General features: G+C 44.4%; 7 protein-coding genes across 12 annotated transcripts; 3 read left to right on the forward strand and 4 right to left on the reverse strand.

Moving 5' to 3' along the window:
- Nucleotides 1-29,096: 29,096 nt before the first annotated feature.
- Nucleotides 29,097-63,445, reverse strand: YLPM1 (YLP motif containing 1). Of its 3 annotated transcripts, none has more exons than XM_066607676.1 (21): nt 62,960-63,445; nt 55,625-55,816; nt 55,192-55,386; nt 52,004-53,007; nt 47,844-51,812; nt 47,352-47,454; nt 46,893-47,103; nt 46,708-46,806; nt 44,400-44,589; nt 44,201-44,328; nt 43,980-44,113; nt 43,825-43,887; nt 43,605-43,724; nt 43,338-43,514; nt 42,369-42,452; nt 42,190-42,273; nt 38,676-38,759; nt 38,261-38,312; nt 30,538-30,659; nt 30,297-30,456; nt 29,097-30,120 (listed from the first exon to the last, which is right to left on the reverse strand). In XM_066607676.1, exons 1-20 carry the CDS (start codon nt 63,380-63,382, stop codon nt 30,310-30,312), a joined length of 7,581 nt encoding a protein of 2,526 aa, XP_066463773.1. In that variant the 5' UTR covers nt 63,383-63,445; the 3' UTR covers nt 29,097-30,120; nt 30,297-30,309. The 3 variants fall into 3 exon arrangements, with proteins under 3 accessions (XP_066463773.1, XP_066463772.1, XP_066463771.1); XM_066607675.1 differs by having other exon boundaries at nt 29,097-29,863; nt 43,980-44,116; XM_066607674.1 differs by having other exon boundaries at nt 43,980-44,116.
- Nucleotides 63,446-85,423: 21,978 nt separating this feature from the next.
- FCF1 (FCF1 rRNA-processing protein) lies at nt 85,424-92,164 on the reverse strand. The gene is made up of 8 exons (XM_066607679.1): nt 92,085-92,164; nt 91,903-91,970; nt 89,464-89,529; nt 86,694-86,842; nt 86,520-86,592; nt 86,032-86,119; nt 85,815-85,909; nt 85,424-85,731 (listed from the first exon to the last, which is right to left on the reverse strand). Exons 1-8 carry the CDS (start codon nt 92,085-92,087, stop codon nt 85,683-85,685), a joined length of 591 nt encoding a protein of 196 aa, XP_066463776.1. The 5' UTR covers nt 92,088-92,164; the 3' UTR covers nt 85,424-85,682.
- Nucleotides 92,165-92,169: 5 nt separating this feature from the next.
- Nucleotides 92,170-109,518, forward strand: AREL1 (apoptosis resistant E3 ubiquitin protein ligase 1). Of its 2 annotated transcripts, none has more exons than XM_066607678.1 (19): nt 92,170-92,272; nt 93,369-93,436; nt 93,583-93,809; nt 93,901-94,138; nt 94,215-94,378; nt 94,588-94,759; nt 94,871-95,088; nt 95,167-95,244; nt 96,498-96,639; nt 96,741-96,862; nt 96,941-97,016; nt 97,196-97,305; nt 97,422-97,601; nt 97,844-97,969; nt 98,528-98,657; nt 98,733-98,791; nt 100,134-100,223; nt 101,589-101,764; nt 109,084-109,518. In XM_066607678.1, the coding sequence occupies exons 2-19, from the start codon at nt 93,421-93,423 to the stop codon at nt 109,184-109,186; spliced, it is 2,427 nt and encodes an 808-aa protein (XP_066463775.1). In that variant the 5' UTR covers nt 92,170-92,272; nt 93,369-93,420; the 3' UTR covers nt 109,187-109,518. The 2 variants fall into 2 exon arrangements, with proteins under 2 accessions (XP_066463775.1, XP_066463774.1); XM_066607677.1 differs by having other exon boundaries at nt 92,175-92,300.
- Nucleotides 109,519-112,815: 3,297 nt separating this feature from the next.
- NPC2 (NPC intracellular cholesterol transporter 2) lies at nt 112,816-124,406 on the reverse strand. Its single transcript, XM_066607683.1, has 5 exons — nt 124,301-124,406; nt 113,643-113,729; nt 113,463-113,570; nt 113,220-113,392; nt 112,816-113,145 (listed from the first exon to the last, which is right to left on the reverse strand). The coding sequence occupies exons 2-5, from the start codon at nt 113,719-113,721 to the stop codon at nt 113,056-113,058; spliced, it is 450 nt and encodes a 149-aa protein (XP_066463780.1). The 5' UTR covers nt 113,722-113,729; nt 124,301-124,406; the 3' UTR covers nt 112,816-113,055.
- On the forward strand, nt 124,385-130,839 carry ISCA2 (iron-sulfur cluster assembly 2). 2 transcript variants are annotated; one of them, XM_066607685.1, is made up of 4 exons: nt 124,385-124,504; nt 127,699-127,798; nt 128,002-128,117; nt 130,576-130,839. In XM_066607685.1, exons 1-4 carry the CDS (start codon nt 124,458-124,460, stop codon nt 130,748-130,750), a joined length of 438 nt encoding a protein of 145 aa, XP_066463782.1. In that variant the 5' UTR covers nt 124,385-124,457; the 3' UTR covers nt 130,751-130,839. The 2 variants fall into 2 exon arrangements, with proteins under 2 accessions (XP_066463782.1, XP_066463781.1); XM_066607684.1 differs by having other exon boundaries at nt 124,403-124,504; nt 127,696-127,798.
- Nucleotides 130,840-134,087: 3,248 nt separating this feature from the next.
- Nucleotides 134,088-154,544, forward strand: ABCD4 (ATP binding cassette subfamily D member 4). 2 transcript variants are annotated; one of them, XM_066607681.1, is made up of 19 exons: nt 134,090-134,303; nt 134,819-134,937; nt 137,684-137,811; nt 140,757-140,896; nt 141,153-141,269; nt 141,357-141,482; nt 146,359-146,409; nt 146,558-146,652; nt 147,106-147,227; nt 148,114-148,205; nt 148,271-148,333; nt 148,412-148,611; nt 149,335-149,426; nt 149,572-149,608; nt 149,773-149,822; nt 150,051-150,103; nt 150,182-150,258; nt 150,545-150,660; nt 153,357-154,544. In XM_066607681.1, the coding sequence occupies exons 1-19, from the start codon at nt 134,266-134,268 to the stop codon at nt 153,444-153,446; spliced, it is 1,806 nt and encodes a 601-aa protein (XP_066463778.1). In that variant the 5' UTR covers nt 134,090-134,265; the 3' UTR covers nt 153,447-154,544. The 2 variants fall into 2 exon arrangements, 1 of the variants encoding a protein (XP_066463778.1); XR_010793189.1 differs by lacking the exon at nt 150,051-150,103 and having other exon boundaries at nt 134,088-134,303; nt 153,357-153,387.
- VSX2 (visual system homeobox 2) lies at nt 153,908-211,482 on the reverse strand. The gene is made up of 5 exons (XM_066607682.1): nt 211,188-211,482; nt 165,506-165,587; nt 162,947-163,070; nt 160,334-160,514; nt 153,908-154,290 (listed from the first exon to the last, which is right to left on the reverse strand). Exons 1-5 carry the CDS (start codon nt 211,480-211,482, stop codon nt 153,908-153,910), a joined length of 1,065 nt encoding a protein of 354 aa, XP_066463779.1.
- Between the last annotated feature and the right edge of the window lie 691 nt (nt 211,483-212,173).

Here is a 212,173-nt window from a genome sequence, read left to right on the forward strand (position 1 = left end):
CTCCTGCCATAGTGGAAAAAGATAACCCAGCCTCTATGGAAAATATGGTGCATATAGGCATTTGGAACACATACTCCTATACAAAGGAAAATTATCAGTGATTTATGTCCACAGCTAAAAGTTATATGTCCTTTTTAAGCACAATTGTTTGTGGACTTATTAAAATGGAAGTTAGAGCAGAAGTGTAATAGTACCACATTGGCAAATTACATCATAGGCTCTATTCACATCTGTGTTGGTGCTTTCGGCACAGATCGAGCCTGAAATGCCGGATGAAAAAGTCTTGCATGCAGGAAGAGTTTTTCATCCCGTAAAAATGCCGGACAAGTGCAGGAACCAAACTGACTCCTTATAGTGAGTCGGGGCCATTCGGCACAGTTTAGTTCCATTATAAAACAGATCCGTTCATCTAGGGGATTTAGTTCCTACTTCAATAACAAAGTATGAAAACAGTAGCCCTAGTGAAGATGTGAATTCAGTCTTAATACGGTCTTGGAATAGTTTTAAAGCACAACAGATTCTGAGTAAGGATGAGCGAGTATACTCGCTAAGGCTATACTCGTTTGAGTAATGTGCCTTAGACGAGCATCTCCCTGCTTGTCTATAAAGATTCGGGGACCGCTGCGGCTGACAGGTGAGTCGCGGCGGAGAGTAGGGGAGAGCGGGCGGGAGAGAGAGAGATCTCCCCTCCGTTCCTCCCCGCTCTCCCCCGCAGCTCCCCGCCCCACGGCGGTCCCTGAATCTTTATGGACGAGCAGGGAGATACTCGGCTAAGGCACATTACTCGGAGTATAGCCTTAGCGAGTATACTCGCTCATCCTTAATTCTGAGTGATAAATGGTCTACTCTATATCTAAGTCCTTTGGGGATTGGGGGGGGGGGGGGGGGGGTTGTTTTACCAATAAGAACTTTTGCAATAAATTTGCTTTTGAAATGATATTGCTCAATGTGAAGTTTCTGCTGCAGAACTTGAAACCACTTATAGAATATGCAGAGGAATAGATTTGTCTTTCTTATCCACTAATGAATTTGTATATCTTAAAACCAAGGTTTCTCAATCTATCGCTAGACTTTGCTCGGAGAGTCAACGTACTGCGACAAATAGCATTGTGAACTAGAGGATTATTGCAAAGGCAAGATATACAATTGGCAGGGCTGTAGTTATTTGGACAAAGGAAATTGATGATAAAATAAGGAACGTGGAGCTGCACCGTTTGGGTCTATTAAGATGCATCTAATCATTCGTGGAATCTGATTTACAACAGGATTTTATTTAGACCAACATGCACAGTTCCCAGAGGAACAGAAGAGTGGTCCAATAAGGAGTCGGCCATTGTCCAGCAGCTAGACCCGGAGACAAAAGACCTAAAAGTACATTTCGTGTTTTCCTTTGACAGATAAAGAGCTGTCTTAAGGAATTTTCATTTTGTCCAACACAGGCAATTCATGGTTCCAGACAAAGACTGATATGAAATGCATTTTTATTTCTTAGAGTGGACAGATATTTTGCAACTACTGATGTAGAGGTTTATATAAAAAGTCGTTAAAAAGGGTTAAAACTCTGAAAAATATTTCTTAATCCTAGTTGATGAGCTGTTCACCAGGCTGGTGCCTTTGTGCACGGAGCCGATTTCTGGAAGAAGCAGACAGGTCTGTTCTCACTGCAGTGGCCAGAAGAAAGCCATGCAAACATACGGAAAACACAAACTCCGTGCAAATATTGCCCTTGGATTGGACTTCTACCCAGGATCCCAGCAATGCAAGGCTACAGTAATAACTGCTGAACAATCATGCTTAAATGGGTACTACCATATCAGCAGCACCCAGGAAAGGTGACTACTATAGGGGAAGTCCACTTTTATTGTCTAGTGTCTACCTGCCGTTACACAAGCCTACACACTTACCTGTATGCACAACACGTGACGCGGGTGCAACCAGCAGGGGTTGATATCTCAACCAGTCAGTATTGTGCATAACTTCTACTCACTCAGGCTGCCAATTGAGCATAGATCACACCCCAAATACAGTCCATGCAACCAAAACTCTCACTGCCCACACCCCTGGCGTAGACTAATGGACACACATGCTGCTTTCCAGCACTCAAAGGAATAAACACCATCAAAAGCAGAGGCACAAGGACTACACATCTTAATTTTTTTTTATTTTTTAGACTTTATTAAAATACAATTTCTGAGACTAAGAAATACAGAAACCTCAAACTTACAGTTTTTACTGGTTTATGTTCCTGAGGGTGGGGAGAAAATGACACATTTCAGCTGCAATTTACCCTCATCCAATGTGACACATTTCTGTTGTCCCACATATATCTTAAAGTCTGACCAGCTTTGGGTGGCATATAACACCCTCTCCAAGGATGAGAACACACCCCACAGAACATTTTCCTGCCATAAAACATCTTGGCCAGTGCAGAGCTAACCAGATAAGGCTAAAGCTCCATTTAGACATGACAAGTGTCGGGCAAACGATGCCAGACACTCATCCCCGCACATACCAGCTCCCGTGCACCTGCACAGGAGTTAGTATCGCTGGCTCACAGCGGGGAAGCCCCTGCACCTCTCCATGGACATACCTTAGCGGCCGTTTAATACTGAACGGCTGCTATTTACACTGAGCGATCAGCTCATCGTCCATCATTTATGCTGCATAAATGATGAGCTGATCGCTCACTGTAAATAGCAGCCGTTCAGTATTGAACGGCCGCTAAGGTATGTCCATGGAGAGGTTCCGGGGCTTCCCCGCTGTGGGCCAGCGATACTAGCTACTGTGCAGGTGCACGGGAGCTGGTATGTGCGGGGATAAGCGTCGGGCATCGTTTGCCCGACACTCATACCGTCTAAATGAGCCTTTAGTTTACCTTGTGGGCAAATATATACACATATATAGTAGTCATCACAATGCTTTCCCTATAACCTAATATATTCTTAAAGTATAGACAAGTCCTCAGATGGTGATCAAAACTTGCCACGGGCAACAGGAATTTAGTTTTGTTGAAAGTTGCAACTAGCCCCTCCGATTTTATAAAACAAACCTTCCTTTCATTTAGCAGAGGAAGCCGCTGTCCACACGAAGGATGACTGTTCACTTTTCAAACCCTGATGAACCTCAGCCACCTTGGCATGTCAGGTTAATGGGTGTCACTTACTGCAACCTTGATAATTGCATTATAAGCTGTTGTACAGCCAGAGATTCCTGCTCACATTTGTAGGAAGAGGTAGGAGCCAGCAAATACAGACTCCCCAAACCATCCTAGCATAGTTGGCAGGCTTTCCCTACTAGCAGTCATCCTATTTCCAGCACTCACAGCCATGTCAAAGGCCTCAGTTTAGATGCAAACAGGATGTCCAAGTAGAAAGAAGCTGGGCTAATTGGTTAGTAGAATGGCGCCAAGACAGTGTCACATGACATGCTTTTAGGCTGGTACTGCAAGCTACTGCTTGCTCAGATTTATTGAAAGTTCAGGACTGACAGTGTAGACGAACTACATGAAATGCTAATAAGCCTAAAATGAAATGTGTTAGCACTATAATAGATTCTTGTAATATGGGTCCCTCTACCCAGAGTCTTATAAGAAACAGTATCCAAAAGAAATACATACTGTTCACTTTTCTTTGTATACCACAACTTTAATCAGATCATACGTGCAATACAGGAACAAATCATATATAATCCAAAATACAAATTCACATGTGGGAAGTCGGATGGTAAAACTCGTAAGTCTATGGATCCAGAATATGCACACACAGGGCACTGCGGGAGGTGACTGGATCCTAGATGGATGCCGTTTTACGGTCATTGAAAAAAATGCTTGACAATAGCTATTCAAATAAGCATATTCGTATCAAACATTGTGCATACACCTAAATGTGATCTGTATAAAAGAAAGTGGACTCCCATACTCCAGTGCTTACATCTGCGAATATGATAATGTACAAACCAACACATTAAAGGGGTTGTCCCGCGAAAGCAAGTGGGTCTATACACTTCTGTATGGCCATATTAATGCACTTTGTAATATACATTGTGCATTAATTATGAGCCATACAGAAGTTATCAGAAGTTATTCACTTACCTGTTCCGTTGCTAGCGTCCTCGTCTCCATGGTGCCGTCTAATTTTCAGCGTCTAATCGCAAGATTAGACGCGCTTGCGCAGTCCGGTCGTCTTCTTTTCTGAATGGGGCCGCTCGTGCCGGAGAGCGGCTCCGTGTAGCTCCGCCCCATCACGTGCTGATTCCAGCCAATCAGGAGGCTGGAATCGGCAATGGACCGCACAGAAGCCCTGCGGTCCACCGAGGGAGAAGATCCCGGAGGCCATCTTCAACCGGTAAGTAAGAAGTCACCGGAGCGCGGGGATTCAGGTAAGCGCTGTGCGTTTTTTTTTTTAAGTCCCTGCATCGGGTTTGTCTCGTGCTGAACGGGGGGGCTGTTGAAAAAAAAAACAACCCGTTTCGGCGCGGGACAACCCCTTTAATAGTTAGATCAGCCAGTATTTCTGTTTGTATGGACTCACCTCCATTGTTTGATATCCAGTTTTTTTATGATGGTTTTTAGTTTTTTATATACTCCTTGATTTACTGTTTGAAGTCTTATTAGAATGTTTAGGTTCATCCTACACCTGCATCACAACCATTGGAATCACAAAATGTCAGTGACAAAAACCAGAAGGTTCATAGTAGGATTAAGAAAAATTAACATGTTCACCTTTTTTTACCATTCTTGCTTTTTCAAAAAAGAAAAATTTTTATTCCATGTAATATACTACTCGAACATAACCCTTAAATGACTGAATGGATCACAATTTGTCTGTATGAAATCTTTTTCTAATTTAGCTAACTCATTACAACCCTGGTCAGAAATTAATTGTTTAAGGAATACATGTATACCTTTACCTTCCAAATGTTTGCACTTACTCTTTTCAGGTTAATGGAACATTCCGACACAAACTCATCATTTAACACATTAGTTTTCTCTCTTTTTTTAAAAATTTGGATATTTTAATCTTATTCAGGAGAATCATGCCTTAAAATAATCACAATTTAGTAATTCGACCATCAGCCAAAGGAAGCACGGTGTCTTAGATTGCAACCAAATATTTTAAAAAATGCCAATACCCATATTTATGATAAATTGGATGATGATCCCATAGCTATGTTTTGAAAACGTATGATACATTGGATTAGGGTACTAGTTGGGATATCATCGCAGAATGTTAGATTATACTTGTAGATCAAGTAAGGTTTCCAACACCATTATGACCTACTTGAAGCATAGGTTCTTTCACTGAGAGTTTGCGTATTTGGGTAGATTATTATCTACACTGGTCTGGAAAACACCTAGTTGTATTAAATGACAGAGGTTTTGAAAATCCTGAGTACCATATCATGGAGGGATTAAAAAAGTTTTCCAAGACTTAAAAAAATAAAAAATTACATACTCACCTAACCAGGTCACATGTCATTCATTGTGCCCTCACAGGCTTCAGCAGTGATTCTTCTATGGTCGCTGAAGCTTGTTAGTAGCCAAGCAGTCACATGAAAAATGAACAGAATGTTTCCGCCTGCCACTTCTTCTGGCTTCCATGAGGTGGGCACCTAGGCTGCAGCGCTGGATGGGGAGTGGCTGGGATGGGTGAATATTCAATTTTTAAACTTTTTTTTCTAGCTCCTGTAAATCCCTTTAATATTGCAGGCTACTAAAGATACCACAGCATTATATACCACAATTACACATAAAATTGCAATCAAAATGATCAACTTGTAAATTAAGATTTGCAAAATTTTCACATTTTCAACAGTTTGCATTAAAAAAAAATGAAGCAAGAACTATTTAAATAGATAAATGCAACTAATACAGAAACACAAGATAATTCTCTTCTTAGGAAGACCAAACATTTCTCTATTCTCTTCATAGTACTCTTGAAAAATAAAAGTTGGTCTGTGATTGGTTGCTATTTATTTTTTTAAAGACAGTTGCCATAAACCTGCTCCACAATTTTTGCCCATGTCAATTTTCACAGGGAACCAAATAAAAATTAAAATTACTATTGCATGTTTGTATCCTAGTGTCCTCTCCAGGGGACTTTCATTCTGTCCCACTAAAACACTTGACAAAACAGAACTTTGTAGTGACATGGAGGAATATTTCAGAAGACTAAGACTGAAAGAATTCTTTCATGATAAAGAGGACACAGTCCTTTCAAGCACACAAACACAGGATAAACTTGGGGCCAAAAAGAAGTCTGATTGGACACCCCCTCCTGGCCGGAATCGCACTTTGGACAAATACATAGACACCTTTAGGCATGCGGTGCAATCCACTATACTGGACAAGCATGGAAGTGAAACATTTAATATCAATATGCAGGAAAGAAGGGCCATCCATGCTCTTAAGAGGAACAAGGAAATCACCATTAAGCCTGCAGATAAGGGTGGTGCTATAGTCCTCATGAACACATCGGACTACAAAAAGGAAGCAAACAGACAGCTGACGGACACCAGATACTACACCATACTGAATCAAGACCCGACTCAGAAATATGTGAGGGAATTGAGAAGGGTCATTAGAAGCCTGTCTGTGGGCTCCGCAAAACTTCTGGACTTGATACCGGAGGACCCCAAGGTGGGAACATTCTACATGCTTCCAAAACTACACAAAGCTGGCAACCCAGGAAGGCCGATTATCTCAGGTGTGGGAACCCTCACTGAAGGAATCTCGGGATGGGTGGAAGGCATCCTCAAACCACTGGTGAGAAACACAACCAGCTACCTGCAAGACACCACGGACCTACTGAACAAACTGTCAACCATAGGTCCCCTCCCCACTGGCACCATCCTGGCCACTATGGATGTGGAATCCTTATATTCCAACATCCCACACGAGGATGGACTGACTGCCTGCCAGGCGCACCTTGAGGCCAATGGGGTCGCCTCTGATGCAGTGCTACAACTCACAAGATTCATTCTCACACACAATTATTTCTCCTTTGGCAAAGAGAAATTCCTGCAACTCACAGGGACTGCCATGGGCAGTAAAATGGCACCGCAGTATGCCAACCTTTTTATGGCAAAACTGGAGAGTGACTTTCTGGCCTCTTGCCCCAGCAAACCACTGGCCTACTTCCGCTACATTGATGACATCATAATCATCTGGACCAACACCAAACAAGAATTAATAAAATTCCATGAAAGATTCAATGTATTCCACCCCACCATAAAACTGACATTAAGCTACTCGCATACAGAAATCAACTTTTTGGACACCACCATAAAAATTTCAAACAACTCAATACAGACATCCCTATACCAAAAACCGATTGATCGGCCCACATACCTCAGATGGGACAGTTTCCATCCTAAAACACATCAAAAAGTCCATTGTCTACAGCCAGGCCATCAGATACAACTGGATCTGCTCCAACCCAACGGACAGAGAGGAACATTTGTACCATCTTAAAAGAACATTTATAAATCAGGGCTACCATCCCACCTCAATTGATGACCAAATCACCAGAGCCACCAGGATACCCAGAAATCAACTACTCCAATACAAGGAGAAGGAAAGAAACAATCGTGTGCCTCTAGTAGTGACCTACAATCCGCAACTAGAGATACTAAGGAAAACCGCAAGAAAACTCCACCATACCCTGCACAAGGATGACCGTCTGAAAACCATATTCCCGGACCCTCCGCTTCTGTGTTACAGGCAACCTCCTAACTTGAGGAACTTTATAATCAGGAGTGCACTACCCTCTGACACACAAAAAGGAACTTATCCCTGTAATGTAAGGAGCTGTAAGACCTGCTCACATATACTGACTACGGACAGGATACGGATCCCCAACACACAGCAGGACTATAAGATCCCAGGGACATTTACGTGTTCCTCGTCCAATGTTGTGTACCTGATCATGTGCAGTAAATGTACTGTTGGGGGTCTTTATGTTGGGGAAACAGGACAGAAACTGAAAGCCAGGATGAGATCTCATCGCCATACAATTGAACACAGAAAAAGAGAATTACCTGTGGCCGAGCACTTCTCTAACCATGGACATGACATAGGAGATATGAGAGTTTTGATATTGAAGGGTGGTTTCAAGTCACAAAACCACAGAAGAATTTGGGAATATAAATTGATAACAACCTTTGACACGCTGAATACGGGGTTAAATTATTCCCCAGGATTTATGCGTGAATGGGAAGTGTGAGACTTGATTGCACAGATAAGACCCCCATCAACAGTAATTCAGGGACCATAAACTTTCACTCCCTTATCAGTGCTTAGCTAAAAATGTTTGTAGAAAGTCAAGCCTGATGACCTCCACCCTCCAACAGTAATTTAGGGACCATAAAACTTTCACTCCGCTATCAATGCCTAGACAAAAAAAGTTTGTTTGCTGTTGCAGAATTCCTTTTAAGTGCAAACCAATCACATCCATATCTGTGCCTTGTCATAAGTATGTATGTTATAAGTGTGTATAAATATGCATGCCTCTTCAGATCCAATCCATTAGCCGGAAGAAGTACCCTGCGTTGGTTCGGAAGCTCGCTATTATTACATCATGTATTTTTGTTAGCCATTAAAAGGTATCATATCTACAAGACTACGTCGTTTCTCTTACTGAGAACAATCACATTTTGCGCTACTGGCTAACACGGTACCAGATCTTTGTTTTCATTATCCTAGTGAAGGAATCCTCTTTTATAACAAAGTTTCTCTAAAGTCAATGCAAAATGCTACTTTTAATGAATACTGCAGTCTCCGATTTAGTCAACCCCTTCATGACAATCTTTTATGTAGTAGAGAACTTTTGCTGTTATGACCTGCTGCTAACATGATGCATAGCCAGCTATACTAGTTTGCAACAGCACTCTAGAGTAATCTTAACCCATTTCTCATGGACAACAACCTCCAGTTCAGTAATATTCCTAGAATGGAGTGCTACAACCACCTTCTTCAAAGCTGAAAGGTTTTCTGGATGGATTCAATTCAGGCCACAATGTGTTTGCCCACTCCAGAATTTTCCATGACGACTTTGGAAATCAACTTTGGTTGGACTTTGGAGGTATGCTTTGGATTGTTGCTCTATTGGAAGGTCCAATTGATGCCCAAGAATCAGCTTCCTCATAGAAGGCATAACAGGATTTTCTGCTACTTGAGTGAATACAACTTGCATACCACACGCTGCACGTTTCCAGTGCCAAAAGGAATCAAACCAGGCCCAGAGCATAACAGAGCTACCACCATGGATCACTGTAGGCAGGGTGTTCTTTTCAGCATCTTCTTTCTACTCCCGACATATTGCTGATTCATAGGTCTAAAGAGTTCCAGTTTTATTTCTTGACTACACAGAACAAAAATTCTACAACTTATGTAGCTTATTGATATGGTTTTGAGCTTATTAGAACAGCCCTTTGGGTCAGTAGAGGTGTACATTGTGTAGTTCAGGGATGAAGACCTTTAGCATTTCATATGCGCCTTACAAATGAAAACCTCTATGCCTACTGCCACCAAATCTTGTTACAGGTCTTTTGCAGGCACTCGTGGGTTTTTGACTGCCTGCATCCTCAGAATCTAGTGGTAAGCTAGTGATCGCTTTTAATTTTCCCTCGAATGGACGTGTGTGCGCTTGCTTTTTGCGCAACAAACTGCAGTTTTAATAGACACTTTTTATAAAAATATATACAACTTTTTGATAACAGAAGATAACATTTTAAACGACAGGGTAACGGCTGCAATTTTTGCTTTATTTTCTTTTTTACAAGAAATAATTCGATATTGAAATTTTAAAAGAAAAAGAAAAAAAAAAGTCTGTCAGGAGTTTTTGGATATTAACACTTTACATGTAGTGAAAAATCCTCGATTCCAAAATAAAGCTATACTAATCCATACATTTTATACATAAACCTTCATACAATTTTGCATTACTGTATTTAAAAAAGAAAAACTGATATTCGTGGCTAAAACTGATCCAAACAGAAAATTAGGTGCACAGTACCTGCTAGAAATAAAGTTCAAATTAGGACTGCGTTTACATGCACAGAATCATAAAAAAATTTAAAAAAAAAATCTCCTGAACTGGAAAGGTCAAGTCTGGATTTATGCTAGAAACAAAACACTCATAGGAATTACATACCTTGAAATGTAAGTGCACCCCTAAGGTATTAGTGTATCTTGACGCCACCAGGAAGTCCTGGTGGAGTCAAGGTTGACAGGGGGCGGCGCCCCCGTGATGCTGGTTGGCTGCAGACAGCCTAGAAACTAGGTCCTGGAAGGGCAGTAAAATGAGCCGGAAAATGCATCCATTGGTCCGTGGTGCAAACGCACAGCCTGGCCACCCACGCACAACGCGTAACCTGGCTCAGTGTTGTAGCACGCAGGCAAAAGGCTCCTGCTACGGTTTTTACTGCACGGTCATCGCCACTGCACAATAGACACCCCCAACTCCACCTGATGTCAGTCAAATTTACCGGCAGATGCAGGGAGCCGACAGTGCTGAGCGGAGAGTGGTATGCACCCGCACCGGGCGGACCCACCCCATTGCGGCTTTCCCGGCGGCGAAGCTGAAGCGCTGAGGTCAGCACCTGTCAGCGGGGGAGCAGACGGCAGAGATCCCGATGGCGATGTATAAGCGCTTTGGCTGGCACCTGTCAGCAAGGGAACAGACGGCACCGATCTCACAGTCCCGAATCTGTCAAAGGGGGAGCACAGACGACGGAACACACAGCCCCGGCTGCAAAGCACAACCGCTCAGGGCAGCAGCTGTGAGCAGCCGAAACGAAGCTGACAGTCCAGGCAACGGGCCACAAGAGGTGAGGGCAGCACCTTACACTCAGGGTAGCATTTTCTGTTAGCCTCACATTATCACCTGTACATGCTGCCATTTTACAGCATGTAGAGCAGTAAGGACTTTGCAGCCATGACCCTATCAGAAGCTAGGGGTGTGACAGGGGCGTTCCTCCTGTCAAACCCCTAGCTTCTGGTGGCGTCAAGATACACCAATACCCACCCCTAAACCCTATATATATTTCCTGGAATCAGACAACCTGCTAATAGCTGTCAGCAGCCTGTCAAAAGAACTGCAAGGTCTACCTTGCAAGGTCTACCAACACGAATTTTTTTTCCCCAACATGCCTTCGCTGCCAAGGGCGAAACGTGCAGGGATTTCCAGAGCTTTGGTCATGTGGTATCACTTTATTATGTGCCTGACATTGAGCTTGGTTGCACCTATTGTAGGTTGATATGACCACGATTTCTTATGTGTGTGACCTGGGTGCTGTATTTCCCTAGGCATTGATTCTGCATTTCCTCCATGTTCAGTTTTTTTAATGTTTTTATTATATATGTAATTTTCAATAAACAATTTTTAATGAATAGTTTTTATTTGTATAGCGCTTACTTATTCCTCAGCCCTGTCAAAACACAGGGGAGCAACATACGATACAACAGTTACATGTAATATTCAAATTAGTAGGAGAATTTCTGCAGTCCTGTCTTGGGGTTGTCCTATTAATAATTATGCAGGGCTAGCATTTTTTAGTGCAATTATAGCCATCTTCACATAGGATTCATACAATGCACATGGTAAACTACTATGCTACCGAAATGTAGATCTTTTGCATGTGTAGAGAATACTGTATATGTAAATACAACTTAAGTTTATGAAACTCTGCAGCAAGAGGTGATAAGGGAAAAAAAAAAGTTGTATGAAAATTTAAACTTGCAACTAAAATGCATACTCAAGAAGACCCCTTATGCACATAATGTACTCTGCAAAAAAAAACTTAAATCTCTGGAGTTTATGCATACCACACATTTATGTTCACAGATGTGTGTTAATCCTTAACAACCAAGCTCTGTAAATTTATGGCGCTTGGTCCTGGGCCTTAATTCTGTCCGATAGCAGAAGTATGGCATGGGATTTTAGCTCCTGCAATTAAGCAGGAGCAGCTTGGATCCTCATCTGTCAGACACAGCTGAGGACCCGGAGGAGAAGCAATTTTTAACTGCTTCTGCCTTTTCCTTTACAGGCTATATAACTCAATGAACGCTATGTACTAATGAGTCCCAGACCCTTAGCTCTGTTAGTGACTATTGTCACTGTAGGTGGGCTTTTATCCTGTAACTGGGGCTCCTATGGACGCCCAAGTTACAGTGGAATAAAAAGAGCATTGTGAATAACTCCCAGATTATTTATAGGATGTAATGGAAACATAGATGTTAAATATAGTTACAAAAATAAAGATTAAAAATTAAAAATTACAGAATAAAAAGCTACACTTAAAAAACTGCCGACATTAACCAAAACCATCACCATGTGCACACTGTAATCCAAAACTCCACAAATGATATAATAAAATGTCCGAAAAAATGTGGGACCCATTCCCGTACTTTTTAAAATTTAGTATATTTACACTAAAATAAAAGTATAAAAAGGGTGGGGGGTAGGGGGGAGAATAAAAAGGGTGGGTGGGAGTACGTTAAAAAAAAAAAATAAATTTTGAAAAATAGCCCTATATGTCACGATTAAAAGAAAACAAAAAACAAAAAAAAAAAAACCACAAGCAAACAAAAACGCACAAAAAGTTTGGTAGCTGAAGAAAAAAAAACCACCTAGGGCACTAAAACCACCAACCACATTGGTAAACTGTCTAAAAAGGGTCTGGTACTTTAAGACCAAAACATCCTGGTGCTTAAGGGGTTCAAGAAATTCTATATCCGCAGTAATGTACCACGTTTTGCATGCAAATAAATTCCTGAATATATATATTTTTTATCCCCCTACTTGAACTGTAACCCTGTAAATCCCAATACCTAATGTAATGCGTTAAGTAAGGCCACTTTTAAAACAGTGGTAGAATTAGTGCTCTTTTTGCTACCATATTATGGCTGCCACACCAGAGTCTCCTGCATTTCATAAGAACCAGAGCACCATAACCCCGCTTCCTATGAACCGTGGGAGTTATCTGGGTTGTGGAGTCAGTAAACATCCTAATTCGGTACAGAGGGGTGATCAGATGGGCAGGTATTCATCTACTCACAGCAACGTAGATGGAGGAAAAAAGATCCCATAGGTGACAATCCGTGAACACATACAGTATATATAGAAAAAGTCTACACACCCCTGTTAAAATGCTATGTTTTTGTCAAATATTCAGTCATTTCAGATTTTCTACCTTCAAGGTGAACCAATATCTGTACAATTCCATTGAAAAACAAACAAGTCTTTAATGCTGCCCTCACACTGGTGTGAAAAGTGAGAGATTTGTGCGTTGCGAGACGCACAAATATGAAACCCTTTCTTTTGCATGGGCTCATTCACATTAGCAATATTTTCCTGCATGGCATCACAATGCGATGTGGGAAACCTATTGGAGCATGTCCTAGCTAGCTGCGAGATCTCTCATTGTTTTTAATGGGGCTGTCAATTCCCCGATTTGACGAGAAGCAGTTTTTACATGAAAATGCCTTGCATCCATAGGGCTTTAACATGGTGGCAAATACAATATAGAGTCGTGAATCAGCCCTATAATCACCCTCGCCAATGTGAAGCTAGCCTTAGAGTGGAATAAATAAATAAAACGTGTTTGCATAAATATGCACACACTAAAACTAATGCTTTGTTGATTTACACTTTGACTCTACGACAACATTCAGTGTTTTTGGGTAGGTATCTATCAGCATGGCACATCTTGACTTGGCAATTTTTGCCTAATCTACTTGGCAAAAGCGCTCCATATCTGTCAGGTTACAAGAGCATCTTGTGTGTACTGCCCTCTTCAGGTCAACTCACTAGCTTTGACCTAGGGGCAATGCCATTATTTGTTGATTTGATGGTATGCTTTGGTTTGTCATTATATTTAAAAAAGGCAAAATCCCTCTTCAACCTTTTACCCAAGACCTGAAGGTTTTGTGCCAAATGTACTGATATTTGGAACGGTTCATAATTCCCTTCAACTTGACTAAAACCCCAGTTCCATCAGCAGAAAAACAGACCCAATCCTAACGCTGCCTCCACCGTGCTTTACTGTGAGTATAGTGCCCTTTTGGTGATGTACAGTGTTGGCTTTGAGCCAAACATACCTTTTGAAATTATGGCCAAAAAGTCCAACCTTTTCCTCATCAGACCATAGTGTGTTCACCGACATATTATGGCAGGCGATGTAGCTTTTATGGAAACCTAGCCAGGCTAGGATGGTTTTTCTTTGTTAGAAAACGCTTGCCACCCTCTCCCACAGCCCAGAAACATGAAGAATACAGGAGATGGTTGTCACATGCACTACACAACCAGTACTTGCCAGAAAATGCTGCAGCTCCTTTAATGTTACTGTAGGCCTCTTGGCAGCCTCCCAGTACAATTTTCTTCTTGCCTTTTCATCAATTTTTGAGTGAGGTCCAGTTCTTGGTAATGTCACTGGTGCACCAAATTTAATCCACTTCTTGATGATCGCCTTCACTGTGTTCCACAGTATATGTAATGCCCTGAAAATTTTTGGTACCATTTTCCTGACATACCTTTTAACAATCGATGTGTTGTAAGCTCTTTACAGCTTTTCTTAAAAATGCACCTAAGAAAATGTCAGGGAAATCTTACTAGATCAGCTGAACTTTATATGGGTCAAATCAGAATCACTGTAAACAATGGCAGCTGGGTACAGATTACTATTTAACATGTTTTAGGCCACTCACACACATGTTCACAAAATGTCATGCCAAAAGCTGCGGAGTTTTCAAACGAATGTTACAGCGTTTGACAACATTTTTTAACGCACCCCATGATGATTGTGATGGCTGAGGTGTATTAAAAAGCGCTAAAACATGCAAAAAAGCAAAAATATATATATATATGTAAAAACGAGCAGGCAGCTCTCGAGAATCGCAGCATTCGAGCATGGTCTGTGAAGCCCTATTGAAATCAACGGGACACTTCAGGTTGCTTCATCTCAGGCTGTACAGCAAGAAGGAGTCCAAGCTTAGTATTATTTTAAACCTGAAGTGCTTGACTTTAAAACAAGACCAATACTGATGACCTAAGATCAATATTCACTGTAGGGGGGAAAAAAAAAAAGAGCTGCAGGTATTTGCAGCTATCACTACATTTCCCACTTTAACCACCTATATTTCAGGTATTCTGATTAGAAACACAATTCCAGTTTTAAAAAAAAAGACGAAAATGTAATACTATAACTACAACATAGACCCGAAATACAATCAGTCATTCGTAGGATGTTTCTCATACTTTTTTGGCCATGCATGGGTGACAAAAAAGGCTTTAAAACTTATTTTCCTCATAAGGGACTTATTTACTGGGACAGGCGAATCAGTGGTATACTAGGCAAAAGTCACTGATCCGATTCCTAAACGAATAGACTTAAAAAAAAAAAAACAAAAAAAAAAACAAACTTATTTCTAAAATAGTTTAAAATGAGGATTCTCAGGCCCGTGCGCATTTCCTCTGCAGATGCACTAGAATTGTCTTTTTTTCATGCGGGAGATCAATTGAGATAGTGCTCCCATTCGCGTGATCCACGTTAAAATGGAGCATGCCGCGTTTTTTTTCTCCCGCGCATGGAATCCGCATTTCACTTTAATACCATCCACGGCTATTTAATTAACCGCTGATGGTCAATAAATTCCTATGGGATGCGGATGTGTTTTTTCCCCCGTGCGGATTTGCTAAATATAATTTCCCCGTGGACATGAGCAGTCAGGCCAGTGCACAAAAAACAAAAATAGACAAAAACAAGGTGTGCCAACCAAAATGCAGTAATCTTGGCACCCACCATTGCGTAAGTGCTTGGAAACAAAATAGCTTTACCTAAGTGGAGGAAGTGTATAGATATGATGTCCCAGATTTATACAAGGCCCATATACCACAAGATTGCATGGACATGGATCTTATAGCCAGGACACTCCTCACTAAGGCTCTCTATCAGAATACTCTAATTTATTGAGAGCCCCAGGTTAACGACCTCTCTTACTATATTACGAGCCCCAAGTTGGTGTGGGGTCAATTGCACTTATGATGGCTTAAGCAGATCAGAGATCGTACAATCCAGCAGAGTTAAAAATATATCAACATCTGCCTGCGCATGCTATAGTGTCATTAATACAACAATCCACATAGAGTGCCTATGCTGCTTGCGTGCTATGAGATGAGAGGCATATAGAGGAAGTCTTCCTTACTTAGGAGGAGCCTAAATGAAATTTGCTAAGTATTAACAAAAACGACAATAATTTGTTCTGTATGGTTAATGCAGGGGAGGTTTCTATATTTTTATATTTTAGACCTATTTCCTACAGGCAATCAAATCCAAAACCATTGAGGATAACCTATTACAGGGTATAGTATCCTGCATGCCACGAGCTGGCACCCTATGCAATAAGTTTGTAATGTACCGATGGAAGTATATATACTGGCAAAACGCTGTTGAAGTGCCGAAAATAAATCATTGATAATCAGCATTTAACAAATAGATTTAAGACATGAGATTATAATTAGAGATGAGCGAACGTACTCGGAAAGGGCGATTTCGCAATCGAGCACCAGGTGCACTGTGGGGCGGGGGGTTGCAGAGGGGAGTGGGGGGTAGCAGCGGGGAACAGGGGGGAGCCCTCTCTCTCTCCCCCTCACTCCCCGCTGCAACCCCCCGCTCACCCACGGCGCACCCGAGTACTTTTCACCCGAGTAGTGAAGTACTCGAAAATCGCGGTGCTCGATTGCGAAATCGCCCTTACCGAGTATGTTCGCTCATCTCTAATTATAATAGGACAATTTTTAATATGGCAAAATGTATAGCAGACGCCTACATCGCGGATCATTTGTTTGCCAAAAAAGAATATTAACAAGAACGATGGATAACAAGAAAAGTTACCTTTGTCACAGTATTCCCAAATTGGTAAGAGGCATCTTCCAGTTCTACATAAAGATGGAAAATATATATATTTCTTTTTTTTAGTGCTGAGCCATGAATAAGCGGCCCTCACCGGAGTAAACTTTAAAAAATTTTTAATCCATTAAAAGTACAAGGAGACATCGTGCAACAACAGACACTGGTTTTTCTAGACCGCGTGTCCAGACACAAAATCGCTACCCTCTGTTTGTTGCACGTGGTCTCTGCACTTTTTCAATGGATGATCTCTGCAGCATTTGAAAGGTTTAATCCGGTGAGTGTCGCTTATTCATTGCAACACACTGAATCTTCTGTATGCTTGTTTGCCTGAGCACCAACAGGGTTTCCAATAAGCTGAGGTCAATACTTAATACAATTCATTAGGAGTGCCAACTGTTCTCTGCAATACGGTGTCAGAACATTTTTTTTCCCACAACCTATGTAAATCTGTGGCCAAATGAGCACATGCTACAGGTAACAACTATTCTGGGTAGTAACATGCAAAACTGATTTATGTAAATGAAGAGTTTTCTAGGTTGGTATATGTATATGATGAAAGAGGTTTCTTTTACTTTGGTACATTTAAAAAAAATAAATTATGACATTTCTCAATTGCAGTTTTTCCATACGTAATTAATATCGCTTGTTGAGAAACATGTCACTTAAAATACGTAGGCTGCACAACTCAAGACATTGAGAAAACACGTGGGAACCTATTCAATAAAGGTTTGCCTGGACGTAGCAGATGGGCCCACAATTTCATCATAATATGCACCAAGAACCTTATATTTCTATGTGGTTAGTATAAACAACTGAACAATTTTATTCAAATATTACATGTTTAAAGACTGCTGAGGTACGGGTCTTTGTTATGGCAGGAGGACTTTCCATTACTAGCTATTGAACAATGGAGGAAGCCAATGTGAGGCAGCAATTGTAAAAGACCTACAAAAAAAAAACAAAAACAAAAACACACGACACTTATGAAATTTAGAGCTATAATCTGCAGTCCTGTATTTGGAATCAGGAGCTGGTCCAAGAAAGAATAAAACAATATCCAGCACCGAAAGTGGACAGATTGTGAGAATGCCATCTAGCACTTTATACTTGTGGATGCCTTTATGGATGCTTACATCACAGTATGTAAAAAGGAAAAATATTTGTGGTTAGAAACTAGACTGAAGCGAAGCTGGAGCCAAAACAACTACATATAGCAGTTCTGGATGTGCAGGGTTCACATGTTACTACTATCTATCTGCACATACAGTCATAAGAAAAATTGAGTTCACCCTCTTAATTCTATGGTTTTAAGTATTAGGACATAATGGGGGGGAAAAAAAATCTGTTTTTTATGAGGTATTAAATTAGGTAAATACGGGGGGCGTGGCTAGCCATGGAAGCGTAAGGTCGCAGGCTCCGGAGCTCCGCCGCCGCTAGCCTCCAAAAAACGGGGAATCAACCTGAAACCGAGACCCACGAAGAATGACAAGGGTAGGGAAGAGAAGGGGGAGCCAGCCGCAGCACCGCGGTCCTCCCATCAGCAGATATCTGAGCGGAGCGAGCGCCGGGACACAGCGGGACCCCGCCGGCGCACACGTGGAGCCGGCTCCGCAGCCCCGTAGAGAGGAAGAAGGGTCCGCCGCTACTGCAGGTGAGGGCGCGAGGAGGACGCCGTCGCCAGGCAACCAGGGGCTGCAGAAGCTCCGGAGACAGGAGAAGGGCTCCCCGATGCCGGGCGCTGCGGGAGCGCCGACAAACAGGACCAACATGGCGCCGGGTCCCCACAGAAAGCCCGCCAGCGAGGCTGAGGCGCCGGACCCGGCTGAAGAGGGGACAGAGTGCAGCACAGACACCCTCATACCCCAGTACAGGGAAGAGGAACTTACCCCACGGCAGGAACGGGGAGCAGAGGCTCCACATGCGGAGCCGGTGAACGGAGGAAGATCCCCCCCCCCCCCTCTCCCCTAAACAACATGGCGCCGAGACACCACGAGGTGAAGGGATCCCGGTATGCAGCAAACGCTCTCACGCTTCTCCCAGGAGGGACAACTTTGAAGGTCAGTAAGGGGAAGGGGGCAGCAGACCCTGGGACACCACAGGAGAAACAAGCTAGCCCAATATACTGCACAGGGAGAAAAGGAGAGGCTGCAACACCCAACCTGGGGCACGATAGCAGGGGACAGCCGCAGTCTAGAGGTGCCGAGGCAGAAGTCTCCACAGGACACACAAAAGACAAGGTAGCCCACGCTACAGGAGAAGAAGAGGGCCCCCGACCCCCCCGCACTAGCCAGTCACCATCCGGCCCATACCTCACACCGCCGCCGACAACGACAACCCCTGACAACCCATTAACACCGCCTGCAGATGACTCTCAAACATTGCAAGCCCTGTGGGTCATGATTCGTGCGTTACCCACCAAGACAGACCTCGAGACGCAACTGCGACGCATTGAAGAAAAGCATGACAAAGCTATCGCGACAGTCAGTCATTCTGTACAGGCACTCACAGAGCGGGTGGCGGCCCTTGAGGAAAACCCAGAGGTCTCGACAACGGACTTTCAACAACTCTCTCTAACAATAGAAAGACAGCAAAGACAGATTAGAGACCTGACCTTTCATCTCGATGACATCGAGAACAGGGGGCGCCGCAACAACTTAAAGCTGCGAGGCCTGCCAGAAGACGTTCCCCCAGATGCGCTGCATGACTGTGTAACGGCCATCTTCAATAAATTAATGCAGCGACCGGAGGACCGCATAATAGAATTGGACAGGGTCCACAGGACGCTAGGAGGCAGAACACGGAACGCCAATATGCCGAGGGACGTAATATGCCGGGTGCACTTCTACAGGCAGAAAGAAGAAATCCAAAGGCTGGCATGGGAAAGAGGACCGATCAAATTCAAGGGAGCGGAGATCACCATCTTGCCCGACGTCTCCAGGCTGACTCTCAACAGCAGGAGATTGATCCGTCCCTTGCTCGAGGCAGCACGCAGAGCAGACGCCACATATAAATGGGGACATCCCTTCCATTTGATCCTACGAAAAAGAGGGCGCATCTTTACGGTCAGATCCCCGTCAGACCTAGAAGGGGCGTTCAGATTCCTGGAGGTCCCAGCGGTGCCAATACCGGACTGGACCGAACCGATGGACTTTGCCCCCGCAATCCCCTGAGCAAAAGAGTCCCCCAGGAGGAGGACACCAACACCCCAGCCCTGGAATTTGAGTGATACACCACATTTACAGAGCGTGGGTCTCACTGGTTATGTTTCCATTTATTCCCGCCACGGACAGCTCGACAGAAAGTACCTACAAGCGAAGACGGACATACAAAAATGGACACTAACTTCAACAGTTCCTGCAATTGTCCCCCCACACAGCAGATCCCTCACTGGCGGCGGCCTGGAGTTCCCAGGCAAGATCGTAAAAGAAAGAAACCTACACAAGAAAAGAAGGCGGCCATATTCTCTCCAGATTTGGCCAACAGACTTGAGAGCCCGGAGGCGGCCTTGCTGATTCGGTGTACTTCCACGTTTTCCCCCAGTAGGGTATCAGGGGACCTGGTCCGGCCCCGTGGTTTCGGGGGCACCAGGCTCCCTGATTAAGTTATAGCGGCCAAACACTGGGCTGGTTAGAGGCTAACCTTCTAGTCATTTGGTTTTCCCTATTGTGTCGTGTGTCCCCCCAACTGCCCCTCCCCCACCACACCCTCCCCCACCTATTCCGTCTGCGCAATACGTCCTCCCTCCTTTCCCGGAGCGAATCCCCTAGTATCAACCCCAAAGACCTGAGGTGCCATGTCAACGAATTCTAATAACCTTTTGATATCTTCAATTAATGCGCAGGGCTTAAACGTACCAGAGAAGAGGTCCTCCATCCTCCATCTACTCCGGAAGAAGAGGGTGCAGGTGGCCTTCGTGCTGGAAACCCATTTCCGTACGGACGCCTGCCCGAGGTTCGCGGACGCCAGATTCCCAACGGCATACCACAGTACGAATGCGGAGTCCAAGTCTAAGGGGGTCTCAATTCTCCTGGCCAACTCCGTTCCATGGGAGCACGGGGAGACGCGCTACGACCCGGGAGGCAGGTACCTGTTCATCAAAGGTAAGCTCGCCAGCACACCATTTACATTTGCCGCGGTTTATTCCCCCAACTCCGACCAGGTGGCCTTTCTCGAGAGGCTCCTGGAGGACTTGGACGAATTCAGAGAGGGTACCCTGGTGCTAGGAGGAGACTTCAATGTCCCCCTGGACCCACGGATTGACACTTCCAAAGGATCTGACAGCCACTCCGTCTCCGTACACCGTAGGATTAAGCGTACACTACACAGTCACCAACTGGTTGATCCATGGAGAATACTGCATCCCACGACCAAAGATTACACATTTTTCTCACACCCACACAACACGTATTCGAGAATCGACTATTTCCTCCTCCAACATTCCACACTATCGTCCTTAGTATCAGCAACAATAGATAACATTACCTTTTCCGACCACGCCATGATTACACTAACAGTAAAATTACCATCCCTACATAACAGGACTTGGCAGTGGCGATTCAATGAGTCCTTCCTCCAAGACCCGGTAGTCTCGGACGAAATACACAGAACGATCACAGACTATTTCACTCTCAACACAACGCCGGACGTAGACCCACTAACGATCTGGGAGGCGCACAAGTGCGTAATCCGTGGTCAGTGCGTGAATATAGGCTCCCGCATTAAAAAGGAAAGGTCCGCGCACCTTAAAAAGCTCCTGGACCGGGTCCAGGAATTAGAGTCTAGCCATAAAACTACCCACGACAGCGCTAGCGGGGCAGAACTGTTCCAACTGAGGGAAAAGATCCGCTCTTACTGCATGGAAAGGGCCAAAGCAGGCATAGCGAAATGCAGGCGGCATTTTTATGAGTTCGGAGATAAACCCAGTCGTACATTGGCACGAGCACTGCGGTCCACTAGAGCCAGCACATACGTCCCGCACATCAATAACTCCAAAGGCCACGTACAACACTCATCGCAACAAATAGCCAGTGCCTTTCGGGAATACTACCACTCCCTTTACAACTTAGCCCCCCCACAGTCTACTCGGACGAGAGAGCAAAAGAGAGCCTCAATTCGAGAATACCTGCAACAGGCGAACCTCTGTAAACTCCCGCAGGAGGCAATAGACAGGATGGAATCACCTATCTCGCCAAGCGAGCTGGCAGAAGCGCTCGCTACCTCGCGGCCTGGAAAAGCCCCGGGACCCGACGGGATTACTTTAACGTACTATAAGAAATACGCGGAAACGCTGGCCCCCCATTTTATCCAGGCATTTAACTCCATAACCAACGGGAGCGAAATCCCCAGAGACACCCTAACTGCTAACATCTCGGTCATTCCTAAAGAGGGCAAAGACCCCTCACAGTGCCAAAGTTACCGCCCAATATCCCTGCTAAACGCGGACCTGAAACTATTCGCCAAAATACTTGCAAACAGGATCTCCCCCTACCTGCAAGCCATAATCCACACAGACCAAGTGGGCTTCGTCCCTATGAGAGAGGCAAGGGATAATACAACCAAAGCCATTAACCTTATTCAGGCAGCGCACAAACTCTCCCTGCCAACATGCCTATTGTCCACAGACGCAGATAAGGCTTTTGACAGGGTGGAGTGGGAGTTCCTGTTTGCAACATTGACCCATATGGGGATGGGGCCAAACATGCTGCAATGGATTATGAGCCTATATTCCCACCCAACAGCATCAGTAAGAGTAAACGGTCAGCTCTCAGAACCATTCCCCATTACGAACGGCACGAGGCAGGGGTGTCCCCTGTCTCCACTGATTTTCATCCTGTGCCTTGAGCCACTACTGACCAAAATTCGAGCCAACCCAAACATACACGGGATCACAACAGGCGACACCGAACACAAGATAGCGGCCTATGCAGATGATCTTTTATTTTTTATCACAGACCCTCGAATTACACTACCAAACCTTATGGCCGAGTTCAAACACTATTCAGTTTTATCCAACTTCAAGATCAACTACCATAAGTCAGCTGCGCTCAACGTCTCACTCACACAACCCCTAGTGGAGGAACTCAAGGACTTCTTCTCCTTCACATGGGCAAGGGGTCATATTAAATATCTAGGTACAAACTTAACGCCGAGAACTGAGGATCTATACGCGGCTAACTTTCCAGCGCTCCTAAACAGGGTCAGACAAGACCTCAGCCAATGGACCAAGGGTACGTTCTCCTGGTTTGGCAGAGGAGCGATTATTAAAATGAATATCCTCCCTAGAGTCCTCTACCTAATCCAAGCCCTCCCCATACATGTCCCAAAGAGCTTCTTCCAACACCTCCTATCTCTCACCACCACATTTGTATGGGCAGGAAAGACATCTCGGATAGCACGTAATACACTGACAAGACCAAAAAAGGAGGGCGGCCTAGGTTTGCCGGACTTTGTGAAATACCACCAAGCGGCACACCTGGTACGCATCATAGACTGGCATCGGCACGCTGCACTCAAGCAGTGGATAGCCATCGAGCAAACGGCGTCACATGCACCGCTGGTGACCCTTCCCTGGTCGGACGGACCCAGCCTGAGAGAAGTGATGAGACACCCCACCATCGGACCCACACTGTCATTGGCTGCCAAGATACTAGAGAGGATAGACGTGTCCCCCAGGCCATCCCCAATGTTCCCGATCCTAGGAAACCCGAATTTCCACCCAGGGGGGGAGAAGGGAGTGTTCCGCACTTGGATAACAGAAGGCAGATATAGGGCAGAACACTTCCTACAAAATGGCCAGTGGCTTTCAGTGGACACGTTGAGAGGGCCCTCCGTACCAACCCCTCTCCCACTCTGGCAGATTCTGCAGCTAAGACACTTTCTACAGTCTCTACCTCAGCCAAATAGGTTTTCACGCCCAAAAACACAATTTGAAGCAATCTGCACTGGAGAGGGCCCCTCGAGACACACGCTATCTAGAATCTACAATATCCTTGTCTCACTGCCGGGAGCCGCCCCCCCAAAATACATTGAAAAATGGGAAGGGGAATTAGGAATTAACCTCACCGCTGAAGAAACAGACAAAATATACACTATCACACACTCGGCATCCATCTCCAGCAGAATACAAGAATCTGGCTTTAAGATTCTCTCCAGATGGTACAGGGTGCCCTCCCTTCTGAATAAGATATTCCCGTCGGTCTCCCCTACGTGCTGGAGATGCGGCGCGGAACAGGGGACCATGCTGCACGTCTTCTGGGAGTGTTCGGTGCTGGCGGGCTACTGGTCAGAGGTATGGCGGGTCACCTCTAAATTTACCCACTACGCCATCCCGAGGACGCCTGCGTTCTTCCTCCTACATCATAGTGACATCCCACTGGCGTCATATAAAAAATCTGTGGTCTGCTTCTTGGTGAGCGCGGCGAGGTCGTGTATAGCGAGGCGATGGAGACAGACAGCTCCGCCCTCACTGGCACTATGGCTAAATACAGTCAACTGGATTAAGGAGATGGAGGACCTCTCTGCAGCACTAAAGGGTACGCAAGAAAAGTTCCGGAAAACATGGTACCACTGGATAGACTTCCAAAACACAGAAGAATACCGCCAACTACTTATCCCCCAAGTTAACTAAAACATCCCTCACCCCCTCCCAACCACACCCCCCCCCTGCCACAACCCCAGCAGCGACAAGCCCAGTCGCAACCCTGTACGCACCCCTTATGTGTCTAGTCTGTTTCAGTAGCTACTTGTGAATAAGTTATACAATGCATAAAGCCACGAAGTTCGGCATAGTGTAATGTGGAAAATGCTGCAGACGGAGCCAGGAAGTTGAGCGAGACCTGATTTATTGTTTAGTTTGACTTGTTTTCTAAGTTTACATGGAAATTTGTGCCACTTAATCTGTTTAACATTGAGACGGACAGGCAAGGTGAACGAGATTGATTCTTTAAGTTGTTACCTAGTTGGCATTGAATAACTTTCTGCAATAAATAAAGAATATATAAATTAGGTAAATACAACCCAAGATGAACACCACCATTTCACAGTTACAATATGTCATAATTTATACAAGGACTAGGTCAAAACTCAGAAGTAGTGCATGAAAAATTAAGTACACCTCACGAATCAATAGCTTGTAGAACCATCTTTAGCAGCAACAACTTGAAGTAATTGTTTTCTCTATGACCATCAGTATCTCACTTCATTCTTGAGAAATGTTGGCTTCCTCTTCTTTCCAACAGTGTTTCAGTTCATTGAGGTGTGTGGGCATTTGTTTCTGCACAGCTCTCTTAATTTCCAGCCATAGTATTCCAATTAGGTTAAGGTCTAAACGTTGACTGGGCCAATGCAATATCTTGACTTTTTTTCCAGCCATGCTGACCTACGTTTGCTGGTGTCCTTGGGATCATTGTCCTGTTGAATGACCCAGTTTTGGCCCAGCTTTAGCTTTTGGATTGATGGCCTCCCATTAGACTCCAGAATACGTTGGTATACAGTTGTTCATGGTCGACTCAATGACTGCAAGGTGCCCAAGTCCTCTGGTTGCAAAACAAGCCCAATTCATCACCCATCACCATACTTGAAAGTTGGTATAAGGAGATTGTGCTAATGTGTTTGGTTTGTTTTCAACTAAAGTGGTGCTAGGCATTATTGACCAAACTTCTCCACTTTAGTCTTGTTCGTCCAAAGAACATTTTTCCAGAAGTTTTGTGGTTTGTTCAGATGCAACTTTACCAGTGTTGCCATGTTCTCTTTAGAAAGAGACTTTGGCTTGGCAACCCTACCAAACCAGCCATACTTGTTCAGTCTTTTTCAAATTTTACTTTCAGGAACTTGAACATTTAATATGCTAACCAAGCCCTTTAGAGTCTGAAATGTAACTTTTTTTAAAATTATTTCTGAGTATTGTAGTGTGAATTTGGGGTAAATTTCCAGGGATGTCCACTCTTGGGAAAAAAAAATTCATCTGTCTTGAATGTTTTCTACTTGTGAATCATCTTTCTCACTATAGAATTATAGACTCCAGATTGTTTAGAAATAGTTTTGCAACTGCAAAGCTATGCAGCCAGCCCTGCTGATCGGAGGACATAACTGTTCCTCTTTTATACACGTATGTCATTGGTCTACAGAGAGTATGAAGCAGCCTCAGAAGCGGAGTCAACTTCATACCTGGCAGCTATCAGCTGTTTCATGGAGCTGACAGTTGTGAATGAATCAATCTCTAACAGCTCCTGTTAACAATTTATGATAAGAAAGAGAAAAACATAGGAGGTTGGCGCTCAATGGTGCTGCGATGTGTACAACCATGTGTATATTCAGCAATAGAAGGAATATTCTCAAATCTGGAAGGGAGATTAGTTAAAACCTAGCTCAGCTCTGCTCCCCACAGGATCCAAGCACACAGTATTACCACTAATCAATAGGCTCAGTTTTGTAGAAAACCAGATATATATATATATATTTATATTTTTTTTAAATAACATTCACAAATCAAAATCTAAAAATGGCTCGATTTGTGCACAAGGAATGACAACTGCTAGCATTAAATGACATATTACCATTTGTGGGTTTCCTGCATCACCTGATAAATTACCATCCATACAAGAGGTCACCAAATCATGTAATGCTACTGTAGACCACAAATTGAGGTCACTGTAATTCAAATGTTTAACTCGCTAATATTTTTGTGCTCTGCACGTCGTGAGTTTTTAATCCGTTTACTGATAAAGTATGAAATTTTACCTTCGGTGGTGGAGTCTACCATTGTTGTGGCATATCCTTACATGCGCACTGGCCTGGTGTTCACTCCTTGCATGGATTCCTGGACTTGAAGAGTGTGTTTCCTCCTGTACAAGTGACGGTGAGCGGATTTGTTTCTGTATTTATACCGCCTATAAATTTTTAACTGTAGAAATACAATATACTTAAGTATTTCGGTATACTGCATAAGCATTCAGATGTTCACAAATTTCAAGACCCCTATGGAAACTTCAAAAAAAAAAAAGTCAAAAACCCTTTGCCCACATTTCATATAAAAAATTTAAAAAAAAAAAAAAAACACATTTGGTATTGTTGCATCTGCAAAAGTTTGAACTATTAAAACATTGCATTATTTTATACCCCTCTGTTGTGCCACTTCTTCACTCTTAGAAATTTTTCAATACATTAAAATGGTACAAAAAAAGCGCCCTCAGGCTCTGAGGACACAAAAATAAGATTACAGATGTTGGAATGCAAAAAAAAATAATTTACAATTCCCCCCAGTCCTCCTTGGCTGCTGTTTGCATCTAATTAGAGCTCTACCAATTCAGTTTTCCATGTTGATTTTGCCATTTTTCTGCTACCCTGCTGTTTGCAATCCAGCATAGCTGCGCTCCAATCAACTGCAAAGCAGCCTCTGAATGCCTGCCTCTCTGCTGTAGTAACTAGCAGTGCCCTAATGTCCCCGTTACTAGAAAAGTAAAATGCCTAACCACAGGCAGCGGATTGCAAACCTACTGGAAGGGGGGCCTCTAGGAGCAGGTTCTTCAAACAATTTGCAGTGACGAGACTAAAAAGAAAAACAATACAACCATATTACAACATTGATGATACACAGCTTGCTAGACGGGCAGAAGTTGTGTGAAAAATTCCTGCCCAATTAAGCCTGCTGACTTGTTTTAAAAATACAACATTTTGTATTTAAATTAATTGCATAGTGCCGCCAGAATTAAGGCAGAAATTGAGTTAAAAACATAAGTGTAAAAATTTGAAAAAAGGAAAATTAAAAAAAAACAAAAAAAAAAACAAAACACAACAACCCCAAAACACTTCTTTCATGTGCTCCATTAAGGAATTACTATTCTTTTCCTTGTTGCCTCTATCATTAAACACATTATGAGCATGGCATTACCAGCCTTAATCAGGCTTCGGCACCATGCTTTTCTTGAGTCTTTGGTGATGTGTCTCACTTATACAGACAGCTCCACATAGGGAGACAAAAGGGTCCCATCAGCTCCTGTCCCACAATTATAAAGGAAGCTGACCGTTCAGCTTCCTTGACTCCATACTCAAAGCTCTTAGCTTATTCAGAAGTGTATAGAGGGGAGGAGAACTGTAGTACTTTCCGACAAGACAGAGATAGAACTGGCTCTAGCTGCTCATGTAATGTCTTGGGACATCATGGGATTGATAGCATAGCACAGATGACACAGCTGCGAAACATCTAAAGTTCAAGATGTCTGATCAGAAGTAAAAAGAAGACAAAGTTGTAGGGAAGACAATACAATAAACAAAGTTAGTCCACAGCTTGACAATCAATTAGGAGCCGATACGATAAAGTTGCTTCCACTGTAGGTTTTCTTTAAGATTACCAGTTCTGAAATGATTTCTCCTCAATAAGTCAATTAACGACTTCCTCATAGAGGTCTTGGATATCCAGATAGGTATGCTGATAATCTGCAAGTGCTTTTTTCCATTCTCAATAGAACAGACATCATGCAGGATTTCAAAATTGGCCAAGGGGTCCAGGACTTTGGAAAAAAGAAAAACCTTCAAGTTAACAGGATGAAGTCTGTAATCAAGAACAAGCCCTCTAGATTACTCTATATATTGTGAACGCGTTCAGAGATTAGGAACCTGTAGCCATAAGTCACAAACCACCTCCCATCGATCTGCCATGCGCAGTGAGCTAGACGATGACAAGTCCTGATGAGCTCTTCCACAGTCATGCTGCATCTCTTCTTGTGTGCTCGTCCATGCTCCTCCGACCCTGTCCAGGCATTCTGTAACATTGACGCTTCCGCGAACCGGTCCATAAATTCTGCCATGTTGCGCTCATCGATGTGCTCGCCGCTCTTGATGCGCCAACAATGCAGGCTTTACAGAAGTACTTTTATAATAATAACCAAAATGCAGGTTTACCATAAGATTAATTTATTAACAGGTCATCCTTGCTGTTCAAGCTGCTTGTCGGTGTGGCTCCACAATCTAGGCCGAAAGACAAGATCCAGATATTGCTGAAAAACAGATCTGCTGCTACTTCGGGAACGCTGTGCCTTTGGGATCCATCTGTGTGGTCAGCACTCTCCAGTAATGAAAATTAAATTTCAAGCCATCAACGTATACTTTAATATGGCCAGCCCAGTTAGAACAGAAGACTTGTTCCTTAGCCACCAAAGCACTTGAGGAGTACAAATGACAAGACATCGATGTAAGAAAAACGCTGGATATTTATTGTACTGAGCAATAGGTACGAGGTTCCAGTCTGAGAATTCACACAAGTGTTCTGCCACCACAGTACGGCTAGGCACTGTCCTAGCTGAGATGAATGATCAATTCTCAACAAAGTAAACCAGTATAAATCGGTTCAATTTCTACATCTAGGCAATACATGGAAAGCAGTGAAGCCTATACAGCTACAGCATACAGTGTTACACTGCAATGATAATGCTGGGACACAACACATATCGGAGTGCACTAAAGTGTCAGTGTTCAGCAGTGTGGATGAGTCTACAAAACTGTAATATTTTAATGAACCAGATACAAATATCAACTTATTAAAAGATTATTAGCACAAAGGACACTCTGCATCAAAAAGTACACAAAGAGCACTTCAACAGTAGTGACCAGGATGCAAAACCAGTGACAACAATGCCAACAGTGCACTTCATGTTTGGCACGGACTTGAGTTCTCCATCTTGAATCAACACTGGGTGAATGAACTATATAGAATAAACGTTTAGAACTGTGCAGTGTGTGCGCTATGCTCCACTATGTGAAATGAGAAAGTAGAGTTCAGGAGAAAATCATTTTATTGTGCTGTAACAAAATAAACACAGACCATCCCACCATCAATGGCCTGTATACAAAAGGGGGCTTCTTATGCGTTCTGCTCCCTGGCCAGTCCTTGCTGGTCACACCTCACTGTCTTGCCGTATCCTCCGCGTCCTTGAAAGCCTGAGTTGTTTCCTGTGCACAGCTAAGAAAAAAAAAAAAGGTTCTTCCTAGTGTTTCCTTTAGAAAACCAAGCACGTGGGAATGTTCTGACAAAGAGGCGAAGCTGAAGGAGTCTCAGTCCAAAACCCATTTATTTCATACTGAGAACAGGAAACTAAAACACAAACTATAAAAACAGACTACGTGCACAGATCACAACTGCAGCATGCAGCTACTACACGGGCCACAGGCACCGCATTCATCCTCTTAAGAAAAGTAACAGCCTGGTTGTCTTCTTACCTGGAATGAAGAAAATCGTTCCAATAAATACAAGGCATCATGTGGAATACATATAAATAGCTAGTATCAAAATTAAGTTTCTGGCAGACACAGGCAGCTATTGCATCCTCCAACCCAGGACATGGGCTGGCCATATAAGTACCATCTGTGAGAAATGGACAAGGGTCCCCACTCACCGGCAGGAGTCGTTTAAATATACTTGGTGCGGTTCAGTGCTCGTTCGGCCAGATGCCCACTTTTATCTGTGATTTTTTCCCAGTCTGTTTGGCCAACAACAAATCCAATGGCCCTTTTCCTGTCTGCATCCTTCTTCTCCTCCAGATCTGCCCACCTGACCTGGTGGGAGAAGGATGAATTAATGGTCTGGTTGTGCTGTAAAACAAGATCCCTTCTCGCCTCCTCTGGACTGTACTTTACCCTTTTTTTTCCAGGCGCCGACTCCCGGGTGTCGTAATCATCTGGAAGTTGCAGGTAATCTTCCATGCAGCCCGCCATTGACTCCCAGTCACGCTTCCTGGTCTTTAAGCCATCTAGTTTATCTGGAGAGACAAATACACAGTATTATTCATACTACACTGTTCCCCAGGAAAAGTGGCATTCTAAACTCCGAACGTACAAAGCACCACCCAGTGGGGAGCCTGGGACTGACCAACAAGGTTCATCATTAGAGGCTTCCCAAGTGACACAATTAATAAAGGAACCCAGAGTCCCAGCACTCAAGCATTGTGCACTCCGCAGCAGACACTGCTTACCTCAGGGGTTGGAAAACTCTAAAGCTCTGGTCATGTGGACTATCCAGAAAAATATAGATGATGGGCGTCTGCTGACCTCTCCTCCATTACATGCACTTAAGTTCAGCTGGAGGCTACAGTCACACTGGCGAGTTTTCTGTGTCGCGAGACGCACAAAATCTGTATGAAGATGAGCTCCATTCTTTTGAATGGGCTTATTCATATGAGCAATTTTGTCCCTTGCAGCGATAAAAATTATAGCATGCCCAATTTTTTGGCACTGTCTCAGAGCGCCTCGCCCATTGTTTCCAATGGGACCATAAAAGACATTGTATGGCACGCGCATGCGGTGCGATGTTTCCCAATGAAATCAATGGGAAACACCTGCGATCCTCTGACGAATGTGACACACACGTCTGAGGATCACTATTTCATAGAAGAGAGGAGTTTTTGAATGAAAAGAAGCCTTGCATTGGCGTGAAAAAAAACCGCACGTTGGCAAGCGTGATATTGGGCAGAGTTTCTTGGCCCGATATTGCACTTGCCCTGTGTGTATGTAGCCTGACTGTGGGTGAACATTACCTAACACAGTCTAATGTGACCCTCTGGGAATGATGAAGTCTTTCAGCGCATACCTATATAGCAACTATGCTGCAGTGTACATGTATCCTGCAAGCAGTTATCTCTGTGCTACAGAGTTTTCATCTGCCCAGTGCTGGAGAGTCTGATGAGAAAGGCATTGGGTCGAGGCAGCTTCAGCCACCCACCACATTCACATTCTTAGATCTCAGAAATTGTAATGCTAAATGCCAGTGACCCCCATTACAGCATAGGCTCCCCTGAAAGTTCTGCAAATGTGTAGCAACACACCCAAAGCTCCATGGGGTAAGTTGCAAATCTCAACTGCTGTGGTCAGGACACAGTCACAGAAATCAAAATAAACTGCTGAGATGCCCCAAGCATCCTCTACAGCGATGGGATAAGGAAAAGTGTCCGTGCTCCCTACCGATGTTCTGTACACGTAGGCGAATTAAGTAAATCACTACCCGAGAGTGGATGGAGGGGGCTAGTATTAGGGTTTCTTGACACCACCGGAAGCTAGGGGTTTGACAGGAGTAACACCCCTCTCACACCCCTAGAGACTCAAGAAGCTAAGGTCCTGGAAGTAGCTATGAACCAAGGAATCTAGGAGAATTGCGGGGGAGCCGAATCGGGACCCATGCTGTCGGAGGAGTGGGACCCAGGGGCACCAGTGACAGCGCTCCCACCTGCTTTGGCTGCAGGGGGAGCTGAAGAGGAAGCGTAGAGTCGTGCACGTCAGCGGGGACACCTGTCACAGCACTGCCACCTGCTTGGCCCCACAGTGTGCTGCAGCTGTGGGACCCTGGGACACTGGCGCCGACCACACTACAACCTCTCGCAGATGCTGTGGCCGCAGGCGGAGCACCAGCTCAAGAGTACTGTGGCCGTACTGCGTGAAGATGGCACAGCAGCAGGTACGCCAGTCACAGTGGTCCCTGAGCAGGGCATGGCAGCGGCTATGCCAGTCACAGCGCTCCCGCCTGCTTTGGCCGCAGGGGGAGCGGACATGGGACTATACTGTGGCGGGGAGGGAAATGGGGGACCTGTCAGGTGTGAGGCAAAGCATCGACCGAAAATTTGTGCCAGGGAAGGAGGGTTAGGGGTACGTCTAACAGTTAGCCTTATATGATATATTTAAGACTAACTGTTACACTTTGCCCTCACATCCTAACCCTCCATCCCTGTCAGAAATCACGGCTGCCAGGACCTGCGGCCCATCGAGCTCTGCAGCCAATCAGCTACAGGGGGTGTCACCACCCTGTCAAATCTTAACTCCACCAGTTCATCCTGGTGGCGTCAAGATACACTAATACCGAGGGGGCCTAACACCAACAGTTTGTAAAAGGTCCTATGGCTTCATCCTACATTTGACACAGGTCAAGAGTGTGAAGTTGGATCAGCCTCTCCTGTATAGAGTCCACTCACCAAGCACTAGGCATAATTCAGTGTTCTATATAACATGATTATAGAATAGTACCCCCACAATATCATACTATACAAACAGCACAAATTACACAGCATTATAATGTATACACCCGGCTCAGGAAATGGATCTAGAGTACTTATGAAGAGAATGTAGTATTTTATACACCAGGCTCTATAGTAATGCATACATCCAGTTCTGTATTAACTCCTTCAAGATGCAGCCTATCCAGGCCTTCAGCACACAAGTTGTTTTCTTCAGTTATCGATCTCCGTGTTCTAAAAGCTCTAATTTTTTTGCCCCCAATTTAGTGTTGATGTACCCACATGAGGGCATGTTTTTTGTAGGATGACATAATTTTCAATGCACCATTTTAGAGTAGAGATAACATTAGCTTTTATGAAAGATGCTGTCTGATTTCTAACTATTGATGCTCTGCCATTAGGGCAGATCAATAATGGCTGATTGGTACATATGTAACCTGGGATCCCACCCAATCAGCTGTTCCCCAGGCTGCCATGTTAAAGGAAGCATACCATTCCGTATCTTATGTAATGGCCTGAAGTGAGTGGGACTCAGCCTGCAGTGTCAATCTAGGCTACTGCACAAGATATGGCACTGTCTGTTTCTAGGAACGCATCGGCTCTACATTGACAAGTTGAGGGGGACAGCTCAGGACCTCCACCAATCAGCCACTGACCAAATCATCAATTCAGCCACCAATTTTCCAAAGCATTATATTTTCCACTGCTCACTGAACAGCATAAATGACGCATTACAATACATTACAACCGTATCAAATAGAATTTTTTACGTTTTACCACTTTAAATAAAAATACAAATTTTGTGTAATATTTTTAAATCTGTTTTTGTGTAGCAAAAAATTTTTTTTTATATATTTTTTTCTGGAGGCAGTCTGAAAAAAAAATATCAACAGTGAAATTGTTGTATTAGTTCTTTTTTATGGCCTTCCCCATGCAGGTAATTAACATTTTTTCTATATTCTGTGGGTTAATGCAATTAACGCAACATCAAATGTTAATGTTTTGCACAGTAAAATCACTTAAAAAAAAAAAAAACAATAGAGATCTCCACACGCTAGATACATTTTTTGTTGCCATATTCTGAGAGCCATAGTCCTGTTTCTGCTGACAGATTTGTGTGAGAGCTTACTTTGTTGCAGTGACCCATAGTTTTCAGGCAAAAAGGACTTCCAGCTGACAAGCTTTTTAAGCCGGTATTTTTTCGTTGATAGAGCAATTCCAGATTTGGTTTTTAAATTTTACAGTGTTCACCATGTGGGATAAATAAACTCGGTAATTTTATGGTACAGGTTGTTGTACATGTGGTGATAGCAAATGTGTAGTTTTCTTTTTTTGGTTTTATTCTCCCCCAATAATAAAGAATCTTTGGTAAAATGGCAATTTCACATTTTTCTCTTAGTTTTTTTTAAACCATATTTATTCGTCCCATAAGGAGACTTGAACACACAATCTTTTGATCACTTAAAGCCCTTTTACACATAACGATTATCGCTCAAAAGCCATCTTTTGAGCAATAATCGTTGTGTGTAAATGTGCACTTACCGTGCACTTTTCATCCATCACTGACTTCAGATCCGCATGAAATCATCCTCTCTCAGAATGATACAATAAGATGGACCACACGCTGTGTTCTCCTCGGGCAGTGCTGATAACATTCTTTAACAGCTGCTGTCCCACTGGAAAACAATAGTGATGTATTTAGAGAACAAACCACCTGCTGTTCTCTAAATATATGCAATGAAGTACTAAAGGGTTGATTAACCCATTAATACCTATGCTAATTGATCACTCAAAACTTTGACAAATTTTGAGGGATCATCTGTGTGTGTAAATGCACCTTTACTAAATACATTGTACCATTTACTAATAGGATTATGTAAATGGCAGGGCTGAAAGCCGTTGCTAGATTTTTGACTGCTGTACTAGCCCAGCAACACTCTGCAATCGTATTGCTGCAACGCAGCAGGGCTGACAGAGGCGGCCCCACTATCCACAAACTTCTATACTGCAGTCAATTATTAGACGGATTCTGCAGGATGGCGCGGGCTTACCTTCACTGCACATTTGCAGTATGTTTACAGCATGTTGCAGGAATGATCTGCTCACCATGATGTAATTTGCATCATGGAATGTGAAGGGGATTTACACACCTAGTTCTATATTACGGTAATTGGATTCCTTCTTATTAAAAAAATAATGTACACATCTACGGTAGTATTTTTATTACGATTTTATACACAACTTACTATTAAAATTTTATACACTCACTTTTCCATTAGCAGGATTTTAAATACCCGATTCTCCCATTAATAGCATTTTATAGTCACAATTAAGATTTAACAGACCAAATTCCCTAATAAACTGGGAATTAGGCGTGTAAAAGCCCAATAGAATTTTACACATCCAATTCCCCATTTCACACACGTAGTTTTATATACACAGATTTTTACAGTTTCCCTAGTTATAGGACTTTACACACTTGATTCCCCATTAATAGTATTTTATATGTTAATTTTCCTTTTGAGAGATTACATACCAGAATCCCTATTAACAGGATTTGACACACCTAATTCCCTTTTAAAAGCATTTTTTAAGCACACCTAGTTCCCTATTAAGATTTTACAGACCAGTTTTCTATTAACAGGATTTTACACACCTAAATTTCCCATTAAGGGTATGGTCACCTGGCGTATTTTGACGTGTATTCCGCACCATAATGCACTTATAAAACATGTCCCATAGTTTTTCAATAGGAAACTGTTTTTGTCTTGACAACGCATATTTAAAATACACATCGTGGGAAAAAAGAAAAGAAGAAAAAAAAAAAGTAGTGACATGTCACTTTGCTTACATTCTGTGTCGGATTTGGGCTTTGCAATGATATGGGGCTTGAAAATACGCATCACCAGGTTTGGACACGTATCTGCATCTACAATCCGAGAATTTACACGGGTGCATTTTGAAGCGGCTTTTATCCGCCCCATCAATTATGCCGTGTGACACCCCAATGGCATTTCAAAACACACAGTTCCCAATTAATAGGATTTTACACCCAATTCCCTATTAATACCATTGTACACACCCAGTTTTCTATTAATACTATTTTACACACCAGTTTCCCTATTAATCAGATTTTACACACCTAATTCTGCATTAATAGCATTTTACACACAATTCCTCATTAAAATTTTAAACTCCCAGTTTCTATCAATAGGATTTTACACATCCGATTCCGTATTAATATCCATAGGATATTCACACACATTTCCCTATTATTTTATAGTAATAATTTTACATACCAGATTCCCTATTCATAGCTTTTTTACACAACTAGTTTTCTATTAAGATTTTACAGAACAGCCAAAAAAGGTACAGAAGTAAATAAAAACGTAATTAACTTACAACTTAACGAGTTCAGCAGACCAATTTTTTTTAAATGTTTTATTTTGAGCTTTGCTACTTATGTCATGTGATCCAATTCGATCTAAGCTGCAGACTTTGTATTCTAGCTACAGCAATCATATTACCTACATCATTGAAGTGAGTAAGGCCTCATGTCTATGAATGGATCAGATTCCGCACAGCGGGAGACCTGCAGAAACCATTTGTGGGAGATTGCAGATGTAGTGAATTTGTAATTGTATTTGCGGATGCACTGCGGATTGTCGACACCCACTGACTTCTATTGAGCTCGTCCGCACAGAGCCCACACTGAACTGGAGCATGCTGCGATTTGTTTTCTGCACCAAACAGTCCGCAAATCAAATCCGCATACTTAAATTAAAATGCAGATGCCAAAGTTTCACTATGGTCACTTTGAATTGCGGATCTTCCGCGCGGGTGACCCGTGCGGATTCACCAAATCAAATCAGCCCGTGGATACTGGTCTTACAATCCTGACTCCTGTGTGTTGAGCATCACTACATTGACACATCACCATACAGCCTTGGAAACCTCTTCATCCCGACCGCACTCACATAAGCTTAAAGATCTTGTGACATCTCAGCTACAGTTCACCAATAGATAAAAACCTCAACTAAATTATAAACACTATTAAACACACACCATCCCCACTATAAAAGCACAGAAGATATGAGAAGGCTTTCTCTACCAAAAATTGTGCAAAGGAGGACAGTAAAGGCCCATTTACACTGGACGATTATCGCTAAAAATTAGCTAATCGGCAATCTTTTTAGCGATAATCGGTGCAGGTAAATGGGCGCAGTGCACCCGCATTTGGGGCACTTTTAGGTGATCGTTAAAATCAAGCTCACCTAAAAATCATTGCTCACTTTTACCATTAGTTCTCCACGGGGGAGTGCTGATAGTATTGTTTCCCATTGGCTGCTTTCAGCAAAGGCTTCATTTGCATACATAATTGGTATTTAAGTAGCTGAGTAGCTACTTAACTACTGATTATTTTTTATGCAAAATAATCACTCAAAGCTGTCACTCAAGCTGTCCCTCAAACTGTCGTTTGAGCGATTATCTTCTTGTGTAAATGGGCCTTTAGATGTAACATGCATGGAAATTTTAAAGAAAAATCTGCTGCATTCTGCAAGAGCACTGCCACCCGTAAGAAGAGCGATTTTCCAGGAACATAGCATCTCTAAAGAATGATAAAGCTATATACGAACAGCTCAAATCCAACAAAGTCCTGAAACATGCGAGTTACAACCCAGACCCAAGCCAGTAAGAAACATGTATCTGGAGAATACCTGATCTCTAAGGCCAGTCACACATGCACGTGTTGGATTCCGCAATCGGGAGCCTGCAGTGGAACATGGCCCTGTCCCTGGCCGGCAACCCCTGCGTACATTTAAACATCTGTATTGCGGATGGCTGTGGAGAGCCGCCGAACATAGATACCACAGATATATATTTTTGTTTTTTTAAAGCTCCATTTTTACCGCACTGTCACTAGGCGATGACAGGAGTACCCACGACCTATCCACAATGTCAACTGTGGATGGGTCGCGGGTCTGACTGCTTCCATTGACTTCAATGGAAGACGTCCGTGCGGAATTCACACGGAAATAGGAAATGCTGTGATTTGAGCGGACATGTTCTATTTTTGAATGTATGCAGAATAGCACGGATCGTCCTCTCCGGTGACTATCGTGGATTCCGCAATTTAAACTCGATTGTGTGAGATCGGCCTCAGTGTTTTAATGTAACTGGACCAAAAATAGGGAAGGCCTGCAGTGTCCAAATATGCGAAACCCAAAGACCAAGCTACACAAATTTAGATGGCCTAATAAGATTATTCTGCTGTAATGAAAGTTTGTAAAGATAGTCTTGCTCATAGTCATCATACTAAGCAACCACTGAAAGTCTGAGAGGAGCAGGCTCACACTCACCAAGTTTAGCTTCAGAGGTGTCCATCTCCCATTTGCTTTTCGGAAGATATCCCTATATCATGGGAAAAAAATTTCTGAAGGGTTAAAGTGAAACAAAAAAAAAAAATCTGCAACAAAGCAAGTGGAACAAAACATCTGGTTCCTGTGTCACACGTTGGGGCACATCACTACCACATCATGAACATTATCCTGGAGGGAGGTACACAAGAAAGGTGTGTGGTAGAGTAATGGATAGAAGGATAATTTTGGTTAAATGGAAGCTAAACAGGACAGCAGATGGGTTAAGGATGGGCTTAGATCACAAGCATGATGCTGGTATACTGTAACAGAGGACAGGGTACCAGGTCACATGTGTCTTAGAAAAGCGGTAACAGTAAAAACATATCATACAACCAGATTGTGCAGCTTGCCCTACCCGATCGCTTTCCTCCTCCTCGAACGCTTCCTTTTTCACATCTTGCTCTGGCTCTGCACTTGGCTCAGAATCCTCCATTTCAACCTAAAAAGTAAGAATATTCTAGCTTGCTTATCAATGAACAGCTGCACAGAACTCACATGCTGCTGCAAGCACAAGAGCCCCTTCCACGGTGACTGCCCTGTACGAGTGTCACTTTCACTCACAAGTCAAGGGCTGTACAATGTGGTCCAGAGATCACTCACCCATCTCCTGGTCACTTGTACATAGCCTTTATTCTTTCTATTGGGGAAATATCCAGTGGGCATGTTGCTCACAGTGAAAATGCCTGATTACACTGTGCAAAAACATTTTTAAAACATTTTCATAACAGAAAAGTAATGGATATCTTTCTGTAAGATTAAAACCTTTGAATACTACAGTGTTTCCTCACTAATAAACCCTACACAATTTTCAAGGGAGTCTTGAAATATAAGGGCCTCCCCTGAAAATAAGCCCTAGCTAAACTACTTGAGGGGGAAAAAAAACGAAAAAAAAACACAATACTCACCTGGCGCTTGATCATTAGCAGCCATTCAGTGAATGACATCACTGAATGGCTGTGATTGAACTGGTTCTTTGATCACCGGCTCTGATTTGAGCAGCCAATCACAGCACTCGCTTGCTGGACGTGGGGTTTTCAGAAAAAGAATGCTGTGTCAACGCTGAGGACACAGCAGCCTGCCACAGCGCCGGAGACCAGCGCTAGGGCCTGAGACGCCGTGGGCCAGGTGAGTATAAGACACTGCCTCCTTTGGGGCAAAAAAGCCCCCGCTGGCGATCGCGGAAAAACACGCTTTTCTCCGCGATCTCCATTAATACTATATTCATGGAGACTTCCCGCTGTGGAAAATAGAGCATGCCGCGATTTGTTTCCTGGCAGAATCCCGCATGTGAGGACAGAGCCATTAGGTTTAATAGAATTTAATAGCTGCGTTATTCCGCAGCGGGGAACATGGCAGAAATCCGTCCGTGGGAATTAGCCCTAAGAAACATTATTTTCCCTTTGTAAGATCAGCAGAAGTCGGCCATCATATTTGTACTTCCCTTTGGTCTTCAATAACTGAGATGTCTTGTGCAATACAAGTGAATAGAACATGAGCGTATTTTTTGGTACTATGTACAATCGTGTGAAAAAAATACACGGCATGATTTTTTGTTGGGGCATATTACACCCTGCAATAAGCCATTGAAGTGAATGGGTTGGCACAAATACGCACAAGTATGCAGGAAACCTGCTGATTTGCACACCATTTTAATGAGCCGGTCTAGGGGTTTTTTTTTTTTTGCATGTGCAAATATGCAGTGTATTTGTGCACTTAAACAGAAGCCAGAGCAGGCGAAAAAAGCAGGCATAAGCGATTTTTGGTTGCATTTTCACGACTGAAATGCGCTTACATCCATGAGAATGAGCTCCAATAGTGACCCCCCACAGTGGCCCCAGTAATAAGTGACCCCACCCACCTCCACAGTGGCCACAGTAGTAATAAGTGACACCCCATACACAGTGGCCACAGCAATAAGTGCCCCCCCCCCCCAGTGGCCACAGTAGTAATAGTGACCCCCCCCCCCCCACAGTAGTAATAGTGACCCCCCCCCCCCCCCCCCACAGTGGCCGCAGTAGTAATAGTGATCCCCCCCCCCCCACAGTGGCCACAGTAGATACATAATTATATCTTTCAGTTTACTGGAGAAATCTTTGGTATTTGTCATGCAGAAATAATAGTCAGTATGATGGTCTTTTTATTCTCACCAAACCAGTAGAATGGCGAATGGCATTCTACTCTTGCCTTTCAACCACTGTGTGAGATGAGCGTTACATGACACACAGATGATGTGGGGTGCCACTTCTTATCTTGGTCACCAGGTTTTTTTTTTGTTGTTTTTTTTTTGTTTTGTAGCATAAACGATGAGCAATGAATTTAACTATGACAGTGCAGTGTAAATAACAGCCGGTCAGTATTGAACGGCCACTATGTTAACTGAATGGAGAGGGGCGGGGGAGCGTGAAAACCGAAATCCGCTCCTGCGGCCCCGCTGTAAGCCAGCGATACAAGCTCCCGCGAAGTAGGAGTGTATATGTGCCGGGACAAGTGTCGGGCATCGTTTGCCCAATATTCGTTCTGTCTAAATGAGGATTTGGATAATCATTGGATTTGGCCCTTGATACCTGGCTGCCCAGTCCTAGGCCAGGGATTTGCTTAACGGACTGAGGGGCGGGTATACAGCTGGGGTTCAGGGTGTAAAGTATAACAGTTATGCTGAACTATGGGACAGGGTCATATTTGAAGAGGGCAGCTCTGCAGCTGGAATGTGTTCCATGTCTCCATCCTCAGGAATAAAAGGTTTTAGACCGTCCTACAAGTTATAGGTCTGTATTCCTCCTTTTTATTTTCCTTACTGTTTTGCATTTATTTGCATGCCACTTTCTTTGGTCTTTAACTTTTTGTGAGCTCTGCATTTTTCGTTTTAAAGATAAAAAGGTTAATAAGCTTAGACCTTGTTGCTCTGAGCCTCTAAGCCTTCGGTGGGGTAAACCCTTTGATTGCTGTAGAACAGTGCCAGAGTGCATTTAGGGAACTTCTGGCCAGATGGCCAAGATTGGTAGCAAGAATCAAAGGGTTATGGACTGTGTTGCGGTGTGATTTAGGCTCAGTTTGCAACATGAATGGAAGGTGAGCAGAAGATTGAGTTAACCCCTTGCAGTTGCACCCTTATCCAGCAGGAACATGACATAACCACTGCTTCTAAAATCTATTTTTATTCCCTGCCACAAGTCTTTTCAATCGGTCCAATGAGCTACTCTACAGCTCTGGTTAACAGCTGTAGCAGGGTACAACCAGGGGACTGCAACTGTCAATCACAACTGTGGAGCAGCTCATTGGACAGAAAAGGAGAGCACTTCAGTAAGAAGCCCTGTCTCGAGAACATTTGCAGAATAAATGATTTTAGCAGCAACGGTGATGTTCCCAAGCTGCACCAAGGTATGCTCTAGCCCTACTCCCCTGCCCCTATATATGTCAGCAATTTTGAAATTGGCAAAACTGCTGATAAAAACACCTTTTAAAGGGGGTCTCTGGAAAATAAACTGAGGATAGGTCATCAATAGTAAGTCATGAAATAGTTGATTGGCTTGGGGTTCACTGCTTGGGACCCCGGCAGATCAGCTGACAGGGCTCTTGTTGTTAGCACCACAACACAGGGATACTGAGAGCAGCAGATTTCATGGCCGTAGCTCGTAATTGCAGGTGCAGCTCACACTAAAATAAACGAGAGCCAACTGCTTCTGCTCAATAACCATGTGTTGTAGCACTGACAGCGGGCACCCAGTCAGCTAATCAGTTAGAGTCATGAGCGGTGGATCCCAGCCGATCAACTATTGATAACCTATTCTGAGAATAGGTCATCAATAGCATTTGCCTGACAAATCCTGTCTACACCTGTATAAAATGACTGCTCTGAAAATGTGACACACCTCTTCAATTGCGGCATCCTGTAGCAGGGAACGAATGTCCAGACGAATCATGTGTCGTGGAGCCAGCTCCCAGTTATCAGCCATCTGAAAACAGAGACTGATTATGACCCTTAAAACACAATTTTAGACTAGAAACCAAATATTATCTACTAATCCATTCACTAGGGTGCAGCTCTCACCTTGTTAATCTCTTTCAGCTTGCGTCCATGCACATTTCTCTTTGCACAAGTCTGGATGTCTGCGACGATTTCAGCCAAGTACACCTAGAACAAAATGTCAACTAGAACTGTCAATCACTGTTGGTGGGGAGGAGAACTCTTAAGGCCCATTTACACACAAGTATTATTGCTCAAAAGCCATCATTTGAGCAATAATTGTTGTGTGTAAATGCTCCCATCTTTCACTCTGTCTGAATGATGATTTTTAGGGGAGCATAAAATCCATTGTTCAACCGCAGAGAAGATACAGACCGTGTTTGCTATCCATGGTGCTGTATTCTCCACAGGAGCGTTGATTACATTGTATTCAGCTTGCAGCCCCATGGCAGAACGAAAGAGCTGAATGCAGAGAACAGACCACCTGCTGTTTTCTGCATACAGGTCCTGGAGGCTCATTTACATACAAATGAAGGTGATAAGCTGCTAATGGACGATTATCTTTGCGTGTAAATGGGCCTTTAGGCCATCTATAGGAAAGGTGATTAGTGTAATTGGTGTGGTCTAATCGCAGAAACCCCCATGAATCTTAAGAACTGGGGTCCCATGCCCCCCTGCTCCTCACTGTGAGGTTATAGCACCCCTGCTGGTCATATGGGTCAGAGGGAAAGAATAAAAGCAGACAGAAAAATAAGAGGTGAAAGAGCAAGTGTGAGAGACAAAGACAGCTGCCAACCAGACAAAGCTGCAGTCACTGGCCTCATCGGACACTACACTTTTAGCCTGAAGCAGATCCCGGTGTTGGTTTGAAAGCTCGCATTAACATCATGTATTTTTGTTAGCCTTTAAAAAGGTATCATATCTACAAGATTACTTGGTTTCTCTTGCTGGGAACAATCACATTTTTCTCTACTGGCTCACACGGTACCAAACTTTTTTCATTATACTAACAAGACCATCATCATTCCCTAGAGGTAAAGAAATGTCATGTACCTCAAATCCTTTAGTCTTGGCTGCACTCCAGAACTGCTCAAAGTGACGCACTCGGTCATGGATACCGTCCAAAATAATGAATGGGAAGAATCCATCATCCAGTGTCTTTTTGAAGGTCTTCAACATGCCGTTGCGATACATATCCTCCATCTCTGGTTCATACTCGTACTCCATAACCTCCAGTTTTAAAAAAAGTTAGCGTTATATACACACAGAGTGTACTGTATGACATTTTTGCAGCTACAGATGCTTATTTTAAAAACTCACCTTTCTTATTACTTTTTTGCCAGACTCAGGATCTTTATCAACCTTCTCTACTTCAGTCATAAAGTAGTCATCAAGGCTTAGGACTCTAGGAGCAGAACCACCATATTCCACCTCTTTATCCTGGGTGTAAAGAAATAGCAGGGGGGCTGGTAAATGTGTTTATGACAACTAGCAGAAAAACACAAGGCAGGATACATCCTGCTATAAAACATTGTCCTACCCTGATCAGCTTGGCAACATGTGTCTTTCCACTTCCAGGCAAACCTCTCATGATAACGACAATCTAGAGTAAAGATGAAGCAAACATCAAAACCACTTTATGGCGGATGCATTGAAGAAAGAGATCAGAGACAGAGGGAACTCAAGAGCGCTCACCCGATCAGGCCTGGTATCACGGCCTGGCTTTTTCAGGAGATCATCCACATTTTTGGTCTCTGGTTTCTTCTCTGGTGGAGGAGCAGGCGCAGGAGGAGGAATCACGGGCCTCTCCTCTGGATAAGTCCTACGTGCTGCTGGAAGAAAGTGTTAAAGATTATTTTTTTAATAGTCTGCCTGCCATATTCACAATTCTTCTAAATGATCAGGAACTTTCTAACCTCCAAATGCCGGTGGTGGCACCGCCTCATAAGACGACCGCTCTGGCTTTCGTTCGTAGGAGGGTTTGTCAGAGCCATTTCGGCGATTTGAGCTTTCTTTATCACGGTAAGAGGATGAGGATGATGACCTGCAGAAGTAATATACATGTGAGCACGCCATCTACGAGACATCTGATCTCACTTTTAAAGCACCATTTACCTTTCCTCTCGCGAGTGACGATCACGGTCAAACCGCTCTCGGTCATGGTCTCCTCTGTCTCTATGAGTATCTGTACGATCTCTGTCTCTTTCTCGCTCATAGCTCCGACGGTCAAGGCGTTTACTACTCTGCCTTTCATAATAAGGATCCCGATCCCTGAGGTCTCGGTCATAGCAGTCAATCAAATAATCTAAAAAAAAAAATAAAAAAAAGTTTGTGCGACTTTAGTTTTATATAGAACTAAAGATTGCAGCTTACACAATATTATATTGTGAGAAGGGCCTCACCACTCGTCGTATGCTTCCTATATCCACACAGATTTATTAGTGGCTTAGGTACTCGTAGGATCCATTGTACAACAAATCCCACAGTATTCTAAACACTGTAATACATACGTCAGGTTTCAAAGTTTGTTTTCATTTTTAAAGCAGCCGTGTATTCCAAAACCTGATAGAACAGATCCAACATGCTTAGAATCCTAATTCTATGTCCCAAACTGATTTTAAATAGAGCAGGGTATAAAAGGATACTACCTGGCCTGAGTTGATTTCAGGGGCCTAAGCCTCTCAGGTTATCATTTAAGACCTTTTGATCTGAAACGTGTCAGTCGTTTCTCACCCCATGTTAGGACTTCAACAAAAGTTTAGTGCTCAGCTATTTCCGGCAGTCCCATTGAAGATGAATGGAGAGGTGTCGTGCATGGTCGGTTGCTGCTCCATTCAAACTCCATGTCACTGCAAGAGGTGCGGTAAGCCCGGAGACAGGAGGAGACAGGAACCCTCAGCAGTGAGACATACATCCGTCATGTCTTGGGTACTACTAGTCTACCTAGGAGATCAGCGGGAGGAGCACAGCTGATACACCTAGTTGTGCTTCTGCCACAACTACAGGAATCAGAGAGAACTCAGATCCTGGTAGCTCAACCACTTAAATGTACCCACGTGGTTAACAGGAAAGGGGGCTCCCACTGTCAGCCCGTGACCTTATCATGGTGTGCCAATGTGTGCTATGGCAACCAGAGAACTGAAAGGCCTCTGGGTTTGGCAACTACTGATGCTTATTAGGCCCTACAAAAGGCAGGGTCTAATAGGCTGCTTGTCAATCTAAAGCTGGCAGGTACGGTTTAACAGACTGAAATACAGAAGTATTGCAACTGTTTTATACAAGAGATTAGGTGGTCAAGTCCCCTAGTGGAACTGAAATGAAAAAAAGTTTACTAAAATGGTAAAAACGCACACCATTTTTCCCTTACACACGAAAATGCAACTGGCATTTCCATGTTCCTAACGTCAAATAATATAAAACTAATGCATCATTTATTTTGCATGGTCAATGGTAAATACAAAAAACAATGCGAGAATGGCCTTTTTGTTATCTCATCTTCCAAAGATGAAATAAGAAGGGCTCTAAAAACTTGTATGAACGTGAAAACTGTACCCAATAATAGAAAAAAATAAAGATTGCTCTGTTAAAAAGCCCTGCAAAAATTAAGCATCCATTCAGCTTTATGGAAGGAAACATGAAAAAGTACTACTGTGCAAAAGTAGAAGACAAATGATGCAATTTTGACATTGCTGTACTTTTACTCACCCACACAAAAATGATAAGGTGTTACTTATAGTACACTGTAAATGGGGCGAGGTTTAATAGATTTAAAAGAAAAACAAAGACGAAAAACCCCAAAACACTGTGGTGAAATAGCTGTTATTTTCCATCTTCCTCTGACCATTAATAAAAGTTATTTAGTTATAGATTCTCCAAAATGGTTCCATTAAAAAAATACAGCTCATCTCACAAAAAAAGGAAAAAAAAAAAACAAACAAAGCGCTCCTACAAAAATATAAAAAGTTACAGCTTTTGCAAATAGATAATGAAGAACGGAAAAAAATTACTGTGTTCTTAAAGATGCTTAGCTACGGTTTAAAGTTGTCCGCCAGCACTTTAACTTGGCTGTCTCCAGCACAACTATTAAAATGAATGGAGCATCAGCAAAAGCATGCTTGACTAGGGGATGGGTCCCAGAGGTCAGACTGATACAAATCAGACGGTTACCCCTTTGGATAGGATATAGTATTTAAACTGGTAAAACCCCTTTAAGATAGATGGTCTCTTTAAGAGGGGGAGCGATGGTAAAGACTTAAAGCTAATGACAAAACAATAGGCAAGCTAAAATATGTCTATACACAAAAAACACAGACATATCAGCACAACAGGCCTGGTTGCTGTCCTTAGGGCCATTCACTACCAGTCATCAGGTGTCATATCCAAGTTCAGCTACCAGAGATGACCTGTATTGCATCTCTCTTACCTTTTGGAAATGAAGAAGCTTCCCTCTCTAATGCAGGCTCAGGCAACAACACCACTCTCTCCCCATAGGGAGTTTGCTCCACTTTCCCCATCGTGAAGTCTAGGGCACAAAAGTGAATAAAAGCTAATAAGCGGGATGACAACAGGCAATACAATAAGGCAATAAAGGATTAGGAGATGCCAAACCTCTGCCATGTGCATAGTCCACAGTCTGATGAATTCCTGACAGTTTGGACCCAACAGGAAAGTTTGCCAAGTGACTCGCTTTACGTTCTTCATCCCAGAGGCCACTGAAAGAGTCTTCATCCCAGTGCTCTGCAGCTCCTCTGCCACCAACGGATAAGGGCAACATAGATGTGGTGGCACGCTTTCCTTTTTCCAACGTGTCTGGAGCCATCTGAACACAAAAGCAAGGAACGTGAAGCATGAAGTCCCAACAGTTTTGCCAAAACCAGCCAATTACCCAAGCATATGCACAAGCCACAGGGCAGCAATTACACCTCTTATGTATGATGACAGTGACTATTGGATCTCTTATAGAATTAACATTCAGAAGTCTAATAAACACCATTGAAAAACAAAACTTTCAAAATCCGTAGCAGTAATCGCACGTAGAACTACCCAATAAATTCACAAATAGCTCACCTGTAAAACCTCCAAAGAAGGGTCTGAGACGGATTGCAGGGGTCCAGATGAATTTGAATCACTGAAAAAATTCTTCAGATTGTCCAGTTGTTCTTTCTGCTCCCTGTGAATTACAAAGCAGTTGAGCCTTCATCTTTAGTAAATACCACCTTAGAAGAGTAAAACACTTTCCCTGTAACTTCACATCCACATAGCAAAATCAGTATCAGAGAATTTTATTTCTCAATATTCTCTTCTTAATTGCACTTAATACACAAGTATTAAGCTTGTCAAGTAAAACGTGGGGGTGTCTGTTGTGTTGTAGAACAAAGGGTCTATACCACATGTTCTTGGAACAATTCTAGTCTTGGACATTCCTTCTACCAGAGCTTTCATTATGCTAGTAAGGATGAATATATGGATCTAACTTACGAGAAAACAAACAGAACAAAAGGCTACAGAGGTGGATAGCTTGCTTCAAGCAATATCAATGATGGAAGACAATTTACTTACCGAAGCATTTTCAGTTCCTGAGCAGCCTTTAGTATGATCTCATGTTGTCTCTGGCTCAGAGCGACCATACCAGGGGCAGCAAGTTCAGAGTCCGGTACTGTGGACTGTCCAGAAAGCTCAATTGATTCTGGAGCTACAGAAGGCTGAGCTGATAGTAGATTCATTCCTTCCTGCATTGCTCTTTGAGATGGATGCCACCGGTCATCTCTGTGTTCTGGATTTGAATTTTCTAGAAAGTCGTTACGCTTTCTGTCCTCACACCACAAGGGAATGTCAGGGTATTCCCGAATCCTGAGCTCCACACGCTCATGAAAGTCTCTATCTGCAAGATCTCTCTCCAACCTCCATCTGTCTTCCAGGTAGCTGTCAAGAGGTGGAAGAGGTGGCAATGAGGAACGTGACGGAACAGGGGAGAAAGGACGATGTGGTGACAGAGACCTCCGAGAAGGCAGCCACTCTCTCTCTCGGAGAGGAATATCATGATCTTGTGGAATCCTAGGGAAATCTCTATCAAGATCAGCATCAAATAAATAACGTCTTTCTGCTCTGTCAAAATAGCCCTCTCTGTCCACATTTCTCTCCCGAAGCCAAGGGTCACATCTAACTTCTAGATCACGAGGCAAAGGTGGCCCGGGCAAAGGGTGTCGATCTTCCATGAAATATGGATCTCTTGCAAACTCTGGTTCATGATCACGCCAATACCGATCCCTTTCCCAGTTCTCACTTCTTGGCCCTTCAATAGGAAGGTCTCTTCTTCGATCATCTAATAAAGGATCTACAAACCTTTCCCTCTCAAAAAAACGGTCTCCACGGAATGTATCATGATCAAAAGTTGGCAAGTCATCTGGGCCTTCTCTAAACGGTAGTCTCTCTTCTAAAAATGGGTCCCTAGGCTCAAAACTTCTGTCATTGGGAGGATCCATTAGCTCCCGATTTCCTGGTCTGGGTGAAAGCCTATTACGAACAAATCCCCTTGAACGCCCCCTAGATAGATGGTGAAATCTTGGATCAAAGTTCCCTCTCCTTGGAACCTGACTAGGGAAATCGTCGGGATAATACTCAGATTCATCTGATATCTCGTAGTCTCTAAAAGTATCTAGTTTTGCAGTTTCATGGTGTACATGACTTTCCACACTGTCCATGTCTTGATTAGGAAATTTTTTCCTCAAATTCCCATGGTGACCTGGGCCAAATGGCTTTCTTTCCATAATAGGATCATGGTCAGAATCAATTGGTGGTTCATTCATTGAATTACCAAGTTCACGCTCTTTATAAAAAGATTGTGCTCGCTGATCTGCAACTATAGATTGCTCATAACCACTGTCTTCATTTTGAGGAACTTCAATATTGTATTCATCATAAATAGGGGTCTGAAAGTCTGCAGGTCTTACAGGGAGTGGCATCCTGGGTGCTCCTGGCCTAATAGGGCGAGCTGCTCTGATCTGACCTGGCCTGATTGGAGAAGATGCTTGAGGAATTCCGGGTCTAATGGAAGGTGAAGCCCAAGGAACACCAGGCCTAGTAGGTAGAGGGGGCCGAGGAGGTCGAGGGGCTCCAGGTCTGACAGGGGGTGTAGCTCGAGGATCAGCAGCTCTGACTGGAGGAGCTCCTCGAGGTCCTCCTTGTCTGATGGGAACAGCTGGCTGAGGAACTCCAGGCCTAAAGGAAGCAATCTGGGGAGTTCTGGGTCTTAGAGATGGAGGGGCTTTAGGAGTTCCAAACATGCCAGAAGAAGGCATATGGGGCTCATCAGGTCTGATGGCAGGAGCCTGTGGTGCAGCAGCCGAAGAAGAAAATTTTGGAGGGTCGTTCTTAGATGCAGAAAGAACTTTAAGGTTAGTCGAACTATCGGAGGAAACTTGGATCTCATCTGGCTTTGCAGAAACCGGTATCTGAGCAGTTGTCTTAACAATAGGAACCTGCGGGACATCAGGTTTTGTAGAACCAGGTCTAAGAATCTTGGAATCACTTACAGCAGACACTTTTGAAGAACTAGGAGCAGATGAACCTTGGAGCACACTAATCTTAGCAGCGCTAGTCACAGGAGCAGTCACCTCAGCACGAGTTTCCATTTTTTTGTCAGGACCAGGTAAATCGTTTTCATTTGACTGAACAGATTGCATTTCTAGAAAATCTGAGGCCTCGGTTTTATGGAGGCTGGAATCTGTAGTTTTAGTTGCTTTCTTACCTATAGGAGATGTTGATCTGGCCATTTGAGATGGTGCTTGTACTGCAGAGATCTCTTTACTAGGTGACTGGTCATTTGAAGCCTTGTCAACATTTTTCATGTCTACACCACCTTCAGTTTTCCCCAACTCAGCACTAGTAACCTTAAACATCTGGTTATCTGTTAAGAACTGGCCATGAACTGTACTAGGCAAAGCCTTGGGGGCATTTTGTGTAGCTTTCGTTTTAATATCAAGAGACTGCATTTTTTTGTCAGCCCCTGTGCCATGAGGTAAATTGTGAATGCTCTTCTGTTCTTCAGGAGAAAATCCTAACTTTGACCACTGCTTCCCACCCATTCCATCATTAGTAGGTCTCTTCCACCTTTCATCCACATGCAACTCTTCTTTATTTACAGGGGTATCTAAGGGCAAAGGAGGTCTACCTTCCATCATACCACTCTCAGAATGCCATTCTGGTCTATCAGTGCTCTTATTAAATGGGGCCCTTTTACCTATCCAACTGTCCTGTGAGTTATTTGCGCTATCGAATCTGCCATGTCCTTCAGAGAAGTCCCAATTATCCCTAGATGCACTGTCTGGTCCAAACTGATCCAAGGTGGGGGAAGGTTCAGAACCCTTAAATCTATCTGGAGGAAGCTTAGGGCCACCAAAGCCAGTCCTAGATGGTGGAAAATTTGGGCCTTCATAAAGATCTCTAGGATGATCATCTGGACAGCTAAACCGATCCTGATGCCCACCTGCTGGACCACCAAACCTGTCTCTTGTAATTCTCTCAGAATTGTCAAACCTATCCCGGTTCAAACCCTCTGGCCCAACAAACCTACCACGTGGAGTTCCACCACGAAAACTAGCTCTTCCACGAGGAGGCATCTCTGGAGCACCAAACCCAAACTGATTTGGACCAAGAAAAGGATTTTCATGAACATTAAATCTATCGCGTGAAGGTCCTTCATGATTTCTATCACTATCAGGGCCTGGAGTACTAGCATCAGCAAAACTGTCTGGAGTATTCTCTGAAGTGCCCCATCTCTCTTGAGGTACTCTGTCAGGGCCACTCCATCTGTCATCCTGAGGGTCTGAAGCCCCCCAGTTATCAGGAGGGTTTCCCCAGTTATTACCAGCTAGATCCTTTTGACTATCTAGTCTGTCAAATTGAGAACTTTCATGTTTATTTCTCATGTCCCTCGGGAAAGCCTCACTTCTGTCTAGACCCTGTCTGTCTGCTTTCTCATCTACATTTTCCTGAGAACGTCTTTCAGATCTGTCTGGCCTACTAGCAAAGTGATTGCCTTTTGCATCCCATTTGTCTCTGCTAGTCTTGTCCCAATTGTGTTCTAGAGGAATAACAGGTCTGTCCCATGTCTGATGCATAGGTTCTTCTGGCTGGTCCCATCTGCTTGCAGGCACATTTTGCTGCTCATCCCATTTTTTTTCTGGAATCTCTCCTTGAACTTTCTCCCATTTTCCAATATGCATATTACCTTCACTTAGTTCCCAAGTTTTTTTAGATGGAGTTTGTACATTAACAGCAGGATCTAAGGTGTGCATAGACTTGTCACCAACTTGCAAGTCTGGTGCAGATTGAGCAAGCTGTTCCTTGGTGAAGGGCTGGTTCTGCCCTTGGAAAGAGTTAGCAGAACTGAAACTGGCGCCCTGGAAGCGCTGCCCATCAAGAAACGGACGTGGACTGCAAAAACCAAGTGAGCCCCTGGGTCCATCAAACTGTCCTCGAGGAGCATGAAATCTTGTAGACTGAGACCCATAGCCTGGACCAGAAAATCTATTAAGAAAAAAAAAAAAGGTTAGATCAGGATTACAAAATACACGAATGTGAGCTGACAAAAGATATCAATTATGCTAAATTCATTTTTTTTTTTTACAAGCATTTCTGGAAAAAAACAAATATTTTCAGGAAAGGGAGATAAAAAGTAAGAAAAAAATTTCCTCAGAAAGAATACCTTAGAGCCTTACCTTGGCACTGTTGGATTCATTGGATGAGTAGTCGGTGGGATAGGAGGAGCCGTTTCTTTCTCACTTAGGTTTGACTTCCCAGATGAAAACATAAAAGGTTTGGAATCCAAATCTTTTGGATCGGGGGGCTTCTCCAATGACTGCGAGCTGCAAAGATTTGTTGTTTGCAAGTCTGGTGGAGGTTTATGGGAAGGAAAGGATGGAGCATTCTTGGTCAAAGAGCTAAAGGTGGAGGATTTGATATTCTTGAGAGCTTGCTGTGCTTGATAGGAAAGGCCTGAAGAAACAGCTTTGTCCTCAGCAGCTTCTGGTGCTACAGGCGAGTGAGCAGGTACAGAGGAGTTGGCTCCAGAAGATGGTAAAAGCTGGGTGGTGGAAACAGTCATCTCAGGTGGTGGAGCACTGTTTAAAACTGAAGGAGGTGGTGCAGCTGCCTTACTGCTGTCTGTGTCATCGGGGGGTAAAGGTGGCTGCATTGCTTCCACAGAAGTAGTGTGAACTGGTGGTGGTAGTGGTGGAGCACCCGTAGCAGGTGGCAACGGAGGAGCAGAAACAGGGGGCAGGGGAGGAGCAGTCTCAGGATACGTTGTTGCAGGCACAGTGGATAGAGGAGGAGGGGGAACTGTGCTATACATTGGAGGTCCAGCTGCAGAAAACGGAGGTGGTAAGTTTATTCCTGTGGGTACAGCTGGAGGCACAGAAGGTGGCATGATAGGAGAATATGTAGGATACTGAGGAACGACAGCAATGTAATGGTTGCCTCCATACTGCTGCTTCAAACCTTTCAGAGAGGTCACTTTGTCTTTCAGCTGAGATTTCGAGGCTTTCATGTGTGCCTGCCATGATGTCCACTGGACATGGTAGTCCTGCAGTTGGTCCTTGTGTGGGTATGTCTGCAATAACTCTTGCCACTTTTTAAACTGATTTTCCCACTCCTGGAGAAGCGGTATGAACTGTTTCTGTTGCATCTCATAGTGCTGTAGCTGCACGTCCACAGACATTGCCTGCAGCAAAACAAAACGCAATACTTCAAGCCCCTGAAAACTTGTATTAGCTTACAGCATACAAACACGGTGATAGCCGAGACATAAGATCTGCGGCAAAGTTATCCAAGACGCTCACCCTCTTAAGTCCAGCCTTGGAAGAACATACACCTTGATACTCATAAGTGGACATACCCTTTATGTAGTGTTCATAGCTCTCACCCATCTATCTTTTTTGAGTCACTGTGTAGCTAAGGCACATTCCCTTGTACTGCTCTGTATTATACTGCAGATGCTGAAGATCCACACTCCCAAACAGCCTAGCTGAGCTCCTATAGTGCAGGACATGGCTAGTTCCTCTTTCATCAGATGCCTGTACAGAGCCTGTGGTAAAGATGACACTTCCCAGAGTGCTACCACCAGCACGTTATGAGCAGGCACTGAGCAAGCATATATAGTGACTCAACATTTAAAGTGTACCTCCAGGGTTAATCTCCCACCAACTTTGACATTGGCAGTGGACATACAACTACACAATGGGTAGTACAGCTGGAGAGTTTCCATGGAGGTACACTTTAAGATGAGATGGTCCAAATCAGATTGCCCCTCATTATGATGCACCACAGAAAATTGGATCAAATCTAAATATCAAAGAAAGGTCATTCTTACTGATGGAACGCCAGGTACAAATACCTCTCCCAGCAGAATCAGAATGTCAGGTATGGGAGAGGTACTGGTGGGAATTGAATTTGTACTTGCCCTTTTATATCAGCAAATATGTTTTTTTTCTCTGCTTTTCACTGAAACAGCAACAGCTGAATCTGACTGATCATAGAATGGTAAGAGTTGGAAGGGACCTCCAGGGTCATCGGGTCAAACCCCTGCTCAGTGCAGGATTCACTAAATCATCCCAGACAGATGTCTGTCCAGCCTTTGTTTGAACACTTCCATTGAAGGAGAACTCCCCACCTCCCGTGGTAACCTGTTCCACTCATTGATCACCCTCATGGTCAGAAAGTTTTTCCTAATATCTAATCTGTGTCTCCCCCCTTTCAGCTTCATCCCATTGCTTCTGGTCTTTCCTTGTGCAAATGAGAATAGGGCTGATCCCTCTGCACGGTGACAGTCCTTCAGAGATTTGTAGACAGCTATTAAGTCTCCTATCAGCCTTCTTTTTTGCAAGCTACACATTCCCAGATTCTTTAACCATTCCTCATAGGACATGATTTGCAGACCGCTCACCATCCTGGTAACTTCTCTGAACTTGCCCCAGTTTGTCTATCTCCCCCCCCCCCCCCCCCACTGTTCAAGCTTGTCTAGATCTTTTTGATCAGTTTCCCCTCAATTCTCTCCTCAAAATAATTTCTAAAAATGTTGAACAACACTGGGCCTAGGACAGAGCCTTCTGGTTCCCCACTTTACGCATTCTTCCAATCAGATATGCAGCCATTTATGACCACTCTGAGTACAATCACTCAGCCAGTTGTGAATCCACCTAACTGTTGCGTTGTCAATCCCATATTTGGTAATTTTTTCAATAAGGATGGTATGGGATACTTTGTCAAATGCTTTACTAAAGCCAAGATACACCACATCTACTTCATTTCCCTGATCAATCCAGTCGGTGAGTCTGTCATAGAAGGAAATTGAATTAGTCTGGTATTACTTGTTTGCTACAAACCCATGTTGGCTCTTATTAATTACTCCATTCTCATCCACGTACTTGCATACATGCTGTTTAATAATTTGTTCAAAGATCTTTCCTGGTAAAGAAGTCAGGCTCACAGGACTGTAGTTTTCTGGATCCAGCTTCTACCCTTTTTTGAAGATAGGGGCAACACTTGCCATTTGCCAATCTTCTGGGACTTCTCCTGTTTTCCAGGAATTTTCAAAGATTACGGCAAGTGGTTCAGCAATTACATGAGTGACTGACAGAAGAGGGCTCTACGACAATTCATGTACCATGTTTGCCAGTGTTGCTGTATCCATTATAGAACTTCTGGTATACTGCAGTCAGAATGGCCTCATGCTCTGCTCAGAGTAATCTTTACCCTCAAAAGCACACACTAAACACACCCAATAGTGCTGACAGACACACTACACTACTTCATAGGATAGAGGGTTTCCATTATAACCACATCACCAAATGAAGTCAATAAACGCAGCAAGTCACTTCAGCATCCCCCAGGACTATCAAATACTTACAGCAAGATGTGGTGGTTCAACTAATAACTGTTGGTACCGCTGGAGCAGCTGCTGTAATGTACTGTGTTTCTGGATGATCCCCTGATACTGGAAACCCAAGCGATGCTGTTCATGCTGCTGCCAGTGTGCTGCCGCTTCCTGCAACGTCTTCAGCCTCTGTGCCTGCTCAGGATCCTCAGTCAGGTTCATACTTGGCTAAAGAAACAAAAACAAAAGTAATGAGCACAACTTCAGTACATCTCAAACAGAGCGAAGACCTCCCCCACCTCCCGCCCCTAGACCCTAACCTCCCTGCAGCAATCGGCCCTACAACAAAACATGTGAATGTGCATCCAGATTAGAAGGCGTAGCAGCAGCCCTCCACACCTTTATATACACATCATCTCCTTTCCTGGTGCAACCTGTCCCTACACAGAAATCTGGGGGAATTTACCGTGGCATCCTGTGCAGGAGGCAGTGCCTTATCCACTGGGGGCGGCTCTTGACTAGGTGGGGGTGGAGCATGTCCTGCAGATGTATGTGGGATGCTCTGCGGAGTATCTGAAGCACTTTCCTCCGTTACTTGTTTCTTGATTTTCTGCTGGAGACTCAGCAGATGCTGCTTATAATAATATTGCTGCTGTTCCTGCAACATGAAAACCCAAATAAAACGATGATTACATACTGAATCCCCCTCTCCCGGGGTCTACACACAGCGTATACACAGACACGATGGCCAACAACTATGGCCCAAGAGATTCAAATGAGCTGGTCACCTGAAAAATATTTTTCAATTCAGTTTATGCTGCTGTTCAGAGGTTTATAGGTTCCCTTTAAGCAGCGCTGGCATGCATAAACAGGGGTAGGAGAGGCTGCATTATAGCAGTGACATGCTGACTGGGAAGGCTCATGGCTCCGCCTCTCTGACTCGAGATGGATAATTTTCATACTGGGCACTCTACTTTCAAAGTCAGAATTTCTGCAAAGCCAAATAGCTTTTTGGAGGTAAAAGTAGTGTGTGCTCTGCTTGAGTCCTACTGCCTTTGGTGGTGGATTGAAAAGGGTTTTTCAGGTGACAGTTTCCCTTTAAACTAGAAAGAGCCGGACATGCATTTTACCAATACTGCCCCTCCGAACACCACTGTTCTCTATCAATACCTACAGGGTACATATACAAATACACGCCAAAACAGCCAAAAACCATTGACCCTAAAATAAAAATTACATGCATGACCAACACTGTTCTACCAAGTGCCAGCACCCTATATCAACACACAAATAACACTGCCTCCAAATAGTAGCATAAATAAAATACACACAGGAAAACAGAAGATTGATAACAGAAAAAAAAAAAAGGAGCACAAGGTCCATCTAGGACGCCCTGGTACTGGTGCATTATGTCTCCACCGCAACTAGGGGTAGAGACATGGGTTGGCCTGGTTGAGATACAGGGGACGGTCACAGGTGCTAATTAGCTGCGCTGCTGTATGTGTCTCGCCTCCCAGGTGCTGATTGGCTGCGCTGCTGTAAGTTTCTCACCTCCCATCTCCCCTGGCGACCCCGCTGCTGCGAGTGTGGCATCTGCATTGCCGACCCCTGTCTGTGTCCCCGCTAGCCCTGCCATCAGTGGCAGCTGTGCTCCCGACCCTGCTGTGACTCTGGCCGCCGACGCTCTCCCAGCTCCCGTCACTATCATCCTCTCCTGTGCCCTCCCTTCTCCGCTGCCGGCCCTGCTGTCACAGTTCCCGGCGCCCTGCCATGTGTCTGCGGTCAGGCTCCCCGGCGGCCTCCCCTCCGTGCTTCCGAATCCACTGTCCTCGCCGTCAGCCGGCCAGCGATGGATGCAGTACAAAAAGCTGCAACCACAGCTTCAGAATTGTGGTCGGAGTATCTGCTTCACAAGGGCCGAAACAGAACATAGCAGCAGCAGCCAAACCACATCTGGGGGTGTGACGTGGGCATTCCCTGTCAGTGATCCAGGCCAACCCATGTGTCCACCTCCACTTGTTCTTGTGTCTAGTATATTTTTATTTCTCTACTGCTGTAGTATCCTTTCAAGTGCAAATTAATCACATCCATGTCTGTGCCTTGTCATAACTATCATGTATATATATGCATGCCTCTTTGGATCTATTTCATTAAGCCTGAGGAAGGATTGAAACCCTGAGAAATTCGAAAGCACACAATAACGTGTATTTTTGTTAGGCATTAAAAGGTATCATATCTACGAGATTACTTGGTGTCTCTTGCTGGGAACAATCATATTTAGCTTCCTAATAAAAACACTTCCCTCCTGAAAAGTATTTATATCTGTAACATATATAAGGTTTCGATTATGTCCTCATCTACATTCTTTCCTCCAGACTATAAAAATTATGTTCTTTAAGTCTTTCCTGGCAAGTTTTGTTTTTGAGACCCTCCACCATTTCTGTAGCCTGTCATTGGACTTGTTCAGTTCAGGAGACCTCATCTACAGAAGGATACTGGTAAAACACAACACAGTATTCCAGATGAGGTCTCACCAGAGCTCTATACAGCGGGATCACAATCTCCCTCTTTCTACTGGTTATACCTCTAGCTATGCAGCAGAGCATCCTACAGGTTTCTCTTTGTTGCTTCACTGCACTCTGACTGAAAAGAATCCTAACACAACCTTTAATATTAAAGAGAAGAACTGAGCAGATACATATTTAAAAGTAAACACAATCATTCAAAAATACCAGCAATGTCTGTGATGTTGTCACATTAACAATCACAAGCAACCGGACCATGCGCTACTCAAGGAGGAACAGATAGTCCAAAATTAGGCTTATTTTTTGCCCAACAGGGAGCAAACTATTCAGAACAGACCAATTCCCTGACTGTTAAAGAGTATGCCCAATAAGAGTAGGGCTCACTACATAGAATAATGTAGTGCCGACTTCAGCTATCTATGTATGATGGAGATATTGGAAAAAAATCTGATTCGATTCTACTTGTGAAAGGCTCCAATATTAACTCAGACAGTGCTGGAAAATGTCAATTTATACAATATAATTCCCTCTGATGTTCTATTTAGAAAGAGGCAAATAGCTCAAATCTTCCAGGACCTGATCAAACAGCCCAGTAATGGTAGATCATTCAGTTGCATGGTATGTATCCATAGCACACACTCCACCAAACACTCAGAGCCCCATAGGAGAGTCACTAAATCCAAAATGACTTCTACTGATATAACTCAAATGACCAGATCAAACTGGCTATATTTCCTGGCTCGAGTTTCCCAAGTCCTTTATTTTGACTCCCATCATCAGGAGCTTATTTACAGCTAATCTATATGAGGAGCATAGAAGATAAGTGGATAACAACACACCGTCTGGCCCTGATGGTAGGCTGGCAGTAAGTCAGATAATGCCGGAGCGTCCTCAGGCATCCAGTCTTTTAAATTCAAAACTCCGTCCCAACGTTCAGGAGACTAGTCGGTTTTCCCCAATCAGGGACCAAGCTGTCAAACCAAGTTACACGGCCCACTCTCTCACCACTCCAGAGAGTGGCGCATGTGCTGAGCAGACCCGTGAGCAGCCGCAAGTCAAAAGACCAGCGGATGCTGATAGAGCCGCTATAGGAGACAAACCGCAAACATAATTGGCTGAGGCTTATAGCCTTGGACACTGTGCCAAATGAATGATACAGATAATCGGACAGTTTTGGCGTTGCTGAATATATCCCACAGGCATGGAGGGCCAAAAAAGCCAGACTCTTAGATATCTTTATTACTAAAAAATGATAGTGGAATATATAAAGGATATAATAAATATATTCCCGCATATTGACCTCTCAATAATATACAACGGGACAACGGTGGACTGATTGTATTAGAGCTGGAAATAAACTCATTCACAATGATATAAAGACCCTTACTGACAAGGCTTCATGTTGTTAACTCATATCAAGATTATAACACAGCGAACCACAGAGATCCCCGGTACCTGCTATCAAACAAGTACATAGGTGGAGATACAAAAGTTTCATAGGACACAAAGCGGGCAAAGGAAGTAACAAAATCTCATTAATCCCTTTGATATGACAGCAATCCATTCTAAAAATCCACCATCTCTTTTTATAGTAGCCTTTTGTCAATATCTCACCGACGGCCGTTCAATTCCATAAGTTCAATACCCAATAAATGTAAAACGTTGGGGGGTTATTGTTATGATATCGCATGTGAACCGCCAATCATGCAACCTCATTATGTAGAATATTTCCCCTGTGAGCCAGGATATGTTTACAAAACTGTTGAATGGTTTTGCCCACATAATTCTTCGTGCATAGACATGTCGCCAGGTATATTCAATTTTGGGATCGACAGTTAAATTCTCTATTATCAAACGTTTGTTCAGGCATCGCACTAGCAAACTGGGGCTCCTTTCCCCAAATCTACAGGACTTACACCCTGAGCACCTAAACGTTCCTTCAAAGGATTCTCAGCAAGCCAAGAATCCATGTTTTCTATGGAACATAAATGGCTATGGCCCAGACCGTCTCTGAGGTTATGTCCTCTCCTATATGTGATAGAAGGGCTTGGGGGTTAACATTTTTGTCAAATTGGGTTAATTAAGCAGGATATTCCAGTAGCCTATGTGCCACTAAGTCTAAACATTTTCCAACTTTGGATAGGGCAACCAGCAGATTGTTCCTATTCAGGGTTGTGCACAGCCATGTGCAGATTCAACCACCTCTTTGGGATAATTTTTGACTAGGAACCTATTTTTCATCTCTATAGCCTTTAGTTCAAAGTCAATATCATTGGAACAATTCCTACATATCCTAAGGAATTGTTCATTAAGAATCCCCTTCCTCAGGGACCAGCTGATAGCTTTTTCAATTAAGTAGATGTTTAGTTGCAGTGGGTTTATGAAAAACTGTAGTCTCATGACTACCACCTCTAGTCTTGCTAATGGTCAAATCTAAAAACGCAATCAGAGTATCCGTCTCAGAGGTGAACTGTAAACCCCTGAGTTAGTGGTAAATCCATCCATTAGAGGAAAAAAGTTGTGCTCAAGGACAAAGGACACAAGTTGGAGTACCAGATCATTGTGCTTTTGGAACAGAGTAGCCTTCTAAGGCAAAAAGCATCCCACCGCCCTACATCCCCCCTCAAGTGGAGATGTAAAGAGATCCAACATCAAGTCTTGCTAGTTTTGTATTTTCGGTCACCACAACCCCCTCCAGTGTATTATACCAACGATCAAATGTAGTAACGTTGGCGTCCCCTAGTGGGAGAAAAATGAAAAGTTTAAAGCATTAAAAAAAAAAAGTAAATCTGAGGTGATAAACAGCTGTGTATTCTGAACTCCCCCTCCCTCTTTGCCCTATTGTACCTTTTTTTGTTTTTTTTAAATGTACCTTCCCTAACCCCTTAGCAACGAAGCCTGTTTGCACCTTTTTGACCATTTTTTCTGTTTCTTCCATTGCCACATTCCAGGAGCCATAACTATTTAAGGCCATCATTTTTGGGTACATATAATGTGTTTTATCACGTTTACTAGTTGTTTTTTGGAGATTGAGGGAAAATAAAAAAAATATATAAAATTTGCCATTTCTTTTTGGACTTCATTTACAGTGCTGAGTGTGTAAAATAAGTCACGTGATAACCTTATTCTCTGGGTCAGCAAGATCCCAGCAATACTAAGTTTACACAGTTTTTCTATTTTTGTACACAAAAGAAACCTTTTTTTTTCCTTTTTATAGATTAGCTTTTGTGCTGCTGCATTCCAAGAACCGCAGCATTTTTATTTTTTCATCGACTACAAAAGGCTTGTTTTTTTGCGGGATGAACTCTAGTCTTCGTTTATCCAATTTCTGGGAACATGTAACATTTCGATTGCTTTAAATTCCATTTTTTTTTCTATAGGCAAGATTAATAAAATCTGCAATTCAGGCTTTTTTTTATTTTTAACTACGTTCACAGTGCATAGATTAGATGTTAAATTAATTCTGCAGGCCAGTGCGATTACACCAAATACCAAATTAATGTAGGTTTTTTGCAACTTTTTCACACTTAAAAAAAAAAAAATGTTTTGTTTATCCCTGCATTCAAAAGACCCCTAAACTTTTTCTCCAGTATAGCGGTGTATTACAATGGCTATGAAGCTCAGAGGCTGAGCCCCAAAGGGCATTGTAGCTGGCCGAGCCTGAGGCTATATTCAAGCCTTCGGGCACCATGGTAAACCATCGATCACAACAGGGGGTACGATGGGTGACATGCCGCCGCTGATGCAAAGGGTTAAATACCGAGAATCGAAGGTTTCTTTGGTTCCCACTATTAGAGCAAGTGCCCTAAAGAGGTTTTTTAATTTAAAAAAAAAATCCCCAAAAAGTAAAATAAAAATCTCAGATTTCACCTTTAGGCCTCCCTCGCACAGGCGTTTTTCCCAGCGTTGAGCACTGTACAACACATTCATTTCAATGGGGCTGCTCACACAAGCTTTAAACACAGCGATGCGTGTTCTATTTTGGGGCGTTTCAGCGTTTGTAAACTCGGTGCGTCGCCCGTTGAAATCAATGGCAGCATCATCAATGTGGCACAACGCCATACCGTGTTTTTGACAGCGTTAAATACAACTCATCCCAGGAAAAGGAGAAAAAAACCTCACGCCATCACTGACAGGGAAAAAGTGAGGGGTGTTAGAATGCAATTCAGAATACATATATTTACAGAAAAAGGTAGCAAAATACTTGAAAACTCTAAACTATAGAGTTTCATTGCCTCCGGGAAGGAGAAGCGAGGAAAAGGGAGTGAAATATGTTCCCAGTAATGGGATGAATGCTCATCCCCCTAAACCAGCCCGACAGAGGCTGTGGACGGAAAAAGTAGAGCGTTCTGTCTCTTGGACTGCAGCGACGTAAAAGCAGATCTTTCAAGGAAATGGGAAAAAAAAAAGGTTTAGAAAACAAAAAGAAACAACAACTTGGTAGGATGCCATAAATAAATAAATAAATACAACTTGTCCTACAACGAGCGCCCTTCTTACAGCCGTGTCAATAGAAAAGGTAAAAGGTTACGGCTCTAGAAATGGGGCAACAAAAGAATAAACAAAAACACAAAAGTGAACAATGGGTTGGTCATTACCAGGCTGTCGTTAAGGGGTTAAAAGAGAATCACAACAGATGAATCCGTACAGGTAATAAATGTTCTCTCTAAATTTGGCAACACTGACATTCCCAGGAGCCACGGGGAGGAGAGAACAGCGAGGAGACGCGCCGGGGGCCGGCAGCGCCCACCTGTGACGGCCGCGGCTGTCAGCTGGAAACAGCAGGTGTGTCGGAGCCGCAGGCGGCCGTTATGGGATTGGCTGTTTAGGAGTTCTTTTAAATTTTCTCAACAGGGGTAAACAATCCCAAACAGTCTGCACTGCAACCCCCGATGAGTACGCGCGCCACGGTGCGCCCCGATGCGTCTACACGCCACGCTGCACCCTGATACGTCCACGCGCCACGCTGCACCCTGATACGTCTACACGTGCGACAGTCTTCAGAACCCCCCGAAATACGCCACGCTCAATCCCCCCCCCCATACACTGCACTGAATCTTCTGCTACATACACATGCGTGTGCCATTCTGCGGTCCCCCCCGCCACAGTGCCCAATCCCCCAATACGCACGCCTCTCTGTGGCCCCCTAACGCGCCACACTGTGCCCAATCCAATTTTCACACACCACTCTAAAGTCCCCCGACACACGCCACGCTGTGCCCCCCAACATGTATACGTCACACCTACATACAAGAGGTCGTCCCCGGACCACCTACCTCCAGGCTGGTGTTCTGCGAGTCTGCAGGGACTCCCTCCGCGGAGGGCGGGGGTGGAGGCGGCGGGGGCTGCTCCTGGGCGGGGGGCGGTGGGGGCTGCTCATCAGATTCTGGAGGGGGCGGGGGCGCCAGGGGCTGCGGGAAGTCGGGAGGGGGGACGGTGTGCCCGTAGGGCGGGGGCGGGTAGGGGTATGCGGCGGGCGGCCGCGGCGGGGTGAAGTAGTGCCGCGGAGGGGGGGCAGGAGCCGGCGGGGTCCCGGCGGGCAGGACGGACTCTAGCTGCCGCTGGTGCATCCGCTGGAGCTGCTCTAGCTGAGCGAGGTGCTGGTCGCGGAGGCTCTGGTAGGCCGGGCCTGGGGGTGGCCCTGCGGGGGCCGGGGGCCCGGACGAGCCACCATAACGGGGAGGCCAGCCCGGGAACATGACGCCACTGTATAGCGGCTCTAGCGCTGCTATGTGAGCGGAGCACACCGGACCGGACGTGACGCCACAGCCTCCGCGCACGCGTACTGGCTCGTTGCGAGAGCGCAAGATGGCCGAGAGCGGTCCACTGCGCATGCGTGAGAGCCATGTTAGTTCTCAGCAGCGCGGCTTCCGTGTAGCTGCTTCCTGCTAGTGCGGGACAATAAGGGCTGCAGGCTGAGCTGGTTGCTATGGAAACCAGTGAGCTGCCTCTTGTTACTGCGAGGCGGTCAGAGAAATGACTTGTGGTCTGGAGACTAGACTAGGCAAATGGGCACGCAAAATACATTTATGGGAATAAACACATTGAAATCGAGGGGTTTTATTTACTGCGTATTGCGCACAAACCGTCCATGTGACCTTATGAGAGGGATACATGTCACGCTTAGCCACGGGATGGGTAGTGCAACCCAAGATGGCTGTGTAATCCTGCAGTCTCCTAATCTAGAAGGCGGCTCGGGTCACACTTCAATGTGCAATTAGCTCAGACTAGATCACAAACCGCCAGTAAGACCCGTGTAACACGAGCGGACGTGCGTTGTGTATTGGCAGGCGCAATAGCGTTTCTACTGCACTTTTTGCACATGCAAATTGCGCGCCCCGCTGCCCTCAGACAGTGAAATGACCAATTGGTTTAATGAGGTCAAGACGTGTTGTTTCTTTGCGCAAAAAAAATAAAGCATACGGTTTTATTTTTTTTCGCAACAGAATTGCACATGCAACTACGCGCATGTAAATTAACCCATTGAACTCTATGGGTTCTATTTTCTGCATATTGCGCACACAAATGTTCCGTGCACAAATACAAACGCGTGAATCCGGCCAAATGCTGGATTTTTAACAAGTTGAAACCTCGTTGACGATTACTAAATAATGGGATTGCAGAACATGATGCTGAAGGTTTCTTATTCGCCAGTTTATTTTACGCAATATACTTCTTTTTGTTCGTATCGTGCGTATTATAGAAGAGAACTTGTTTTCATAATAAATGTTATTGCAGGGAGACACGCTGAGGGAATCACAGCTGAAAAGGGCATAAAACAAGCAAAAAATGGGCATTAATGTGGACACAAAACTGATTCAAAGGGTGAAATGGGTTTAGGCCGGTGCACACACTGGGTCGAATACTGCATGCAGGAGCCCGCAGCAGAATCCCACCTTATGCCCAGCTGGCATCACGCGTACCTGTCTTTTCTGTACTGTGGATGCTCCGCACGGCGAGCCGTCGGACATGCACAGTACAGTTTTTTCTTTAAATCCCTGCTTTTCCCGCGCTGTCGCTAGGCGATGACATGGACACCCACGACTTTTCCGCAATGTCATTGCAGAAGGGCCGCAGGTCGGACAGCTTCCATATCCAATGAGTTCAATGACAGCCGTCCCTGCGGAATCCGCACTAAAGTAGAGCATGCTGTGATTTTTTTCCTCCGCAAGCGATTGCAATTGATTTCCTCTCAAGTGTATTTGCTGCGGAATTCGTAAGCGGACACCCACTTCAGAATCCACAATGCAAATTCAGCCATGTGCAGCGGCCGTAAGCCTCATGTCCACGGGCAGGTCGGATGCTGCGTGCAGGAGCCCGCAGCAGAATCCGACCCTGCCAACAGCCGATACCCATGCTTACCTGTCCAGGTCTTCACTGCAGATGTGTACGGAAGCGCTGGCCAACGCACATGTGTAGTAGAGATTTTTTTTTCCTAAATCTGCTTTCTTGCAGAATCCGCGGCCCGTCCGCAATTCAACTTACTTCAATAGAAGATGTCCGTGAGGGAACCACAGCAAAATGGAGCATGCTGCGATTTGTTTTCCGGATCAGAAGATCCGCAAAAGAAATCTGCATGATTTAATTAAGCTGCGGACACCCATGTCTCTCTATGGGCGTCTTGAATTGCAGATCGCAAATATCAAATTCAAACACACAGAGGATGATGTCCTGCATCAAATGTAGTTGACCTTAGCCTGGCACAAAGTGGTTCTGGCCATGAAAGTGGTCAAAATGATGCTTTTTAATTATTTCAGTAAATACATTGTGCTTTTAAGGGATAAATGAGTTTTGGGCCACAGGTCTGTGTTATGCCTTGCATCAAACTTGATTAAAGCTGGCTCAAAGTGGTTTTTGGCATAACAGTGGGCATGAAATTTGATAGACTTTGACTTTTAAATGATTTGAATAAATAACACTGCCCAACGATGATTTTGTTTCGGGCTCAAAATCAGCGTATTCTTATGTATTTCCATCAGCTAAATTCAAAAATCACCATTAAAATGACCGATTAGCTTTGTGGGAATTTTGTTTTTTGGGGAGTTGTCACACCTCTCAACTGACATAACACAACGTTCTCCATATGTTTGTAGGTTATAAACATAATAAATGTTGATATGACTGAGTTTAATATTGTTTCTATTTTTCCTTTTTTCAGAATTTATGGTCTTGGAGTGCTAAATTTACAAAAATGTGTAAATTTAGTGAATAATTTTTGTTACATTTGTGGTGAAATAACATTTTCATCACAGAAACGCAATCTGACGCCTCTTGTGAAGACCACCTATCATCATTATTTTGGTAGGGGACCGGGATAAGTCATGGGCTCCACATATATGTTGCAAATATTGTTCAGTTAAACTATGAGAACGGCTGAAAAATAAACTATGGCTCTTGCTGTGCCTATGGTTTGGCAGGAGCCTACAAACCATACAGATGACTGCTATTTCTGCTTCACTCCGCCTATAAAGGCAGGATTGTCAAAGAAGAAAACAAGAACAGTTCAATACCCAAATGTTCCATCTGCTATTCGCCCTATTCCACATTCAGATCGTTTACCAGTTCCTACTCCACCCCGACATTAAGTAGAAAATGAAGAAAGTGTGGAAAAAGAAGAACCCAACAAGCCTCCCACATCCCATGACCCTGACTTTGAGGTGAAAGATGATACACCGCACAGACTGAGTCAAGTGGAATTCAGTGATCTCATTCGAGACCTTAACTTGTCAAAGGAGAAGGCGGAACTTCTAGGGTCAAGACTACAGCAATGGAACCTTCTCCAACATGATGTCAAGGTCTCACAGTACAGAGAACGTCAGAGGGATCTGCTTCCTTTTTTTGAGAAGAAAAACAATCTGGTCGTTTGCTGCGACGTTAATGGCTTGATACAATGTTTTAATTTGAACCATGATCCAACTGAATGGGGGCTATTCATAGACTCCTCCAAGCTTAGTTTGAAAGCTGTATTACTTCACAACGGCAACTGTCTTCCTTCTATTCCTGTTGGTCATGCAGTTCACATGAAGGAGACTTATGCAAACATGACAGCCCTCCTCCACTCAATCAAATATACAGAACAAAAGTGGACAATCTGTGGCGATCTAAAAGTCATCGCTGTACTCTTAGGGATGCAACTGGGGTACACTATATATTGTTGCTTTTTATATATGTGGGACAGTAGGAATAAGAAATCACATTACATTCAAGCGGACTGGCCTGCAAGAAATCTTGACTCTACCGAGAAAAATGTTGTTGCCGAGCCTCTTGTGGACTCAAAAGTTGTTGTTCTTCCACCCCTTTATATAAAGCTGAGTTTAATGAAAAATTTTGTCAAAGGTATGAACCAGGAAGGACAGGGATTTAAGTACTTAAGATACAAATTTCCTAGATTGAGCGAGGCAAAGGTTAAGGAAGGTATTTTTGTTGGGCCACAACTAGTAAAGGATCCTGCGTTTGACCAAGTTTTGGAGGAAAAAGAAAAGGAAGCTTGACAAGCCTTAAAGGGAGTTATTCATGGATTCTTAGGCAACAGAAGAGATGATAACTACACTCAATTGGTGACAGTACGTCTGGAAAAATACCACCAACTCGGATGCAACATGTCCCTTAAAATCCATTTTCTCCACTCCCCCCTAGACGTTTTCCCTCCTAGTTGTGGAGCTGTCAGTGATGAACATGGAGAAAGATTCCACCAGGATATTTCTGTAAAGGAACTAAGATATCAGGGCCGTTGGAATGCAGCAATGCTTGCGGATTAGTGCTTGTCTGTGTGAAGGGATGCTTCGGAACTCACAAGAGGCAAGCCAAAAGAGAACGATCTCATCAAGTCACCACATGATTCTCTTCACCACCACCTGCAGGGAATTCTTCCATCACTTTAGAAGTCTTAGAATGTAACTGTCCTAAAAAAAAATTCAAATGCACTTTCAATGTTGTTAGCATATGTAAGAAAAATGTGTCATAATCCGTTAAAATAACATTCTTCCACCTATTGTATATCACAGAAACTAGAGCTAATAAAAAATTTTCTTTGTCATATTTGTTTTTCTCACCCCCAAATTTGTTAGATTTGACTCATGAAGTTAAGGAAACATTCCAAAATATTGTTTTTGTTGGCCAGTGTAATTGGAGCTGTTAAATAGTTAAATACGTTCTGGGACAAAATCAGCTGACGTTCAGAATCCAGCCCTGGCAGCAGCGGTGTCCGCGCATACCTGTCTTCTTTCATTTTCATCTGTACTGCAGATGGTCCACACAGCTCGCCGTCGGACATGCGCAGTACGGATTTCAATTGCAGATGGATTGGACGACTTCCATTGACTTTAATGGAAGCTGTGTGCACGGAATCCGCTCAAAAATGGAGCACTGCAATTAGTTTTGGATCGGGAGCAGTAAGAATCACTTTTCCCGCCCCGTGTACTGCAAGGTGAATTGAGTAGAAAAAAAGTTCTCAATGACTAAATTTTTTTTGCCGCTTATCCTCTAAAAATATTGAATAAAAAAGTAATCTGTGTATGGTATCAGTTAGGCTGCTTTCACATCTGTGCTTAAACCTGCGTTCAAAGTTACTGTCACAGATCCTGCACAAAATGCTGGAAGAAAAAATGCTGCATGCAGCTAAACGAACCCCATTATAGTCAAACGAAACCCCAGACGCAGATGTCACCTAATTTGTGGTATCTGCAATTGCTTTTTGCTGAAATGTTTTATTAGTCAGTTTGTTTTTAATCAAGTAGTCTTTATTAAGCTTTTTACTTTTACATCAGCAACATTCCCCTCCCTCAGATCCACAAAAACTGTACTTAAATAAATCATAGCAAAAATTATAACTTTAAAGTACTTGCCTTAAAATAATACAAATAATCATATTAGTAGATAACAAAACCAAAACGTGAATGCTACAATATCTTCTAGACCTGTAACTCTACATACATTAAATCTTCATGGATCCATCAAGATCCCTCTTGCTCAAACACAAACGGGTCCTATTCCTCATTAAACAGACAAAACCTGATCTATCCAGCCAAGACACACAATGTTTTAATTTTATGTATAGCACTGCGTTTCAAATATACAATATATTTTTCCATTAATAGCGTGTTTCCCTGCAAATAAGACCCTATCTTATATAAATTTTTGCTCCAAAAGAGGCACGAGGTCTTATTATACTTACTTAGCAGGCTCAGTCCAGGTCCCTCCTGCCGCTCTCCACAGCTCCGACGTGCTTCCCGTAGTCCTAGGCTGCTCATACAACACCACTCCCTGGTTATGGTATTCATCAATTCCGCCTCCAGGAAGCGATGGCAGTAATTGGTTCTTCGATTGCTTTGGTTTATCCAGCGCTGCAATGATTGGTTCTTCCACCGCTGCTCAGCCAATCAGCAGCCATCGGATTTATGACACCACGGCCAATCACAGCCATCAAATTGGTTCATCCAGCGCTGCATTGATTGGCTGAGCAGTGGTGGAAGAACCAATCAAAGCTATCGCTTCTTGGAGGTGGGAACTGTGCTGAACCTCTGGAGAGCAGTGGTCGGGACATGGACCAAGCCTGCTAGGTAATGTATTCATTTTTTTTCTCTTCTATGTTTAATATGTTTTTAAAACTTTTGTGCAATTTTACTTATAAAAAAAGAAAAGGTACAACATATAGCAGGTCTCGCAGGACTGCAACAATGGCTTATTGATTAGAAAAAAAAGATATTGTACAAGATGATGCAACAATAGCCTCTGCTATGTGTCCTGCTGGTACATCTTATATAATATGTGCATTATTAAACAATGTGGCGCCAGGCCCTCGGACCTGACAATTTCTTGTGCTCATGAAATAATACAACTTTCAAACAACTGCAGCCATATAGAAAATAAAAAATAAAAATATTAAAGGTAAACGAAAGGAGGGATAGCAAATCTTGGGAAGAAAGCTAAAAAAAGGAAAAAGGGGATGATACCTAGCAGAGAAGAAGGGAAACCCTCTCGTAGTGACTAATAAAAAGCTGATAGAAACCTCGCTATGTGTCATCAAGATCCCAGTCCCAATCTAGGGCCTCCTTGTAAACCCTTCAAGACCCATCTCTCTACTATCCTGTTATATTTTTAAACTCAGGTGAGTCACGGAATGCATTTCTTACTACCCAGGCACGTCCATTTGAGCGTGCAGCCTCAGAGCCCTTGTCAACCAACTCCTCCATATACATTAATTGATTCAGTTCCTGAATAAATTCCAGAGTCGAGGAGGTAATGCTACTCTGCCAATAGCATGGAATTACAGCCCTGGCCACAGTGAGGAAATGGTATAACAGACCTTTTTAAATCGTGGCCCAAGGGCCAGGAATCACAGAGAGCAGTGCCAGCTGTGGGGTGACCTCCACCATTGCACGGGATGTTCCCCCCCAAGACTTTTTTCCAGAAAGGTTGAATGAGTGGGCATTCCCACCATATATGTAACACGGTACCAAGCTCAGACCCACATCTTCAACATACATTTGAAACTGAGGGAAATATGCAGTGAATCGGGTCTGGGTATCTGTACCACCTGCAGAGAAGCTTAAAATTTTTCTCTTGCACCACACAGGGCAAGGGTAGTTTGTGTGCAAACGTGAAAGCTCTCTCCCAATCAGAGTCCTGCAATTCCAAGGCCAAGTCCCTCTCCCAACCCCTGATGAATGATAGAAGACCTTGTGCGAGCTGCCTAAGATGATTTCGTAGATCCTAGAGAGGACCCAGAGCGGAAGGCCAAATCGCAAAAATAATTCATCAATGCATTCATGGGGGTTCTGGAAGAGGCATGACCCCAACCGAGTCCTCCAAAACTAAGACAACTGGAAATACTCCATCCACATCAGTTTCTAATTGGGTCAAGTTGACTGTAGCTCATTAAATGAAGGCGGATCCCCAGAACTTGCAATCTGGCAGCACCGCGTATCTTCCTCCTCCCACCAGCACAGGAAACTCTGTCTCTCTTGCCCCAGAGGGAATGTGGGGTTGTGAAAAAGGGGGGTCAAGGATCCTCTACGGATCGCAATGGCACCTCTGGTGGTCAGCCTGTCCCACAAGCCCAGATAGTTCAAGGTCAATGGGGTAGAGCTGCCGGCCTTTCCTCTGCGGAGATCTACGGCAATAAGCACAAGTAGGGCCAAAGCAAAGCTGTTTCCAAGCCCACCCACTGTTTTGAGGCTGCACGATGGTGCCAATCCACCAACCTTGTGAGGACCGCAGATGAATAGTAAACTTTGAGGTCTGGGAGTCCCACTTCCCCCTGGGTTTCGTGCGTGACATGCTTCGGTAACTAATACGGCTATTCCTCCTCTCCCACACAAATCTGCAGAGCACCTGCTGAATCTGTTTAAAATAGTATGTGGGCAGCTTAATTGACAGGGTTTGGAAAAGGTATAGAAATTTTGGGGCCACATCCATTTTTAAGACACTTACTTGCCCGAACTAGCTCAGCTGCTTAACAGCATGTCTAGCAGAGGAATATAGTTAGGGTGATATAGAGAGGAAACATTTGCTGCTAAATGCACCCCAAGATATTAGATAGAGGTTAATCGCCATTAAAAATCAAATTGGTCCACTAGGTGAGCTACCTCACCAGTTGGTAGAGAGATATTCATGGCCTCTGAATTATGTAAATTAACTTTGAAGTTGCTCAAGTGCCCAAAATTGGAGAACTTCCGAGCTGGGAGATGAACGGAAGAAGGTCGTCCGCGTATAAGGCTGTCTTGCAGGTCTGGGTCCCAATCTGCAGGCCACGCACATCAGAATTGTTCCGCAGTGCCACAGCCAAGTGTTCCATAACAATGACGTAGAGAAGAGGGGACAGGGGGCAGCCCTGTCTTGTCCCGTTCCTAATAGGTAGAGGGTGAGACAAAAGGCCACTCACCTTGATCTGTGCCAACGGGTTCCCGTACAATGCCAGAATCCAGTTCAGAAACGTAGCCCCCCCCCCCCCCCCCCCGACCTAAATGCGTCAGGAGGACCTTAGAAAGTCCCAGCTAACGCTGTCGATGGCCTCTGTGAGCTCTTTGGGGTCATGTCTCTTACTGCCTGTATTGACCACTATGTGGAGTACATATGTAAAGTTAGTCCTACTGTGAAGATACTGTGCCAATGAGCGTCCCCATTTATTGGCATGCTCGTTATAATAGCACTTCAGGCTGTCCCTAAACCGCAAGTATTTTTGGTCTGTGCCTGAACTCCTCTCTTGTGTTCATCAGTTCTTTCTGTGTGAGTAAGGTGCCTGACTGGCAGAACAGTTTCTCCAAATATGCTATTTTGGCCAACAGGGAGACGATCATTGCTGCTTTCTCGCGTTTCAGGCGCGCCCTATGCTTAACCCCTTAACGCCACAGGATGTAAATGTACGTCCGGGCAGAGGGGTACTTAACACAACAGGACGTACACTTACGTCCAGTGGATAGTGTGAGATCAAAAGAGATCCCACGCTATCCGGCAGCGGGAGCAAGCTGTCACCGATAGTCGCCCTTCCCCTGCAACAGCAGGGGTACATCAGTACAGCGCCCCCCCCCCCCCCCCCCCCCGCTGTTAAGCCCTTCCCTGTCGCGATCTATGTAGATCGGGGCATGTAAAGGGTTCACAGAGGGAGCGCCCTCCCTCTGTGAAGTCATTGGACTCTCGCAATGAAATTGCGGAGAGCCCGACGGGTTGCCATTGCAACAGGATGCAGATGCAGGCGTCCTGCATTGCCAGTGCCTATGATCGCTATAACAAGCGATAAGGCTTTGCAAGACAGAAGTCCTGTAATGCCTTATCATAGCGATCATAAGTGCTATTGTGACACAGGGACACAAATAGTATTAAAAAAAAGATAAAAATAATGTTAAAAAACCCTTTTTCCGTGCATTTTCCCATATTAGCATAATTTTTTTTTTAATCAAATCCCACATATTTGGTATCACGCTTTTTATCCTACACAGCAAAAGTGTAAACAAAATGTAAAAACAGACGAAATGCTTATTTTTCTCATTTTGTCTCCCAAAAAAACGCAATAAAAGTGATCAAAAAAGCCATATGTACTTAAAAATGGTACCAATAAAAATTATAGCTCATCTTGCAAAAAACAAGCCCTTACAGAACTCCGTACATGAAAAAATAAAAAAGTTATAGGACCTTGAATGCAGCGATTTAGAAAAGAAAGATAATTTCCAAAAAAAGGGTTTTGATTGCAGAGAGTGGAAAAATCTAAAAAAAATATAAGAATTTTTGTATTGTAATCGTACCGACCCGCAGAAAAAAACATATTGTGTCATTTATGCTGCGTGACTAACGCTGTAAAAAAAACTTTGGCAGAATTGATGCGTTTTCTCTCTATCTGCTATCATAAAAAAATTAATAAAAGTTTTACAATATTGTGTTGGGGGTGATCTTCAGGGTGCCCCGTGTGGGAGCCCTCTCCTGCCAACTGTGTCCCATCTGGCTTACCTCCTCTCCCATGCTGGCTGCCTCCTGGGAACAGCATCTCTCCTTTTTCCAACATGGCAGCCATCTACCACGTGGAGCCAGACGTCGGGGAGTTGGAGGGACTGCTCCTGACACCTGCTTGTTGGCGTGTGTCTCTGCTGTCAGCGCGTTCCGCCGTGGGAGCATCGATGAGGGAGGGAAGAGGTTCCCGATGTGCCACTGCCCTGTGGCTCCTCCTCCTGCACGTCGCCAGCGCCATCTTCCTCCTCTCCTTGGCCGGGTCCAAACTGCTGCCCGCCGAGGAGGAAAGCATCAATCCCCTGACCTGTTGGGATCCGCGCGTGGGATCCCAGGCGCCGCTGGACACGGCCGTTTTTGCTGCTACCCATGATGATCCTTATTGGGGCGATTTGTACTGTGCTGCGGGCCTGTATTCATTTTTTTAAATCTAATGTAACTAGGGCTTACCTGCAGGGACCTGACAGTCCCATCTTATCCTTTGGAGGCCTCTTTGCACCTCAGGAGACTGCTGCTGTGTTCCTGCTCAGGGGTATTTGTAGCAGCGTCTCATGCACGCCGAGCCTTTGGGCTGCTGTGTCCAGGTCTCAGGATCCTCAGGCTTGAGCAATGGATGTCCTTATAATACCCTGGACTGACTTTTAGCTGCTGTATGTCTTCCCTCGATTTCGACTCATTCTACGACTTCTCAAAAGGATCAAGATGGAAGGCCTCCTCGTGATTCTCATTGCTCTAGACTTGCCTTAATGCATGTAGTACGCAGATCTTGTCTACCTGCTCGTCGACACTTTGTCACTCCCTGATAAGGCTTCCTATTGATTGACAGCTGGAAGTTGATTATATTGTGGTCGCTGTTCCCCAAGTGAGGGGCACTTGGGGAACAGCGACCACAATATAATCAACTTCCAGCTGTCAATCAATAGGAAGCCTTATCAGGGAGTGACAAAGAAACTAAACTTTAGTAAAGCAAAATTTGATCAGCTCAGAATTACTATCGGTACCATTAATTGGGACAACATCCTCAAAAATATCAGTACGGAGGAAAAATGGGAAAAGTTCAAAAGGATCCTAATCGCCTCATGTGAGCAGTTCATTCCCTTTAAAAATAAAAGAAACTCAGCTAAAAGGAAACCAATGTGGTTCGACAAGACGGTACGAGGGGCAATAAACGAAAAGAAGAAAGCGTTCAAACTACTAACGCAACAAGGCAGCGAAGAAGCGCTAAAATCATACAGGGAAAAAAACAAAATATGCAAAGATACGATTAAAACTGCCAAGGAGGAAGCAGAAAGACGGATCGCAAAAGAGAGCAGAAACAACCCGAAGCTATTTTTCAACTACATAAACAGCAAAAGGATTTGCAGGGAGAGCGCTGGCCCTTTAAAAAACAATGCAGGAGAAATCATTGATGATGACGAAGGGAAAGCAAATCTAATAAACAGTTTCTTCTCAAGTGTGTTCACCAAAGAAAAGGAAATGCCACACGAGATGCAGGGGAATAAAACGAACCCCTCACAAAATATCTCATACCTAACGCAGGAGGAGGTGCGGAAGCGTCTAAAGAAAACTAAAATTGATAAATCACCGGGCCCAGATGGATTACACCCAAGGATACTAAAGGAACTAAGTGACGAGATAGCTAGGCCGCTATACCTAATATTTCTAGACACTATCAAGACCGGAGTAGTACCATTGGACTGGCGCATTGCCAACGTGGTTCCAATTTACAAAAAAGGGAGCAAAAGTGAGCCTGGTAACTACAGGCCAGTAAGTCTCACTTCAGTAACGGGAAAAATTTTCGAGGGGATTCTGAGAGACGCCATCGATGAGTACCTCAAGGAGATTAAGGGAATAACTCCTCACCAGCATGGATTCATGAAGGGTCACTCATGTCAGACAAATCTGATCAGTTTCTACGATGAAGTAAGCTCTAAGCTGGACCAGGGAGAATCTATTGATCTTGTATATCTGGACTTCTCTAAAGCCTTTGACACCGTGCCACATAATAGGCTAATATACAAAATGAGGCAGCTCGGACTGGGCGAAAACGTGTGTAAGTGGGTAAAAAATTGGCTCAACGATAGAAAGCAGAGGGTGGTAATAAATGGTTCGTACTCTGATTGGACCACAGTCGCTAGCGGGGTGCCACAGGGTTCAGTATTAGGCCCCACTCTGTTCAACATATTTATTAATGACCTGATAGAGGGGCTGCACAGCAAAATATCAATATTTGCAGATGACACAAAATTATACAATATAATTAATGCAACGGAGGACAATGTGCGGCTACAAACGGACCTGGATAAGCTGGGGGCTTGGGCAGAAAAATGGCAAATGAAGTTCAGTGTTGAAAAATGTAAGACTATGCACATGGGCAAGAGGAACGGATGTCACAAATATTCACTTAATGGGGTACCACTAGGGAAAAGTGATATGGAAAAGGATCTGGGGGTATTAGTGGATAATAGACTAAACTGGAGTAACCAATGCCAGTCAGCCGCTGCAAAGGCAAATAAAGTCTTGGGGTGCATCAAAAGAGGTATAGGGGCGAAGGATGAGAACATTATCCTTCCATTATATAAGGCACTTGTCAGACCTCACATGGAATACTGCGTACAATTCTGGACACCGGTGCTCAGGAAAGATGTCACAGTGCTTGAGGGGGTTCAAAGAAGAGCGACTAAACTAATACATGGAATGACGGGACTGGAATACCCAGAGAGGCTGTCCAAATTGGGACTATTTACTCTAGAAAAAAGAAGGTTAAGAGGCGACCAAATAACCATGTATAAGTACATGAGGGGACAACACATGGATCTCTCCCGTGATCTGTTTACACCCAGGACCACGACGGTAACAAGAGGACATCCGCTACGATTAGAGGAAAGTAGGTTTCATCACCAACACAGAAAGGGGTTCTTTACTGTAAGAGCAGTTAGACTGTGGAACTCTCTACCGGAGGAAGTGGTGATGGCAAAATCCATAGAGGAGTTTAAAAGGGGACTTGATGTCTTTCTGGAGAAGGATATTACAGGATATAAATTTTAGGTTAAGTGTCAATCCTGGTATATAGGCAGGTAGGAACTATTAGGGGTTGATCCAGGGAACAGTCTGATTGCCATTAGGGAGTCGGGAAGGAATTTTTTCCCCAAAAGGGCTAATTGACTTCTGGCCTTGGGTTTTTTTGCCTTCCTCTGGATCAACACAGTAGGATAGACAGGCTGGACTAGATGGACAATGTCTTCATTCGGCCTTACATACTATGTTACTATGTTACTATGTTACTTAATGGCACCTACCCCTTCGAGATCTTCTCTTACAGGGATCCCTCTTCCACCTGAGTTTTTCTATGCTTCGTCATGGCGGTTGAAACCGCATCCTGAGAGCCTGCGAATTTGCGGAATCTGTCATTCAGACTATGATGTACGCCAGCAAGCGCTCCTCTTCTAGGGTTTACCATAGTGCCAGGAAGACTATTTTTCTCTAGTGTGAACAGTGTTACTTTTATTCTATGTGTTTTTCACTTTCCTGTCTTCTATCCTTTCTTCAGGTGAGTCTGGACATGGGATTGGGCCTCAACTCCCTGAAGAGTCAGGTGTCGGCACTGTCCCTTCTGTTTCAATGCCCCCTAGCTTCTAAGTCGGCTATCTGTACCTTTCTTCAAAGGGGTGTCCATGCCTATACTATTTTCCTGTCCCACTTTGGGACCCCAATTTGGTACTGGACGCAATACAGTCTTATCCCCTCAAGCCGTTACGCAATATTCCGGCTCATCTTTTGTCCTGGAAAGAGGCTTTCTTTGGAGGCGATCACCATCTTCCATTAGGACAAGGTGGTTCTGCGTCCTGTGCCATCCTTTCTACTGAAGGTGGTCTCGGCCAACCACATTAATTACCTTAATTCTGCCCCTCAGCCATTCATGTGAGGGAATGCGCTCTTCACAAATCAGATTGGGTTTGAGCCTTGAGAATATACCTCTTCTTTCAGACGCTCTAACTATCTGTTTGTGATTCCAGATAGTCCAAGATATGACGACTTTGTAAACTGCAAAGCCACATCATGCTGGATCAACCCCCTCTGTGTTGGCAGTGTTAGAGAGTGGCCCAAATCCATTTAACCCTTTGAAAACTGCAGTTACTTATTCAAATTAAACTGGTTGTCTGTCCACTTTGATGCCAGTTTTCATGCCCAGAACCACTTTGAGTGGTTCCAGGCGCGCGCTCCCGTGCTCAGGTAGGTGGCTCTCCGCCCCAATCAGCTGCTGGGGAGGGAGTTCTGATAGCATTTCAACTGCAGTTTTTTTTAGACATTGCCAGTGTAGGTTTGGTCTCCAGCTACCCCCTTGTTATCTTGAATTGATGCCCTGTTTTGACTCGCTTGCTTTGGACCTGACTTCAACTTCTCCTGATCCCCTGTACCGCGTTCTCTCCTGTTGCCAACCTGGATTGCCTGACCTACTTTTGTGTTTGTTTTCCTGTATTTGTCTGTGAGTCTGATTCCTTCCTTTGCATCCCTAGTGACCCTGCGGGGGGGGGGGGGGGGGGGGGGCTGGGGCAAGTAGGTAAGGACAGGGGTTGCGGGTAGGACTAGGGACTTCCACCTGCCCGGACTCCAGTCGTGACAGCCCCGTGTGTTAGCAGTGTTAGATCAGTGGCCCAAACCCATTAAACATGTTTAAAACACTAGCTACTTATTTGAATCACCAAAAAACTGCCTGTCTACCCACTTTGATGCCAGCTTTCATGCCCAGAACCATTATTTAACCCTTTGAATCACAGTTTGTCTACATTAGTGCCCATTTTTGTGTCCGTTTTAATGTTTTATGTTGTTTTCAGTTTTGTTCCCCCAATGGCGCCTCACTGTAATCGCATTATCAAAATAACTTCTATTCTTTAATACGCAAGGGAAAAAAGCAAAAATACATTTATTGCAAATAAGAAACCAACTTCAGCCCTGAAGAAGAAACTGAACGAATAAGAAACCATTTTCAGCATGGTGCGATACACAGCGATGTTTGGTTGCATGCCTTTTGTAGCTGGTACAAAGATAACAGTATGGCGCTCACCTCCAGATATGGTGTGTGGAGCAGTTGCTCTTGTAAGTTATCACGAGTGGGCAGGATAAGCTGTTGATCCGCATAATAAATAATTCTGAAGAGATTATGGCACGCGGCTATTAATAAAGTAAAATGTAAGTCTTAATAAAGCAAAACATAAGCTGCGCTGGGGATTTTATGCCTACTAATGTTTTTAATGCTTTGATGGAATAAAGCCTTATATTTGACTTTGTTCATTGTTGAGTGCCAAATGTGCTCAGAATTGAAGTCCACCTGGTCCTGTCCTTGATCCTGTTGGTATAGGGGCCACATCCATCAGTACAGGTTCGCCTCCCTACTGTCTCATGGAGGAGTAGGTGCTGGTCTGTGACTCACATCCCGCCTCTAGACCCTTCCGGAGGCGAGATAGCCATTAGTTCCCTTTCCTGTTCTCCTCCGGCCGCAGTTCTGACAGGGAATACACAAGGTTTATTAGTAGAGCCGGACTCTGTGGGATGTCAGCTCAGGGATCCAAAGTACCATCCACACAGCACTGTGTTAGCCCTATGTGGGGTGTATATGCTGAGAAAAGCTTCCAGTGAACACATTAAATGTTTCCTTAGGCACGGGCCAGAGGACAAAAGGAACATCCTTTTTGCTGCCATTGGGCTAGAAAACTGCAGAATACCTATCTTCCTACCATACTGTAATGTGCAGGCAGAAGACTGAGCTTTTCCATAAAGTGAGCCACCACAAAGAGGATGCTGTGCAGTATACTTTTAACAATTGGATTTAATAGACGATAAATGCCACTATGACTATAATTACGTTGGTGCCCTCTGTAGGTATACAATGGAAATTTTTGCAAAAAATAGACCTCTAATAGAAGGCTTGAATGCAGTGTACATAGAGCCTTATCCACAGCGCTACCTACACCACATGGCATCACTCACAGCAAGAGCCTGAGAATCGCAATTTCATAGAATCAATGTTAGGCAATTTTGAATGAAAACCGCCTTGTATCAGCATGAAAAACATACAATAACAGGCATGATATAGGCTGGCCCATTATCACGCTTGCCCGTGTGAATTTTGCCTCAGAAAGTTTTCTCTATATCTAATCAGCCTTCTAGCCTTTGCTTGTGCAAATGAGAATAGGGCTGATCCCTCTGCACTGTGACAGCCCTTCAGATAGTTGTAGACAGCTATTAGGTCTCTTTTCAACCTTCTTTTTCGCAAGCTAAACATTCCCAGATCTTTAACCGTTCCTCATAGGATATGATTTGCAGACCGCTCACCATCCTGGTAACTCTTCTCTGAACTTGCTCTAGTTCAGTGTTCCCCAACTCCAGTCCTCAGGGACGGCCAACTGGTCATGTTTTCAGGATCTCCTCAGTGTTGCACAGGTGATGTAATTATTGTTGGTGCCTCAGACATTGCCACAGGTGTTCTTACCATAGGATATCCTGAAACCATGACCTGTTGGTGGTCCCTGAGGACTGGAGTTGGGGACCCCTGCTCTAGTTTGTCTGTCTTTTTTAAATTGGAAGGCCTAGAGCTGGACACAGTATTCCAGTAGAGATCTGACTAAAGAAGAGTAGAGGGGATAATTACCTCACGTGATCTAGACTCTATGCTACTCCTAATACATCCCAGAATTGTGTTTGCCTTTGTGGCTGCTGCATCACATTGTTGACTCATGTTCAGTCTATGATCTATTACGGTAGTATACAAAAGTCTTTTTCACATGTGCTGCTGTTTAGCTCAATTCCTCCCATTATGCATGTGCTTTTTTTTTTCATTTTTCTTGCCCAGATGTAGGACTTTGCATTTCTCCTTGTTAGATACCATTCTGTTAGTCACCGCACACTGTTCAAGCTTGTCTAGATTTTTTTGAATCCTTTTCTCTAGTGTTAGCTATCCTGCCTAGCTTTGTGTCGTCAGTAAATTTGATCAGTTTCCCCTACTCTAGATCACTTGTAAAAATCTTGAACAACACTAGGCCAAAGACAGAGCCTTGTGGCACCCCACTTGACACGTTCTTCCACTTGGATGGGCAGCTATTTATGACCACTCTTTGAGTACGATCACTCAGGCAGCTGTGCATCCACCCAACAGTTGCCTTGTAAATCACAAATTTGGTCTTTTTTCCATTAAGGATGGTATGAGATACTTTGTCAAATGTTTTACTAAAGTCAAGATATACTATACGTACCACATTTCCCTGATTAACCCAGTCGGTGATTCTGTTATAGAAGGCAATTAGATTGGTCTGGAATGACTTGCTTGCTACAAACCGATGCTGGCTCAGGTTATTTACTCCATTCTCATCCAAGTACTTACATAAGTGCTGTTTAATAATTTGTTCAAAGATTTTTCCCAGTATAGATGTCAGGCTCACAGGCCTATAGTTTCTTTGGTCCACCTTCTTCCCTTTTTTGAAGATAGGGACAACATTTGCCCTTCTTTAAGTTTATGGAGTCTGGAAAAAGAAGGAATCTTTCCCAGCTCATATCTGGCATATTGGAGCTAGTTTTCTTTGGATTCCCTCTGGTGTGCCATATTCTCAGAGAAATGTTGAGAATTTGTGTGTATATAGCAAAACAAGCAAGGGTACACATAGCACGTAGACTAGGGCCACCTTAATCCCTTAGTGACAAGCCCATTTTTTACCTTATGGACCAAGTAATTTTCTTTGAGTTAGCCGTACGAGGGCTTGTTTTTTTGGGAGTTGTATTTTTTAACGGCACAACTCTGCGGTTCATTTGTACTGTATAACTTTTATTACCGTATATTCCGGCGTATAAGACGACTTTTAAACCCCGAAATCACATTCAACATTGAATAGCTGTGATTGGCTGACGGCACGTGAGTTAGCCAATCACAGCTATTCAATGTTGAATGTGATTTCGGGGTTTTAAAGTTGTCTTATACCCCGGAATATATGGTAATAAAAGTTAGCCAATCACAGCATTAGCTTTCTGTAGGCGGGGATTTCAAGCCCTGCATCCAGAAAGCAATGCTCTGTGGAGAACGAGGAGGGAGCGACAGCCTGCAGCAGCGCCGAGGTGAGTACTGCTTTTTTTTTTTTTACACCGTATTCCAGTTGGGGGGTCGTCTTATATGCCCCATCGCCTTATACGCAGGAATATACGGTACTTTTTTTTTTAGTGGAGTGGGAGATGGAAAAAACTTCCCAAAATTCTGCCATCAGTTTTGGGTTTTGTTTTTACAGCGTCCACCATTCAGTAAAAACAACATGAAAAGTTTCTAATCTGGATCAAGATGATAGCTCAATACCAAATTTCTATAGATTTTTTTTAAAAACTACTTTTGCACAACAAAAACATGTTTTTAACGAAAAACAATTGAAACTGCATCACTGCATTTTAAGACCCATCACATTTTCATTTTACAGCAAAAGAGCTACACGAGGTCTTCATATTTGCCGGAAGACGTAGTTTTTATTAGTACCATTTTGAGCTACATGTGACTTTTTGATTACTTTTTATTGTGTTTCTGGGGAGATGCACGAAAGAAAAATAGGAATTCTGGCATTATTTTTAAAATTACCGTTACAGCGTTCACCATGCACAATAAAGTATTTTCATTGTCTGCATAGTTACAAGTTAGCAAAAACGTGTATATTTTTAAAACTGAATTATTTCTCTTTAAATTACGGCTTTTTCTCACACTATTCTTTTAGTCCCTCAGGGGTACATAAAGATGTGATAGTCTTTAGCAGTGGTGGAGAACCTACAGCACGCAGAGTCCTCCCTGCTAGCACACGCCGCGGCTCCCCTGCCGGCATTCACTCGGCAGCGCTGCTAGCGGCACTGAGCCCAGCACACACTGTGACGTCAGTGTGCAGCTAGGATCCTCCTCCCCCTGACGTCTCCTACTTGGTTCCCCGAGAGAAGGGAAGGAGGCGTCCGGCAGCACACTGACATCACAGTGTGCACCCAGGATCAGCGTCAGCAGCAGCACCGAGCAGAGGAGGGGGGTAAGTATATGAGTCTCGGGGAAGGAGGGGGCGCTATTACTACTAGGGGTGACTATTACTACTGGGGCCACTGTGAGATGTCCCCATCACTACTAGGGGCCGCACTGGAGGAAGGGGGGGGGGGGGGGGGACGACTGTCACCATTACTACTGGAGCCGCACTGGGGTGAGGGTGGGGGTGTGGTAGGGTGATGTTACCAGGACCGCTGGAGCCACACTGGGGGGGGGGGGGGGGGAGCCACTATCACTGCTGAGATATGTTTACACGAGGGGGAAATGCTGCTAAATGTCCGCAGCAGAATTTTTCGTGGCAAATTCGTCAAAAGCGGTCAAAATCCGCACCGGTCTAATTTGAAACAGCCTTGTCCTTTTAAGAACGACGAAGGTAAAAATCATACGTCATGGTAAGCCCCGCCCCCTGACGTGTTGGCACTTTGCGATAAATAAGTGGGTTTTGGGTTGCAGTTTGGGCACTCGGTCTCTAAAAGGTTCGGGATCACTGGTCTATAGTATACTGCATTACTTATGTAGTGCATTTCACTAAGCCTATGAAATTAGCCTATTAGACTTTGTGGGAGGCTGAGTCACATGGCAGACATGGAGGCTTTTGTCAGGCTTCTGGCTGCCATGGCAACCCATTGCTACCTTGAGATCACAATGCAGGATGAAAAAGCCCCCTTCCTGTCATCTGCTTACAGGCTGCAGAAGCTATTGATTATGGTATTTAAGGGGTTAAAAACTGCCAGGATGTGAGGTTTCTCCACTACTGATGGATAAAGCAGGAGCCTGACTGTCAGTACATTGCCTTGCAGGTGCAGCTTTAAAGCCCATTAGTGACTTCACTAAAAATGCGTATTTGCCGTCACTAAGGGGTTAAAGTCCATGTTTAGTAAAACATGGACCCACAGCTAATTCTATAGCTTCTACAGTGATCTGTGATAACTGAAGCTGAAGAATAAGTTTGCAGGAACAGCAAAACTTATACTAGTGTTGGTCTGTCCAAGGGTGTATCTCCAGAGTGTTCCAGTTGGTGGTCACACAGCGGTTTAAGCTGGGTCGCGAAATGGTGGCGTCTCACAGAATCTGCTTTGAATGTCATGCATCTCACACTCCCTGCTATAGTGTCTGCAAAAGTAGACCCCACTATGTTTGGTGGGAGAGAGCAGGTGTTAACAAGACAGTAAGTTAAGTAGCCAGTGCAGTGTATGTACCAGGCTTGTTGCAAACCCCAGGCCCTTTGTTGCATTAAGAGCAGTATCCCAGGTGGTACTGGCTGAAGGGGTACCCGCCTATAGCAGGCCCTGCCTCGTTGCCGATATCCAGCCATATCAGAAATCACAGCTCACCAGGTCCACCGGCAGAGACGTGGGCATGAGCTGTAGGTCCTTGCAGCAGATAATGAAGGTGGCAGGTTCTGTAGTTCTCAGACATGTTCATGCAGCAAACTCACCAGGCATAAGTCAAGAGAGGCTATGTGAAAGGGAACGCTGTACACTGAGCATGGCCGGGTCAAAGATAGCGGTAATGGAGGAGTGCATGTCAGCAGGGAAGGACCTGTTTGGGCCTCTGCTGAGAGTGCAGCAGTCTCAGGTTGGACTGCAGGGTGTAGATCAGTGTTTCCCAACTCCGGTCCTCAAGGTACCCCAACAGGTCATGTTTTCAGTATATCCTATAGTAACAACACATGTGGCAATGTTTGAGGCACTGACAATAATTACATCACCTGTGCAATACTGAGAAAATCCTGAAAACCTGACCTGTTGGGGTGCCTTGAGGACCGGAGTTGGGAATCACTGGTGTAGATTATCAGGAGCCAAGCTAACACAAGTCTGCTCAGGCCTCCTAAAAGGCCATGCCCTATGCAAGGTTTTTTGTGCCCATTTTATAAGGCCTTAACTCATACACAGCCATGTGACTACAACTTAATCACTCTCAGAATTTCTCAAAGCTTGGGACATAAACTATTCACATGACTAATCTTTCATATAGACCAGATCTACTCAGACCCGTTTTTGGCAATCCCGATTTCCCCCCTGCAGTTAGATCTGACACATTTGTCAGAAACAGAAGCACACCAATTTAGAACAAATTCTGATGGATACATTCCTATGTAGCCCTTGAAGTGACCTTCCAGTTTCAGGACTAAATTCGGTCCCTGGACTGAAGGGGTAGGATATATTAACTGCTGTCATTCTTCTATGCCGATGGCCCTGTGATCCACCAGTTTAGGATCTTGTTTTCAAGTGTCCAAGATGGCCTTTGCAATTTTTAGCTCCCTAATGCATTCTGCGCTGCTCTGATTGGCCAGCACTGCTCACATGATCCGTGCTGGCCAATCAGAGAGCAGATATACTGCACTTGTAGTTTAAAAGTACCAATAAACTGTGGGGATTAACCCTTTCCAATACAATGTCGGGCCTGCCCCGACATCATCATTTCCCTCCACAGCTCCGATGTCAGGACATACCCGACACTGCAGTGCAGGAGTGCATCTTCACCCAATCATCAGACACATCCGGTGCAGATGCACTCCTGCACTGATCCTCATCAAGGACCCCCGAGGAGAAGGGAGAAAGGGTTTTTAACCCTTTCTGCCTTCTCCTTTACACATTACATAGCGCTCAATTAGTGCTATGTAATGCATGAAGATTCCGGCCGGCGATCATGTGACAGACGGTGTTACCTGACCACCAGCGGTCACATAAACGCCGAGTCGGAAGGCCGAAGGGAGAATGCGGAAGTATTACTTCCGTATTCTGCCCGGCGATCATGTGACCGCTGGGTGCCACCTGACCCCAGCGGTCACATGATCGCCGAGCCAGGAGGCAGAATGCGGAAGTATTACTTCCGCATTCCCCCCACGGTGCAGTGAGCACCTGCACCCTCCCAAACTCTGTCAGTTCAGGAGGGTGAAGGGAAAATGTATTTTTTCTCATCCATTCTCCCCAGCTCCAATTTATTTGGAGCTGGGGAGAATGGATGAGAAAAAAATAAATGGATTGGAAAGGGTTAAGTAGTCTGAGGATTGGACAGCTTAAAAACTGGACTGCGAACTGGCAGCTCAGAGGGGCATCAGCACAAAATATTGTCCTGAAACCAGAGGGTTGCGTTAAAAGCTCTTCCCAGTCATCGTTAAAAGACTTGCTAAGTTTGACATTGACTTGCAGGAATGCTGCCTTCCAATAGGTGGCACGGTAGAGGTATTGTTTCATCTTCCCATTTGCAGATTAAAGTATTAATAAAAACATACATGCTTCAACCTCTCTAAAATAGAAAAGTCTTTATATCCTTTACAACAGTCATAGTACAGGCACTCTGCCAAAGTATTTAGTAACTTCATCAGATTCCTACATCATGATACTCATTCACTGAGCAACCAAATGCTGTAATTTCATTACATGAAGACACTCAGCTGTAATGTGCAACATCCACAGTCCATGCAGCCATACCAGCTAATGTCCTCACAACCACAGTGCAAAACACAGAGCACTGGATTCAAGCCGAAATAGTCAAACAGTAGTGTGCTATAAGCGTGGGGCTCCGTAGTCATCCGGCATCCTCTCAATATTGTATCTGTAGGGAAGACAGAAGAGAGAAATCTGCAGAAGCAGAACACTAACTCAGGAAAGCTGATGAAGAAAGCCATTGGTTCTTACCTATGGTTTGAGATGTACATGATCGGGACCCCAGGAATCTTTCGTATTCGCCTCTTCAAATCTCTGTCTACTGTGGCCACGATGTAACATTTATGCTTTTAAAGAGATGAAGTTAAAAATAAATATCTACCGGACTTCAGCTGATAACGCTCATAAAAAGCCCCCCCCAATCTACTGCGTGCAACAGTCACGTCACCTTACTAACTACTGTACTCACCTGAGTTACCCTTTGGACGAGGCAGTCATCGGCATAAGTTCCTGCGTGGCTGCATGGAAGGCGTTCAAATGTAGGGTCCTTGGCGATCCTGCAAGAAACAAGCAAGCAAGCAAACGGCATGAGGGGCAGCAGCTGCCACACACCTACCTGTCGGTAATGATTTGTGATGCAATTTCAGTCGCCTATATTATTCACAGGTCATAAGCATATAGGGAAGAGTTGATCACAAATCATTTCTAGGGGGCAGGTGTGTGGCGCTTGTTGTCCCTCATCCAGTTTGATAGATATTTTCTTTGGCAATCCTCAAAGAAACAAGAAGTTAGAGGAGTCTGAGATTCTTAAATACACAAAGTATGGAGAAATCATTTGACTGCTACAAATTGGTTAGATAAATTTTCCATACTCTGTATTTCAGAATCTCAGACTCCAACTTACTTTCTCCCTAGAATCTGAAAGTTACTCCTCATGTGTTTAAATCACCAACTTACCTGAGAGCTACTCTGTATTTCTGGCCCAGTTTCTCAAGTTCTGCCATCACACAGTCAGTGATACACGGGATACCTAGAGAAAAGTGAGAACCAGATATATCACAGAGCAGAACATGACAGCAGCCGTATTCCATGTGCTGCTGTTAGGTGGCAGAAATCTCCCCATCAACTTACACTTGGCATACAGACAGTCCATCATGGATTGCACCAGATCCAGTTTGGCTTTGATGGAGAAATTTATGAAGTTGGTGTCCACGAGGATATAGTAGGGGGGTCCTAGATTTGTATTATACTGGAAGAAAAGGCAGGAAGGCACCTGTGGACTAAACAGAAAGCAAAACCTGCGACATGACTATCTGCCCACAACATGTAACAAACAGCACAATATAACAAACCCAACAAAGATACCCAAAGCAAAACAAGTACAGAGCAACAGAAAGAACTCCACTATTGTGTTACAGATTAGACATTGTATAACCTCATCACCTGCTCAGACAATCCCAATGGAAAAGTCTAGGCACACGGTTCTGCTATCAAAAACACTGCCAAATGGGTTTGCATTGACTAGACAGGTGGTAAGATCACTGAGGATACAGTCTAAAGGCCCACTTAGACGGGACAAGTGTCGGGCGAACGATACCCGATTGTCCTCCAAGCACAAACTCGCCCCCGTGCTGCTGCACGGGAGCTAGTATAGCTGGCTCACAGGGGGGAGTCTGGAGAAGATTTCTCTCCTCGCACTCCCCCGCCCCTTTCCATTGACTTAACATAGTGGATGTTCAGTACTGAACGGCTGCCATTTACACCGATTAAAATTTAAATTATAGCAGCACAACCAAAAATAATCCCTCCGGGAGAGAAATACACACTGTTTGTTGCATGCTCCAAAAAGGGTTTTGGACCATTAGATCCCCAGGATATGCAGTGGTTCTGTGTTGCGTAATAAAGGAACTTCATATGAAGATGGGGATGTGAGTGTTTCATCCTGGATTTATCTGCACCTTAAGTTGCTGCTCCAACCTTTACATTTTTTGCCATTTACACTGAATGGTAAGCTTATAGTTTATGCAGCATAAACGATAGATGATCAGTTGATCGCTCATCGCTTAGTGTAAATAGCAGCTGTTCAGAACTTAACGACCGCTATGTTAAATCAGTGAAAAGGAGCGGAGGAGCGCGAGGGGAAAACTCTCCTGCAGCCTCCCCGCCCCCTGCTGGCCGCTCCGTGAGCGAGTCAGCTCTACTAGCTCCTGTTCAACAGCACGAGAGCGAGGACACAAGAGACGAGTGTCGGACATTGCTTGCCGGACATTCATCCTGTCTAAATGGACCTTCAGAGCCCTTTTACACGGGGTGATCTGTTGAGCACAGATGACCGATAGGTCGTCCCAGAAACAATCATCACTGTTCCCCCAGAGCCGGCCAGGGATCATTTCGACCCACCCACCTCCATTCAGAGTAAACGGGCAGTCACTCATAGTTTAACAACTGCCTGTTTACATAGGCCAATCTTCAATGAACAGTAAGCAAATAAATTATCATTCAGTCTATGCATGCATTTACACTAAACTATAATTGTTCAGATTCTCGCTAGATAGCAGTAATCCAAACGATTACTGGTCCGTGTAAAAGGGCCCCAAGACTGGACATACACATTAGACAGCTGTCAGCTATTCTTTCCAACTCTACAATACATGCTTGGTATGATCAAACACGCACATGTTCTTAAAGCAACCATCTAGTCCCGAATAAACCAAAGAGGCCCCAATACTTCTGACTACTTGATGCACATTAGTAGTTAAGACACTACAAGCTGCTTTGATTGGCCAATGCTGCTCAGGTGTCTTAGACTACTGATGCACTATCAATGCACAGTGTGAATCATGTAGTGAGAGAAGCAGTGCAGCCATTTTGGTTTGTCCAGCACCTGACAGTTGCTTTGATAGACAGCAGGGAACCATACACCTCTGACAGCAGCTTATCTCCCTTTTATGATCTGACGGATTAGGCATATTGAAGTCAAACTGCCCCATACATCCTCTCCCCCCAACATCTTCTGTCAGGGGCTACCCCTACACACATTAGATCAGGGGTGCACAGCCTATGCACAATGCTCCTCTTCTGTATGGCCCTGTTTGTGTGGGCTGCTCACGTTTAGGTTAGGTGTCAGATAATGGGGTCCACTCATTGTTTAAAACTCCAGAAATGTGTATACACGTTAAATAGGTGGTCCACTATGCATGTGACTCTCCTTTGCAGTTTATGGGAGTTAAATGCTACATTGGTACCACAGCATCTATAATCTACGACAAAATTCACACATATGCATGGGGACCCCTGAAAGTGGAACAGATTACTATCAGACATTTAAAGTCATATACTATTGATATGCCATAAATATCTTATATGGTTATATCCTTATAAGATTTATTTTGGCTGTTAAAAGTGGTTCAATAAGGCAATCTTTCCCTCTGCCGGTAAAAGGTTCTACACCCTTGCAATAGATAGTCACCCTAGTCTGCTCAGCTAACAATCATCTGATGTATATGGCCACCTTGTAGCAAGATCATAACCTCTGTTTACATGCACTACATTACTGCATATGAATGTCACAGAGATGTCTCCCACTCAGAACCCCCTCTGAGCTGGAATGGAGAGTTGCTCTATAAAAAGAAGCTGCTCTTTCGAAGCACTTGGGGCAGTCCTTGTATTACAGGATGGTCACTCATTTGAACATCTGTCAAGTAACACTACATTTCCCCCACATTAGCTGTCTGTGGCATCCTCTGTCCACAGCTAATTGCCGGCAGTGGGACGATAGGCCGTTCGCCAAAGGTGTTGCTATCTGAAAGGGGTTGTATCTAACAGGACAAACCGTTTAACCATTCACTAGAGATCAGCAATGCCAACATTGAGCATGCACACTATACACGGAAACTCTTACACTTCTCTCTCCACGATTGCGCTCGGATCCTTTGCTTTCTTCTTTGTTACTGTTTGATCCCTTTTCCTAGAAATAAGAGAATGGAGAGTGAGGAGAGCAATCTGGCAGAGATAGGCAGAGAGGTTTCTGCTGCCCCATCAGTCTCTCCTAGACTCCACTGATGATGTCTCAACCAATGTGACTGGCTTCAGTGGTCATGTATCTATAGAGGCCCATTTAGACGTGAAGAATGTCGGGCAAACGATGCCCGACACTTGTCCCCGCACACACTCGCTGGCTCACAGCGGGAAGGCTGGAGGAGATTTCACTCCTTGATGTCCCCCGCCTCTCTCCATTGGCTTAACATAGAGGCTGATCAGTACTGAACAGCTGCTATTTACACTAAATGATCAGCGTTCAGCTCATTGTACATCGTTTATGCAGCATAAACGATGGACGATGAGCATTCAGTGTAAATAGCAGCCGTTCAGTACTGAACGGCCGCTCTGTGAGCAAGCCAGCGCTACTAGTTCCTGGGCAACAGCACAGGGGCGAGTATCGGGCATAGTTTGCCCGACAGTCATCCCGTCCCTAAGACACGTCATCATTGGAGGCCAAGAGACTGGTGGGAGATCCGAGAGAAGATGAAGGCAAGAATAAATGTTTCTTTTTTTATTTTACTGCTTTTTTAAATTTTACAAATGTGCCCACCCGCAAATTTTGTTGCAGATTCACAACAAAATCTGTAGCAATTGGAACATGTTCCAGATTTTAGCTTCCCTAGTGAACTCAATAGGAAAAATCCTAAATAGATCTGCACCATAATTTGAGATGCTGCAGATTTAAAACCTGCATTGCAGATCAATTTCTGGGTGGATTTCAAGCAAATTTGATATGCAAAATGTTTTGTTTTTTTTTATATTGTGGATTTTCTGCACCAAAAATTCATGGTATACAGACTGTGTGATCATATCCCTATGTTGTCCTCTCTGAAGGCAGCATGCAATAGTGACAGACACACAGATTGCAGAAGTCTTTTTTCAGTGGAAATATGCCATGTTCTAAAAAGATCTGTCAGGTACGCTGTACTGTAAAGGCAGGGCTGCTTCTACAAGCTGAGGTGTGTGCTATAATTTACTGCAGCAACCTATGCATAAATGCTGAAGTTCTGCAGCAGCTGGGGTATGCATCTTAAGGCTTTGCAGCATCTAAGGTGTGTATTTCAAGGTTCTGCAGCCTCAAACTTTTGTGGCAGCCCAGAAATGTGAGCTTTATTTCAATTTTTATGTCCTGGATGTCAAAATAAGATGCATTTGAACGGATCCATTATTGATAATGCTGTCCGGGTTACAGGAATTCGTAAGGCGCTACTGTCATTCAGGCTTACTTTTTGTTGCATTCAATGAATAGCTGTGATTGGTTCATCGAGCGCCGCTTAAGCCAATCAGACCAATCGCTTGCTGAAGGCGGGGTATTCAAGCCCTGTCACCAGCAAGAGATGCTCTGTCACCATTGAGGACTACGTGGAAGCCTGCTGGAGTGCCAGGGGGAGGGGCCCAGATGAGTATAAGACATCCCCTAAAAATAAGACCCTGTGCCACTTTGGGGGAAAAATTAATATAAGACAGGGTCTTATTTGGGGGGAAACGCGGTATGAGAGGGGAGTTGTTTGTTCATGTGCACCCTGTTAGCCAAAATCCCTAGAAACTTACCTAGACATGTTGCCCTGGCCTCCTATATGTGAGGCACCACGGGTGGCATTACTACTAGATGGGGAGATTGTATCGAGGTGTAAAAAACTGAAGGCAGGTTGCTGGAAAATTAAGGACTCAAAGATGTCTGTATGTCAAATTCTGCAAAGACAAGTTATGACTGGGAGATGTTGTCATAACAGTCTAGGCAGATGGAGAAGAGCAAGTGAACGACTACAGTCGGAGAGGATGTCACCTGTGATCACTGCAGGTAACTGTACAGTAATGACATACGGTCTGCAGAGCCGGTATCTACCACTATACGGTCACTGCATGGCAGTAAGAGGGGTCTTTAGATGTTATTTTGCAGTAACAGTATGGGGGAGGGGATATAGGATCATGGTGTGGCAGTATTATTTGGCCCTTTTGCTGTGTTATTAACAATCCTGGTATGGTGGATTCTTAGTTCAGTAGCAGTATGGAGGTAATCCAGCATACAAAATCATAGACTCATAGAATGGTAGAGTTGGAAGGGACCTCCAGGTATCAATATAACTTAGGGTATCTGGTCGGGGGTAAAATATTAGTGCATGGCAGCTTATCACACTATTCCTATAAGAGTAAGGCCACACAGCAGCCTACAGAACACTGGTACAGGGCTCATAAGCACTCAAGCCCCAGGGCAACGGCTTATTCATAATGTAGCTATTGGGCCCCAGTATATATGTGTATATACTATTACTACAGGGGCCCGCCATGCTGCACTCACACGCGTGGGTCCTTCTGGCTGAGCCGTCGCTTCATCACCGCATATTTCTTGGTTTTCTTCGCTTTCCCCTGTAAGGTAAACGACAATAACGTGATATCCTTATACCAGGAACCCAGGCTCCCTATCTCTCCCGACACCCCTCATAATTTAAGTCACCGCAGCACCCGGTACTCAGTACTCACCATACTGCCGGTCTTCCTGTCGCACGATGATGACGTCACAGCTACACGCGCACTTCCGGTCTGTTTGCTTGACAACGCAGAGCGGAAGTCCAACCCCTAATACCCGGAACCGGCTCCCCTCTGGTCACGTGATACGCGGATCCAAACAAACAGAAGGGGAACTTGGAGATTCCGAGGACCTGTGTGAGGTGCGGGGGGCAGCAGAGTCCTGTGGGGGTAAGCAGGGTAAACAAACGGGGGCAATAGGGGTGTAGAGGGTTGTCACGCGGAAGTAAGGGCATGGGGAGTAGATGGGTTATTAGGGGGTGTAGTCGGTAGAGTGGGTGGGCTACAGGAGGGTGACTGTTACTGTGTGGGGTGCAGTTGGTGTTTCTCCATATTGTGGGGTTACATTAGTGGCAGCTGTTGCTGTAGTGGTAATTACGCTGGGGGTCTGTGCTCACCTGTATTACATAACTACTCTGCTAATATATCCTGTCCTGTTGCCGTAGCGACCCATTATAGTGCAGCTCCAGGAACGGAAGCCTTTTCTCTGGTAGGGCGCATGCTGTTTTGGCGTGTAATAGTCTCACAGCGTGTATATGAGCGTTTTTAGTGCGCATGCGTCTTCATCTGCACGGGTTACATCCGTATTCACTGTCTTTTGCTCGTACAGAAAAAAACGCAAGAAGGCGCAGTTGATGTCCCTATTTGTTTTTACCGACTGTCTCCTGGCAGCGTGTGTAATAACGCAGTGAATGCGCACGCAACTGAGTGGGGGATTTCAGTCCACGATATGGACCAAAATAGGAAGTGCTGCGTTTTTAAAATTTATTTATTTTTTAATGTTTAGGTTTTTTTTGTAATACGACCAGATAGCGTGTGAAACAAAAGCTCGTCTGAATATGTCAATGGGGTCTATGCTGTGCTTATAACGTACAGAAAATGCATCCCTGTGGATGTGCCTTTAGGGGAGGACCTAACACAGGCATAGTACATAGTACGGCCAGCATAAACCCCATTGATTTGCATTTGAAACATGCGTATAAAAGGGCATACGCATAAAAAACGTACTATATACGCGCATGCACACTGCGAAAACGGTGTGATTCTCATGCATCGAAATTGCATACACCTGTGGATATGAGCAGTTAGATAGGAGGGTTGCAGTTTAGTACAGGAACTTCCCATTTGTAGCGTGACCCTGGTTGGTGGCAGCCCCCCACCCGCACAGTGAAGATGTAGGTGGGAGCTGCTGCGGCAGGAAATGTGGATTGTGTGTAACTACTGATTCTCTCTTATTAGGAGACATGTGGGACCGGAGATGCTATGAAGAAGATGACCATTGCCTGCACTGATGTTGTACGTTATCGGTGAGGCTTTATTCCTTCCCCGTGGGTACGGAGAATAGGGATGTAGAAATGGAGTGTCCGTTTTGCAACCCTGTTCAGTTTTTTGGGGGGCATTTCAGACATATCTGGACTTTTGTTTCTAATGCGCTTTCCTTTGTCTTCGGCAGGCAGTGTCACGGGCTTAATGTGTGTGCTCTTGGTCACCATTAAATTCCTGTTTGAGTTAAGTTCCCGCGTCCTAACTTTCTGGCATCATGAGGGACGGGAACGTGGCACAGAGCGTACCATCTACAACTATGTGCGAGGAAAATACCTGGAACCACGCTCCTGCCAGGTGTCCTGGGACTGGAATGAGCCCTGTGAGGTGGGCCAGTCTATGGGATTCCGAGTACACGTAAGAACCTCATGTCTTGTTTCTTTGCCCTCTGTCCAGTCTTCTCTACTGTCTTTGGTCTAACTGCTTTGTGTTGTTGTCATTTCCCCAGTTATTTCATAGGAACGGACATCCCTTCCCTGCAAGTGGCACGGTCGCTCTACGAGTTCGCATTACACACACAGAGTTGTCACTTGAGGTTCCGGTGACTCTGGAGGTGGTCCAGGACCCCATGAGGAATGTGGTTAAAGCGGCTTTTACTGTTAGGCGATCTGGGAGATATCAGATCAGCATTAGTGTCGGTGGCCTCAGTGTTGGGAATAGCCCTTACTATAAAGCCTTCCACCCAGGTAAGAGACTCCTGTGGGGACCTGGGTGCTGAGTATTTGTGTTGCAGGAATGTCATACCATCTCTATTTCTTGTAGGTATGGTTGTTCCAGCTAAGACATACATTGTTTGCCACTTCTCCACTCTGGTTTTGACGTGTGGGGAGCAGCACACGCTACAGATTGCTCCACGGGACCAGTATGGAAACGCAGCCAGCGACAGTGTAAAAGAACTAGACAGCTATACTCTAAGTCTCAGTGAGGTGAGTGCCCTGACCGCTCTCTGCCCCCATCATTGCATCTCCTCTAGATATATGAAAAGGCTATGGTTACACAGCGGCTTTAGATGTGACATGTCACGTGGCCAATGATTGTACTATGGCCTTGTTGCATCACATCCTAAAGTATGCCCAACAATTAATCAGGTTTGGCCAAAGTCAACTAAAGGAAGGTTGTGGCTCTTCTCTTCTAGCTTGGAGTGGTGGGAATGGCTGATGGCTGTTGCCAGACAACGGTCTGCCATGGAAAACAAAACAGAGTTCTGATGCATCTGACTTTACTCCAGATGGGATGTTTCCAGGCCATTCTGCGCTACCAAGGACGTCCAATAAGCAATGGACACTTCAACATTATTGTCCTGAGCGGTGAGGTTCTTCCTGTGGACGTAGATAACTTGCTCACTGCTCGTTATTTCTAGTCGTTGTTCATTGCCTCTGTCTCCATCTTTTGACTATATGGTGTCTTTTGTGTTCTAGATGCTGAGAAGGCAGCAGTGGATAATAATGTGGCACGTTCGGGAGTAGGAGTCTTTTTTGAGGGCTATCTATATCCGCCTTCTAGTCCACCTAATGTTTCTGGTCAACCGAATCCCTCCTCCCCCACACAGAAAGAGGACAGCACCTCAATGTTTACAGGCACTGCCCTAGATAGGATGAAAAAGCCGAAGAAGGTGTATTTCTACATCTCCCCGAAGGTGGGTGGGTAAGGGGTGGAAGCAGCGGCACCCTCTGTCTGCACTTTTGTTCTGATCCTTGTGTTTTTTCTCCTGCAGCAACTCTCCATTAAAGAGTTTTACTTGAGGATAATTCCTTGGCGGCTCTTCACTTTTCGAGTGTGTCCTGGCACCAAGGTGGGTTGTGGTTTTCTTACTTCTAGTGTTTTTACTTTGCTGTGCACCTCTTATGTATTTAGAAACTGGGGATTTCGTAAGTTTTTAAAGAGGTTTTTCTGGGACTTAAAAGGAATATTTTCGCTGGCTCAGAAATACCTACCATAAAGGAAAAACACATACTCGCCTTCTCTAGTGTCTCCCTGTCCAGTGCTGCAGCCCCTGTGCATGCTGCTCTAAACCTGGAAGATGCCGGGGGGTGGCCATGTCCCATGCATTGTGCACAAGACCGCTCAGCCGGTCACTGGCCTAAAGGCTCAATTACATGACAAGACAATCTAGAGATGATTTTGCATAAAGTGTAATGGGCACTAATGTCCATTAGCACTTTATTAGCTTCATTTGCATGCAAATGAGCCCCTGGGAGATGCTTGCAGAACTCAGCAGGTGGTCTGAACTCTGCAATCAGCTCCTTTGTTCTCACATGGGCTATCGGCTGAATACAATGTAATCAGCTGCTCCTGTGCAGAATACAGTGCACAGTATGTGTTATCTACTCTTTTGGTTAAATGATGAATTTAAAGCTCACCTTAAAATCATCGTTCAGGCGAAGAGTGAACTATGGTAGTATTTACACACAATTATCGCTTATATGCCATCGTTTGAACAAATTTTGAGCGGTAATTGTTGCGTGTAAATGAGGCTTTAGCGGTGATTCCTCCATGGCTACTGAATTCTTTGGCTGACCATACAATGTATGGCACGTGACCACCTGCCTTATGGCCTTTTCTTGGTACCAAGTGGTAGGCATCTGGGCTGCAGTCCTGGATGGTGAGCTGCTGGAACAAGTGAGAATGTTTGTTTTTCTTTATTTTGTACAGCCTGTGAATTGTTTTTTAAGTCCCAGAAAACCCATTTAAGAGCCCTGATATTATTTGAAGATGTTGTATACGACTGTCTGCTAAAGTTGGTTTTGTGATACCAGGAGAGACCTCTACGCCCTACAATTAACTGGATCAGTCCTATTGCTATATGTGGATGCTGAGATCAGTACTTGAGGTGGGGGGTGCCAAGTGTGAGGGGGATGCCGAGTAGAAGGGTTCTCATTCTTTCATACAGATCACTTTGGCAGTGAATTCCAGCCGGTACAAAGCTTTATAGGAGGGTTGATTCCTGTCAGTATCTGTGGATGATGTGTAATTCAGTTGTGGAGCCTCATGATCAGGGAGGGGCTATGTTTCATCTAGATTCCTAAATCTCTGTCTTTTCCCCAGTTTCTGTACCTGCCTCCGGACCCCCTGCATGGCCTTCTTTCCTTACAAGTTGATGATGGGTTGCAGCCTCCTATAGAGATCAGTTGCAAAGACCGAAACATCATGGCTGCCACATTCACCCGGTTCCTGCACTTGAATATAGGTAATGAAGCAATGGATGATTCGGGGCCCAATGTAGTGAACATGTTCTAGTGGCGAAGGAGTGTGGCTGTTTAACAATGCTGTGTCTTGTGTGTGTCTTAGGGGGATCTGAGACTTTCCAGGACAAAGTCAGTTTCTTCCAAAAGGAGCTGAAATTAATTCATTGTAAGAAAAATCGCAATAAAATCACGCTGAGAGTCAACAGGCACTCGCTGCTGGAAACTGTGAGTACTGCTCTGCCATACTGAATCCCCCTTTATTCCCTTTTACAAATACTGATTAGTTCCAGTCTCTTCCTACAGTCACTTCGAGCAACAAGAAACTTTTCTGCCTCTGACTGGAGCAAAAGCTTTGAAGTGATCTTTCAGGATGAAGAAGGTGAGTGTTGTCTTTGTGTGCTCACAGGTAATGGGAGATGGCCAAATAGGTTTCCCTGTTCTCTACTATGTTTCTACTCACACTTTCTGACACTTTCACTCATTTACACTCTGTCATTTCTCACGCTTTCTCCTTCTCATTATAATTTTTGTCACTCACATGGTTCATCTCTTTGGCAGCTCTTGACTGGGGTGGACCGCGTCGGGAGTGGTTTGACCTGATCTGTAAAGTTCTGTTTGATACAAATAACAAACTTTTCACTCGATTTAGTGACACAAGCCAAGGCCTAGTAAGTAATCACTGTGCAGTAAGTTGTGTACACATCTCTGTCTGTCTCCATGTCTACCTCTGTGCAACATTGTCATTGATCCATTATAGTCAGTGGATGTTTATCTCCTCTTCTAGGTACATCCCAATCCATGTCGTCCACCCGGGTTACGCATGAAGTTATATGAGTTTGCCGGTAGGGTGGTAGGAAAATGCCTGTTTGAATCATCTCAGGGAGGAGGCTATGAGCAGCTGGTGAGGGCCCGATTCACACGTTCCTTCCTGGCACAGATCATTGGACTCCGTATGCACTATAAGGTATAGCGGAATATCCAATAGTGTCACATTTTATCAGTTCTGTGGGATGGACTGAATAGATGCTGTCTCAGAGAGAATTACTGGTTACTCAAAGCCCAGTATATGTCTTCTTTCTATCAGCCATCTGCTTATTCCATATCCCACAGCAATGCCCCTTCCCAGTATATGTCTGGCTTTGGAGCACCCACAAGACTCAATTCCCCCCCCCCCCCCCCCAACCTTTTTTTTTTTTCCCCCTGCAGTATTTTGAGACCGACGACCCTGACTTTTTCCAGTCGAAGGTTCTCTACATTTTAACCCATGATGTGTCTGAAGCTGACCTGGTGTTTGCTGAAGAAAAATATGGACGTGGGGGTCATCTGGAAAAGGTCAGTGCTAATATGTGGAATGGTGAAACTATCTGGGAGAGATACTGACACGATCTGTGATTAATGCTACATTTACACGGACGACTGTTGTCTAAACGAGCGCGCAAGCGGGTGACGTCACCACTAGTTATTTGTGCTCTTGCAGAACATTAAGACAGGCAGACCACCGCTGAGTATCACTCCGTGTTACACATTCTATGTAAAACACTAAGCAGGAAGCGTTTAGACGCAGCAAGATGTGAGCAAATCAGTGATGGTTTATATGCTAGTTGAAAGTGAGAGACAAACAAACTGTAAACTAATAGTGCACGATGGCTTTGCATTTAAATGTGAAGATTATCGTGCTTTTTCGTTGGTATGAATAATTTGTTTGCGACTATCATTACAGGTAAATGGCCCTTAATAATAGGGAGGGAATGTGGCAGCCGCCTCTATGTACATGACATCATGTGGCAGCTGCCCATCCATACGTTGCATATACATGACAAGCTCTGTTTGTGTATAACATAGACATGACATCACATGGCTCTCTTCTTTACTTTTTCTTTGCCGTTGCAGATGGTGGAGCTGATATCTGGGGGCGCTAATATACCAGTCACGAATGACAATAAGATCTATTACCTAAACCTCCTGGCACAGCATCGTCTGTGTAATCAGGTACGAGAGGAGGTGGAGCATTTCCTGAAAGGTGAGTTGATGGGATTTCTTTGTGAGGAATGTGTGCTGCTATTTAACCTGTTCTGACCTCTGCCTCTTATCTCAGGACTGAATGAGCTAGTACCCGACAATCTGCTTGGCATATTTGATGAGAATGAACTGGAGGTAAGAATGGGGCTCAACTTGTAATAGAAAATTAATATATCATTCTAAGCATTGTAAAATGTTTAATTTCTGTTACTTTTATGGCTCCCAACATATTTTGCAGCCCTGTAGAGAGTTTTTTTCAATTCTGTCCCTGTCCCCAAAGGGGCTCCAATGTCACACATACTCAATGGCTAGTAATCAGTATATTATTTTAGCGTGATGTAACATTGGTGTAACATTGTCGGGGATATCACACACCTTCACCTCGTAGCCTGGTGTCAGGGAAATTCTGCGTACAGCACCAATCGGGCCCACCCCAATGCCCCGTTGCCGGCGGTAAAGAAGAATCACCACACACTGAGGTCTGGTATAGTTCCTCACACGGGGAGTAACTGCACACTTTATTATAGATTACATGGGGCTTTATACCCCTTATCACGTCACTAGAAATGTGTAACTGTTCTTATTGGCCCAAATCCATGGCATAACCATATACGTGATGTCCGCAGTTCCGCCTGAGGCAGTGTTAGTCACATAAGCAGTCGTTATCTAGATAAGCTGATTCTGGGAAAACAGCCAAGCACGTGGCCTTCGTATCCGGTTCTGTATCATCTCTGAATTTCTGGACACATCTCTCTCAGCCTTGCAAAGCCTTGGCATATCTGATATGATTTTTAAGGTTACATATTAAGTTTTTTGCATTTTAGCATTGCATAGAACTTGCATACAGGTATAAAAGCATAAAAACATATACCCTCAGACTGGCCGTTATTATTTATACCTCTGTAATTTATACATCATATCTGTCTGTACCCTGTTTCACCAAAAATAAGCCCTACCCCGATTTTTCAAGATTTTCTGGGAGGCTTGAAATATAAGCTCTACCCTGAAAATAAGCCCTAGCTGCATTACATTAAGAAATAGGAACTCATTACTTAGCAGGCTCGGTCCAGGTCCCTCCAGCTGCTCTCTGTAGCTTCGCCGCGCTTTTTGCAGTCCTCGGCCGCCCACAGAAGATCACTTCCTGGTTATGGGATTCATAAATCCCACCTTCAGGAAGTAATGGCTCTGATTGGTTTATTGAGCCAATCAAAGACATCGCTTCTTGGAGGCGGGAGGTACCTGGACCAAGCCTGCTAGGTAAGTATAATAAGACATTCCCTGAAAATAAGACCTAGTGCCTCTTTTGGGGCAGAAGTGAATCTAAGACAGGGTGTTCTTTTCGGGAAACATAGTAGTTGCATATTATTTGTACTTGGCCATGGTTGCAGCCTCTGCCTTCTCATTCTCCGGCAGGGTTGATGTCTTGGCTTTCAGCTCACACTTCAGAACCGATTTAATGTTCTTGTGTTATCTGCAGCTCCTTATGTGTGGTACCGGACACATTGCTGTACAGGACTTCCAGGCTCATGTTGTGGTAATTGGAGGATCATGGCATTTCCGGGAAAAGGTAAGGGTTAGAGACCCCTCCTTGCTATACCCACTTTTCTATTTTTACATCTGTATGAGAAGTCAGTTGGTAGTGATAATGTCAGGGTAAACTCACACCAGCAGATACAGAGGTGGATACCTCATTACGGAATATGCTAGGGAGATATTGCTCATACTGGTCAGGTTCGTTCTCGTTTCTGCCCCTTCGCACTAATCGAAACTGGGTGGCTTGTGATTACTTTTCAGAGCTAACAACCTCAGTCATTCTTTTTTCCTTAGCAACCTGGCACTATACAATTAACTTCATATGTTGCTTTTAAACCATACCCATCCTTGTAGGCGAGTTATCCGGATGAGCCATCTTGTGTATATTGGAGTAGTAGTCGTATATCAGAACACAATGTCACCTGTATATATAGTGTTCAGCAGCGTCTAGTTCTGCAGGGTTCTTTCTTTGGCAGTTTTTCCTGAGCTAATTCCGAGATGTCGCAGACACTACCTGCTTTACTGTTCTCCCACACTCAAAAGCACTGCACTCCAAACCCATAGTTCTGTGTATGCATGTAATAAACCCACAGACAGTTCTGATCCGTGTCCTCGGTGAGTGCCCTAGCTTCATTATTAGCAATCAGACTGCTGAATACCCCCTCCCTCAGATACAACAGCACAGTATTTGGGATATTCTATATTATACACTGAGATAAGTTGCACTGCTGTCAGTCACTGGTGTGAGATTGTGTAATATTTACCAGTACACCCACGGGATAAAAATGTCAACTATTGCAGTATATCTCTTTTAGCGCAAGTATTCATAGCTCTGGTCACATCGCTGGAATAGTGGCTGTTCAGTGAGTAACGGTACCTGTACACGGGATGACAACTGATAAGTCGCTAGTTGTTTTGTTTCAGCTTACAAAAAAAAAAGACTGACTTTACACCCGATGACTTTTGACCAACCAGCGATTATTTTATTAATTTTTTTTTTGTAAGCTGAAACAAAACAACTAGTGTCGGTGGCCATGCTTACACTGAACGACTATCGTTCAAGCAACTACTAGGCCAAGGTCATCCTGTACATGGAGATCCCCTCTATGAACGACATCTTGGCAAGCAACTAATGAACAACCATCACTTTGTGTAAAAGCAACCTAACGACTGTCGATCGTATGCTTCAGTGCCTTTTCTGAGGCCCTTAGGCATATTTTTTATTTTGAGTCACACAAGTTATGTTTAAACCATAGCGGTACTTAATATGCCTCTGCTGACCTCAGGAGCTGTAATAGTGAGTCTTGCAAGGTTTCCCCATTTATCCAGAGGTTGAGGTGCTACTCCTGCTCCACCATGACATAATCTCCTGACCTCTGTCATTGTGCCGCCCATGTAGGTTATGAACTGGTTCTGGGCCGTCGTCTACAGCTTCACTCAGGAGGAATTGGCCCGTCTGCTACAGTTCACTACAGGCTCCTCTCAGCTGCCTCCAGGGGGCTTCGCTTCTCTGTGTCCAAGTTTTCAAATCATCGGAGCCCCCGCTCATGGCACCTTGCCCACAGCTCACACCTGGTAAGTGCCACCTGAGAATGGTGAGGGATAGCTCCATATTCCCCTGAAAGCACTCCGTCTTATGAAGTCTGTTACTAGCTGGTGGAGATGTTTACCTGCAAATTTTACTTATCAGCACTAAAGGTTGGAGCCTCAGATTTAACCTATCACCTTGATTCTTGCGCTGGGCCCTGACCTTCTGTTTCATCCCAACGATCAGGACCATAAACATTCCTGTCCTAGCTCTGGCTTTATCTGGTATAATCTCTCAACTCCTGCATCCGTAAGTCCAGACTTGATAGTAAATGATATCATAGCACTGACACTGCAACCCTCACTAAACCCTAGATGGAAGAAGAATAGTTTCAGTTCCTGCAAAGGCTCTGGTGCTGTACAAAGGGCAAATTGTCACACTGATTTATAGGCACTGTGTCATCTGCCAGCAGGACAGTTAAATCGTCAACATTGTAAAAAGAAGCACGTAGAAGTAGTTGGAATTAAATGAAACTTTATATTTGTGATTTGTAATGTTGAAATAAGTAAGTGTTTACAATATCAAAGCAAAAGTATAATTTCTAGTGGAAAACTGAATACTTAAAGGAAGACTTTAGTACCCTGTTGGGCCACCTCTAGCTTGGACAGGCGGGCATGGAGGCATACGGATTCCGTATGGTGTCTTGAGGCATATCTGTCCACATTAGCTATAACTGAGCCTCTAGATTGTGCAAACTTGAAGGCTGTTGGAAGTTGGTGTCTCAGATGGTCCCATATATGTTCTATTGGTGATAAATCTGGGCGGCCACGGAAGTGTGACAATGTAGTGGAGGCATTCCTGTGCCCCCCCCCCCCCCCCCCCTTGCTGTGTGCGGCCGAGCATTATCCTGCTGGAAAATGCCTCTTTGGTGTCCTGCCATGAGAGGAGCACACGTGGCTGCCGGATGTCTGAAACATATTGTTGAGCGGTCATTGTCCCTTGTACTACTACTAGGGGTCCATCGGCATAGGCCCATCACACCAGCAGTGTGCCGCTCCACAGCAAAGGCAGGATTGAGGAGTTCACCCAGAGGTCTCCAGATACAAACATGGCCATTATCAGGGCCCAAACTAAACCTGGATTCGTTGCAGAAGACAACCCGGTTCCACTCCATAGTAGTCCAGTTTTGTCGTTCACGACACCACTACAAACTAAGGTGATGGTGGGTGTAAAATGCAGTGCACATAATATCCTTCAGCCAAGTGCCTAGAAATAGTTTTCAATAGACACATGGTGTAACTATGGTGCTACCTTTCTTTGGATGGCGGACAATGAAACAGGTGGAGCTGCTCCTGCTTGTCGGATGATCCTCTCTACTGGTGATCTATGGATTGCGTCCTGAGCCCCGTCGCCTTTCACTGGTCCTTACATCTTCTAACAGTCTAGTCAGGGCGGGCATTTCGCTGATACGAGCATCCAGCTTCTTGCATTCCAGTAACGCATCCCCTTTCAAACTCTGTTAACTGGGCTAAGTCTCTACTTCATAGAGGCATGTCTAATGGTCAACAAGCGCTGCACAAGTAGAAAAAGATGTCCACTACACACAAGTAGCCTTTTTAAGGACCTTTTACATGGGCAGAATTTTCTGCATTCCCCACTACAAGCCATAATAAAAGCAGATTTTTCATCCGCATGGAATCTGTATTTTTTTAATCTAATTGTTAAAGGGAATGTAACTGCAATAATATTTTGCCATCTGCGCTCTGCTTCATTATTTTCATCCCCGGTAAATAAATCCGTAAGAACTTATGGTGCTGATTATATGTAGGAGACAAAGAGACAATTCTATGGATTGTGAAAGTAGGTGAAAAACCAGGCATTATGTCTTCCCTATCCACACTAAATGACGTCAAATGCAAGCATGAATTATTTTTTCTAATTCTATTTTAAAAAACCCTGTGATTCACTGCAGTCGTACAAAAGTAGAGTTTTTAGCGGTTCCTCTGACTCGACTAGTGATAGGAGCGAGATTTTCCCACTAGAACAACAGATACCAATAGTTTCCTCCTTGCATTTTTTTTTTTTTTAAGGGATCTGCCCTCAGAATCCACTTTAGAGGCAAGACGTTTGTGTGGGAGGCTCTTATGAATTGCAATGAACACGCCACACACCCTCCTTCTCCTTGCCAGAGAATTTGGGGGGGATGACCATTTTTAAAATGTGTCTCCTGCAGGAGGGCAATTGGAACCCCTTTTTTATGCAGATGAGGCAGAATTTGACCCCTCTTGGCAAGACTATTCAGGCTTCTGATATTATAGTTGCAAAAGAAAGGCTAGCCATCGGGGTAATTCAGTAGCGTTAAGGGGTAACGCCAGGCCCTAGAATATGATGCATTGGAAAGGCAGTAGATGGAGAGAGAAAGAAAAGAGGCTAGAAACCAGAGTGAGGGGTAAGGGTTAAAGACGAGGTGATAGAAGACACACATTCTGTCGATTGAGTTGCGGAAACCCAATCTCACAAGGTGGGTAACTGATCTAGGTCAGATACCGTCGGCACCGGAGTGGCGTCGACCTGGTAGGGAGTGAGATTGAGCATAGCAGACTCGAGCCCTCCGCCGCCCCACCAATATTTAGTAAAATCAGAACAAGTACAACGCTGTAACTGGCACAAGTCTTCCAACTGAGATGGCGACACTTCTTCTGATAGGCCTCTCAGATGCAGGGTATTGCGCCGATGACCTTTCTTAAGATCGTCAAGATGCGACAGAATGTCCGCCATTTGTAGGGCTTGTGTGTTTATAACTTGGCTTTGGGCATTAAGTGTAGAGAAAACTTTATCCTGGGACTCCTCCACAGAGCTCAGGCGATTACCCACATACTTGAGCACAGGTTGTAAGAGGGACAAAGTTTCCTTATGCAACGCCTCCAGTTGCTGAAAGTCACTTTTTGTTAGGAGAGCTCTTAAATGCTCCTTCCAGTCCCACTCTTTATTAGTAGAAGGATCATAGGAAACTGTGGTAGTAGCAGCTGCTGCAATGTGTCTCCTGCTTGACCTCAGGTGATGCCTCAGGGCTTCCAGCTGTAGAAGACTGAGTGGCACAAATATTCCCACTAGAGCCCTGTAGCTGGGTTGCATGGACAGCTTTGTAGGGGCTACTAGAGCCCAGTGCAGCTCCTGGCTGAGGCTCTGCCGTCTGGATGCGAGTAGACCATGAGGGACACTGCTGCTCTTGCTCTTAATGGAGTGATGGGCACACTGGGGGATTTGCAGCTCTTATCTGACCCGTTGGTGTGTGTCTATCCCAGGTCCCCAGCTCCTGGTCTCTCCTCCCAGATGCTGCCGGCTGTTTTAGGTGCCGGGCGCACGTGGTCTTGTTTGCAGGAGCCGCCTGACCGTGGACTCTGAAGTACCGCTGGGTCATCTGCGGCTCTCCTGCAGCTTGCCGGTGCCTCTCCTTTTCCCCATCTGGCCTCTGGTGGTATCCTGGTGTCCCTTGTATGCGGTCAGGCAGGTGGATGCAGCGGGAGCTCTGCCGGAGTGCTTCTTACTCTGACATCCGCAAGCTCCGCCCCCCCCCCCCCCCCTCCATTTTAGCACTTTTGATTCATTTTCCCTATGATTACTAACTGATGATTAGTCAATCAATGGGTCATAATGAAATGTGGCATCATTAACAGGCTCCCACGTGCTATGTACAAACACGTCTCCTTTCTGGCTGTCGTTCAGCAAATGAAACGCGCTGTCTTTGTTATTCTTCAAGCGGCTCTGCAGCTGTCAGTCGTGTGACACTCAACATCTCAAATCTGACAGTCCCGAGTTTGCTGTAGAGCCTCGGCAGCTCTAAGGGATGTGTGACACTCAGCAGCTAAGGTCCGGCAGGCCTCAGATCGCTCCAATGTCTTGCCAGTTTTGAGAGACTTGTGGCGGTCAACATTTAGGGTTCGGCAGACCTGAGATTGCTCCAATATCTCTGTAGCTCTAAGAGATGCATGACGCTCATAATCTAAAGTCCGAGGGGCCTGAGACTGCTCCGGGGTCTCCACTGCTCTAAGAGCAGCTAATCTTCCAGCTTGTTGATGGCCTCTTGCCTTAGCGCGGTCATCAGATTCTTGGGTTCTAGTAATTTTCGCAGCTCGAGCTCTGCTAGAGCGATGAACTAGATCTGATTTGCGCGGCATATTAAAAGAAGACCAAAAAATAGATAGGAAATATGATTGTCAAAAGGAAACCATTTCTTATACAGCTGAGGTAAAATAAAAGCTGCACTGTGATTGGTTGGTATTTGTTATACTGCTGAGGTGAAATAAAAGCTGTGCTGTGATTGGTTGCCATGGGCACCACAGATTTTCTTTTAAATCTCAATCCATGTTAATGTGCCTTTCGTTCACGTTGTAAGGCAAAATCTGTCCGTTTGTGTCGCCAGGTTTTCTGTCAGGAGCTCTCTGGACTCGGCTATAATTAGAATGTCGTCCAGGTAGGGGACTATGAGAATCGACCTCTGCCTCAGGTAGGCTGCCACCTCCGCCATGATCTTCGTGAAAATGCGGGGTGCAGAGGAGATTCCGAAGGGCAGGCATCTGAATTGGAGATGTCTTGTCTTCTTGCCCATCTCTATCGCGAATCTTAGGTATTTTTGTGAGTCTTTGTGGATAGGTACATGGAAATAGGCGTCCTTCAAGTCGATTGAAGCCATATAGGCTCCCTTGGGGATCAACCTCGTTGCTGACGTGATTGACTCCATCCTGAACTTTTGGTATTTGACAAAGATGTTCAGGGGTTGTAGATTTATTATCATGCGCGTGCCCCCCCCCCCCCCCCCCTGGTTTTTCTATTAGGAAGAGTCTGGAGTAATGCCCCCAGGTCTCTTCCCTCTGTGGCACAAGGGACACTGCTTTTAGCTGTTGTAGGTCCCGAACCGCCTGCTGTAGCGGGTGCAGCTGTTGCGCTGGGCCTCTGGTAGTGACATATCTTCTCCTGGGGAGGGATACTAGTTCGATTCTGTATCCCTGCTGCAGGATCTGCGGGATCCATGGGCTCCTGCACACTGAGGCCCACCGATCCGCGAAGCCCTGCAGCCTCACCCCCACTGGGATGGCGTCAGGGCTTCTGCTTGGCCGGATCCCCCTGGTGCGGGTTAAAGAGGAAATTCCTCCCTCTGCCTCCCTTGGGGTAACTCCAGCGGCCCGTCTTGCCCTTGCCTCTGTATGGTTCCTGCTGCTGGGCTGGGGCCCGGAAGAAGGTCTTCCCTTTATATTGTTTCTCTTCCGGGAATCCTTTCTTTTTGTCTGATGCCTTTTCTAGGATCTTGTCCAGATCCGGACCGAAGAGGAACTGGCCGTGAAAAGGGAGCGAACATAATTTGCTTTTTGAAGCCAGGTCGCCTGACCATGACTTCAGCCACAGAACTCTCCTGGCAGAGTTGGTTAGGGCCGTTGTTTTGGCCGAGAGTTTTAATGACTCCGCCGCTGCGTCTGCCAAAAAATTAGTGGCCATTTTCAGTATAGGGAGGGAATCTATAATTTGCTCCCTCGGTGTTTTATTTGAAATATGCAGCTCCAGCTGCTCTAGCCATACCCCCCAGGGTTCTAGCGGCACACGTGGCTGCGACCCCTGGTCTGAGTGTACTGGCGGCTGCCTCCCAGGATCTTCTTAATCGGCCCTCTGCCTTCCGATCCATTGGGTCTTTCAGTTGTGTGGCGTCTTCAAAGGGCAAGGTTGTCCTTTTCGCCACCTTAGCCACTGGGACGTCCACTCTGGGTATTTCTTCCCAGCTTGAGCATACCCCCTCAAACGGGTAGCGTCTCTTAACTCCCTTAGAGGAGAAGGATCCCCTGTCGGGTTTTTTCCACTCTTTATATATCAATTTGGATATATTGTTGTGGACTGGGAAGGTATGTTTTCGCCTCTCCCCCAATCCCCCAAAGACCTCGTCTTGTATGGTGCGGGGTTCCTTGGGTTCTTCCATCTTTAACGTCGCTCTAACGGATTTAATAAGCTCTGTTAGATCTTCTCTATGGAAGAGGTATTTTTTTATAGTCCTCTTCTTCTGAGGACTCCTTGAGCACCAACTCTTCTGGTTCTGATTCTGAACTCTCTTCAGAGTCTGAGTGCTCCTCTGGGCTATAAGCCTTCCTCCGGCGTTTCGCCCCTGATGCCGTTGGTGGCGTTTTTGGAGTCGTCAGGGCTGACCGTACTTCCTCTCGGACAAGCTTCCTGACGTCCTCGAGGAATCCCCCCGATTCCTCCTTGACTAATTTGGCTACGCATGTTTTGCATAAAGACCTCACATGCGAAGCTGGCAGTCTTGCGCCACATTCTGCGCATTTTTTCGCCTTGGATCTGGGAGGGGCATCGTTTTTATCCCCCTGGCAGATAAACGAGAAAATTTTTTGCGTATAAGGTTGCAACATTTACACATAACACACCGAATATGCATACCTTATTTTGCCCCACTGGCTACTTACGGTTGCTGCGGCTGAACATTCCGCAACCTCTGGTGCTGGAGCACTCATGTCTTAACGCTGGTGCTGCAGACACTCTTGGGGCAAAAGCCCTATACTCACAGAGTGGCTTTTAGTTGATCTGCGCGATCTTCTCTCAGGTTCCTTTTGAATTTGGCGCCTTTAATTTTTAGCCCCACCCCCTCCGCGCTCCGGCCGAGCCCGTCGCGATGACGTCATCGCGCTCGTCACGTGCCGCGGCGCCCCGACCCCCCTCCGTGCTCGTTAAGGGGAAGCAGGAAGCGCCGTGCTCGGTCCTAAGCCGGCGTCCGAGGAGAGCTGGGACCCGCTTTGAACCCCCCATGGGCCGCCGCGGGAGGAACCTGGCCCGGGGGAACCACCCCATGTGGCGCCCCCGGAGTCGTTCTGCAGGAAGGGAGGGCAGGCTGGACCACTGCCCTCCGATCCGCCGGTAAGGATTTCAGGCTGGCGTCTCCACCAGCTCCTCTCGGTGATCCTGCCTCCTGGCAGGACAGGAAAACACTGAGGAAGGGGGGACGGGGGGGAGATTTTAACCTCTCGGTGTGTTCCTGTCCTATCAGGAGGAAGGTGATCTCAGGTGGTGCTGTCGTGGAGACGACCTGGGAAAAACAACTTTGAAAGCACCCTCCGTTTAGCAATCTGTTTGAACTTGGTCCTCAGATACTTGACGATCTCACAGTTGAGCTTTGAGGCTCATTGTGCAACATTTCCAAGAACACTCAAGGGCCAGCGGTATGGTGGGTGCAGTCATACAAGAGCAGTTGTGTACACAGTGTGACGCTGCTTTGCAGTGTAGTGTGCAGTCCTAGAGAGGATTGTGTGTACAGTGTTTGACGTTACTCTCCCATAATGTGTCACTAACTTGAACGCTTTCTTTCTTATAGTTTTAATCAGCTTTGTCTACCCACCTACGACTCCTATGATGAAATGCACAGAATGCTGAAACTGGCCATCAGCGAGGGCTGTGAGGGCTTTGGGATGGTCTGACAAGCCGTGGCTGAAACTTGCCCATTCCAGAAGTATCACTGTGGCCCTGCGTTACTTCACAGCTCAGGCAGCTGCCCCCTGAAGAGAGCAACTGAGGGCAAGAAGGTTGCCCTATAGATGCTGACACTGGAAGAGACTATCAGTATGGCAGCTCCAACAGTGGCAAAGGTGGTGGTGCCATAATCATCACAGATGTTTGGACTTTCCAGCATGCTCCCCCAGCAGAATGGCGCAGGTGGGGTGCTGTATAAGCAGACATCACAAGGCATTTTTTTTTTCGTTTCAGGTGGATTTCATATTTTGACTGTTATAAATCTGTTCTGTTAATTAAATCTTGTCTCCAGATGTCTGATTCACAATTAACAGTACGTCATAGTCTTGCGGAATACCCCACACCAAAGAAAAAAAGGAGGGGGGCAAGTAACATAGTATGTAAGGCCGAAAAAAGACATATTCATCCAGCCTATTACCCCCAATGTTGATCTAGAGCAGAGGTTTCCAAACTTTTTTGCCCCGTAGATCAGCAGGTTTTTTTTTTTCTTTGCTTCCTGTAGACCCCCTACCTGCCTAAGGCCAGCTTCACACACCTGCGGGATTCTCAGCAGAATCCCACCCTGTGCCCAGCCGGCATCTGCCCGTACCAGTCATTTTCTTTCTGTACTGTGGATGGTGTGCATGGCTTACTGCCTCACATGCGCAGTAGATTTAAAAAAAAAAAAGCTGCTTTTCCCATTGTGTAGCGATGACGCATAATCCCTGACCTTTCCGCAATGTAAATTGGGTTAATTTATGCTCATGTGGAGCTGGCCAAAAATTGAATCTTCCTTACCTTCTTAAATTCAAATGGGTTTGTACCAGCTGCCGATGCTGTTTACTTAGTTTTTTGTAGAGCGGTCAATTGTAGAAGAAAACATGTACAATTTTTCAGATCTTTATTGAAAAGACACAAATTGCAAGTAAATATTTGGATTTGGGACAAAACATATCAGAACCTAGTAAGATTCTTACATAAAATGACACAAATAATGCAGTTAATGGGAGGGATGAGCCGGATGCTCTGATAGCAATCGTTCAATATTTGGCTTCACATTAGTGAGGTACAATAATATTAGCGACCGTGCTAAAACCCCTTTCCATGAGGTATGAAGATAGAAAAGCTATCAAAAACTTTCTTGCAATAGTGCATAATGCAGGATAAGCAACAGGTACGGGCGCGATTCGTTGCTGCCGGTATGAAAACTTGTACAGACTTGCACATGAACATTGCACAAAACTTCTTGGGCTCTGGCACATCAAGTGAAAACTATGTGCAGTGGAAACTTTATAGGTAAATTAGCTACTGCGCAGGTCTGTTTCCTCTATCGCCAGAGCCCAAGAAGTTTTGCGTGAATTCTACATCCACAATTTTATGAGATATCAAAGCGGTAAGTAACTTATGTCTAGTATAAGTATTAGGCCTCCTTCACATAGGTGACACGTCCATGCCGATATCGCTGCGTCTTCTTGCGGCTATCTGCGATTTTGTACTATCACATGTGAGGATTTTCAGGGTGGGGGGGCTTGAAATACAAGCCATACCCCAAAAATAAGCTGTAGCTAAAGAAAAAAAAAAAGTATATATCACTTTTCCTGCACTGACCGGGACACTGCTGCAGCTTCTTCTTGGTTCAACCATTCATCGAGCACTGACAATGATTGGCTAAGCTGCAGCCAATCACAGCCAGCACTTCCAGGAGGCAGGGATTTTTGAATCACCGGCCAGATAAGATGATCCGTGCCGGGACCCAGGAAGATGTGGCCGGGCTGGACAGCATGTCTAAAGGTGATGTATGTGTATTTTTTTTCCTGCAGTTAGGGATTAGATTTTAGCTTTGACAGTAGCATTTGCTATCAAGGTTGCATCGCACAAAAAACGTGTTTTTGTGCGATGCAACGGAGAGGAAGGCTCTATAGGGAAACAAGGGCTACAAAACCTCACCAATCGCGGGCATATCAATGGATTCGTGAGTTTTGTGTCGGGCTGTTGCATGCTACAAAATGTTGCCTGTGTGAAGTAACCCATAGGCTTCTTATACATGCAATTTGTAGCAACGCTACAAAATCGCGCAACTTTATCGCCTCGGTGAAGGAGGCCTTATGTACACAATCTGTGTTAAGTGTATTACGTCATATACACAAAGTCTAAATGTTGATGACCTGCCTAAATGGAGTTCACTCACGTGCACCCCTAGATTTTCGTGCTAAAATTGACCCCTGGAAGTCCATATGGACCACTTTGAGAACCACCGATCTAGAGGAAGGTAAAGTGTAAAAAAAAAAAAAAAAAAAAAAAAAAGCCCTTTGTACCTTAGCATCTGCCCCTCAAATGCCACATGGGAGGTTCCACACTGCTAGATGTAGGACAAGGCTGTCATGTAGAAGGTCCATTCTACCTGGCAAAACCCACGGCTCTGATTAACATTTCTCAGCCAGGTAACCCACATCCTTTGTGCTAGTAAAGAGCCATCATGACTTGCTCACTTTTATCTTTGATGACTCTAGGTAGTATACATAGAGGTAGGAAGTGTAGGCTAGGGCTAAAATGGGGCCTTGTGTGGTGCAGAGTGTTAAAGCAGCAGAAATGGTCATAAGCTCTCGCTCAAGACCTGAAGGTTGCAGATTCAAGCGCTTGGTTCAGGTAGCTGGCTCAAGGTTGACTCAGCCTTTCCTTTAGGGATCGGTAAAATGAGTACCCAGCTTGCTGGGTCAGTTAAAGATGACTCAGGACAATGACAAAAGCGCCCTGCAAAAGTAGTCTGCCAAAAAAAGTTCACGATGTGATGGCAACCTAGTCCTGACTGTGTGCTTGCACCAGGGGACTTTCTTACCCAAAATGGGGTATCCTACCCAGATATACTTTCATTATATTTTCAAACAGAGAGTCGCTTTCCGGCTGGGGAAAGGTTCTCAGAACAAATAAACATCCCCCCAATCTGGAGTCATTATTGGGATCCTTCACATAAGTCTATTGGAAAGTTATCCCCTTGAGGACCAGACACTTTAGGGATTTTACTGCCCTTTTTTTTCCCCTTTAGCCATCAAAATGTGTCAAATGTCATTAAGGGGGCTAATTCTTAGCCCCCACAGGCATTCCAGCATTTCCCACATGGTCCTTGGGACAGGAAACTGACAAGTAACCTAGTGACTAACATGTAATATTGCTTCAGAAAAAAAAAAAAATCCAAGCCACTCTTGTAGAGGTCACCATCACCGCCTCCTCAGGCACAGAGTTCCATAGTCTCACTGCTCTTACAGTAGTGAACCCCCTTCTATGTCAGTAGGAACCTTCTTTCCTCTAGATGTAAAGGACGCCCCCTTGTCACAGTCCTGGGCATAAGTAGATGATGGGAGAGATCTCTGTACAGTCCCCTAATATATTTACACATTAGGTCACCTTTCAGCCCCCTTTCCTAAACGAAATTGCAATTTTGACAACCTTATGAGAAGAGGGCATGTCTGTAAGAGATCCCATCCCTCCTGATTGGTAGCAACGTCACAACCACGGCCCGATAGGACTTGTGTGTCCTGCACCCTCCTGAGGTGTCTTATGACCGGTTAACATTGTTCATGTAAGAATGAGGCACAAGAACTTAAGACAATACTTTATTAGTGGCCAGGAACAGCTTTCTGCACACGCAGTGTAAGTCAGCAAGCAAAGATTTTTGTATTAATTTAAAAAAAGTGAATTAGGAAAAAAGTTCTAGTTTTCTTCATTGTGAATCTGTGTTAGAACTGCACAGCAGTCAGCAGCTAGAGACTGGTTAAAAAAAAAAACAAGAGAAAAAACACGCAGATGTGTGGGGGGGGGGGGGGGGTTGTGTGTGTAAAAATCATCCGTCGGTAATCTCCACAGGGATCTGCCAGCAGAATAAATCCTTGTTGTCTGTGTCTCGCAGCTCCCACTGCACCACCAGCTTTATCTGCAGGTAAAGAAGACATATGAGAGCGCCCCCTGCCTCCTCCCCAGCCTTACTTGCCATGCCTTTTAACTTACTTTAGGGTACTCCTGCTGGATATTCATTTTGGTGAGATATGTGTAGATTTCACCACTCTTCAAGGGACAGGAAATCCCACTCTTGCATCCATCTGACTGTGGGAGTGGGAACGGCACCGGTATTCCAGCTATTCTGCCATGGACAACGGCGCTACAGTTTGGTGTGACCTCACCTGCACAAAACATACCAACACTCAGGAGCTGATCCTGCAGAGCAGGGAAAGAGGTAGGAGAAGGGCTTACCGCTTGAGAAGGTCACATTAATGGTGTATGAACTGCCTCTCACAAGAGGACACGGCTGCTTAGGACACGGGGAGACGTCCACACTTAACAGCTTTCCACGCTCGCATCCTGCAGAAACAAGACGCCAAGTAAGACCATTATAAATGCATCAGGAACAGCCTCACACTCCCACATACTTACCGCAGTCATGGTATACGATATGCTCTCCGAATAGGACGGGGACTAAGACGAGCAGCACAGCCAAATGATGCAGAGACATGATCCCAGCTGGTAAGAGAAAGCACAAAGTAAACACGAGCCTGATCGCCATATCGACTCCCATGTCTGCCCATCAATTTATATGCTTCAACAAACTATAGTGCTAAGAAGTCAAGTCAGTCTCTGAACTACCATGAAGACATAACACATCCAGTTGTAGCTCTCATATCATCCCTGTCCTCAGGCGTCTACCATATTATCTCACGATCCCATACACCAAATATCACTCCCACCATCCCTGACCCAAGAAGCTTACAGTCCACAGCTCCCATAAATCTTACCTACTCCTAACACCAACAACATATACACATACCACACTAGCTGACATACCCGGCTTCGTCCGAGTTAATTTGGTACTGGTGTTCACATAGTAAATCTTACGAAGTCGTGGTTACTTTAGAGATACCGAGGAAAAAAAAAAAAAAGTGGATTATACCCACCTGATAATCAGGTTTCCAGTAGTCTCCACGACAGCACCAACTGAGATTGCCTCCTCCTGGTAGGACAGGAACATACTGAGAGGTTAAAAGCTCCCCCCCCTTCCCCACTTTCCTCAGTGGATTCTAACGAATTGCCGGGGCAGGAGCTAAACTTAAATTTCTTCCCCTAACCGGGGTTTTTTTATTTTTAAATTTATTATTTTACTTTTATAGGGCGGGAAAGGTACGGGTGCTGTCGTGGAGACTACTAGAAACCTGATTATCAGGTGGGTATAATCCACTTTTTCCCCCAGTCGTCTCCACGACAGCACCAACTGAGACGTACCAACTAAAGTTTATTAGGGTGGGATCGCTGCCGAGAGGACTTTACGGCCAAAGGCCATGTCCTCGTCGTGCTGCACTTTTACCCTATAGTGTTTAGTGAACGTGTGGGTTTTTTTCCAGACTGCGGCCTTGCAAATTTGCTCGACCGAGGCTGAACTGTGTTCGGCCCATGAGGACGCTACTGCCCTTGTGGAATGGGCTTTAAGCGCTAACGGGATCTCCTTCCCGAGGGCCTTATAGGATTCTATGATGGCCAGACGGATCCACCTGGCTATGGACCTTTTTGCTGCTTTGCTACCCTTATTTGGGCCACTGAACTGGACGAACAAGTTGTCGTCTCGCCTCCAGTGGCTCGTTGTATCTATGTAGGTTAGGACTGCTCTCCTAACGTCCAGGCAACTTAGGGTTCTTTCCTCCTCGTTTTTTGGGTTACTGAAGAATGAGGGATTATATCCTGGGACCTATGAAAATCTGACACTACTTTTGGCATAAAGGCCGGGTCTGTTTTAAATATTAGTTTGGTGTCTGCGATTTTCATGAACGGGTGGCGGATGGACAAGGCCTGTAGTTCGCTAACCCGTCTTGCGGAGGTGATGGCTACTAGGAAGATGGTCTTGATTGTAAGCATTCTTATAGGTAGCGCCTCGATCGGTTCGAATGGTACCGCTGCCATGGCCCCTAGAACCCAATTAAGGTTCCAGTCTGGGAACAGGTTTATGGGCCTAGGGCGTAGTCTAGCTGCTGCTGTTAGGAACCTGTGGACCCATCTGTCGGCTGCGAATTTTGTGTCGCAGATGGCGCTAAGGGCTGAAACTTGGACTTTTAGGGTGCTCGGGGAGAGGCCCATCTCTAAGCCCTCCTGCAGGAATTCTAAGATTAGCGGAGTGTCGGGGGATAGAATCCCCGCGATCCCTTCCCTGTCTCCATGAGGAAAACCTTCTCCAGACCTTCTGGTAGATCAGGTGGGTCGTCTTTTTCCTACTGGACATTAGGGTTTCTACTACTTTCTCTGAGAATCCTTTCCTTCTTAGCGAGGATTCTTCAAGAGCCATGCCGTTAAATGGAGTTTGTCTAGGCTGGGGTGGTTCAGTAGCCCCTGCGATAGAAGATCTGTCCAGGTAGGGAAGGTGACTGGGTCCTGGACGCTCAGTGTTGTCAGAAGACCGAACCAGCTTCTTTTCGGCCAGAAGGGGGTCACCAGGATTAGCGTGCATCCCTGGGTTCTGAAGTGCTGTAAGACCCTGGGAATTAGTGGTATGGGAGGAAAGGCGTAAGCCAGTCCTTGACCCCAGTCCTGGCCTAGGGCGTCTACCGCTATCGGGCGATCTCCTGGCCGGAGGGAGAAAAAGTTGCCTACTTTTGTGTTCTCCCTGGTTGAAGAGGTCCAACTGTGGGGTCCCCCACCGGTTGGTTAGGATTCTGAATGCCTCTGGGGAGGGGGACCACTCTCCTGGGTCTATTTGCTTCCTGCTGAGGAAGTCTGCTTTTTCGTTTAGTGTACCCTTCAAGTGGGTTGCCGTGATCGAGAGGATCCGGCCCTCCGCCCAGTGAAAGATTTTCTGTGCGATGCTTTGCAGTGGGGGAGATCTTGTGCCCCCTTGGTGTCGTATGTGAGCGACCGCGGTGACATTGTCTGACAGTATTTTTATGTGTTGGTTCTGTAGCGAGTTGCCCAACTGCTGTAGAACCTGCCAAACTGCCTGTAGTTCTCTGAAATTTGAGGACTGTTCTTTTATCCTCTGAGGCCAGGGACCCTGAAAGAATTGGTTCCCCACATGCGCTCCCCATCCACAAGCGCTTGCGTCTGTTGTGATGTGGATGGCTGGGTTTTGTAGCCAGTGAACCCCTCTCCGCAGGTTCTCTGGGGATGTCCACCAACGCAGGGATGTTTTTGCCCTGTTTGGGATGTACATCCTTGCCCCTAACGAGGACTGCCTTTTGTCCCATGAGGATAGGACTACGGCCTGCAGGGCTCTGGTGTGGGCCTGGGCCCATGCTACTCCTGGGATGCATGATGTCAAGCTCCCTAGGAGAGACATTGCCTCCCGAGTTGTGCAGAATCGTCTTCGTAGGAACGTTTTGACTATTCTGCGGATTTTTTGTATTCTCTCCTCGGGTAGGTAGGAGCATTGCGATTCTGAGTCGAGAGTTATTCCCAGAAACGTCTTCTGCTTGTCGGGATCTAGGCTGGATTTTTCCCAGTTTATAATCCATCCCAACGATTGGAGAAGTTCTAGTACTGTCTCCAGGTGTTTTGTTAGGAGTTTTTTGGACTCTGCTATTAATAGAACATCGTCCAGGTAGGGTACTACTAGAATCGATTTCTCTCTCAAGTAGGCGGCTACCTCCGCCATAATCTTGGTAAAGATTCTGGGGGCTGAGGATATCCCGAAGGGCAGGCATCTGAATTGGTGGTGCTCTATTCTTCTGCCCATGTCCACTGCGAACCGCAGGTATTTCTGAGAATCTTTGTGGATCGGGATGTGAAAATAAGCGTCCTTTAGGTCGATGGACGCCATGTAGGCTCCTCTGGGGATCAACTTTATTGTGGAGGAGATGGTTTCCATTTTGAATCTCCTGTATCGGACGCAGGTGTTCAGGCCTTTCAGATTTATTATCGTCCGGTGTTTCCCTCCAGGTTTTTTTACTAGAAAGAGCCTGGAATAATAGCCCTGGGTTTCCTCGTTTCGCGGTACGGGAGATATTGCGTTTAACCGTTGCAAGTCACGCACGCTTTGCCTTAGTAAATGTAGCTGTTTTTTTGGGGCTCGCGTGGTAATAAATTTCCTTCTGGGGATGGACACTAGCTCTATCCGGTATCCGTGCTGTAGGATTTTTGGGATCCATGGGCCCCCGCAGATTGCGGCCCATTGATCCGCAAAGCTCCCCAGCCTTGCCCCTACGGGGATGGCGTCAGGGTCTCTGCTTCGGCTCCCCCTGGTGGGGGTTGAAGAGGATATTCCTTCCTCTGCCCCCCTTGGGGTAACTCCAGCGGCCTGTCTTGCCCTTGCGTCGGTAGGCCTCGGGCTGCTGCATTGGGGCCCGGGAAAAGGTCTTCGCTCTCTGTGGCTTTTCCTCAGGGAACCCTTTTTTCCTGTCGGCCGCCTTTTCTAGAATTTTGTCTAGGTCCGGTCCGAATAGAAATTGGCCGTAGAATGGGAGGGCACACAATTTGTTTTTCGAGGCCAGGTCGCCTGACCATGATCTCAGCCATAACACCCTTCTGGCTGAGTTAGAGCGGGCTGTGGCCTTTGCTGAGAGCTTGACAGTCTCGGCCGCGGCGTCCGCTAGGAAGTTAGTTGCCATGCGCAAGATGGGAAGGGAGTTAAGGATCTGATCTCTTGGTGTTTTGTTGGTCAGGTGTAGTTCCAACTGCTCTAACCATACCCCCAGGGTCCGCGCCACGCAAGTGGCTGCGATCCCTGGCCTAAGGATGTTTGCCGCTGCCTCCCATGATTTCTTTAGGAGTCCCTCTGCCTTGCGATCCATGGGGTCTTTTAGCTGTGCGGCATCCTCAAAGGGAAGAGTCGTCCTCTTGGCTACCTTGGCCACCGGGACGTCTACTTTAGGTATTTCGTCCCAGCTTGCGCAAGCTTCCTCTTCCAAGGGGTATCTCCTTTTTACGCCTCGAGCGGAGAAGGAACCTGCGTCTGGTCTACTCCACTCTCTCTGAATTATTTTAGAGATGTTTTTGTGGACCGGGAAGGCCAAGTCCACGGCTCTCTGGGCTGTTCCATTTTTAATGTAGCCCTGACTGATTTTATTAGTTCCGTCAACTCGTCTTGATGGAACAAATATTTCCTGTAGTCCTCCTCCTCTGAGGACTCCTCGGCCGCCTGTTCCTCTTGCTCTGATCCGATGGAATTCTCGGAATCAGAAGGCTCCTCGGGAACATACGCCTTTTTCTGGCGTTTTGCTGGCGGTGCCGGCAGTGACGTTAGAGCTGATCGAACCTCCTCCTTCACCAGCTTCCTAACGTCATCCAGGAATCCCCCCCGATTCCTCTCTGACTAGCCTAGCCACGCATGCCTTGCATAGAGGCCTCTGGTACGTGGCTGGCAGTCTCGTCCCGCATTCCACGCATTTTCGCAGTTTTGTTCTGGGGGGAGGGGGGGATGTCTTTTTTATCCCCCTGACAAACAAAGCATTTTTGCGGGTAAACATGCAATTTTTCCATATACAACATGCTGGATATTTGCATTGTATTTTTGCCGCACTGGCTACTTACGGCCGCTGAGGCTGAGGTTTCAGCTGTCTCTGGGGCAGGAGCACTCATCTTTATACCAGTGCTGCAGACACCCTGCGACCTGTAGTGTTGGTGTTCTGGCTTCTCTCAGGTTCCTATTTGAGTTTCGCGCTCCTGCGCTAAGCCCCGCCCCCTCCGCTCCTAATGCAGACGCGATGACGTCATCACGCTGGACGTGAGATGCGGCGCCCCGCCCCCTGCCGTCAAAGGGCTTCCTGGAGCGCTGCGCTGTAATTTCTGCCGGAGGACGAGGGGGACTGAGGCTCCCGCTTTGAACCCCCCATGGGCCGCCGCGGGAGGAACCTGGCCCGGGGGTTACCACCCTGATGTGGCGTCCCGGGAGTCGTCTGGCTGCGAAGGGATGACAGGGTGAGCCACTGCCTTCCGATCCGCCTGTATACTTTCGCTGGCTTCTCCACCAGCTCCTCTCAGCGATCCTGCCTCCTGGCAGGACAGGAAGACACTGAGGAAAGTGGGGAAGGGGGGGAGCTTTTAACCTCTCAGTATGTTCCTGTCCTACCAGGAGGAGGCAATCTCAGTTGGTGCTGTCATGGAGACGACTGGGGGAAAGATATGTTCACCATTTTGCATGGTTCTTTGTGTTACCCAGGAAACACCACGTGGAGGTAACCATGCAACATTTCCTTTATATAAAAGGACAAAAGGAAGTGAGAATTGGATTCTGTACGTAAAATTTGGATGCTAGTTCTTTTGCGCTAGAATTGAATAAGCGAGACGGGACTCTTTTACTTTTCCTATTTTGGACATAATCAATGCTTGTGCCAAATTTCATGTTTCTACGACATCGGGAAGTTGGAGAATTAGTGGCGAGTCAGTCAGTGCTTTCGTATAATTATGTGTGTACACACACACACACGCCAAGTATGTGTGTTTCGTTCACATGTCAGTAATTCAACATGGCCGACTCTGCTCTAGTAGTAGTCCGGACACCTCCATATGCATCAGTTAGATAACCATGCAACTTTTGGCAGAGATGACCTCCACCCAGTGTGTACAACCACCTTAAGCATACAGAGGACCAGTATGCATCTGGAGATCTGATGAAAACTAGAGAACTTGAATGGCTCTGTTAGAGCACAGAAGTGCTAAGGTATGTTTTACGGCTCCCATTATGTATATACGAGCAGCGCAGAAAAGCCACACATGCCACAGGTGGTAATGAGAATGTTCTCTTTTTATTGGATGCACCTCATTTTTATAGACATTATAAAACTGGATATGTGATACTTCTGTTAAGTGCAGTAATCATCTCTGCCACGTACAGAAATATATATTTGCGGTTTTAATTGCCATCATGTTCACAAAATATTGTTCATTATTGTCTTAGTAACTGGTCAAAGGTGCTTTCGTTACAGCTCATCGCGAGTACACTTTTACATGAGAAGGGTTCGGCCACTTCTACATTCCTCCAAGTTTGCAGGTTAGTTCCTGTTTAGCTTTCACATTCTCTAATATTAGCTACACCAAACCACAAACCGCAAGCTACTGACCAGGTTTATGGGCTTTAATGTACATTTCAGAGCAATGATATAATCTACTAGAATAAAAATGAATGATTTCTTACTGATTTATAAATGCATAGGAGATTGATAGTGCAATCAATATGCAAACAAATACTTGCTTTATATTTCTATCTATCCATTTATCATCCCCCAGCTTATGGCTATATGACAGGCAGTGATGGCTAGTTAAGGGGTGATTCACAGCAATTTTTCAGCACAAAAAAAGGGACCAAGTGCCGGGCACGAGGGGGTCTCCCTTCTAACTGATCACTACCTGTTAACTGCCGAAGTGACCTCTATCAGGACAATGCAAGCGTGAATGGCTGCCGCTAACACTTGTGTAATAGCAGCATAAGTTTGTGTGATTGGGTCAGGTGGGCTGGTCCTACTGCTCTGCTTATTGTCGGTTAGGTCTGACACGTAAACTGGAGACCACCCACAGCTCTTAGAACTGAACCCAAAGTAAAGGCTCTTCTTAGGAATGGGAGGGAGTAGAGTGGGGGAAAAAAAAAAAAATTGAGATCAGCAGGACTGCAGCTGCAAGTCTATGAGGGGACCTGCTGACCTAACAGTTCCTCTTTATGTGATACACATCTCTAGTTAGGGCTCATGTCCACAACTGTGTTTTTAACCACATTTCATACGTGCGTTGCACAGACGCGCAATATGTGGTGACTGGAGTTTCACTGATCCATGCACACCGGCGTGTAGACACTGCGCATTAATACACATGCTCTTTTTCTCTGCGTGAGCCCTGTACATTCATATGGACTGTGGATGATACTCTTTCCATATGCATCATATTGCGTATAGGCAGCGTTTTCATACACATACCCGCTGTTTAATTAAAAACCAAAAACACGCCTGATACGCAGACATGCGGTGCCATATGCGATATTTGCCGATAGCTCGTATGGCTGCAAAGTGTGTAAAAAGCTGCAGGAGACCTGCAGCATTTTATGCATACAACCGTGGGCATGAGCCCTTACTGAGAAGGTGGAGAACAGGAAGTGCAGGATAGGTGAAGACTTCCTGCTCACTGAAATTTATTGGGGTAGGAAGCAGTGGCAGTGTTGCTGTTCAGATCCAGCAGTGAGTTATGTACTGTTTATTTGCATCTCCACTGCTCAGTGCTTCTGTCATATTCACCCTTGCATTCGCAGTGTGGAAAACAGAAGCCAGGACAGCAGTACTAGGCAGCAATTGCTGTCAGCTCCCTCCAGCTCCTGTCTGGCTGGATGTACCCCCACCACGACCATTAATACTGCCCCGAACAAGTGTGCACACTTGACCTGGATTAACCCTCTGAAGGGTGTATGCCAAGTGCATTTACCTTCTAAGGGTTAATCCCCACGAGTCTAGTGAGCACACTTGTCAGGGGAGTGGAGAGAACATCTAGTAGGGGGGGGGGGGGGTTGGAGGGAGAAAGCTGTCATCACTCAAGTGAGTCATCACTGCTTAAAACTACAGTTCTGGTCTCTGTTTGCCACGCTCTGAGTGCAATGATGAATACGACAGAAGTACTGAGCAGTGGAGATGCAAATAAACAGTAGCTAACTCACGATCAAAAATTTTATTTTTTAAATTATGTATAAATAAATGAAAGATCCTTTGTCCAACTAGTGATGAAAATTTCAAATGTAGCTGTCTTCTATCCAGACCAGAACAGTCATCAGTAAGCTAAACCATTCATTCTTGAGTTTCATTTGCTTGTTCTAGTTGAAATTGTGCATTTTCATCATCGAGACCATAGTTGCCTGAGTAAAAAACAACATGAAACCCAGACAGGGTGAGAATTACACACGGGGAGTCACTTGGTTTTTAGCTCATGCAAGAGTCAAGTGACTGCTGGCTGGTGTAAACAGGCAGTCGTTAATCTAAGAACAGCTGCCTGTTTACTCTAAATGGAGGTGACCAGAAGAGATCTCCAGCGCGGTCAACCTACATTCAGCGAGCAATTCTTGTAAAAGCACAATCATCTTTATCTAGCATCAACATATTCCACAGCACTTACAAAACAAGGGAGAACAAATACAATAAACAAACAAACAAGCTACTGTTAAGGCCCATTTAGATAATGATTATCGCTCAAAATTCGCTCAAAGCCGTCTTGAGCAATAATTGTGTGTAACTGCACTGACATCGGGCAGTTTTCGTTCCCCTATCGCTCATAGTCTTTCAGCGTGCTGAAGGACAACGATCAGCCTCATCAGGGATTTACAGCGGGATACAGCTGATAGTATTGTTTCAGCTGTATCCAGCTCCCTAAACACAGGCTGGGTATGAAGAACACAGCGGCCCAGCTGTGTTCTCCATTCCCCACACGGACCTCTCGGCTGTATAACAGCCGGGTGCTCGGAGCGGGAACACCTCGCTTATCTTCTGCATCCTCCGCACCGAGCTGTATAACAGCTGGGCGCTCAGAGCGGAGAACAGCAGGATGCAGAAGACAATGCTTGTCTTCTGCATCCTCCGCTGGCAGCGCAAGGTGATCGCTCATCTTGAGCAATCATCTTGCACTGTAAATGACAACGATTAATCGCTCAAAAGTCACTTGAGTGACATCTTTTGAGCGATAATGATTGTGTCTAAAAGGGCCTTTACATGTATCACAGGAGTGATAATTGTTGGGACGTCTGTTGGGTATTTATGCGCCCGGCAATTGTCCTATAATTGCACAAAGGTGGATTTGCATTGCGAAGTCCAGAGCAGGATTCTGTCTCCGGATTCGGCAGCAAATACCATCCATAGCATGCTATGAGAAAATGCGATTTCCACTCACAGGGGAGAAATCGCAGCATGCTGCGATTTTGTGTGGGCTATGCGCAGCTGGCTTCCATTGAAGTCAATAGAAGCCGCTCATCCTGCAATCCTCTATACTGCGCATGTGCGCCACCAGCAGCAGAGAAGATGCCAGACAGGTAAGCTGGGGGTCACCAGCCGGGCATTGAGTCAAACTCTGCTGCAGGGTCTGACCCGGCCGTGGGCAGGTGGCTTTAAGGTAGAACGATTATTGTCCAAAGGAAAAAAAAAAAAAAAAAAAAAAAGTTGTTCAAATGAGCAAAAGTGACCGATAATTGTTATATGTAAACGAGCCCCAACGACATAAAGGAATCAATTGCCTTTTGTTCAGTTTCAGCCGGCATTAAAAGCCACCGATGGCTCCTTCACTTGTTAAATGTAGACACTTCTTATGATGAATCTGCCTGTCTAAACAGGCTGCACGAGCGAGTGGGGGAGGACATGACCGGGAGCTCACTTGTGTAAATGATTCACGTTCCGAGTCAGTCTAATATACAGTATGCCGGGGTCACTCTAGGGCAGCGAGCAGGAGCTCCTTGGTGGGATCACTTCCCCTTCGCACTCAGCGCCGGGTGCTGGTAGTCACAAGACCAGCGCAGGGGGTGACCAGCAGTAGTGTGCAAGTCATAAAGCAGCCAGCAGGGCGGCCAACCAGAGTTGTGCTGGACAACTTGTCCAAAACCCAGACAGCCAACAGCTTCTATAGACACACAGGAAGTCCATAATAAGTGCTGGAGATTATATGAGGTGTTCCAGGTCACATACGGGGCACCGGCATCTACTGGGATGATAATTACAGGCATAGTAACCGGCACAACTGGATGCCCTGCCTGACTCCATCCTGGGAACTGCAACTTTTAAAGGGATCCGAGAGCCTCCATGGATCTAGGGGTACTGCACTGTGTTCATTCTGATCGGTCTGTCTCCTGGAGCGCTGGGGGTTATGGTCTGCCCATGGTTCACCAGCAGGGTACAACTAACTGCCGGAGTAGTCACGGGTACAGCTCGTCCCACGGACACCGGGAAAATAAGAGCTCCTTACTGCTTCCGACTTCCAGGGATCTCCGGCTGGTTGGCGGCCAGCTGTCCCGTGGACCGCCAGTGTACAGCCCTCTGTACCCACACTCCCTACCTCCCCGGGACAGTGTATCCCATCACACTATACCCCCCCCAGTCCCCATAACGTTGCACCGCCGGTCCTGCTCCTTACACCGGCAGCCACTCGGCGCTGTACGCGGGGCTCACCTTCCCGTTACTTGCTCCGCGTCCTCTTCCTCCCTTCCGTAGTATCTTATGACTTCCCTCTCTTCCGCCCTTCCGCATTACTTCTCTTATGTCACGTGATGCAATCTGATTGACCAGTCAGAAAGGAGGCGGTACAAGGGGCGTGGCCAATACGAACATGTCGGCCGTGCGATTGCTGTGTTCGTTGGTCAGGCCGGGGCAGAGGTGAGAGGGCGGCACGGTGTGTGTAGTAAGATATGTGTGTATGCCGGGCTCCATCGTTGTAGGGTGAACTGCCAATGTCAGCTTCTAGTTGACCTTTTCTCTTGCTTCCCCGTGACCTCAGGCTGTCTGCTGGGAGTGTTTGGGGCTCGTTCACACCGGCGCTGTCATGTACGGTTCATGGATGTGACAAACCTACTTGTAAAAACATTTAGAATCGTATGCGTGGTGTATGTTTATGGCTGTTTTGTATATGGAAAATGTTTACGTTTTTCACTGTCAACTTTTTTTCTTAATAAAGTTTTGTAGTTCAACACTTTTTTTTTTACTTGATCACAAAAAATAAGTGTACGGAAACCTACAGCCTGCATTGACTGCAATGTTAAAAAAATGCATTTCCATCCCAATTTTTTTCCTGTGGGATAGATAAGCGCAGTGCGTTACGTGGTTCAATCCTGCAAAAGATGCGCAGAAACGTATATATTGTGTGACTATGTTTAAGGATGCTTTTACACGGGCTGATCTTCCGGCAGCAGATGCCCAACAGGCTGTCCCAGCGATCGTTCCCATGCTCTTACTCAGGTACGATCACCTATTAGTGAATGGTGGTGGAGCGGTCCAGGGTTGTTCTGGCTCTCCCGCCTCCATTCACAGATGATTATCTGCCTGTTTACACGGACCGATCCATCAATCACTTTTATGTATGCAGAAACTGAACAAGTAGCCGGGGATTCTCACGTCGTTCATTTCCACTGAACGATATCATTCAGATTCACTTTGAATATGAAAATCTGAACGATTTATGGGCCTGTATAAAAGAGATCTAACCCGCTATAGTCTGCGGCTGTCGCCCCCCCTAACAGTCTGCGGCTGTCGCCCCCGCTATAGTCTGCGGCTGTCGCCCCCGCTATAGTCTGCGGCTGTCGCCCCCGCTATAGTCTGCGGCTGTCGCCCGCTGTAGTCTGCGGCTGTCGCCCCCGCTATAGTCTGCGGCTGTCGCCCGCTGTAGTCTGTGGCTGTCGCCCCCGCTAAAGTCTGCGGCTGTCGCCCCCACTATAGTCTGTGGCTGTCGCCCGCTGTAGCCTGTGGCTCTATTAAATGTTATGTTTTTATGCATTTTTGCAATTTGAAACCTGTGTTGCCTGGATGACCATATGACAGTGCGGACGGCCCATAATCCTTACAGTTTATGGTTTGATACAATGTATCCGCCTGTATAATATCTGGTCACTTTGTTTCCCTGCTCCCCCTGGGATCTGTTAGGCCTGTTCAGCTCTTGTTATTGGCTCCATTGAGGGTCCCGTTGTCGTTTCCATTTAAAAAACCCAAACCGCACCCCTGAATGGACCTATGGCAGCCCTTAATGACAACTGCTGAAGTGGAGACCGGTAGGACTCTGTCTCAGCAGGTGGTCATTCATTTCCAGCATTTTGTGGTGGACTGCGCTATTCCTTCTGGCACAAAATGCTGGAAATGGATGGAAACTCCTGGTCTCGGTTTCAGCAGTTTTCATTAAAGGGAACCTGTCACCCACTATGAGTACCATAAACTAAGTCATGGTGCTTGTGGGACAGGCCCAGAGGAGCCCGCAGGTGGACTCTTTATAGTCACTTGGCTTCCTGTTCCTGCGTTGTCCCCCATGGAAGTCGGATGCAGACAGTGCAGCGGACTCATCTCTGCAGTGCCATGGAGGACAGTGTGTGTGCAGGCACAGCTGGCAGGCATGAGTCAGGTGTGCTGTGCCAACTTACTGGGGTGACAGTGGGGAGCTCACTAAGTATAAAAATTATACCCCTGGACTCTTCAGAACCTGCCTTACGAGCCCCTGAACGTAGTTTATGGCGTTCATAGGTGATGACAGATTCCCTTTAATTGACAAATAGGTTCCATTCAGGGGTGCTACTTTTTGGATGTTAAATGGGACCCCTGGACGGAGGTCAAAAATAGATCTGAACGGGCCCTAAATGTCCATTTACATGGGACGACTGTTGGGCATTCGAAGCCCGACACTCGTCCCTGTGTTTCCTCGCTCCTGCACGGGAGCTAGCAGAGCTGGCACGCACACGGAGCGGTCAGCAGGGGGCGGGGCAGTGCAGGAGATTTTTCTCCTCTCGCTCCCTCCCCGACACAGCAGTCGTTCAGTACTGAATGGCCACTGTTTAAACTGAACCATGAGCAATCAGCTGATCGTCCATGTTTATGCTGCAGAGGAGAGAAATCTCCTGCACTGCCCTGCCTACCTGCTGGCCGCTCCGTGTGCGAGTCAGCTGTGCTAACTCCCGTGCAGGAGCTTGGGAGCAGGGAAACATAGGGATGAGTGTCGGTCATCGTTTGTCCAACAGTCATCCCGTGTAAATGGACCTTTAATCAGGCTTGTGAGGACTAAAGCTGGCCATACGCCTAAAGGCTCATTTACAGGCAAAGATAATATTTCAAATGACTAAAAGTTTTAGCAATCTTTTTGCATGAAGTGTTAGTGGCCACTAATTACCATTAACACTTATATCCTCTTCATTTGCATGTAAAAGAGCCTCCAGGCACTGTTTGCGGAGCCCATGGTGTGATTAATCACACCCCTACTGTGCAAGCAGCTGCATTGTTCTTGTTGTGGCTCCAGGCAGGTTACAATGTTATCTGCCAGATCCCACAGAGATCACAGCATGTGGTTTGTTGAGAGACACAAAAGGTGCATGATGCCCACGTTTACATGTAACAATTATCGCTCTTTTTTTAGTCATTTGACCAAATTTTGAGCGATAATCGTTACGTGTAAATGGGCCTTTAAATAACTGTCTGCTGAACCCTTGTTTGGCTCCCAGCTATTCCTTCCCCACTGTACACATGTGCTTTTTTTGTGTCCTTGTATATGTCCTTAATAGGAAGAGGGAAATTAAGGCCCCAAACACAATTGATAAAACTGTTCCTTACCCGCTAATTTCATTTCGGCAGGACCAGACAAGACTCGGCATATTTATAGGGCCTCCTGAATTTACTCCATTTATAGGTCCTCCATCATCTGTTGGAGGAAGAGCTGTTGGCTGAACAAGCTGGTTGTGATGACAGCTCTTATAAGTGTATAGCCAGCGTAACCCTCCCCCACGGGTGTATAGGTTTGGGATTAGGTCCATTGCTTCTTCCTGCTGCTGTACACATCAGTTTCTCGGGGTGGATGTAACCTAATCTGTTGTCTTTAGCAGGACTCTCCTTTCCTCGTGGATTGCAGGTGACCGGCCTCTGCGATGTGCGTCTAATACGGTGGCGGATGGAGAAATTTACTTGGCGGAGAGCTGTGTGAGAGTAAGAGCTGGCCCATCCCCTGTTCTTTCTCACCCCAGCCACAACTCATGGAGGTTGGCGCATCTATTCTGTGAAACAGTGCCCTATTAAACACAAGTGTGAATGAGCAGCCTCCATCACACACTAGCACCAGCCCCCAGGCTTGTCCGTATGCCTCGCCATGTACGCCATGTTGTGACGCAGCCATTATGTCTGTATTACAGAGACTGCAAGAAGTGACCAGCGGCCCCGAGTTCCTGAGGCTCCAGGTGGATAGTGGCGGCTGTTCAGGATTTCAGTATAAATTCACCCTGGATACAAATATGACAGAGGAGGACAGGTGAGGGAAACATTGCAGCGCCGTAGGAATCACTCACGGAACACAGGGTTGCATCTGAGGAACACTTGCCGGAATTCTGGCACAGAAAAATAAATAAATAAAAAATAAAAATCGCACATTTTTGTGCAAATTCCACTTACACAAAAATTTTGCAACTTTTTTTCTTTATGTGCCAGCCTTGCGATTTTCCTAGGACTTGTTGGAAGGGGTGTGGCCACCCTGGACTGGCAGATTTCTGTATACTTTACACCAGAAACGTGTGATTTATGTCAGAAACGTACACCAGGTCAAACCTACTATACATTTCCATGTAGGCACATAGAGGTGCATCAGGGGAGATTATACTAAGACCAGCATTGGAAATACCGGTCTTGGTAAATTTCCCCTCATTGTTTTCTCTGCTAACATGGTCAGATGACGCACAAAGCAGAAGTGAAAATAAGAAAACACATAGTGGTTTCATGTTGGAGTTGACCGATAAGGCAAAAGCATTAGAGGAAAGGTAAGTATCAGAAGCTCTGCTGCTGGAACATGAAGATCATCGATTACCTCTCTATACCGCAGTATATTTAATATTGGTATTGCGCTAGAGTTCTGGCATACAAAAAGATTAAAAATCTTGTTATTTGCATAGCGCCAACGTATTCCGCAGCACTTACCCAGAAAATAAGCCCTAGCTGCAGAAAAAAATATACAAATCACCTTAGAAGCGCTGTCCTGGGCTCCGCTGTAGCTTCTCCCCGGTCCCCAGCACTGTTTTTCAACTCCTCTGGCCGGGAATTGAAAAATCCCTGCCTCCTGAGAGCGCTGGCTGTGATTGGCTGACGCCAATCGGAGCCAGCGCTTGATGACTGGCTGTAATTGGCTAAGGAGAATAATGCCGGGGCCCGGGGAGGAGATGCGACCGGGCCGACAGCGCTTCTAAGATGATGTATACTTTTTTTTTCATTTTCCCCTGCAGTTAGGGCTTAGGCTATGTCTTTGACAGTAGGATTTCTTACTGTCAAAGTTGCATCACACTGCATGAAAACCGCGTTTCGTGTGATGCGATGCAACAGAGAGGAAGGCTATATAGGGAAACACGGGCTACAAAAGCTCACGAGTCGCAGGCATATTGCGGCACCCGCAGGGTTTTTGTGTCGGGATTTCGCATGCTACAAAACATCGCATGTGTGAAGTAACCCATAGGAAAGCATGGGCTTCACTTACATGTGATTTGTCACCCGTGTGAATAAGGCCTTACAGCTCCAGCTAGCTGCGGCTCAATTAACCATGGATAGTCAATAAGTGTCTAAATCATTAGTGATTGCAGCTAGCTGGAGCTTTTGGCCTCGTCTCAGATAAGTGGCGAATGTTTTGTGGGGTCACTACCCTAAGGGTATGTTCAAACTGCTTTTTTCGCCACAGATTCTGCATCAAATCTGTGACCAAAAACATAGTATGAAATACCCTTTACTGTCTCACAAAATCTGTACACTAAGGTGCCCCAAAAGGAATCCGTACTTTAGTATATACGGCACTGATGTTTTCCGCTCGCGGATTTAAAGCAGCAGTGACGTCACCTCTTGAAGTGGACTCTGTGCCAGAAAATCTGCACATGAATTTCTGCCATTCTGGGTTAAAACCACGTTCAGATCCGCGTTTACAACAAGTGTAAATCTGTGCTTGAAACCTGCAGCAAGCACACAGATTTTCATTGAAATCAGCGTCTTAAAAAATCCAACTCGGATTCATGCTGTGTGAACACGACCTAAAGGTGCCCTGTAGTAACCGGCACCAAGAAATTGCAGATGTTTGGCCCCTCAGAGACGCTCACATCTCACATTCTCTTGTGCATTTTTCCTTCTTCCAACTCATCGACTTCAAGAACTGACTGTACACTTGGTGGCTGGTATATCCCAGACTCTGACAGGTGTAATTGTCAATGTTATCCACTTCACCTGTCAGTGGTTTTAGCGGGGTTGGCCCAAGAACAACATAGGGGTATATTCAAACATTGCAGGAAAAACACATGCGATTTTGCTGCGGTATTAACTGTAGCCGCCTCAAAGACAGCAGGAAAACTGTGTGATTTTTCTGACTGCTAAACTCCCTCCCCCCTCTCTCCCCTCCTCCAGCTGTTTGCAATGGGAGGGAGCGGGACTGGGGCGGAACTGGCTGTGGACAAGGGAAAGGATGGGAGCTTAGCTCCGCCTCTCCCATTGCAAACAGCCAGAGGGGAGAAGAGAGGAGGTGAGCCAGGGAGGAGAAGGGAAGGGGGAGACAGCTTATCAGAGATAAGCTGTCTCCCCCTGCCTCACGGCATATACGCCGAGCCTGTGCAGCAGATCGTAGCGTATATCGGCCAGCTGATATACATATGCTCATGTGAATAAGCCCTTAGAATAACTCCACATGGGCATGTGCATGGAGCACATAGGTGGAATTAGGACTTCATGGTTTCTTTCTCGTTTTGTAGGGCGTTTGGAGTAGATGGGGCACATGTCGTGGTGGATCTCGACAGTCTTCAGCTCGTTAAAGGAAGCACTATTGAATTCTGTGAGGAGTTAATAAGAAGTTCTTTTCAGCTGACACAAAACCCACAAGCTGAGCATGGCTGCTCCTGCGGATCCTCCTTCTCCATCAAGTTGTGATGACAAGGACTTTGGACCGCCATCAGGAATGAACCTTTGCCTGTCCGTCCACTTGCTTTCTCTGTAAATAAACCTGTATGATATATGCAGTCCTGCTGTCTGTGTACCAGATCCAGTCACACAGAAGATAAGGGGGGCACTGAATCTATGATTTATTACGACCATCTACCATTTCAGTCTGTGATAAAGGTTACCCCTCCAATAATGAGTAATCTGGACATGCACATTAGAGAAAATAATAACTCAAGAGTATGTGGGTGTCCTGACTCTCCTCCCAACAAGATGTTGAGCAAAAGTGGGATTGGGAATTTAGGATATAAGTATGTCCAATCCAAAGACAGATAAACCACTGCTGGATAGGGGAACAGAGCAGTCTGGAGGGACATTGATCTGGAGAAGACAAAGAGCTCTTGAGAAAGGACAGGGGAGTTTGAAGAAGACAAAGAGGTTTGGAGGAGAACGGAGGTGGTGCGGAAGGATGGCAGAGGGGTCTGGAGCTGCCTGCAGAAGGGGGAAATGGAGCCTGGAGGGGTGACAGAAGAAGGGAGGAGTGTCTAGCAGCAGATCCCCCACTACCCCTTTATATAAACAAATACTAGAGGGGACAAGCAGCAGGATTATGATAGTAGTTTAGTATATTTTGGAGGCCACAGATCATGCCCATTGGCCACCAATAGAGGTACCATATTTTTAAGATTAAAAACGCATTTTTTAGTAAGAAAAAAATCTTGCTTAAAAAGTGTGTCTATTGATCCAACGTCAGGAGGGTGCGGTGGCTCCAGACCCCTCTGACCACTTCCATAATGATCAGGCACATCGCTTTTGCACTATAACTGATCATTAGGACAACCAACTCCACCAGGAAACAGTTTATCTTCACCCTATAACTCCAGTCTGGCCACCACGACTGTGACCTTTGACCCTAATATTCCTCTCACCCCACCCCCTACCTGTACTGCGTACAGGACGCACAGTAACACAGATGCCAGGAAGGAGGGGTCTGAGTCGCTGATTGGCGATGAGACCACAGCTACGGCATGAGGTAAATTACTTCCTGAGGGGGCACTGCAGATCTCCAAGTCCCCTTGAAATAAAATCCTTCACTTCTTTAGCCCACCGGGAAGTTTTAATTAATCTTAAATAGTTTTATCCTATTTTCTGTTGTCTGAACCTGGATATGTCTTATAGTCTGACAAATACGGTAACTAGTGGAGCTAGGCATGACGATGCCACCACCTTTTGGCCACACTCAGCATTACTGAGATATAGAATGTTTGTGAACCCTTCAGAATTTTCCAGATTTCTGTTTATATTTGACCTTAAACTACATCAGATTTTCACACAAGTCCTAAAGGTTGATAAAGAGAACCGAATCAAAGGAGTTAAAAATATTAAACTTGGTCATTTATTTATTGAGGAAAATTATACAATATCACACCTGTAAGTGCCAAAAGTTTGTGACCCTTTGCTTTGTATACCTGGTGTAAACCGTCCCCCCTCCGTTGTGCAGCAGTTTCTCCATCTAACCATTTTCGGTCCGTCCTGCAGATCGGCTTGGAGGAATTGTATCCCATTCCTCCATACAAAACGGCTTCCCCTCTTATGTTAGGAGTTTCCTCCCATGAATTGCTGGCTGCTTGTCCTTCCACGACATTTCTATAGAATTAAGAACAGGACTTTATTTCATCATTCCACATTCTTCTGTGGCACCTATGTGCTTTGGGTGGTTGTTTTGCTGCATGACCCACATTTTCTTGAGATTCGGCTCATGGACGGCTGTCCCGACATTTTCCTTTAGAATTTGCTTATATAATTCAGAATTTTTTTTGTCCCATCAATGATGGCAAACCATTCTGGCCCAGATGTGTCAAAGCAGTCCCAAACCCTGGAACTAGCGCCACTGTGTTTCACAGATGGTAATAATGAATTGTATTTTTCATTTAATTTGTGAGATGTGATTGATTTAATTAACTGTGATCGCTTTAAGTAAATGTTTATTTCATTGTATGACAGTGTCCTTGTCCTAAATGTCTGACATTGCGTAGATTTCCATTATTCCTTTTGATTTTACCCCAAATGTCAAAGTCCCTATAAAAAGCAATAATTTGGCATAGTATGCAATAGCTTGACCTAAGACCCTGATCTAGTGCCTATCAGTGTGTATGCCGTTATTGTGGGTGTGATCAGGGAAATGTAGACGAAGAAGGTGAGTGTGTTCTTCAAGGACCTGTAAATGTGGACGTAACCACTGGCATCCTGTGAAGGCCAAAGTCAGCTATTCTTTTACCCACTCCACAAACATCCCACAGCTCCCCATGTGCTTCTCAGTTCACTCCCCACTATGCCTCCTATGCACCCCAGAAACATCGCACAGCCCCCCCCCCAAGCCCATTTAAAGGGGTTTTCCAGATAGAATTAACTTTGTAAAATCAAAGCCAAAAGAATTAAAACAAAAGGACACTCAGGCCTGGCGTTCCAGCCCCACAATTCTTATAGTCCATGTTGACAGCGAAGATCATGTGACCTCCACCTGTCAATCAGAAGCCGCAGTGTCACAACCTGTTCTCCTGGTATTAGTGCTCACATATGAGTTCCAAATGGTGACGCTGCGGTCTTTGATTGGCTGCAGAAGTCAAATGACTTCCTGTCAACAGGTATGGGGAGTACTGCTGGACTGGGACACCAGGGCTTTTGATTTTAAAAAGTTAAAGGGATTATCCAGGCCGCGCCTACCAGTGTCCGAGGGGGAGGCATGGCTCTGACCCCAGCGCAGCAATAAATGAAGTCAATGGGATCTGCACTTCCAATTGTGGGCTGGGGTCCCATTGATTTCTATGAGATCAGTGGCTGCAATTACAAGCACGGGCCACCACACAGGTGTCAGAGCTGCCCCCGACTCCAGTGTATCCCAGTGGGCACAATCTAGATGACCCCGTTATTTCTAATTGGACAACTCATAATCCCCCCCCCCCCCCCCAAAAAAAAATAATAATAAAAATCACCATGCAGCTCCTGTCCACCTCCACAGGCATCCAACAGCTCCCACGTGGTTCTCGATCCACTCCCCACCACCAGAAACACTGTGTACCCCACAAGCATCAGGCTGCTCCCTTTGTGTGCTTTTCAATTCACTTTCCCCCACCAGAAACTCATCTCGTGCACCCTACAAGCTTACACCGCCCCCACGGGTACTTTTCACCTGTTCTCCCATCCCAGAAGCTCCCCAGTGCCTGCAGACCCACTCTCCACCGGCTGCAGCTTGTACAAAGTACTTTGCAGAGCCTGCCGCTGCTAGAGAGTCACGTGATTGTGGAATGTCACCTGACCATCTGACGTCAAACCTCCTGTGGGCCACTCCATTCTAGCCTCTACCTTACTCCTTGTGACCATCTAGTGCAGGGGGAAACAACCAAAAAAATGGCGGTGTTCTGTTAGTTCTGTGAAACTTCTATATCCTCCTGGCTGGAGGAAGGCCCGCCCACGCCACGGAGGACTTTGAAACCACTTGTGAAGTGATGGGAATGAGGAATTTTCGGGCAGAAAAGGGGGACCGGTAAGAAAGTTGTAGGGTGGGGAAGGGTCTGCGTGGATTGAGGAGAGCAACATGAAGAGTGAGAGGATGAGGCGGACAGCTGCTGTACTTGAGGGTTCTTGTGGTTGTTGGATGTTGAGGGTTCAAAGGTGAATGATAACAGCAGAGTGCTGTGGGTTTGGAGGTGAACAATGATAACGGCAGCCGATAATAGTGCCCAAGGGGCCAGAGGTGGATAGTGGCGGCGGAGTGCCCAAGGGGCCAGCGGTGGATAGTGGTGGCGGAGTGCCCAAGGGGCCAGCGGTGGATAGTGGTGGCGGAGTGCCCAAGGGGCCAGCGGTGGATAGTGGTGGAGTGCTGAAGGGTCAGAGGTGAACAGTGGTGGTGTGCTATGTCAGCGCGGGGGTTGGGGGCATTTTTATCTGACTAGTATGTGATGACATTGGGCTGGTGTATATCAGATCACCAGCCTTTACTTTTATGTGTCCGCCATTCCCTTACCACCCCCCACCACTCACCTCATGTCTTCTTCACAGGCCACGTCTGGACAGGCTTTTCCTGCGCAGGTTCCTGACTCTTCAGTCGGTGCTGTTTCCAAGATGGATGTCGGAGAATGTGCTGATGCTGCTGACGTTGCTGGTGGTGGCACTGACAGGTCTGTACAGGCTCCTGATCGTGGTGACAACTAGTGTCCAGTGATGGTAGTGCATCCTGCTAACTGTGGTGCTCATATGAGGTCACTACTAAGATGTCATGTCAAATAAGAAAGCTGATAGGGTGCCATTATAAAAGGCACCTCCTAACCCCGGCAGGCGTAATGTGTGTCCGGGCGCCAGAGGGCAGGCGTAATGTGTGTCCGCAGCGTCCAGGCGCCAGAGCGCAGGTGTAATATATGTCCGCAGCGTCCGTGCACCAGAGGGCAGGCGTAATGTGCGTCCGGGCGCCAGAGGGCAGGCGTAATGTGCGTCCGGGCGCCAGAGGGCAGGCGTAATGTGCGTCCGGGCGCCAGAGGGCAGGCGTAATGTGCGTCCGCAGTGTCCAGGCGCCAGAGGGCAGGCGTAATGTGTGTCCGTGTGCCAGAGGGCAGGCGTAATGTGTGTCCGCAGCGTCCAGGCGCCAGAGGGCAGGCGTAATGTGTGTCCGCAGCGTCCAGGCGCCAGAGGGCAGGCGTAATGTGTGTCCGCAGCGTCCAGGCGCCAGAGGGCAGGCGTAATGTGTGTCCGCAGCGTCCAGGCGCCAGAGGGCAGGCGTAATGTGTGTCCGCAGCGTCCAGGCGCCAGAGGGCAGGCGTAATGTGTGTCCGCAGCGTCCAGGCGCCAGAGGGCAGGCGTAATGTGTGTCCGCAGCGTCCAGGCGCCAGAGGGCAGGCGTAATGTGTGTCCGCAGCGTCCAGGCGCCAGAGGGCAGGTGTAATATATGTCTGCAGCGTCCAGGCGCCAGAGGGCAGGCGTAATATATGTCTGCAGCGTCCAGGCGCCAGAGGGCAGGCGTAATGTGCGTCCGTGCGCCAGAGGGCAGGCGTAATGTATGTCCGCAGCGTCCAGGCGCCAGAGGGCAGGCGTAATGTGTGTCCGTGTGCCAGAGGGCAGGCGTAATGTGTGTCCGTAGCGTCCAGGCGCCAGAGGATAGGTGTAATATATGTCCGCAGCGTCCGTGCACCAGAGGGCAGGCGTAATGTGCGTCCGTGCGCCAGAGGGCAGGCGTAATGTGCGTCTGTGCGCCAGAGGGCAGGCGTAATGTGCGTCCGTGCGCCAGAGGGCAGGCGTAATGTGCGTCCGGGCGCCAGAGGGCAGGCGTAATGTGCGTCCGGGCGCCAGAGGGCAGGCGTAATGTGCGTCCGGGCGCCAGAGGGCAGGCGTAATGTGTGTCTGCAGCGTCTGGACACCAGGGCTCTGTAAGCCAAATGTCCAACTTCACTAATTCTCACACTTCTTCATAAATGCCTCATATGTAATAATTAGTAATAACAAATTTGCTGTAGTAAAATAATATCAAGATTACTGTGTTAATTTACAAGATATTTATCTTGAAAGTGAAGTTAAAGACTTTGACTACATTGCCTTGAAGGACATCACAGAATGGGTATGACGAATGTGGCCAGTGTCTGGTGGACGCCATAGGACCGGTTTGATGTATGCGGCCAGTGTCTGGTGGACGCTATAGGATTGGTTTGATGTATGTGGCCAGTGTCTGATGGACGCTATAGGACTGGTTTGATGTATGTGGCCAGTGTCTGGTGGACGCTATAGGACCGGTTTGATGTATGTGGCCAGTGTCTGGTGGACGCTATAGGACTGGTTTGATGTATGTGGCCAGTGTCTGGTGGACGCTATAGGACTGGTTTGATGTATGTGACCAGTGTCTGATGGACGCTATAGGACTGGTTTGATGTATGTGGCCAGTGTCTGGTGGACGCTATAGGACCGGTTTGATGTATGCGGCCAGTGTCTGGTGGACGCTATAGGACTGGTTTGATGTATGTGGCCAGTGTCTGGTGGACGCTATAGGACCGGTTTGATGTATGCGGCCAGTGTCTGGTGGACGCTATAGGACTGGTTTGATGTATGTGGCCAGTGCCTGGTGGACGCTATAGGACCGGTTTGATGTATGTGGCCAGTGTCTGGTGGACGCTATAGGACTGGTTTGATGTATGTGGCCAGTGCCTGGTGGACGCTATAGGACTGGTTAGATGTATGTGGCCAGTGTCTGGTGGAGGCTATAGGACCGGTTTGATGTATGTGGCCAAGTTTCAGGTGGACGCTGCAGGACGGGTATGACGTATGTGACCAGTGTCTGGTGGACGCTATAGGACTGGTTTGATGTATGTGGCCAGTGTCTGGTGGACGCTATAGGACCGGTTTGATGTATGCGGCCAGTGTCTGGTGGACGCTATAGGACTGGTTTGATGTATGTGGCCAGTGCCTGGTGGACGCTATAGGACCGGTTTGATGTATGTGGCCAGTGTCTGGTGGACGCTATAGGACTGGTTTGATGTATGTGGCCAGTGCCTGGTGGACGCTATAGGACTGGTTAGATGTATGTGGCCAGTGTCTGGTGGAGGCTATAGGACCGGTTTGATGTATGTGGCCAAGTTTCAGGTGGACGCTGCAGGACGGGTATGACGTATGTGACCAGTGTCTGGTGGTCGCTGTAGGACGGGTATGACGTATGTGCCCAGCTTCAGGTGGACGCCACAGGGTACAATGTACATGACCAACTTCCGATGGATGCTACAGCATGGGTATGATGAATGTGACTGGCGTCGGTTGGGCACTACAGAATCGGTATAATATGCCTGAGCACTATTAGGAGTTAGATATATGCGTTTATGACCAGGTGCCATACGTAACATGTTGTGGGCTCCTGTGTGCCTCTCCTAATCTCCCGTTTTTCTCTTACAGGGCAGCTGGTGGTTTATCAGGTTGGGATTTTGCCCAGTCAGTTTTATGGAGTCCTGGCTAATCGTGACCCAAGCGGTTTCAGGCGACTGGCAGTGCTGGCGGTAATGCTGATTCTGGCCATTTCTTTGGTGAGTGCTAGCTGTGTCCTGACTGGCCATACAGGTCAGTGAGCGTATGAAGGTGATGACCCCTACGTGGTAACTCTCTGTCATGTCTGTCTCGCCAGTTAGTCTTATGATCCAATAAATGATAATCGGGTGATCAGTGCTTGTGGAAGGAAACAGTCCATCACAGAGACGCACTGATTACATCAGAAGATGCCGGACCCCAGTTTGTCTGCCCACTGCATGGCTCTTGAATGAATGCCCCTTCTTACTGCCCAGTTACAGAGGAGCAGTCCTGAAGTGGGCAGCATGCTACTTATGACCTATTGTTCCCTCCATGTCCCTGCAGAAGCAAGATCTGTACCCTCTTCATGTACAAGTAACGACCCTGGGTGCTCGTCTACTTTTATTTTTTTTATTTTTTGTATAGTAGCCGTAAGTACAACAGCAGTTCAGAGATTTGCTTTGCAGCAGGAACTTGGATGTAAGAAAATGGCATCAGAGAATGGCTTGTGACTATGGTAGAGTGTAGTAAGCATGTCTGTAACATATCTGACAGGGGCAGCTGTTTCCTTACCTATTGCCTCCAGCTATATCATTGAGGCGTTATCTTTCATTGCAACACCGCCAATTGATTGCAATGAGATTACTTCTGATCTATAAGATAGGAGATAAGTTGCTGATTGGTGGGTCCCACCACTGGGATCCCCACTGATCCCAATATATTGCCTCTGGCCTATCTCAGCATTTTAACTCCATTCACTTCAGTGGGACTGCGGGGATAGCAGAGTTCAAGCTCTAGTAAGTCTCTGGTGGACCCATTGAGGTGGCCAACACTACCAAAACTTTGTGACACACCATGGATGAAATCTGGGGAGCCCAGTGGTCAGAAAGTTATACCCTAACCTGTGAATAAAAGAACTACTGGAAATGGGTCAAACAGCTTTAACCCCTTCCCACTGCAGACTTTTTTGTTTTATTTATATATATATATATATATATATATATATATATATATATATACACACTACCGTTCAAAAGTTTGGGGTCACATTGAAATGTCCTTATTTTTGAAGGAAAAGCACTGTACTTTTCAATGAAGATAACTTTAAACTAGTCCTAACTTTAAACAAATGCACTGTATACATTGCTAATGTGGTAAATGACTATTCTAGCTGCAAATGCCTGGTTTTTTGTGCAATATCTACAAAGGTGTATAGAGGCCCATTTCCAGCAACTATCACTCCAGTGTTCTAATGGTACAATGTGTTTGCTCATTGGCTCAGAAGGCTAATTGATGATTAGAAAACCCTTGTGCAATCATGTTCACACATCTGAAAACAGTCTAGCTCGTTACAGAAGCTACAAAACTGACCTTCCTGTGAGCAGATTGAGTTTCTGGAGCATCACATTTGTGGGGTCAATTAAACGCTCAAAATGGCCAGAAAAAGAGAACTTTCATCTGAAACTCGACAGTCTATTCTTGTTCTTAGAAATGAAGGCTATTCCATGCGAGAAATTGCTAAGAAATTGAAGATTTCCTACAACGGTGTGTAATACTCCCTTCAGAAGACAGCACAAACAGGCTCTAACCAGAGTAGAAAAAGAAGTGGGAGGCCGCGTTGCACAACTAAGCAAGAAGATAAGCACATTAGAGTCTCTAGTTTGAGAAACAGACGCCTCACAGGTACCCAACTGGCATCTTCATTAAATAGTACCCGCAAAACACCAGTGTCAACATCTACAGTGAAGAGGCGGCTGCGGGATTTTGGGCTTCAGGGCAGAGTGGCAAAGAAAAAGCCATATCTGAGACTGGCCAATAAAAGAAAAAGATTAAGATGGGCAAAAGAACACAGACATTGGACAGAGGAAGACTGGAAAAAAGTGTTGTGGACGGATGAATCCAAGTTTGAGGTGTTTGGATCACAAAGAAGAACGTTTGTGAGACGCAGAACAAATGAAAAGATGCTGGAAGAATGCCTGACGCCATCTGTTAAGCATGGTGGAGGTAATGTGATGGTCTGGGGTTGCTTTGGTGCTGGTAAGGTGGGAGATTTGTACAGGGTAAAAGGGATTCTGAATAAGGAAGGCTATCACTCCATTTTGCAACGCCATGCCATACCCAGTGGACAGCGCTTGATTGGAACCAATTTCATCCTACAACAGGACAATGACCCTAAACACACCTCCAAATTGTGCAAGAACTATTTACAGCAGAAGCAGGCAGCTGGTATTCTATCGGTAATGGAGTAGCCAGCGCAGTCACCAGATCTGAACCCCATTGAGCTGTTGTGGGAGCAGCTTGACCGTATGGTACGCCAGAAGTGCCCATCCAACCAATCCAACTTGTGGGAGATGCTTCTAGAAGCGTGGGGTGCAATTTCTCAAGCTTACCTCAACAAATTAACAGCTAGAATGTCAAAGGTGTGCAATGCTGTAATTGCTGCAAAAGGAGGATTCTTTGATGAAAGCAAAGTTTGATGTAAAAACAATGTTATTTCAAATACAAATCATTATTTCTAACCTTGTCAATGTCTTGACTCTATTTTCTATTCATTTCACAACGCATGGTGGTGAATAAGTGTGACTTTTCATGGAAAACACAAAATTGTTTGGGTGACCCCAAACTTTTGAACGGTAGTGTATGTGTGTGTGTGTATATGTATATATATATATATATATATATATATATATATATATATATAAAATCGCCCTGCAGTTAATTTTTTTTATTTTTTAAGCAGTGCACCATAAGAAAATATAGAATTTTGGTCAGTACGATTACATCGCTAGCCACAGAATTAAAAAAATTAATTAATTTAAAAAATTAAGTTGTTTCTACTGCATATTGAATGCTGTAAAAACAACTCGCCAACTCTCGTCATCTTTATTTCATCTTTCCATAATGAAGCTGTAAGGCCCTTGTAGTGCAGTGTGACTGTCACAGTAATGTCTCTGTGTCTCTGCAGCTACGCAGCGTGGAGCAGTATATCGGTAAGCTGGTCTACGTCAACTGTCGGAAGGTTATGACGGAACATCTTCACAAGCTCTACTTCACTAAACAGGTCTACTACACACTGAGTACGGAGCGCCCACATGTGGATAACCCGTACGTCACTCTATTGATGATTGGATGCTAAAGCAGTAACTGCAGAGATCACTCCTTCAAGTGGCCACGTTTTAGAGTCCCTACTGCAGCCACAAATCCTGACTAGGTTCTATTGACCCAAACATAACGCAGCATAGATCTCTATTAGTTTGGGCATTAGACTTGTGGAGTGAACTTGCAGCTGTAATACAGACACTAAAATGTGGCACCATGTTGGCCATCTGAATGAGGCTTAATTCTTTGAGTTTTCTTGCAGGGATCAGCGAATGACACAGGATGTTGAGCGTCTTTGCCGGGAACTTGGCACTGTTGCCAGCAAACTCCTAATCACGCCCTTCACATTGGTGTATTACTCCTATCAGTGTGCCATCAGGTCTGTCGCTGCTGGAAAGTTAGTATAAATATATTGGTCTGGCCACTAGAATGTACCATTTTCATATTTATTTCGTCATGTTTGCAGTACCGGCTGGATGGGTCCACTCTCCATATTCGGTTACTTTGTTATTGGGTCGCTGTTGAACAGACTGCTGATGGGTCCCCTTATCCCAAAGTTGGTGCAACAGGAGAAATTAGAAGGCGATTTCCGGTGAGTGTGTATTATGTGTGCAGGTCTCTCGTTACTGTCTGATTATAGCAGCTGTATTATGTATTATGTTATCATGTAGTATTGGTCCTGGGAGGTTCTAGTATGATGGATATCTCTGTCCTGTCAGCTCTGACAAGTATTCTGTCAGGATGATTTTCAGCTGTAGGCTGTATATGAGAATGTTTAGTGTTCACTGATGGCAAGCGGAGATCTTGAAAATAGGGAGGGAATGAAGTCTAAAGAATTGCAGAGCTTCTCATTATGTAATAGTTAAGACTAAAATGTTGAGTTTGTTTTTCCATATGCCCATGACAATACCTAAAGTGACTGGCTTAAACCCTGGACAAGAAACTATAACACATCTGAAAATGCTTATAAGGGGAGACACCCTCAACTTTGTCAGTTACGGTTTATGTGGGAAATGCTGGAATTCATGTGGAAGTTGAGGATTAGAGCCCTTAATGACATTTGACACACACATCTATCATGGGTCCCAAAAGGGGGTATAGAGCAGGCTTGGGAGGCGAGCTTGCTCCATACATGCCCGCTATCAGCTGTTTCTGATAGCTACCAGCGACAACCACAGACAGAGCTAGCTCCATTTGTGGCCATTTAACTACTTATATGTCAGTCAGTGCTGACCTTAGTATTTAAGCATCTGTGCTGAGAAGGAGCCCCATCGCGACTCCTGTGAGTTGCCATGGCAGCATGGTGCTTTGTAAAGATTACTATGCCTGCTGTGGAATTGTGCCTATTAAGCCTTGCCTGTGGCAGGACTTAATAACATGGCATTGGCACAGGATCACATGACCAACTAGAGACAGTACCATCTCTGCCTGCTGGGAAGACAGTGTGATATGCATTATCTAAGTTTTCCCATATAAGCTAAAAAACATAAGTATACAGTGAGGAAGATGAACTATCATCGTCATTATAACTGTGTGATAGAAACTGTCTTCTCATCAGCAGTGACTGTTATAGGTGTTTCAGTTTGGTAACTTTTGGGAAAAAGGGAGCAATGGCAGCAGTCGCTAGTGCTCGTGTAGTAGCCGTAGACTTAATACTAGGGTTGCTGCCCTTTTTAATTCCTTTATAAGTTCTATATGGCTAAAATAATGTGATAGAGGTGTGGGTTTCCAGGTGAAAACGTGTAGCAGTCCTTGATAGGGACAATATGTTTGGTCCTATGTTTAGATAACACATTGGACAAAAAGGTAAAGCCTTCCAGTTACTAGCTTTTGTGATTTAAAAAAAGGTCTTTTGGGGCAAGAGGAAGATGGCAAAGTCTTTAAGAAAAATAAAATGGGGTGGTTTAAAAAAAAAAAAAAAAAAAAAAAAAAGTTAAGGTTTTTAGTATAACTCTCAAAGACATTTAGTCTGTGAAGGATCCCAAAAATTACTCCAGATGGGGGTGATGCTTTTTATTTGTTCTCTCAGACATGGGAATGATTCTCAAGAACTCCCTGGGTCAAAAAGATAACAGAAGAAGTATAATATCAGTTTATCTGGGATGGATACCCCATCTTAGCCCTAGCCAAATAACCTACCTAGAGGAAGCAAGTTATCATGATGGCTCTTTTCTAGTCCAAAAAGGATGTAGGTAACATCTAGAACTGTGAAACCCCCATGTGATAGCTTGGAATTTGAGAGGCAGATGCTAAGGTACAAGGGACTGTGTGTCTAGGTTATAACCACCTGTCTAACTATCAGGAAAAAGGTGACATCTGAAACCTGCCTTGGATTCTGGAGAGCTCTCTTTAGGTTTTCTCGTCAACCAGTAGACCTCCTGGGTGATGCAAATATCCCTACTGTTCTAGACTTCCTGCAGGAAAGGGGTGAATAAAATGCTACATCTCTATACCCTTTAGGTGCAAATTTCAGCTCTTGGTTCAGTACCCTGTTTGATGCCTCCTTATCAGAACATCCTTGTTTTAAGATTTGTGAGAGCAGGCTCTAGACTCAGTCCCCGTCTTTTTGTTCTAGCTAGATTATCTGAGCCTCCTTTTCAAACTATTGATGAGATTGCTGCCCATTTTTTTTCCTGCAAAACTGCTTCTTTGATTGTTATCACATCAGCTAGGAGGGTCTGTGAGCTGGAGTCCCGTTCTCTCCTTCTTAGGCTGGGTCCACACGGGGCTGATTTCTAGCGGAATGTCCACAGCGGGCATTCCAGCCATGGAATGCCTGCCTACAAACCTGCACCATTTGTGAGTTTAATCATGACTTCCTGTACGAAATTCACCCCTCATTGAGAGAGGATGAATTCCACAGTGGGGATGGCGATAAAATTGACATGCTGCAGATTTGAATTCTGCACCGCAAGTCAATTTTTCGCACAAGTTTTGTGTGGGTTATTTCCGCAACTTGTGGACGAGATTTTCAAAATCTCATCCACTTTGCTGCTACTGTAAATGCGGTGGAATATCCGGCGGGCTTCACAAAATTGGCCAGGAAGAAACGCTTCATTGCTTAGGTGTCTTTTGAACTATCTACAAAGCACTAGTGGCTGAAGAAAGTCTTCCCTTCTCCGGCTCTTTATTCATTTTCAAAGCCCAGATCTATGGAACAAAGCCTCTAGTATAACCCTAGCCAGGTGTATCGTTGGAGCCATTAATCTTGCCTACTGCTCTGCAGGTAGAACTCTTTCAGGATTTGGTGCACACATCACTAGTGAATGTTGTATAATAATAAAAGGGGGTTACTTTCCTAAGTAATCGCCCGCTGTTCCAGCACTACCACTTCATTCCTCCCCGCTGATATTTGCTTACATGGCTGTATGCTCACAATAACCTTTGTAGCCAATCTCCTGCCATCACTCAGCGGGAGGCAGCGGTAATGTATCTGGACATGTGACAGGTCACTATGTAGAAGAACGAGCTCATTGGTGGCATTGTAAGTACTAAACATACTTGCAATGGGCAGCATGGTGGTGTATTTACAGAATAAAAAAAAAAAACAAGTAAACAACCCCTTTAAGGGCTCATTCACATGACCGTGATTTCGGCTCGTATTAAGCACGCGATGCACGACCGCCTGACACACGGCGAATGATGTAAATGAAGTACATGGACTTTCATTGATTCATTCACTTAACCCTTTCCAGTCCAATTTGTATCCTGGTTTTCCTAGGGGGCTTACTCTTTTTCTGCTGTTATAAAAAGGCGCTATCTGTTGGCTAAAGCCAGTACTGCATGAGGTGACACATTGGATAGGCTCCGACAGCAGAGAGACTGGCAATATACAGTAAGAGAACCCTGATGATCGTCTTCCAACATCGGAGCTGTACAGCCTTAAATCATAATGTCTTTAGACGTCAGACAGTGGATTGGAAAGGGTTAAAGTATAAACACGTCGTGTATGTGAGTGCATGAAAAAGATCACAGCATGCTCTATTTCACCGTGTGTCACACAGCGAGAGCCCTATTCTTTTGCGTGGGTTATGTATGCAACGCTGTCTATATGCAATACATTGCATACAGGAGACAATACGTGCACAACTCCACTATGGGCCCCCTTTTTCTTTTTTAAGCGTTTCTAGAGGTGATCCTGTTTGCAGTCAAGGGGTGGAGCCGGTCTCTAAGGGTGTTGTTATGGGCTTATTGGAAACCAATTGCCAGTAAGGGTGATCTCAACTTTTCCTTAAGATTAGTAAAATTGGCTCATGGTGGTCTTGACCTTCCTCCAGATCACATGTGTCAAACACAAGGCCCGCCACCTCATTTTATGTGTCACGCCGGCCATGCAACAACCAAATAGGCAGTCCACTCGCACAGCCTGCAGCTCTTCCCTGCCGTGTCTGTGTGCGCCATCCTGTACCCCAGGCGGATGCCGAGGGAAGAGGCCAGTAGTTACAGGCTCAGGAGCGGCTGCCACCAGACCGGAGCTACAGGTTGGGTGCGTGGAATGTCTGTAGGAATGCTGGCCGGCCAGGGGCCAATTACCACCGGAGCCACTATGGGGGTCACTGTTACTACTGGGGCCACTATAGGGGTCACTGTTACTACTGGGGCCACTATAGGGGTCACTGTTACTACTGGGGCCACTAAGGGGGTCACTATTACTACTGGGGCCACTATAGGGGTCACTGTTACTACTGGGGCCACTAAGGGGGTCACTATTACTACTGAGGTCATTATCACTACTGAGACCATAATGGGGGACCCTATCACTACTGGGGCCACTCTTATTATTGGAACCACTCTGATTACTGTGGTCACTTACTACTGGGGCTAATATGGGGGACACTATTATTACTGGGGTCACTATGGGGGCGCTATTACTACTAGTGCCACTATGGAAACCACTCTTATTATTGGAGCCACTCTAATTACTGTGGTCACTATTATTACTGGGATCACGATGGGGGTCACTGGGGCCACTATGGGGGTTACTATCACTACTGGGTCCACTATAGGAGTCATTGTTATTACTGGGGCCACTATAGTGGTCACTCTTATTACTGGAGTCACTTACTACTGTGGCCACTATGGGGGGTCCCTATCACTACTGGGGCCACTTTGGGGGGAAGGGTCACTTACTACTGGGGCTACCATGGGGACCCAATTACTATTGGGGTCACTATGACTACTGCGGACACTATGGGGGCTCACTATTACTATACTGTCTTACAATTGCAATCAGCCCTTTGAAGGCACCCATAAGGCTGATGTAGCCCTTGGTGAAAATGAGTTTGACGCCCCTGCTCTACCGTAGATAATTGCCCGATGTAGGCTGAACCTGCTGGACATGTATTTTTTTCAGCTTTGCAAACTGTTAGTATGTGTTGCAATTTAGTTTCATATTTGTAACGCTTCTTGTAGACGTGAAAGCCCCATGATTTTCTTACTATCATTTTGTGAAAATTACTTGTTCGCAGTTTCAAGCATGTAGAAATCCGAGTGAATGCCGAGGCTGCAGCCTTCACCAGGTAGGATGGATATGTGTTGTGGTAATACGGGGGGAGTGGGGTTGGTGATCTCTGTGTGTCTAATCAGGATGTATTGATATTACTAATAGAGATAGATATATACACATACACACACTGGTGCTGACTTGCCACTCTTGTGTCTTGTAAGGGCCGGATTAGTGGAACACTCTAGGACGGCTCAGCGGTTGCAGAACCTCATCAGCGTACAGAAGGATCTCATGAACCAGGAGCTATGGCTGTACTGTGAGTATCTGGGTGCATTCACACGAACGTATATCGGCTCGGGTTTTACGCCGAGCCGATATACGTTGTCCTCGGGTGCAGGGGGGGGGGGGAGGATGGAAGAGCCAGGGCCAGGAACTGTGCTCCCGCCCCCTCTCTGCCTCCTCTCCGCCCCTCTGTACTATTTGCAATGGGGAGAGACGGGGCTAATTCCCGGACTTTAGCCCCGCCCTCGCCCCGCCTCCTCTCATTGCAAATAGTGCAGAGGGGCGGAGAGGAGGCAGAGAGGGGGGCGGGAGCTCAGTTCCTGCACTTGGCTCTTCCATCCTCCCCCCCCCCCCCTGCACCCGAGGACAACGTATATCGGCTCGGCGTAAAACCCGAGCCGATATACGTTCGTGTGAATGCACCCTAAGGGTGATGGTGCCATGGGACCTGGAAGGGCCGAGCTTACGTCTATTTTTCTCCTGCCAGTTGGAACAAACCTGTTTGATTACTTGGGCGGGATCCTGAGTTACATGGTCATTGCTGTCCCTATCTTTGCTGGAGTTTACAGAGACCTGAGCGCAGCTGAACTCAGTGAACTCATCAGTAAGGTGATGACTGCTCCTCTCGCCTGCCTTCTCATTAAGGGTCCTTTTTAGGCGATCTGATTCTCATTTGAACAAGCAAGTCACCGCTAGCTCGTTCGCTCTTGTGCTTATTTGGGCTTTATTCACAGGGGCGGTTTATCCTGCCATGATAAGATCACGGCCGTCTGAAGCAGTGGATATCAATGCGTTCGTACAGATGGGCGATTTATTTTTTTATTTATTTTTTTTACTGTGTGTAAAATCGGCAGGCCAGAAAAGATAGGTCTTGCCCTATCTTTTGTCCGTGATCAGCCGGCAGCTCCCATAGAAGCCTTTGCGAACTGCCAGCAGGGGAGGGACTTTATCACGAGTAGTGTTGCTAAACTCCCTTTCCTTACCTTTGACAGCAGCTCCCATAGGATTCTATTGCCGCGATCAGCTGACAGAGACACAAGGAGAGAGAGTTTAGCATCACTAAATTCCCTCCCCCTGGATGATGGCATTCTGGGCTGTGGCATATATATGCCGCACCCAGCTGTGTGAATACGCGAGAAAATGCAAGATTTAGCCGCGACTTAGTCACGTCTCTCTGTCCGTGCCATTTTTGTCCACGCTGCGGGTGTATGAGAATCGCAACGCCCGTGTGAATAAAGCCTAAGACAGGCAATTGCATTGTTGGCTCGCTCAAATGAGAATCGTTCAGTCTAAGCGGATGTGAAAGACTGATCGATTGCTGTTTAAACTGAATGATAAGCAAATGTGCCAGAAATGTTTTTTCTGCCTGTATAAAATAAGACTAGTGAATGATTCTCGTTCATTCGTTCACTTTCGCTTGTTTGAACGATAATCATTCCATCTAAAAGCACCTTAAGAATTTAGCTCTTTCTAACCCCTGGCTTCTTGCCCACAGAATGCCTTTGTCTCCATTTACCTGGTGAACTGCTTCAGTCAGATCATTGATCTATCCAGCAGCCTGTGTGATGTGGCCGGATACACCCATCGGTGAGAGTTGTTGGGGCGGCTGGGCTGTTCTTTGTGAGTTCTGTCACTGATAAGTCTCTCCTCAGGATTGCTGAGCTGGATGAGGCAATGAGGTGCATCCTGCAGGGACAGAAGGATGAAGACGAGGAGTAAGTAGATGTTGCTCCTGGCTTTCTTTGGCTCTTGAGTTAGACATGTGCCTAAAATGTGTGTTTCTCTCTTTGAAGAGCCAAGGAGCTGCAGCCTTGTGATGCGGTGTTTGTGCTGGAGGATGTGACAATCACGGCACCAGGATCAGACTGCACACTTGTCCGGAACCTGAATGTACATGTGAGAGAAGGAAGCAACCTCCTGATCACCGGAGAAACCGGCAGCGGCAAATCCTCTATTCTTCGTGTTCTAGCAAGACTATGGAAACCCAAGCGTGGTACCTCCTCTTACATGTCATTATGCTCCTCCCTATATCTCTAAAGGGCGGCTCCACAGTGGTAAAACGCTGCGTGGCTCACTGCCGTGTAATCTCAGCCTAAACAGTAGTTGCCATTGCAAGATACTATAATCCTGAAAAAATGTAGTAAAAAGCAATGGATTTTGGGATTAGATGAAGCCTTTCATCTACTACAGAGTTTATTACTGTTTATCAGTGTTGGTTTTATTCTGTAAGAGGCTATATTGTGAACAATTGTCCTGAGGTTGGGGGGGGGGGGGCAGTGGTCACTATAAGGCTGGGTTCACACAGGGCGGATTTGCCGCGGTTTTGCCGCAGCAGATCCGCCCGCGGCCGCTAATCTCGGGAGCCGCGGTTTCCAAAGATTGAGCATGTCTGTTTACCTTTCCTTTTTTGTTTATTTACGTTGCAGCCGCGCTCTCCTTTATGGGAGCGCCGGCCGCAACGGAAAGGCATGCGGCCGAGCCGCTTCAAAACCGCCGCGGCTTAAACCGCGGCGGTTCTCCCAGCGGAAATCTCGCGGTTTTTGCTGCGGCCAAACCGCAAGATTTCCGACGGGAATCCGCCCTGTGTGAACCCACCCTTACTGCGGTTGAGCCTGAGCCTACTATACTAGGACTTTCACCTTGCTCTGAGTGGTCTTTCTTCTTCTGGTGTCTTCTCTATTCAGCTCTTTTGTCTTATGGTAATTCAACCCCTTAGGTCACGTCTGTGTCTTCACTCCGTTTGGCCCCCGTGGTGTGTTGTTCCTTCCCCAGAAGCCATTCTTGAGCGATGGGACCTTGAGAGAGCAGGTAAGATCCCTGTACAGTAGCAGCATTGATACTGCGGTGCAGATATCTATAACTATGTAATGCACTCTCCTCACATATGTTTCATTATTCTGAACAAGGGAATAACCGCAACAAATGTCAGTGACTTTTTCTATTTTTGGTTCAGGTCATTTACCCTTTGAAAGAAGTCTTCCCGAATTCTGGTGAGAGCGGTTATTGTTTTAGAACTTCTGTACTCTTCTATCTATCTATCTATCTATCTATCTATCTATCTATCTATCTATCTATCTATCTATCTATCTATCTATCTATCTATCTATATAAATAACATTTTTTTTGCTAATTTCTCTAATATTACTGCTTTCAGGTCAGGTTGATGATGACAGGATTCTGAGGTCACTGGAAATGTCAGGACTGGTAAGGAAACATAGATCTTCTGTGTAGTCCACATGTGACCATCAATCTCCACCCTATAAAGTTTTGTGAACTGTTTACTGTACATGTCCTGTACATTCCTATGGAGGACTACCTAGCTCCTTTATGATATATTGGCATCTATCACATGTATAAAGCATGAGGAGCAGATCACAGATAAGTGTCATCTTATAAGGCAGTCCCCTAACCCTTTGTACTTTTGTGCTCCAGACATGTTTATTGAGCAGAACAGGGGGGCTGGACCATAAAGTGGAGTGGAAGTGGTGAGTTCATGCTTGTTTCACTCCTGATGATGTTGTGTGCAATGACTACGTTGCGTTATATGTTCTGTGTATGTGCAGGTCAGAGATTCTGTCACCTGGAGAAATGCAGCGTTTGGCTTTTTCTCGACTTTTTTATCTGCAGCCAAAATATGCAGGTGAGATAAAGAGCCCTGCATGTAGTTCCCAATAGTTGGACTGATTCGGGGTACAATGCCGCCTCCAGCCAGCGGGGAGGATATGTGTGTTCATTTATGTGCATATACTGTACAGTGAAACCACCACCCAAAATTGCATTATAATTTAGTCAAAGAAGATGGTATGAATAATTTATGGCAGAAGACTGTCACAAAAAATCTTGTCTGGATAAAGGGGGTGATGTTTTGGAGAAGTTTCACTCTATACACATAGGGATCATTTTTTTCTTCTGTTATCTTGTGTCAGTACTGGATGAATCAAGCAGCGCACTGAGTGAAGATGCAGAGATAGAGTTGTACACGTGCTGCAGGCAGCTGGGAATGACTCTCATTAGCGTTGGGCACAGACGCAGCATCAAAAACGTGAGTGTTATGTTCAGAATATGCAAAGTTGAGGAAAGAGGAAAAAATTGAGTTTGTGAACCCATTAAAACGATCTATCTGACCTTCTTTATGAACCTCTCCCACGGTACGATCTCAGGCAGAATCATATGCAAAGATACAATTATGGTTTCCTGCATTTCACAGTACTATGTCGGGAGGAGTATCCTCTCTCCTCGAGGAGACTTATAAGGCCATGCAAGCTCCTCTGGGAAATATATGCAAATAAGGCCTCAAGTCCACAGGGAAAATCAGGCCTGCCGCGGATTCTCCATGCTGAATCCCACAGCGGGTACTTCCTTTCCCGCAGACATGAGGCCTAAAAAGAAGAATTACTTACCTGTCCGTATGCTGTGGATCTGCCTGCCGTCGCGCCCGGATCTTCATCCTTTGGCCCGGCGGATGTGCTCAGCATGCCTGCAGCGCACCGCGCGGATGCGCCGTGCACTCTATTTTTTTTTTTTTACTCCTGCTCTGCCGCGCTTCCGCTCCAAAGAGCAGAAATTTAGCTGCGGGTGTGCCGCAGATCCTGGCGGCTTCCATAGGCTTCAATAGAAGCCTGCGGGAGCCGTCCCCGCTGGAGACCCGCACTAAAGTGGAGCATGCTGTGGGTGGTTTCCCGCACAAGCAATCTGCGCTTCAGGAGAAAATTACAGCCGCAGGTATTTAACTACCTGCGGGTGTCCAATGGATCCCTATAGGGCGTGGATCACATGTGCGGGAGAAACGCTGTGGATTTAAAATGTTATTTTGCCGTGGACATGAGACCTTAGGGACATGGAACAATACCTCTGCAGCACCACCTATTGGATGGCAGCATTCCTGCAAATGAATGTCCGACCCTTTATGATGAAGTTTTCAATTACCAGTCATTGTTATAAAGGCTTGATTTGCAGGAATGCTGCTATCCAATAGGTGGCGCTGCAGGGGTATTGTTCCATCTTCCTTATTTGCATACAGTACTTTGTGTCACAATCAACAGAGATCCAAGGTTAAAGGTGGTTTTCTCACTTTTTTCTATCCTCAAGACAGGTCATCAATAGATGATCAGCAGAGGTCTGCCAATCAGGTGTTTACTGATGTTGCTGTCACTACGGACAGTGCAGCAGCCCAGGTTGGTATTGCAGGCACCAATCCTGGCTGCTGTGCTATGGTAAGTTGTCATTATGGACAGCACAGAAAGCTCGCAGTGCCAGGAATCAGATGATCAGTGGGGTTCCTATTGAGGATAGGTCATCAATAGAAAAAGTGAGAAACCCCTTTAATGCTGTCTTCTACATAGACTTCCTGCTGCTATATATCCCTTTCACTAATATGCACAGGGGTAATATGAGGTGTGCGTGGTGCTCAGCCCATGATCTATATAGTGCAAGAAAAAAATATATATATTGTGCAACTCCCCACAGATCTTAGGTCTGGCAGAGTTTACTCACCTGTTTTTATTGTATATTAATTTTTAATGCACACTTTAGAACCCGTCCAGCTGAGATCTGCAGAGAACAATCTAGTTTTCCTTATGTCCTACCAGCAGTACAATCTTGGGGTATTTCTGCCCCTGTGAGGCTGGTAGGGCAGATGGAAATTTTAATGAAATAAATAACACTCCAAACATATATATGGCTGTACTAGCTCCTCTCAAGTCTTGCTTACTTTTTGTCTTCTGGACAATGTTGGACAGAAGTGTGTGTGTGTGTGTGTGTGTGTTAAATATAATATATATATTAGTGTATATAACCCCAACGGTCCCTTCATTTCGCAATACCATCCTGTTTAATTTAGTCTCTAGACCTCTCCTGTTGCCTTAACATCTATTTGTCTATAAGTGAGTCAGTTAGAAAGGTTGATAATCTCCTTATACTATAAGGAGATTATCAACTATATATTATAAGGCTCTCAAGGTTTTTAAACCATCCATTGCTAGATGAATCAAGGACACAATTAGAATTTATTATGAATTACAGCCACCTGAATTTGTAAAGGCCCATTCAGCCAAGGCAGTATTTCACTTTCTGGTCTGAAAGTGATCCCTTTCAATCAGATCTGTAATGCGGACTCTTAGAACTTGCATAACACCTTTGTCAACCAATCTCAGTTGGACTCTTGAATTTGGAAGGCAACAACCTTCGAATGGTCTATTCTCAATTCTATGCGTCAAGGGGGAATCCTCCTTAATGAGGTAACCTATTTCTAAATCCTCAGTATTGTTTTGCTGTTGGCAAACAATGAAAGTGTTGATTTACATTAGTTCAAGCACAAGCTGTTTCCTAATAAACGCAAGTTCAACCTCATATAGTGGGAGGCGGATGGGACTTATTTAATTTCATTGAAATTTCCATTTATCCTACTAGCCCGCAATGGCAGAAATACCCTGCTATTGTGCTGCTGTTAGGACCAAGGGGAAGCATATTAACTTCAGAAATCAACACGTTAAGCAAACAGCACTGACTACAACAAGCCCATATATGACGATGGGAAAAACAGAGGACTCTGTGATAGTATGCTTAGACAGTAAAAGAGAGACATATAGGATATGGTCACCTGGGGACCTTGTTTTTGTTTGTGTTTGTATTGTCTGGGACACAAAAAAACTTTACCTAATAAAAAGAAATCAACACTTACCTATGCAGGCCCTAAAATAATAGTGGCACCTGTTGTCATTACATTTCTCCTCTCTGCAGTTTCATGACCTAGAGTTGAAGCTTGGACCCGATGGACAGTGGGACCTGAAACGCTTGCCTAAACAGCATGCCCCGGGAGATGACCAATAAGAGGACAGAGTTACGGATGGTTTATTGTACTACAATACATTAGTTGGCCAGGTTTCTGCCATCCCTCACTATAGCTCTGACCATTTATGGGCCGCTCTACTGGCCACACGATGCACTGCATCTCAGGTCTTGGATATGTATTGTATTTCATTACTGGTTCTCCTCAAACCGTCCTGTAATGCAACCTACTGATGCTAACCAAATGCATTGCTGCTGCGATATGTGCACATTAGAAGATGAATGATTTACACTTGGAGATTATGTAGGAAGCTTGTGTGCAGACAGACCATGAGTATATACATACATCTTTATTTTACACTAAGTCAAACCTAATGAAATGTGTAGTTTACAGTATTTACACCCATCCAGCTCCTGCCCAGAGGTTAAGTGAGCTCTGCTGCCCATCACATGCATGCTACAATGTGTTGTACCATGTGACGTCACAGATCCTTCCGAGTCCTTCAGAATGAAGCTTTGCATTCTTCCTGATTCAGGGCTTCACCCTGTGTCTGTCCTTCCTCTTCCTCCTCCTCCTCCTCATCCCTGTCCTGCTTCCTCACAGGAGTCTCACAGTTCGTGCGCTGAAGGACTTTGGCGCTGTGTTCTTGGGCTCTTGCTCGTAGGGCAGCAATGCTGTTCTCTCTCAGTTCCTCCTCAGAGATGGAGTTTGGCTGTTCGGCTTCTCTCCTCTCACTGACCTCTGGCTGGTTGGATATTGCTGGTACCTCCCTCTCGGGCTGCTGGACTGCATCTGCCGCCTCCAAGGACTTTTTGTGCATCCCTGCAAAGAATTGTTGGTATTCGGTTTTAGAAAATCGTCTGGGTATTGACAGGTCATCTTGAACTGAAAATGGCAAAAACAAAAAAGAATTTAGGAGACTCGTGAACAAAAGAGACACAAAAAGGTGCTCCATTATTGACCCTGGAGCCAAAAGATTAAACATTTCAAGAGGACCAGGCTGACCTCATGATAGAGACTTGTTCTTCCTGTCCTCAGGGCTGACACATCGATGATGGATGAAAGGCATTCTGATTTGTTAACATGTTACAAGCTCCGGTAACTGTTGATGTCTTAATTAAATCTTTACATTTTTTAGATTTCCTCCCTCTAATTTGAAGTTGTAAATAACTAGCAATGACTCTTCTCTCTTGTCCTAACAGTTTACGGTCCGTGCAAATATGTACAAAAGAGCTAACAATCTACTACTAACATCTGCTGCATTGTGCTTGAGCAATGACACTTGTGACTAGTTCACCTCTATTATTACTGGAAGTAATTGGAGTGTAAGCTCTTGTGAGCAGGAGTCTAATCTTCTAGATTCCCTGATTTAATGCTGTCTTCAACTGTTGCCTGACTTTACAATGCCGTGGAAAATGTTGCTGCATCAAGTCAGACTGAGGGCTCTTCCACACGAGTATATATCGGCCACCATTTTCACGGGCGGCCGATATACACTACGATCTGATGCATTGGATTCCAATGCATCAGATCACATGGCCATATTCCCCTGACGTAAAAGCGCCCAGCCAGGCCAATATAGCGCCGGGCGGTTTTACGTCGGGCCAAAAAGATAGTCCTGGAACTATCTTTTGGGCCGGAATACATCGGCCGCTGTATGGGCTCCTATGGGAGCCAATGGAAGGGGCTGGAAAAGGGAGGTGGGAGGGAGTTTAGCAGCGGGACTGCTAGACTCCCTCCCTCTTCTCTCCTTCCCTCTGGCTGATTGCAATGGGAGGGGGTGGAGCTAAGTGCCATCCCATCCTGCCTCCTCCCATTGCTGGCTGTGAGCAGGGAATAGGGGCGGTGCCAGCAATAAGAGGAGATGGGGCGGCGCTTAGCTCCGCCCCCTTCCATTGCAATTAGCCGGCGGGGAGGAGAAGAGCCGGGGAGGGAAGGTGCCACGGCATGCCGGCCTCGGCGTATATGCGCCGTCTGAACGGGCGCACAAACGTTAGATTTGTGCGCCTGTTCACGAGTTTTTACTTTTCACATTGTAGCGTATATCGGCCAGCCGTGAAAACGCTCATGTGCAAGAGCCCTCAAAGAAGGAAAGCTATGAAGTGGGGAATGTAGCGGCTGCAGTGGAATTGAGGCCATGGAAATTACTACTCCCATATGCCTGAGACAATGGAAACTAAGAAGCTTCCATATTATATATACAGTCATGAGAAAAAAATAAATACACCCTCTTTGAACTCAATGGTTTTTCGTATCATGACATAAAAAAAAAATCTGGTCCTTTAGGTGGTCTTAAAATGAGCTAACCACAACTCAGATGAACATGGCCAATTGCACTGAGTCATTATTTGTTTTACACAAACTAGGCCAAAATGCAAAAGCAGTGTGTGAAAAACTAAATACACTCTTACTGCTTCTATAGGAATTAACAGGGTAAGTAGCAGACAAGTGCTGCTAATCAACTGCTCTTGATTAACTAATGACTTCTCTAAACGTAAAAATCCTGTCAGTTTGCTGCTCTGGAGTATTCAGGCATGTATCGACATGATGCCAAGGGGAAAAAAAGCAGCAGTCATCTTAGAGAAGCACTTGTTGCTGCTCATCACTCTGGGAAAGAGTATAAGGTTTTATTCAAACATTTTGAAGTTTTATCATTCTAGAGTGAGAAAGATTATTCACAAAAACATTCAAGACCGTTTTCCCAGGATTGAACGTTCCAGAAATTATTTCTCAAGGTCAGACCATGCAGTGCTCAGAGAAACTGCAAAAAAAAACAAGAGCTTCATCTCAGACTCTAAAGGCCTCAGGATGTTCAAGCACATGACCGTATGCCTAGAAAAAGATTGAACAATTATGGCTTGTTTAGAAGGGTTGCCATGAAAAAGTCTTTATTCTAGAAAGAACATGGCAGCATGGCTCAAGTTTGCAAAGTGTCCTCGGGGAAAAAACTACAGGGCTCCTGGAACAATTTACTTTGTACAGATGAGACCAAGGTAGAGATGTTTGGCAAAAAACAAACACAGTATATCCGCACAAACTCCTCATACCAAGTGTCAAGAACAGTGATTTGGGCTTGTTTCACAGCTACAGGACCTGGGCAGCTTGCAGTCATTGAATTGACCATGAACTCCTCTGTATAGCAAAGTATTCTGGAGTCAAATGTGAAGCCATCTATCCAAAAGCTAAAGCTGGGCCAAAACTGGATAATGCAACAGGACAATGATCACCAAAACACTAGCAAATCTATATCAGAATGACTGAAAAAGAAAAGAATCAAGGTGTTGCAAAGTCCAGACTTCAACCCAAGTGAAATACCATGGGACCTTAAGATAGCTGTGCATAAACAAATGCCCTCACCTCTTAATGAACTGGAGCAACACTGAAAAGAAGGGGGAGCTAAAATTCTTCAGAACAATAAGAGACTGATAAAACAATTGAAGTTATTAATGCTAAAGATGGTTCTACGAGCTGTTGAGTAATGGGGTGTACTCAATTTTTCACACACTGCTTCTGCATTTTGGCTTAGTTTTTGTTAAATAATGATATGGTGTAATTTGTCATGTGATTCAACTGAGGTTGTACTTGCCTAATTATAAGACCTTCTAAGGATCAGATTTTTTTGTCTTGATGCATCAAACCATAGACAGCAAGGATCTACTTAGTTTTTCTCATGAGTGTATATTATATTTCTCATGTGTATGTGTATATTATAAATCCCAACAAGGATGCATGGATTGCACTACCACTGCAAGCGAGTGAAGAGCAAGCAGGACAGCTGGACCTCCAGTAGATCAATCACGATATATAAACATATATACACCTCAATGGCAAATGGCAGGCTCAACAGGATTTGCCATTTGAGGAAACTCTTTCACCTCATGACAACACAACAGTACCGCCCCTATCAGTGCAGTGCTGCTAAGACACAATCCTTTGGTTTCTTTAAAGTGTCTCTGGCTCAGGGACTTCCACACGAGCATATATCGGCCGTGGGATCATGGCTGGCTAATATACACTACCCATCTGATGCATTGGTTTCCAATGCATCAGTTCAGATGGGTGTATTCCCGATGTGTAAAAACGGTAAAGATAGCACATATGGTGCACATTCCGGCCCGACATTTTTACGCTGGTCAGAAAAGATAGTCCTGGAGCTACCTTCGACCGGAATACGGCCGGTTCTGCCATAGGCTTCTATGGGAGCCTGTAAGAGCTGCCGGAGAAGGGAGGTGGGAGGGAGTTTAGCAGCATGCTCTATAAAGCTGCCATTTGCTATGTTTTGTAGCCCATATATCCCTATGGAGCCTCCTTATTTATTGCATCGCATAGCACGAAATTATGATTTTCGTGCAATGCGATCCGATTTTAACATTAGAAAGTCCTATTAACTGTCTTGCTATAAAATCGTGCTAGAAAATCATGGGTAGCAGCGGCTCAATGCTACATTTTTCCCAAGAAAAAACATCACTGATGCGACAAAATTGTATGTACATGGCAGTGATATCGCTGTTTCCTGTGTGAAAGAGACCTCAATCTGCTTTGACCCAGTTCTGTATCTATTACCAATAAAATGTGCTCTACAGCCTCTTCCCCCAGTAAGTTGGGATTTGTCTGTTGATGCTGAAGGTAGTCCTCTTCTTCGTGTAGTACTTCTCATTATAGTTAGGTTGCTAGGTCTTGCTAAGCTCACCACTTTCTTGATCTTTTAAATGGAACATGTTCACTTGAGGCACTGGTTAGTTTGTATGGTGAAGGTCTAGTTCAGTGTTTCTCAACGTTTTCAAGCTAAGTGCCGCCTAGTGACAGAATGGTCCATCTGACTATCCCAGAGGGAACAAGAAGTTATAAATGTTAATAAAACTTAAAGGGAACCTACCACGGCACCATCAACTAAGTTATGGTGCTCTTAGTGGATGTGATAGGGAGCCAGGTGATGTTTTTTTTATGCTAACCAGCTCCTGCGATCCAGCGGTGGTCCTTCTCTGAAGTTGGCGCACAACACGAAAATCTGGCTCTTTTCAGAGTCCAATGCGATCTTTCCCAATTATGGTACGGCATGTTTGCCCTCCGTCCCTTGATCCCTTGTGCCATAATCCTTACTACAGATGCAGCCTCCACCCCTTGACCACCCCAGCATGTTAAATAAAGACTATGTTGCCACCTCATGGTTCCTCACAACTATGGAGGTGATAGGAGGGGACTGGGTGGCTGACGAAGTGGTACAGAAGGAGGGTAGGCTTAGGAGCTAGCATGCTGCACATCAGCTCATACTTTAGTCTCCTAGCAAGGAAACATTGCTGAATGTAAGGAATGCAGACTTGTTTTGATGCAGCGTATACCCCATGTGTTACACTTACTGTACCTTGTGAAATACCTGTCTAGTTTTCGGGAACTAACCTTCATCCTCCTTTTGTAGAAGTAACAGCCTAAGAGCCCATTCATGGACAGCTCACATACCTGCTATAGCCAAATGGACTGTTCATGCAGTAGTTTTTTTTACTTGGATAGTTTTTTCAAACACCCATCCACGAATATTGGACCCCACACGGACCAGTGTATATGTGCTGTCCAATGCGAATTGTACCTAATTTTCTCAGACGCAACTCGCATATGGCTGTTTGAATACAGCCCAAGGTATCGTTTCTAGGTAGAGCACCTAGACGGTGTGTAAAGAGACTTATGAGGTCATCAATGCTCCTCTGGAAATATGCAAATGGCAAAATGGAACAATAACTCTGCAGCACCATGTATTGGAAGACCGCATTTCTTTAAATCAATATCAGACTTTTTAACCAAGCCTTATAACAATGACTGGGAATTGTGAGCCAAAGCCAGAATAACCCTTCCTGACCCACATCTATAAGCCCCCAGGCACGAGTCAAGCCAGAAACCTGCTTCACACTGATGAGGGACAATCACCCTCAGGTGTCTGTGCATAGTTATTCTGGCTGGTACTGTTGTATCTTGTCTCCACCACCAAAATGAGTGGAGACCTATCATTGTGCTGTGGGAGGTGTAGAGTATGCCCCGAGCTGCTGATTGGCTGGGCTGTGTGATACCCTCCAGTGTCAGCTGCAAGGGCCTTCCCCAACTGCCTCCCTGCGGTGCCCCCCAGCTAGGAGACTGACAGTGGCCAGCAGACGAGAGCACAGCTGCAAGTGGCTTCCCCGCTGGCCTCCCTGCAATGGCTCGTGGTGAAGAGACTGACGGGGTTCGTCAGCCGGGAGCACAGAATTCTGGGGGACAGTGAGAGAGCGCCAGCCCCATGGAGAGGAGATTGACAGCGGCAAGTGAGGACACTGGAATCACAGAGGGGAGGACAGCACCGGGTAAGAGTGATGGTGCGCAGGTCTGTGATATGGGGGCACAGTGATAGCGGTGCTGGGAGCAGAGGATGAGGGGCGGTGGATGAGCAGAGTCACGCTTACAGCAGCCCAGGGACAACAGGCGGCGGCCTTCGCCATGGGAGACTCACAGCAGCGGTGCTCGGGATGGGAGATGGGAGCCAAGACAGCAGCGTCTTCAGCAGCAGAGATGGGAGTGCTGTTGTGGGCGTTACCAATCCCTCCCCTACAACTCACCCAGGTCAACCCATGTCTCCACCCATTTTTCCAGTGGAGACAAGATACAACAGTACCATTCTGGCGTTGGGTCACAATTCCCAGTCATTGTTATAAGGCTTCGTTAAAAAGTCTGACATTGAATTGCAGGAATGCTGCCTTCTAATAGGTGGTGCTGTTGGAGAGGCATTCTTCTATCTTCCCATTTGAATACAGCCGAAGACCTACTTCTACATCTAGAATCAACTTTTCTTGGCTTTTGTTTGTGTTCAGAATTCTCATGTTCAAGAACCAAGTGAAACCAGCACATGTTGGCCTGTGAGAATTTACAGACAAATAATCCCAAAGCTCAGGAGACACTTGTTTACCTAGCAGCCAGGGGGCACAGGATTCCATGATGCCATCCTTGGCTGATTTCAGGATGGACTCTGGAAGGGGAATGGAATGTCGGACCATGGCTCCATACAGCCCATATTCGGCCATCACGCTGCTTCGGCCCCAGCACTTTTCACGTTTCCTCCACTTTGCACGTCTATTCTGGAACCAAACCTGTTGGAGCAATAATTGGGGTTAGTCCTGTTCTGCTACCTATCCTGCCTCATACACTATGTATTGCTGGGCTGGACAACAGCATCTGCTTTCTATCTGTAGTTCTCTGTGTTTTTCCTCAGGTGTGACCTGGTTGCAGATGTCTCCAGATTCTCTGGGAGAACGTGGCTGCTTCAGTAATTAGTTGCTCCCTGGTCTGAAGCATCAGGATTTCTGTCCTTGCTGAAAAGTGATTGGAAAATCATTTAATTTTTAGTTGAATCAATGCCCCAGAATTATCCAGGGAAATTAAATCCTCTCAGCTCCGAAACCCAGCATTGACCCTTGCTAATTAATACTGCACTTATTCCTCAATCTCCAGCAATTCCCCAACAAAATACTTCCTCCCATTTAACTAATTACTTGAGGAAAGTGAGGGGGGGCTGGTGTCTTGGAGGACTCCAGATTATGATTAGGTCATTAGCACATTAACGAGATGCACAGATATTTCACTCAGTGACAACAAGAGATTTCAATCAGCCACTTGAAATGAAAGTGATTGCGGGAACTCTGTGATAATGCAGAGTCCCAGGGGCAGCTGGCTGGGATCAGATTGATGTATTCAGGTTCTTCCTAGTAGTCCCCAACTGTCACGGGCATCCTAATTATGCATTACAGAAACATCCTCTATAGCCATTTATCTTCCACTATTCTACTAGTAGGTAAAACCATTGAATATACAATTTTCCAATCCCAAGCTGCTATATTATTATTTTTCATCTATGCCCCACCCATGTTGTATGACCCACCATACCTACCCGATCTCTACATAATCCTTGCATGATAAGCACTCAGCAGGGGTTAAGCTCAATGACTATGCCTGTGCGTGTATTGTCCATGTATGTCTATGTTCTACAAAATCATCCGGCACATCATCAGACTGCTGAAGTGTGACCCTTTTGAGGACATGCCAATTTTCATTTTCTTACTTTTGCGTTTTCCTCCCTGTTTTCAAAAAATCATAACTTTTTTATGTTTCTGTCAACATAGCCATATGAGGGCTTGTTTGTTTTGGTATAAGTTGTATTTTTCAATGGCCGCATTAAAAAAAAAACATATAATGTACTGAAAAATGTTTTTAAAAGTTTCTAAATGGGGGGGGAATGGAAAAAAGTGCCATATTCTTAGGAGGGTGTTTTACGGCATACATGGTGCAGCAAAAATGACATGTTAAATTTAATATCGGTGTAATCATACTGACCCAGAGAATACATTTATTTAGCTGTTTTGTTGTACTACTTTTTAAGAAATAAAATCTTTATAAAGAAAAATCCTTTCTTTCGACATCTTCTGATCACCATAGCTTTTTTTTTTATTATGGGCGTGGGGTGATCAAAAAAGTACAATTCTGGTGTATGTGTATTTTAACTGTCTTTTAGTCCTCCTGAAACTTTCGATACTTTGATTGCTTACACAATATATTGCAATACTTCAATATTGCAGTATATTGTATTAGAGCAGGTATTCGAAGAAGCAAACATCCATGGCAGTCTTGGGGGCTGTCACAGCCTGCCATGACAAGGGAGCGAGTGCCCAGGATATCCTCGCAGATGAGCTGTTTGGATGTCAGAGGGAGCTTCCTCCCTCTTACACACTGCTGTCAACAGCATGTAAATGGTTAAATGCTGCAATCAAAGTTATCTCCGTTTGCTGCTGGGTGTCATTTGTCAAAGACAGCTGTGCGTATGGACTTGGCTCAATACAAACCTTGTGCCCATCAGACATATGTTAAATGTCATCAAGGGGTTAAAAACCGTAGATTTATTTTTTATCCATGCATTTCACATCATCCCTATCAATGGCACCCCAGGCAGCTGCCTACTTCTGCTACCCTATTTCCCAACGCTGCAGCATGGCAACACTTCATTTTTATACTCCCTGGCTTGTCGCACTTCAAACATAACATAAAACCACCTGCTTAATATTGTGAAGGCCCCCCTTATTCCCTAATGTAGCATTGACCCATTGGGACATGGACCACACAAGACCTCTGCCGGTGTCCTGTGATATTTGGCATCGGTTTGTAGCATAAAGACATTGGCAACAGACCCTTTAAAGAACTGTAAATAGAGAGGTTGGATTAAATCCACATCTATGACCATTTGGCATCTATAACCCTGGCGCAGGTTCACAAATTTTTCATCTTTGGATCACTTTTTGTTAAGTACCAACCAGCGCATACTGGGAAACCCCACAAGACTTGCCATTTTGTAGATGGTCTAACTCCTCAAACTTTGTCTCTTTTCAAAGTCAGGCCCTGCTTCCCACATAAATTCAAGAACTGAATGCTCACTTCACTTGCCAGTAGTTTTGAAGTTATGGCTGACCGCTGTATGTATCCTAGAACATATAGGGTTATTACATTTAATTGGCGCCAGTGCTGGTAATGTTACCTGTATCCTGTCTTCTGGCAGCTCTGTCTTCATAGCCAGCATCTCGCGAGCATAGACATCTGGGTAATGTGCCTCATTGAATGCTTTCTCCAACTCTTCCAGCTGATAGGAGGTGAAGATTGTCCTAGAAATAAATAGTAGGTGAATGTGTGGTAAAAAAAACAATGTCATTGAGTCTCAGGTGTTTCATAATGAAGGTAATGCGTGATAACATGTGAATCACTGCACGCTTGAACAGGATCAGGAATCTGTAGTGAAGATTTGAAATTTTTAGTAAACTGGGCAATGCTTTTTAAGCCCAAAATAGGACATTCATCCGGCCTTCCTACAGAATCAGAGACAAGTGGAGAAGATTTTAAAACCCACAGGTAAAACCAGTAGGGGACGTCACTAAGACATGTGACCCATGTCACATGATACAGTAAAGTCACCGATTAAAAAAAAAAAAGTTATAAACTAATACAAAGAATAAATTAGGACATAATAAAACCAAAAACCTAACCATTGCGAAAATCAAAAGAAAAAAATAACTGGCATTAAAAAAGAGCTGAGAACACTGGTACTTGCTGTACTACCGAAACATTAGCATTGAACGCCTCACTACTTATCCCTGATCCGGTTCAAGCATACTGCGGTCCCCTTTTTATCACTGCATTTCCTTGACATCTTGCGGAGGTTTCTGCTGGCCATAGTGGGAAGCCTGCAGCTACTCAACATGCTTACTTGGGTTTTCTGCCTTTACACAATCTTATAAGGCACCTGGGCCAAATCTGGCCGGCCACCTCATTTTATGTTGCCCGCCCACCGTGCAGCGACCTAACAGGCGTTCTACTCATTCAGCTTGCAGCTCCGATCCAGCAGTAGCATTGCAGAATCTGACCGCTGACCTTCCTCGGTGTCTACGTGCGTCATTCTGTAGGCAGCACAGACACAGTGGTCACAGACTCAGAAGTGGCTGCCGGACTGGAGCTGCAGGCTCGGTGAGTGGAATGTCTCTAGAGATGCTGCCCAGCCAGAGCCCAATAGGATGGTTGCTATTACTAATGGGACTACTATGGGGAACACTTTTACTATTGAAGCCACCATGGGTGGGCACTATTAATACTGGGGTCTCTAGTGGTGGGGGGAGGGGGGTAACTATTAACACACAGTCTTAAAATTCCAATCAGCCTTTTGAAAGCAACCATAAGGCCTCATGTTCAGGGGTGGGGCGGATTCTGCATGTGGGAGCCCAAAGCGGAATCTGACCCTGCCCGCGGCTGGCGACCAGATGTTCCTGTCCGGGTGTTCTATTTTCTATAATGCGCAGTTCCCTTTATTTTTTTTTAAACTCCCGCTTTCCAGTGGAATCCGCCCCTCGTCCGCATGGAGTCTGCACTAAAATGGAGCATGCTGCAATTTGTTTTCTGGACCCAAGGATTCGCAAAACAAATCCGCATGCTGTAATTTAAGTGCGGACGCCCCTTGCTCCCCTATAGATTGATGGAATTGTGGATCCCGCAAATCAAATCTGCCCGTAGACATTGGGCCTAAGGCTCAGGTGGCCCTCAGTAAAAAGTGTCGTGGGTTCTGTTTGGAACTTCTGTCGCTGATTTCCACTAGAAAAGAGGATGAAATGGCCAAGAAGCTGCATTATTTTGACCTGCAAATTCCAGCAAAATGCCGAACTGCTGGTCGGAAATCAAACAGACCCCATTATAGTCAATGGGGGTCCATTCAGTTCCATTATATGGTGGAACTATTCAACCAGTGGGTGCTGTTTTCCTGCTCCCCGAATCCTAAGATACAATTATTTCTATTATTTCACAACTAATCCTCCTATGATTTGTGCCCCTCTGCACCATGGAGTGCTTTTTTCTGGTAAATTACAGGTTTTAAGTAATTACCTTAAAGGAGATGTCCCGCGCCGAAACGGGTTTTTTTTTTTTTAAACCCCCCCCCCGTTCGGCGCGAGACAACCCCGATGCAGGGGTTAAAAAAACCACCCGCACAGCGCTTACCTGAATCCCGGCGGTCCGGTGACTTCAATACTTACCGCTGAAGATGGCCGCCGGGATCCTCTATCTTCGTGGACCGCAGCTCTTCTGTGCGGTCCACTGCCGATTCCAGCCTCCTGATTGGCTGGAATCGGCACGTGACGGGGCGGAGCTACACGGAGCTACACGGAGCCCCATAGAGAACAGCAGAAGACCCGGACTGCGCAAGCGCGGCTAATTTGGCCATCGGAGGCCAAAAATTAGTCGGCACCATGGAGACCAGGACGCTAGCAACGGAGCAGGTAAGTAAAAAACTTTTTATAACTTCTGTATGGCTCATAATTAATGCACAATGTATATTACAAAGTGCATTATTATGGCCATACAGAAGTGTATAACCCCACTTGCTGCCTCGGGACATCTCCTTTAACTATCTACAAAAATGTATGTCATCACCCACATTATGCTCTCGGGGGTGCAGGTGTCCCTCACTACTCCAAGGGAATAAAACAAACTAAATAGAACTGCCTCAAGTACAGCTAACGCTCCTCCTCTTTAGAGGCACAGTAGGGGCACTAGTTACCTGTGTCTCCTCTTCTTGCGTTTTTTGTTTTGACTCAGGGATTTTTGAAGTTTCCGATCAGTAGATGAAATTTCTTCTGAGTCTGTAAAAAATCAGGAAAGAAAAAGCAGGAATAGATTATTAAAGGACGGAGCTGTTGTGATGTGCAGTATAACGCCAGCATGAAAATGGTTACGGAGTGCTGTAATCACCAAAGTAACAAGAAAGGGCCAAATAGCAATAAGATGATCTGTAATAGGAGGAATCTCATCATTGTCTCCTGCTAGCAACATATGCATATTTCACCAATCATTCCTTTTTTTTAAATACCAAGAATGGCTTCACACAAGCGTAAGTGTATTTGCGTGTGCCTGAGCGCTGCTTTTTTGCAGAATGAACAATACTTTTTTGCTTGTGCATTAACATACTTTACTGTACTGTTTGCGTCCGCAAGACGTTTATTTACACGTGGCTAACAAAGACGCACCCATGGAAATGGAATTAGTCTTAATGAGTTCCAGATGTATTCTCTCTTCTTCCAGCGGAATTACGCAGTGTTTCACGCATCTCCATGTGTATTGCGTGTGCATTTGTGAACCTCCCTTTGTTTTCAATGGGGATCTTTGGTGCGCAAATATGAAGAAAAAATGTTTGGCGTGACTGAAAATACAGTTTTTCCCCGATAATAAGACCGACCCCGATTTTCAGGGGGGAAGGGTCTTGAACTATAAGCCCCCCCCCCCCCCCCCCCCCCAAAAAAAATAAGCCCTGGCTAGGCTACATGTAAAAAAATACTCACCTACCGCGACATCATTGAATGGCTGTGATTGGTTAGTCCAGCGCCGGCTTTCATTGGCTGACGCGGCGCTGTATTTTCCAATCAGAGCATTAGCTTGCTGGAGGTGGGTTAGTCAAGCCCCGCTTCCAGGAAGAACTGCTCTGTCGGCTAATGGGAGGACGCGGCAGCCTGCAGCAGCGATGGAGGCCGGCACAAGGACCAGAACGCTGGCCGTAGGTATTATAAGCACCCCACCCCAAAAATAAGACACTGTGCCTCTTTTGAGGCAAAAATTAATATAAGGCAGTGTCTTATTTTCTGGGAAACACGGTACCAGGAGCATAGCTAAAGCTTTGTCCTGGTACAAAACGTTCAGCTTTGGCCCTTTTCTTAATGGCTGTTCGCTATGGTCCACCTAAAACGTTGTGCTGCATTGCTGGGTCTCTTAAGTGGCCCATTGAGGCAGCTCTAGCAGTGAGGGATGTTGTGAGGGCACAAGCTCCAAAATACATGCATCACCCCATCCCTATTCCGCCAAATGAGAAAAAAAAATTAAGCGTAGAGTTATATATTAGAAAACTACAGCGGCTTAGCTCTAGTGTACAGTACCTGTAAATTACACAGTCACCATATAACAGTTATGCAGTAATAGTGCAGTGCAGTTAGAGGAGATTGTCAAAAATTAGAGATAAGCGAGTATACTCGCTAAGGCACATTACTCGAGCAAGTAGTGCCTTAGCCAAGTATCTCCCCGCTCGTCTCTAAAGATTTGGGGGGCGGGGAAGAGCGGGGAGGAACGGAGGGGAGATCTCTCTCCACCCCCCACCCCCCCCCCCCCCCCCCCGCTCCCCGCTGCAACTCACCTGTCACCCGCGCTGGCCCCCGAATCTTTAGAGACGAGCGGGGAGATACTCGGCTAAGGCACTACTCGCTCGAGTAATGTGCCTTAGCGAGTATACTCGCTCATCTCTATCAAAAATCGTTCCAATAACAGATGGTGCACAGTCAAGCACATTCTAGCAGAATACAACGCTGTTGCTCCAACTAACGTGTTAGAATGCACAACTCAACATTCCATGGCATAAATAGGCTATAACTGCAGATGATCAGCTCGAGTGTCACTGCTATCTGAGGCCAGTTTCACACGAGTGAGAAAATCGTGCGATTTTTCACACAATGCGAGAGTGAGTGACAGCACAGAATTATACAAACAATGATTTTCAATCGTTTCCTTTACATTTGCGATGTTTTCACTCGTGATGTTGTAAGAAAAAATGTTCTATCTTTTTGCAACATTGCCCATTGTTTTCAATGGGCCCTGATCAGCGCAAGAGACAAGGTTAATCCAAGTCAAGTTCCTGCACACTCCAACATGCTTGTCTACCATGGGCCTAATTCCCAATGCATATTTGTACTATATTATATGAGAATACCTAATAAATGTATCTTTAAAAAAGAAAAAAAAAACATATTTCCTCTTTAAGGGCAACATTTCCGCATCAAAAATAGTTAAAATCTGCTCGTTGGTGTGTACCTGCGGCTGATTTCAGCAGATACAGTTCTCTCCTCACCTCCCAATTCATCGTGCTAACAGCGCAGCCTTTCACCTGGTATCCGGCGGTCTATAGTGAGCGCTGCAAGGATAATCAGATGGTTTTTTTTCAGTTTTACAAAAACGTTCCCTGTGCAGCAGCGTAATAAACTGTCATATACTCACCTTTAACTGTCATGTTTTCCCCTGTGACATCAAGTGCCCAAGCTGCAGTAGCCTGTTTATGGGACGTCACACGCTGCTGCAGCCAATGAAAGAGCTTAATGCTCAATCGCTAAGCTCAGTCATTGGCTGCAGCATTCTGTGACATTCTGTACACAGGCTACTACAGCCTGTAAACGAACACGCGGCACACAGGTCTGAGCAACAGTGAGGGAGATGCAGGGAGAGTTGAGTATGTGCATGTGCATTACTTACCTGAGGAAGAGAAGGCAACAGAATGTACCATAGGTACAAGGCATGCTGGTGTGATGCTCTGGGCAATGTTCTGTTGGGAAATGTGGCATGGCATTCATGTGGATGGTACTTCAGCACAAACCATCTACCTAAACAATGTTGCAAACCAAATACGCTTCGTCATGACAACAGTATTCCCTAATGGCATTAGCTCGGGAGTATCAAACACATCACCCGTGGGCCATATATCATTTCTTTTCTCCCACCTGTGCATGATACTACTCCTGTTTGAGTCTTGGACTCAAGGAACAATCGTACTATCCACAGGTGGACAAAGTAGAAATGATATTTGGTTGAGTTTAACACATAAGCATTAGCCTCTTTCAGCAAGATAATGTGCTCAGCCACACTGCAAAAATTCTTCAAAAAGGCTGGGTTCACACAGGGCGGATTTGCCACGGAAATTCCGTCTGGAATTTCGCCGCGGCAAATCCGCCTGCGGCCGCTAATTCTGGGATTAGCCAGCCATGTGGACGAGATTTCTCAGAAATCTCGTCCACACGGAACGGCAAATCCGCTGCGTCAAAGCCGGCAGCATCATGTACATTTTTTTTCTTCTTCCGCTGCTGCCGCGCTCTCCTCTATGGTAGTGCCAGCCACAGCGGAAGAGTGAGCGTCCAGGCCGCTTCAAAACCCGTGGCTAAGTGCCGCAGGTTTTGAAGTAGCGCTTCTCCAGGCGGAAATCTCACGTTTTTTCGCTGCAGCCAAACTGCGAGATTTCCGCTGGCATTCCGGTGTGTGTGAACCCATGCAAATGGTTTGAAGAGTAGACAAAGTTCAAGGTGTCACTTAGATCCCCAAATTCCCCAACTCTCAATCCAATTAAGTATCAATGGGATGTGCTGGAAAACAAGACCATTCCATGAAGGCATCATCTCACTACTTACAGGACAAAAAAGATTTACCGCTAGTGTCTTAATGCCCAATACTAAGGGATACTTTCAGTGGTCTTGTGGAGTTGATGCCTTGATGGCAGAGTTCTTTTGGCAGCACGAGGGGGCATATATATTATTAGGCATGATGGCTGATTGGTGTATATGTTAAACTATGATGATGTGCTTGGGATGTAGGCACAGTATTCGTCAATGCCATAATGTCATGTCACAATGGCTGACAATAAGAATACAGGTTTCTTGGCTGTCAGTTAGGAAGAGGTGGCAGTCTTAGCCCAAGAGGAGCCTGGCAATTACCTGTGCATTGGGATCCTGGAACACTATGCCACCATGCTTATAGGAGGAAGAGAGAGAAAAGCTGCTAATAGTGGTTTGAAGTCAAGGAAAAGTGGTTGACTTTTTCATCTTAGAAGCATCAATTGGCTAGTGATGGGAGCTGCTCGTTCATCTCAAGAGAATTAGGATGAAGGCTACAATGAATGACAAGGGGCCTGTGAAAACTTTGTGGATCCCCTGGTGTGTTCATGGGAGACCCACAAAGTCAGAGGTGTCACCATGATATTCATCTAGCAAGGCCTGGAAAACGTCGTTGAGAGCAGACAGTAAGCTGACCTAGACAATTGTTGCCATTTGTGAGTACCGGGTTAGGAAAGTATAGCTGTGGAAAGGGTCCGCTTAGTGGGCACTGCGCAAGCGGTCTCTGAAGCAGTGTGGACTGAGTGTGCTGTTAGCCTGGAGAGCCCTCAGTTCTGGTCAATATGCTGGGATTGTGAGAGATATTAGCCCAGAATGGAGCCAAAGTGAGTTGGGAAGTGTTCGACTGAAACCTGGGAGAGACTACAACTGAGTCTATAAGTGGCCGTATGAGTCTTCAACCAGGGAAGGACTGCTGATCAGTGTGTAGTGGGGGGTTAGCTGCCCTGTGGCCTGACTGATTCGGTCTGGTGGTGTAATGGGCTGAACTTAAGTGCTAGCCTGGAAGAAGCAGTGACCCTCTGTTGTCTTTGTCATTCTAGAGAGTGACAAAAAGGCAACACCGAACCAAAAACCCTGATAATCTAACAGTAATCAGTCTGAGTTATCATTGTAGTGTACAGAAGACCATTCTGGAAAATTCGGGCATTCCATGCCATAAATGTGACCAGCAACCACTACCTAAAATACAGTATATAGCAACCACCAAACTTACGGTGCCCTATTATATGAATTGTAACCAACAAGCTGTGGTGCTACTATACCATTAAGAAAGAAAAAGTAAAAAGCTTCTGCTTTAACCAAGTTTCATCCGTAACTGATTTTCTACCAGGGATTTTTAACATTTTGTGCCTCTGGTAGCCAGGACTTAATTTTCTCATTTTTGACATGTACAAATATAACCTAAACTTCAAAATAAAAAAAATCATACCTTTATATTTTCTGCAATTAGATACCTGACACATTGTCAAAATACTACTTAGTACTTTATATGGGCAACACTGTCCATACGTAATACATTGCCTATAGGTGGCGTTTTCATATGCAACCCTGCTATGAAACAGAGTGGGGTATTTTTTTAAAAATGAGTTGCGCTGCACATGATCACGTGCGTGCGATATGCGGGCATGCACAGTGCATTCGCTGCCATATGCGGTCTCTGCTGGCGGACCCAGTATTTACAAATACCAATAAAACACTACGAGGAGATCTGCAGCATTTTACCAATCCAGTCGTGGACATGAGGCCTTAGGTCTATGGTCACATGCACATATCCCGATGAAGTCACCAGAACTAGAAAGGCCAAAAATCTGGATTTAACTTGGAAATCTTAAAAGAGTTACAACCTAAAAATACATGAATTATACACCCCGAAAACCTATATATTTCCTGAAAGGATACAACTTAATTATTGCAGTTGTCTTGATGCACTGTTGCCTGCCATGTCCACCTTTACTTGACAAACAGGATTTTTTAAAATGCATTAACTAGAGATGAGCGAGCGTACTCGCTAAGGCAAACTGCTCGAGCGAGTAGTGCCTTATTCGAGTACCTGCCCGATCGTCTCTAAAGATTCTGGTTCCGGCGCGGGTGAGCGGTGAGTTGCGGGAGTGAGCAGGGGGAGCCCGAGGGAGAGAGTGAGAGAGAGATTCCCCCCCCCCCCCATTCCTCCCCGCTCTCCCCCGCTGCTCCCCGCCCCCTGCCGGCAGCCAAATCTTTAGAGACAAGCGGGCAGGTACTCGAATAAGGCACTACTCGCTCGAGTAGTTTGCCTTAGCGAGTATGCTCGCTCATCTCTAGCATTAACCCTTAGTGACCATGCATATGCCTTTTTACAGCGGTCATTAATGGGCTTTACACTGATGCATACATCTTTTTACAGCGTCGCATCAGAATACTGGTACAGGTTCTCGGAGATCATAGGTGACAGCCCGGCACCTGTTCTAACCATGGGGATTGTAGAAACTGCTGTTTCACCCTCTACATGTTACAGTCAATGCGAATGGGGTATGTGATCACAGGGTTCCAATAGGCTGCTATCTACAGTGGCTTATGAAGCTCACCCTGCAACTGAGCCTTATAGATTAATATAGTACAGTAGTGTATTATACCAATGATTAAAAGTGATGACCTTCAAGTCCCATGGTGGGATAAATATAAAACGTGGAAAAAGTGTAAAAAAATTATATTAAAATAAAAAAGTGAAAACCCCACCTTTCCCTCTTTAGGGTAAATGCACACGAGCGGAAATTCTGCGGCGGGATTTCCCGCAGAATTTCCACCTGTGCACGCTGCTATAGGATTGCATTAGATAATGCAATCCTATGCAGACAGCCATGATTTGACCGCGTGAAAACTTGCGCGGTAAACAAATCATGGCAAGTCCTATTTCTGTGTGAGCCTCGCAGAGGCCTGCACAGAAACGTCACCTCTGACGCGCTGGCTCTGCTCTGCGCATGTGCCGGCTGGGCAGCATTCTTGCAGCTGGATCCGACACAGGTGTCAGCATGAGGCCTTACCATGTGAAAAAAAAAAGGAAAAAAAAATCACAAATCTAGCTTATAAAGCTCTGCCAATGAAAAAATAAAAATGCTATGGCTCTTGAATGTGGCGACAAAAACAAATCTTAAAAAAACAAGTGTTTTCAGTGTACTAAAGTAGCAAGACATAAAAAAAACTGTATAAACTTTTTGTTTTTGCCGGAATCATGCCGACACAGAGAATAATGTTACCACATTATTTATACAGCATGCTGAACACCATAAAAAGAAAATAGAAAAAAACAGTGGTGGAATTTCTTTTTTCTTCCCAGACCCACTTTCCCCCAAAAATTCATAAACCCTGATATGCCTATGGCAACAGAAAAATAAAAAAGTTATGGCTCTAGAAATACAACAATAAAAAAACTGAAAAATTGGTTGGTCATCAAGCATAAAATAGACCAATCACTAAGGGGTTAAAAGAGACATTTATGTGTATCACTGACACTTGAACACAATTCATTACAAAATGTCCCTTCAAACTTTCTGAAAACAAATTCTAAGTAAAAAAAAAAAGATAGAAAATAAAGATTATTATTATTTCACTCTTTTAGGTCTCATATCCGTGGCAAAATTGAATTGCGGAATCCCCGCAGGTCACCCGCAGTTCAATATGCTCATAGACAATCATTGGGCATCCGCAGGTAATTAAATACCTGCGGATGTCATTTTATTCCGGCGTGCGGATCGCACATGTGGGATAAGAATCGCAGCATGCTCCACTTTCTGTAGATTCCCCCACAGACTGCTTCCATTGAAGTAAATGGAAGCTGTCCGATCTGCGGTACACCTGCAGCTGACACTGCAGACGTGCCGTGGATCTGGGGGAAAGCAGGAGATTTGAAGAGAAAAAAATGCCCTGTACATGCGGGCGGCGCACCTGCACACTCTGCAGTGCAGAAGAAAAGAGGATCCGTCCAGGATGGAAAGACCTGCACCACATCCGGGCAGGTGAGGAAATGTCCATGGCTGCGGGCACAGGTGGAATCTAAAACCAGAGCTGAAACACATAATTGATATTCTTTGTTCAACATAATCTGCCGTTAATTTTAGGCAGCGCTACCAGACAATATAGCAGATTGTATTGAGGAAGGGTAAAACAGTCTAACAGAGGAGAACTGAGAACAATAGGTACAGTATGCTGCCTCTATATGCCTCTCATGTCTGTCAGTTACTGATAACTGCCTCTACCATACTGTATTTGGTGTCCGACCAACAATCAAGGCTGGATGTGTTTTTTTTTTTGGTTTTTTTTAATAGAAGTTAAAGGGACCCTCTCTGGTCCTGGAGAAACAAAGATGGCTGCACTGCTTCTATGACTACCTGATGCACATTATGTAGTCTAAGACACTACACAATACTCTGACTGGCCACTGCTGTTTACCATGTAGTGTCTTATACTATTGATGCATACTAATGTACAGTGTGCATCAGGTAGTCAAAGAAGCTGTACCACCGTCTTTGTATAGGACCAGAGGCTCACATTTTAAACATTAGCACTACTGATGAGGGAGTGACAGATGAGATGGCTGAAAAGCCTGGAGTGCAAGAGTGGAACATACATCTATTACAGGACATACAGTTGTTAGAATATAGAATAGAGTTCTCTCATGTGTCCAACTTAATTTACAATGATCTTTGGAGAAAGAACAAGAGACATCAAGTATGTGAAGTTACTGCTGTGCTCTTTCTAAAGAGCCTAGTCCAGTTTAACTTTAGTTATAGTGTGAGCAGACAAAGAGAGCATAGTGATCTATCATAGTGGACCACCTTTTTGAACTTAACAAATCATGACAAAGTTTAATGAATAATTATGTGACTCGTTGCCCACACCATCCTAGTAAAGGACTGAGGACACAATGACCAAATATGGTCTCTAGGGATGTCCAAATCCCCCACTACCAAGAATAGCTCAGTCAGGTCTGTGCTACTTTAAAAGTTTCAGACTTAAAGGGGTTGTCTCGCGAAAGCAAGTGGGGTTAAGCACTTCTGTATGGCCATATTAATGCACTTTGTAATATATATCGTGCATTAAATATGAGCCATACAGAAGTTATTCACTTACCTTCCCTGCGCTGGCGTCCCTGTCTCCATGGCTCCGTCTAACTTCAGCGTCTAATCGCCCGATTAGACGCGCTTGCGCAGAAGAGTCTTCTGCTTTCGGGTCTGTCAGGCAGCAGCGGCGTTCTGGCTCCACCCCCTTCTACGCGTCATCGCGTAGCTCCGCCCCGTTACGTGTGCCGATTCCAGCCTCCGGATTGGCTGGAATCGGCACGCGTGACGGGGTGGAGCTACGCTATGATGCGTAGAAGGGGGCGGAGCCAGAATGCCGTTGCTGCCGGACAGACCCGAAGGCAGAAGACCCTTCTGCGCAAGCGCGTCTAATCGGGCGATTAGACGCTGAAGATAGACGGAGCCATGGAGACAGGGACGCCAGCGCAGGGAAGGTAAGTGAATAACTTCTGTATGGCTCATATTTAATGCACGATATATATTACAAAGTGCATTAATATGGCCATACAGAAGTGCTTAACCCCACTTGCTTTCGCGAGACAACCCCTTTAAAGTTGTATTAACCCCTGAATGACAAGTATAACAATCACTTTAATACTTTTACATCTTCCCCCCTTTTTATTACATTTTTATTCCCAAACTAGGTGTAGTGGCCCAGAGTAATAGGGCCCCTCTATAATGTGTGCATGCATTTGTCTTGTGTCCACATGTTATCAGTGTCTTTCATGTTTCATGAATATGATGTGTATTGCATACCTGCAGCACTGACTGGGTTAACTGTCTGGTATGTGAGATGTCTGGAAAAATGTATCTTGTTGTTTGTCACGTGATCGTGCTTTGTATATATGTGTATACAAGGTGTTTGCAAAAGAGTCCAAAACTGGTCTTGCAAGAGGAGAGGTTAGAGTTCTGCAAGTGAGCCACACAGACACCATCTGTACTGTGTGGGCCGGAATAGAAGAGGCTGAGAGATATCCCCCAGCCATCCCTCGGCCTACTTTACCGAGGAGTTGCCAATGTTACCCCTAAAACACTGTAAGTAGAGAGAGAGAGGAACCACTGAACAGTGCTGACTGCTTTCTGCTTCCAAGAGTGAGTGTTGGCCGGTTGAGAGCTGAAGAGAGTAGAGAAGATTGGCCAGGAACAGAACCCCGCAAATAACTTTTGACTGTGGATTCTTCTGCTATCCTGTGATTTCCTCCCTGTCACACCACCTTGTGTTATGCACCATTCTCTGCTGGCGTGTTTATCTACTGTGTTGGACTGTATTTAATTTCTCAAGTAAATGAGTACTGCTGACTGTTCCAGGCTTTTCTCCTTAAACGTTTCTGTGTGGGAATGTGGGATACTTCTTCATCATCTGGATTCAACACGCAAGAAGGAACGGTGGAGTCACGAATGACAGGACTTTCAAGGTAATCTACGCATCTTGGACTACCCCCGCTATCTCCTCGGCTGTGGGCCCACTCCTCGGACGCTGCACAGGTATATCCCATGAACTAGTCCTACAGGGGAGACTTCTGTGGTTCATTTCTTTGGAATTAGCCCCCAGGGAGGACTTCTCTTCGCTCCATTCCCCCAATTTGAGAGCTCTTCTGGGTTAGAGAAACCTTGAGTGCTGAATGAACAGGGGGTGAGCATCTTCACATGCGTGTTTCCTAGGGCCTGAAACTTTGGTAATTCATTTGATTTGTTTCTCACACATTGTAAACAAATAGGGTATACAAACCATTAAAATTCTAAATGCAGCATAAACAACTAAGCATAGCAGTAATATTTAGAATAAAGCTTGAACTATATCTAAGGCCTTATGTCCACAGGCGGATCAGATTCCGCATGCAGAAGCCCACAGCAGAATCCGACCCTGCCCGCAGCCAAGGACACTGCAATACCTGTCCGGGTCCTTTGCAGGTCTTCTTTTTCCTCACAGCGTATGTGTGCGATGCACTGCCGCACATTCACAGTGGAATTTTCTTTTTTCAAACTCCTACTTTTCCATGGTATCCAACTCCAATGGAAGTCGTCCGTGCGGAATCTGCACTGAAATGCAGCATGTTGCAATTTTTTTCCTGGATCAAAAGGTCCGCAAATCAAAGCTGCATGCTATATTTAATTTGTGGACGCCCATGTATCCCTGTGGGTGGCTTGATTTACGGATCTTCCACATGGATTCGGCAAATTAGATCCGTCCATGGATATTGGACCTAACACCGTAAAAATTTGGTTATATAGATCATGTGTCAAACTTAAGGCTCAACGCGTCACTTTATGTGGCCCACGAGGTTTGAAAGCAGAAGAGCCTCTTCTTTATCGAAGGGTCCTGAGCTGTGTCTGGAAGACCCTCTGGTGCTCTGTGGACTTGCTATCTTCCAAGAGTAACAGGAATGTGGCCGCCATCTTCCTCCTACCCTGACGTCGGGTGCATGCGGACTGAGCACTGTGGTTATTACTGCAGCCCCTTGAGCCTTTGATGTGCACTCCATTATCTGCTTCTTCCGCAATGCCTATCCTGCAGTACGGGGCTGCTTGCCGGGACTCAGACCATAAGGTGGCTTGTACATCCCTAATGGTCCTCGCTACCACCCTGCAGAGGACAGTCTGTTCTAGCCTCCCTGTCCATATCCTCTGAGCCAGCTGCACGGATCAGACAAGTTTGTGTTATACTGCTGCTTAACTCAGTGAGTAAGGGCTTCATCCTAAGGAATTTTGAGGGAAACCTTTCACCAGGTTCTGCTGACTTCCACAATTTTTCTTTTTCTCTGACTACCTGGCAGTTTAGAATCAAGTGTCTGTGTTGGGGGACTTGTGCTCCAACTTTATGGATTAGAACTTCTGGTTTGTCCATTCTCCACCTCCTTTTTAATATATCCTTTAAAATACAGCCTTCCAATTTCAAACGTCCCTTTGAAGGTAAACATAATGTTGATGTGGCCTTTGGTGAAAATGTTGACACCCCTGATCTGGATAATCAGTGGCTTATACTAATTCATTCCACATTTGCATAAGCATTGGATAGAATTCAGAATCAAATATAGCATAAGAGCAGAGATATTTTAACATTATTTTCTCATATTATAATTGTAATAGTTGCCTCAGTTCATCATTCTACCAGCTGCATACCCTTTGATGAGTAACGGTGAACCTAAAGATCCTCATCCTCTGGCAAAAGAGAATGAAAGTCTTGTGGTTGACCATTGGAAAATACTGCTTTGTTCAATAAGATTGCCATATCAGACATACTCTTGGATCATTTTAGGCTGTGTCCTAAGACATAATGTGCATTTGGTTGTGTGTCTTTGTTGGAGATGAGTCATCTTACAAAGAGAATATGTCTACAGCTATGAAAAGCAAAGCAAAGTGTAAATAATTCCAGTGTGCCCACCTTTGTACCCACTCAAACTCGGATATGTCCCTCTTGGGAACTGGTGCCCAAAACTGTACACAATATTCCCTGTGTGCTCTGAGCAGTGACTTGTAAAGAGGAAGAACAATGTTCTTATTATATACCACTAGACCTCTTTGATGCACCCCATGATCCTATCTGCCTTGGCAGCAGCTGCCTGACACTGATTGCTCCAGTTAAGTTTACAGTTAACTAAAACCCCCACTGTCAGTTTTGCCCAGTGTTTCCCATTTAGTGTGTAATGGTGACATGTATTTCCTCTGCCCATGTGCTTAACCTTACATTTATCAGTGTTAAGCCTTATTTGACACTTTTCTGCCCCCAACTTATCTGGATCCATTTGCAACCACATTCTGTCCTCTCTTGCGTTAATTACTTTATACAGTTCTGTATCATCCACAAATACCATTTTTTTACTGTGCAATCCTTCTACCAGGTCATCCATACTAATATTATAAATGCGAAAGTAACTCTGTCTGTCTGTCTGTTGCCTTTTCATGGCTAAACCGCTGAAGCGATTTTGATGACATTTGGCAAGGAGATCGCTTGCATCTTGAGGAAGGACACAGGCTACGTTTTATCCCGAAAATTTATATAGTTCACTAGGGAGCGCAATAAAACAGATTTATTTGGTGATTCGCAGGTGCACCTCCGCTCCGGCGCCACGCTGTGTGTTGAGGCGGAAGGGAAGTGGGTGCACATCCTAAGCTATGCCTACACAAATGGGCAAACACATGAGGGCAGACATCGTTGCTGCACGTATGCGATTATTAAGTGCGACGGAGAGGAGGGGAAGAGGGTGCACATAATAAGCTAGGCCTCCCCAAACGGGCAGACACGTGAGAGTAGATGTCGTTGCCACACATATGCAATTATTAAGCTAGCAGGGATACCCCGCGTTGCCCGGTATTAAAACTTGAACGTAAGACACATTAACATGGATTGAGATTTTAAAGAAAATCTGTGTTGCCCATAGCAACCAATCACAGCACAGCTTTCATTTTACTTCAGCGGTGTAAGAAATTAAAGCTGAGCTCTAGCAACCAATCACAGCTCATTTTACTTCAGCAGTATAACAAATATCAGCGGCTGCTCTTTTGAAAATCGACGAAGATCGTACCGCAACAGATGCTAACAGTATGATCACATTAAATCGAGAATTCTGTAATGTTGTTCATAGTACAGAGGAACTGATAAACAAGGTTTATTCTCAACTGCAACCTAATATGGGGAATAAAGAATGGTTGTGTCAAAGGACAATTTGAGCACCAACTAATGAAACTGTAGGACAGATGAATGAAAAAATTATTTCACAAGTCGAAGGAGAAATTGTAGAGTATCTGTGGGTGGATAATGTTATGGACACGGAACAAGTCACCTCATACCCTGTAGAGTTCCTGAACTCTTTGGAATTGTCAGGACTGCCTTCCCATAAGTTGGTGTTCCTGTCCTATTAATGTATAATCTTGATGCGCCAAAATTGTGCAACTGCACACGATTACAAATTACACACCCTGGAACGAAATATTGTAAGAGCCATTATTATGACTAATGAAAACAAAGGTTTAGTACGGTGTTAGCCAGTAGAGCAAAATGTGATTGTTCTCAGCAAGAGAAACGACGTAATCTTGTAGATATGATACCTTTTAATGACTAACAAAAATACATGATGTAATAGTCAGCTTGCGAACCTCTTGGGCTCTTCTTCAGGCTTAAATGGAATAGATCTGAAGAGGCATGGATATTTATACACACTTATAACATACATACTTATGACAAGGCACAGACATGGATGTGATTGGTTTGCACTTAAAAGGAATTCTGCAACAGAAGACCAAACTTTTTTTGTCTATGCACTGATAGCGGAGTGAAGGTTTTATGGTCCCTGAATTACTGTTGGGGGGGGGGGGGGTTCCTCAGGCCAGGAATGCTACAAGAGGTACACAAACATTTTTTAACTAGACACTGATAAGGGATTATAAGTTTATGGTCCCTGAATTACTGTTGATGGGGGTTTTCACCAGGCCAGCAGTCTTATCTGTGCAATAAATGTCTCACACTTCCCATTCACGCATAAATCCTGGGGAATAATTTAACCAAGTATTCAGCGTGTCAAAAGTTGTTATGAATTTATATGGTTTTGTGACTTGAAACCACTCTTCAATATCAAAACTCTCATATCTCCTATGTCATGTCCATGGTTAGAAAAGTGCTCGGCCACAGGTAATTCTCTCTTTCTGTGTTTAATCGTGTGGCGATGAGATCTCATCCTCGCTTTCAGTTTTTGCCCTGTTTCGGAGAAGGTTTCAATTGCCTCTAAAAATAGCATTTGCGATTACGATCAATAAGGCTCAAGTGCAAACACTTAAGGTAGCAGGTGTACATTTAAAAAAAACATGTTTTTCTCATGGGCAACTGTATATGGCATGTTCATGTGTATACAGCCCACAAAACCTTTATATCTTAGCAAAAGATGACAAGACCAAAAGCTTAGTGTGCAGAACTGTTCTGGCATAGCATATTGCAGTTACATTCCTTTCACTATTTCAACTTTTTATGATTCAATATACAGCAAAACATGGATGAGGCAAAAAATTACAAATTTCACGCAGTCAAAGTCGCAAGTAACAAGCTAGTTAATAAATATATTAAAAACAATAGGGCCAAGTACTGACCCCTGTGGTACCCCACTAGTAACTGTGACCCAATCATAGTATGTACTATTAGTAACCACCCTCTGCTTTCTATCACTGAGGAAATACCCACTTACACACATTCTCACCCAGACCAAGCATTCTTATTTTATATATGAACCTGTTATGTGGCACAGTTTTTTAAACACTTTGGAAAAGTCCAGATATACAAGATGCAATTATTCTCTCCAGTCCAGTCTACAACTTACCTCCTTGTAGAAGCTGATCAGATTGGTTTGACAGGAGTGACCCCTCAAACCCATGCTGATATGGAGTTATACAGCTATTTTCCTTGAGGTCCTCCAGGACAACATCTCTTAGAAACCCTTCAAACATTTTACCCACAATAGAAGTAAGACTTATTGGCCTGTACTTTCCAGGTTCACTTTTCAACCCCTTTTTGAATATTGGTACCACACTGGCTATGTGCTAATCCAGTGGAACAGACCTCGTCACTATAAAGTCCTTAAATATAAGAAACAATCGTCCGTCTATCACATTACTTAATTCCCTTAGAACCCGGGGATGTATGCCATTGGACCCCTGTGATTTGACTATTTTAATCTTTTTAAAGCGGCTCTGCACTTCCTCCTGGGTTAGACTGGTGACACTCAATGGAGAATTTACTTTATCACTCTACATCTCATCTGACATTTTATTTTCTTCTGTGAATACACTGGAGAAAAAACTATTTAATAGATTTGCTTTCTCACCACCCTCTACAATTTTTCCTACATTATTTGTTAAGGAGCCAACACTTTCAGTACTCATCTTTTTACTATTAATATGGTTGAAGAACTGTTTAAAGGGGTTCTGACATGAAAAAAAAAAAATTGTACTCACCTTGCCTGGCCTGGCCCGATCGCCAGGCATGTCCCCTCCAGCCGGCATCTTCTTCTGTGCCTTTAAAGCAGAGCAGGAGCGGTCAAAAAGACCGCTTCCTGCTCTGGTCCGTCCGTCAGGCACTTCCGAGGTCAACGGACGGACCGCCACAGCAAGCACGTCACAAGCAGTGCTTGCTGTGGGCGGCCCGTCCGTCCGGCTGAACTCCGGAGTGCTGAGCATGCGCAGTGGAGACGCGGCCCGTCCTGACTCCTGTCAGAGGGCACCTCTCCACTGCGCATGCGCGCGATCCCGGAGCGGCGCTGCTGCTGGAGAAAGAAGACTGCCTGCCGGGAGGCATACTAGCACTTTCTGCTTAGGTTAAGCAGCGCTGCTGATTAGAGCCACCTGATTGGCTCTTCGGCACCACGTGACTGCACAGCGTGCACCAATCAGGTGGCTCTAGTCAGGCTGCTTAACCTAAGCAGAAAGTGCTAATATGCTGCCGGGAGATGACCCCCCGATGTCAACAACAACAGGAGAACAGGTAAGTGTTATCTTTTTATGCTTTAGCAGCCATTAACCCATGGGTTCCCTGGGTCCATTAGGCAGACCAGGGAACAATGGCTGCTAAAGCATAAAAAAATTATTCATGTCAGAACCCCTTTAAGGTTAGTTTTAGTCTCTATGGCAATGAGTCTCTCTGTCTCCACCTGTGCTGTTTTTATCTGCTTTTTACATCATTTATTTTTTTACTTATAGGTTTTTAGTTCTTTTTTGCTGCTTTCATGTTTTGGTAGCTTAAGGCCGTATGCACACAGCAGTGTCGGATTCCGCATGCAGAATCCCACAGCAGAATCTGGCCCTGGTAGCAGTGACGTCCTCAGGTACCTTCTTTCTTCAAACTTCATCTGTGCTGTGGATGGTCTGCACGGCTCGCTGTTGGACATGTGCAGTACAGATTTTATTTTTGAAACTCCCGCTTTTCCTGCGAAATCCATGGCCCACCCGCAATGTCAATTAAGGAAGTACTGCAAATCAGATGGCTTCTATTGACTTCAATGGAAGCCGTCTGTGCGGACACTACAGGAAGCGGAAACCGCAGTTGTGTGCAAAAAGAATCACTTTTGCATAGCATGCCATGGGCAGTGTTTGCTGTGGAATCTGGAGGCGGTTGCCCGCTCCAGATTCCGCAATTCAAATCCGCCCATGTGTATTGGCCCTTAATGCTTTCTTTTTGCTGTTTATTGCCCCCTTTACATCTTTATTGAGTCACATTGGTTTACTTCTAATCCCTTTATTTCTGTAATGTGTGAACCACTTACAGTAAGTATTTAAGATGTTTTTAAACATCTCCCATTTATTGTCTGTACTCTTATTTTTGAGGACATTGTCCCAGTCAATAAGGCTAAAGGCATCTTTAAGCTGATCAAACTTTGCTTTCTTAAAGTTTAGTATTTTTGTAGCTCCCCAATAAAATTCTCTTTTAAAAGAGAAGTGGAAATTTATTATATTATGGTCATTATTTCCCACTTGTCCTCCAACCTGCACCCCTGTTATTCTGTCAGGTCTGTTGGTTAATATTAAGTTCAAAATGGCTATCCCTCTAGTCGGGTCCTGTACAAGTTGAGTAATTATAATACTCAACTAGTCAACGTTAAATCTGAACAGGCTGCATGAGAGCGAATGAGTGAGCGATGATGTCACTCACTCGTTCGCTTGTACAAACAAAAAACTGCTTGTCTAAAAGGAGTCTTAACCCCTTGAGTGGCAGATTTCTTACCACCCTGTCAGACCCACCAGGGCAGGTTTTTTAAATTGTCTAATCATTTAATTTTAACTAATTTTGCAGTCGCGTTCCAAGAGCCATAACCTTTTCATTTTTCCATTGACACAGCCATACGAGGGCTTGTTTTTTGCAGGACAAGTTGTACTTTTTGATGGCATCATTTTTGGGTATATATAATGTATTGCATAACTTTTATAAAAAAATTTGTAGGGAGATTGGGGAAAAAATAGAAATTCTGCCATTTGTTTTTTGGATTTCATTTTTAAGGTGTTCAGCGTGCAGAACAAATAGTGTGATAACATTATTCTCTGAGTCAACACGATTCTGGCGATACCAAGTTTATACAGTTTTTTAATGTTTTCCTATTTTTGTACATTTAAAACATTTTTTTTTCTTAAAGGTTTGCTTTTGTGTCGCCACATTCCAAGAGCTGTATTAATTCTTTTTACCATTGCCAGAGCCCCAGAAGGCCTTGTTTTTGGCAGTCTTCATTTATCTAATTTTTAGTTACATATAAAGTTTTTTATTCCATTTTTTCTAGTGGCAAGATTAACAAAATCTGTAATTCTGGCATGTTTTTTATTTTTATTTTTCACTGCATTCTCTGAGCAGTATAAATAATATATTAAAGTAATTCTACAGGCCAGTACGATTACGCCAATACCAAATTGTAATAGTTTTTTTTCTTTTTCGCGACTTTTTCACAGTTTAAAAAAAAAAAAAAAGTAATGAAAGTTTAAATCACCCTCCTTTTGCCATATCTATAATAAAAAAAATCTAAATCATAAAAGAAAAATACATATTTCATATCGCCACGTCCGTAAAAGTCTGATCTATCAAAGGAGAACATTATTTACCCCGCACGGTGAACATAGTCCGGAAAGAAAAGAAAACGCCACAAATGCACTTTTTCAGTCACCCTGTCTCCCAGAAAAAGTGCAATAAAAAGCGATCAAAAAGTCATATGTATTCCGAATTGGTACTAACGTGAACTACAGGACATCTCGCAAAAAATGAGCCCTTGCTCAAGTAAGTCAACAGAAAAACAAAAAAGTTACTGCGCGCAGAAAATGCAGCAGGAAATAATTTCAAAAAAATTAAATGTCTTTGAATAAAAATACAAGTACTACAGCAAGAAAAAAAAACTATACAAGTTTGGTCTCGTAGTAATCGTACTGACCCATAGAATAAAGTCATCATGTCATTTTTGTTGCAGTTTGTGTGCCGGAGAAACAAAATGCACTGAAAGATGGCGGAATGTCATTTTTTTTTCCATTTTACTCCACTTAGAATATGGTACGTTAAATAGCCAATTGACAAATACAACTCGTCCTGCAAAAAACAAGCCCTAATGCATCTACGTGACGTAGCTGTTGCGCATAGGCGGCAGCAAGTGAGCAGTTGCACATAGGCGGCAGCGAGTGAGCGGTTGCGCATAGGCGGCAGCGAGTGAGCGGTTGCGCATAGGCGGCAGTGAGTGAGCGGTTGCGCATAGGCGGCAGCGAGTGAGCAGTTGCGCATAGGCGGCAGAGTGTGAGCGATTGCGCATAGGCGGCAGCGTGTGAGCGGAGTGTGAGCAAGTCTATCTTCACTACTTCCACAAGTAAATTCTAGATCCCCATTAGGATGAGCTCCATGCCTGGCAATGTCATCCAGTGTGCTACTTGTGCAATGTATATGGTCCTTGATCAGCCGATCGAGGGTGCATACTGTTGCGCAAGAAGCGTCGCACATTTAGAAGCCCAAATGGAAAGGAGTTTGGTGCTCACTGAGCAGACACTCGCTGGGGTAGAGGCAGGGGCGGACGGTAGTACGGAAGAACAGGGGGGGGGGGGGCAGGCAGCAAGCTGGGTGACAGATAGAAGGAGGGGTGGAGGGAAGAGAACCAGGGAGGCTAATCCTGAACTGGCATAACCCAACAAGGTTGCAAAGTTGGCAGATGAGGGGGATGCCATTACAGAGCCAGCACCGCTGCAGCACGACATGCCCTCTGAACGCCAGGGAGCTTACTGCTCCAGTGAAATGGGGACGGGAAGCACAGGGAAGGCTAGACAGACCCTAGTGGTGGGGGACTCAATTATAAGGGGGACAGATAGGGCAATCTGCCATAAAGACCGGGATCATCGAACGGTGTGCTGTCTTCCTGGCGCTCGAGTTCGACACATCGCGGATCAGATTGACAGATTACTGGGAGGGGCTGGAGAGGATCCAGCGGTCATGGTGCACATTGGCACCAATGAACAAATTAGAGGTCAATGGAGGGCCCTCAAAAATGATTTCAGGGACCAAGCTTAGGGCGAGGACCTCCAGGGTAGTTTTCTCGGAAATACTACCTGCACCTAAGGCCGCACTACAAAGGCAGCAGGATCTTAGGGAGGTAAACAAGTGGCTCCGGAGTTGGTGTAAGAAGGAGGGATTTGGGTTCTTGGAGAACTGGGCTGACTTTGCTGTCGGCTACAGGCTCTACCGTAGGGACGGGCTACATCTTATTGGGGAGGAAATGGCTAGAAGGCTGGAGGAGTGTTTAAACTAGGGACTGGGGGGGGGGGCAAAAAGAGATATAGTGGGGTAGTCAGTGTAGCTAGCGACCTGGGTCTAAGCAATGGGAATGGGGGTCGAGCAGGGGGTGGGGTTAGTACAGTTAGAACTGACAGATCAGCCAATAGTACCATTAGCAACAAAACGAATTTAAAGAACAAAAAAAACTGTATAAATTGTATGACCACGAATGCAAGAAGTCTGATCGGTAAAGTGGGTGAGCTTGAAGTGAGAATGGCCGATGAAAACTATGATATAGTCAGAATAACGGAAACATGGCTGGATGATAAGTGCGATTGGGTGACGAATTTACAGGGTTACCATCTCTTTAGAAGAGACTGTGGGGAACAGAAAGGGGAGGGGTATGTGTGTACGTTAAATCGTACTTATTGCCAAGGCTACGAGAAGATATTGGGGCAGGAGATGAACACGTGGAATCTCTGTGGGTAGAAATACAAGGAGAAAAAAAATTACAAAATCCTGATAGGGGTTTTCTAAAGACCACTAAAAGCAACAGAAGAAACTGAAACCTTACTATTAAGGCAGATGGAAGAGATGTCAAAGTGCAATGAAGTAATTATCATTACTGCAAATCTCATAGGGGTGATAAGTTCTTGAGATCAATTAAAGATAACTACCTTACCCAACTTGTGCAGGAACCAACGAGAGGGAGGGCCATTCTGGACCTAGTACTAACAAACAGGACCGAATAAAGGGGGTACAGGTTGAGGGGCACTTGGGGAACAATGACCACAATATAATCAACTTCCAGCTGTCATTCAATAAGAAGCCTTATCAGGGAACGACAAATAAACTAAACTTTAGTAAAGCAAAATTTGATCAGCTCAGAGCTACTATCAGTAGTTCCGCCCTGTCCCGCTCCCTCCCATTGCAAATAGTGGCGAAGGGCAGAGAGAGGGCGGAAGCTAAGTGCACTGCTCCCGCCGCAGCCCGCCTCCTCCCCCTGCAGAAATGGACACCATATATCAGCTGGGCATGAAAACCCAGCCGATATACAGACGTGTGAATAAGCCCTTAAAGTTGTATTAACCCATGAATGACAGGTATAACAATCACCTTAATACTTTCACACAGTACTGTTCAAACTAATAGCATAATCTAAACTTTTGTATTGATTTGCAGTGGGCTTCATTTAACAAAACTGTCTTTAAAAACTGTTGCTTAAACCAACCAATCACAGTGCAGTTTTCAGGATAGCAGCGCTATTTCAGAAATGAAACTTGCCATCTGACTGGTTGCTATGAGCAATAAAGACAGTTTTTCTGTCAGTTTTTATAAATAAGGTTGAGCATGTTCTATTTGTATTTCTGTTGTAAAAATGTGTTTCTGGTTGGAATTTTATGAGTGCTACGGAAGACACTGTTATAACATCGATTCCAAAAAAAGTTGGGATGAAGGGGGTATTGCTTCAAAATACTTAAATGACCCAGTTCAAAATTGGTAGGAAATTATTCATAAATCCTTTGGTGGTGTTCCAGATAAAAAAAAGTAACTAGAATCGGGTCAGTACTTGTCGGTGAACAAAATGGAGCACTGTGGAAGGAAATAAATCCTTCCAGCCTTCTAGGGATGATAGATTACTTTTAAAATGGTGTCGGAAAAAATCAGAAGGTATGCTTGAAATCTTGGAAGCTGCAAATTAAACTAAATGGTGTCAGGTTAAGCTATAGGACTGAGAGAAGGAAGCTGTGTGATGCAGGTTACCAAGTTTATCCACCCAAGAAGAAGTAGCTTTTGACTATACAAATGAAGGCTAAACACCTTGCTTGGGCCAAGCAATTTAAGAACTGAACTACCAAAGACAAGTCAATGATTAAAACGATGGATAATGGTCTACATTTGCAAAATAAATTCTGCTGACATAAGTATTTTTGCAAATTTTACCCAAATGAAAGGTGCTGATTCCAGATATGAAGTCCAAAAATATGCAATATGTCAATTTTTTTCACCAACAACAACTGTTTGATTAGAGGTTATAAAGTCAAATATCAGGGAGAATAAGAGGTTCTGCAGAAGCAATAGCATGTAATATAATTGTTTTAAGCAAAATACGGGTCTATCGTCTATCCAAGAGAACAATAGTTGTATAAATTTTAATTCTTGGGGAGAAATTTTCTCTTTTTGAATGCTCTGAAATAGTTATGTCCAGGATTGTCACACTGTAAACACCAGCAGTAGTCTGCCATCATGTTTGTGTTCCATCTGCTTTGATATCTATGCTTCATGATTTTGATGTCTTGGTGAAAGCATTCTTCTTGTTCCTCACCCATAGATCCAAGATTTGAGGGAAAGTAGTTCAGGTGGCTATGAAGAAAATGCAATTTGACATTCTCATGCTTGCGCTCAGTCTTTGATAAGCCATCAACAATTGCTGAACTATACGGTTATAATTTTCAGCCCTAAAGTTGCCAAGGAAATCTGTAGCCACATCAGAAAAAGCAGACCAAGCATTCTTGTCTATGGTTTTCATGGTATTAGGCAATCTTCTGTCTTTGATTAGAAACCTTATTTGCGGGCCATCAAATATGCCAGCTTTTAACTTCTTGTGTGAAAGAGCAGGACATTTGGTACAGATATACTTGAAGCACTCACCATCTCAATCCAAAGCCCTAAGAAACTCTTTCATAAGTCCCAATTTTATATGCAGTGGGGGGAACAACACTATGAGGATTAACAAGTGGTTCATTCTTGATATTCTTTTCACCAGTCGTAAAATTCTCTCTAGCTGGCCATCCTGTCCTTGTATAATGTTCTGCCTTTACTCGTCTATCCCAAAGGCACAAGAAGCAAGGATATTTCGTGTTTCCACTTTGCTGTCCTAGAAGAATCGATATAACATTCAGGTTGCCACATAAAATCCAGCAATGATCATCATATTTGATTTTTTGGAGAACTGTTCCCATGGATTCATAAGTTACTCTCATATTTACTGGTTTTGAGGTTCTTGCCACACTATTGGAACTCCAAAGCTTAGACTTTTTCTCTGACCCTTAGTCCACTGTCTCAGATTTTCAACGCATGTCCTGCACACATCATGTGGTGCCCAAGGTTTTTCCTGGTCACCCACTTTAACCCTTTCCAATCCACTGTCTGACGTCTAAAGACATTATGTTTTAAGGCTGTACAGCTCCGATGTTGGAAGACGTCCGTCGGGGTTCTCATACTGTATATTGCCAGCCTTTCTGCTGTCAGAGCCTATCCAACGTGTCACCTCATGCAGTACTGGCTTTAGCCATCATATAGCGCCATTGTATAACGACAGAAAAAGAGTAAGCCTTCTAGGAAAACCAGGATACAAATTGGATTGGAAAGGGTTAACCCCGAAATATGTTTAATAAGCTTTATGCACAAAGTCAGATATAGTTGTCCATTGTTTTGGTGTTGTAAAACAACCACAAATGTAACAGAATATATCAGGATCATTCCTGAACCGTCCACGAACTGTTCGAGTGTCGGATGATATATTCAACAAAAACATGTATATAATGTTACTGAAAGAGCTAAAGCTAGCCTTTTACAACATATATGCTGTTGACCAGATTATTTGACTAATAAATGAATCGGTTCAACTTATAAAACACACAACACCATGTACAGCTCCAAAACGAGCATTTATATCAATTCTGCCAGTTCTATAGTATGTTGAACAAAAGGGGTTGGAATATCTTACATAGTATAATTTCATTGGTTACTGAACTTTTGTAGGCAGGGACCTCTTTCTAGCCAGCACATTTTAGTCACTGTGTAACGTGCTCTTGTAGGACATCCCATATACATTCCAGAGACCACATACATACCAATACAACTATAAATTATAATTTTGCTCACATTACGTTTTTACTGAAACAGTTTAAACAGCGTTTTGTGGAAACTGGAGGAAATGTGTGTGATTTTTGGATTTAGCACACCAAAATACAATAAGATTACATGTTATCTTGTAGTCAGCAAAATTGATGTAAACCAGTGAATCATTGCTTGTATATAAGGGGAAAGCCAGGAGATGAATCCCTTGATGGTCTGGGGTGTCATCTCGGTAAAGGGTCCAGGTGGTTTTCACACAGTAAAAGAAATGATGGATCAGTTCCATTATCGGAATGTGATTAAGAATCTCCTGTTTAACCAGCTCAGTGAGTTGTTTATGGACAAGAACTGCATTTTTTGCAGGATGGAGCACTTTGCTACATGCCAAAAAGTGTGATGCATGTGTTTAATGAATATGGGCTCAAAGTGCTTCAATGGCTGGGCAATAGCCTGAATGTGAACTCAGTAGAGAACATTTGGTGCAGCCTTAAAAACAAAATTAATGCAGAACGGCCTTATACCCAACAAAGTTAAACTCCATAATAATTCATTGTTTGGTACTGAAAACAGTAAGTAAGCTGCATAAAACCTCTGCTGTAAATTATAGAAAAATTATAGAAAAAAAAGCATTTTAAAATGTTATTAAAAAAAATTTACAACAGCTCACAGGGGTTTTCTGCTGCTTGTTGTCTTTACCCTGTTTCCCTGAAAATAAGACATACCCTGAAAATAAGACATAGCATGATTTTCCAGATTTTTTGAGGATGCAAAATGATTTTTCAGGCTTTTTGAGGATGCTTGAAATATAAGCCCTACTCCAAAATTAAGCCCTGCTAACAGTTAATTAAAAAAGTCAATTTAAATAGTGTCCAGGTAGCTATACATGTTAAAAAGTTAAAACTTTTTGAACAAAAATTAATATAAGACACTGTCTTATTTTCGGGGAAACACGGTAGTATCAAACACTGAATACAGCATGTGATGCAATATTTGAACACATCTGTATTTAAGAGACTATTGAAAGTTTGATTCAATGATCCTGGAATAAAGATAATTGGACAATTTCCACCAAAATGATAGTTCCTCAAGCCTGATAGTTGAAAGAAAGAAGATCTTAAGTCAATGAACAATCTTTCTTTGAAAGAATGTTCCAAGAAAGATCTTTTATCCATCGTCTGGTGTCATTGGCATATACAGTTGTGGACAAAAGTTTTGAGACTGACACAAATATTGTTTTTCACAAAGTTTGCTGCTTCAGTGTTTTAGATCTTTTAGTCAGCTGTTTCTATGGTATACTGAAGCACAATTATAAGCATTCCATAAGTTTTTATGACAAATACATCAAATTTAGGCAAAGACTCAATATTTACAATGTTGGCTCTTACTTTTCAAAAATTCTGCAATTGACCCTGGCATGCTGAATAACAGTTTCTGGGCCAGATCCTGACTGATGGGGACCAATTATTACTTAATGAGTGCTTGCGGTTTATCATAACTTCTCTGTTTTTGTTTCTTCATCTGCTTTTTGAGGATTCACCACAGGTTCTCAATGGGATTGAGATCCGGGGGGGTTTCCTGGCCATGAACCCAAAATTTCAATGTACTGTTTGTCCGGCCACTTTGTTATCACTTTTGCCTTACGATGTGGTGCTCCATCATACTGTTAGAAGCATTGTTTATCACTTTTCAGTAACTGATGGATAGTGTCAATATATGGGCAGCATTATCTTCCCACTGTTGTCAAATTTGCTCTGTCAGAATGCTTCACCGTTCTCCTATACTATCTACTAGGACTGCCTGGATTAAAAAGCAGGTTAAGTCTTAGTCTTTCTTTTTTCTACAATGATAAAAAAAACATACGTGTGCGTCTGAAACTCACATCTAAGCAGAATCTACACACTAAGGCCTCGGTCAGACAACAAATCGCGTGACCGGGGCCGAAAAATCGCCGGAAAAATCTGCTCCTAGCCGCGTTTTCGTCGAAACGGGCCGATCACAGGAGCGCTGTCCAACCCATTGCAATTCAATGGAGCTGGCAATACAGCTATTGAATGACAGCTGAGAGCTGCCCCTGATTGGTCCCTGCGCTGAGCCAATCAGAGGCATCACTCACTCACCCATTCATGAATGGGTGAGTGAGAGCTGCCTCTGATTGGTGAGGGCTGTGACCAATTAGAGGCAGCCCATTCAGCAGGCGGGGATTTTAAATCCCCGGCTGCTGAATACTACTCAGAGCAGTTCAGGAGAACTGCCGGCTGGCTGCGGCTGAACTCCGTCTGCAGGGACAAGGTGAGTATAGATTTATTTATTTATTTTTTCTACATTTTTGGATGATTTTCAGGGAAGGGCTTATATTTTTAAGCCCTTCCCGAAAATTCATCCTGCGCTCGCCGGCAGCCCATTGCTTTCAATGGGCAAACATCATTCTTGTCTGCCACAGCTGTTACAGCTGTGGCAGAGGAGAATGATTTGTGTAGTATATGTTCTCAATGGGGTCGGCGCTGCTGCCGCCGGCCCCATTGAGCACATACAGAGAACACAAGGAATCGCAGATCACAGATAGGCGCAATCTGCGATTTCTTGTGTCCTATAATTTATCGGACAAGCGCATAAAAAGCGCCCATGTGTCCGATACCATTGCGAAGCAATGGTTCTAAAAGATCGCAGATCGCATGCGCATGCGCAAATCGCGGGAAAAACCGCTTGAGTGACCGAGGCCTAAAACAATGAAAAAATAAAAGATCAAGGCGGGCATGCAGGCTCTAGTACCCTGTTGTACCCGCTCTAGCTTAGATACAAGATGTGATACGGTCAGGTATGGGGTCTCTAGCACCCTGTTGTACCACCTCTAGCTTGGATACAAGATGTGATATGGGTGGGCATGGAGGCTCTAGTACCCTGTTGTACCGCCTTTAGCTTGGATACAAGATGTGATACAGACGGGTATGGGGGCTCTAGCACCGTGTTGTACCACCTCTAGCTTTCATATAGCTCCACATTTGCTGTAACTGAGCCTCTAGATATCTAATTATATATAAGAGATATGAGGTTTCTACAGCCCTATATCCCAGTGTGCCCTTGCATCACATCTCCCATTGATTCCAAGGGGGCTGGCGGCAGCATCGAATGACTTACTTGGTTGCATGTGGTGCGATTTGAGGTTTCCCCATTGAAAACACTGGGTGTTTCCCAGAGTGATGTGAGACGTTTTGGATACAAAAATCTGTGACATCCGTGGCAAATCCTCATATTGGCGAGCGCAAAATTACACTCACCAATGTGAAATTAGCCTGAGAGGCTACAAACAAATTTTCATGTGGTCCAGGAAATGAGTTATGTTTGGAAAGCTTATGCCATGGGGATAGATCATATATGTAAATTCGTTTTGCAGCAAGATTTAGGTATGGGTACAGGTACAGGTGTGGGGGAAGGGGGGGCTCGAGCTGAACTTCTGCACTTGGGCCCCATAGCATTTAATTATGCCCCTGGCTTCAATTCATCCACGAAGACCACTTCTGGCCAGAATTTTCCCAACAGTGTATGTGTGTACCTGGATCCCATTGGTTTCTACCAATTCTTTGCTGATGGCAATGCTGGATATCTTCTGATTTCGAAGGAAAGTAAGCGTAATGTGTCTTTCATCCACTGTACTGTTTTCTTGGCTGACCACTACATCTACGGTCCTCCATGTGCTTCTTCAAAAGAGCTTGAACTTCACATCTGGAAACTCCAGTCTGCTTCGAAATCTTTGCCTGTGAGAAGTCTTGCAGATACAGTATAAGTACCTTGCATCTTCTGACCTGTGAAATGTAACATGTCTTCCACAACCTCATTTTTGTAGCAGAGTTTGGCTGCTCCTCATCCAGTTGTAAGCCCCCTGCACAGCAGTTTCTGTTTCAGTTAAAGACTGTGTTTCAGCCTTCATGTGAAAATGATGATCATTATCACTTATTTGGTATAATTGGTTAACCATACACCTGACTATACTGTTACAAAATCTCTGACTTGTGCAAGTGCATGTAGAAGAACTGAGGCTTTTTTGAAGGCAAAAGGTAGTCACACCAAATATTGATTTTATATACATTTCTCTTTTGTTCAGTCACTTTGCATTTTGTTAATTGACAAAACAAAACTATCTATACTTATATTTTTAAAGCATTTTTACGTTGCAGCATTTTCCCCACACCTGCCTAAAACGTTTGCACATTAATATATATATATATATATATATATATATACAGTATATATACAGTATATATATATATATATATGAAATGCATGCATAGCTGAAGGAATCACGTTCTGATGAATAATTAAATAATGAAAGTAGATTTAGATTAACCCTTTTATGACTAAGGGTCATTGATGTGCCTGCATTCAAGTCATATTCTGCAGTTCTGGTAAACCCTCTGTCAAAACATCTGAATTTTTAAATTTTTTCTGGTGATATATCTACATGAAGGCATGTTTTTTGCGGGACGAGTTGTATTTTTCTTTGATACCATTTAACCTACTCTTTAATGTTTTGGAAGACTTTAAAAAATTTCTAAGTGATGCGAAATGGGAAAAAAACACAATTGCACAATTCAAGGGGAGGTAATTCTACAGCGATTATGGTGTCGTAAAAATGAGATGTTGTCTTTATTCTGTATTTTATTAAAAGACTACAAGTACAGTAAAATAATAGAGTTTACATAGTTAGGCCTCATTCACATGAGGGTGAAATTCACGCCGAACTTATCCGTGCAAAAAAATCATGGCTAAATTCGCGAAAAATAGCATGAATGGATGATTTCCCATAATCAAGCCACGAGCTTAATTAGCGGTGAAATTGCTCATTCACACGTTCTGGAGCTGCGTGCCGCTGAAAACAAGCACTGCAGGTCTGACAAGGGAGAGAGAGATGATGGAAAGCTCCGAGGGAACCCCCTTCTCTGCAGGGCTTCCCTTAATTCTCGCTACAGTAATGCCGGGTTTCGCCTGCAGGGGAGAATAAGGAAATCCCCAGCAGTGCAATATCAGGGTTCGCCCACAGGGGAGAATAAGGAAATCCCCAGCAGTGGGATATCAGGGTTCGCCTGCAGGGAAGAATAAGAAAATCCCCGGTAGCGCAGGATTTCCTTATTTTCTCCTGCAGGCGAACTCTGACTTCGCGCTGCTGGAGATTTCCCTATTCTCCCCTGCAGGGGAAACCCTGCTTAGATGAAAGGAAGCCCTGCAGAGAAGGGGGTATCCCCACGGCTTTCCTCCACCTCTATCTCTCTACAGGGAGAGAGAGGTTCTCCTGCAGAGGAATTCCTTCTCGCCCTGCTATGGGGAATTCCTTGACAGCTGAACAGCACATTTTAAATGTCTGGCTGTAAACTCCTGTTAGTTCCTTCATTCCCGCAGGGACTAACAGGAGCTTACAGCAAAACATTTATTGTTCAAATAATTTTATTGAGTTTTCCAATTCAACATATTACAGCATCATTGCAATAACTGTTTCAATAAAGAACGATGAAGCCTATTTAAACAGAAAACATATATTGCCAGTGTCCCTGGGCCCACTACCCAGCACCACTGAGCCACCTTCGCTCAGAGTGGGCTGTGGCTTCAAACATCCAGGACCAGGGGAACCGGCATTGGTGTATAAACTAAAGGCTAGTAGATACTGAAAACAAATACAACTTAACCGGGCAAAAAAGAGGACAGGGATAGGGTAGGGTGGGGGTCAGAGGGGGGGGGGTCTATCGTCAGCAGTCGGGAGCCGAGAGCCAGGTTTCTAATCAAGAGAGAGATTAACTAGGCCTAGGAGGGTATTGCTCCTGTTTGGAGCCAAATTTTCAATTCCGTGGAATTCCTAAATAGGATCCACGCTGTCCATGTGGTGAAATATTTTTGGGTGTTACCTCTATCTGTTGCACCAAGATCCTCCATTCGATTTATGTTGTCGAGGGCTTGCAGTCACAGGATCCTCGTGGGAGGGGAGGAGGACCTCCAAAGCCTAGGTATTGTCTGTCTCATGGCAATGAGAACAGCAGAACATTTAAAATGTGCTTCTGTTTTTAGTGGCGGCACGGCAGCACTCCCTCCCCAGCTAATCTCCCTTCATCTCCCATTCTGATTCTTTGTTTAGAAGTTTAAACTAAACAATCAGAATGATTACCTAATCAACCTCCTTCTTGTTATCCAGCTACCATAGGAGTCTATAGAAACTCCTGCGCATCACGTATCAGAGATAAATCGGGTTCTATCTTTTCCTGCAGCGGGGAATTTCAGTTGCAGGGTTTCAGTCACGCATGTCCTATTATTTTAGGTGCGATTTTTTTTTTTACACACTTAAAATTCTTCCATCTAAATGTTTTAAAAAAAAATACATTGGTTCTCCATTGACCAATGGTTAACAGCTTTCACCTGGGCAAACAAATCTACTCTATCTGCAGATCTCCTCCAGGTATATTACAAAACCCTAACCAGATGGTATTGTACACCCTCTAAATTAGCAAGATATATTCCAGGCTTCGACAAAAACTGTTGGAGAGGTTGCGATCAAGTGGGCTCCCTTATGCACTTATTTTGGGACTGTACATTTATACAACCCCTCTAGAGAGAGATTTTCCAAGTTATTAGGAGAGTTTCGAGCCACCCGGTTCCTAGGTCTCCAGAACTCGCGCTACTTTTATTAAATTGCAACAATATACCCCCTCATAACCGAAAGTTGGTGTGCCATCTGCTGATGGTGACGAAATTGGCCATAACCAGAAAATGGAGATCTACTGCCCCTCCAACGGTAGCTGAAGTTTTGGATATTATGGCAGATCCTTGCGCAAATGAGAAGATACTTGCCTTGGCAGGGGACTCCATGCCCAAATTCCTCCGCACTTGGAATTCATGGATTAGATATATGCAAGGAACCCCTTGACAAAATAAATACCTAAGAAACTTTACTGATGTTCTACTGTGGATGTGATATAAAAAAGACTGTTTAATGTTTTTGAGATAACTTTAAAACTGTTTCAAAGTTTCTCTCTCATAATTCTGTTTAGCGTTACAAACACTATTTACGTAAAGTCAATAGATCCTGATATTCATATCACCTGATATTTACATTGTTGTGGGAAAAACAACTAATTTTACAGTTTGCATTTTAAGATATATGCTCTCTTAACAATGTATAATTTCAAAGCAAAAGATTTGACTTGTAATGTAACTATATTTTGTAAAACCCAATAAAAACTTATTTGTTTAAAAAAAACAAAAAAACATTGGTTCTATTAGGTGATTTTTTTGCGCAGGTAATACGGCATGTGTTTCACACTCGTGTGAATGAGGCCTTAGACCCACAATGCCTTGTATCTGTATAACACATTGGAAGTAGCCTTCACATTTTAAATCCTAACAAATAATAGAAGGTTTATTACCACAAAATGAGTGGCTTAGAACTACGACTTTAAACAGACTAGAAAAGAGAGAAGAGAGGTTTAGAAAAAGGAAGACAGAAAGAAGGAGAAGGGTTAAGAAAAATGCCAGAATGGGGGGAAATTAAGGAAAAATCTAATGTATGTGACAGTAGTGAGAGTCCATAGGTGATTCAACTTTTATTGAGACTAACGGCAAGGTTATGTAGTTATGGAAGTACAACACCATTTAGGAGTCAATTATTTAAACTAGGTGAGGAGCGAAACAGAATCCAAGCAGCCCAAGAAGAGTAGAAGCTGGGGTATTAGGGCTCGATATTTGCATGGACAACTTTAGTTTGCATTGGTACTAGAGATGAGCGAACGTACTCGGTAAAGCACTACTCGTCCGAGTAATGTGCTTTATCCGAGTACCTCCCCGCTCGTCCTGAAAGATTCGGGGAGCGCCGCGGAGCGGGGAGCTGCAGGGGAGAGCGGGGAGGTACGGAGGGGAGATCTCTCTCTCCTTCTCTCCCGCCCGCTCTCCCCTGCTCCCCGCCGCAACTCACCTGTCAGCAGCGGCGCTCCCCGAATCTTTCAGGACGAGCGGGGAGGTACTCGGATAAAGCACATTACTCGGACGAGTAGTGCTTTACCGAGTACATTCGCTCATCTCTAATTGGTACCATTTTGGGGATGATATGACTTTTAGATCGCTTTTGATTCAATTTTTTATTGGAGACAGAGTGACCAAAAAAGTGCAATTCTGCCACTATGGGTTTTTTTCCACAGTATTAACTATGTAGAATTAATATTGTTATATTTTAATAGATTGGACCTTTAAGGATGTAGAAATACTAGTTTTTAAATAAAAAAAAATCTTTTTAGTTTTTGTTGCAATGACTTTTATAATTGTTATTTTTTATAATAATAAAAAAATCTTTATTTTACTTATTTATTTGACCCTATAGAGGACTTGAACTTGTGATCATTTGATTGCTTATACGGTATAATGCAATACCATGGTACTGTATTCTACTGTGTTTTAAAAGGATGGCATTTAAAGATGCGCTACAGGCACATCTTAATAGACAGAAATACATGGCAGCCTGCGGGTCTTCAGAAGGCCCAGACTGTTTTGAGAGTGGGACGGCACCCACACACAATCATATCACTGTAGAACCATTTAGGACATTTAAATCCTAATCGATTGGTCATTTAAATGCCACTGTCAGAACTGAAAGCAGCATTGAAAGGGTTAACAGTCACGATTAGAGTTATTTCTGAACGCAGCTGTTGCAGGCAGGTGATAGCTGTCATAGACAGCTGATACCTGTCGTGTATGGAGCATGCTCGGCTCCCAAGCCTGCTCCATACACAGCATGTGCTGTGGATGCATGTGCTAACTGTACGAGGGATGTGCAGTCAGGACCTAAATAGTCGTATTAAGAAATGTGATAGGCCTGCCTAACTTGATGTGTTTTCAGGCTGCGCGTAAAAACTGTGGGTGCTGGGAAGTAATCTTCCTGTGGTAGTGCATTCCAGAGAACTGATGCAGCATGAGCAAACTCTTTAGGATGGGAGTGCAAGGTTCATATTATGGAGGTTGTCTTAAATAGTTTGCAGAACATAGGGCAGGTGTGGGGTTTTAGGTATGCAGGAGAAGATGTAGGAAGGTGCTTTGTAGGTTAAAGTAATACATTTAAATTGTATTCTGAAGTAGATGGCAGTGCAGTGACTGGCACAGGGTGTGGCACATCAGTAAGATGAGCCTGGCTTTTGAGATAGAATGGATGGGAGAATTTGAGGAGGGGAAAACCAATTAGTAAGTAGACTTTATTCACATTCCATTTTTCTTTCTAGTGCAGGATCCTTTTCGCAGGGGGGCATAGCTGGGGAAAGGGGGTGTAGTCAGGACTGAGGGGATGGGGGTGCCAGTCTAACGGTTTAACCCCCTACAGTTTACCCAGAACAGAGCTGGTTCTGCAGAAAAAGGACATTAGAGTTTTAAACAAAATGAGCTTGTTATACTTCAAAGAGCTGTAGCTCCAGTTCTATCAGTGCCAGTGTCATACTTTCGATATCATCTTAAAGCCAAGATTCTCTCTACAACATGTCCCTAGCACTTATAGTATCATACATACAGCCATTTGAAGTGGGTTGAGAATACTGAATTTACCATTGACATGTCTGTGTGTAGAGCAGAGAGGGGTAGCTAGGATGATCTGTAATTCATCTGTTTGTCCCAGGGAAGGTTATGCCTGAGGAAGGACCCTGAAAGGTCCAAAAGCTCACTATAACATCATGTATTTTTGTTAGCCATTAAAAGGTATCATATCTACAAGATTACTTAGTTTCTCTTACTGAGAACAATCACATTTTTTCCCAGGGAAGGGATTACATGAGCTTTTCATCATGTTATAATCCCCCTCCCTATAGTATCGATCAGAGAACATATCTGCCCTCTGTCACATATACAGTAGAAGCAAGGGCGTAACTATAGCGGGTGCAGGGGATGCGGTTGCACCTAGGCCCAGGAACCTTAGGGGGCCCATAAGGCCATCCTTCTCCATACAGGGATCCCAGTACTATGAATAAAGCATTATATTTGGGGGCCCCGTTACAGATTTTGCTTTGGGGCCCAGAAGCATCAACATACACCTCTAAGTAGAAGTATTTTTTCCCATAAAATCAGTACGGTCTATGATCCCAGTGTACTTTTTCCCCTCTAAACTCTCCTCTTTTCTATTTCTTTCCTATTTTCTTTTTTTCTTCTCACTTTCTTTAGCAAACATTCAATGCGGCGGAAGAAGACAACAAATCCAGTAATGTTATTATATGTGACTGTAAAATTTTCTTCTGTTAATGCACACAGTTTATTTCAATATCATATACTTCAATTCAGACTGTAATTTTTCTACGAAAGTAAATAAAATCATTTTGAACATAAAATATTACATTTATCCAGCACGGTTAATTCCGTAAAAAAAAAAGAAAAGAAAATGCCAAAATAGCGCTAATGTCACTATAGCTAATCACCGGAAAAAGAAAGCCAATGATTGACTGCAATAGTCACATGGCCCTGGTGTTGGTGACATCATCACCGACTCCCTGCACCTGGGAGTGTATGCTTAGGTTTTGGGGAGGGAGGGGGTGTTGCGCCAAGCTGCTTCTTTCCAAAGCCTAGCTACTCCTCTGCTGCCTCTGGTTTCCATCTTCTATACAGAAAGCTACATAGACACGGAAACTTAGAGGAACTGGAATGGAACCATCAAACTACTAAGGACCACTTGTCAGTTAGTATGTGAGTGCTTCTCATGCTCCACCCCTGGTGACAACATCGAAGGTCCTACATCATATATAAAACACAGAGCCTGACCGACAGAAGAACAACATGGTTAGGGCTCTTGGAAGGGGAGGGCAAAAATAACAAAATTAGAATACAACTAAGCTGTTATTATCTCAGACACAACGCAGCGATTTTGACAGAAGACACTGACCTACCACCACCACAGAGATCCGGTGGGCTGAAGGACCTGCAGAGATGTCACTGCTGTGTGAGCCATGGTGCAGTTTGGTAGAAAGTACTGTATACTGGATAAACCGACAGTAGCTTCTACCAGGACCTGTGATGACATCACCGTCATGTAATCACCTGTGTGGGTGGAGTCAGGAATCACATGACCAGGTGCTGATTACTGTATCCAGGAGTCTGGCAATCTATGGAACAGCGGAGCTGTGTGTGTGAAACAGGATGTAGCAGAGCTGTGTGTGTCATGTGCTGTGTGTGTGATGTGTAGGGTCAGGATGGATGTAAATGGATATACAACGTAGTAGAGCTGTGTGTGTAATGTGCTGTGTGTGTAATGTGTGGGAATCAAAATGGATGTACTACAGCTGTGTGTAATGTGTGAGGTCAGGATGGATGTACTACAGCTGTGTGTGGCATGTAGTAGAGCTGTGTGTGTAATGTGTAGGGATCATAATGCATGTACCATGTAACAGAGCTGTTGCACCACCAGAAACATTGGTACTACAATTTCCTAATAATTACTAGTAATGTTATAAGTGTGAGGTAGAGACTTCTTTGGTCTCGGTTGCATATGGTTTTCATCAATGTCAATCTTTTTAGCTGTATAGAAAGTATAGAAAGTCAGTCTTCTGCATAGAAAACCTGATACGGAAACTGCACTTTAGGCTGGGTTCACACAGGGCGGATTTGCCGCGGAAATTCTGTCCGAAATTTCGTCGCGGCAAATCCGCCTGTGGCTGCTAATCCTGTGTTAGCCATCCATGTGGACGAGATTTCTCAGACGGAACGGCATAAGCCGCCATTGCGGCCCGGATTCACCAGCCGCAGCATGTCCAATTTTTTTTTCTGTTGCGGCTGCGCTCTCCTCTATAGGAGCGCCGGCCACAACGGAAAAGTGTGCGGCCAAGCAGCTTCAAAACCCGCGGCTAAGTGCCGCGGGTTTTGAAGCAGCGCTTTCCCGGCGGAAATCTCACGAATTTTCGCAGCCGCCAAACCGCGAGATTTCTGCCGGGAATACGCCTTGTGGGAATCCAGCCTTAAAAGTCACAATGCGAAAAAAGCCTTAGGCCGCTCTCACACAGCCTGCTTTTTACCGCGGTACAACACCTCCATTGATTTCAATGGGGCTTCACATACCAGCACTAGAAAGCGGCGTTTCTGTCTGCTCTATTTTCGGACATTTTAGCGTTTGAAAACACATCTCATCACCCATCACAATGATGGGTTGCGTTAAAAAAACGCTGTTAAACGCTGTAGCATGCATTTGAAAATGCAGCGTGAAATCGCAGTAAAACGTTGCGATTTTCAAACACTGCGTTTTGTAAACGCATGGGTGAGATCGGCCTTACTGTAATCAAGGCAAGAATGACTCGGAGCAACAACAAGACTCTTGGTCATTTTCACAGTAAGAATGGCGGATTCTGGTGCTGTTTATAAGGGGAAGTGAGATGAGTGTGCAAGGGATTCATACAAGCAGTAAAATACAGATCAGAACAGAGTAAAATATAAGCCTTAGGGCTCCTTCACACAGCCGTAGGCGTCTTTACATGCGCCAGCCGGCGCCATAAAGACGCGTGAAAGGGGCACACAAATCTAACGTTTGTGCGCCCGTTTAAACAGTGGAGCCCTATCGCACTTAGCACATAGCTAAGCTGTCTCCCCTTTCTCTCCCCCCTTGCCGGCTCACCTCTTCTCTCCTCCACTCCGGCTGTTTGCAATGGAAGGGGGCTCCCGCCCCTTGTCCACAGCCAGCAATGGGATACCATTGTAAACAGCCGGAGGGGAGGAGAGGGGAAGAGAGAAGGGGGAGTTTAGTAGTCACGCTGCTAAACTCCCTCCCACCTCCCTTCTCCGGCCGCTGTCATTGGCTCCCATAGCAGTCCATGCAGGGGCTGACGTATTCGGGCCGGAAAGATAGTTCCAGGAAATATGACCATGTGATCTGATGCATTGGAAAAAATACAGCAGATCATAGTGTATATAGGCCGGCCGTGAAAACAAATACAGACAAAGCTGTGCCATCGTTAAGTGATAACGTGGATTCCGCGGCCTTTCCGCAATTCTATTGCGGAAGGGCCACGGATCAGACGGCTTCCATTGACTTCAATGGAAGCCGTGCGCATGGCTCGTGGCCAGGGAAAAGCGATTTTCAATAGCATGTCTTTGATATTGCTGGGCAGTATTTGCTGTGGAATCTGGAGGCGGACACCCACTCCGGATTACACAACGCAAACACGCCCGTGTGCATTCGGCATAAAACAGCAGGTATGCTGTCTGGGAGATATGGTAGTGCCACACACTGAAATGGAAATACCTGGTATATAATATTGGACTACTGATTGAGGCTGCGTGTATAATATACTGGATAGTGCATATTGTCTGCTGTTCGGTAATATATTGCCATTGTCTGTATCTGGCTGGGTATATAGGTAAATAACATGTTCAATGGTTTCTTTTATCTGCAGCTTGGCATATAATGTACTGAATGACGCCTGCTGTCTGCGGTTGCGTATATAATATGATGAATGATGGCTGCTGTTTGCAGCTGGGTAACTCATATTATGAATGATATCTGCTTACTGTGGCAGAAATATAATATAATGGATGACTGCACTGCCTGTGGCTTGGTATGTAATTTACCGATATCTGTGGTACAGGTAGATAATTTTTTGAAACTCTGTGGATGGTTATATAATGTGATGGCTGATGGCTGCTGTCTACAGCTAGGTATACAATGTACTGGGTGATGGCTGCAGTCTGTGACTGGGTAAATAATACGGTGGATGATAGCTACTGTGGTGTCTGTGTATACAGCATAATGTACTGGATGATGGCTGCTATCTGCTGCTGAATATATAATGTTATGGATGGATAGCTGCTGCTTATGTCTACTATATAGCGTAGTGGAAGATGGCTGCTGTCTGGGGCTTGGTACATACAATAATATTATGAATGATGGCTGCTGTCTGAGTCTGGATATTTTATGTTCAGGATAATGGCCACTGACTGTGGTTTGGTATATAATATAAGGGTTGCTTTTTGCAAGTGAGTATATAATATGATGGCACTGCCTGCAACTACGGTAGGTATATAATATACTGGAAAACTCTCTATAGCTGGGTATGTAATAAACTAGATGAGCACTGCTGTCTGCAGCTGGGTATATAATATGATGGATGATGTATACAGGGTGTAGTCATAAAGCGCTATACTGGTATCTCAATACTGATATCCTATACTGAAATCGCAATAGCGTATTTGAGTAGGAAGGTATAGATGCGCTACATGATAGTATAGCGCACAGGCCCCTAGGGGCCTCGGAACATGAGTTTTAGTTTTGTGTTGTGGCGTTTGTGAAAGATGGAGGTTAAAACTCAATTGCTAATTTGAAGAGTAGCATGTGAGAAGCAGAAATCCACTTTCGCATCTGTCTAAGGCCTGTGAAACCGCTGCTATGACTGAAGAAAGGAAAGTCTACTCAAAGTGGTCTTCTGCTACAATAGGGGCTGACCATCCAGGAAGTCATCCACCGTCGTCTGCAGGAGATTCGGATAACGGTACGCGTTGAGAGTTCCTGGAATAAACAGAGGTCCAAGGATGGCTACATGATTGCATTGTAGCAAAGGAGGCCACTTCGAGTACACTTTCTTACTTAAAGGGGTTGTCCCGCACCGAAACGGGTTTTTTTTTTCAATAGGCCCCCCGTTCGGCGCAAGACAAACCCAATGCATGTGTTAAAAAAAAAACGTTTAGTACTTACCCGAATCCCCGCGCTGAGGCGACTTCTTCCTTACCTTAGCAAGATGGCCGCCGGGATCTTCACCCACGATGCACCGCGGGTCTTCTCCCATGGTGCACCGTGGGCTCTGTGCGGTCCATTGCCGATTCCAGCCTCCTGATTGGCTGGAATCGGCACACGTGACGGGGCGGAGCTACGAGGACCAGCTCTCCGGCACGAGCGGCCCCATTCACCAGGGAGAAGACCGGACTGCGCAAGCGCGTCTAATCGGGCGATTAGACGCTGAAATTAGACGGCACCATGGAGACAAGGACGCTAGCAACGGAACAGGTAAGTGAATAACTTCTGTATGGCTCATATTTAATGCACGATGTACATTACAAAGTGCATTAATATGGCCATACAGAAGTGTATAACCCCACTTGCTTTCGCGGGACAACCCCTTTAAGTCATAACTGTGATCAAACGGGACTCGGAAAGACGTGGAAAGTGGATTTCTGCTTCTCACATGCTATTCTTCAACTTTGCAGTTGGGTTTAACTTTCTATCTCTTACAGGACTGACAACACAAAATTGAAATTCATCTTCTGGGGCCCTCGGGGCCCCGTGTGCCATACATCTTGTAGCACATCCAAGCCTTTCTATTCACGTACGCTATTGTTATTTCAATATAGGACACTAGTATTGGGATACAACGCTGGATCAGTCTTTTTTACTATAACCTGTATAATATGTTGGATGATGGCTGCTGTGTGTGGCTAGGTGTATAGTGTAACGGGTGATGGCGGTTGTCTGCAACTGGGTATTTAATGTACTGAATAATAGATGCTTGATATATTATATAGTGGAAAGTGGTGTCAGTGTTTTGGTATGTAATAGACTGGGTGATTGCTGCTGTCTATGGCTAAGTATATCATACAATGGATAATAATTGCAGATGGGAATATAATATGTTGAATGATGGCTGCTGTTTGAGGCTTGGTGTATAATGTAATGGATGATTGCTGTTGTCTGCAACTGGATATATATTATGATGAATGTTGAGTGCTGTTTGTGGCTTGGTATATAATATACTATACTGGATGATAGAAAAGAAACAATAATAGCTGACAGCAGCTCCCAGACGTACCTCAAAATCCGAGGGGAGGCTTCAATAATCACATATGCAATGGAGGTTTAGATTGGACCCAGATCCATAGTCCATAAATCCAAGATTGTATCACAGCCAGGATTGTATCACAATGTCGCGCAGTTTGCTCTGCACCTCGCGCATGCACCGCTTGCCATCATGGACGCTGGCATGGTTTGACATGTGAGAAGTATGGCATTCTCTGTCTCGTGATGCACGGTGTACCCTCTGGGGTATGTTAAATATGTTATTTATGTTTGAGCCCTCATGCTTATGGGTGGGCCCTTCTAACTAATTGTATGTTGATTGGTCTTTTATTTAATTGGATGTGTATTTATACTGGTGTTGGTGCTCTTGGACATTAGTGACTTGAAAAAGGCTATAGAAAACAGCCGAAACGTTGTCTCTTTTTATGTACAACTAATAAAGGATATGGCACTTTTTATAGATTTGTGAGTATTCCACCTTCTTGACGCCCTGGATGCGGTTTGAATCTTGGAAACTATACTGGATGATAGCTGCTGTCTTTAGCTGGGTATATAATATAGTAGATGATGACTGCTTTTTGCAGCTGGGTATATAATATGAATGATGGATAATTGGTGCGGTCTGTGGCTCTGTATATAATATACTGCATAGTGTCTGCTGTCTGTGGCTTGATATATAATATACTGGATGATCGCTGTTTTCTGTGGTTAAGTATATAATATGAATGGCTGCTGTCTATGGCTAGGTATATAATATGTTGGATGATGGCTGCTGACTGTGACGAGGTATGTAATATGATGAATGATGGCTGCTGTCTGCGGCTGGGTATATAATATGTTGGATGATGACTGCTGTCTGCAGCTGGGTATATAATATACTGAATGATGGCTGTCTGTGGCTAGGTATATAATATACTGAATGATGGCTGCTGTCTGTGGCTGGGTATATAATATGTTGGATGATGACTGCTGTCTGCAGCTGGGTATATAATATACTGAATGATGGCTGTCTGTGGCTAGGTATATAATATACTGAATGATGGTTACTGTCTGCAGCTAGGTGTAGAATACACTTTTGGTCAAAAAAATCAAGCACCTAGCAGGAGTTGTTGTTTTGCTGCAAAACTCGGCATGTAGTTACATTTTTGACAGTATGTAAATGATGAGAGTTGTGGGGTGATTAGATGAACGGTCTTGCCATCTGTGGCCCTAAAACTAGTTCTACCCTTGGCCTATAAAAAGGCTCTCAGAGGCTCCTTGTGTATAATGGACCTCTTTTTCCATTTGTGTAGAACTTCTTAACCACTAGACGTCTCTACGATCAGAGATTTCATCCAGTTAACAGAGTTTGAGGTTTAACGCCAGTAGAACATGTATGGGACCAGCTTCGACAGCCTACAGATTTGGAAGATCTAAAGGCTCAGTTACAGTAAATGTGGACCAATATGCCGCAGGATACCATATGGAACCTGTATATCTCCATGCCTGCCCATATCACAACTTGTATCCAAGGTTGAAGTGGACCAACAGTGTACTAGAGACTCCCTTCAAGAGTTCAGTTTTCCACAACAGATTATCCTTTTGTTTTGATCATTTAAATTATTGTTGTAATAATTTACTTATATCAATGTTACAATCACATAGAAAGTTTAATTCAATTCTACCAACTACTTCTAGGTGCTTGATTTTTTTTACAATGAGTGTATATTGCATACTGCCGTATGTGGCTTAGTATATTATAAGATGGATGCTGTCTGAGGTTGGGTATATGATATGATGGGTGATGACTGCTGTTTGCGGCTGGGTATAAAGTATGGATGATGTTTGCCAACTGTGGCTTGGTATATAATAATATATTAGATGATAGTCTTTGTCTGCAACTGGCTGGATATATAATATATTGGAAGATAGCCACTGTTTGTGACTAGCTGTGTATATAATACATTGGAAGACCTCTGTTATTGGATATATCAGATATTGAATATAAATTATATACTCATCACATATGTTCATAGCATATAATTCAAATAATTTTATACTCAGTTTTTATAATACTACTAATTTGTTATACTTGGCTCATATAATACTGATGAGTGATGTAGTCAGCATATAGCATACTGATTAATATACTGTTTGTTTAGAAAACAGATAATTCACAGGCTTATCAAATAAAATTCCGATGATTCATATACTCTGCAGACATAAAATTAATAATTGATATACCCAGGACATATTATACTGTTAATTCATAAAGTTATAACACTGATAATTCAGATACTCAGCACATATAATACTGATAATTCAGATACTTGACATATAATGCTGATAATTTAATAAATATAATATTAATAATTAACAAGCTCATCTTGAATAATACTGATATTTCATATATTTAGTATATATGATTCTGACAATTCATATACTCTACACATAAAGTGATAATTCATATACTCCACAGACACAAAACCAATCATTTATATACTCGTCATGACATATTACACTAATAATTCATAAAATTATAATACTGATATTTCATATACTCAGCTCATTTAGTACTGATAATTCATTTGCTCATCAAATATAATACTGAAAATTGATATAATCAGCGCTCTATAATGCTCATAATTGATATACATGCCACATATAACATTGAATTCATATGTTCATTAAATATAATATTCATAATTCGTATACCCAACATATATAACTGATAATTCATATAATCAACACATATAGTTGGTCATTTGTATACTCAGCTTATGTAATACTTAGAATTCATATGCTCATTAATAATGATAGTTCATAGGCTTAACAAATAAAATATTTATAATTCATATTCTCAGCACAAATAAGACTGACAATTAATATACTCAGCTCATATAATTAATGATCATTTATATATTTAATATATACTTATCACGTATAATACTGATAATTCACATCATCAGCAGGCAAGAAGCTGACAGTTCAAATCCTCAGCTCATATGATAATAAATTCACACACTCAACAAATACAACACTGATAATTCAATTCATAGATTCGTTACATATAATACTGATAATCGGATACATAGTAAATTAAATACTGATAATTGATTTACTTATCAAATATTATGCTGATAATTTATATGCTCAACACATATAATAACCATATGTAAAATATTCAGTGCATAGAATACTGAGAATTCACATTGCTTATCAAACATAATATTCATAGAATTCAGATACTCATCACATATGACATGGATAATTCATATACTCAGCTCATATAATACAAATATTATATACTCAGCTCAAATAATAATAATTCATATACTGGAAATAAAATACTAATAACTCATATACACAACACATTCTATTTCATGCACTCAGCTAATTTAATACAGATAATTCAGATCCTCAGCACATATAATTAGAATTTATTTGTTCATCATGTACTGTATAATACTTATCATTTTATATATTCAGCTCATATAATATTAATTATTCATAAATGTATCACATATGATACTGATAATTTATATCCTCAGTACATACAATACTAATAATTCAGATAAACAGTGCATATAATACTGATAATTCCTGTTCTTATCACATATAATACTGATAATTCAAATGCTCAGCACATAGAATACGGATCTTTTATATTCTCAACACACGTCATACTGATAATTCATATACTCAACTCATATAATATGGATAATTCATATAGTAATCACATATAATATTGATAATTTATATATTCTGCACTCAAAATACTGGTTGCTCACATACTCAATATATAATACTGATTTACCTATTATATATAAGACTGATAATATATATTCAGCTCTTATACTGATTATTCATATAGTTATCACATATACTGATAATGCATACACATTATTTAATACTGATTAGTCATATACTGAAATAATAAAATACTGCTAATTCACATACTCCTCACATACTCTGCAGGTTATACTGCTAATTCACCTACTCTTCATGTGATACTGAGAGCTGATATAATCAGTTCATATAATGCTGATAATTCAGATACTCAACACATATAATACTGATAGTTCATGTCCTCAGCTTAAATTATGTTGATATCTCAGCAGATATAATATTTATAAATCATATGCTCAGCACATTCAATGCTTAGAATTCATACTATTCAAACATATAATACAGATAATTAATATGCCCTTCATATACTGATAATTCATATACTGTACTCAGAAGATATAATACTGAAAATTGTATTCTATAATACTCATAGTTCATATACTTTTCTTCTTAATTCATATATTCATCATATATAATAATTCCTATACTCCCCATATATTATGCTAATATTCAAATACTCAGCTCATACTAGAAATATTAGTACTGAGAATGAAAGTTTGGAATTTCAACTGTTGCTAAATTAATTATATAAATGTGAATAATCTAGTAAATAATCAGCAACACATCAAGACAGTAGGTAACAGACATCATGATGGTGATTATGATGATGACCAGAATCTGATCAGATTACAAACAGGAACTGAATACATATTTAGGTTTATCATATAACTGGTATTATAATCATCTTCATCATTATTACTTTAGTTGAATTAGTAGTGTTATTTCCATTTATATAACTATGTTAGATTTTATCATATACAATATTACTGTATTCTAATTTGTAGTAGTGTTATTTTTATTGATATATTGTAGCTATATTCTAATTCACTAATCATTATTAACATTGATAGCAGTGTTATCATTGGTTTATGAGTAATATATCTTATAATTTTTGGCACTGTCATTGGTACTGTACTATAATTAGTAATATTTTTATCATTGCTATGCGATAATATGACTATTACAATTTATATAATTAATATTATGGCTGTTATTATATATCGGATTCTGATTGTTCTTCTAGTGTTGGGATGAATTGTGAAGCAGGGATACAGGACTAATGACTGATACCTCCCAATAACACAAAACACAAATCTATAGAATAAACGATGAGAATAATTAAAAAGGCTGAAAGACGTGACCCAAGCTAAGAAATAGTTATGTAGAGATGTAATGTCACCATCTGGAATCTGTGATACAGATGTCATGTCAATATCGGCAATGTGTAATGTACTGTAAATATAATGTCTCTATCGAGGATGTCTGATAGAGAGACAAAGTTGCTGTCGGTAATATAGATATGTAATGTCAGTATCGGGATTGTGTAATATAGATATGTCACCATTGGTATTGCGTAATACAGATATAAAGTCACCATAGGGATTTTGTAATATAGATATAGTTGTCTCTCGGGAATATGTAATATGAATTAAATCAGGATTGTAATCAGGATTGTATCTATTAAATGTGTGATATAAGATACTATAGCTCTGCTATAGTATCATTGGATTTTTTTGGATGGCTGGATACCATAGTTCTATTAACCCCTGAATATCATATGTGTATTATTTATGGTTAGATATTATGTTATCCATTAACCGCTGAATATTATTTCGGCATTACGAACGGTTTGATACTATAAAATGCCCCTGAATTTTATATGTGCATTATAGCTTTGCACTCAACCCCTGAATGTAATATCTGTATTACGAATGACCGCATATAATAGCTCTGCTCTTAACCCCTGAGTATTACATCTGGACTGTGAAAGGTTGGAAAGTATGGCTCTGCTATTAACCCCTAAATATTAAATTGTATATACTGGTTGAATATTATAGCTTTGCTATTAACCCCTGAGTATTAGATCTGCATTGTAAAAGGCTGGATATTATATCTCTGCTATTAACCCCTGAATATAATATGTGTATTATGAATGGTTGGATATTATAGCTCTGCTATTAACCCGAGTATTACATCTGGATTGTGAAAGGCTGGATAGTATGGCTGTGCTATTAACCCCTGAATATTATATGTGTATTATGACTGGTTGGATGTTATAGCTCTGCTATCAAACCCTGAGTATTACATCTGTATTGTAAAATGATGGATATTGTAGCTCTGTTAAACCCTGAATATGATATGTTTATTACGAGTAGCTGGATATTATATGTGTATTATTAATGGCTGGACATTATAACTGTATGCTTATCTTGCACCTCCATGACACTGGGTGCAGCGTTCCTTCTCTCCTGTTGCTCAGTAAGGCCCCATCTCACCTGAGCTGCAGGTACGGCTTCCCTCCTCGGGGCACGGGCTGCTGCTCACCGGCTGCCCCCTGAGCCCTTGATGCTCCCCAAGTAAGAGACCGGGCTGAGTGTAAAAACTGGGGATCCCGCCGGCAGCCAGAAGCCCTAAGCTGGAACGAGCAGCCAGTAGATGGGCCCCTGGAGACAGCGGGTGAATGTGGCCCCTTGGGGGTGTCGGGGGGTCCTTGTTGAGTCCCAAAATCTCCTGTATCCCAAAGCCAGTGCTCCGTGGGGCGGCAGGGGGGCCCTCTCTCCCGGTCATCATTTCCAGTTTGCTCCCTGCGCTTCGTCTCCTCCTCAGCTTTATATTCACCGGGTGAGAAGTGAGCGACCAATCAGCAGAGCGCGGTACCCAGCAGAAGACTGCAGGAGGGGGCGACCAGCAGAGAGGTGCATACATGTGTATTGTGTGTGCACCTCTGTCTGGCAGCTATTTAGCCAACTATCACATGTCTGTCTATCTAATTATCTATCTCATATCTAACTAGTAACTATCTATCTCTTACCTATCTATCTAATTATCTATCTATCTATCTATCATCTATCTCATATCTATCTGTCAATGTATCTCATATCTACTCTATCTCTTATCTAATCTTATCTATCTATCTATCTCATATCTAATCTATATCGCATCTAATTATCTCATCTATCTATCTATCTCATATCTAATCTATATCGCATCTAATTATCTCATCTAATTATCTATCTATCTATCTATCTATCTATCTATCGCATATCTAATCTATATCATATCTTATTATCTCTCCTATCTATCTATCTATCTATCTCATATCTAATTATCTCCTATCAGTCTATCTATCTATGTCATATCTAATTATCTCATATCTAGCTTATCTATCTATCTATGTCATATTTAATTATCTCATATCTAATCATCTGTCTATCTCATATCTAATTATCACATATCTAGTTTATCTATCCATCTATTTATC

The sequence above is a fragment of the Eleutherodactylus coqui genome, chromosome 6, assembly GCF_035609145.1.
Source record: "Eleutherodactylus coqui strain aEleCoq1 chromosome 6, aEleCoq1.hap1, whole genome shotgun sequence".
NCBI lineage: Eukaryota > Metazoa > Chordata > Amphibia > Anura > Eleutherodactylidae > Eleutherodactylus > Eleutherodactylus coqui.

Excerpts from the sequence above, each read along its gene's own strand:
- YLPM1 (XM_066607675.1), bottom strand. The coding sequence starts at position 63,382 with ATGTTCCCGGGCTGGCCTCCCCGTTATGGTGGCTCGTCCGGGCCCCCG. Across the intron at positions 55,817-62,959 it reads CGCAGAACACCAGCCTGGAG|GAACAGCAGCAATATTATTA; the intron begins GTAGGTGGTCCG and ends TTCATGTTGCAG. Across the intron at positions 51,813-52,003 it reads ATGAATCCAACAGTGCCAAG|ATTTTCTGGTCCAGGCTATG; the intron begins GTAAGGCTCTAA and ends TTTTCTTAATAG.
- FCF1 (XM_066607679.1), bottom strand. Across the intron at positions 89,530-91,902 it reads AGCCAGAAGGACCCACGCGT|GAAAAGGGATCAAACAGTAA; the intron begins GTGAGTGCAGCA and ends TCTTATTTCTAG. Across the intron at positions 85,732-85,814 it reads ATGTACATCTCAAACCATAG|ATACAATATTGAGAGGATGC; the intron begins GTAAGAACCAAT and ends TCTTCCCTACAG.
- AREL1 (XM_066607678.1), top strand. Across the intron at positions 94,760-94,870 it reads CAACATTATTGTCCTGAGCG|ATGCTGAGAAGGCAGCAGTG; the intron begins GTGAGGTTCTTC and ends TTTGTGTTCTAG. Across the intron at positions 96,640-96,740 it reads GTTCCTGCACTTGAATATAG|GGGGATCTGAGACTTTCCAG; the intron begins GTAATGAAGCAA and ends TGTGTGTCTTAG.
- NPC2 (XM_066607683.1), bottom strand. The coding sequence starts at position 113,721 with ATGTCTCTGCATCATTTGGCTGTGCTGCTCGTCTTAGTCCCCGTCCTA. Across the intron at positions 113,571-113,642 it reads TATCGTATACCATGACTGCG|GATGCGAGCGTGGAAAGCTG; the intron begins GTAAGTATGTGG and ends TTGTTTCTGCAG. Across the intron at positions 113,393-113,462 it reads TAATGTGACCTTCTCAAGCG|GTGAGGTCACACCAAACTGT; the intron begins GTAAGCCCTTCT and ends TGTTTTGTGCAG.
- ISCA2 (XM_066607684.1), top strand. The coding sequence starts at position 124,458 with ATGTCGGCCGTGCGATTGCTGTGTTCGTTGGTCAGGCCGGGGCAGAG. Across the intron at positions 124,505-127,695 it reads TTGGTCAGGCCGGGGCAGAG|CAGGACTCTCCTTTCCTCGT; the intron begins GTGAGAGGGCGG and ends TGTTGTCTTTAG. Across the intron at positions 128,118-130,575 it reads AATATGACAGAGGAGGACAG|GGCGTTTGGAGTAGATGGGG; the intron begins GTGAGGGAAACA and ends CTCGTTTTGTAG.
- ABCD4 (XM_066607681.1), top strand. The coding sequence starts at position 134,266 with ATGGGAATGAGGAATTTTCGGGCAGAAAAGGGGGACCG. Across the intron at positions 141,483-146,358 it reads AAATTAGAAGGCGATTTCCG|TTTCAAGCATGTAGAAATCC; the intron begins GTGAGTGTGTAT and ends ACTTGTTCGCAG. Across the intron at positions 149,823-150,050 it reads CACTGGAAATGTCAGGACTG|ACATGTTTATTGAGCAGAAC; the intron begins GTAAGGAAACAT and ends TTTGTGCTCCAG.
- VSX2 (XM_066607682.1), bottom strand. The coding sequence starts at position 211,482 with ATGATGACCGGGAGAGAGGGCCCCCCTGCCGCCCCACGGAGCACTGGC. Across the intron at positions 165,588-211,187 it reads AAGCCGTACCTGCAGCTCAG|ACTCAGAAGAAATTTCATCT; the intron begins GTGAGATGGGGC and ends GATTTTTTACAG. Across the intron at positions 160,515-162,946 it reads TGCCAGAAGACAGGATACAG|GTTTGGTTCCAGAATAGACG; the intron begins GTAACATTACCA and ends TTGCTCCAACAG.